The sequence below is a fragment of the Schistocerca piceifrons genome, chromosome 8, assembly GCF_021461385.2.
Source record: "Schistocerca piceifrons isolate TAMUIC-IGC-003096 chromosome 8, iqSchPice1.1, whole genome shotgun sequence".
Classification (NCBI taxonomy): Eukaryota; Metazoa; Arthropoda; class Insecta; order Orthoptera; family Acrididae; genus Schistocerca; species Schistocerca piceifrons.
Genome location: NC_060145.1, coordinates 269,213,392 through 269,501,749, shown reverse-complemented (window position 1 = coordinate 269,501,749; position 288,358 = coordinate 269,213,392). Strand labels below are relative to the sequence as shown.

The 288,358-nt window shown below is 40.0% G+C and overlaps 1 protein-coding gene across 2 annotated transcripts; it reads left to right on the top strand.

Moving 5' to 3' along the window:
* The first annotated feature begins 65,323 nt into the window (after positions 1-65,323).
* Positions 65,324-260,901, top strand: LOC124711930 (protein bric-a-brac 1-like). Of its 2 annotated transcripts, none has more exons than XM_047242188.1 (6): positions 65,324-65,449; positions 76,286-76,626; positions 95,961-96,257; positions 99,114-99,224; positions 167,344-167,455; positions 257,584-260,901. In XM_047242188.1, exons 2-6 carry the CDS (start codon positions 76,474-76,476, stop codon positions 258,177-258,179), a joined length of 1,269 nt encoding a protein of 422 aa, XP_047098144.1. In that variant the 5' UTR covers positions 65,324-65,449; positions 76,286-76,473; the 3' UTR covers positions 258,180-260,901. The 2 variants fall into 2 exon arrangements, with proteins under 2 accessions (XP_047098144.1, XP_047098145.1); XM_047242189.1 differs by lacking the exon at positions 257,584-260,901 and adding an exon at positions 228,375-228,935.
* Positions 260,902-288,358: the final 27,457 nt, after the last annotated feature.

Genomic DNA, 288,358 nt, shown 5'->3' with positions numbered 1-288,358 from the left:
TCCTGTTGAAAGACGAAGTCAGTGCTGTCGGTCTCCAGTTGTGGCATGAGCCAATTTTCCAGCATGTCCAGATACACGTGTCCTGTAACGTTTTTTTCGCAGAAGAAAAAGGGGCCGTAAACTTGCACAAAACACGTTAACTTTTGGTGAATTGCGAATTTGCTGCACGAATGCGTCAGGATTCTCTACCGCCCAGATTCGCACATTGTGTCTGTTCACTTCACCATTAAGAAAAAATGTTGCTTCATCACTGAAAACAAGTTTCGCACTGAATGCATCCTCTTCCATGAGCTGTTGCAACCGCGCCGAAAATTCAAAGCGTTTGACTTTGTCATTGGGTGTCAGAGCTTTTAGCAATTATAAACGGTAAGGCTTCAGCTTTAGCCTTTTCCGTAAGATTTTCCAAACCGTCGCCTGTGGTACGTTTAGCTCCCTGCTTGCTTTATTCGTCGACTTCCACGGGCTACGCGTGAAACTTGCCCGCACGCGTTCAACTGTTTCTTCGCTTACTGCAGGCCGACCCGTTGATTTCCCCTTACAGAGGCATCCAGAAGCTTTAAACTGCGCATACCATCGCCGAATGGAGTTAACAGTTGGTGGATCTTTGTTGATCTTCGTCCTGAAGTGTCGTTGCACTGTTATGACTGACTGATGTGAGTGCATTTCAAGCACGACATACGCTTTCTCGGCTCCTGTCGCCATTTTGTCTCACTGCGCTCTGGCGGCAGAAACCTGAAGTGCGGCTTCAGCCGAACAAAACTTTGTGAGTTTTTCTACGTATCTGTAGTGTGTCGTGACCATATGTCAATGAATGGAGGTACAGTGAATTTATGAAATCGCTTCAATCATTTGTAATAGCCCTGTATTAGGAGTGACCTGGTTTGGCTGCCTGAAGTTGTGTAGCGAACAATAACTGCCCTGTAATACTATACTGAGGTATTTTAGAAGTTACTTTTACATTTGACGAATTTACCGAGTTAAAACAGACGTGTTGAGTTTTATAAGCAGAAATTCTTGAATCTAGCCACAACTGTTATTCGATATTCCGAAAGCTCGTAATTTGTCCTCCGAGCGACGGTGCGGAACTGCATCGAAAGCCTTCCGGAAGTCAAGTAACACATCAACTTGGATTCCATTTTGCAATATTCTATGGCTCTCATGGATGAAGAGAACGAACTGAGTATCACTGGACCTCCGTTTGTAAATGAATCTATCCACACCTTATCAATGCTTATGGAGAGCTAACACCGTAGGAAATAATGTCCGAGATAGAACCAGCTAGTAGAGGAATTAAAAGTATGAGGTCGAAAGGGCAAGACGGTATTGAACTATACTTCTGATCAAAAGAATCAGGACATCTGTTAGTGGATATTGACATGGGATACTTCCACTTTCGACTTTATGATGGCTTGGACTCTAATGGGGACACTTTCAATTCATAAATGTTATTGTCCACAGACCATTGCCTCGCCGATTCTCCTTTATGACAGTGTGCGCTGTCACGTCGGTACAATCGCCGTCTCTGAACTAGTCCTCTACTGTATATAATAACTGTATAGAAAAATGTGTTCATATCCCTCCGCAAGAAGAGTTTTCTTAATCACAGGTAGGGGCCCTGTACCGTAACACCACACCCTCTGTACTCCTCTGTTGCCACTATACACGGCAGATAACGGTCTCCAGGCATTCATCAAGCCCAAATCCTTCCATTGGATTTCCACAAAATACAGCGTGATCCGTCACTCCAATTCATTCTTTCCCAGTCTTCCACTGTCTAGTGTCGTCCCTCTTTACACCACCTACGCAGAACGTCGCTTAGCACTGAGTATATAATTGTGTGACTTGTGAGGAACTGGTCGGCTGTCGTATCCCAGTCATTTTAACTTTCTACTCATAGTCTCTGTGCTATCAGGATTCCTGGTAGCACTTTGGAACACAGCAGTGATTGTTTCCATTGGTTTCAGGCGACATTTTACAACCATCGTCCACAATGCTCGACAGTGCCTACCCGTCGCTAATGGACTCCACCTGGTCGTCGTTTACCTGTGATTGTGCCCTCACGTTCCCGCTTCAGAACTGAATCACCAGCAGTCAAATTGGACAGCTCTAACAGTGTTTAAATCGCATTGTTTTAGTGAGAGTTTAGAAACGTTTCTTCCAAACACCGAACGCTCGCTCTATTGCACATCTGGTAGCCATATGGGCTCTATTGTAGCATCGTTCGGCTCCTGTATGCCAGGTGTCTTAAGATGTTTGGAGAGAGCGTATCCAGTATCTCCAGCAAGCAACCTATCATATTGTATATTTTCAAATTTGTTAGTCGGGTGATATCAGGTGACTAGTCCACGTTCGAAGTCACTCAGCTCTCCTGATCGAACCATTCTGCTTTTACTGCATATCTACTGACAACGCATTCCTCCCCTCCTCCCTTTATACTGTCTCGTACGCCTGTCCTGTCATCTAGTACTAAATTCCGCATTACATACAGGTGGCCGGATACTTTTGATCAGATAGTGTATGTTGTGAACAACGAGTCAATGAACTCGTTTGTTTACAAAGACAACAGGCATTCTGTAGTTCACACATGTTTACTGGTGATTCTCAGTGCAGTACAGCCTCAAAATGAACAAGTTGTTTTGTAAAGCGTCACTGCAGACCAGCGGTTCCTTAAAGCATAACTGTTAGCAAATAAACCTAAGGTATCTCTGTACATTTGTTGGTACAGTTCGGAACATAGATACTGAAAAAGATTGTATCACTAGATTTCTTTCTTTGTAAAAGACTGTTGCAGAATTTAAAATATGTTGATGTCCTGATTAGATGCAGTTCCAGACTAAAGGTTCTTCTAATCTACAAAAGCAAGAGTCAAGACACGATGACAACTGCAGCGCTTGAAAAGTGGCGTGGAACTGATACGAGACGTGTTCCAGTACTGTACGCTACTGCACTTTCGTAGATCTCTTTTCTGGGAGCATCTGCTACAGTCAGTCTCGAGAAATTGTTGAAGGCTTGTGGCAGTCCCTTTCTCCTCTTCTTGCCTGCCTCAGGTTAGTGCGCTCCCTCCTGTGCTGTTGTAATACGAGTATTTACTCTAATGACCAGTCTATTACAGGCACTCTAGGCATTTCATCTATTCTGGTCATACAGAAGTGTCTACCCAGGGTGTGACGTTTGAAAAGTTGGAAGAAAAGTTTACTTCATTATTGGATACGCTTGGCCTTTCCTATGAGGTCAGTCATCTAAGGCCAAAATCCCAACAGTACTTGCGTGTGCGCACTTCGCTTGCAGAATGGAGAAGCTTAGCGGGAATTTGGCGTAACGTATCGAGATAAACGGCTTCAGCATTATCTAACACTTGCGTATCTGGGTGTTACTCTTAATCACACACTGTCTTTCAAGAGTGGAATGCATCTGCTCACACCAGATAGGTTAACACTCCAGAAAGTGAGACTGTCCGAAGATTGTCGAGTTGTATGAAGCCAAATCCAGTCGACAAACTCTACCCGATTGTTGGAATTGCTCCCCTCACATTCAGAAGGACAATTGCTCCCAGTGCAGAGAGAGCGAAGCAAATCAGCAATAACCGTCATCCACTAGAGTAGTCTGTCGATTGAAATCTAGGAATAGCTGGATCGCTAGGACTCAACTACTGGAGGGAACAGGGGAGTCGTCAAACTGTTGAACCAGATGGAAGAGTAATCTGCTGCCAGATAACCCTGTAAAGGAAGAGATAGTCCCAAGAAACAATCTGTCGTAGTCTGTCTGAAAATAACTCAGTCGTCTTAGGATGGGCGTTCCCCATTGCAAGACCAACATGCGAAAATCGGGCATGCTTCCAGCTGATGGAGATGTAACCTGCCAGTTTGGAACAACACAAGATCTGGACCAGCTGCTCATACGCTCTCTACCGAAACAACCTGACACGCCCTGGGACTTGATTGGGGCAAATAAGAAAGCCATCGGAGTTGTTGCGTTCTTGAAGTGCAAACCCTATGGAAATGAATAAGCAGAAGAATGTGACGCAAGCACAACCGTGCGGCGGTTCACACGCTTTAGGACTACACTCCGCTGTCGAGGAAGGAAGTATTGATCAGCCAACCTGTAGCACTCCTCTGCAGTAATGTGTTAGAAAAGATGTTTTTTCTGATAGGTCAGCTCTTGTATCGTGGCACGAGTGCGACTCTGACATCGATAGAGTGCGATCCACTGTGGGCAGCAGCAGGCAGCAGTTTGCGTGAACGTCGCGTCACATGTCTAAGGCCGTCCTCACACGGAACGTGTTTCTCATTTTGAAGCACTTCAAACGTGTTTTGAACGTGGTTGGTGCACTACTAGCAACGAGACGGTACATCAAGTGGAAAGTGTTTCTCAATGTGATTTGCGACCACAGCTGTTTCAAGCGGCAGTCGTCGGTCATATCGGGAGCGCAAACCACAAAATTTGTTCACAAAAATGGATGTGTGTAAAGTAGCTATCTTAGCTCTCTTAATGATCGCCGAAGACAAGGGAAGAAAATCACGACGAAGATTGTCGTCATATCGGTGGACTAAACAAAGAGTTACTACGCAAATTAAAAAAAAAAAGTATACTGACATTCCTTGGAAGTCATTAACTGCGACGTAACGCATTTTGTCTTTTCAGATACTTGGAACAGGGCCTCGGCTCAGCAATATTTACTGTGGTAATTGTTACTTTTAACATTCTGCAAACCTAGCTTCTCTTTCATTGCGTCTATTAAAACGCACATTTGCTCCCTCATATACATGCCATCTATGTTTGTCTTCAACGTACATTGTTCTGAATTACAAGAGGTCAGCCAGTGACGTAGATATCAATCTTGCAAAACATCTGTCCTTTGACGAAATAGAACAATCTCGTTCCTAATTGGAAAGCTCTCATTTTTATACATAACATTGACTATCCAGGACATACATCTATTAAATTAATAAGAAAGTTCTAGAATCTTTTAGACAACATTAAAGTGAATAAAAAATATTTGCAGAAATCAACATGCGAACTGGAAAGCTTCCATTTCACAAAATACACTGCTATCCATTACACCACAACCTTTTCTTGGATCGACAAGAATACGTTTTTTAATTATACAAACTGATTTTAAATTGTTCTTGGAGATTATTTCCCCTGTGCTCTGTTGATATCTTGTTTGAACCTGAGTTCAGATATAAATTAAAGAATTTAAAAAGCGGGATTGTAACAACTGTCACAGAATATATGTTATTTTAACTTAAGAATTTCACTCATATCGCAAGAAAGTGAACACATGATATATATCTCAATGGTACGAATTACTGCCAGACGGTATGTAAGTCTATGTTTTTGATGTTACAATGTCCTGAATGGTTTAACTGCCAATATATCATTAACACACAATTAATTATAACAAACTGCAAAAAAAGAACAGGTTACTGATAAATCTTCAACGCGCTGGAGCCTTCAAACAGCATACTTCCATAGCACACGTAGAGCTTTGAACTACCAGATGTCTTTCTCTGCTATCTTATTACAACAATCCGTACTAAAACGACGCATTTCCGAGAGATCATCAAAGTGCTGGTCCTTTGAAAGAGGACACATTCATAGTATGTAAGTCGTAATATAAAAAGCACCAAAGACAGGCTTCAGCTACAAATGACATAATCTAATATACCATCTCCTAAGTTCTGCTTGTGACATAGCAAGCGATCTTGCGTTTAATCTGCCAAATTCTTCTCCGCAAGACAAAATTTGACATGACTGATTCTCCCTTTCAAGATTTGTAACGTTCCACTACGTGAAATTAAACGTTATGACGTCGTAAAACTTGACCAGCTCCAATCTACGTTCGCTTTCGTGTCCCATGTGAAGACAGTTTAACCAGCTGAACTGTGTGGCCTGCATTTAAAGGGCGCTGCACTCTTAGAGCAGACTGACAAACACTCCCTCTTTTGACACCATTGACAGTTAGTAATGAAAACCAGAGTATATTAGGGCAAGAATATATCACGTCTATTCACAGAAGCAAGCATGGAGAACATGCATGGGGCTGTGGGTAGGTGCTGCTAAGCAGGATGACGGGCGGCCGGAGAGCATGCCGAGATAGTCCCGCAGCCTAATAAGCAGGAGGTCCCGGCTTCGGATCCCAGTCCAGCGCACATTGTCACTCGCCGCCACCGATTCCGCATAAAGTCCCGATGCAGCTGATATCATCAGTTCCTTCCCTATCCTTTCTTTTCTGCCCACTCCCCTTCAATTTATATAATATGTATCACAGCTGCGGATTCCGCGTGGTGTCTGTTCTTTCGGACATTCATATAATTCATGGAACAGTTTCTGAGCAATCATTTCATTTGAGTTGGAGAGTGACGAAAGCCATCTGTTAGAAATGTCTTTTACGTGATGTATCGATGTGCAAGTTGCGAATCACTCACATGTCTCCAAGACTCTATAGTCCGTGTTTTCGTTTTCTACAGAAGTCTTATCTGTGGCTGAGTAGTGAAAAAGAATGTCTTCAAATCGTACATTGAGCGGGAAGCCTTGTCCACCAGTTAGGTTGCTTGGCGCATAGTTTCAAGTTCGGCTGTGCAGAGGAAGTTGCCAGACATTCTGCTATACTAGTCTTTACTCGGTCTGCGACAGACGCTGTTGACATCGTTCAGCCTGCTGACGGTTATAAAGTTCAGAGTTTTGTCTTGTGAATTACTTGAGACTGACATTACCAAGCTGGTCAGATCATTTCTCTCACATGTTGCATTGACGTGGTACCATATTACATAATCTTCCGAATGCTGCAGAGGGACGTGCTTTTCCAACTGTGTATCCGTGTAGAGATGTTAAGTCTTTGTTTAAATCGTGTCCTTGTTTGGATATGTGAGGAGCAATACGTGGTTTTCAGTGAGTCTTCTGAGGATATACTCTATCAGATCAAATGTATCCACACACACATTATGGACATTACTACGAGGAGTGTCCAGCCTTCGCATTTATGGTGATTTGAAGTCTTCTGGTACGATTTCAGTGAGGTGTCTGAATGCCAGTGGAGGAGTGGCAGCCCGTTCTTCCTCAACAGCAGAAATCAGGGAACGTAGTGATATTTGACTCTGCGATCTGGAGCGAAGTCGACTTTCTAACTCATCCCGAAGATGTTCCATTGCGTTCAGATCGGGACTCTCATCAGGCCTGTCGAACGCTATTGTCTACAAACCATTGCCTCAAGACGGTGCTCTACAAAGAGTGAATTCTCATAAGACACAATCATCGTCTCCGACCGTTCCTTTAGTGAATGAAGTACTCAATGCTGTAAAATATGTTCATGCTCTCCTCGTAATTAGCGCTTTCTGACGTGTAACGAAAAAAAAAAAAAACGTACCTTAACTCCTCCTCCTGCGTATTTCGCTGTTGGCACTACTCATTATGGTGGGTAACGTTCTTTGCAAACGAATGGATAAACTGGTAGATGCCGACCTCGGGGAAGATCAGTTTGGATTCCGTAGAAATGTTGGAACACGCGAGGCAACACTGACCCTTCAACTTACCTTAGAAGATAGGCTAAGGAAAGGCAAACTTACGTTTCTAGCATCTGTAGACTTAGAAAAAGCTTTTGACAATGTTGACTGGAATACTCTCTTTCAAATTCTGAAGGTTGCAGGGGTCAAATACAGGGAGCGAAAGGCTATTTACAATTTTAACAGAAACCAGATGGCAGTTATAAGAGCCTAGGGGCATGAAAGGGAGCAATGGTTGAGAAGGGAGTGAGACAGGGTTGTAGCCTATCCCCCGATGTTATTCAATCTGTATATTAAACAAGCAGAAAAATTTGGAGTAGGAATTAAAATCTCTGGAGAAGAAATAAAAACTTCGAGGTTTGCCGACGGCTTTGTAATTCTGTTAGAGACAGCACAGGATCTGGAAGAGCAGCTGAACGGAATGGACAGTGTCTTGAAAGGAGGATATAAATTAACAACAAAAGCAAAATGAGGATAATGGAATATAGTTGAATTACATCAGGTGATGCTGAAGGAATAGATTATGAAATGAGACACTGAAAGTAGTAAATGAGTTTTCCTATGAAAATAACTGACGATGGTCGAAGCAGAGAGGATATAAAATGAAGACTGGTTACGGCAAAGAAAGCGTTTCTGAGGAAGAGAAATTTGTTAACATCGAGTATAGATTAAAGTGTCAGGAAGTCTTTTATGAAAGTATTTGCATGGAGTGTGGCCATGTATGAAAGTAAAGCCGTGGACGATAAACAGTGTAGACAAGAAGAGAATAGAAGCTTTCGAAATGTGGTGCTACAGAAGAATGCTGAAGATTATATGGGTAGTCACGTAACTAATGAGGAGGTACTGAACAGAATTGGGGAGAAGAGGGATTTGTGGCTCAACTTGACTAGGAGGAGGGATCGTTTGGTAGGACACGTTCTGAGGCATCAAAGGGTCATCAATTTAGTATTGGGGGAAAGTGTGAAGGGTAAAAATCGTAGAGGGAGACCAAGACATGAATACACTACACAGATTCACAAGGATGTAGGTTGCAGTAGTTATTCGGAGATGAAGAGGCTTGCACAGGATAGAGTAGCATGGAGAGCTGCATCAAACCAGTCTCTGCACTGAAGACCACAACAACAACGTTCTCCAGGCATTTACCAAACCCAGACCCTTCCATCGGATTGCTGCACGGTATGGTTTTATTCATCACTCCAAATCACTCGTTTCCAGTCATGGACTTTCCAGTGGCATTGCTCTTTCACCAGCTATAACGTCGCTTAGCAATGACTACGGAAATATGTGTCTTTTGAGAAGCTGCTTGACCAGAGTACGCCATTCTTTTTCATTCCCTAAGCGCAGTCACTGCGCTAGATGGAGCCCTGGTAGCGCTTTGATATGCACGAATGATTCTTTCCGGTGATTTCATGCGATTTTATACCACTGCCCGCAATTCTCAACGGTCTCTGTCCTTCACTACATGAGATCTCCCTTTCTTCGTTTAGCTGTGGTTTTCTTTCGCGCTTCTACTGCGTTTCACATCACCAACAGTCGACTTGGACAGTTTTAGAGGGGTTTAAATATCCCTTATCGATCTGGTACTCAGATGACATCCATTGACTAGTCCACGCTCGAAGACACTAAACTTTTGTGATCGATCTATTCTGCTGATACTTTTTCTCTACTGGCCGATACTTTTTCTCTACTGGCAACACAATATTCCTTCTTTAATACTGGCAGGTCCGCCTTCTGTGACCTCTAGTGATCAATTCGGCCTTACATGGGGGTGTCCGTCTACTTTGGATTAGGTAACGTAGATCGTCGGTCGCTCTATCTTTCCCCTCTCTAAATAGTATTACGTGGATTGTAATGCATATGGAGTTATTTCCTGTATTTTGCCAATGCGTTGTATTGTACGTCCACTTGGCCCATGAGAGGACATTTGTATCTGCCGTACCTGAATTTTCGTGTCAATTGAAAATCCCTCGCAAATTATTTTCCTCCTGGACTTACTTTTCAGTCCTACGAATGTTTATGTACATTGTCACATATGCGCACTTATCCTTTGATCATACTAGTACGAAGCGCGATCACAACGTATTAAAACTAAACTGCCTTCAGGAGACATTGTATTTTCTTCTTTTACATGCAATTATCAACCGAACGCGGTAAGAGCGAATAACGGAGAATTTCAAAGACACTTGCTACAGCAATGAATAAATCGAAGTTTTGTATTTGAGTGAATCATTTTCTTTTCATATATGTAGATGGCATCTGTTCTTTCGGACATGTCTGAAAGAACAAATACCATCGGTGATCATGCAGCTCGTTAGAATGAAATTACCATGAAATGAATAGCCTTAGTTGCATACAGGCGTTGATATAAGTCAACAGGGACAGTTGAAAATGTTAAGGCTCACCGGCCATTTGACCATCTTCTTCTGTGCGGATGCACAAACAGTGCCCGAACCCGTACGCTCAACTAATTTCGTTCACCTACATTCCATTACCCTCGATTTTCTTTCTTTGATGTTCGTCTTAGAATCTCTCTTTAAGACATTATCAATTCCATTCAACTGCTCTTCCAAGCCCTTTGCCGTTTCTGACAGAATGTAGAATGTTATCGGCAAACCTCAAAAATTTTATTTCTCCTCTGAATTTTAATTCCCTCTCCAAGTTTTGTTTTGCTTTCCTTCACTGAGTGCTCAGTTTACAGACTGAATAACATAGGGGACAGCCTACAGTTCTGTTTCACTCCTTCCTCATACATTGCTTCTCTTTCATAACCTTCGACTGTCATAACTGCAATCTGATTTCAGTATAACATATAAATAACTTTTCGCTTCCTGTATTTTATTCCTGCTGCCTTCTACATTCCACAGAGTGTAATCCAGTCCAAACTGTTAAAAGCTTTCTCTAACTATACAAATGCTATAAACGTATTTTTGCTTTTCTTCGAACTGTCTTCTAAGATAAGTCGTAGGGTCACGTGTTCCCACGTTCCATTTAGCAACTATGAATTACTAAACGGATTGTTCGGTAGTATTCACAACTGTCAGCACCTGACTCCTTTAGAAATGGAATTATTACAAACTTTTTGAAGTCTGGTGGTTTTTCGCCTGTCTCTTATATCTTGCACAGCAGGTGGAATAATTTTGTTACGGCCAACTCTCCCAAGTATCTCACTAATTCTGAGGGAATGTCGTCCACTTCGAGTTTCTTGTTACATGTAGGGCTTTCAATGCTCTGTCAGATTCTTCTCGCAGTACTGTATCACCCATCTCCTCTTCTCGTATTTCCTTTTTATTTCTGTAACACACACATCAAAAAAAGTTTAGCATCACCTCGGTTCCGAGAATTCCGGAGCCTGTACAGAAAGTTTGAATAGAAATCAACATAAACATCATTTCCGCTCTTTTTATTGCTCATGAAAACCACACATCGCATGTTGTACCACCATACAGCGAGACCTTCACAGGTGGTGGTGCAGATTGCTGTGCACACCGGTGCCTCTAATGCCCAGTAGCACGTCCTCTTGCATTGATGCATGCCTGTATTCGTCGTGGCATATTATCCACGAGTTCATCAAGGCACTGTTGGTTGTAGATTGTCCCACTCCTCAACGGCGATTCGGCGTAGATCCCTCGGAGTGGTTGGTGGGTCAAGTCGTCCATAAACAGCCCTTTTCAGTCTATCTCAGGCGTGTTCGAGAGGGTTCATGTCTGGAGAACATGCTGACCACTCTGGTCGAGCGATGTCGTTATCCTGAAGGAAGTCATTCACAAAATGTGCACGATGGGGGCGCGAATTGCCGTCCATCAAGACGAAAGCCTCGCCAATATGCTGCCTATATGGTTCCATTATCGGTCGGAGGATGGCATTCAGGTCTCGTACAGTCGTTTCGGCGCCTTCCATGACCACCAGCGGCGTAAGTCGGCTCCACATAATGCCACCCTAAAACAGCAGGGAACCTCCACCTTGCTGCACCCGCTGAACAGTGTGTCTAAGGCGTTCAGCCTGACCGGGTAGCCTCCAGACACGTCTCCGTCGATTGTCTGGTTGAAGGCATATGCGACACTCATCGGTGAAGAGAACGTATGCCAGACCTGAGAGGTCGATTCGGCATGTTGTTGGGCCCATCTGTACCGCTCCGCATATGTTATGGTTGTAAATATGGGTCTCGCCATGGACGTCGGGAGTGAATTTGCGCATCATGCAGCCTATTGTACACAGTTTGAATCGTAACACGACGTCCTGTGGCTGCGTGAAAAGCATTATTCAACATGGTGGCGTTGCTGTCGGGGTTTCTCCTAGCCATAATCAGCTTATAGCGGTCATCCACTGCAGTAGTAGCCCTTGGTCGGCCTGAGCGAGGCATGTCATCGACAGTTCCTGTCTCTCTGTATCTCCTCCATGTCCGAACAACATCGCTTTGTTTCACTCCGAGGCGCCTGGAGACTTCCCTTGTTGAGAGCCCTTCCTGGCACAAAGTAACAATGCGGACGCGATCGAACCGCACTATTGACCGTCTAGGCATGGTTGAACTATAGACAACACGAGCCGTGTACCTCCTTCCTGGTGGAATGACTGGAAATGATCGGCTGTCGGATCTCCATCGTTTAATAGGCGCTGCTCATGCGCGGTTGTTCACATCTTTGGGCGGGTTTAGTGACATCTTTGAACAGTCAAAGGGACTGTGTCTGTGATACAATATCCACAGTCAATGTCTATCTTCAGGAGTTCTGGGAACTGGGGTGATGCAAAACTTTTTTTGATGTGTGCAATTCTTTAAAGTTAGTCCCCTTTATGTAAACTCTCTATATATTCCTTCCACCTTTTGCTTTTCCCCTCTTTACTCGGTACTGTCTTGTCGTCTGAGTCTTTGATATTCATATAGCTGCTTGTCTTTAATTTTCGTATAGGTAGGGTCTACCTTTCCTCTAGTTGTGCCTGAATCCTCAGCTTTGCATTTGTCCTCTATCCATTACTGCTTAGCGTTTTGCACTCCCTATCAGTCTCATTTTTTAGACGTATATTTTTTAGACGTATAGACTTTCATTGCTTCATTTACTGCATTTTTATATTTTATAGTTTTCTCAATTAGATTCAGTATCTCTTGAGTTACGCAGGTATTTCTATTAGGCCTTGTATTTTTATTGATGTGATCCTCTGCTGCCTTTCGATTTATGCAGGACTCATCTCCTTAACATCTAATCTTTTTTGCATTTCCGCTGCTTTTCAATTTATCCAATACTTATCTCCTGAACATCCTATCTTTTTTGCAACTTCTTCAGTTTTACTCTATAGTTCATAACCAATAACTTATGACCAGAGTTCGCATCTGCCCACGTAAATTTTTACAATGCAAAATCTGGTTTCGGAATCTCTGTTTTGCCATTTTATAACGAATCTGAAACCAGCAATGTCTGCAGGTCTCTTCCACGTTACTGTCTTCTTTCACGATTCTTATGCCAAGTGTTAGTAATGATTAAATTATACTCTGTGCAGGATTCTACCAGGAGGCTTTCTCTTTCAGCCCTTCCCTCCAGTCCATTTTCACCTACCATTTTTTCCCCCTCTGTCTAATAGGCACAATCACCAATCACAACTTAATTTTCATCTCCGTTGATTATTTGATTCATTTCCTATATCTCATCATCTCCAGAGCTAGTTGGCACATAAACTTATACTGCTGTGATGGGTGTTGGATTCGTGCCTATCTTGGCTACGATTACGCGTCCACGATACTGTTCATTGGAGGTTAGCCGGCCGGGGTGACCGAGCGGTTCTAGGCGCTACAGTCTGGAACCGCGCGACCGTTACGGTCGCAGGTTCGAATCCTGCCTGGGGCATGAATGTGTGTGATGTCCTTAGGTTAGGTAGGTTTAAGTAGTTCTTAGTTCTAGGGGAATGATGACCTCAGAAGTTAAGTCCCATAGTGCTCAGAGCCATTTGAACCATTGGAGGTAATCCGCATTCCAGTTCGCTTGTCAATTACTGGGCCTAGTCCTGCATTACACCTGTTCTTTTTTGTGTCGATAACCCTGTAACGACCTGGCCCCAAGTCCTGTTATTCTGCCGCACCATTGCACTAATTCCCACTATAAATAATTTCAATCTGTCCACTCCCGTCTTTAAATTCTGCCTGCCGGATTAACATTCCGCGTTCCGCCCTGTAGATTGCCAGTTTTGTTTTTCCTGATAACGACATCCTCCTGAGCAGTCCACGCCCAGAGATCCGATTGGGGACTATTATGCCTCCGGAATATTTTATCCGAGAGGATTCCGTCATCATTATCCATGGCCTTGGGGGGAAAATCACTGCTGTAGTTTCCCCTTGCTTTCATCCGTTCGCAATACCAGCACGTAAGAACATATCGGTTAATGTTACACGGTCTGATAAGTCACCCAGGCTGTTACCCCTGCAGCTGCTAAAAAGACAGTTGCCCTCTTCAGGAATCACAAGTTCGTCTGACCTCTTGACAAGTGCCCCTCCGTTATGGTAACACCTGCGGCACGGCTATTTGTGGAGTTGAGGCACGAAAGCCACCCAATCTCGGCGAGGTCCATGGTTCACGGAAGGTGGTGAAAATTCCCAAGTAATATAATAAAGAGCCGGCCGAGGTGGCCGAGCGGCTCTAGGCGCTAAAGTCTGGAACCGTGCGACCGCTACGATAGCAGGTTCGAATCCTGCCTCGGGCATGGATGTGTGTGATGTCCTTAGGTTAGTTAGGTTTAAGTACTTCTAAGTTCTAGGGGACTGATGACCTCAGAAGTTAAGTCCCATAGTGCTCAGAGCCGTTTGAGGCAATATAATAAAGAAAATATTTTGTAATCAATGTAGTGCTAACATATGACTGTGATGGCATTCACATCCAAATTTATATATTATCTGTAACTTGAGATGAAAACAGTAATCATTTAAAATGAATATTAATGTCAATAGTTGTAATTTGCGAGGGCGTGCTGAAAAGTATTGCCGCCGAATTTCTTATGTGAAACTCTCAAAGTTTTTTCAAATAAAACAAACGTTATTAACATTTTACATCTTTAGTTTTCGTGTCCACATATTTGCAGCCGTCTCCCGCCATAGGGCTCTGATTTGTAGCGTGTAACATACCTGTGTGTAATGGGACTGTTCCGGTGCGTCAGAAACAGCGCACTGTAATCGAGTTTTGAATTCGAAGAGCACGCCCTCCTGCAGCATGACAATGCCAGACCACACATGAGCATCGCGACATTCGTGACAATCCGTCGCACTGGTTTCACTGTCAAGGACCATCCTCCATACAAACTTAACTCCACCTGATTTTCGTCTTTTTAAAAAACGTAAAGAACATCTTCGACGATTGATAGTGATAAAGCGGTGCAAGCAGAGGTGAGGTTGTAACCCCGTCAACAAAGTCAAACACTCTACAATGGCGGCATAAACAAACTGGTCAATCGTTGGGAGAAATGTGTTCATCATCAGGGTGACAATACTGATAAATAAATACGTAGGATAAAGAATGAAGATGTAGCACGTTAGCAGCGTTCGTTTTATTTTAAAAGATTTGCAAGTTTTCACATAAAAAATTCGGAAGTACAATATGTGATCGAAAGTATCCGGACACACCCAAAAACATATGTTTTTCATATTAGGTGCATTGTGCTGCCACCTACTGCCAGGTACTCCCTATCAACGACCTCAGTAGCCATTAGCCATCGCGAGAGAGCAAATGGGGCGCTCTGTGAAACTCACGGGCTTCGAACGTGGTCAGGTGATTGGGTGTCACTTGTGTCATACGTCTGTACGCGAGACTTCCCCTTTCCTAAACATCCCTAGGTCCACTGTTTGCGATGTGATAGAAGTGGAAACATGAAGGGACACGTACAGCACAAAAGCGTACAGGCCGTCCTTGTCTGCTGACTGACAGAGACGGCCGACAGTTGAAGAGGGTCTTAATGTGTAATAGGCACACATCTATCGAGATCATCACACAGGAATTCCAGACTGCATGAGGATCCACTGCAAGTACTATGACAGTTAGGCGGGAGGTGAGAAAACTTGGATTTCATTTTCGAGTGGTTGCTCATAAGCCTCACATCACGCCAGTAAATACCAAACGACTCCTCGTTTCGTGTAAGGAGAGTAAACATTGCACGACTGAACAGTGGAAAAACGTGTGGAGTGACGAATCACGGTACACAATGTGGCGATTCGATGGCAGGGTGTGGGTATGGCGAATGCTCTGTGAACGTCATCTGCCACCGTGTGTAGTGGCAACAGCAAAATTCGGAGGCGTTGGTGTTATGGTGTGGTAGTGTTTTTCATGGAGGGGGATTTGACCCCTTGTTTTTTTGCGTGACACTATCACAGCACAGGCCTACATTGATGTTTTAAGCAGTGTTGAAGAGCAGTTCGGGGATGGCGATTGCATCTTTCAACACGATCGAGCACCTGTCCATAATGCACGACCTGTGGCGGAGTGGTTACACGACAGTAACACCCTTGTAATGGACTGACCTGCACAGAGTCCTGACCTGAATCGCCGGCCGGAGTGGCCGAGCGGTTTTAAGCGTAGCGGTCGCAGGTTCGAATCCTGCCTCGGGCGTGGATGTGTGTGATGTCCTTAGGTTAGTTAGGTTTAAGTAGGTCTAAGTTCTAGGGGACTGATGACCTCAGAAGTTAAGTCTCATAGTGCTCAGAGCCATTTTTTGACCTAAATCCTATAGAACACCTTTGGGATGTTTTGAAACGCCGACTTCGTGCTAGGCCTCTCCCACCGACATCGACACCTCTCCTCTTTGCAGCACCCCGTGAAGAATGGGCTACCAGTCCCCAGGAAGCCTTCCAGCACTTGACTGAACGTATACCTGCGAGAGTGGAAGCTGTCATCAAGGTTAAGGGCAGGCCGACTCCATATTGAATTCCAGCATTACCGATGGAGGGCGCCACGAAATTGTAAGTCATTTCCAGCCAGGTGTCCGGATACTTTTAATCCCATAGTGTATTACTATTCAGCATGCCCTCATAGGAACGAAAATAAGAATATCTACTCAAATTTCTGTATAGTGTTTTCCAAAATTCATATTAAATCTGTTCAAAACGCCGAACAGTTAACTTTCCACAGATTAATTAAGGACGTGTCAGTTAATTCCACTTGAAATAGCTTCACTCAAATTCATGATCACTTTATCCATCTTTGCTAAAAGAGCACATTTTTCAATAAAATAATCTTGTTGCCTATTAGACGGTAACGTTTTCCTTAGAATTCTGTGACAATAGATTATTTAATTTTGGTATGCATTACAACATCCTATCCTGTAAATTTATAGGTGGGAAAAGGAAGAGTGAAGTACTTGAAATAAGAGTCTCAAATACCAGTACATTTTAGTAATTTATTCACTTGTAATCAAACCAAAATCTAAGCAATGCGCCCCCTCTCTCTCTCTCTCTCTCCCTCCCCCCCCCATCTCTCTCTCTCTCTCATTCTCTCTCTCTCTCTGCCTCACACTAAAAGGTTAAAAATGTTTATAAGCGAATATTGTCTTTCATACTGCAAATATGCTATATTCATATCATTTAAGTCTTTAGAAAACAACTGAAAATTCATGATTGAAAAATAGTAAAAAAAATTACAATTTTGCACGGACGGCACAACAACTGACATAGTTTCAGACGCCACTAGCAGGTGCCTCCAGTATTTTATATCACATTGCTGCATATAGCAAAATGGTTCAAAGTAAGCGATACAGTAAATTGAGGACGAATAAATTAGTTGCTTGTCAATTCCTCGAATTTAATGTGCCACTGCAGAGTCTGACGTCAGCGTTTGCACCAGTAGTGGATTCTCTGCAGGTCTTCCTCCATTTTTCTGGTCGGTTGGTTGATTTGGGGGAGGTGACCAAACAGCAAGGTCATCGGTCCCATCGGATTAGGGAAGGAAGTCGCCCGTGCCCTTTCAAAGGAACCATTCCGGCCTTTGCCTGAAGCGATTTAGGGAAATCACGGAAAACCTAAATGAGGATGGCCGGATGCAGGTTTGAACCGTCGCTCTCCCGAATGCGAATCCAATGCGCTAATCACTGCGCCACTTCGCTCGGTCAGCTTTCTGGACTTGTGACTTTCTTGTACAGAAAATATCGTCCACGAACAGCCTTACGAAGTTTTAAGTAATTCATTAGACAATTTATATACACCGAGTACAGAAATAGACCTGCAACACTCCTTTGGAACACTTTTACATCTACATAGTGTGAAGGACAGGGGCAGATGTGGACTCTGACCACAACCTATTGGTTATGAACTGTAGATTAAAACTGAAGAAACTGCAAAAAGGTGAGAATTTAAGGAGATGTGACCTGGATAAACTGAAAGAACCGGAGGTTGTACAGAGTTTCAGGGAGACCATAAGGGAACAATTGACAGGAATGGGGGAAAGAAATACAGTAGAAGAAGAATGGGTAACTCTGAGGGATGAAGTAGTGAAGGCGGCAGAGGATCAAGTAGGTAAAAAGACAAGGACTAGTAGAAATCCTTGGGCGACAGAAGAAATATTGAATTTAATTGATAAAAGGAGAAAATATAAAAACGCAGTAAATGAAGAAGGCAAAAAAGGAATACAAACGTCTCAAAAATGAGATCGACAGAAAGTGCAAAATGGCTAAGCAGGGATGTGTAGAGGATGTAGAGGCTTATCTCACTAGGGGTAAGATAGATACTGCCTACAGGAAAATTAAAGAGACCGTGGAGAAAAGAGAGTCACTTGTATGAATATCAAGAGCTCAGATAGAAACCCAGTTCTAAGCAAAGAAGGGAAAGCAGAAAGGAGGTAGGAGTATATAGAGGGTATATACAAGGGCAATGTACTTGAGGACAATATTGTGGAAATTGAAGAGGATGTAGATGAAGATGAAATGGGAGATATGATACTGCGTGAAGAGTTTGACAGAGCACTGAAAGACCTGAGTCGTAACAAGGCCCCGGGAGTAGACAACATTCCATTGGAACTACTGACGGCCTTGGGAGAGCCAGTCCTGACAAAACTCTACCATCTGGTGAGCAAGACGTATGAAACAGGCGAAATACCCTCAGACTTCAAGAAGAATATAATAATTCCAATCCCAAAGATAGCAGGTGTTGACAGATGTGGAAATTACCGAACTATCAGTTTAATAAGTCTGCTGTAAAATACTAACGGAAATTCTTTACAGACGAGTGGAAAAACTGGTAGAAGCCGACCTCGGGGAAGATCAGTTTGGATTCTGCAGAAATGTTGGAACACGTGAGGCAATACTGACCCCACGACTTATCTTAGAAAATAGATTAAGGAAAGGAAAACCTACGTTTCTAGCATCTGTAGACTTAGAAAAAGCTTTTGACAATGTTGACTGGAATACTCTCTTTCAAATTCTGAAGGTGGCAGGGGTCAAATACAGGGAGCGAAAGGCTATTTACAATTTTTACAGAAACCAGATGGCAGTTATAAGAGCCTAGGGGCATGAAAGGGAGCAGCGGTTGGGAAGGGAGTGAGACAGGGTTGTAGCCTCTCCCCGATGTTATTCAATCTGTATATTGAGCAAGCAGTAAAGGAAACAAAATAAAAATTCGGAGTAGGTATTAAAATCCATGGAGAAGAAATAAAAACTTTGAGGTTCGCCGATGACATTGTAATTCTGTCAGAGACAGCAAAGGGCTTCGAAGAGCAGTTAAACGGAATGGACAGTGTCTTGAAAGGAGGATATAAGATGAACATCAACAAAAGCAAAACGAGGATAATGGAATGCAGTCGAATTAAGTCGGGTGATGCTGAGGGAATTAGATTAGGAAATGAGACACTTAAAGTAGTAAAGGAGTTTTGCTATTTGGGGAGAAATTTGTTAACATCGAGTATAGCTTTAAGTGTCAGGAAGTCGTTTCTGAAAGTATTTGTATGGAGTGTAGCCACGTATGGAAGTGAAACATGGACGATAAATAGTTTGGACAAGAAGTGAATAGAAACTTTTGAAATGTGGTGCTACAGAAGAATGCTGAGGATTAGTTGGGTGGATCACGTAACGAATGAGGAGGTACTGAATAGAATTGGGGAGAAGAGGAGTTTGTGGCACAACTTGACAAGAAGAAGGGACCGGTTGGTAGGACATGTTCTGAGGTATCAAGGGATCACAAATATAGCATTGGCGGGCAGCGTGGAGGGTAAAAATCGTAGAGGGAGACCAAGAGATGAATACACCAAGCAGATTCAGAAGGATGTAGGTCGCAGTAAGTACTGTGAGATGAAGGAGCTTGCGCAAGATAGAGTAGCATGGAGAGCTGCATCAAACCAGTCTCAGGACTGAAGACAACAACAACAACAGTGTGATGGACAATCAAACAAGTTAAAATTAGAAATGGTAAAATATTCTATCTTAAAATTGAGTGACAGTTCAAATCAGCAACAGCTGTTTACTGTGTTTTCACTGTGTGACTACCGGTTTCATTTCGTGGAGGTATGTCTTCAGGTCATATAAAACTAACACTTCATGTGCCACGAATTCAAAGGTACAAGTGCTCGTAAAAACATGTCACTCCTCGATAAAACCTTGGATGAAATGGAAGATGGGCATCCGATCCGAGCCATGCATGATGTGATATAACTCCAAAATACATTGAAAAGAGGAGCCCCGACAGCACTTGACATTCCACGTACGATAGAGTAAAAGCATCGTCTAAACCCGCGAGAGAAACAAAGAACTAAATGACACACAATTCTTCGGAATCGTCAACATCGTAACTACATTGGCACGCATCAAGTAGAACTACACGTTACAGCGCTAGAATGTGTGGCTAGTGCTCGAGCTATGATTGAACAGAGGAACCATTCTACGATCTTCGCAATGAAGCAGTTTCTTAGAACCGAATTCAGTAATTTGCCCTTCTCTCTGTCAGCTTCCGTTTAGTTACCAATATGGTCACTGCGAGACTGAATATAAGTTTTCGGTCAGTCTACCGATTTTACAGAAGACACAAAAGTTCTAAGCCTTTTTCATCGGATCAAATGTAAAAATTTTATAGTCGAATTCATTGCACGCTTCTCGGATGCTCATTTGCGATTCGTTCAGCATTTGTTTGCCAACAAGGCTTCGATTTCACTTAAATCCGTGATCAAGGTCTCTTTTTCTCCGTAGCAACTTCGTTCTTACACGGCTATTGAACCATGTCCTCAGCGCTGGATGTGTGCTATTTGTTACCTGCCACTATTACTGGGCAAAAGTATTTTACACATCCACAGAAGGAAGGTAATTCAGCACAATGAATAAGGCGATGACAAAACTAAGAAACAGGATGTGTCAGGACACACTTCCAACGTGTGTCAAGGTGTCAACAAAAGGGAATGGGGAATGCACAGAAACTTTCATTGCTGATGTCATCAACAGATATGCTGTAAAAAAGCCTTGACGCATTAGTTTGCTGGAAATGTAAGTTATTGCATGAAATATTTTATTGATGGTCTTAAATTTATTCTTTAAGATAATTAATTAACTCTAGATGTACTTAGTACTTACATATAATTTAATTAAATATCAGACATTAAGGAAAATGTTTAAATATTAGTATCATTGTAACTTTTTTGGTATGGTAGACCTAAAATTTGAGGCTTATAGCATTACCTTCCCCGATCCCCCAACTGGGAAGCTTACTATCCCATCTGGAGGAAAGTGGCTCTATTCATCACCGTCTGACAGGGAGGGTAGTTAGGAAAATTTCACATTGTTAAGTAAATCTACCACGTCTTTCTGCAAAAGGTCATGTCTTCTTATCATTAACCACCATTTTTTTGTTTTTACAAGAAAACGACATTATTCACTGAATATCTGCAAGTTACAAGAGAATCGTAAATAAACTCACCTGTAATGTACGGTTTCATACCTCCTAGAATCTTAGGAAACTAAAGAAAGACAATTTCGACGAAAGTTTTTAGTCAGTGACGACTTTTATAGCACTACATACCCTCCTTATGGTAAAAAGTATGTTGCAAATCAATATAAACGCCACTATTGTCACCCATGGAACACAATATACAGAAATGTAGCTTTCTGTCCGCTTGGAGCTCTGCTGCCGCATTGTTCAGGGTGACATTCACTGAACTACATGAAAAGAACGTAAATTAGTTGCAAACTACGGCGTGCACACTCTTTATTCAACATGAAAACGTCACTACAGATTTTCGGATTTGTGTTATGACATGTTCGATATTCCTGCCATCATTGGCGGTGATGTGGCGCAGACGAATAGCGAAATTCTGCATGACCACTAAGATTTCGCAACATCGATGCTGTCGATGACCTCCTGCATGGCTGTTTTGAACTCAGCAATTGTTTTGGGGCTATTGTTGTACACATTGCCTTCAATATAGCCCCACAAAAAGGCGTCGCGTGTGTTCAGATCCGGAGCATGTGGCGGCCAATCGACGCCCATGCCAGTGGCCTCTGGGTACCCCAAAACCAGAAAGCGGTCCCGAAAGTGCTCCTCCAGAACATCAAACACTCTCCTGCTTCTATGGGATCTAGCTCCGCCTTGCATGAACCACATCTTGTCGAAATCAGGCTCACTTCGGATAATGGGGTGAAATCATCTTCCAAAACGTTCTCCTACCGTTCGGTATTCATAGTGCCATCAAAGAATATCGTACCAATCATTCCGTGAATGGACACTGCACAACACAGTCACCCGTTGAGGGTGAAGAGACTTCTCGATCGCGAAATGCGGATTCTCAGTTCTCCAAATGCGCCAATTTTGCTCGTTGACGAACCCATCCCAATGAAAGTGGGCTTTGTCGCTGAACCAAAGGCGCGTGCGCATATTAATTCCCGTGCTACCCGGCGGCCAACCGTCCAGTTTGAACGTCCTAACGCAACCCGTTACATGTAAAAAGTGGAACTGATTATGTGACCTTACCATGGCGGAAGCTGCTGCAGCTCACTGAGACCACTGTTATATTTTTTTCTTTCTAATCTCCAAGGACGAAAGTTATCCTCCACAGTTAATGTGACAGATCTACTTCTTTCTCCGATTGTGGTACTTAATCTATCATCGACCATATGGAGGCTTTCCTCTAACTACACTACTGGGCATAAAACTTGCAACAGGAAAGACAGTAAATAAAATTTTTACTTATTGTGCGTATACAGTAATATTGTAAGAAACGTGTTTAAATTATATGTGATTTGTGCAGTCAGGGAGCGAAATTTAGTACACCTATGGCAGCAGCAGTGACTTTAACCTGGCTGGGCATAGAATCGGTGGCCTGCTTATCTTGTTAAATCTGAAGTCATTCAGACCTCGATGATAGGGCACAGACACATTTACATCTACGTCTGTACTCTGTTAGTCACGTTACAGTGTGAGGCGGAGGATACTTTCCCTGTTACAAACGCGAAATGTTCGCGGGAAGTGCTACATCTGGTAAGAATCCTTGTGAGATCTAATCTCTTCTTGGTCTTTAGCCCAGACATACGTAGGAGGAAACAATATATTGTTTGATTCTTCTGAGGACGTACGCTTTGGGAACTTCAACAGTAAATCACACCGTGACGCAGAACGGCTCTCTTGCAGCGTCTGCCACTGCAGTTCGGCGACGCTTTCGAGCCTACTAAATGAACCCCTAACATAATGCGCTGCTTTTCTTTGGATTTTCTCTATTTCCTCTATCTGTCCTATGCGACTCGGATCCCAGACTGACGAGCGGTGTTCAAGTATTTGTCGAACGAGGGTTTTGTAATGTTTGGCATCTGCCTTGCCTGGGATTTGTTTTACATGGCCGCTCCACTTTAAATCGCTCTGTACGCATAGTCCTATATACACTACGTGATCAAAAGGATCCAGACACAACCAAAAACATACGCTTTTTTATATTAGGTGCATTGTGTTGCCACCTACTGCCAGGTACTCCGTAGCGACCTCAATACTCATTAGACATCGTGACAGAGCAGAATGTCGCGCTCCCCGGAACTCACGTTCTTCGAACGTTGTCAGGTGATTGGGTGTCACTTGTGTCATACGTCTGTACGCGAGATTTCCACACTCCTAAACGGGCGGCCGGTGTTACCGTGTGGTTAAAGGCGCTTCAGTCTGGAACCGCGTGACCGCTACGGTCGCAGGTTCGAATCCTGCTTCGGCCATGGATGTGTGTGATGTCCTTAGGTTAGTTAGGTTTAAGTAGTTCTAAGTTCTAGGGGACTGATGACCACAGAAGTTAAGTCCCATAGTGCTCAGAGCCATTTGAACCATTTGAACACTCCTAAACATCCCTAGGTCCACTGTTTCCGATGTGATAGTGAAGTGGAATCGTGGACACGTACAGCACAAAAGCGTAGAGGCCGACCTCGTCTGTTGACTGACAGAGACCGCCGACAGTTGAAGAGGGTCGTAATGTGTAATAGGCAGACATCTATCCAGACAATCACACAGGAATTCCAAACTGCTTCAGAATCCACTCCAAGTACTATGACAGTTAGGCGGGAAGTGAGAATACTTGAATTTCATGGTCGAGCGGCTGTTCATGAGCCACACATCACGCCGGTAATTGCCAAACGACGGCTCGTTTGATGTAAGGAGCGTAAACATTGGACGATTGAACAGTGGAAAAATATTGTAGGGAGTGTCGAATCACGGTACACAATGTGGCGATCGGATGACAGGTTGTAGGCATGAAGAATGCCCGGTGAACGTCATCTGCCAGCGTGTGTAGTGCCAGCAGTAAAATTCGGAGGTGGTGGTGTTATGGTGTGGTCGTGTTTTTCATGGAGGAGACTGCACCCCTTGTTGTTTTGAGGGGCACTATCACAGCACAGGCCTACATTGATGTTTCAAGTACCTTGTTGCTTCCCAGTGTTGAAGAGCATTCGGGGATGGCGACTGCATCTTTCAACACGATCGAGCACCTGTTGATAATGCACGGCCTGTGGCAGAGTGGTTACACGACAATAACATCTTTGTAATGGACTGGCATGCACAGAGTTCTGACCAGAATCCTATAGAACACCTTAGGGATGTTTTGGAACGCCGACTTCGTGGTAGTCCTCTTAGAGCGACATAGACACCTCTCCTCATTGCAGCACTCCGTGAAGAATGGGCTGCCATTCCCCAAGAAACCTTCCAGCACCTGACTGAACGTATACCTGCGAGAGTGGAAGCTGTCATCAAGGCTAATGCTGGGCCAACACCATACTGAATTCCAGCATTACCGATGGAGGGCGCCACGAACTTGTAAGTCATTTTCAGCCAGGTGTCTGGATACTTTTGATCACGTAGTGTACGTTATGAAAGTAACTGTTTCCAGTGATGGTTCTCCAGTTTTTTAATCACACAATAAAAGGTCTTTCTGTCTACGTATTAGCAATACGTTACATTTGTTTATGTTGATTGTCAGTTGCAACACCCTGCACTAAGCATCGATCCCCTGCAGGTTTTCCTGCATTTCACCTCAATTTTCTAGAGTTGCGTCATCTCTCAATACAACAGCAAAAAATTGTTCAAATGGCTCTAAGCACTGTGGGACTTAACATCAGGGTCACCAGTCCCCTAGACTTAGTACTACTTAAACCTAACTAACTAACCTAAGGACATCACACACATCCATGCCCGAGGCAGAATTCGAACCTGCGACCATAGCAGCGGCGCTGTTCCGGACTGAAACGCCTAGAACCGCTCGTCCACAGCGGTCGGCTACAACAGCATCATCCGCGATAGCACTCATGGAACTTCGGACGTTTTCCATTAGGTTATTTATAAATATTGCGAAGAGTTACGGTGCAATATCACTCCGTTGGGGTGCTTCAGATGTTACTTTTGCGTCTCATGATTTCCCTCCGTTGAGAAAGACGTGTCGTTCTGTTTGCTAGAAACTCTTCAGTCCGATCAGTCAGCTAGTCTGATTTTCCTTACGCGCCAGAATCGAGGCTCCTCTAGCAACAGCCTTGAGGAGATACTCACTACCATTTCGCATTGATGCCGACGTCGGCTAACGAGCAATATGGGGTGCTGAAAATGACGTAAGTGTCGAAACCAGTTCAGCCAAGAAACAATGTGTATGAGCATTGACTGATAACCTCTACAGACACATTATTCAATCAACCGAATGGAATGAGCTAGGAAATAAAGTTAGAAAATATTCACAAAAGGTACCGGGTGGTTTGAATTAAGCTCATTAACACGTTATAACACGGAAAGTAAATACCGTGCGAGTGCCAAATTTGGTAGCATTAATGTCAAGGACACGGAAAAAAGAAATAAAGCAGGATCCGTTCAGTTGAAACACTTTTAATGCGCTGCTACGGTACATGATACCATTACATATCGGCACCATTACTGCTACAAAAGGGACTCAATATGGTGCATAGCTTTCTGCGCTGGAGAATGAAGCTTGTCCGCAGGTATGCTGGCTACCTCTCTTGATATGCTGCGCTTCAGATCAGCACATGTGTGAACGTTCTTCTGGTAAACCCTGCCCTTCAGGTAGCCCCACAACCAGAAATCACAAGGAGTGAGATCAAATGATAGTGCCTGCCAAGCATATGGAAACGATCGGCTGATAATTAGATCGTTTCCAAATGTGTTTCGGAGAAGCAGGTGTACTTCACTAGCGATGTGTTGTGGGTCCCCTTCTTGCATGAAAACTGTTGAGTTCAATGCGTTTCTCTGCTGTCGGGTGGGTATGACATGCTGGAGAAGCATATCGCAGTAACGCTGGACAGTCGCACTGCACGTCTTTGGTCCTTGAGCGCCAACCTGTTGAAAAATGAATGGGCCAATGATGAACGTAGCCGTGAAGCCACACCATACGATGACACGTTCACTATACAGAGGAACTTCATGCACAGTGACTGGAGGTGAAGACCCCTACACTCCGCAATTCTGTGTGTTCACTTCACCCGTCTGTCCAGGGTCAGCCTTCGTCAACTCCTATCCTTACGAGAAAATGGAGAGCGAGGTCAACATGTCGTTGTGCGTCGTGTGGTGCAAGCTGCTGTACGATATGGACCTTGTACGGATACCATTTGAGAATGGTTCGTAACACCTTCAGTACAGTGGACCACGGCATGTTCAACTGTCGTGGCAGAGCACGCGGCCCGGCTGACGATCGGGAATTGCTTGCAGCGTTGTCTGCCATAACAACAGCGATTTCATCAACCACCTGTGGTGCAACCGGTCGGCGGCCTCTTCCCGGAGCGACGCCCAGTTCTCCAGTTGATTCAAACTTCTTCATCACGCTCCGCACAGAAAGTGGAGAAAGAGGACACTTCCGTAATCGTTTCAGCTGGCGATATTCTCGATGTGCGACTGCAGCGTTACTGTTGTTTTGATAAAAAAAACTTCACCAATAATGCCCTGCTCCTTTTGTCCAAGCTGATGTTGATACGTCACCGAGTGCACTGTGTCTGGTCAGGTTTGTGAGACTACGAATCACGATGTCTCATCACGACACCGGTGGCAATGGTTGGAACTGGACGGTGGCGCTGTAACGCATGGAAATCATCCTATACTCCGGACATTAATGCTACCAAGTTTGGTACTTGTACGGTAATTAGTTTCCATGTTATGACGTGATAAATAGAGAATGATTAATTATAACCACGCGGTATTTCTATTCATTCATCAATAACGTTACGTCGCACTGAAAGTTAAAATCTATAATAGTTAAAAACAAAAGAACATCCGAGAAAATCCTGTTGGATATCCACAAAAGTAATCAGCAAAAATGCCTTCGAGTAAAACTCTTCAGAGTGGAGAAACAGGAGATAAACTTTAAAATACCCTTATACAATTACAACACCTGACAACTAATGAGACGCACCCATAAGACATGGTCGGAAGTGAGTATAGCCTCGTGCATGTACACACCATACGAGATATGTTCAAAAAATTCCCGAACATTCATAATTTCGCACCAATGGTGTTATGGAGCGAAAAGCGGTTGGCATCCCTGTACACGCCTGCCTTTGTGTCTAATTGCCGGAATTCTTCCGGGTTTTATGGCCGTGGTCAATGGAACTCTTCTGTCCCTGACGTTTCGTCCAAAGCTACGTTGGACATCTTCGGAGGTGCTCCTGGTTGTGCTGAGTCTTGCAAAAGCAGTTCCATGGACCACGGCCATACAAATCGGAAGAATTCTCGGCAGCTGAACCATCCGGTCGTGAAAGCCTTCATTGTATAATTGCCGGAAGTTTCATTGTTATATGTCTGTTGGTTGTTGTCCAGTGGTGTACCTACTAGAACGTTGCACCTCACAGTTTCCAAACTTCGAGATGGCAGAGGAGCAACGCTCTGCATTAAATTTTGTGAAAAACTGACGAAAAGCTGTACAGAGCCGCACCAAATGATGCAGGAAGCCTACGGTGATGGATGTTTAATCCGTACTCGGTGTTACGAATGGTTCACAAGTTTTAAAAATGGCTGGGGGGGAAGTTAAAGATGACCCTCGTTCAGGACGACCTACGACATTTACCGACGACGCTCATGTCAGGAACGTCAACGAAACTGTACGTGCCAATCTGTGATTGACGGTCCGAGAGATTGCAGAAGATGTAACATTTCACGTGGATAATGCCATGAAATCCTGACACAGCCGGCCGGAGTGGCCGTGCGGTTCTAGGCGCTGCAGTCTGGAACCGAGCGACCGCTACGGTCGCAGGTTCGAATCCTGCCTCGGGCATGGATGTGTGTGATGTCCTTAGGTTAGTTAGGTTTAATTAGTTCTAAGTTCTAGGCGACTGATGACCTCAGAAGTTAAGTCGCATAGTGCTCAGAGCCATTTGAACCATTTGAACCAAATCCTGACACAGCATCTTGAAATGCATCGTGTTGCCGCAAAGTTCACCCCACGGCTCATGAGTCAACATCAGAAAGAGCTGCGCCTCGCAATCTATGAAGAGCTTTTGTATCTCGCAAATGAGAACGAGATGTTTCTTAAGAGAATCATAACTGGCGATGCAACGTGGGTCTACAGTTATGATGTTGAGAGAAAGGTTCAGTCTTCACAATGTGTCGGCAAAGGTTCTCCAACACCAAAAATGCTCGTCAGGTCAGGTCAAATGTCAGAGCCATACTGATAGTTTTTTTTGACTTCGAAGGAATAGTTCATCATGAATTCGTGCCACAGGGACAAACTGTTATTCGACGGTACTCTCGGGACGTGTTGCGACGCCTGCGAGAAAATGTATGAAGCACACGGCCAGAAATGTGGCGAGACAGTTCAAGGCTCTTGCTTGACGTTAACACTCCTGCACATTCATCTCTGTTAGTGCTTGACTATTGCTCAAAAAACCGAAATCACTGTACTGCCTCATCCTCTGTACTGTCCAGACTTTCTTTTTATTTCCAAAGTTGACAACCCCGTAGAAAAGATGAAGATTTGTAACGATGGACGAGATAAAAGAAAAATCGCAGACGGCAAAAGGCATACAAAGACTGCTTCCGGAAGTGGAAACGGCAGGTGGGAGCGGCGTATCAACTGTGGAGGAGAGTATTTCGAAGCAGACCACGCACAGTAAGTAAAAGGTAAGCCTAGAAAAATTTTGTGGACAAAGTTCTGGAACTTTTTGAACAGACCTTGTATGTGAGTATGTGAATGATTTAAACGGTACTTTTCTGTTTGAGGTAGATCAGCCATGAGAGTGCTCTAGTGTTGCTCGTGTTTAGTGTTATTAACAGCCCTGGTAAGGTATATGATAGGCATGAACAGTACCAGATGTTGGGTGATCACTGTGATGACACGGAGATACTACGCACTCGTATGAGACACCATGATCGGTACCTGACAGAGTTTGGAATGGGCCTCATTGTAAGTCTTCACTGGGCCAGCTGGTCGAATTATGCAATATCCAGATTTGTGGGGCATTCAGATGTGACGGTGGTCCAATATCGGACTGTATGCGGACGTGAGAACAAGATACTCGTCCTCAAGGTTGCTATCGTCCACATCTGATCACCATAAGGGAGGATCGTCGTATTGCGATTTGTGATTTTTTCCACCGTGTACGAACTCTAGAGATTGATCGATGAGAGGATATGGAACAAAAGAGGTCTAATGAACTAATGTCTGGAAACCCTTGGTTTCCATAGTAGAGACCATTTATTCAATCATACTTTATTACAGAGACTGCAGTCTAATACGCGCTGTACCACGCAGGCACAGTTACACCATGCATGGTTTCCTCCTAGAGGGTGGTACTGTTCCTCATACGTCATGCTCTAGCGCCCTCTCCTGCCATAGTAATTGATAATGTTGTGTCTGATTCACTTCTCTTGCTGACTCACCTTGCAGCGGATGTGATACAGCCTTGTGCACAATAGTTCCGTATTCGAATCGAGAGCTTGCCAACATGGTGTTTACTTACGGAAAGGCAAATGGCAACGGGTGACGGGGAGCACAGTTGTATCACGAGACCTATCTCCGCCGACAACAAACACAGCTTTCAATGTTGCAACAGTGTTTCGCCGTTTCTCTGAGACAGGGTCGTTTTAGGAAGCAGCAAATCATGAGGGATGCACCCGAAATGTTCGGACACCAGACTTGGAGGAAAATGTGATTAACACTGTGGAAGGCGACTGCCGTGTCAAGACCAGGCAGCTGACACGCCAGTACAGGGTAAGCTAGACGACCGTGTGGAACATTGTCCATTACAATTGTTACTACCCTTATTGTACGTTGTACGTTAACCGGGGACCTAGAAATGACGGAGAGCCTCCGTCCCCGCCGCAGCCGCAGTGGTCCACAATCCCACGACGACTACCACAGTCCACTTCACCCCTCCGCCGCCCCACACCGAACCCAGGGTTATTGTTCGGTTCGGCCCCGGTGGACCACCCCAGGGAACTGCTCTCACCAGACGAGTGTAACCCCTATGTTTTCGTGGTACATTAATGGTGGTGTACGCATACGTGGAGAACTTGTTTGCGCCGCAATCGCCGACACAGTGTAGCTGAGGCCCGCATTCGCCGAGGCAAACGGAAAATCGCCTAAAAACCATCCACAGACTGGCCGACTCACCGGAACTCGACACAAGTCCGCCGGGCGGATTCGTGCCGGGGACCAGGCGCTCCTTCCAGCTCCAGGCAGCCGTACATTAGACCACTCAGCTAACCGGTCGGGCACTACCCTTATTACTTACAACTTGTGCAGGGCTTACTAGGGACGGACTTTCCGCCGCGCGGGATTAGCCTAGCGGTCTAGGGCGCTGCAGCCATGGACTGTGCGGCTGGTCCCAGAGGAGGTACGAGTCCTCCCTCGGGCATGGGTGTGTTTGTCCTTAGGATAATTTAGGTTAAGTAGTGTGTAAGCTTAGGGACTGATGACCCTAGCAGTTAACTCCTATAAGATTTCACACACATTTGAACATTTTTGAACGGACTTTCCAATTCGGGAGCAGCTTTGTCACTGATTTCTTCATCAGGCAATCATGATTTCGGGATTTGTGTCATACATCCTATTCACAGATGAGGCCACCTTAATGCGGAGTGGTATCTTCAACTTCCGTAACAGTCATATGTGGGTTAGTATGCAAAACTCCCATGGTGTAATTACAGCGAATCATCAGCATCTGTGCAGCCAGAATGTGCCCATGATAATTGGCGACCGTATATGGGGACCAGTCTTCCTTCCACATCACCTAATAGGCCAGAACTACAGGCGTTTCTTGCGGATGACTTTGCCTCCCCTGTTGGAAGAAATGCCACTGATGATTCTAAGGGTTATGTGGCTGCTACATGATGGTGCTCCAGACCACTTCGCCATTAACGTCCGGACGCATCTCAGTCGTGTCTTCCCTGATCGATGGATCGGACGAGGGGGACTAGTTGCATGGCCTGCCCATTCGCTGGATTTCAACTAATGTAATTTCTGGTTATGGAACCATCTCAAAAGTATCGTGTACACATAGCCCAGTCCAGATGTGGAGACACTGGAGCAGCGTATTCATGCTGCCTTTAACACTGTTCCGATGCAGCCTGGCCGATGTGAACATGTGAGACAGAATATGCTACGGCGCGTACTCGCATGCGTTGAGGCACATGGAAACCATTTTCAAAACATACCTTAACTGTGTCTGCATGGTACAGCGCATATTAGACCACAGTCCCTGTAACAATGTGTGACTGAGTAAATGGTCTCTGCTATGGAAACCATGCATTTCTGCAAACAAGTTCATTAGACCTTTTCTATCACGTAGCCTCTCATCGACGAATCCCTAGAGTTTGAACACAGTGGAAAAAATCACCCTGTATTTGCGCCTATCATTCGGGAACAAATAATGGACTTGCTGCCACATTCTTTGTCATTCCGCACCATTGATCGGAGACTAGAAGTAGCTGGGCTAGGAAATTACCATCCAACGCATAGGCTGTCTTCAACACAACAACACAAACTGCTGCGTTTGGGGTGGTGCTGCGACATGGAAGTATCGACTGCCGATGAATGGCATCGCATTGTGTTCAGCGATGAATCGCGGTTCTGCGCTTTAATTGTAATTTTTCCTATAGGAATGGTCAACTGACGTTTTAATTACACAGAATAGGCATATGATTAGTGAGGCTGAACAGTTCAAATTTCTAGTTGTTCAGATAGATAGTAAACCATCGTGTAATGCCCTTGTTCACGATCTTCTTCAAAGACTTAATACTGCCATCTTTACCATTAGAACAGTATTTGAAGTAAGTGATAGTCCGACACAAAAAGTAGTCTACTATGCTTATTTTAAATCGTTTATGACGTATGGGATCATATTCTGGGGTCACTCTTCCCATTCTCGAAGGGTATTTTGGCTCAGAAATGGGCGTTGCGGGCAGTAAGTGGTGCAAGTTCGCGAACTTCTTATCACTCCCTGTTCGTTAGTCTGGGTATTCTGACATTAGTCTCTCAATATATATATTCTTTTTCCAAGCTGTAAGGCGTGCCGGTCCCCGGCACAAATACGCCCGGCCAGTTAGTGTCGAGGTCCGGTGTGCCGGCCAGCCTGTGGATGGTTTTTAAGGTGGTTTTCCATATTGGTTGGTGAATGAGGGCTGGTTCCCTTTATTTAGCCTCAGTTACAATGTATTGGCAGTTGCTGCGCGAACACCTTTTCCAAGACACGTACACCATAATTATTCTACCACGGAAACATTTGGGATTACACTCATCTGGTATGAGATGTTCCCGGGAGGCGGGGGGGTTCCACTGGGGGGCCAAACAGCACAATAACCCAGGGTTCAGTGTGGGGTGGCGGTGGGTTGGGTGGCCTGCTGTGTTCTGTTGTGGGGTTGTGAACCACTGAGGGCTACGGCAGGACGAAGCCTCTCCAACATTTCTAGATTCCTGGCTTAATACACACACATATATGTGTGATGTGTGTATTAAGCGAGGGTCTAGAAATGATGGAAAGGCTTCGTCCCGTCGAAGCCCTCAGTCAACACAAGCAGTCCACCCACCCTACCGCCGCCCCACACCGAACCAAGGGTTATTGTGCTGTTCGGCCCCCAGTGGAATATATATTCTTTACTGTCGTTTCTTGTTAAGAACATCAGCTTATTCCCAAGAATAAGCAGCTTTCAGTTGATACTAGGAAGAAATGCAATCTGCATTTGTGGATCGCATCTCCTTGACTTTTGTGCAGAAAAGCATGCTGTTTCAATAAATTACCAAAAGAATCCAAAAATCTTACCAGTAGTCCACGCGCTTTCAAATCCGAAATGAAGAGTTTCCTCATGGGTTACTCCTTCTATTCTGTCAAAGAGTTGCTTGAAAAATTAAACTGATTATATTGTTGACTGTGTTTACATAGACTTATAGCGCCATGTGTTTTTAGCATTCATAACCATTTTAATTCGACTGTTATTACTTTCCTGTTTAACTTCTCCTTGATTCTGTACTACGAAATTAGACGTGTAAAATTTAAAAAAATGAGCATCGTTGACGTGTATGGTGGCGATTTTGGGAGAGCCCCTTTCTTCCGACGCTTTGGAGAGAACAGCGGTGTTATTCCTGGCGTCATAGTGTGGGGAACCATACCAGTTATGACTCCAGATGACAACACAGTGCTACGACATGGTCATCCTGCGCCCTCGTGTGTTACTTCCCATGCAATGGTATCGTGGTACCATTTTTCATCAGGACAATGCTTATTCACAAACGACACGTGTCTCCATGAACGGTCGGCGTGGTGTTGAGATATTCGCGTAGCCAGCAAAACCCCCAGCTCTGTCCTCCGTAGAATATGTGGGGGACCAGCTCGGACATCAACTCTGTGCCATTGCGAGTGTGTAGGATATCAAGGACCAGTTACGACAGCTATGAGCCACCTTCTCACAGGAGATAACACAGCAGCCTTCTGACACCCTTGCCAACTGAGTCAGTGCATGCGTCTAGGGCCATAGTGTGTGCTCCTTCATGGTAATACGCGGGCTCTCACTGCCAACCTCTTTCCAAACTGATGCGATTTTGCAATCACCAAAATAGCTTCATACACCCTCTGAACCTATGAAGTTACATTTCGTCTCCTCCTCCTCTTCTTTTTTTGTCAGGTGATATAGTAAGCCCTTCATAGCACTTTGTTTAGAACATCTCACCCTACGATGATGTTAATGGACCTACTGCTTTATTTTCACACCTTTTATTTTTAACGTTGTCTATCATAATTAAAATTAAACAGTCCGCCTGCTAAGCTGGGTGGTAATGTGCTCGCCCCCCATGCACTGGGCCCAGGTTTGGATCCCTGCCAGGTTGGAGATTTTCTCTGCTCGGGGTCTGGCTGTTGTGTTGTCCTCATCATCATTTCATCCTCATCACCAGCCGTAAGTCGCCCAGTGTGGAGCGGATAGAAATAAGACTTGTGCTTGGCAGCCGAACCCAACTGGGACATCCCGGCCAACAATTCCATACGATCTTTTCATTCATATTCAAAATTAAACAAAATTTGTTTTGAAAGCTACATTGTTTTATGTTTTTTGGGTAAAGAGTAACCTAGCATTTGAGTAGATGAATATGGAAAATCTCACCAACGGAAAAATATCCATGGTTTAATACGGCTGCAGAAAGTCACAGCAATGTGTGAGGATTATGCAATGGATTTATGATCTATGAGGTGCAACAATAAAGTAATGAGACTGATTTTCCTTGCAAGACGTGGCAACCCTGCAGGCTTGCGTAGGCACAATATCTTTGACCTTGGTCTATAAGCTGCTTGTAGTCCAAACAGTACTTCGATGCAACTGCTGAGTCTTGAGTTGTGCTGTAACAAGTTAACATGTGTTTGTGTCTCTCGTCACGGAAATGGAACCGCATAATATTGCGCAACTTTATGCCCTTTCTTTTTGTGTTAAATTGGGTGAAAACACGACGCAACTTATGGTAAGCTTCAAAAGGCTTTTTGAGAGGAGGTTATATTCAAGGGCTCAAGTTTTTCGTTGGCATAAAATATTTAGTTAAGGCAGAACGAATGTTGAAGATGAAGGCCGCAGTGGACGACCCTCAACCTCATGGACAGATGTCATTTTGACCAGGGAATTGTTCATAAAGAGTGGGTGCCTCTTGGACAAACAGTTAACCAATATTACTGCAAAGAAATTTTAGAAAGACTTCCTAAAAGAGTTCTTCGTGTCCATGCAACATTGCTGATAATTGGATTCTGCATTATGATAATGTGCCATCCCATACTGCTCTGTTAGTACAGCAATTTTTAACCTCAAAACAAATTTCAGTACCAACACAGCCACCTTATTCACCAGATATCGCTCTGTGCGACTTTTTTCTGTTTCCAACAGTGAAAACGGCGGCCAAGGGACACCATTTTCGCCACGTGGGATTAGCCGAGCGGTCTAAGGTGCTGCAGTCATGGACTGTGCGGCTGGTCCCGGCGGAGTTCGAGTCCTCCCTCGGGCATGGGTGTATGTGTTTGTCCTTAGGATAATTTAGGTTAAGTAGTGTGTAAGTTGAGGGACTGATGACCATAGCAGTTAAGTCCCATAAGATTTCACACACATTTGAACATTTTTGACACCATTTTCAAACAACACAAGATTTCCAAAAAGCTGTGACGAGGGTCTTGGAGGATATGACAGAAGATGAGTTCCAGAAATGTTACCATCAATGTCAGAATCACTGGAAAAAGTGTGTGCAATACGAAGGGAACTACTTTGAAGGAGACAACACTAAACATGACTAAAACGGTAAGCAACATTTTTTTTCACATCAGTCTCATTACTTTACTTTCGCACCTCGTATACTTAGTATTCTAACAGTCCACAGGTAGCCTCGTGTCCCTCTCTCCACTCCTCCCCCCCCCCCTCTCTTTGCAAAAGCCTATAATTGCGATAGAAAATTTGACGTGTCGTTACATCGGGTTGCCAGGTGGACACGAGCACTGAAACTCAGAAAAGGTCGAGGAAGATTCCGGTAGCCCCTTAGTCGAATTCGCGCTATGACTACAGACAATCAGGTGTGTGGTAAGTTCACTGAAATCTACGCCTTTGTCATGTTGATCTGATTCTCATGATTCAACATTCTCTCTCCGATTTGGTCGTAGTCTTGGGTACAAGTCTGTTATAGTTCAATTCTTTTATCTTGGCGGCTCGCGCATGCCAGCCCAGACGCAGGAGATTGCTGCGTTGCCAGTTGTAGGCGCTAAGAGAAGCAGAGCCATAGTATAGTATAGAATAGTTCGAAAACGTACGTTTAGGGGGTAGCGCGTAGTTAACGAAGTAAAGCAACCACGGCCGCATTAACCCTTCGCTGCTACAGAGACGTGCTCCCCGCATTCCGCGCTGTGCGCGATTTTGTCATCACTGCACTGCTCGCCTGTGCAGACAGATGGTGTTCCAACTGCTTTGACACACTTATCATTCGATTTCACAAAAACTATTTGGCCCAAAAATTTGATTTTTTACACACCTTCTTGACTGATACCTTCCCCCCATAAATGAATTAATTTTGTTTCGATGTTCAACAAAGTTATTGTGCAGCATTAAATATAGTACACCATTGTACGAAATTTTGAAGAGTTTTCAGAGGTAAAAGTCACACCATATACTTTCCGTATGGTCGATTTTAGTTGCCACTACAAAATTTCAAAAAATTACATTCAAACGAAAAAAATTTATGAAGTAAGACACTTCGATGTGGTTTTTGAATAAAGAAAATGTTAGACATCAGACAAGGTTTGAACTTGGAACCTCTTGGATAGCAGCCAAATACCTTAACCATTACGCTACCGCAGCTCGACAACTAACAACATTCCTGGAGGTGTTTAAACAAGCATGCAAAATACCGACAAACACTGTTGGTATGGCCATGGATTACTCACGTTTCGTCGAAGTACAATAGGAAATAAACAATTACCGCTGTTCTTTATTGCGAAAAAGTGGTTAGTGAGAATGAATTTCCCTGCTATCGCCTGAATTAGGAATCTAATTGCTTGTTTGGTTTAATTCATTAATAGAATATGAAGCAACTGGTATAAAGAATGCTTTTTCCGAACTTTCTTTTGTAGAAAGTCTGCTATCAAGACATTGCTTTTGTTCAGTTACTTTATTTATGACTGAACATTTCTAAAACTGAAGACACTCGTCCGTGGTCTGCACTGCAGTCGAGTTCTGGCAACGTCGTTCTCTGTTCATTGGCTGACTGTGTTTTGTGACGCCAGATGCGCAGAACGAACCTAAACTCGGCCGCCGTCGTAAATGACGCGCACTTTAGTAAGCAGAAGAGCGAACAGCGCTTGTGGCGGGGGGGAAGAGGCCTTTCGCGGAAAAGCGCCGTAACTGCCGTTCAGGATGGCTGAATCAGCCTGTGTGAGTATTTACATACATTCTGTTCATGTGCGTTTCTTGAGTTAGTCATGTTAGCTGCTAATTTCTCTTTTCCATATGGTGGTAGTTTCATAAGTCTGGCAAATTTCTATGAAAGAATGGAACATTTTTGTTCCGCCTTTGTGGTTGGTAAGCTAGATTATTCCAAGGATTATATAAAGTATTTCAACAATGAACAGCGTACTGTTTAATTGTTAACATCAGTGTGTCGACTGCGATTGAAAATGGAGAAAACCGAATTTCTTGTCGTTATTAAACATTTTCATTTGAAAGGTTGGACTGCCGCACAAATGAAAACAGACTTGCACGAAGTTTACGTGGAGTCCGCACCATCGTTGAATAACGTTTACTTTTGGATTAATGAATGTAAGTGTGGTCGGACAAGAACTGAAGATGAAGCGCGAACCAGCCACCCAACTGAGGCCACCACAAAGGAAACAACTGAAAAAAATCTATGACATGCTAATGCAAGACCGCCGCATAAAAATTTGTGATATTTCTGAGGCAGTAGGCATCTCAGCTGAGCTAATGCACAGTGTCCTGCACTGACAACTACAACACCCTCATCGGAGTGTTTAGGGATGCCAGTTGTTAATTGTCAACAACGTTTGTACTATACTTGTTTTAATACAGAAGTTGCTTTGTCACACACGTCACAGAATCAGCATTTGGAATATGGCGGCTCTGGACTACGTAGTTATATTCGACCCTTTACACACATTAACACCGTTTTCTGACTTTACATAATGATAGACACTGCCCACGACACACGGCGTTCTTACAACTAATAACTTCACTTTAAATTTTGTTTAACATCTGAAATATGTACTCGCGACCGTTGTTTTAGAGCCGCCCCGGTTACTCGACCGTGCGTTTTGAGTGGCTCCTGGCGACTAGCTCGCCCTGTCTTCCCGAAGGACAAGAGAGACCACCCCCCCCCCCCCCTTTCTCCCTCAGCCAATAAGGACACTTCTCTCGTTTCCTACATATACATATCGAAACTTTCAGCCAATGGGCGTTCAGATCACTGTTGCTTGGCGGATCTGACGTCACGTTTGAGGACATTGTGACGGAAGTTTGTCTCGGAACACTGGCTCAGATTGTAAGATCCTACTCCCGAATAGTCGGATCTTGTCCCTACTGTGGTTACACAACATTGCCTCCTATGATTTCATCACTAATGCTCTTGCTGACGCTTAATTGTTAAATGTACGTGTAGCCCGGCTGCTACTGAGCATTCCCGTTCGCATAAATGTGCGTAATACTAGGCTTAAACAAGTGAATGGAATGCATATATGCATTACAGAACGGGTTATGAAGAAGCTGCGTCCGAGACAGGTGCGCGATTACTCACAGTCGACCAAAAGCGAATCCGGCACAACATTTCAACACAATGTCTAGCGATGTTTAATCTCAATCCACGAGACTTTTTGCGCAGATTTTTGACTGTTGTGAATCCTGGATCCGTCATTACTCACCAGAGTCAAAACGGCAGTCATAACAGTGAGTAAAGGCTGGTGAAAGTACACCGAAGAAGGCAAGGCAGGTGAGCTGGTAAGGTGATGGCCACTGTTTCATGGGATTCCCAAGGAAGAATCGTCATCGATTACTTCGAAAAGGGTAGAATCATAGCTGGACCCTATTATGTTCCATTGCTGGAACGTTTGAAATTTGCGTTGTCTGAAAAAAGACCAGGTTTCGCGCTCAAAAAAGTGCTCTTTCACCAGGACAGTGCACCATCCCACACATCGGTGAAAACAATGGCAAAATTGCTTGAATTTGGCTCTGAATTGAATCTTCATCCACCTTATTCACCAGACTCAGCCCCAGCCCCTGTTACATAATTTGAAACTTTGTCTTGCCGGGAAGAAATTTTCATCAAATGAGAAAGTCACAGTTACAGTTAACGAGTATTTTGCTGAGTTTGGCAGACCCTATTATTCCGATGGGTTAAAAATGCTGGAGGATCGGTGGACCAAGTGTATATTCCTCAAAGGAGATTATGTCGAGAAGTAAGGTGAGTTATTTACGAAAAAACATTTCTCTTGCTTTTTTATAAGAATTACCAAACCATCCTCTATATTGGTAACCTAGTTAATGGAAAATAAACACTCCCGGGCTAGCTTCGGAAGGACCGATTTAAAATTGTGAAACTGCCTGTATTTGCTCCTTATGACGTAGTTGGGTCGAGAGAGTGGAAACTCGCCTGCTTGCACTTTAGTTTACAATACAAAATACAGAATTATGATCCATTACACGTTTTCTGTGTCGTTTGTCATTGGGTGACGTCAGTGAAGACTGCCCTCGGCTTGATCAATTCTGATTCCATAATATGCCTCTGTTTTGCTACTCCTTAATTCTTTCATATTGTTGTGATATCCTCTCAGCTTTCCCAGTATTCACAAATCAGGGAGCCCCTGCAAATAGTACATTTGCCGACGCCTTACCTGGTAACTGGGTCCAGACCTTTTTATTTTCGCCATCTAGGGTTGTGAGAGCTGAGAAAAACGTCTGGGTGGGGTAAAACAACCTTCTCGTCTGTGTGCAGGACTCCTTACGGGCTCACGAGCGACAGGTAATCTCCTTTTCAATCGCCAGGTGAAGAAAGTCGCGACCCCCTGGAGTAGTGATTCAATTACAACTCGGAACCAGCCCACGACCCAAGCCACATAGCCACCGTGATAGCATAGTGCTGTTTCCCACTAGACATAAAAACAAATTTTGCAACCACTATTGGCGAACCTAATGGTTTATTAGGAACCAGGTTTTAAATTGTAAGACATTTCCAGGGGCAGTTGTGGACTCTGACCACAATCTATTGGTTATGAACTGTAGATTAAAACTGAAGAAACAACAAAAAAGTGGGAATTTAATGCGACTGGACCTGGATAAACTGAAAGAACCAGAGGTTGTACAGAGTTTCAGGGAGAGCATAAGGGAACGATTGACAGGAATGGGGGAAAGAAATACAGTAGAAGAAGATTGGGTAGCTTTGAGGGATGAAATAGTGAAGGCAGCAGAGGATCAAGTAGGTAAAAAGACGAGGGCTAGTAGAAATCCTTGGGTAACAGAAGCAATATTGAATTTAACTGATGAAAGGAAAAAAATAAAAATGCAGTAAATTAAGCAGGCAAAAAGGAATACAAACGTCTCAAAAATGAGATCGACAGGAAGTGCAAAATGGCTAAGCAGGGATAGCTAGAGGACAAATGTAAGGATGTAGAGGCATATCTCGCTAGGGGTAAGATAGGTACTGCCTTCAGGAAAATTAAAGAGATCTTTGGAGAAAAGAGAACCGCTTGCATGAATGTCAAGAGCTCAGATGGAAACCCAGTTCTAAGCAAAGAAGGGAAAACAGAGAGGTGGAAGTAGTAAATAGAGGGTCTGTACAAGAGCGATGTACTTAAGGAAGGTGGTAGGGGTCGAATATAGGGAGTGAAAGGCTATTTACAATTTGTACAGAAACCAGATGTCAGTTAGAACAGTCGAGGGGCGTGAAAAGGAAGCAGTGGTTGGGAAGGGAGTGAGTCAGGGCTGCAACCTATCCCCGATGTTATTCAATCTGTATATTGAGAAAGCAGTAAAGGAAGATGGGTAGATCACGTAACTAATGAGGAAATAGTGAATAAAATTGGGGAGAAGAGAGATTTGTGGCACAACTTGACCAGAAGAAGAGATCGGTTGGTAGGAAATGTTCTGAGGCATCAAGGGATCATCAATTTAGTATTGGAGCGCAGCACGCAGGGTAAAAATCGTAGACGGAGACCAAGAGATGAAATCACTAAGCAGATTCAGGAGGATGTAGGTTGCAGTAGGTACTGGGAGATGAAGAAGCTTGCACAGGATAGAGTAGCCTGGAGAGCTGCATCAACCAGTCTCTGAACTGAAGAGCACAACAAAAACAACGATTAAATCTTCCCTGTTTTTTGTCACTCTAGACTACCTGAAGAAAAAATGTTCTTTTAGAAAATCTGCAACAAATTTCTCAAATTTGAAACTGCATCGCCCCGTGCATTGACAGTTGGTCTTGCCGAATGGTCAGGTTTGGGTAATTTAATCGTCGCCCAGAGTGTAAGTGTCTTAGGGTTCATCATTATAAGTCGTTTCTTTCACTTCTCATCTGGAAAAATCCTAGTTTCTTTAATTTGCCTGATGCCTGCACTTAAGATTGTCATTAATAGCAATAAACTGCTCAACGTTTTCCACATACTCCTGAGAAAGGACAACAGCCATTTTTCCCTTTATCAGTACGGACAACTATGGCATCATTGTCTATAAGTTATTCATTAAGTGACTTTACGTCTGCCATATTCCGCTCCGTTTAGTTCTAAATCTTCTATTATATTTTAGAAAACAGTTTGTTTGCAAAGACACCTCATTTTGAGAGGAATTGGAATCATAGCTCTCTTTGAAGCCACAGTGCATAATTAAATGTATATGTATAATGCTTATTTCAACTTTAGCGTACCCTTGAGATGTCTTCACGTATCGCTGGAGGTACAGATACCCTCTGGGAGTTTGTTCAACCTGACTGCATACCACAACTTAAGTTTAGCTAATGAAACTACTACAGACTGGTTTCACTTAGAAGAATGAACGGATAGCTTCCTCAACTAAAACACTGGAGAGTGGTTTCAGCCGAAAGGTCGAACACTGTAAAACTACAGATTGGTTTCACTTGAAAAGAAAGAACGAGATTACTTTCACTCAAAAGAATGACAGAATTATTCAACAGAAACGTAAAACTGTAACCGAGAGAGTGCATTGTTTTCGAGCAACCAACAGAATCGATGGTTTTCAAACGGTTGCTCCAATCACTACTTACACGGTCGGATACGGGATAGGAAATCAGTTTCAAAACCCGGCAGCCTGTTAATATTTACCGCGCCATAACTTGGGGCTAGATCATTTCATTTTTGCTCCCTAAGATTTGCGAAAGCCGTGGAAGACAAGGGTGCGAGGCAGCGCAACTGTTCAAGCCGTCACTACTCCGTCGCACTTTCTAACCCTTCCACCAGGACTTCATTTCCGCTGGTACGCATCGGTAAGGGCGTTGGGGCACCTCCCAGGGACTTTTTTAACTCACTGAAGGCAGCACAAGAGAATACGGTATAGGAGACTTAAAATAGTACACGTGTATTAAATTGCTATGTAACTATTGCGCTGGTGCATAAGTTCGTAGCGTTTTTCCGTAAGTTTAATAAACACAACAGATATACGCAACTGATACTTTAATCATAAGTGTGGTGTCACCGCCAGACACCACACTTGCTAGGTGGTAGTTTTAAATCGGCCGCGGTCCATTAGTACATATCGGACCCGCGTGTCGCCACTGTGTGATCGCAGACCGAGCGCCACCACAAGGCAGGTCTCGAGATACGGACTAGCACTCGCCCCAGTTGTACGGACGACGTAGCTAGCGATGCACACTGACGAAGCCTCGCTCATTTGCAGAGCAGATAGAATAGCCTTCAGCTAAGTCAATGGCTACGACCTAGCAAGGCGCCATTAGTAACATTGCATGTATCTAAAGAGTCTCACTTGTATCGCCACAATCTCCAGATGTACCAAAAGGATGGATTAAGGTTAAGTATTCCAGAAGCTACGTACTTTTCTTTATAGCATTCATTACGTATCCTGTTTCAGACCTCACGCCATCCTGCTTTAACTTAGCGCGTGCCTTTCGGCTTCCTCTCATTGTGTCTAGGCTGTCTTGTCTAGACACAACAATAAGTAATACATTCTCCTTCACCATTTACTATAATCTGCCAAGGCTCGGGTAACTTTTCGATTCCGCGACTGTAAAACTCACATTGTTTGAAAGTGAAGAATTTGTCGAGCCATATTCGGACGTCATTTTCATCCAGAAAGGAAGTTCCTTGAATGTTGTTCCATAGAGAGCGGAAACGGTGAAAATCTGTTGGCGCAAAATCAGGTGAATAAGGCTGGTGTGGAATGATTTCCCAATCCAACCACTGTATAACATTTTTTGTCAGTCTAGCAACGCTGTCGGGCTTCTTATGGTTTAGTTTCACTTTACGCAGTCTTCCTGGTCGTTGTTGTTGAACTGCGTCTGCAAAACGTCTCAGCTATCGACAATAAGAGTCGACAGTGTTGGTTACACCTAGGGGAAGCAATTCGTAATGCACCACACCGTCGCTATTTCTCCAGAAGCATAACACTGTCTTCTGTGGATAACCTTTTGTGGGTGAGTGAAGGTCTTTGTACTCGGAGTTGCCGCCTTGTTTGGGCTCAGCTGTTCCTTTCTTTTCTTAATTTTAGCACAAAGACACCATTTGTCGTCACCAATAACGATACGGGATGGGAAAGGTCAATGTTGTTCACGAACCAATCGATGATGAGCAAGCAGAGATGCTGATTTTTGTGATTTTGGCTTAGAACATGCAATACCCACACACCCTATTTCTGAACTTTTCCCGCTAAACGCAAATGTCGCACGATGGTGGATTGACCACAATTCACCACATTTGCCAGTTCTCGAGTACAGTGACGTGGATCATTGTGGATTAACGCGTTTAAACGATCTTCATCAAGCCCCGAAAGTCTTCCTGAACGTGGAGAGCCACTAATGTCAAAAAGCTCCTCCTTAAAATGAGAAAAGCATTTTCTTACCGTGCTCTGTCCAGTGACATTATCCCCATACATAGTGCAAGTGTTTCTGGTTGCCTTTTTCTGCAGTCACCCCCCACCCCTGCTGAACTCAAACAGAAGAATATGTCGGGAAAAAATGTTCAAATGTGTGTGAAATCTTATGGGACTGCTAAGGTCATCATACCCTAAGCTTACACACTACTTAAGCTAAATTATCCTAAGGATGAACACACACACACACCCATGCCCGACGGAGGACTCGAACCCCCGCCGGGACCAGCCGCACAGTCCATGACTGCAGCGCCTGAGACCGCTCGGCTAATCCCGCGCGGCTATGTCGGAAATGTTCTAATTTATCCATTTGGCAACTGAAGTCATATAGTCTGAAAATGAGTCCGTGATCATATTTTTGGCACTTTATTTTACAGGTCCGCGTTGATCACATACTTTTTTTTTTTTTTTTTTTTTTTTCAGTTCACTTTGGCCGGTTTCGGCCACTGCCGTCTTCAGATCATAAAATTTTCTGATGTAGTATCAATGTCAAACTAAACATGTAGGTACATTGTAAGTACTTAGTTACTTATTATGTACTACATGTTCAGTTTGAAATTGATACATCACAATATTTTATGATCTGAAGATGGCAGTGGCCGAAACCGGTCATAGTGAAATGTAAAAAAAAAAAAAAAAAATTATGTTATCAAGACGGACCTGTAAAATAAAGTGTTATCCACTTGGCACTCCATTTTCTGGCGTCCACAGCTCCACTCACTATCTCCAAATGACAATATGTAAGCTCAAATTGCAACAGTGAACTACAAACACAAAATGACAAACGATAAACAAACGCATAACAATTAGAATACCAACATGCAAAACAAAAACGCTACGAACTTATGTACTAGCCTAATACAAATATAATCTGCCACGGCACTAAGGAACGTGGCAATGGGTGACCAACGTGATGCGACGGGCTGGGGAGTGGGGTGAGGTGCTGTGTGGTGGAATGATAACAATTTTAATTTTTATTTACTTTTGCACTTTTTAAGGCATCATATTTTTAATAAAACAAAATACCTAACACCCTTTAACGAAGAGCTTCTGGCGCTTATTTACAAGGCAAATCGGCATTTCGTAAATATTTTACATTGTTAATGAACTATTCAGGAATCCCATATATTTTCCATTTATCTGCAACCGTGAAACGAATCACTTTCTTTACGTTGTGTCCCGCACAGGATCACCATGTGTTTTCAAGCTAAAAACACGAAAAGGTACCATTTTATTGCATTTTAATCGTTTTATCTGTAAAGAACTGCACGAAAGTTTTTTAATATAATTTGGCTGAAGAACTTCAATATGGTTGCTGCTAGCTCCACCCTCGATGTCGGAACAGGTGGTGTCGGGGGGATGATGACCACTAAAGAAAAGAAACTCAAGCATTTACGTAACCATCAGAACCACAAAAATAGTTTCACCCATTGATGTTTGCATAATTTCAGAACAGAATTTTGTAAAAAATTATGTCTTAGCCCGCGTCTCGTGGTCGTGCGGCAGCGTTCTCGCTTCTCACGCCCGGGTTCCCGGGTTCGATTCCCGGCGGGGTCAGGGATTTTCTCTGCCTCGTGATGGCTGGGTGTTGTGTGATGTCCTTAGGTTAGTTAGGTTTAAGTAGTTCTAAGTTCTAGGGGACTGATGACCATGGATATTAAGTCCCATAGCGCTCAGAGCCATTTGAACCAATTATGTCTTATACTATGTTTTCGAAACAAAAATCGATATTTGTGATTTTTATGGTGGTGGTTGCGGGCAGGGGGTGGAAGGGGGGAGGAGGGTTATATTGTTGAAGACTTGTGCTGCGTTCTGGCACCTAAAATTGTTCACTTTTAGTGTTCTGCCGGCCGAAGTGGCCGTGCGGTTAAAGGCGCTGCAGTCTGGAACCGCAAGACCGCTACGGTCGCAGGTTCGAATCCTGCCTCGGGCATGGATATTTGTGATGTCCTTCGGTTAGTTAGGTTTAACTAGTTCTAAGTTTTAGGGGACTAATGAGCTCAGTAGTTGAGTCCCATAGTGCTCAAAGCCATTTGAACCATTTTTTAGTGTTCTACTCATGGGAGATCGGTACATACCGGTACTCTTCGACAGACACACAATGCGACAACCAGTATATGAATAAATTTTCTAGCTGGAAGATGGTTCTAGTCGCTGAAAGTGATGATAAATATAATACTTACTACAGATGTGATAGCATAAAATTACTTTGAAATGACATTTAAAGTAGTCAGTAGCTAGATTAGAAGCTAGATTAAGGAAAGGAAAACCTATGTTTCTAGCATTTGTAGACTTAGAGAAGGCTTTGGACAAAGTCGACTGGAATACTCTCTTTCAAATTCTAAAGGTGGCAGGGGTAAAACACAGGGAGCGAAAGGCTATTTACAATTTGTACAGAAACCAGATGGCAGTTATAAGAGTCGAGGGGCATGAAAGGGAAGCAGTGGTTGGGAAGCGAGTGAGACAGGGTCGTAGCCTCTCCCCGATGTTATTCAATCTGTATATTGAGCAAGCAGTAAAGGAAACGAAAGAAAAATTCGGAGTAGGTATTAAAATCCATGGAGAAGAAATAAAAACTTTGAGGTTCGCCGATGACATTGTAATTTTTTCAGAGACAGCAAAGGACTTGGAAGAGCAGTTGAACGGAATGGATAGTGTCTTGAACGGAGGTTATAAGATGAACATCAACATAAGCAAAACGAGGATAATGGAATGTAGTCGAATTAAGTCGGGTGATGCTGAAGGTATTAGATTAGGAAATGAGACACTTAAAGTAGTAAGGGAGTTTTGCTATTTGGAGAGCAAAATAACTGATGATGGTCGAAATAGAGAGGATGTAAAATGTAGACTGGCAATGGCAAGGAAAGCATTTCTGAAAAAGAGAAATTTGTTAACATCGACTATTGATTAAAGTGTCAGGAAATCGTTTCTGAAAGTATTTGTATGGAGTGTAACCATGTATGGAAGTGAAACATGGACGATAAATAGTTTAGGCAAGAAGAGAATAGAAGCTTTCGAAATGTGGTGCTACAGAAGAATGCTGAAGATTAGACGGGTAGATCGCATAACTAATGAGGAGGTATTGAATAGGATTGGGGAGAAGAGAAGTTTGTGGCACAACTTGACTAGAAGAAGGGATCGATTGGTAGGACATGTTCTGAGGCATCAAGGGATCACCAATTTAGTATTGGAGGGCAGCTTGGAGGGTAAAAATCGTAGAGGGAGACCAAGAGATGAATACACCAAGCAGATTCAGAAGGATGTAGGTACTGGGAGATGAAGAAGCTTGCACAGAATAGAGTAGCATGGAGAGCTGCATCAAACCAGTCTCAGGACTGAAGACTACAACAACAACAACAACAGTAAACGTCTGACTCCTTCTTTACTGGCCTCGTGTTTCGTTTTTTCCTATTTCTTTGATAGGTCGGGATTGAATGTGACACCAATGGGCCAGTAATATCTCTATCGTCGCTAAACTCTTTACTAATTGACGTTCACCGTGCAGCTACATGCAAATGTTTGAACGTTGTGCCTGTCAGCAGTTGAAAGCATGACGACACAGTCGAGAGGGCTCCCGACCTCTGCTGATATGTATCGAGTAACGTCACACTGCTGCGGGAACAGGCGGTAGCACCTGTTTATTTTAAATCTTGTGGCTTCCAGAGATAGCGATCCATTCATCTGTATTGCCCTTCATCCGTCTTGTCATTCTTTCCTGCCCTCAAATAACTTACTTGGAGCTGATCTCAAAAAACTCGCCAGATAGCGCCAACATCACCTACATCTTACAAGGGAACCTCCCCATCGCACCCCCCTCAGATTTACTTATAAGTTGGCACAGTGGACAGGACTTGAAAAACTGAACACAGATCAATCGAGAAAACAGGAAGTAGTTGTGTGGAACTATGAAAAAATAAGCAAAATATACAAACTGAGTAGTCCATGGGCAAGATGGGCAACATAATGGATAATGTAAACTCAGGAGCGCAGTGGTCCCGTGGTTAGCGTGAGCAGCTGCGGAATGAGAGCTCCTTGGTTCAAGTCTTCCCTCGAGTGAAAAGTTTAACTTTTTATTTTCAGACAATCATCACCACACGTACTGTTTATCAACAAATGTGGAAAATAATCATACAAATGTTCGACAATCGTTCGATCCCTTAAGGAACTTTCCGATTCCTTACAGTTCGGAAAATATTCATTGACCTTGTTATTGAGGTCGCGAGCTATATTTTCTGGATTCATATTGCCTACGGAATACATCTCACGTATTTAATGCACTCTCGTCCAAAGTAGCGAACAGTCAGCTGCCAGCCAGGGAGCCTCGTTAGCAGGAATGCTCTCTCTTCCGTGCGCTGTAGTCGACTGACGTCGTGTGTTTCGATGTTTGTTTAGGCGTAGCGTCCCCATACTACGGCGCAGTTACCTCGCATCGGACGGACGGACGGACGGACAAATAATAACTGTCTGAAAATAACAAAATTTAACTTTTCACTCGAGGGAATACGTGAACCAAGGACCTCTCATTCCGCAGCTGCTCACGCTAACCACGGAACCACGGCGCTCCTCAGCTCACGCTCTCCTTGATGTTGCCTATCTTGCTTATGGACTACTCAGTTTGTATATTTTGCTTATTTTTTTCATAGTTCCACACAACTTCTTCCTGATTTGTCGATTGATCTGTGTTCAGTTTTTCAAGGCCTATCCACTGTGCCAACTTATAACTAAATCTGAGGGGGGTGTGATGGGGAGGTTCCCTTGTTAGCACCAGTCACACCATCGCCAACTGTGTTTTTAAGCTAAATTACATGAATAAACCATTTTATTGCGTTTTACTCGTTTTATCTCCAAAGAAGTACGTTTATATTTTTAATATAATTTGGCTGAAGAACTTCCATACGGCTGTTGCCAGCTCGTCCTTCACGTGGGAGCAGATACGTGGTTATGTGTGTGTGTGGGGGGGGGGGGGGGGGGCGGGGGAAGGGGGGAAGTAAGGCGGTGGGCGGCGGGATGGTGGTGGAGGTGGGAGGGGGGGAGTGAAATGACAGTCAAAGAAAAGAAAAAATGCGTTTATGCGACCGCCAAAGTATGTAAAATAGTTTCAGCAACAGATGTTATGCCTGTGGAAATCAGTATCTTTGATTTGATTCTATGAGATTAGCGGCTCAATTCTTCTGCTTTTAATTTTGATATAACGCTACAAGCGCGTATGAAATCGTCCTTAACATACAGTGAATTCTGGTTGTAATGTGCGAGCGTAGTTACTCGCGATGACATTTATAGAGTGATCGATATCTCACGCAGCAACAAACCCGAGTCAATTTTATCTAGCTATGCTTGATGCTCACCAGTTGCGTCGAATGATCTAGATTGCATGCTCAGTTCTTGCATAGATTCCCCATTTGTGTTCTTTGTTTGGCTCTCACCTTATGCGTCATATTTAATGGTACAATTTTGCTGATTTATAAATATTTTATATTTATCTGTTTCACACTACCTCCATTATTAAAAACTCTTCTATTGCTGCACAACGCAGAGAAAAAAGGTGCTGACTTTCTGGACTTCGCTTAATTGTCATTTCTCCAATTTTTCCAGAGTGTCGGTCTGATGATTGCATTAGACTAATTGTTTAACTGTTTCTCGAAAGTTACCATGAAAAAGTTTTTTTTTTCCTACATAGATAGGTATCTGGCACTGTGCCGGAAATACACTATTTGGAATTATGTAGCTATCAGGGGTGAAAACAGAAGAAGCAAAAGCTTATTTACAGCTGTAAAGACTTCATTTGTAAGAGTCGAAGGATGCGAAAGGTTAGGCAGTAACTGAGAACGCTATGAGACATGGCTGTAGCCTATCCCTCAACTTTATTCAGTTCGTACATTCAGCGAGCAGTCATTCTTTAACTCTGAAGGTACCAGGGATGAAATACGATGGGTGAGAAGTTGCCTACAACTTATACAGAAAAACCCAATTGCAGTTACAAGAGTCGTGGACATGAAAGGAAAGCAGTAGTTGAGAATATAAACATAGTCTACCGTCATAAAAAATATCGACGATACAGTCGCCGCGCGGGATTAGCCGAGCGGTCTTGGGCGCTGGAGCTAAAATCGAATTCACAAAAAAAAGGAAAATACCAGCATCAAGACGCAAAAAAGATAATTAAAGCAGTCTCACTGTCAGCCGTACGCCGGCCTGCTCAGGTGCTGTTATTAATCAGAAGTCAGTGCATCCCCCGCATTATAAGTGGGCGTAATTTCGGTCAACGACACACGGATTACACATCCATCCTAAATCAGGAACAGGAGAGTGAAGTAGTGCTGTAGCCTATTCTTCTTGAATTCTGAAGATATTTCGCCAGTTTAATTCGTCTTGTTTACCACGTGGAATAGCTACGTATAGTAAGCCCTCACGAAGATCTAAATAATTCTGAGGAAATGTCTACTCTAAGTGCCCCGTTTCGACTTAAGTCTTAAAGTGCTCTGTCAAATTCTCCTCGTGGCATCCCATCTTCCGTTTCATTTACATCTACCTCCCCTTCTCTTTCCATAATACTACTCTGAAGTTCGTTCTCTTTGTATAGTCCTTCCTATACATTCCTTTCACCTTTCAATCTTCTCTTCCTTGCTTATCACTGGCTTCCCGCTTGAGCTCTTGGAAATCATACAGCTGCTTCTCTTAGCTGTAAATATGTCTTTAATTCTCCTACATGCGACTTGTATATTTCCCATCTTCGTGCTCGTTCTATAGCTTTGCATATCTCTAAGTATTTCTGCTTTACCATTTTGCACTTTCTGTCAGTCTTAATTTTTATACCTTTGCGTTCCATTTTATTAGATGCATTTGCTGCATTTTTATATTTTCTCCTTTCATAGATTAAATTTGATATCTGGTGGTGAACGAAGAGGACCAAATACCTAAAATGGTAACGTCTAGTATAAATCTGCTAGGCCTTGACCTTTCGCCTACTACATCCTCTGGTGACTTCACTAATTCATCTCTCAAAGCTATCCATTCGTCTTCTGATATATTCATTTCCTATGTTTCAGTCCAACTCTGCCTAATGCTCCCGTTGAAACTCTTAACAATTCCTAGTTCTTTCAGTTTAGTTACGTTATATCTTATCAAGTACCTTACTTGTTGCAATTTCTTTAGTTTTAATATTCAATTCATAACCAGTAAATCAGTTGTTTTCCAACCTTTCTTAGACTATTACTCCCGAGTGCAATCAGACATTAGCTAGTACCACCTCCGCGTGCTATCTGTGCCTCCCCCCCCCCCCCCAAAATCCCTTACCCCACATTATCACCAACTTTAGCAGCTAACTAAACTGTAGAATGAAAGATTTTTTCTTGGAATACCTTTATTTTTTAAATGATGAAAGATGAATGATATTTAGTTTGTGTGTATGTGTGTGTGTTAGAATGAGTGGAAAGGAATTCGTAGTACATCGCAAGTTCTATCCACAACTCCTTCTCAGATAACAATGTGGTGTCACCGCCAGACACCACACTTGCTAGGTGGTAGCTTAAATCGGCCGCGGTCCATTTAGTACATGCCGGACCTGCGTGTCGCCACTGTGTGATCGCAGACCGAGCGCCACCACAAGGCAGGTCTCGAGATACGGACGAGCACTCGCCCCAGTTGTACGACGACATTGCTAGCGACTATACGGACGAAGCCTTTGCTCTCATTTGCCGAGAGACAGTTAGAATAGCCTTCAGCTAAGTCCATGGCTACAACCTAGCAAGGCGCCATTAGCCTTACATAGTTTGAGAGTTATCGTATAAATGTCTCAAGAAGAACGTTGTAAACCAACAAAGAATAAAGTTAAGTATTCGAGGAGCTGCATACTTTTCTTATTAGAATCAATAGTTATCCTGTTCCAGACTTCACGCCAACCGGCGTGTGTGTACGCGTGCCTTTCTTTCGGCTACCCGTCACTGTGGACTGGCCGCCTTAGCCGTCCACATCAAAGAAAGCCAGCTATCCACAGTGAGGCTAGACACTTGTTACAAAACAAACTTCCCCTGCATTCTCTCCATTGCGGCACCTGTGTCACCTGCACATTGCAACCCCATTTAAAATCAACCAAGTTAAAATGTGTGCTCTATACTTACTGTTCATGAATCACTTGATTGCTGCACCTGTTACTTGTGAACTGGCAGAAATAGGAAGATTTCAGGCTGTTAGTGCTTTGCGTCTCACCACAGCTAGTAATAGTAACAATAACTGTGTCAGCACAATAGTAGCCCTTATGTACACTACTGGCCATTAAAATTGCTACACCAAGAAGAAATGCAAATGATAAACGGGTATTCATTGGACAAATATATTATACTAGGACTGACATGTGATTACATTTTCACGCAATTTGGGTGCATAGATCCTGAAAATCAGTTCCCAGAACAACCACCTCTGGCCGTAATAAGGGTCTTGATACGACTGGGCATTGAGTCGAACAGTTCATCAAGAGTAGTGACTGGCGTATTGTGACGAGCCAGTTGCTCGGCCACCGTTGACCAGACGTTTTCAGTTGGTGAGTGATCTGGAGAATGTGCTGGCCAGGGCAGCAGTCGAACATTTTCTGTATCCAGAAAGGCCCGTACAGGACCTGCAACATGCGGTCGTGCATTATCCTGCTGAAATGTAGGGTTTCGCAGGGATCGAATGAAGGGTAGAGCCACGGGTCGTAACACATCTGAAATGTAACGTCCACTGTTCAAAGAGCCGTCAATGCGAACAACAGGTGACCGAGACGTGAAACCAATGGCACCCCATGCCATCACGCCGGGTGATACGCCAGTATGGCGATGACGAATACACGCTTCCAATCTGCGTTCACCGCGATGTCGCCAAACACGGATGCGACCATCATGATGCTGTAAACAGAACCTGGATTCATCCGAAAAAATGAGGTTTTGCCATTCGTGCACCCAGGTTCGTCGTTGAGTACACCATCGCAGGTGCTCCTGTCTGTGATGCAGTGTCAAGGGTAACCGCAGCCATGGTCTCCGAGCTGATAGTCCATGCTGTTGCAAACGTCGTCGAACTGTTCGTGTAGATGGTTGTTGTCTTTGCAAACGTCCCTATCTGTTGACTCAGGGATCGAGACGTGGCTGCAGCCATGCGCATAAGATGCCTGTCATCTTGACTGCTAGTGATGCGAGGCCGTTGGGATCCAGCACGGCGTTCCGTATTACCCTCCTGAACCCACGGATTCCATATTCTACTAACAGGCATTGAATCTCGACTAACGCGAGCAGCAATGTCGCGATACGATAAACCACAATAGCGATAGGCTACAATCCGACCTTTATCGAAGTCGGAAACGTGATGATTGGAAAAGAGCACAGATAGTCCCAGTCTTCAAGAAGGGTCGTCGAGCAGATGCGCAAAACTATAGACCTATATCTCTTACGTCGATCTCTTGTAGAATTTTAGAACATGTTTTTTGCTCGCGTATCATGTCATTTCTGGAAACCCAGAATCTACTATGTAGGAATCAACATGGATTCCGGAAACAGCGATCGTGTGAGACCCAACTCGCCTTATTTGTTCATGAGACCCAGAAAATATTAGATACAGGCTCCCAGGTAGATGCTATTTTTCTTGACTTCCGGAAGGCGTTCGATACAGTTCCGCACTGTCGCCTAATAAACAAAGTAAGAGCCTACGGAATATCAGACCAGCTGTGTGGCTGGATTGAAGAGTTTTTAGCAAACAGAACACAGCATGTTGTTATCAATGGAGAGACGTCTACAGACGTTAAAGTAACCTCTGGCGTGCCACAGGGGAGTGTTATGGGACCATTGCTTTTCACAATATATATAAATGACTTAGTAGATAGTGTCGGAAGTTCCATGCGGCTTTTCGCGGATGATGCTGTAGTATACAGAGAAGTTGCTGCATTAGAAAATTGTAGCGAAATACAGGAAGATCTGCAGCGGATAGGCACTTGGTGCAGGGAGTGGCAACTGACCCTTAACATAGACAAATGTAATATATTGCGAATACATAGAAAGAAGGATCCTTTATTGTATGATTATATGATAGCGGAACAAACACTGGTAGCAGTTACTTCTGTAAAATATCTGGGAGTATGCGTACGGAACGATTTGAAGTGGAATGATCATATAAAACTAATTGTTGGTAAGGCGGGTACCAGGTTGAGATTCATTGGGAGAGTGCTTAGAAAATGTAGTCCATCAACAAAGGAGGTGGCTTACAAAACACTCGTTCGACCTATACTTGAGTGTTGCTCATCAGTGTGGGATCCGTACCAGGTCGGGTTGACGGAGGAGATAGAGAAGATCCAAAGAAGAGCGGCGCGTTTCGTCACTGGGTTATTTGGTAACCGTGATAGCGTTACGGAGATGTTTAATAAACTCAAGTGGCAGACTCTGCAAGAGAGGCGCTCTGCATCGCGGTGTAGCTTGCTCGCCAGGTTTCGAGAGGGTGCGTTTCTGGATGAGGTATCGAATATATTGCTTCCCCCTACTTATACTTCCCGAGGAGATCACGAATGTAAAATTAGAGAGATTAGAGCGCGCACGGAGGCTTTCAGACAGTCGTTCTTCCCGCGAACCATACGCGACTGGAACAGGAAAGGGAGGTAATGACAGTGGCACTTAAAGTGCCCTCCGCCACACACCGTTGGGTGGCTTGCGGAGTATCAATGTAGATGTAGATGTAGATGTAGATGGTACGCATTTCTCCTTACACGAGGCATCACAACAACGTTTTACCAGGCAACGCCGGTCAACTGCTGTTTGTGTATGAGAAATCGGTTGGAAACTTTCCTCATGTGAGCACGTTGTAGGAATCGCCACCAGCGCCAACTTTGTGTGAATGCTCTGAAAAGCTAATCATTTGCATATCACAGCATCTTCTTCCTGTCGGTTAAATTTCGCGTCTGTAGCACGTCATCTTCGTGGTGTAGCAATTTTAATGGCCAGTAGTGTGGTTACTGCCGTGTCGTGGTGTCCATTAATTCATTTAACTGTTTCGAAGCGAGAAATGAAGCAGTTTCTGGACTACTGCAAGTACTATCTGTAACTGTGATATTGAGCATTTGTCACGTGTATGTCTCACTTTTATGATCAGTGATGTAGGGGACAGAGCAAAATTTACGTGTGTAACGGGTGGACTATGCGAGGAACCTGTTACGTCCACTGCATTAATGCTACAAATTGAGAGAAAGCAATTACTGATAACTTAAGAAATCCATATTAGAGTCTTACAAAACTGTATTAATGTGGGTCTGTTCTTTCGGACGTGTCCAAAAGAGCAGACACCATGCGTTCATATAATTAAATCGCCTATATGGACAATGGATCCACCTGCTTCAGTGCAGATGCACAAGTACATCCGACCTCCTGCGGCAATCCCAGAGTAGCGAGCATGGAAAACATGGAGAGCAACTGCAGATAGGTGGGAACGTGGATCGGCCGTAAGGCGTGTCGAGATAGTCCACGCAGATGCGATGACACTGTGTTAAGTCGGCTCTCAGCCGTGGCAGCGTGCGGACGGCCCCGCGCGCCGGCCAGTGCTCCGCTGCAGGCTTTGTTTACTTCCGCGTCGTAGCTTTAAGGCTTGTGTCCGTCCACCGGGAACAACATGTCGAGCGCTTACCACCGTGCGATCCTTAAAGTTTCCTTCCCAGCTGAACATGCGCGACCTCGTGCACATGAAGTTGAAACGTTCATATGTGAAGAAGTTCGTTTAGATCCTAACCACGTTATCGGAATCCATTTTTCGATCATGAGTAGTGTCGTTTATATTAAAATGACAAACACCGAGGTGTGTGAAGATGTTATTCGCCGCCATGCCAATGGATTTAAGTTCAAATACTCTGATGGTCACGTCGGAGCTGTAACAGTTGAACGTGCAGAGTACGGTCAACGCACGATTAGGGTGTTTGAACTACCTTTTGAAGTGCCGAAGGACGAAGTTGTCTCTGCGTTACAACCATACGGTAATGTCATCGGTTACGTAGAGGAAAAATGGCAAACCTACCATGTCCTTAATGGTGTGCGTCAGGTCAAAATTGAACTGAAAAACATATACCATCATACCTGACAATTGGCGGGGTGCGAGCCATTGTCATGTACGACGGCCAACCCCGAACATGTGCGGGTTGTGGACAAGAAGGCCACGTCAGATCCACCTGCATGCAACGCCGCCTGATCCAGACGCCGGTCGGCGAGGAAGCGTCCCCAGCGGTGATCACTCAGATCCCTGTCACATATGCCAAGGGTGCCAAGGAAGGTAGCACCTCTACACAGGGTCTTCCGGCTCCGTTGACGTCGTCTGATCAGGTAGATGCAACCGCTCCTGAGATTCCTACTGAGGTGCCACAGACGCCAGATCCTGATCTGCCGAATCCTCGCAGCACTGTGACTGAAAATGCTACTGAGATGGACGTTGATTCGGGAGTGGTACCTACTTCTGCTTTCCTTCAGACTGGTCCGGAGTCAGACGAAAGCCACCCGCAATCAGACTCTGAACAACATGTTCGAAAACAAGGGTCGACACGAAAGAGAAAGAAACGTAGCCGTACACCCCCTGATGAATCCATTCTACGGATGGAGACCAGGGATGCAGACCCGAAGATGGACGACAAACCGCTCTTTGATGACCAAAACTCTGATGCGAACGACCCGCCATAGGCGACCACTGGCAACGAACGCCCCTCCTTACTGGCACCGTCGCTACCACAGGTCGACGTTGAAGAGAGCCTATCCGCTGAGCCGAAAACTACGTCTCCTCTCCACGTGGATGATGTGCACAGCCGATGCCCTACCGCAGTATCAGTCTCCTGGGCAGACGACGTGGAGATCGAAGGGACTGGGGTGGACTGTGCTGATGATGGGGCGCCCCCATCGGTTGCGCCCCCGCCCGCAAACTCTCCACAATAGCAACCTCTTAATTGGACCGGCAAGATCGACGACCTCTCGCTCCTGAAGAAGGAGCCCCACCTGTGCCTGTGGGACTCCAACACCAGCATTATCGTGTCGCAACGATTAACCTCGCGACCATTCGTGCGCCCCACAAACTAGCGCTGCTCCGCGATATGATTTATGATGCGGACATAGATATTGCGCTTTTTCAGGAAGTGCATGTCGCCGATTTTTCACCACCACATGGCTTCACGGCGCATTTTCTCCCCCTTCGGACACCGGTAGTGGGGTTGCCATCATTTTACGAGAAGGTCTTCCTGCCGAAGATGTCCTATACCTCCCCAACGGCAGAGGTATGGCCCATACTCTCTTTGGTGTACGCATCGTCAACATTTATGCGCCGTCGGGCTCCAGCTACCGTCGTGAACGCAATGCCTTCTTCGCGAATGAAGTTAACCCCCTTTTATGGGACCACACGATGACTGGATCATGGGTGGAGACTTCAACTGCACCCAGCGACCTCAGGATCAATTGCCGCGTCACTCACCATGCGCAGCTCTGGAAACAGTCGTCACGCGGCTACAATTTGTCGACACGTGGAGACATGTTCACCGTGATCTTATGGGCTTTACGTACTACACTGCGCACTCCTCTAGCCGACTGGATCGCATCTACATCTCGCGATCCCTAATTCAACACACTCGACAGGCTGAAATCTGGCCTGTTACTTTCTCAGATCATGAGGCTTACTTCTGTGATGTTGTTCTCACAAGACAGGCAGTATGGCACGGACGTGGTTTGTGAAAACTGAACACGGCACTTCTTAATTCACCTGACTGTCGACTTCTAATAGAAGACACTTGGATCACATGTAATAGACGCCGTCCCACGTATCCGTCTACCATATCCTGGTAGATCCAGTGTGCAAAACCTGCTCTTCGAAAAACTTTGATCCGGTTGGCAAAGATGTTGTAGCCTGGAGGAAGAGCACTATGGACTTTTACTACAGGATCCTACGAGAATGCTCCACGATGCCAGCCTCCCCTGAGCGCCATACAAGGATGAACCATGCTAAGGCCCAAATCTCCAACCTCATGCGGAGGCATTTGGAAGGAGCGATAGTACGATCTCGTACTGCTGATCGCATGCCTCATGAACATCCGTCGATGTACCATATCATCCAAGAACGCCAAAATCGACGCCGAAAATTGATTCACTTCCTAACAGACCAAGAAGGGCGTCGCTATGTAACCCAGTCTGCAATAGGGAATGTGCTTCATGCCCACTACCAGCAGCTCTACGCCGCCATTACACATTCCCCAGAGTTGATCGAGGAAGTCTCACAGCTCAACTTCGGTGGTATCCCAGGAGATGCGGCGATTGACTTGATGTCAGAGGTGGCTGATGATGAAGTCCGCGATGCAATCCGGGCAGGAACCATCAATCGCTCCCCAGGACCCGACGGTCTTCCCTCGAATTTTATCGCACCTTCCGTGATTTGTTAGAGTCCACCTTCACCTCCATCTGTCGGGAACTGATGTCTCCGGAAGTACCTGTGCCAGACGCTTTCATGGAAGGAATTATTATGCCTGTACATAAACCGCATGGTGGCAACAATATCAGTGATTATCGGCCCATCGCCCTCCTTAACAGTGATACGAAAATCTTCACTCGCCTTTTGGCGCCACGACTTAAAAACGTTGCCCGATATGTTGTGTCGCCAGACCAAGCATCTTTGGGAGGGGATAACAATATCCGCACGGCTTTATGCCGCTACAGGGATATGATCGCCGCTACACAGGCACAACGCCTGTCTGGGGCACTTGCGTCTTTGGACTTTGGTCAAGCTTTTGATAGGGTTGACCATTCGTTCCTTACAGCCGTTCTCCACCATATGAGTTTACCAATCGCCGTTATCACGGTAGTGATGCGCCTTCTGCGGGTTGCCTCGTCCAGGGTTATGTACAATGGCAGACTCACTCCTCCGATAAAAATAGGTCGATCCGTACGTCAAGGTTGCCCTCTATCAGCGCTTTTGTACGCCTTTTCCTTGGAATCCTTGCTATGTGGACTAAGACAACGTTTGGTAGGGTTGTCCATAGATCGCTACCGATTCTGTTGCACGGCCTATGCTGACGATGTAGTCATCTGTTTACGTAATGCCGACGAGGTTCGAGCTGTTTTGACGTGGGTAGCGACTTATGGTGAGGCATCGGGTAGCTCTTTAAACGTACGTATAAGTCACAAGTTATGTTCATTGGCACGGGACTTCCCGTGGAGTGCGTTACACCTCTTACCACCGTTGATGCAATTCGCTGTTTGGGAACAGATTTTTCATCTGATCTCCGGCTTTCAGCCACCATCAACTGCCGACGCCTCCTTTTAATGATCAGAGCAGGTCTTATGGACCATCGCCTTCGTTCCTTAGATATTCTCCAACGAGCTCGATATGTAAATATATATATCGCATCCCGAGTTCCCCATGTAGCACAAGTTCTATCTTTCCCGCTTACTGAGGCACGTCGGATGTTGGCAGCGATGGCATCTTTCGTCAGCTCTGGGCTGTTGTTCAAAGTTAACTATGCAACCCTTACTCTTCCCCGTGAACGAGGTGGGATAGGTCTGTTTCACGTGCCGGATAGAGCTCGCACCCTATTTATCAGCTCCCAGATGACGGTATTGGACACGTTGCCCAACGAGCCTCACTGGTCTCCTCCTGTCGGCATATTCGCCGGTCTCACTGTCAGCCCCAGTGATGATCTCTGATGTTCCGGCCCAGTTCCATTATATACGATACTTCTTTCTTGAACTCAGTTATCTACGCCTCACCTTACCAAGACAACTTTTACTCAAGACAAAGGCAGTATACAATGTCCTCCAATTACGTCGTCCACCTAACCCGATTGAACAAAAGTTCCCCCAGGTTGACTGGCGTCGTGTATGGCGCGCGGTGTTCGCCGGTTACCTTGACACGAATGTTCAATCTGTCTGGTACATAACTGTCAATGGCAAGCAAATCAACCAATTTCGTCTTCATCGTATCCACCTCGCCCAATTACCTCTATGTTCCACGTGTGGAGTGCCAGACAATGATGAACATTGGTTTGTTTGCGGACCGGCGGCGGAGGTTAGGCACTTGGTTCGTCGTATTGTGGCTTTTCTAACGCGTGACATTCCGGATCGGATTACTCCCCTTTCATTATTATTTCCGGAACGTGACTATTTTCCTCGGACAAAGACCAATGCTGTGAATTGGATTCGCGGACATGCCATTCACTACCTATTTGGACAAACTGTCGACTCTGTACTCGATTTTTGGACATACCTCAATGACCGTCATTATGTCGTTGTCCGTCACCCAAAATACAATTCCCTCAAACTTTCTTGGGAGTGCTTTCCACGACCCGCCTCGCAGCTGGAATGTGTTAAGCCAAGAGGGAAGAAGGTTTCCTGTTTGAACCAATGAACATTTCTGAACAATTTAACGGAACACATCAATTTCGAGAAGACGTGACTCAACATATTACCAGCGGGGCGCAGAAGGCCTCTGATCAATTACACAACAAAAAGAAAAAAAAGGAAAAAAAAGAAAGGAAATGAGAAAAAAATAAAAAAAACAATTAAAATAAAATTCAGGAAAAGGAAGATTTTGTTTTGTTTGTAGGATAGCCCTAACCTTGATTTCCCATATTTCCCCTGGTATATAGGTAGCTCTCTGGAGTAGGTTGTCAGGAGCAAACGCCTGAAGTGGACCAGATTTTTTTGTTATAGGATGAAAAGTGGCGGTGGCACTTAGGTTTTTTTTTAGTCCCAAAAAAACCTACAAATTAAGTTAATTTAAAAAAAAGTTGATAGAGCACTTGCCATAAAAAATAATAAAAAAAGAAGGATAGAGCGTTTTAAAAAAAATAGTAAGCAGGAGATCCTGGGTTCGAATCCTGGTGCGATATACATTTTCAATCGTCACTGCTGATTCCGCCTAATGTGCCGATGTAGTTGGCAATAGTAAACGCTTTCCTTTCCTTTCCTTTCTCCCCACCTCCTCTTTTAATTTACATATGAGAGACGTTTTGTTGTGTGATTACATGATTCCGCAGAACAATCACTGGAAGCAGTTTTTTCCACAAAATATCCAGCAGCATGGGTATGGAGCGATGTGAAATGGAACAACAAATTAACCGCGTGTCAGGCCGATGTCAGACAGATTCACTGAAAGAATTCTCAGGAAATGTTCTTCAGCAAAGGAAGTAGCTTACGAAGCCCTCGTTCGACCAGTACTTGAATATTGCTTGTCGGTGTACGTTCCTAGACGAATCAGCCACCTTATGGCTTTCTCCTACGTATATCTCGCGAAAAGACCATGAAGGTAAAATAGAGAGATTCGAGTCCACGCGGGGTCTTATAGGCAATCGTTCTTCTCCGAACCATGCGCGACTGGAACAGGGAAAGGAAGAAGTAACGTGATACACAAAGCACCCTCCGCCACACACCATAAGGTGTCTTGCTGAGAATAGGTGGTAGATGTAATTTTACCAGGCGGCTTCCTTTTTCACTCCTTTTCCCCAGTCCATGTATTTCAATCATTTTTCCTCCTCTTCCTTTTTCATGCTATCGAATTCCAGTCCTCCAGTACAGTTAAATTTTCATCTCCCTTAATTATCTGAATAATTTCTTTTACCTCATCATAAATTCTTTCAGCCTCTTCATAACGTGCGGAGCTAGTTGTCATAGGTAGTTATCTTGGCTATAAAAAGTGTTCACTACGCTGTTAATAACTCACTTGCATTTCTGTTTTTTTAATCTTTATTAGAGCAATTCCTGAGTTACCCCTATTTGATATTGTGTTGATAACCCTGAAATGATCGTATGGTATTGCTGGCCGGGAGACCCCAACCGGGGAAGTTCGGCCACCGAGTGCGAGTCTTATTGCAGTCGACGCCACATTGGGTGACTCGCGTGCCGGTGATGAGGATGAAATGATGATGAGGACAGCACAACACCCTGTCCACGAGCGGAGAAAATTCTCCAACCCAGCCGGGAATCGAGCCCGGGCCCACTGCATGGGAGGCAAGCACGTTACCATTTTTTTGTTTTCCTTTGTTTTTCTTTTTTGATTTTGTTCGATAACGTTCGTTGCGTTTGGTCTGGGCGGACGTCACAGGACATCCGTTCAAGTTGATCGTTGATTCCTTTAATCGGTTATTTTTTTTACAGAGGGCCAGCGCCTCTCCAACCGAACACACTGACAAGGGAACCTCCCCATCGCACCCCCCTCAGATTTGGTTATAAGTTGGCACAATGGATAGGCCTTGAAAAACTGAACAGATATCAATCGAGAAAACAGGAAGAAGTTGTGTGGAACTATGAAAAAAATAAGCGAAATATAAAAACTGAGTAGTCCATGCGCAAAATAGGCACCATCAAGGATAACACGAGTTCAAGAGCGCCGTGGTCGTGTGGTTAGCGTGAGCAGCTGCAAATTAAGAGGTCTTTGGTTCAGTTCTTCCCTCGAGGAAAAAAGTTTAATTTTTTATTTTCAGACAATTATTATCTGTCCGTCCGATGCGAGGCAACTGCGCCGTAGTATGGGGACGCTACACCTAAACAAACATCGAAACACACGACGTCAGTCGACTACAGCGCACGGAAGAGAGAGTATTCCTGCTAACGAGGGAGGCTCCCTGGCTGGCAGTTGGCTGTTCACTACTTTGGACGAGAGTGCATTAAATACGTGAGATGTATTCCGTGGGCAATATGAATCCAGCAAATGTAGCTCACGACTTCAATAACAAGGTCAATGAATATTTTCCGAACTGTAAGAAATCGGAAAGTTCCTTAAGGGATCGAACGATTGTCGAACATTTGTATGATTATTTCCTACATTTGTTGATAAACAGTACGTATGGTGATGATTGTCTGAAAATAAAAAATTAAACTCTTCCCTCGACCGAAGTTTTGAACGAAGGACCTCTCGTTCCGCAGCTGCTCACGCTAACCACGCGACCACGGCGCTCCTGAGCTAATACTATCCTGATCTTGCTTATCTTGCGCATAGACTACTCAGTTTGTATATTTTGCTTATTTTTTTCATAGTTCCACACAACTTCTTCCTGTTTTCTCGATTGATCTGTGTTCAGTTTTTCAAGGCCTATCCACTGTGCCAACTCATAACTAAATCTGAGGGGGGTGCGATGGGGAGGTTCCCTTGTGAGCTGCCATGCCGGCCCCATTCAGCTAAGCAAGAGGACTGTTGATAACCCTATATTCACCTGATAAGAGGTCCTCATCTTCCTGCCACTGCACTTGACTTATTCTTACTATATCTAAATTCGCCCTATCAAATTCTCTTTTTAAATTCTCCAATATACCTAACCAGTTAAGAGATCTAACATTCCAACCTCCGCTCCGTAGAATGCCAGATTTGTTTTTCTTGACAGCTACATTCTCCTGAGTAGCCTCAGCAGGAGATCCGAATGGGGGACCGTTTTATTTCAAGAATATTCAAGAAGATATCATCATCTTTAAATCATACAGCAGAACGGCAAGTTCTCGGGAAACGAAACGACTGTAGGCCCCTCTGATTTTGACCGTTCGCAGCACCACCATAGCAAGGCTATGGTGGCTAGTGTCACTAGGCCAGATGAGTCAATAATCCAAACTGTTGCTTCTGTGACTACTGCGAAGGCTGTTGTCTATTTTCAGGAACCATAATGTTAGTGTGGCCTCTCCACAGGGCTGTTCGGATCCGATTCTGTCGTCGTCTACACTTCTGATTCATTTGTAACAACTCGTCGTACAAAGGAATAATATACCAAAAAAATGTAATTAGAGAGACTTTATATATTTGTAAGTTTGCAAGCTAGACTTCGTGTCCTGCTTATACCAGTTCTGTAACGCATTCTTTGTATTATTATCACTGGTCACCAGGAACCCAATACTTGAAGCAACTGGTACCTGTAAAACGTTTGTTAGCGACCTTCAGGTCATGTGGTGTTCTGGCCTTGAATCGGGCATCATCATATTTTTACGTTACTTTCATTTCAGAGTGTCCAATTATTTTTTTTTTGTTCCTTCCGGTTCTGCTGCTAAAATCTCATGTCTTGGGCACTTCAACAAGTCGCAAAATATCTCCCAAAAACCTGCTTAAAAACTCGAGCATCTGATGTTGAAGGAGGCACCAGTAACTTCTCCATACCCCTATCGTACCTGTAGAAGATAAAGTTGACCACTCACTCAGTTTTCCGTGATGATCTTACTGCAGTTCAGTTAAAGAGAATTTTTTACTCCATAAGCGTTTCGCTTTCATTTATAAAGCAAATAATAATAATAGTAATGTTAGTGACAGTGATAAAAACGAAGCATAAACAAATAGTACGCTTTGTGTAGCACCATCTATTGATTCGCACGGTAAAGATGCGGGCTTAGAGTAGTTAAAGTACCGGGTTCCCTCCGTCAAACTAGATTCGGCCCTGATGTGTTTAAAAACATACCGTATTTAGTTCCTGTGACCAGGCTAGGCGAAGCAATGCTGAACATGCGAAATTCTTCGCAATCGTGCCGTGATTGCTGATTCTGGATTTGCGTGAATTACTGAAATTTGTTGAGAGAAATACACGAACATTTTCTCAAACAAGAAAACCGCATATCTCTTTTCCATATGCCACCTACTTGTCCATCCAGAGCTCTGACTGTTTTACGTCTTCTATAGGGTGTTAAATTAAAATTTCGTTTTTCCTTAAAGTTCACACGAACTTAATTTGTTAAAATTATGCGAAAGAGCAAAAGGGATTTTTTGTACGTAGCGGAGTTTTAACGCACCTTTATTTTTTAAGTCTAAGAAGCACAAAAAATACGTCCAAGTCTGTTTATCCATGATTATTGTAATACTTCTCCCGTGTCATGTCGACTACCGCGTGAAATGGTGTTTGTCGCAATTCTAACTTTGTCTTACCATGACGCAATTACCGTGTACAATTTATGTATTTGAAATTATATTCAACGTATATAATTGTTTAGAGGACTGCACAGCCAAAAAAAATTGTCTTGAAAATGGTGGAAGAGTACGATTTGTACCATGAACAATATAAAATGTAACATTCTAACTGCTGGATCTCCTTCTGCTGTAGGACAATGGTCAATGCGCAGAGTTACTGATCGTGTAGTAAGGTGGGGGAAGAGACAACTGTAAATAATTGTCTGGCGCGGTCTGAAATCGAAAGTGGCTTGGCGTCATTCGGAGATTTTTAGTGTTGATGTGATAGACCATGACGATATGCAACTGTTAGGAAGTTGCGTGTAGTCTTTACCATCTTAGTTCGTGTATTATAACAAGAGATGGCGCGCAAAGACAGTCATCTATCGACTTGAGGCTTACGGCGACTTCTGCTGAAGACTGAAAAACTCCAGGGATAACATAAGAAGCAATATCCTATAAGTTCACAAATGTCATCCCTAGATATCACCACCGTACCGTTTTATGGGTCACTTGTTTATCGTTGTAGATCTATGTAATACCAAAAAGGAGAAACTGCAGTTTTTAGCGTTATTAGTGTGTGGTATTTGAAGTTGCGGTTAGTACGTGAAATTCTTTGGTAGAATCTTCGCAAGTAAGTATATCTGACATAAGTAAAGACGCATTCAACTTTTTGATGTCCTGAGTAGTAGTTTTCTTTGAGTGGAAATATATGCTTGGACTATTGTTAATGGAAATGACAAGTAGTATAGAATTCCTTAGCTCCCGGCATAACCCATAATTTGTTATAATACATGAAATGACTCTATCATTGATGAAATACAAGACTTATGTTGAGAACGACATGCTAGTGGCACAAAATCAGACGCGAGCTCTTGACCGGTGCTGCAGTGTCTATATTTTCTTTATTTTGTTCTTATTTTATAAGTGAAGAATAAAATGTTTGAAATATTTCGTAGCAGTGTTTGGCCCTGTCAGTAAAATTTCAGAATTTCTAACATTTCTATTGCAGTGCATAGTAAAACATATGATCGTCATATTTTTGAAATTTCTGAAACTGTTTACGGATTCGTAGTATTAACTATTGTATGGACGTCGGTACCCTGGAGCTGGAGAAAGGTGTTAGAGCAGCAGCATTAAGAGGCAGCATTTTGTTGAGTGAATTAGACAAGGGTATATCTTAAAATGAGTGAAAATTAGAAATTCCTAATTTTAACAGCCATGATCGTAACATAATAGGCGCCACCAATTTCGTAACGGTGGTAAAAGATGAAAGTTGCTGCTCTCTTGATGTATGAAGCAATTATCTGTAAATAAATAAATAAATACTTTCGTTGCCGGAACAGCTGTACTAAGAGTGAGAGATTGGGTTGTACTGCGGTGTTTTTGTAATGCGAGCAAATTCGGTGCACATGTTGAGTCACTAACGCTTCATTCGCTGTTGCACATAGCTGAGAGAGCAGTTAGTAATAAATAAATATGTTTGAATTGTAATTTCAGAATAAATATTTTTCTGTGATTGAGAAAATCTGTTAGGTATTTATAAGAATCTAGGGTTCGGGAAAAACTTGTCAGTGAAAATGTTCATGACTGAAGCATGTGGTCAGACGAATCCTATCATCAATTACGAAAAAAAAGATCAAAGAAATGACCACTGTCGTAGCGTCCTTCATTGGAAACATCACAAATAGTATAAATTCAGAATATTAGATTATTTTAGGATATGCTCTTTTCAGTTAGTGTAAGCTCCGCATATTTTACTTAATTTTCTTTCTTTCCGCTTATTACAATGTTGCTTGCTGTGCTTTCTCCATAACATAAATCTTATAAATTCATTTCGTAGATCCATATGCTACCCTGTTGGTATCCCATGCTTCTGCACTTTTGCAGCTGTTACCATGTGTAAAGTTGGTTCAGTACTAAAACTTCAAAATCTTCCCAAGCGCCCTTTATGCAAACATTACCAATTGCTTTATGCAGTAGTATTAGATATAAAAAAAAATTAAGTTGATGCCATGCTACAATTGTGTGTGTGTGAGGGGGCTGCTCTTTTAGGGTATTGAAAACTGTTATATTTAAATTATTGATTTATGTTAACTGGAGGAATTGTTCTTAGGCTTACAGAGAACAGAGTTGACACTCAAGCCAAGTGAGCCCTACTGGATTTCTGATTTCAGCAGAACCACATCTTGAAGCAGCTACCAATGTAGTACAGTCATAATACACTGTCATCATAACCGTCTCAACCGTTTTTATTACAAGTGGTATAGGAGAGAGATTACACGTCTTACGTAGGCCTAATTTGTCATCCACTACTACTACTACTACTACTACTACTACCACCACCACCACCACTGCTACCACCACCACTTCTACTCATAGTAGTTCTATTGAACACTTGTTTGACATAAGAGAATGATATGCCCATTCAATTGGTAAAATGTTCATCTGCATGCTGAAGCTTCTAATTAAAAAAAGAGGTTAACATGTTAAATAATGAAAAGTTATCAGTTATTAACTAACTGTGTGTGTGTGTGTGTGTGTGTGTGTGTGTGTGTGTGTGTGTGTGTGTGTGTGTGTGTTCCATTCCATGTATTATTTTTTTGTTCCTTGCAAGACAGAAAAAAACAATCAGTCCAGTTGTTTGCACAGTCCGCAAGAGGGTCATGAGGAATATTTGATAGTTGTCAGATTTAGGGGCTGCATTTACAGTAGGATCCAACACATATGGATCTGAGATATGTTGGAGTATAGAAATTGTCAGATTACTGGATTTTCATTGGAAAAACGCTGTGTTTTTATATTGAAACATTTGACTCACAAAACAAAAAGATTCATCTTCATCAATAGGCTTCTTATGTGATATGAAGTCATCAGTCACCCCCTCGCCCCAACTGAGGAGATTTTTATAGCTTTCTCTCGCAGCCTCCTTAAAAGTAAAACATCAGCTGCTTCTATGTCATTTTCCTCCTCCACATGACGCGTGTTACGTGCAATCACAGCATTGTTATGTCATATGGTCTGTAATGTCAAAAGTTTCCCATTGTTATTCATTGTCATATGTAGTTAACATGTCTTGGATAATCTTATCACTCATCAGCTGACAATTTTCATCTTTGTTTCCGAATAACCAGTCATTTACATGTTAACAGACGTGTGTTGTAGCATCATTTGAACAGATATTGTCAGTTTTTTCTTGGAGCTGAATGATTTTCTCATTGTTAATAGGTTCTCAATAAGTTTACGTTCCTTAAAACATTTTTTGCGCGTGTTTGATAAAGGAATAAAGGAAGATAATGGCCATAGTTTATCCCTCACACATAGCCTACCACAATTTACTCGAAATACTTCCCCAAGCCCAAGCAAGGTTGTAAACATCATCTTTAACATTTATTTCTCTTAATGATTCAATAACATTTTCCACTTTACTAATTACTCTATACTGCAAGCTTTTTTTAAACCTTAACAGTTTGGATAATATTCTGATCCATAGTGGATGTTCAGGGCAGTTATCCAGTACCAACAACGCTTTGAGACACATTTTGCTTCTTGAGCTCTTTGATCGAGGGTATGAACTCCACGTGAAACCACTCACTGAACAATTCCCATGCCATCCAAACCCTGTTTTGGTGTTTATATTTGAATGCTAGATGTTTTAAGTTTTTGAACGCCCTGGGAGTTTTTGATTTTCCTATGACAAGCAGCTCAAGTTTGTGCGTTCCACTAGCATTAGAGCATGGCTGTATCTTTATTTTTGTGCCTGGATGTTTTGTTGGACAAATGTTTCCAGAACAATTTGCTTTTGCCCGCATTATAAATCTGACTAGGACAAAGACTTAACTCTTTTCATATTGTGGTTAGCAAGCATATACCAAATCTTGTTTAAACTCACCAAGCCATCTGGTACTTGTATGGAAATAGTCTTTTTTCATAATTTCTTTATAGAAAAATCTCCCTTTTCTTTGATAAAATCTCCTGAATTTTGAGTGTTTTTACTACGTTCATGAAGAAACCATGTGTACAAAGCTTCAATTATCAACTGGTACTCACCAGTTTTTATCACTTCCCTGCCACTGCGTTTGCTGTTCAAATTGTGCACAAACCCCTCAATTTTATTGAGATTCTTTTTAATGTCATAAAGGGTAGCACACCCAACGCCATAGAACGAAGCTGAATTGTTAATTTTTTCTCCTGTGTTTAATTTTTTAATAATTTTGGGTCAACCAAAGTCAATGTCTTGTGTTTACTTTTTTCACTACCTACTTGAGACACATTGTATGAAAGATATGAAACATTCACTAACACCGTCGAAGCAAGTTAAAAGAGGGCACTAATTTGATTGCACAGTGTATGCAATAATCAAAAATTGGAGGCCGACTACGTATTGTTTACTAAACTGTTCAATTGAAGGGGTCCCACCCATCCACATCACATGATCTCGGCATGTTGTGTCGGATTATTGGACGTGTTGGGCTGGCGAAGTGTCAAATTATAGAAACTCTACTGTATTGAATTTTATTGTTTTTTTGGTAAAGCCAACTACTGTGTTAGCAAAGAAACTTGGTTGTGGTGACAGATTGACCTACAGCTTTTCCCGAGGTGTAGGTTAGGTTGGAATGTGATAGTTTAGTTGTGAGTTGGTGAAGCTAACAAATCTGTAACTAATAAGAGCCTGAGTTTGGTGACACTGATCTGTAAGCTGTTTGAAAAAATTGCCACCGATACCACATTATAGTTGCAATTTTGTATAAGCCGTTTGTCGCATTTTTCCTACATCACTGGTCAAAGCCAACATCTCATATCGTATGTTCTTCTTTATCCCTGCAATTTTTCCTACATCATTGGTCAAAGCTGACGACTCGTATTGAATATTCCTCTTTCTCCCCACAGGAATGTGTCACTTTTATTAAGTGGTGGTGATGCAGCCAACCATATAAAATGCTGTATCCTGTTTAAGTGGCAGTTCCGTAAATTGTTGCGATGTTTCCAGAAGTCAGAAAGTAATTATCCAACATCTGCAATCTCCTGAAGTGTTTGTTTGATGAAAATAATGTGATCTCTCTCAAATCACAAAGTGGTGTCAACTTGTAGCAGCAGCACCACTTTATTCTTCAGCAAACTTGTCAGTAGGCTTGGTCTTTTCATTTCTTGTGTTTTTTATTTGATCCTTTTAGCTGTGGATCTGGAGCTTTCTCCTAGTGGATTTGAGATAATAAGGCATTAAATTATAAAACAATTGTGGATGTTACTTGCAATGTTGATAATGATAGATGTTGAAAGAACGACCAGTGTTCTACGATACAGTAAAGTTTGTAGAGGGATTTGTGAGGTTGGGAGAGAGAATTTAAATCGAAAAGAAGGATCTCTGATAGAATGTTTATAAGTTAAACCATTTTGTTAGTGTCATAATTGAAACTGAGGAGAAGAGTACTTGCAGAAGATGACATGGGGTTGCAGAGAGGTTAGATTATGAAGAGACAATAACTTACATCCAGAGACAATAACTTACATCCAGGTAAATAGGAATAATAAAAAAGTCTTTAGAGGAAGGCCTGAAAGCTCAAGACATTCACAATATCTTACTTTTGTAGCAGCAATTTACTTGCCCATCTGTACATATCTATTTGTATTTTACAGTTACTGGACACAAAATATCATAGCATGTTTCACTTTATTACACAGATATGTGGTTTGAGCTTGTTTTGCTGTCCAGATGTTATCTGCACACAAATTACTAATGTCATCTTGAAAAACATTTGCTATCCAATGCAGCTAAAGCTCTCAATCTATGGTGATGACTGGAGGGGGGGGGGGGCAGTAGTAGTAGTAAACAAGATAGATGAGTACTAAAAACATTCTTTAAAATTTTGGTTATGTGATAAACCATCTTAAAGACTGCCAATTCAACTAAATACCAATGGATCACAATTAAAAACAACTTAAATTTGCACTATAACACAGAAAACATCATGAGGAAGGCAAACTGAAGATTTTTATTGGCAGAACACTTGGAACGTGCAACGAGCCTAACAGGGTCCACACTACGCCTCTGTTCTCTTCTGCAGTATTATTGTGTGGTACAGGAGTCTCACCAGATAGGAGTGCCAAAGGACATCAAAGTTCAAAGAATGACCGTCAGTTTTCTGTTATTGTTAGATAAGGGAGAGTGTCACAGATTTAATAAGTGATTTGGAGTGGCAATAATTAAAAAAAGGCATTTTTTCAGTACGGCAAGATCTTTCCACGAAACTGGCATCACTAACATTCTCCTCTGAATGTCAAAATATTTTGTTGACTCCCAGCCACATAGAGAGAAATTACCCCACTTTGATAGTGAAATCGGAGCTCATATGGAAAGATTTGAGTGTTGGTTTTTTTCCCCCCTTGAGCTTGTTGAGAGTGGAATGGTAGAGAAATAGTCTGAAAGCAGTTCTGTGCACGATCTGCCAAATATTTAAGTGTGAATTGCAGAGTAACCATTGGTTTCATCCCCTGCCTATTTAAGAGAGGAGCTGCCTAATATTTTCTGAGTTTTCAGTGTATGTAATGTGTTGTGCCCGTAGCAGTCCTGGGTGTGATCACTGTAAACCTTGTACAGTCTGCAGATAACTGTCTAAGTGCTGAGCCTTTTTAAGACGATACAGTAGTGTGCCAGACTAGCAGTTGCACCATACTCACATCTTTTGGCATATAAGCTTAAATCCTAGTTCCTCAGACAATTGTAATGAATCAGAAATGACCTGGCTTCTATTATTTATCCAAAAAATTGAGTAAATGATGTTGGAAGCCATTGTGATATTTTGTTTTCACCATCCTTTTGTTATTAATATCTTTGACTCTCTGTACCTGCTTGTTGTGGCTTTTATTAAATGTTTTGGACAACAATTAACTTAAATTGGTGACAAAGGATGAAGATGAATGTTTAAAAATAAATATCCCTTTTTTTCATCAGTTGGGCAAAATTTCATAGAGCTGATTGCATTCCTTATCAAATACAAAAGGCTGTATTTTAAAAACATTAAACAGGGTGGTCAGAAACAGCCTTAAAAGCTCGTAATAGTGTTGCAGGTTGGTTTGTAATGAGAAATAATTATTAAGAAAAAATTCGATATGCTGCACCATTTGAGTTCATTGGCTTTCAAATTAGCCAGTCAGGCCGTTGCATGAGCAAATTAAAGTGACCTGCCAGATATGGTGTTGCCAAATGTGTTCTTTGTTTGGTTTTCTGAAACTGAGCAAGAGAGCAAAACAAAAAATTGGACATGGGATGGTAGTAAGACTGAGCAGTCTTGTCTGCTGTCATCTACACAGTGAGAAAAACTGACATTAATAGTGTTTGGTAGGCTGCTTGAATTTGCACACACAATGGCCTGATTGGCTGGCTTCAGTTCTAATTAACTTGGAAACGGCACAGTGTATCAGATTTTTTTTTTCTTAACAATTATTTCTCAGCACAACCTACCCTGCAACTCCGTGCAAGCATTCCAGACTTTCTGACCAACCTGTATAGATCAGTACTTGTAGGACAGCCAGAGTCTGTGGCTGAGTAGGTCAAGTGATGTTCCCAAGCCTTTTCTTATCTTTCCTTGTATGTTGTCCCTACAGTTTTGTGCAATAGTGACTGTTTCTCCTACGTGCATGCGTGCTCGTTTTGGAGTCTGTGCCAGCTGCCGTAAGTTTGATTCAACAGAACATTTCAACTTGGTCCCAAAACTTTTGTAATATTCACATTTTCACCATTGTTGTTTTCGAGAAAGTAGAGACTTAACTCAAGGGCAAGGGTGGGAGGGGGGGGGGGGGGGGAAGGTGGAGAAGTGACCTTGACACCTAACTGAACTTTGTGAGAGTTCCTTCGACACGTGTAGTTGTCTTGGGTTTATGGGTAACCAGTATTACATTCTGTTGTTGAAATGTGAGAGGTGAATGTGGCCTCTGTTGGTCAAGAATAAATTATTTAGGGTCTGTAAGTTTTCCAGTAGCATATTTTAGTTACTCAATAACATTGGACCTGAACATCATCTGTGTTTACGCACAAATTCTGGTGGCAAATTTCCAAGAGCATTAATTCTTCTATAGAATTTGTGCAAAGTAGGGGATCTGCCAAATTGCATCACGGTTTTCTACACAAGTTGTTCAACCCCTGAGATTAAACAAAGTAGTATGAGCAGGCACCATAAAGGCCTGCAATAAGCAAATTATAACTTTTTTGTGGAAAATTAGTTCGAAATGTGCTTCTTTTATGAAAGCTGTCATTCATGTGAATTTTGTGGAGCAAGGCCCTGTAATTAATTTTGAATATTATCCTACTTTGCTTTAGGATACTGTGTAAATGTCTATAAGAGGAAACGTCTTGCCGGAATAGAGGTATATGTAAAACTGATAGGTTAACATGTAACCACAAGATATGGATTGTTGGTTGCAAGGTGGTTTTATGTGCAGTTACAGAGTTCATATTAGACGTGAACCACATTTAAGACATAACAATGTAATCCTCTTCTATGCTACAAGATAATTTTAATGAAAAATTTTTCGTAAATCCTCCAGGCAGGCGCTCACTTTTCCTGTGCAGGAGTAGTTGCATGACATTGAGTGTGCGACATACATTTTTCTGTTCCAAACAATTCCCATATAAACTCATGTTACTAAGGATATTAATTAGTTTTTTTTTTAAAAGGGCAGATATTCTACCACTCTAACTGATATTAACAATATCAGAATAAGTTTTTTGTATAATTAATACAAAAAGTATTTTATCACTACAGTTGATAACAATAACTAATAGTACCACTTGTCTAATCAAGAAAACTGTCTAAACTGTTACTCCTTTCAAAGCAAAAGGAGGTCTCAATATTTAATATGGCTGTTAATGGCGCTTATTATTATAAACATAGATATAAATCTAAGCATCTAAATTATACAGTTTAAAAAGACAGTTCTGATTCCGCTATAAGTGTTGAAAATAAATATATTGATGTTCACTGCCTACTAAACGATATTATATTAAGTTACAGGCAGACCATGTTCACCACTCAGTAATTTGAGAGAGGTCAATATCAGATCACTAGTCATTTGAGTCTACAGTTGCAACTTCACACTTTTCACATGTGTAACCTAATAATTATATGCTTCCTGCACACAAAACTCTTATGTGAATCACACTTTATTTTTGTGTTAATATTATTGCCTCAAGGCTCCCCAACTTGCTCAATTGTTGTCCAGTACATTTGGAGGCACAGCTAAATATCTTTAGGAAGTCTTGGAATTTTAGATTTTCCTATTAGATGTGGTTTCCTTAGATTATAAGCCAAGTTCTTTAGAAAATCCTTCTTGAAACCCTTTGATTTTCTCCATTTTGGTGAAAAAGGATTGGGGTATTGATGCCCACAATGCCCATTAGCACGAAAAAAATTGCTAAAGGCCATCTCTCTCGTTATATGAGCCACACCTGGTCAATTGCATTCATGGCATTGTAATGTAACATAAATCTGGCTTTCGGGAATCGTCTATAGCTGACAGTGTCGGAATTGCCTTGCTCTTGGTCGGCATGTACGTAACCACTGTCATATTCTTCTTATATATGAAAAGGGACAAATCTGCTGCTAGGTTTTTTAAAGACCAAGAATGCCAAGTGAATTTCTCGCTTATTCTTTCTGAGTGTACCAACAAATGGAAGATTTTTCTTTAATAGTGACAAAGCCAGGGGACAGCTTATCTATCAGCTGTCCATTGTTATATTCCTGTTGGGTTCCTCTGTGTGACTCCCTTTCTAAATCTGATTTGAGACTACATCAAGCTGCTTTCCACAGTATACCTAAAGATAGCTTATGAAAAATGTTTTCGCATTGGAGAGCAAAAATACGTTAATGCCTTGTTAGGCAGTTTTGTTGGGAATATATTGTACAAATCCATAGCAGCCCCTAAAAGCATGAGGTTTCTCATCAATGGTTAAAACTCAGAGTTTGTCGCGTACCCTTGGAATTTGTCACAACTCCGCCTAAATGGAATGTACTACAGCCAACTTATCAGATGTCCTTCTCTTTTATCTGGTTTTATAATTTATTGTATCTCGTGACAGTTCTTGCAGTTTTGATTCCTGATCCATTTGCATTCCATGGCTCCAGTACAGTTGTGTGGTTAGCTTTCTTTATTTTCAAAAGATAAAATAAACCAAGGGACACCAGTAGCTCATTTCTTATCTTTTCTTTACTATCTCTTTCTCTCTGATAGTCAGAAAATTCTGGTTTGAGCAGAATGTATTTGTTTGTATATTTTACAATGTGATCAATCATTTCCGTGCTAAGTATTGTACTGAGTCCAGAATTCTCAGGTGTTACAAGCCTGACATAGCATTTGGTCCTGCAAAAGTTTTTACCACATTTTTATTTCTCGCTTTGCTTGTGTCTGAGCTAACAGTTTTCCTTTATTTAGTAGCTTTGTCTCTTCCTACAAAGCAATCACCTGTAAACCTGTTTGGCAGTTAGCATCTTCATTTTTATTCAACTCATATTCTCATTAATTTCCACTGTCATAGTCACTATGAGCAATAATTACCTCATCTTCATCTTTCAGTATCATCATTTGAAATCCTGCCTACATCTTTTATAAACTCTGAATCTCCATTCATGAGACACTTAAGTTTCCTCATCACTGTAATGCTTTCTTGTGGAACAGCAGCAGTTCTAGTGAATATGAATCAGAGGAATAATGGAATAGTGGCTATATTCCTGCAGTCCTTTTTGCAATATTATGAAAGTAACATAGAGATTCTTGTAGCCGTATTACACAACCTGCTACAAACTCGGTGAACTGTTGATAATGGCATCTTTTTCATCTTAAAGTCTCTCTAGAATATCACCTCACTATGTTCGATCTCAAAGGTAACTACCACTTACTAACATTACCAAGTCTATTTAAAACAAATCTGATTTCCATCCTGATTGTGGTGCTACTAGGTCCACACATTCGTGACTGGCACTTAGTTTGAATAGACATCATCTTTCAGTTGCAGAAACACGCCTACCAACTTTATCTATCTTGCTCATCTTCTTCATGGTGTTTGTGATTTTTTTCTCTGTCAGTGTATATAAGATATTAATGAATGGAAACATTTTAAATTTGATCTGTCCTTCATTTCATAGGAGGATGCAAAGAACAAAAGTTATATATGTAAGATTTTGGTTTTGTCATGTTTCTTTGAAATGGTAGGTGTTGCTATGAAGTATATACCATGATGTGCCTCCAAGATATTTTGTGTGTGTGTTTTTAGTAACTGCTTTGACTCTGGGTTATCTACTAACTGAACAGACCAGTGAATGAAGAAAAATGAGGGCTCCACATTTGGGATCCTAAATTTTGTGTTACCTGTATTATGCCCTTCACATTGTCGTATAGCATCATTAGTAATTTCTAAAGCAATTTATGCTGTTAAATGATTACAGGCTGGTATCAAGAATTATGTTCATTGTTACAGGTGATTGTATATACTGGCCCTGTCCCTGTCATCACTGACCGCGTAGCTGGAGGCTTTCAGTATCATGCTTGCATCTCAGGCAGTTTTGTGTGAAGTGGAATAGTTATACCACTAACTTGCAAAATGTGTTCCCACGACTTCTTTCCTCGGAACACTTCGTCGACCTCACTCTTGCGTGTGAAGGTCGGATGATAAAGTGTCACAAAGTCGTGCTGTCAGCATGCAGCACATATTTCGAAAAGATGCTTGTGAACAATCCGTGTCAACATCCAATCATATTCATGAAGGACATGAAACACTGGGAGGTGCAAGCACTTGTTGATTTTATGTACAAGGGGGAGGTAAGTACTTTTCTTACTTTGTGGTAGAAAGTGTTTTTCGCTCTTATGTACTATTAGGGAGATAGCATACTTAAAAGGAAAAAAAAATCAGTGACATTTACTGTAAGTCACTGTGCCATTAGGAGCAGTGTGTATTCAGTAGACAGAAAGGGAGGATTGCTGTGGCTTAGTGCCATTAGTAAAAAAGATTTGGTGTCACAGCTGCAGTACCAAGTCCCATTGACTGAAGTGTGATACATATTTTGTAGATAGTAATCAATGTGTGACGGTAAACACAAATGAACTCCGTGCAAAAAAATGGATAAAGAAAATAAATTCACAATTATGGAATTATTGACTGCTTTCCTCATCTTTCAAAGACAATTTTGTTGCAATTTGGTAATTAATTTACTTCATGGTTGGAGGCCCATTGGAAGCATGTGTTTCTTGATTGTGACCATGTGAGCTACTGAACAGGTGCCTTGTTCTGGTATGAGAGCACCTTTTGATTCAATTCAAAGGATATGGTTCCTGCTAAAGAGCTGGTTACTAGTTCGCACATTTTCAAATACCACTCTTGATGGTAACACGAGAGCCCTAACTAAGTCAGTTGCACTTTTCCTGTTGACAGATTCTGCTCATTTTCCCCTTTCGTTGGACTTTCACACCAGCACTAGGCTGTTCTGAGTGTAGTGGTGGATCATGATTTCTTCTAAAGCTACATAACAGCACCAGAAGTCCTTCAGAATGTGCTTTTGATTTTCCCTATTCACAATTTGGAAAACTTCCTTTTTGGCTTTAATGATGTGGAGTCAACAAATGCGTTGGCTTCTTTCTATCTGGACCTTCATATAGGGCATTAGGAACTTCTTGATGCCTACTATTTGACACACACTTGTTTTTATATGGTTGCCTTCTGTCACAGTGTCATTAACTTTGTCAACCATTTGTTTAGAAAAGAACCTCTATCAGGTGTAAAATACATGCCAGATCTTGTGCTCTTCGACCACGTTTAAATTCAGTTACAAAGTAAGACATGGTCTTGGGTGCTAATCCAGAGTATACACGAAATTCTGTCTGAATTTGAGCCATAGTCTGTACTTTTCATGTAAACGGTATGTTCGATGTATTAATCAAAGATTAGGTGTGGTTTGAGTTGCTTGTGTCACTTTGACAATGACTGGTGTGAAATCGGAGAAAAGGTCTCTAATGAATTGAATGTTCATGTGTAAATGACAAAACATATTTGTAAAGAGGGTGTATTACATTGCATTCTAAGAAAAATTGGTCATACCTACTAACGTTCAACAATTCTGTGCAAAAGACATCCTGTTGCACAGTGACACCATATTACATTAGTCTGTCATGTGAGGGCCGAAGATGGTGAAGGATAGGAAAGGCTCACCATGGTTTTTGGCTTTTTGCAGATCCAAAAGAAGTCATAGCCTTAGTTACTAATGAAAGCTGTTACAGAAACAGGATGAATTCAAAAGCAGGATTCCACCTACCAGAAAATTTAGTGTTCTAATGGTATATAAAATCTAGTAATGAGTCAAAATTGTGAATCCCATCACTTGGTCACTCAGATTTTGAAATGGAGAATATAATCATGCTTCTCATCATAACTTGGAGGAAGAGGAGGAGATATAACAAAGCTAGCAGTGGTTGTTAGAAGATGTTTCAGATAATTTGGATGTGATTTTCAAGTATTTCAAGGCTAATCAGAGCTAAAAAAGAGAAAAAACTGAAATACAATATTAAGAAGAATAATTTGTAGAATAATTAAACAGAAGCAACAGCCACTCCAGGAATTGATATTTAGTATGACACAGAAGAGTGATGTATACTACAGTTAGCAAGCAGTAGGCTTGCTACACCAACTGCCTCTGCAGGATACATCATATGAGAAGTCGTTTTAAGGTCGTTTGAAGCATGATCTCTCTCTCTCTCTCTCTCTCTCTCTCTCTCTCTCTCTCTCTATTGAGTCTGTCATCCGAACAGCCTTTTCCAGATGGCAACACCTGCTTGTTGTCTTTTTTGACTTACGTAAAGCATAAGACACGACTTGGCGACATCATATCTTTGCCACATTGTATGAGTGGGGTCTCTGGAGACCACTCCTGATTTTTAACAAAAACTTCCTGTCGCTCCGAAGTTTCCATGTCCGAGTTGGTGACTCCCATAGTTCCATCCATATTCAGGAGAATGGAGTCCCACAGGGCTTTGTATTGAGTGTGTCGCTATTTTTAGTGGCCCTTAACGGTTTAGCAGCAGCTGTCTGGCCCTCCGTCTCGCCTTCTCTGTATGCAGATGACTTCTGCATTTCGTACTGCTGCTCCAGTACTGTTGTTGCTGAGCAGCGCCTCCAGGGAGCCATCCACAAGGCACAGGCATGGGCTCTAGTCCACAGCTTCCAGTTTTCAGCCGCAAAGTCGTGTGTCATGCACTTCTGTCGGCATCGCACCATTCATCCAGAACCCACACTTTACCTTAATGGCGATCCACTGTAGTGGAGACATATCAATTCCTAGGACTGGCTTTCGAAGCACGATTGACTTGGCTCCTTCGTCTTGGTCAGCTTAAGCAGAAGTGCTGGCAGCACCTCAACGTCCCCCGTTGCCTGAACAACACCAATTGGGGTGCAGATCAGTGTACGCCGCTCCTGCTCTACAGAGCCCTTGTTCAATCCCGAATTGACTATGGGAGTGTGGTTTATGGTTCGGCAGCACCTTCAGCATTGCATTTACTCAACCCTGTGCACCACTGTGGGGTTCGATTAGCGACAGGAGCTTTTAGAATGAGTCTGGTGACCAGTGTACTGGTGGAGGCTGGTGTCCCTCCACTGCAGATCAGAAGTGCGCAACTGCTCACCAGTTACGGAGCAAACATTCATAGTTCCCCTGAGCATCCGAATTACCGCCTCCTTTTCCCGCCGGTGGCAGTCCATCTCCCGTATCGGCGGCCCAGATCAGGGCTAAAGATTGCAGTTTCCATGCGGTCCCTTCTCTCCCAAACTGGAGTCCTTCCCTGTACCACCTCTACTTGCGGTCCGTTCACTTATGCCTCCATAGTGTACGCCTCGGCCGCAGCTTTGTCTGGACCTTTTGCATGGCCCTAAGGACTCCGTTAACCTGGCTGTTCTCTGCTGTCACTTCCTCTTGATTCTGGATGTGTTCCGGGGCTCTGAAGTGGATTACACTGACGGCTCAATGGCTGATGGTCACATAGGCTTTGCATTTGTTCATGGAGGACATATTGTACAGCACTCCTTGCCAGTTGGCTGCAGTGTTTTCACTGCAGAGCTGGTGGACATATCTCATGTTCTTGAGTACATCTGCTTGTGCCCTGGCGTGTCATTTCCCTTGTGTACTGACTCATTGAGCAGCCTACTAGCTGTCAACCAGTGCTGCCCTCGCCACCGTCTGGTAGCGTCCATTCAGGAGTCCATCTATGCCCTGGAACAGTCCTGCCGTTCTGTGGTGTTTGTGTGGACCCCAGGACACACCAGAATCCCCAGCAATGAACTTGCCAACAGGTTGGCCAAACAGGCGACGCAGAAACACCTTCTGGAGATAGGCATCTCTGAAGCTGACCTGCGTTCTGTCTAACACCGCAGGGTTTTCCGGCTTTGGGAGACGGAATGGCATAACAGCACGCACAACAAACTGCGTGTCATTAAGGAGACTATGAATGTGTGGAAGTCTTCCATGCAGGCATCTTCCAGGGAATCAGTTGTCTTCTGCCGGCTCCACATTAGCCATACGTGGCTAACGCATGGTTACCTACTCCATCACGAGGACCCACCTCAGGGTCGCTGTGGCTCCCAAATGTCAGTCATCCACCTCTTGCTGGACTGCCCACTTTTAGCCGCTCTGCGGCAGACTTTTAACTTTTCTAGCACCCTGGCTTCGTGGTTGGGCCACAATGCCTTTACAGCAGCTTCAGTTTTATGTTTCACCCGTGAGAGTGGATTTTATACTGCTATGTAATTTTTAGTGCATGTCCTTTGTCCCTCTGTGTCCTCCACCCTAGTGCTTTTAGGGTGGAGGCTTTAATGTGTTGTACAGTGGCTGGCTTTCCCTTTTTATTCTCGTGGTTGGCCAGCCACTGCAATCTGCTTTCATGTTTTACTCTCTTCTGTTTCTAGCGTCTGTTGTTTTCTTGTCCTCTTTTGGTCCTTTTGGTGTTCGTTGCTTTCCCTTCGTTCTTGTTGCTTTTTCTTCCTTTCCGTTTTGTGTTATATGTTTCGTCCATTTTATTCTCACACTTGTGGCATTGTTTTATTAGGAACAAGGGACCGATGACCTCGTAGTTTGGTCCCTTCTCCTGCTTTCAAACCAACCCACCAACCATCTCTCTCTCTCCCCCTCCCCCTCCCCCTCCCCCTCCCCTCCCCCTCCCCTCCCCCTCCCCCTCCCCTCCCCCTCCCCCTCCCCCTCCCCTCCCCCTCCCCCTCCCCCACCCCTCCCCCTCCCCCTCCCCCTCCCCCACCCCTCCCCCACCCCCCCCCCCCCCTCCCCCCTCCGCCCTCCCCCCTCCCCCCTCCCCCCTCCCCCCTCCCCCCTCCCCCTCTCTCTCTCTCTCTCTCTCTCTCTGTGTGTGTGTGTGTGTGTGTGTGTGTGTGTGTGTGTGTGTGTGTGTGTGTGAGGGCGTGCCTACAAACAGTGTTTGTGATTTCACATTGTTATTGTATCATGAATGTATTTCTTAAATGTATTGGAAGTGGATGAGCAGCAGCAGCATAGAGGTGTTCCTGCGTGCCGGCTTTTAAGAGTAAAAAGCCATGAAAAACTGACAGAGAAGTTGTAACATAGGATCAGTAGACTGCCTATTGGAAGGTATATATAAATAGGCATCACAGAATTCATTATGTTCAGGGAAGAGTTTGCCCAACCATTTGTTGTGAATTAATTACTATAAACTACTATTGAAGCTGATGAGTTTTCCACCATGATTTACACACTTAGTTGAGTGAAGTGAAGTGACTGTGGGGTTGTCGAGATTACTTGGGGTTCCGAGCAGTTTCCATATAACAGTAAGTTAAATGTGAGCCTCCTTGTATATGTATGTGACCTGAAGGTAAACAACTGTTCTTTGAAGACTATTGAAAACCTCAATTAAGAAAATTTTGCTAAACGTCACCATACAATAAAATGGTGTGAAATTTGGAAGCTAGTCCAGTGAGGTTGACTGTTCTTGTGCTGGTGCATCAGCCATTCGCTCGATATTTGAAGGGAATGTCTACAAGTAACCTTATAAAACTATGTTAGCTATATTTATTAAGTTAGTTATACTTCAGATTTGCCCAGCACAATTGAAATAGGCCCAACACTTTTCCAGTTAGCCGTACATTTTGACACTTTAATTGCTCTTTGCTTTATTTCCATGGCTGTCTAAGTGGCTTCTAAATGTGCTCTAAGTTATGATCTCAGTACAGAGATTGTTACCAAAACATGATGACTTGGAGTTGTATTCCCAGCACTGGACATACCCATTGTTGTATATGCACCAATATTCACCAGTGGTATCACTCTATAAAATATCTATTCTGTAAATGTTTCCAGTGCTAAAGGATGAGATATTCGTGTTGCTCTTAAGAAACAACAGTATTATTTGCATAGCTTGTGCTTCAGTTGAAAGGCAGAGTGAGTTGTTTCAGTGGTTAGCAAGCAGTTGAAAGGAGAATGGTTAAAGTCTCCATATGTCCATCCAGATTCAGTTTTTCTTGTGTCCCTAAATGCTTCTTTTGAGAAGGCCGTCCTATATTTCGCGTCTAATCTAAACTTGGGCTCCTCATCCAATTACCTAGTTATTAAAAAGACATTGTACTCCAGTTTTACAGTAAATGAAACCTGCATCCTCGTTGCTTGGATTTTCTGAAATGCAGATTGTGGTAGACTCACTAATAATTTAGATGGAACAGGTCCACAGCCTTGAAAAACTTCTTGAAAGAAATGTTTCCTTCATTTGTTATTCATTCTCTCTCTCTCTCTCTCTCTCTCTCTCTCTCTCTCTCTCTCTCTCTCTCTCTCTCTCTCTCTTCTCCCCCCCCCCCCCCCCCCTCAAATTTTTCCCCTCCCCACCCACATGATGATTTTCGAACAAAATGTTTAACCTGTTAACTTTATATGTTTTGGGTTACAGGCATATAAATTCATGGGCAGTCCCTGATTGGCCAGGTTCGAGAGCTCACAGCTTTTATGACAATAATTATCGCGAGTAACTCATTGGCAGTTACAGATGTTTGGCTTGGCTGCTTCAGTTAGGTGTGTTAGTGAAAGACATTGATGGTCTTTGACATTGTAAAGCTGACAGTGAACATGTTTATGATTATTCCTATTGACCTTAAGTATTTCTTTAGTATGGAGAAGAGTGTAATCTCCATCTCAGCCAAATATGTAGAAATGTGAGGGATGTTCGGTAAAAAGTTGCAGTTTTCATGTAGCATGAGAAGTGGTGAGGGGACAGAACAGTTGCTACACTGATTCACAGTTGATCAGCGTGTTGGGAGCTGAAATAGTAAGAAAGCCACAATGCTTTTTATTTACCTAGAGTAGCCATTCAAAATCAGCATTCAATTTGAAAAAATGTCAAATCTGTTTTGCAGTACAATTTTAAAATCTCAGAGCTACTGATAGCTGTCGTGAAAACTGTGCTGTGGACAAACTGAACATGATTATTACAGGTGTTGTGCATCTGTGGTGTCATTTTTTCAAGAGCAGGGCCATTCATGATGAAAAGAAAAGTGACCATCTGTCTGTGGTCAGTAATGAAATGGTACAGAAACTTGGTGGCAGCAACAACTACTACAGCAAAGTGAAATCGGACTTCCACAGTATCTCAGCTGTGGGCTAATTTCCTGTAGATTACTTGAAGTGTTTTGTGTGAGACTAAAATTACAGACACTCAAATTCTGTATACGTTGCGTTTTGTAATTATTTTCTCACAACCTCTAAACTCAATAGATGACTTCTTCTCAAGACTTTTTTTGTTGTGATGTGAAAGGAGAAGCCTACTGAACAAAACAATGACTGGTTGTGAGCCATTGATTTTCTTTGTGAACAATAGGAACAATACTCAGTTGTGTGGGGTCATACTGCCTAGTCAGACAAAAAAGGGGGGGGGGGGGGACTTATGGCGGCACATTAAACTTTTTTTCAGCTAGAATGGTTATGGCTACCTTATCTTGGGATGGTAAAGGAATATTCTTTGTGGATTTTATGGAACATAGAAACAGTTGATTCTGGAGCGTAATATTATACAGTAAGAAAACTGAGAAGAGCTACCCAAAACAAGTAGCATACTCTTTTGTGTTCCAGTGTCACATTATTTTCACTACAACGTTTGGTGACACTGGCAAAAAAAGGAATTGTTGCCTCAGTTTGAATGAGACATTTTGGACATCCACCTTACAGTCCAGACATGGTTCTAAATTGTGAAACTAGAAAAAGAATTACTAGAGAGCTTATTTTAAATACTGCAAAATTTGCATTCATCACATCTGTGGGGACTGTTGTTTGTCTACTGAGTAAAGACTGGCACAGTTACAGTCGTTGAGAGCTATGGTGTGGAAATAGCACAGAAATTGTTTACATGTGCTGCAAATCTTTAAACACACTGGAGTCAATTGAAAAAGCAGTACTGTCATAAGACTGCACTCACTGATTTTGAGAACATGTGGCATAATCTATACACCAAGCAATAGCTTGTTCCAGATAGACATTACAAGGCCGCATGCAAAAGACATACTGTATGCACTGTCAGTTGTCTAGTTACATTCCAATAGCTGGTGTCTATGTGCAAATCCTGACCCCATGAACCATGGACCTTGCCGTTGGTGGGGAGGCTTGCATGCCTCAGCGATACAGATAGCCGTACCGTAGGTGCAACCACAACGGAGGGGTATCTGTTGAGAGGCCAGACAAACGTGTGGTTCCTGAAGAGGGGCAGCAGCCTTTTCAGTAGTTGCAAGGGCAACAGTCTGGATGATTGACTGATCTGGCCTTGTAACAATAACCAAAACGGCCTTGCTGTGCTGGTACTGCGAACGGCTGAAAGCAAGGGGAAACTACAGCCGTAATTTTTCCCGAGGGCATGCAGCTTTACTGTATGATTACATGATGATGGCGTCCTCTTGGGTAAAATATTCTGGAGGTAAAATAGTCCCCCATTCGGATCTCCGGGCGGGGACTACTCAAGAGGATGTCGTTATCAGGAGAAAGAAAACTGGCGTTCTACGGGTCGGAGCGTGGAATGTCAGATCCCTTAATCGGGCAGGTAGGTTAGAAAATTTAAAAAGGGAAATGGATAGGTTGAAGTTAGATATAGTGGGAATTAGTGAAGTTCGGTGGCAGGAGGAACAAGACTTCTGGTCAGGTGACTACAGGGTTATAAACACAAAATCAAATAGGGGTAATGCAGGAGTAGGTTTAATAATGAATAGGAAAATAAGAATGCGGGTAAGCTACTACAAACAGCATAGTGAACGCATTATTGTGGCCAAGATAGATACGAAGCCCACACCTACTACAGTAGTACAAGTTCATATGCCAACTGGCTCTGCAGATGACGAAGAAATTGAAGAAATGTATGATGAAATAAAAGAAATTATTCAGATTGTGAAGGGAGACGAAAATTTAATAGTCATGGGTGACTGGAATTCGAGTGTAGGAAAAGGGAGAGAAGGAAACATAGTAGGTGAATATGGATTGGGGGACAGAAATGAAAGAGGAAGCCGCCTGGTAGAATTTTGCACAGAGCACAACATAATCATAACTAACACTTGGTTTAAGAATCATGAAAGAAGGTTGTATACATGGAAGAACCCTGGAGATACTAAAAGGTATCAGATAGATTATATAATGGTAAGACAGAGATTTAGGAACCAGGTTTTAAATTGTAAGACATTTCCAGGGGCAGATGTGGACTCTGACCACAATCTATTGGTTATGACCTGTAGATTAAAACTGAAGAAACTGCAAAAAGGTGGGAATTTAAGGAGATGGGACCTGGATAAACTAAAAGAACCAGAGGTTGTACAGAGATTCAGGGAGAGCATAAGGGAGCAATTGACAGGAATGGGGGAAATAAATACAGTAGAAGAAGAATGGGTAGCTTTGAGGGATGAAGTAGTGAAGGCAGCAGAGGATCAAGTAGGTAAAAAGACGAGGGCTAGTAGAAATCCTTGGGTAACAGAAGAGATACTGAATTTAATTGATAAAAGGAGAGAATACAATAATGCAATAAGTGAAGCAGGCAAAAAGGAATACAAACGTCTCAAAAATGAGATCGACAGGAAGTGCAAAATGGCTAAGCAGGGATGGCTAGAGGACAAATGTAAGGATGTAGAGGCCTATCTCACTAGGGGTAAGATAGATACCGCCTACAGGAAAATTAAAGAGACCTTTCGAGATAAGAGAATGACTTGTATGAATATCAAGAGCTCAGATGGAAACCCAGTTCTAAGCAAAGAAGGGAAAGCAGAAAGGTGGAAGGAGTATATAGAGGGTCTATACAAGGGCGATGTACTTAAGGACAATACTATGGAAATGGAAGAGGATGTAGATGAAGATGAAATGGGAGATATGATACTGCGTGAAGAGTTTGACAGAGCACTGAAAGACCTGACTCGAAACAAGGCCCTGGGAGTAGACAACATTCCATTGGAACTACTGACGGCCTTGGGAGAGCCAGTCCTGACAAAACTCTACCATCTGGTGAGCAAGGTGTACGAAACAGGTGAAATACCCTCCGACTTTAAGAAGAATATAATAATTCCAATCCCAAAGAAAGCAGGTGTTGACAGATGTGAAAATTACTGAACTATCAGCTTAATAAGTCACAGCTGCAAAATACTAACACGAATTCTTTACAGACGAATGGAAAAACTAGTAGAAGCCAACCTCGGGGAAGATCAGTTTGGATTCCGTAGAAACACTGGAACACGTGAGGCAATACTGACCTTACGACTTATCTTAGAAGAAAGATTAAGGAAAGACAAACCTACGTTTCTAGCATTTGTAGACTTAGAGAAAGCTTTTGACAATGTTGACTGGAATACTCTCTTTCAAATTCTAAAGGTGGCCGGGGTAAAATACAGGGAGCGAAAGGCTATTTACAATTTGTACAGAAACCAGATGGCAGTTATAAGAGTCGAGGGGCATGAAAGGGAAGCAGTGGTTGGGAAGGGAGTAAGACAGGGTTGTAGCCTGTCGCCGATGTTGTTCAATCTGTATATTGAGCAAGCAGTAAAGGAAACAAAAGAAAAATTCGGAGTAGGTATTAAAATTCATGGAGAAGAAATAAAAACTTTGAGGTTCGCCGATGACATTGTAATTCTGTCAGAGACAGCAAAGGACTTGGAAGAGCAGTTGAATGGAATGGACAGTGTCTTGAAAGGAGGTTATAAGATGAACATCAACAAAAGCAAAACAAGGATAATGGAATGTAGTCTAATTAAGTCGGGTGATGCTGAGGGGAATTAGATTAGGAAATGAGGCACTGAAAGTAGTAAAGGAGTTTTGCTATTTGGGGAGCAAAATAACTGATGATGGTCGAAGTAGAGAGGATATAAAATGTAGGCTGGCAATGGCAAGGAAAGCGTTTCTGAAGAAGAGAAATTTGTTAACATCCAGTATTGATTTAAGTGTCAGGAAGTCATTTCTGAAAGTATTCGTATGGAGTGTAGCCATGTATGGAAGTGAAACATGGACGATAAATAGTTTGGACAAGAAGAGAATAGAAGCTTTCGAAATGTGGTGCTACAGAAGAATGCTGAAGATTAGATGGGTAGATCACATAACTAATGAGGAAGTATTGAATAGGATTGGGGAGAAGAGAAGTTTGTGGCACAACTTGACCAGAAGAAGGTAGGACATGTTCTGAGGCATCAAGGGATCACCAATTTAGTATTGGAGGGCAGCGTGGAGGGTAAAAATCGTAGGGGGAGACCAAGAGATGAATACACTAAGCAGATTCAGAAGGATGTAGGTTGCAGTAGGTACTGGGAGATGAAAAAGCTTGCACAGGATAGAGTAGCATGGAGAGCTGCATCAAACCAGTCTCAGGACTGAAGACCACAACAACAACAACATGTGCAAACCATTAACAATGCTTAAAACATAATGTAAGAAAATTAATAGGAAGGTGTCAGTTTATATGGATGTTTCTGAATGAGAGCTGCATTCTGGATAGCCCTTGTATATCTTCTCTTAGTCCTTCAGAAATTATCACTTCATTATATTGAGAGGTATTGTATCTCTATCAAATGATATGCACTTTCTTCTTTGTAATTGAAAGCACAGAATTTGGCATAGTGCAGCATTTAATTTTTGTTAAAAACAGAATTCTTCTTCCTCCTTCTGAAACGTTCTGCTTAAGCTGGTTGTTTATAGCCACTTTCGAACTTCTCTTTTCTCCCAGTCTATGGTTCAGCATCTCCTCCCACTGCAGTCCTCATTAGTACACATTATCCTTCACTTGGCCTTTTCATCTTGTTCATGGTCTTCCACGTGGTCTTTGTCCAGATTCTATCTATTCGAGGGCCACTTCTAGAAGTCCGGTGTTCTAGATACTATAATTTCTTTGAAATCACTTATCAGATGTCGGTCAGTGTAACTGTTGATTTTCATCTCTCTGATTTAAAATTGTAGCAGCAGAAGTTACTGTGGTTTCATAGGGAAAAATTATCAACATATCTATAGTTAAAATTGCTACTATGAGTGTCTATATTTCAATTGAGAAAAACTTTCTTTCAATTCATCTTTTGTATAAGGAATGATAAAAGTGTAAACAATTCTGGTAATATGTGAGTGTAACAGCTTAAATGATTCATCCTCTGCACTGGGGAGGAATGGAGAATCAATGATTTGGTATTCATGAGAAATTTGTGTATGTCACCTCACTCAGATTTTAGTAAAAATTGCGTAGTATTCACACCAACTGTACGTATGTTTAGTTTAAGTGCAGTTAGAATCAGAAACTAGGACTCAGCTTATTTGAAGAATATAATTCCCTTCAAGAAACTGAGGAAACACACATGATCACTTGAAGCAAAAGTGTTCAATTGTCTATGGATCTATCTCAGTTGTTACTTTGCATGCAACTTCTTTATGCACAAGTTTAGTTTTTGGATGCATAAGTTTTTGTAATTGTGTGTGGAAGTGGTTTTATGTACACCAGTGTGAAGTTAAATGCTTTAAGAGGAAATTACTTGTGCTAAAGAGGGAGACGTTACAATCACAGAAGTACATACACCTTTGGCTTCTATGGAAAGAAGTTGTAGTTTCTTTAGCATCAATACTTACACTTTTAAACAGCAAAAGTGGTCAAAATACACTGCCTACCTGTGTGCAAAAGAGAGAGAGGAAAGCATGGCATGCAGAAGGCAAGCTGAAAATGGAATGAGACTTTGTGGGTTGTGAGGGCATATGATGTTACTTCAGCAAAGAACCTGGCAGTATGAGCCCTGTTATCAGTGTGACATTGCACCCTCTGTGGCTTGGTGCATGGAATGATTTGGTTGTCATGAAACAGCTGTTTTCTCGTGAGACAAGCTGCTGTTCTTGATATCCAGGATACTGGCACTGATATTGTGGTATTGACACCTCACACGTTCTGTTGGGGACAGAACTGTGGATCTTATGGACCACGGGAGTACCTCAACATCGTGCAGATAGCTCATAGTTATGCTGTGTGTGGACAAGCATTTACGTGTTGAAAACGAGCACTATGGAACAGGCATGAGAGAGGTAACACATGAGGACCCAGGACATCCGTGATATACTGTTCTGCACCAGAATCCCCTCAATCACTACCATATGTGACCTGAAGTTGCACCTGATAGTTTCCCACACTAAGAGGCTTGAGAAACACAGCTGCGCCTTTTCAAAACTTTGCAAGAATGCGAATTTTTCCCAGGTCGCTGATGTACTGACTGATGATGGTCAGCTGGGATAGTGCAGAACTATGATTTTGTCATTGAAGGCAGAGTGATGCCGTTCGCAGCAGTCCATGTTTGCCGGTCAGGCTCCTTTCTAAACACAGCCATTTGTGTTGTGGTGTAAATGATAGTATACATGTGGGGTGTTAAATCCCTGCTTCAGCTGCTGTTAGTCTCCAATCAATGGTGCGGGATAATACACAATGTTTCATGATGTGCCTGGTGCCCAATAAGGTAATTCTCCCTTGTGAGGGTCAGATGTGGTCATTTGGAAGCTGGATGATGAGTATGCCTGCTCTCACATTCCCATGCAGTGCCATACCACATCTGAATGCCCCACAAATCTGGATATTGCAAGATTCGACGATGATGGCAAATGGACACCCACAATGAGGCTCAGGTGTGGCATCTCTGGTGTCCCTCATTGATCATTTAACGTCTAACACTGTTCACACCCCTAATATACCCTACCAAGTATTGTAATGACAACTAAACACAATCAGTGCTAATGCACACTGGTGGCCGTTCTACAAGGTGATTATAATTAAAAGTGCAGCTACTCGCTGAGGTCCAGTGTGAGCTGTAATTATCGTATGGCAGCGAAACTTAGTAGATACGCCAATGTGTTACTGCGAAACTGATTTAAACAGGAAAAAAGATTGTTCTAATTTTGGCCTCCAGCTGCAAATCTGGCACTATGAATGCAACAAAAACATATGGGAATGTTTCCGTACATGGATTACGAATAGAATGTGGGAGGAAAAAGGTCAGGCAAGTGAGAGAGACATGATGTTGATTTTATTATTAGCTACTGATCACACAATTTGTTCAATATGAGCAGTGACGATGAGATGTTGGGTCCATAAAACAACATGATCAACAGTTGTGTACAGCTGTTCTGTTGGAATGTGAGCAAAGTGTTGCTGTATACTTCACCACTCATCAGGTAGAGACTGGACATGTCCTTGGTAAACACTTTATTTTAGATAAACCCAGAGCCAAAAGGCGCATGGATTCAGATCAGGCGATCTTGCAGCCCAGGCATCTGAAACCCTCTGGAGATAACATGTTTGTGGAAGTTTGCATTAAGCAGATCTCCCAGTGGGCAAGTGACATGAGGTGGTGCCACATCTCGCATGGAAAGTGTGGTTATCACACAGTTGACTCTTCCAAAGCAAGAATCACATGCTGTACAAGAACGTTTCTATAATGTGCAGATGTCACAGCGCACCTGACAGGCCCTATGGGTGTATTTTCTTCAAAGAAAAATGGATGGTGAATAAAGTTGCTTGTGAATCCACCCCACAGTCATGCACAGCATCTGCAATGCCCTTCATGCACAACAGACACTTTAACAGTACCCCACATTTGGCAGTTTTGTGTGTTCACTACACCCTGTGGTGTAAAACATGCTTTGTCACTCCATAAAATGTTGCCTGGCCACATTTTGTCAACTTTGATTCATGCCAGAAACTGAAGAGGAAAGTCAGAATGTTGCTGTGGATCATGAGGTTTCAGCTGCTGCACTGCCTGGGTCTTGTATGGATACCAGTGTAAATTAAACTGTAAAACTTTACGTACTGTTGATCATGGAATTGTCAGTTCTTGTGACACTGCACAAGCACTATCATTAGCCAGGGCACTTGCTGCATGATCAGTTACAAAAGTAACCTAACGAATAACTTCCACTGGTATAGGACACCTTGCTCTTCTAGGTGCCACAGCTAGCTCACTCGTGTTTTTTAATTTCATTATCATCTTCTTAAACAGTTTAATGGCAGCAGGCCTCTCCTCCAGCTTTTCAGTCGGCGACACTCTCAATGCAGTACTATAACTGCTGCCGTTCACGTAAATAGTTTCACTAACAACGGATGGTATTTCTTCTTGATAGCCGTACTGTTCACTCATGTTATGGCTTGTCAAATGATAGTGTAGATGTCATGGATTTGCACCTGGTGGCCAGAGTTGGAACTAATTTGTTTTCCGGTATAAACTGATTCCGCTTTAACACTTTAGCGTAGCTACTAAGGTTCACTGCAATACTATAATTACAGCCCACACTGGACCTCCGTGAGTGGCTGCACTTTAATTATAGCCAACCAGTACTTGTCACAAAGAACTGCAGCTCTAATCCTTTACATAACCATCTGTGGTATGTACTTGCACGAAATCACAATAGACTTCTGACTGTGTCTTCGAGATGCTTCTTTTTTTCACAGGCAGTGTATTACTGTTGAAAATAAATAGAGAAAAGTAATTTCTCAACTTTCGTCTCACAAATTCTATTTTGGAATAGTTGTTCATATTTAGATATATTACTTTAAGATATGTACAACACTATGGTGGCAGTGGTTAAAACAGTGGACTCAATCACATTAGGGAGAATCATGCTTCAAATCTCTCTCCAGCCATCAAGATTTTGTGTTTTCCTTAAGTCATTTATGACAAATGCATCTTTGAAAGAGAACACAGCTGACTACCTCCCTGAATCTGATCTTGTGCTCAGTTCCCATTGATCTCATGGTAAAAAGAACATTAGCCAACAGTATTTCTCCCTACAATGAAGAAGGTGTACTGTATGCTTAAACTATTCTCCCTTTGCTGTTCTGTCAGGAGGAATATCGAATGTAGTTATCTGTTCCATCTTCCTTGCTGTTTTTCTTTCATGTCCCCACCTTCTCCTGTTCTGGTCGTTTGCTCCAAAATATCTTAAATGTCAGTGGAGCAAGAAATAGCTGAAACAGAGATTTCACGTGAAACATAATATTATGGGGAATTGTGTAAAACAATATGTAATGTTTTGAGACACTGGTACTACATTGGAAACTATAAAGCTGTTAACTACACTACATAGCTGTGCAAGATTTTTGTTCAGTTGGAAGAATAAAAATGGTGAGATGTGGCTATTACAAAATAGTTCGCATGTATTCATGCAAAGCTATTGGTTTACTTATACCCTGTTGCACCATTTGGCATAAGATTAGTTTTGTGGCCACAAAATTTTTGAAATAACTGTTGTAGTGTCTAGTGCGGCTTAGAGCTATGCCCTCTGAAATGCTTATAAATACCTGTCAGGTTATGAAGAATGGTAATGAAGTGGGGCAGGAAGATGGAAGGACTGTACAGTTCATTATGAATGAAAAAGTTATATTGGCATGCTGAATAAAAGATAAGAACAGTAGAGGTTATCATATATGAAACAAAAATAACTATTTTAGATATACATGTAAAATGTTAAGACTCTTTGCAGGACTGCAGCTGTCAGTATGTTGGCAGTTGCTGAAGATCCTGCTGCATTCCCACAACTTGTTTGAGAGTGGTGGTGAAAGTAAAAATGATTAAATTAATAATAATGTTTGGATGACAGTAGTAGCAGTATTTTCATTTGTTTGCATCTGTAATGATGTAGTGGAAGTCACCCTCCCATATAATGAAACAGTTAAAATCCTGAAATGTACCAGTGCCAGCTGTGACAGCTCCATACCAGCTGAACCTTTGAAATGATGTAAAAGGATATTTGAGTAGTTTTTAAAGAAATCTCTTAAGACTGGAAAGTGCATTGCAATACATTTACTACATGTGTATCATGACAATCATTGTGATTTAATTTAATGGTCAGTAAATGTCCTTACACTAAATATTGAGCCAGACTAGTTTGAGGTTGCTGCAGGGGCACATAAAATTGAAATTTAGACATTTTGTTGATGATATGCATCAGAAGGCACCATCCATCACATGAAACACCTCACAAGCATATTTTGTGTTGGCTGATTCTGTCAGGACAACACAAGAATGAACTGATTGTTTTTATTTTTTTCCACTGCTTGTTGTTTTTTTGTAAACACAACTTTAGGTTAGAGACTTCGATATCTGATATAAATTAAATCATATTCATGAAATAAAATTAAATGCATGTCAGACTAATCAGTCACCTTGAACAGCATTAAAAAGTGGAATGAAATTATAAGACAATTCAGTGAAGTCAGTAATGTTTATTATAATTTAAGAACATTTAGTGATGGTCTTTATCAAGGCCTGAAAATCTCTACTGGTAAAAAAAGTGAAATCTGTAATTAACATTAAATATGAATTTTTTAAATTAATGGTTATGGCCTGAAACCAAAGAAAGAAAGTTGGAATATCTGCCAGAAATCTTTGGAGAAGTGACTAAGTGGGGAGGAAATGGAAACACTTAAAAATGGAGAGAAAATACTGGTGGTGTTTAGAGTATTAGAAGCAGAAAATGTCACAAAAATTAAGAACTGTGGGAAAGTAGTAAAAACAGAAGCTTTTGCTGAAGTGAATACCTAGCATTGAACTATAATTAGATAAGATGAAAATACCAGGTGGAAAATTATCGGGAAACAACCAAGACAATGCAAAGACTGAATTATGATAAAATACAGAAAAACTGGGAATACAAGAGATGAATTTTTCTTTACTCATTTACTTGTCGCGGGACAACAAATAACTTTCAGAAAAGTAGTTTACAATAAAAAGCTGTAGTTGCATCGGAAGATGTATTTTAGAAAGAGAAAGTATTGAAAGTAGAATTTCAAGAGTAACTGGATAACTGAAGAGAGAAACATGCAAAAGATATAGTACATGAAAAAAGCAAGCAGATGGATGTACACTCTTAAGGCAGTATCATGAAACAGGTAACTTCTACTGCCATTATTTCTGCTGCTACTGTGAGCAGTTTTGGCCTCTGCTTCTGTTGCTGCATTGTGGTGATAGTGGAGTTGCTTTGGAAAATGCTGCTCAATCATTGGAATACAACGATTTTGCAATAGAAGATGTGATATTAAGAGAAGATATTAAAAACCGCAATTGTAGAAGATTTTTTTTTATTGCCTCATTTTGTTCCATCTCAAAGATTTGAGTGGAAAAATTTGAAACATGATCCCATACATTGACAAATGGAAAGTGCCAAAGACCACTCTTTTCTGGACATCACACATTTAGCCAAATAATTTGTGAAGTTCATAAGGACTTGATCTCAAACAATTGAATCAATAATAATTATGTCATAGATGTGACACAACTTGGTGGTAAGAAATTTATGCACAAGACTGTAGTATTTGTTGTCATGGAAAATATCTGTGAAGTTACAGAAGTACAGTTTCAGTTAATCTGTTTTCAAATTAGAGCATTACTTGAAGTTATTGGAATGAAGTTCTGTAGCCATCTTTTTGAAAGTACTTGAATCACCTGTCAGCATCCAGAAACTATCTGATGCTGATATTGAAAACAAGACTGACTCACGAAAGAGTGAATTTTGTTTTTCATTTCAGCCTTCAAGTTCTGCAAAATTTTATACTATTAATTATTAGGTTTGTGTTTTACTGTAATGTGATCAGTGTCTGCTATTTTTTTATCTCTCTTGAAGTACAGTTAGAAGTTAACAATTTGTAACTTATTAATTCACCTGCGATTACCCTAAATCGATTAAGATAAATGCTAGATACATGACTATGAGAAGAACTTCGCCTATATCCTTTCCAGTTATTAATTCAGCTTGAACATGTGCCTCTTCTCGAATGGTACTGAGTGGCTGTTAAATACAAGTCTTCCTGTCACTTGACGAAACAGATTTTGGTGTGATCCAGCATCATCTCACTTATTCTTTGCTGCATTCAATTTCCTGCTGTATATCACTATTTGATACCAATACTAGGTCCTCTGATCAGTAGGCTCTTTGTAGGGTACTGCTAGTGGGTCTCCTATACTTCCTTACCAGCTAATTCCCACCCCCTTCCCACTTTTTTCCTTCCCCTTATAATTTTTGTCTTCCTTCTACATGAGATTGACTCCCTTCTTTAGTGAAGCATTGAACTGTAAGCTTCCTTCAGTATCTCACCTGTTACGTCACAAGAAAACTTCAATTTCTTGCTGTTTTTACTTGAACTCCCAGTTTCCTGTATGATTGCAGAGGGTCTTCTATATTGTTATGCCTCTTTTTTTTCTTCCATTTATGACTCTGAAGGGTGGTAGCATGTGGTGGATTTTATGTGACATTTGTGGTAGTGCTCTTATTTCTGGATGCCAAAGCTCATTTAATTTCTGAATATGTATTATTTGCCCGATCATAGACTTTATCTCAAGGTGTTGTCATAACCGTCCAGACTAAGTAATTTGTAGTTGTATGGTGATCCACATAAATGCTTTCCACATTAGTTGTAGCTTGGCTGTTACTGTTTTCTCTGTTAGGAAGGCACACACTTCTGTTTTGGAAGGTTGGTATTTATCTGTATTCTCAAGTGCTTTTGCAGTGATACTGCTATTTGTGGACATGAAAGCTGGTATTCCTTAAGTTAAAAAAATCACTTTTCAAAAACTTTTTTGTTAGTAAAATATTTGGCCAACATTAAACTTCAGGTAAGCTGCAATCAACATGTTTGATATTTTTCCCCAGGTGAATGTGAGTCAGGATGAATTGAATTCACTATTGGAGGCAGCCGAAGCATTGCAGATACGGGGGCTGTGTGGGTCTGATCAGTCAACTTCGACAGCAGCAGCTGTGCCTCGTTCCAATCCTCCCCAGGATTCTGGGTCTGTGTCAACTGCAACACCAAGTGACCGGGACTCACCACCAGCAAAGAGGCCTCGTAGGTCGGCGGATGAGGATGACAGTGGAGGAACTGGTCCAGTGCTAGACAGCGGACTGACAGAGAGAGAAAGGAGTAGCAATGGTGCTGCTGCGTGTGAGAAGGTGAGTGGAAAGCCGGATAACATTGTGATATTGCATTTTGTTTCCATAATTTGAGACACAAGTCATATTTCTCGCCAGTTTGAGTTGTATTAATATATGCAACATGCAGTCAATGCAATAAGTCTGTTGAGAATTTTCATGATAGATGAAGTGGAGAGGATATTTTGAACAGATGCTTTTAGAAAGTTTTACTTTGACCCACATCTGTATATAAATGTCAAGTTGGATACTGTGCAGATTATCACATCACTCACTTCCCAGCCAGTGTTCCTCTCACCTGTTTTACATTACTGTGTGTATTTCAACCCCCCCCCCCCCCCCCCCCTTCCCGCTCCCCCACATACACACACCACACACTTATCCTTGCTTTAAACTCCTCATGAGGTTCCATGACAGGCATTGGTGTACTGCACCTCTTACTGATATGAGATCTGATAGATGAGAGTGGTAGCTCTGCTATACATGGGAGAATGTGCTGTTTGGGCAGTTATTTGGTAAGTGTTATCTTTGATGAGTTGTGAAAGCCAGATGATATTATCCTGAACAGTCTTGTATGAGCTTTTACTGATGTAAGACTCCTATAGAGTATATTTTGGTAGATTTTCCATGGTCTTTTGATCACTATTGTTATTGCAGTGTTGCAAATTCAGGCTTTTATCATATTTCTAAATATTAAATGAATGTGCAAGATGAAAAATGAGAATTCAAGATCTTCTGTTGGTTTCTGCAGCTGTTAAATTTTTATACACACATTTAGGTGTACAAAGATCATCAGAAAATTATTATGAAATTCAGGTAGATCTGCAGTGATATAAAATGTTTAACATACAGCAAGGTAAAATTTGAAAACAAATTGAAAAAGTTTCTCCTTGACAACTCCTTCTATTCTGTAGAAGAATTTCTACGTTTGTAATGTGTAAAAGGTGGTGGGTAGGAATTGCTAACTCAATCTGTATGTCTTGTTTTCATTTTGTGTGTGTGTGTGTGTGTGTGTGTGGGGGGGGGGGGGTTAATTATATGGTGATGCTTAGAGTATAAATAGATATAAAATTTAATTTGCAACATGAATGTAAAATGACTCATTCCACATCTTGATGATTTATTGTGCAAAATGAACCATGGAACATAAAAGTAACTAACAAACTAATTTAGTATCAGACAGATGACCCTGAACAGAAACAAATTTTGTGTGTTGCTTGTAAGTACTCGAAACCACCAGTTATGAACTGCTGTAATTTGACACAACATCCATGTACAGGGGGGCCTTAAGCCAGTTGTCAAAAATGCATTTTGTGCAATAAAGCTAAACAGAAGTTGACCTAACTTTGGAAATGAAATGTTCATCCATCTTCTATTCACTGTTCAAGTCTTCATAAATTAATTCTGTCGTATCATAAGCAAAGTAGAGACCAGACTCCACAGCTCACTGATTTTGATAAGTTATGACGGCCTGGTCAGACTCGTTTAGAAAGTAACTCTTGTGAAAGATTTTAGGTCACTGCACTTCAGTTTCCAAAAACATATGGGTCAAAGCTCATGACAGGATCCATTTCGGACTAGGTGGATTCAGTAGAACCCTAAAAATTAGAATCATCAGACAGTGGAAAGTTCAGGATGCAATGTAATAATATTATGAAAAGGAAAGTTGCTACTCACAATATAGAGATGGTGAGCCGCGCAGGTAAGCACAACAAAAATACTGTCACAAATAAGCTTGTGGCCAGCAAGGCCTTCATCAAAATACACACACACACACACACACACACACACACACACACACACACACACACCGTAATGACTGTATAACATATTTTTTCACACTCTCCTTTTCAAACTCCCTAAAAGCAGATAACGTATTTTGGAGGAAGAACCAAGAAAAACACGCACAATCGTAATGTTCACTGAAGATCAAACACGTCTCCCAAAGTTCAGAGTCACATGCACTGATAACCATTATCTCCTCGTTCACAATAAAATTTATTATATTTTGTATTATACAAGTTTCAAGACAACTTACATTCTCCTGCCAAAGAATAAAAGATATCGCAAGAAGTGGGTTTCTCACCGACATGTCTGGGAGCTAACTGATCTGAGCACAAGCCTGATACCACATGACAAATGTCCCAATTAGCATCCTGAAACATATCCGAAATGGAATGAAATCATCAATTCTTTATTTTCTAGGAAACTGATATGTTGCACGCCTGGTATGTAAAAATAAAATGTCTTTATGTTTGAGGATTGTAATAAATTTACCTGGTCTGAAACTGAACTTGCATGATGAGATATTACCTCAGTTTTATGGATAGGCACACACAGTTTTGTGTGTGTGTGTGTAATAACAATAAAGGAAAAGAACAGTCAGTTGAGAATCAACCACCCTTAGAAGCATGTGTCTTATCAGAGAATAGGAAGAAATTTTTCAGCATTCAGAAAGAGCAATTAAATGTGCTGTTAACAGATATTGTAAACAAACAGACCCTCACCACCAAATCAGGTTAAAATAACATGACAGAGCTAAATCAAGGACATGAACATGCTGTCAACAGTGTTGATGTAAATTTTTACTGCAGAGAATTGAGGTTCAAAATTAATGTTGATTTATTGATGTCAGTAATCCAAATACTTTAGATTTTGTTATTACATTGCAAGTATATTCATAAAAAGTTCAATCAACCTCTAAATTAGCCATGTCACTTTTCGAGCTGTGATACACTGTTCATGTAAACATAGAAATGTAAGCTATTATGTTGCCAGTTCTCTTGGCAGAAGCCTATAGTAGTGGTGGCTTGTGTGTTGTTCACTTACTGATTGCTTCATTGTTATAGTCAAGTATTTTTGTTTGTTCCTTTACAGAAGGACATAAAACAAGACATAAAGCAAGAGCCAGACACGGACGATAACTTTGCAGAAACAGAAGTTGATGATGAGAGACAAGATGATCATTACGCCAATCATGAACCTCAGGTACTATTTTTGAGATTCTATGTCAGCTTATAGGTCATCACTTTAATGATGGATGTTAATTAAAGCACCTGGAACAGCGTTGTCATGTGTTAGCAGCCTTGGAAAACAACAGCTTTTAATTCAGACTCCTACAGTAGCAAATATTTTAAACTTTGCTTGTTGTTTGCTAATGTTGATAAGATTTGATTGGAACATCTGACAGGTAATTATACAGCAGAGCTTGAAATTTGGTTTTATAGTATAGTTGAGTAGGATTGCCTAGAGTTATTAATATGCTGTTTTTAGTCATTCACCAACTTAATGTTCCCAACTTGACTAGGACGACGTATTGAGACATTGTTGTTTTGTGTACAGTTACAATTGGACATAGTCTTGCATATACACAGCTATTTCCTGTTATATATTTCAGGTTTGCTCAACATGAGTCGTAGATTGATACTTCTGTTAAAAAAGGCCTATAACGTCCATTCCTCTCCTGTACATTGTAATTTGTCATTAATAAGTGTAACTGGCTGCTGGTGATGCAATTAATTGCACTTCTTTTCATGAGATGCTGTGTTAGGTTTAATTTCAGTACTTATATATAATCTCATCTGCCAGTGACTAAGAAATGACTTTGCTCTCTGCTCAGGGAACGCTGTTGTCATATTCTTAGTGGCAATACCGTGACAATGCTTAATACTCCATGTGAGAATTGGACAGAAAATATTTATGAACAAATTGCATAAAAATATATCAATCCCATTTGTATCTTCCATTAACTGTATCTGTACTAAAGGTAGTGTGAAATATGATTTGATTTTGGAACATTACATAGCCTTGAGGTTGGAGCTCTGTTGTCTGTGTTTGCTTACAAATAAATTTGTTTTTAGAGAGGGTCCGCCTTGAGCAAAATACTATTTTTAACTTTTTGGTCATTTTCCAGACATGTTTTACTAAAGTTTCAACATCATCAGCGGGCTCCTATTATCTTTCTTGTTATCAAATACTGTGGTTTCTCTGGATTTGTGTGTTCTCTTATTGCAGGTGTATTCTTTCAAAGTTTCTCATTTTTTTTTCTAGTTTCCCATTCCACTGTGAAGAACTCCACTTAATAAACTTAACGGGGAATACAATCATGAACCTCAGGTTCTATTTTTATGATCGTATGGCAGCTAATAGGTCATCACTGTACTGGTGGATGTTAATTGCCATGTGGGTAACTTAGTGCAGATCTTCACGTTGAAGATAATGGAAAAGCCAGAAAAAATAACTGACTGAAAGAAAACAACTGCAATAAAAAAAATACAAATCCAGGAAAACCACAGCATTTGGTAACAAGAAAGAAAATAAAGGTGATGTTGCTGAAACTTCAGCAAAACATATCTGGAAAATAAAGAAAAGATAAAAATTGTTTGCTCAAGGCAGACCCTCCCTTAAATCAATCTGTTACATAGTCTTCCTCTTACACATCATTATATAGCACCTACGAAAGTGACAGCTTTCATTACAAGTTCAAATATTTTACAGTGACAGTGACATTTTGCGTTAAAGATTTCATTGCATGACCTTCCATGCGTATTACTGTAACAGGGAATTCTTAAAATATTTTAATTTTAGTCTGGAACATTATCACAATTACAAGTAATAGTGTTTTGATTTATTCCTGCAAGGCACAACCTTAATTAACTATGCCATCACATGTTAAAAGAAAAACAATATAATTTTCACTCTAGATGGAGGAGGAGGAAATTTAATACAAGGGCCGTTCAAAAAATTCCGGGACATTGGTAATTTCTCGCTAGTGGTGTGTTGCAGCGAAATGTGCTTGGCATCCCTGCACACGCCTGTGTTTAATGTGTAACTGCCGGAAGTTCCATTGTTGTCTGTTAGTTATTGTTCAGTGCTATATTGTGTAGAACATTGTGTCGCACAGTTCGCGATTTTCGAGATGGTAGAGTTAGAGGAAAAATGCGTCTGCATTAAATTTTATGTGAAACTTGAGAAAACCTTCACAGAGACACACCAAATTATGCAGAAAGCCTACAGTGATGAATGCTGAAGGTGTACTCAGTGTAATGGACGGTTTACACAGTTTAAAAATGGCTTCATGGAAGTTAGAGATGACCCTTGTTCAGGATGCCCTTCTACAACTACCGATGATGCTGATGTCAGGAATGTCAGCGAAATTGCACATATCAATTGAAGACTGACGGACTGAGAAATTGCAGAAGTATATAACGTTACAGTTGGATCATCTCATGAAATCCTGACACAGTATCTTGGAATGCATCATGTTGCCACCAGGTTTGTCATGAGTGAAGACGACCATTGCCTCACAATCTGTGAAGAGCTCTTGGATCATGCAAATCAGAAGGTGATGTTCCTTAAGAGAATTGTAACTGGTGATGTGTGGGTCTACGGTTATGAGTTGAGACCAAAGTTCAATCTTCACAATGGGTATAGAAAGGTTCTTAAAGAACAAAAAAAGCTAGTCAGATCAGGTCAAATGCCAAAGCCATGCTGAGAGTTTTCATTGACTTTGAAGGATTAGTTCATCACGAATTCATGCCACAGGGACAAACTGTTAATTGATGGTATATCAGGACATGTTGCGACACCTGAAATGTGGCGAGACAATTCATGGCTCTTGCATCAAGGTAACGCACCTGCACCCTGTTGGTGTGTGACTGTAGCACAAAAAATTAAAACAGAAAATGAAATCACTGTGCTGCCTCATCATTCGTAATTTCCAGACCTGGCCCCTATGGACTTCTTTTGTATTTCCAAACTTGAAAGCCCCATTGCAAGGACAAATATTTGCAATGCTAGACAAGATAAAAGAAAATTTGCAGATGGCACTTCGCGCGATCCAGTAAGAGGCGCACCAAAACTGCTTCCAGAAGTGAAAATGACATTGGGAGTGGTGTATGAATTGCAGGAGAGAGTATTTTGAAGGAGACCATGCATAATAAGTAAAAGGTAAAGCGCAGAAAAAATGTTGTGGACAAAGTTCTAGAATTTTTTAACAGGCCTCATACATTTATCTTTTGGGTACGTTAAAAGCGTATAAAATATGTTGTGCTAACTAGACACAGTAACTAACATTCTCAAAGGTTCAGCCCTCATTTCAAATTCTGTCATTCCATTGTTTCCACAGCAGCACTATTAATTTATAATGAGAAACAAAACAAACTTGGGAGTGGACGTCAGTTTTCATAAAATCCCTTCAAACTTAAAACTCTCCTGTGGTATTTATTGCTGTAAGTACGAGGGCAGTTCAATAAGTAATGCAACACATTTTTTTTTCTGAATCAGGGGTGTTTTTATTCAGCATTGAAATACACCAGATTATTCCCCAATCTTTTAGCTACACAACACTATTTTTCAACGTAATCTCCATTCAATGCTACGGCCTTACGCCACCTTGAAATGAGGGCCTGTATGCCTGCACGGTACCATTCCACTGGTCGATGTCGGAGCCAACGTCGTACTGCATCAATAACTACTTCATCATCCGCGTAGTGCCTCCCACGGATTGCGTCCTTCATTGGGCCAAACATATGGAAATCCGACGGTGCGAGATCGGGGCTGTAGGGTGCATGAGGAAGAACAGTCCACTGAAGTTTTGTGAGCTCCTCTCGGGTGCGAAGACTTGTGTGAGGTCTTGCGTTGTCATGAAGAAGGAGAAGTTCGTTCAGATTTTTGTGCCTACAAACACACTGAAGTCGTTTCTTCAATTTCTGAAGAGTAGCACAATACACTTCAGAGTTGATCGTTTGACCATGGGGAAGGACATCGAACAGAATAACCCCTTCAGCGTCCCAGAAGACTGTAACCATGACTTTACTGGCTGAGGGTATGGCTTTAAACTTTTTCTTGGTAGGGGAGTGGGTGTGGCGCCACTCGATTGATTGCCGTTTTGTTTCAGGTTCGAAGTGATGAACCCATGTTTCATCGCCTGTAACAATCTTTGACAAGAAATTGTCACCCTCAGCCACATGACGAGCAAGCAATTCCGCACAGATGGTTCTCCTTTGCTCTTTATGGTGTTCGGTTAGACAACGAGGGACCCAGCGGGAACAAATCCCAACTGGTGAACAATTGTGACAGCACTACCAACAGAGATGTCAAGTTGAGCACTGAGTTGTTTGATGGTGATCCGTCGATCATCTTGAACGAGTGTGTTCGCACGCTCCGCTATTGCAGGAGTCACAGCTGTGCATGGCCGGCCCGCGCGCGGGAGATCAGACAGTCTTGCTTGACCTTGCGGCGATGATGACACACGCTTTGCCCAACGACTCACCGTGCTTTTGTCCACTGCCAGATCACCGTAGACATTCTGCAAGCGCCTATGAATATCTGAGATGCCCTGGTTTTCCGCCAAAAGAAACTCGATCACTGCCCGTTGTTTGCAACGCACATCCGTTACAGACGCCATTTTAACAGCTCCGTACAGCGCTGCCACCTGTCGGAAGTCAATGAAACTATACGAGACGAAGCGGGAATGTTTGAAAATATTCCACAAGAAGTTTCCGGTTTTTTCAACCAAAATTGGCCGAGAAAAAAAATGTGTTGCATTACTTATTGAACTGCCCTCGTAGTTGAGCAGATTCTGCTTTGAGTCCTCACTCACACCATAATAAGCAAAATAATTGGTTGCTATATTCATTAGCTTCTTCAGCTCGATGTCTTTAACTGAAATCCTTGCCAGCTTCCTGTGGTAGACAAAGCGTCAACTGCTTCATAAGGTTTCTCTACGTGAGTTTCTCCTATGACAAATTTGGCTTTTCTGTGAGCTCAACAACAATTAACCACTCGTCTGAAATCAGTTACTGTACAAACCTTTCCCAGTATTACTGTACATACAACCACCAAAGGCTTATTGCCTTTGACTAGCTTATACTAAACCCATATTCCAATTTAGTTTCCATTTCCCTAAAATAAACCATCAGAACATTCAAACTTTATCACCAGTAGTTGTGCCTAACCAGCCTCATTTGTACTTACAAATTTCGTCATCCTTATAGCTCAGACTGATTTGTATTCCTATAACTCCCTTCTGCTTTGCATTAACATGTATTTACAGAGTGTGTACTCTCTGTACTCTCTCTTCTTTTGTTATTAAAGTTATCCCTGTGAAAAGTTTCATGATCATTATTGTTGAGCATTAGCTGTCTCCTCCAACTTCAAATCTTCCCAACAAAATCTTTAAGTTGGGCATTGTTCAGTAGTTTGTCGTACGAGTGATTTGTAGTGTAAATCAATTAATTTCTGTGATGATGTTTATTCCTTGGCCACTACCTCCTAACAATTTGTGATACCCTTAGTAACAAGAATCTATTTAAGCAACCTGGTTTTTGGTACACGTACAAATTGGTATTACATTTGTACTCTCAGATATGCCTCCTTCTATCTCATATTCCTGTTCCCATCATCTTCTCATAAGGATTTTGAGTTTCCGTTTCCAAAACTGATTTCTTTTACACAACACACCTTTCTTTCATTTGTAAATGTACTTTACTAAATATTTTCACTCCTTTGGCATATGTATTTTGGTAAACATTTTGCCTTTGATTATAAATTAAATAACTGTAAGGCCTTCTGTATTCATTCACAATCGATCCACTTGATAACATGTTTTGTTAATAAAATTTTTTCTGTTGTGGTGTGCAGTGTTGTGATTAAGTCATAAAAATCTATCATTTTGTAACTGTTGTGTGTTCAGACAGCATTGTGCAATTCCTTGCATACTCAACACAAAAATGTCTGTAACAAAATTTTTTTGTGTGCTTATGTTCAGTAGAAAATGAATGTCAAAGAAAGATAATATGGTGACAGTGTAATCACATGTTCATCAAGTATCTTTCTTGGTACTGTGTACATGTGTTGCTTAGTTGGTGCAGTGGGTAGAGTTTTGTGTTAGAATACTTGACTATAAGAGTTCGATTCTCGGTCTAGGTGTAATTTTTATTATTTTTTTATTTTCTCATTTAGTTGTGCCCAATAAAACTGTAGTATACACTGTGTCTTACATGATACATATCTTACATCTACAGTTTTTCTTAACTTTGCTCATAAAAATTATTGGTTAGACAAGTCAGAAATATTCATAAGGAGTAAGCATGCACTTAGTGGCAGGTTGCTTTATCTAGGATAAAAGAAGCTTGGATAGACAGAGAAGCAGAGGGGTGGAGTTTGTTTTGTTTTACGCTGGGGAAGGGGTATAACTGAAGTAAAGGGAAGCAATGCTGACAATGAACCAGAAATCATGAAGGAGAAACTGTGAAGGGATGTTGTGCTGAAAGAGAACATAGTAAACATTTTGTATAAAACTTGCTGTAGTTGCTGTGCAAAAACTTTTTATCTGGACAGCACAGCTACATAGTATTGAATGAAGATACAAGGTTCATTCAACAAGTAATGAAACACGTAATTTTTTTCTGAAAGCAGATTGGCTTTATCCAGCATTCCAATACATCATATTATTCCCCCGCTCTTTTAGCTACAAAACTTTATTTTTGAAAATAATCTCTGTTCAATGTGATGGCCTTCAAAACTTTTTTTAGTGGTCATAAAATACCCCTCGCAGATTGCAGAGCACGTGCTGATATTACTAAGATATTTTCAGGTTCATAAATCTACTTATATTTCACCAGCTACTTTAAAAAAAGTTTGTATTAGTAAATTTTAACAACACTTAATAACACTTAATGATTGCTGTTTGTTTTTTAATTTTTTGTGGTAGTCACAAAGCGTATCCTACCACCCCCCCCCTCCCCTCCAGTAATAGGCATTATGGAAAATATACTGGTATTGCTACGGTTAATGTAGATATCTAACAAGGGTTGCCATGACATTTAAACAATGCAATTCTGATACACAGTAAATTATGCCATCTTAGTGGGAGGGCTTTTATGCCTGCGTGGTACCAGTTCACTGGTCGACATCAGAGCCAACATCTTGCTGCATCAATACCCTCCTAATCATCTCTGTACTGCTTTCCACTTAGTGCATCCTTCGTTGAGCCAAACCAGTGGTCGGCAAACTCATTAGTCAAGAGAGCCAAATATCAAACAGTTCCATGAATGAAATTTCTTTTCAAAGCCAATTTTTTAAAATTTAAACTGAAGAGGTAGGTACACTGTTATTGACTAAATTATGGTACTCCTAAACTGGCCCTTGCTAAATATATCTTCAGCCTGCTTGAGGGTATGTTTGCCGAGGTCGACCCATTCCAAATCTCCCTTCCAGTGTGTCTTGCATGCTTGTTTTGTCTATCTTCTTTTGTTCATCCTCTGTATAGGTACAACATACCTTTCTCAATACTTGACACTACAACTTCCTTCACTCCACAGTGCATCATAAAATTAACTTAGTAAACTGTACCTGGAGTTTTCAGCCTTATTTAAACTGTAGGTACATTAAATATAACTTGGTATCATACTTTCTAACGATGATATTTATTGATGCAATTAAATTGCAAGTTATTCATAAAACAAAATAATAAAAATGACTGGCAGATGAACAATAACATCTCCTTGGAAAGTTTGCGTAAGTCAGTTAGGCTCTGTTCCAGTTCTCATCAATAAGACAACTTCTCAGTTAACTCTCCAAAAGGTTAATTTTTGAACATGATTGTTCATGTGAATATGTACACCTGATAAGGGAGAAACAGCAAACACTAGTTTTATCTCCTCCTCTTGCCCGATCATATGCTGTTTTCCATACTCTTGAGTATCAGTTCCACATTCTTCAATGGAACTGATAGTCTTTCCTTTGCTTCATTTTGCATGAACATCAGCACCTTAAAAATTGCTCATAGCCCCCACAACCACTCGCCAATTTTTGAAGACATTGTCACAAGCAGCAAAATTGTGTGGGTGGCAGCAAGTGCACATGGTCTGAGTTCAGAGAGCGTGGCAGTTTCATCAACACCTCCAACTTCTGTCATTTCTTCAAAAGAGACTCACTCAGGCTGAAAACCAGCTTGTGCATGTGGGTCTCCTAAAGTTCCAGTAGCACTGTACATCCGCACCCACACATGGCATTATGTGGAAGAGCCACACTCGGTCCAGTTGTGCAGTGTGGTGTGTTATTGTGCTCCGTCAATCACCTCGAATGGAAGTGTGTGTGTTACAGCATAGGACGACTCACAGCTGTGTGTGCCCGGCCAGCGTGTGGGAGATTGGACAGGTTTACACGGCCTTGTTTCAATGATAGATGACTCACCCAATGACTCACTGCCAGGTCTCTATAGACATTCTGCTAGTGCCTGAGAATACCTACAATGCTCTGGTATTCCACTAAAAGCAGCTCAGTGATTTCTCTCTGCTTGGAATGCACCTCCATTACAAACAAAAGTTTGAAGTCTGCATATGTATCTGTACCTGTCAGAACCTAATGAAACTCTAGGGGCTTAAGCGAGAGTGTTCCACAATGCCACATAACAAATTCTGCATTTTTTCAACTGAAATTGACTGAGAAAAAATATGTTGCCTTACTTATTGAATGCCCCTTCATACTGGTTCTACCAATGATTACAGTGTTGCCAGATTGCCTTTCTTTGGTATCCATTTTCTACTGAAAATATCCGTAGGATGAAATTGTGTTGGAAACTGTTTGTACTTTAGTATGTGAGGAATTGTGTTGTGGTCTCAGTGTGCATGATCTTTGTTTCACTGTGTATACATTGTATGTCCTTTATTTTTTTGAGTTAATGTCCGTAGGATCACTGTTGAGCTGGGAGTATCTTAATGTGCTTAGCCCCCTTTTCATTTTATAGCACCCTAGCAAAAACAGTTTGTCACGTGTTTAATGGGATGGGGGGTAAAAAGGTTTTTAATGCGTAGTTCATTCCTTACTGGGTTGTGATTAATTATAGTTAACTAACTTAGTCTTATCCTTAATGTAGTCACTGGATGGAGGGAAGTTGATTGAATTTTGCAATTGATCCCCATGCCACTTTTCTTCCGAAATTTTGGTAACTGTGACCAACCATAAAAGTTTTTTTGAACTCTAAACTGTAATTAGGCCATTTTGGAAGTTGATTGCAACAATAGGAATATCCTAATTCTCTCATTTCACATTCATCAGGATGTGCTTAGGATGGTACATGGGTACTAAAATTTGTTTTGCCCCTTCTCATGCAACACTTTCTTGAACTGCGCAGAAGTAAATTGTAGGTCATTATCAGCAAAAAGTTACAGATGTTTGACCCTGCAAAATAAATTCTTAAGGCAGTTCTACTAGTAGCTGTTTTCAGTGTGTTTAACTTTAAATACTTAGCTCGAACACTAGGACAGCTGCAATGCCTGTCACTCGCCCAAGGTTACTTAGCTAGTAGTGTGTATATGTCTAAATCTACAAAACCCCGTAAATGCGATGATATTGTATATATCAGCAAACTGTGTTCTATGCTTAATATGCTGATAGATTTTTGGAAGTTCGTAGCTTCTTAAACATAAAGCAACTCTTCCCTTTAGAAAAAATAAGTTTCAGTTGTGACCAACACTTTTTTTAGAACCTAAGTGACTTATATATTGTGTTGGTATATTGTGCCAAATTGCTTTGGAATGTAAACTCTTCTTATAGGCAACCCCTTCATTTTTATTTCTAAAATCACCCATCCCTTCTTCCATCAGCGATTTTTACCTTGTGCTTCTTTCTACCTGCAAAAGAGAACCTCAAACTCAGTTTCCAAGTCTACATATCCAGGTTCTGCTTTCATACTCTCTGGTACGGACACCTTCTTTTGATTTCCTTGAATATATCTCATTTCAGGTCAGTATCTTGCAAATACACGACCCCCAGTAAATCAATGTGCCTTGTAACAATTGTACTGCAAGAGTTTTCTTTTTCAGTGATAGACTAATTTTGCTCACATGTGGTCAATACACTACCCCTAAAAGCACCATGGGAGGAGGCCAGACTTGCCGTCTTGGGATGAAACACTTTCCCCACTACCTCATCTGTACTAGGACGGATGGGGATACATTCACTGCCACAACGCCAGTTTTTTGTGGAGCATATTGAGAAGTAGTTTGGTGCAGTGGAGTGTCTTAGTAAGATGCGGTCGGGCTCCCTGTTGAGCAAAGCTTCTTCTGCCACCCAATTTGGAGCTCTTCGTGCTTGGGATTGTCTTGTCAATGTCCCAATGTCCACTACCCCCCACCATATGGTTCAGGGATTGATTTTTCATGGCGATGTCATCCTGTAAACTGATGAGGAAACCTGGGCTAATCTGGAGTGACGTGTCATTCATTTTTTCAACGTTTGCAGAAGTGTCGCAAAGAGAACCGTACTGATACTACTTGCTGGCACCTTCATTATGGCTTATCAGCGGAAACCCTCCCAGAAAAGATCAAGGCTCTGTGCTACAGATGTAACGTGAAGCCGTACGTCCCACCATCCATGAGGTGCTTTCAGTGCTTGCATTTTGGGCAGATGTCTTCCCACTGTTCAGTGGACTCTATGTGGTGACTGTGGACCTCCACTCCATGAGGAAAACACCTGTGTTCCGCCACATGTGTGTCAATTGCTATGACCACAACTCCCCTTGTTCGCAGGATTGCCTAGCTTGCAAGAGAGGAAAGAAGAGCCAAGAGTACAAGTTCCAGTATTGCCTGTCTTATGCTGAGGCTCGCCAAAAATATGAGACACTCCATCCAGTGTCACTTTTTCAGCTTTTGCCTATGTTCCATCCTTTCCCCCATCTACCTCTTCTTTACCCCAGCCTCCATTCCCCTCACCTCTCCCACTCCCCTGCAGCTCCCACGACCTTTCGTCCAGGTGCCACTCCTCCACTGCAGCCAAAAAAGTGCCCCTCTTCTTCGGCACCTGCCCAATGATGAGCCCCCTGCCCTGCCCCTCCTCCCTCCTAGGACCCCTCTCCCCAGTGTCTCACAGGCCAGAAACCTCGTACCAACTTGGCCACGAGATGCACAATCTGTGCACCCCCAGGTTTCCCGCTCTCTTTTGGTTCTGGATCTTGCAGATGCCTATACTCCCTCTATGCCCTGCCCTCTTCCACGTCTGAAAGAGAAGAAGAAGAAACCTATGTCTCAAGACTCATGACAAGGCACATTTGACTCTCAGATGCTTTCCCATCTCAGTGGCAGGACAGTATAGTTATCCCCGTCCTTAAGCCCAGGAAAAACTCGTCTTTTGACAGCTGACAAATGTACTTTGTAAATTGCTCAAGAGGATGGTTAGCTTCAGATTATTTTGGATACTCTAATCTCGGGGCTTTTTGTCCCTGTATCAATGTGGCTTCCAGGAAGTACGATCTCCAACTGACCATTTACTCAGATGGGAAACAGCAATCTGACAGGCTTTTACTGACTGCCGGCACCTTGTCACAGTATTCTTTGACCTACATAAGGCAATGACATGGTGCCATCAGTGTGGCTCCCTTCTGATTTTTATCTGAGTTTTTATCTTGCTGGCTCTTCCGGGTTTGAGTTGGCACTTCATTCAGTGCCCTTTGGGTTCAGGAGAACAGTATCCCACAGGGTTCTGTGTTAAGTGTCACACTCTTCCTCATAGCCATCAATGGGCTTGTAACCTCTGTTGGGCCTGTGGTTACCCCAGCGTTGTACATCTAAGATTTTTGCATCTGGTGCCTCTCCCACTCGGTAGTATCCGCTGAGCACTGGCCTTCCAATGGGCCTCTGTGTGGGCCATCTCCCATGGCTTCCAGTTTCCTCTTTCCAAAATGTGGGTTATGCATTTATGTCGTCGACTCACCGTACAACCCGATCTAGAACTTTATTTAGGTGACCAGCTCCTCGATGTTGTAGCACAGTCTTGTTTTTTGGGCCTTATTTTTGATAAAAAGCTGACGTGGCTGACCCCTGTTTGCCACCTAAAGACTTAATGTATGCGAAAGCTTAATGCTCTCCGCCTCCTGGCCCATACATCTTGGAGTGCATACTGTTTCACTCTTCTCCATCTTTTCCGTGTTCTGATCTTGTCTTGACTAGATTATGGTAGTCAGGTTTACGGCTCAGCATCTCCTTCCACTCTGCAAATATTTGATGCTGTTCACCATTGTGGGGTGCATCTAGCTCTTGATGCCTTTTGCACAAGTCCCATTGAGTTTCCTCGTAGAAGCGGTGACTCCCCCTGTACAGATACGACAGAACCAACTCCGGTTTATTACGCAATCACCATTCGCCAATTCCCTGACCATGCCATGTACCCTGCCGTCTTTGCAAACAAGGGATGTCTCCCTCCTGAAACCCCCCCTCCGGCTGGGATTGCCAGTTGGAATGCACCTAACTTCTGTCTGTTGGGATCTCCATCTCATTTGAATGTGCCCTGTGTATTTCCTGCCACGCCTTCACTTGGATAGTGCCTAGACCACAGGCTTTCATGTCTTCTACTGGCTTAGAACATCATTTATTGCCAGGATCATGTAGTGTGATCATAGGAGAGCTTTTAGCCATTCACAGAGCCCTCCATTTAGTTTGTCAGGCCTCCCTCCAGAGTGTTTTAAATTTTACTCACACAATGAACAGCCTGCAGGCTGTTGACCGATGTTACTCTTGTCACCCTTTGGTCTCTGCTATCAATGACCTCTCTGCCCTTGGCTGTACTGCCTGCTCAGTTGTTTTTCTCTGGCTCCCAAGTCATGTGGGCATCCCAGGAAATGAACGGGCTGACCATTTAGCTAGAGAAACAGATACTTACCACCCATTCCCTTTCATGATTCCAGCTGTGGATACGCAGATCTACGTCAAATCTGTCTTTGCCCAAAAGGGGAATGACATCTGATGCGCTACTGCTCACAGTAATAAACTACAAACAATCAAGGATTCTACTGCAGTTTGATGCTCTTCCTTCCACTCATCTTGGAAGGAGTCCACTGTTTTATGCCACCTATGAATTGGTCATACCAGACTCGCCCATTGTTTTCTCCTGCGTAACAAACCACCCCCACAGTGTGGTTGTGGAGCCAGGTTGACGGTATCCCACATATTGGCAGAATGTCATCTTTTTTGGCCCTTCGTGCTAAGTATGGTTCTTCCAGATACCTTAATTTTAATATTGGTGGACGATTCACGGGTGGTTGACTGGTCCTCAGTTTCCTCCGTGAAAGTTGTTTATATTTCCAGATATAAGGTTTTCCTTTACTCCTGGGGAAGGGGGTGGTTGTGGTTGGGACCTCTCTTCACATCTTCTTGGTCTGGGACCCCATGACCACTCGCCCATGGAAAGACTGCTCTTTTTTCCTTTTTTAGATTTTGTCTCACCTTTATGCCTTTTACTGTGGGTGTTTTAACTTCATTATTTTATAATTTTACTCCCTTGTCTGGATCTGTCCACTTCTTTTGTGAGTAACCTAGGAATTGCTGGACTGATGACCTCGTCATTTGGTCCCATAAACCCTCTCAATTAATCAATAAATCAACCTCTAAAAGCAAGTGTTATGTGACAGCTATTTACCCACAAATTAGGCATACTGACCTAGAGAAACAAAGTACCCATCTTCTAATTTCTTGTTGTTGTATGTTCCACCCTCAAGTCACATAAATGGTATTGTTAGGCCTACTGAGTTCGACTTACTATGAAGTTGTCATGATGATGTGTGTTGTTGTGTTGTGGTATTCAGTCCGAAGACTTATTTGCCGTGGCTCTCCGTGCTACTCAATCTTGTGCCAGCCTCTTCATCTCCGAATAACTACTGCTGCTTACGTCCTTCTGAATCTGCTTACTGTATTCATCTCTTAGTCTTGCTCTATAATTTTTACCCTCCCCCTTACACACACACACGCGCGCACACACACACACACACACACACACACACACACACACACACACACACACACACACACACACACACACTTCCCTCCAATACTAAACTGGTGATCCCCTGATGTCTCACTGTGTAATATCAACTGCTCCCTTCTTCTAGTCAGTTTACGCCACAAATTTTTCTCCCCAATACACTTCAGAACCTCAACATTTGTTACATGATCCACCCACCCAATCTTCACCATTCTTCTGTAGCACCATATTTTTAAAGTTTCTATTCTCTTCTTATCTGAACTTTTTGCTGTCCACGTTTCCCTTCCATAAAGGGTACTCTCCAGACTGATACCTGCAGAAAAGACTTACTATCATTTGAGCCTATAATCAGTGTTAACAAATTTCTCTTCTTCAGACATACTTTTCTTGCCGCTATCAGTCTACATTTTATATCCTCTGCACTTCAGGCACCATCAATTATTTTGCTGTTCAAATAGAAAAAAACATATCTACTGCTTTTAGTGTCTCATTTCCTAATTCCCTCGGCATCCCCTGATTTAATTTGACAACATTCCATTATTCTTGTCTTACTTCTGTTGATGCTCATCTTATACCCTTCTTTCAAGATACTGCCTGTTCCGTTCAACTGCTCATCCAATTCTTTTGTCTGAGAATTACAATGTCATCAGCAAACCCCATATTTTTTATTTCTCCTACTTTCCCACCCTGTATTGTATCCCTGCTACCTTCAGAATCTGAAAAACAGTATTCCAGTCAACATAGTCAAAAGTATTATCTTAAGTCTACAGGTGCTACAAACATAGGTTTGCCTTTCCTTAACCTATCTTCTAAAAGAAGTTGTATTGTCAGTATTGCCTCATGTGTTCCTACATTTCTCTGAAATCCAAACCGACCTTCCTCAAGGGGCCTTCTACCAGTCTAGTATTCTTCAGTAATTATGAATTATTTAGGAATAAAGGAGACGAATCACCGAAAGGGAGAAGCACTGCATCATTGATAGACACAAAAACAAAAGGTACTGAGCTGGGCTACCTTTTGGAATGCACTTCCTCTTTGCACACATGTACAAAACCTTGTCTCTCTACTTTGTGCTCAGTCCACTGCCAACTATTTACTGGCCCAGGTGAGTGTACTGGGATGAGAGGGGGGGGGGGGGGGGCAGTGCAAGGCAGATGACTGGATGACTGCGCATGCGATTGCATAGATTGGGCCGTGAAGTAATAGCAACCAACTAGCTGATGTGGGGATACAAATTGGGCAGGGTCACTGGGGCAGGGGATGGTGAAAGTTACAGGAGCGAAGGATGTGCTGTTGTAAGGATAGCTTCCATCTGCGCAGTTTAGAGAAGCTGACAGTGGTCAAGAGGATCCAGACGGAATGGGTTGTGAAGCAGCCATTGAAATATTGCAGTTGTGCTCCGCCGATGTTCTGCCACTGGGTGGTCCATCTTGTGTCAGGCAACAATATGGCAGTGGCCGTTCATTCTAGTTTGACTACTGGTTGGTTGTCATACCAGTCTAAAACACTGTACAGTGGTTGCAGCAGAACTGGTATATAACGTGACTGCTTTCACAGGTGGCCCAACCTTCCATCTAGGTCTTTCACAGGGGCATGATCTCTGGGGGCATGATGTCTGCGGCAGAGGATTGGGGGTGCGAGTGGCGTAATGATGGATTAGGGTGTTGTGGAGATTGGGTGGGATTGGAAGTACCTGGGGTAGGGTTTCCCTCATTTCAGGGCATGATAATGTATAATCAAAGTCCTAATGGAGGACATGGTTCAGTTCCAGTGTGGGATGGTATTGGGTGACAACAGGGTGCTTCCTTGTGGATGGTTCTTGGGATGGATCTGATGATTGGGTGTGTGTGAGAATATGGCATGGGAAACTGTTTATGAATTAGGTCTGAGGGTATTGCCTGTCTGTGAAGCATCTACCATGGGTGGCCAGGCTATATGGGAGAGATTTTTTTTTGGTGTGGAAGGGGTGGCAGCAGTGTGATTTGAACCGGGGTGTGGATAGAGCCATCTGAGAGAAAGAGATCGACATCTAGGAAGATGGCACGAAGGATAGAGGTCGACCAGGTGAAGTGGATGGGAGAGTAGGTGTTGAGGTTGTGGAGGAACGAGGATGAGATGTCGTGGCCTTGGGTCCAGGTTATAAAGATGTCATCAATAAACCTGAACCAATCCAGGTATTTGGGATTTTCAAAAGCTAGGAATGTTTCCCTGAGGTATCCTATAAAGAGTTTGGCATAGAACGATGCCATGCAGGTGCCCACGGCTGTTCCACAAGTTCCCTCCAAAGGTGAAATAGTTAAGAGTTATTTTGTTGTTGGTTAGGTGTATAAGGAATGAAGTGGTGGGTTTGGAATCTGCTGGCCATTGGGAGAGATAGTGTTCAGTGTGGCAAGGCCATGGGCACGAGAGATGTTGGTGTATAGGGAGGTTGCATCCAACAGTGATGAGTAGGGCTCTGGGAGGTAAGGATGTGGGGATGGTGGAGAGACAGTGCAGGAAGTTGTTGGTATCTGTAATGCAGGAGGCTATGTTTTGGGCAATTGGTTGGAGATGTTGATCGACAAGGGCCAAAAGTCTTTCGGTGGGGACACTGTAACCAGCTACAGTGTGGCGCCCATGATTGTTAGGTTTGTGGATTTTGGAGAGCATGTAGAAGGTGGCTGTACAGGCTGTAGGGAGATGGATACAGGGAAGAGGTCATGGGAAGGAAGAGGGGGTTGGAGGTTATGTAGGACTTCTGGAAGGGGATCACTCTATCAGAGCTTGTAGGTGGAGGTGTCGGACAACTGGCGGAGGCCCCCTGACAGGTAGTCACTCCGGTTCATTACAACAGTAGTGGAACCTTTGTGTAACAGGAGGATGATTAGGTCAGTATCCATTTTTAGGTTGTGTAGGGTAGTCCTTTCTTCTGCTGAAGGAATGTTGTTCTTAGGGACGGAATTGGGGAAGTATGGTGAGGACAGGTTGGAAGTTAGGAATTCTAATAAGAGGACATGGTTAGGTGGGAGTGTTGGAGAGTCACAGTGAATTGTGGTATGAATTGAGATAGGCAGGACTTGATCTTGCAATTGGATTAGTTTTGATAGGAGGGGTTGGTAGCAAAGAAGTGTTTCCACTGTAGGGCAAGGGATTAGGAGGGTAGGTCTTTCACAATTCCTGCATGGTTAAACCTGATACCTTCATCTAGTCAGATTCTGACAGTCCCTGTACCTCACAAACCTAGTTCTACAAAAATACATCTCCGTGCACAGGCATCCATGAATCACCTTCACTCCCTCCCCAAAACACTGTTACTATTCAATCTCCACTACCTACACCTCTTCAACCATATTGAAATTCTGACACTCCAATGCCTAGAAGATCATTCCAAACACCACCTCCACGAATTATTCAGCCTGCTGACCTCCTAATCCCATCTTGGCACCACTATCCAATCCCCATCCTACCCACAGTGTACCTCCTTGGCAGCCCCTCATAGCACCCAGACCCTGCCTAGCTGACCTCAGCCTACCACATCCTTCAAAACCTCCTACCAAAACTCCATGAAATACAGAGCTGAAACAATCTCAGAACACTGTTGTTAACCTCACCAGTAAAATCATCAGCCCCACAGAAGTTAGTGCTATCCGAAGGCCTCGCATTCAGCCATACTACCAGGTTTAGGCATGTTGGGCTTGTTAATGACCTACTCTCCTTCTCCTGTTCCTTTCACTGGAAATACTTCTATGCCACTATGCCACCAACCCTTCCAGCCAAAGCCAATCCAATCCCATCAGACCTTGTCTGATCCTGTTCATATCACAATCCAACTGTGATTCTCACACACTCTCACCTAAACATCTCCTGGTCCCATTCAAGGAATTCCTAACTTCCAGCCTGGCTGCACCATCCTGCCCCAGGTCCCTCCCTAAGAACAAACACCTTTCAGCTGAAGAAGGCACTGCCCTATACAACCCAGAAACAGATCCTGACCTTATCATCCTTCCAGCAAACAAAGGTTCCACCACTGTTGTAATGAATTGGAGTGACAACCTGCCAGAGGGTTGCTGCCAGTTGTTCAATATCTCCACCTACAAGCTTTGTCAGAGTGACCCCATCCCAGAAGCCCAATGTAACCTCCAGTCCCTGCTCAAATCCTTAGGTCCTTCCCAGAATCTCTCCCCTGAATCCATCTCCCTACTCACCCCAACAACAGTCTGCACACCCACTTCTACGTGCTCCTGAAAATCCACAAACCTAACAATGCAGGGCACCTCACTGTGTCTGGTTACAGTGCACCCACCGAAAGAATCTCAGCCCTTGTTGATCAACATCTCCAACCAATTACCTAAAATCTAGCCTCCCAAATTCAAGATATCAACTACTTTCTGCACTGGCTCTCTACCATCCCCACAACCTTATCTCCTGGATCCCCACTCGTCACTGCTGATGCCTCCTAACTATACACCAACATCCCTCATGCCCATGGCCTTGCGGCAGTTGAACACTACCTCTCCCACATCCTGCATATTCCAAACCCACCACTTCATTCCTTGTACACCTAAGCAACTACATCGTAACCCATAACTACTTCACCTTTCAAGGGAAGGTATATAAACAAATTTGTAGCACAGCCATGACCACCAGCATGGCTTCGTCCTATGCCAACCTCTGTATGAGCCACCTAGAGGAAACAAATCCCTGGTCTGTTTCAGGTTTATTGATGATATCTGTATAACAGGGTGTATACGACCCGGGAAATCCAGGAAAAACCCGGGAATTTTTCATCCGGGAGAAAACCGGGAAAAACCTGGGAATTTTTCGGAATTCCGGGAATTTTTCATTGTTGTAGCTTTCAGTTAAATTTTTGTAATTTTGACTGCAGAATTGATTCTCTAGCAAAGAATGTATCCAGCTACTGGAGAATGATACTGCAGCAATAAAATATAAATGAGGGGGAAAAAATAAAACTTTAATGGCAAAAGAAATGTGCAATTTACAGCAACAAAAAGCCATGCATGCACAAGTGTCTCCAAATGGCAAAAATATGTCAAAAGCCGTAGAGCGCAGACTATAATTCTTCGTAACAATAAACTGCTTGCTATGAGCATGACGTCACAACTGTTCACATTAGGTTCATTTGACCAATTGCCAGCAGTCTGTGGGGCATGCGCATTTGACTCGCGTATAAGCAGTACCTTCTCCCGCTACTTGAAGTTTGGCTGTTAGCTGTATCGGTAGTAGCAGCAAGCAGCCAGATACAAACGAGAAAAATTTTTCCTGCAGCCCCCAGCTGCCAGATTCACGCTTGCACAGAGTTGTCGTGGGGATTGGGTTAACCTCCACGTGACCCGTGTTTACGTTAAGTGATTTCACTGCTTCTCTTCGTGTACAGCTCCCACGTCAAATGAAAACAAAACGGATTTCTGTGGCCGGGAGCTATCAGGTGAATTAAAATACATTCACATAATTATGGAGGGCAAAAATACATTATTAATTACAGTTTTCTGATTTTATTTTATTTCCAAGTTAGTAGCAGTCAAGCATTAATCGCCTTGCAGAACAGTGAAGTTATTTTTGCAAGTTTACTAAAGAAATTTGGCTTTATTAATCTTTCCGCGAGGCAATCATTTTATTTGAAACAAAGTGTTTCATTCTGCAGTATTGGCTAGTTCCAACTGAACTGTTCGCTGAATTAAAAGTGCAAATTCAAGTGCACGTTATCATCTTCTGCCATATATGGCATTATGCGATAATAAAGAACCAAAAATGAGATCGTAGAGCACTGGTACTCCAAGAAAATTTGCATCCCAAAAACCACACTGAAAAGCTTAATATCAGATGGGACCTACTTCATTGTGAATCTGGAAAAAGCCAATTTTCACTTCAAGCCGAATTATGCATTTTAGTATGGTTTACGAAATTCCGGTGCTCTTTGAAGTATCCTCTGATGCACTGTTTCTTTTATGGTGTAATGTAAGCTCTCTTAGTGCTTTATACACACGAACATACGGGCTTCCTACACCACTGCAGTTGCACACGCACAATAATGCCTGTTTTCTGGTGCTCTCTGGCAACTGGTAAATCAAACCTATTTCTAACAGTCTCCGGATAGTATTGCGAACTGTGGTTAGAAAAGCATTACTTTCAAAGTAAATTTCTTTTTACGCAAGATGAATTATGTTGCGTGTGAGAAAGTGGGATGGATATCTAAATCAGAGCGTTCGAAACTGAACAGTTTGAGGACCAGCCACGTACAAGAATTTTGAGCCGAGACATTTGTCATAATTTTAATTTTACTGGCACATTTGTGTTATGTGTCTTAAAGTATAACACACGCAAAAAAGATCAATATTACATGTGAAAGCTTAGCTTTTCTTGTAGATATACGGTACTGTGTACATTAATGTAAACCGTTAACTTTTCCTCTTGCGTGTTCTCACTATGTAACCAGTGATCTTGCTATTGGCTGACTATAACAAGTGTCCTATGCTCTGAGTAGCTGCTGTCATCGGCTGACGAGATCTCATGGCTTGAGATATGACTAGCTTACAAAAGGACATCGCAACCTCGGTTTCAACGCTACGGAAACTAACGCGCTGTGTTTGGTGCAATTCGAATTTATACTTTCGTAATACGAAAATATGCAGCGTATATGTTGCTGCAAATCAGAGGTCTTTCCAAAACGTATCTCCTTTTTTAAATTTATTTCTTTTTTCTTTATTTTATTTCTTCTTTTTTTCTTTTTTTTTTATTAAAAGTCTCTCAAAAACTTCTTTGCCCCATCTTTTCTTTTTTTTCCGAGAATTTCTATGCAATTGTATAAAACGTTAACCATTCAAAGGATTCATAAGTTTTACAGTTCCGAGGGAAAATCTACGGAAAACTTACTGTCACTTAGCACAGAAAAATTGTATTTTCGCCCGGGAAAAAGCATATTTTTTAAACGGAATATCCGGGAGAAATCCAGGAATTTTTTTTCCTTGTCCCCGTATACACCCTGGTATAATCTGGATCCAAAGCCAGGACACCTTATCCTCATCCTTCCACAGCCTCAACAGCTTCTCTCCCACCCACTTCAGCTGGTCCTCCTCCATCCATCCCAGCTTCCTAGCTGTCAATCTCCTCCTCTCAATGGCTCCAGCCATATCTCTGTCCACATCAATCACCAACGCTACCTGCACTTTGACAGCCGACACTGCTTCCACACCAAAACCTCCCATACATCCAGGCCACCAGTAGTAGATGCATCTGCCATGATAACTCCCTCACCCAGTCTGCTGAACACCTCACAAAAGGGCTTTGCAGACAGGCAACGCCCTCCAGACCTAATTCAGAAACGTTTTTCCCCATGCCATATCCTCACACATATCTGATCCTCACATCCATCCCAAGAACTATCCGCAAAGATGTGCCTGCCATGTCACCAAATACCACCCCGCATTGGAACGACTGAACCACATCTTTCATCAGGGCTTTGATATCTATCATCATGCCCTGAAATGAGGTGCATCTAACCTAAGATACTTCAAATCCCCCCCAAAGTTGTGCTCACCGAACACCCAACCTGCACAAGATGCTATACTCCAACTCCGAGAGAAGTGCTCAGACAGCTGGCAGCACAATTGCCAGTATTCGACACAGATGGGCAGCAAGCCAGCAGCAGTCGTCCAGCACTACGGCAACACTGGGAAGTTGCCACAGTAACATAAACATAAACAAAAGCTTACGATCCGATTGATTGTTGTGGATGCGTGAAGCACATGCGCCAAGGCCGCGTCAACTGTCAGAGCTCTTCTCGCCGTACGCACTGTAGTCCCTCCTGATGCCACTCCCAGTCCCCTGCCACAGGGATTTGAACCCCTGTGGAAGACTCAGATGCAAGACCTGCCCAATACACCCACCCAGCACCACCTACTCCAATCCTGTCATAGGCCAGGCCACCCGTGAAAGCAACCATGTTATGTACCACCTCTGCTGCAACCACTGTACAGTGTTTTACATTGGTACGACAGCCAACCAGCAGTCGACTAGAATGAATGGTCACCACCAGACTGTTGCCAAGAATAAGGTGGGCCACCCAGTGTCAGAACATGCAGCAGAGTACAACATGTGAGATTTCAATGGCTGCTTCACAACACATGCCATCTGGATCCTTTCCACCACTACCAGTTCTATGGCTCCCTATTCTCCCATGGGCTGCTAGACACTTCCCATCAATCCCCTGCCTGCCTCCCACCTCTCTCCATCCCTTCCTCCTACCTCACCCAACAACACCCCATTACATTCACTGTGATCCAGAAGAGAGCTGGCAGTCGATTGAAGAAAATGCAGGGAGACGGCCTGTGTGTGTGTGTGTGTGTGTGTGTGTGTGTGTGTGTGTTTGCTACAGCTAGAACAAGGAAGTGCCTTCCAAGAGCTATGATTGTTCCGTACCTTTTGTTTGTGTGCCCAATTGACGAAGCAACACTTCAGCCTTTCAGTAAGTCGTCTCCTTTACTCCTAAATAATTCATAATTTTCAACCAGAACTTGATGTACAGTATTATTCTTCAGTAAAGAATTCATGTTAGTATTTTGCAACCGTGACTTTATAAACTGATAGTTCAGTATTTTTCACACCTGTCAGCAACTGCTTTCTTTACAATAGGAATTATTGGGTTCTTGAAGTTTCAGGGTATTTCACCTCCATCATACATCTTTGTCATGGTTGGTGCTGCTGAGGCTGGCAGTAGTTCCGTCAGAATGTTGTCTATTCCCAGGGCCTTCTTTCAACTAGATCTTTCAGTGCTGTATCAAATTCTTCTTGCAGTGTCATGTTTCCCATTTTATCTTCATTTACACAGTCTTCCATTTCTATATAGCTTTCAAGTTCATCTCCCTTATATAGGTCCTCTATACACTCCTTCTGCTTTTTCAGACTTTCCTTCTTTGCTTAGGACTCGTTTTCCATGAGGGCTCGTGTTATTTATACAGCTGCTTCTCTTTTCTCCAAAGGTCTCTTTAAATTTCCTTGAGGTGGTATCTTTCTTTCCCCTAATGAAATGTGCTTCTAAATCCGTACATTCGTCCTCTAGCCACTCCTCTTTAGTTGTTCCTGCATTTCCTATCGTTCTCTTTTTTCAGATGTTTGTATTCCCTTTCACCTGCTTCATTTGCTGACTTTTGTATTTTCTCCTTTCTTCAGTTAAAATCAATATTTCCTCTGTTAAACAAGGATTTCAATTAGGCATGTTCTTTTTACCTATGTGATCCTCAGGTGCCTTCACTATTTCACCTCTGAAAGCTACCCATTAGTACTGTACTCTTGTTCCATGTTCTTGTGGATTGTTAGGCTTGTGGATTTTGGGGAGCATGTAGAAGGTGGGTATGCGAGCTGTTGTTGGGATTAGTAGGGAGATGGATTCAGGGGAGAGATTCTGGGAAGGGCCTAAGATTTTTAACAGGAATTGGAGGTTACATTGGACCTCAGGAAAGGGGTCACTGGCAGAGCTTGTAGGTGGAGATGTTGGACAACTGTCGGATACCTTCTGGCAGGTAGTCACTGCGGTTCATCACAACAGTGGTGGAACCTTTGTCTGCTGGGGGAAGGATGATAAGATCAGAATCCATTTTTAGGTTGTGTAGGGAGTCTGGTCTTCTGTTGAAATGTTATTGTTGTCGTCCATGTTCTAGTCAATCGTTGCCGAAAGCTCCCTCTGAAACTCTCAATGGCCTTTGGTTCTTTCAACCTAATCACGCCCCAGCTCCTTAATTTCCTACCTTTTTGCACTTTCTTTAATTTTAATCTACAGTGCAAACCAGTAAATTGTGGTCAGAGTGCATATATACAACCTCCTTGTGATTAAATTGAGTGTTTGCAGTGATTACATTATGTTCTGTGCAGGGTTCTACCAGATTGAGTTCCTCTTTCATTCTTTTCCCCCAGTTCATACTCACTCACAATTTTTTCCTCTTATTCCTTTTTCCTTCTGTCGAGTTCCAGGCCCCTATCACAATCAAATTTTTATCTCCCTTAACTATCTGAAAATTTCTTTTACCTCATCATACGTTTCTTCATTGTCTTCTTCATTTGTGGAGCTAGTTGGCATATGAACTTGTACTGCTGTGGTGGTTGTTGGCTTTGTGCCTATCTTTGTTATGATAATGCGTTCACTATGCTGTTCATAGTAGCCTACCTGCAATACCTGTTCGTACATTACTCCTATTTGGTTTCCTATTTATAATCCTGTATTCACCTGACCAGAAGTTCTGTTCCTCCTGCCATCGAACTTAAGAAATCCCACTATATCTAGCTTCAACCCATTCATTTCCCTTTTTAGTTTTCCTAACCTATCACTATGATTAAGGTATACAACATTCCACACTCCAGTCCGTACAATGCTGGTTTTGTTTCTCCTGATGATGACATCCTCCTGAGCAGTACTCACCCATAGATCCAAATGGGGGACTATTTTACCTTTGAAACATTTTACCCAAGAAGATACCATCATCATTTAACTATACAGTAGAACTGAAAAATTACATCTGTAGTTTCCCCCTTGCTTCTGTTGTTCACAGTACTAGCACAGCAAGGCCGTTTTGGATCATGTTACAATGCCACATCAGTCAATCATCCAGACTGTTCTGCAACTACTGAAAAGGCTGCTACCGCTCTTCAGGAACCACACATTTGTTTTGTTTCGTTTCAGCTCTCAACAGATACCCCTGCATTGTGGTTGCACTTGTGGTACAGCTATGTGTATCGTTGAGGCATGTAAGCCATCCCACCAATGGTGAGTCCCATAGTTCATGGACGTTGTTGTCATATGATCAGTTTAAAATGAATGAAAAAGGGAAATTGTAAAATAGTGGGAAACTAAATTACAAATCGGGCTAACTTCTACACACAACTGTACATCCTTTAACATATTATACAGTAACTCTTCAATGAAATAAACTCATAGGGTAAACTTAACTGCACTTTGATTATTGGAACTGAAAGCTACAATTAACAGCAACCAGTTCCACCAGTTATTGTGTTTAGATGTACATTGTACACTGCTCTCCAGGCCTGTTGAGTTGGTGAATTACAACTTATTCAAGCAAGTATAGAAATTAGATTTGTAATTTAATTTCCTAGTTTTTTCTTTGTTTCAACAGAGCATCTGATGACGACTTGGTAATAAGCAGAAACCAGTAATGGTACCATTTGCGTGATCTGCTGCTGCCGTATATAACAAGAAAAACACTATTTCCCCTTTGTACCTCTCTTGAAATATCTCAGTATCAAACCTGTAACCTTACGTATCAGTTACCAAACAGAACTTCTTTATTACATGTGAATACTCCAAGAATTGACTGACTCATATCTTTTTTTGTGTGTTCAGACTCCTTCTGGCACTCCTCATTTCAAGCAGCCACAGTGCTTTTGAGTTTCAGCAAGGCCTTCTTAGAAATACAGTTCATGCTAAGCCCTGGCACTTGGCTTCTATAAAATTGTACCATTCCCAAAAAGGACACCAGTTGCTATTTGTTCAACGTGAGTGGCAGTTTTTGATCAAGACCATTCTCTCTGGATCTGCTAAACACCCTGTTCATTATGTTAATTAGGAATTTGATCTCAGTACATCCAAAGTGGACTTCTGCAAACTCAACTATGGTTGCCTTCTTAGACAGTTTTTCAAGCAAGGAATTTAATATCACTATGTGGGTTCCCCAGTTTTTGGATGTTACCAGCACGTCATCAACCTAAAGGAACACCTTTCCAATAGGTCTTTCTTAAAGCTTAATGCATTGAGGCCATACAAAAGAACTTTAAAATAATAACAACTGCCCCAAATAAAATAGTATATTAGCATGTGATTTTGCTTCTGAGAGAACCTGCCAGTACCCAGCATTCACATTGAGTGTACTTCTGTACCTCATATTTTTGAATTTTGCTAAAATTCAATACCTTCCATTGGCACAGGTGTGTATCTTCGTACTTCAATGCTCTTGTTCAAGTTTCGAGCCTCCAGATAAGTATCTGATACCTCCATTGGGTTTCCTTTTTGCAAGCTAATATGCTGACAGACACTGCTGGCTTGAAAATCTTGTTGTAAAAGTTACTGTTTATAGTCCACACTCTAGGGAATGATATAATCATTCAACTTTGTTTTTACATAACTCAGGATGTGTTGAATTTTTTCTGATGGTTGTTGTTGTTGTTGTTGTTGTTGTTGTGGTCTTCAGTCCTGAGACTGGTTTGATGCAGCTCTCCATGCTACTCTATCCTGTGCAAGCTTTTTCATCTCCCAGTACCTACTGCAACCTACATCCTTCTGAATCTGCTTAGTGTATTCATCTCTTGGTCTCCCCCTACGATTTTTACCCTCCACGCTGCCCTCCAATACTAAATTGGTGATCCCTTGATGCCTCAGAACATGTCCTACCTTCTTCTGGTCAAGTTGTGCCACAAACTTCTCTTCTCCCCAATCCTATTCAATACTTCCTCATTAGTTATGTGATCTACCCATCTAATCTTCAGCATTCTTCTGTAGCACCACATTTCGAAAGCTTCTATTCTCTTCTTGTCCAAACTATTTATCGTCCATGTTTCAGTTCCATACATGGCTACACTCCATACGAATACTTTCAGAAATGACTTCCTGACACTTAAATCTATACTCGATGTTAACAAATTTCTCTTCTTCAGAAACGCTTTCCTTGCCATTGCCAGCCTACATTTTATATCCTCTCTACTTCGTCCATCATCAGTTATTTTGCTCCCCAAATAGCAAAACTCCTTTACTACTTTAAGTTTTCTGATGGTTGGCGCAATAAAAATCATTGTTTAAAGATATATTTCACTTCATTACATTTGTGACTGCACGCCAGCAATGTCCCAATGGAAAGACACCAAGCATTGAGTGTGTGGGCCCCTCACCATTATTTACATTGGTTGTATAACAGCCCCAGTAGATGAACGAGTCCCCTTCAAAAGAACAAGAAACATAAAACATCACACATTCTAGCATTCTAAGATATTCTTTAATGCTAAATACTGTTGTTCTTAACAAAATATAGTTATTCTGGTCCATTTATAGGGAAAAATTTTCTTCAATATGTTGTCTGTAGATAGTCACGATACAATCACATTCACACTTTGTAAGGGATCGGAACGTGCGGTTGAGACAACTGACATCTGCAAGTAACATCTTTGAGTTATCTGTAGAGTTTCTAGGATGCTGCTTGCTATGAGGTACAGGTATTATTGCAGCATTACAAACCACAACACTGCAGAAAAGCTCTCTCTGACTGCTCAGTAATTCCACAGTCATGCGTTTATTTTTTAACCAGTGAAGCATTTATTTTTTAACCATGTCTTCGCTTCAAACAATTTTTGTATGTGTGCGTGTGTAGGGTATAGAGGTTTATAAAATAGTACAGCTTTCTCTGTCTCGAATCAGCATAATTACTCTTTGAATTGTTAATTAGTAGAGGTTTTAGTTGTTCCTCCTCCTCCTCCTCCTCAAATACTTTACTCCTTAAATTTTGCTTCCAGTTCGTTTTACCATTTTTCTCACCTAAAGCTATTTTAGCTTGTAGGATTTCCACTTCTCTGATTGTTGTAGTATCTTTACCTGTTATAATTTTTCCAGCTACTTACAGTTTATGACAGTTCCTTTAGTTAAACCTCTCTATTTAGAGATCTTCCCCAACAGTATTAGCTCTCATTGACTCCCATACTAAATCCAACAAAACCATGTAACTAGGGTTATAGAAAAATAACTGATTTTTTGGCCAGTTTTGGCGTTATTTTTTTGCATTGTGTGTTCGTGTGTGTGTGTGTGTGTGTGTGTGTGTGTGTGTGTGTGTGTGTGTGTGTGTGTGTGGGGGAGGGGGGGTCCCGTCCAGTTTCTCTTTTTGGTTAATTACTTTCATCCAATTTAACACTTCTTGAATGTTATGTTGAAAATGAAACTATAGCTATTATTATGTTTATTATGCCGTGCACATGACATGTATATTAATTGACTTGAGAAGGAAAAAGGGAAAAAACCTTTTTTGTTACACTTGATAAGTAAATGAAAAAATAATACAAGGCAAGTGAGTTTGCAGCCAAACACTGCAGGCAGTTTTTCAAATGGCAGCATTGTTATTATTTCTAGATTATCTTCTGAGAGATTACGCTGCTGATCAAAACTTCACTGTAGTTATAAAATAGCCTCTCACTGTCAACATTGGAACACAGAATCTGAATAGCCTTAAGTGCCACAACCACAGACTGCTGATTATAAACTGCTGTTGCCTGCAGGCATTTGACTGTGTCAACATTCCTGGTTACATGGACATTTACTTTTCAAGGAATTCTGAAGAGATTTATACATCATTCAAGTAACTACACAGGCACAGACTGAAAGTCCCTTGCCATTTCTGCATTAACAGGGTTTAAGCTTGTTGTCTTTGGGTTAAATCATGGAGGCTTTGAAGACAGTTGTTTGATCTATGGCCACGAGAGTTGACAACCTCATCTGAAGATGCAAGCCAGCATTTCAATCCCTGCTGCACTTCTTCATGAAGCACTTGCCTATTTATCTGTTTTAAATTTTATTTGTTTCATCTCCAGAAATTCGTTTACCCTTAATACTGAAACATTCTTCAAACTTTTTTAACTTTGAATTAAGTTAATATGTCTTGTGATATATCAAAGTCTGTAAGAAGCCAGTCATATTGATTATGTCATTGGTATGTTCATTAACAAACTAGGCCTCCGAAAGAATCCAGTTCACTTCAACATCTGGTAGCTCCATCAGACTACTCCTGCATGTCATCACAGTAGAATAATTTAATTATTTCTTCAAAGTGTTCTGCCATGTAAGTGGTTATGAAAAGCCACGAGTTCCAGCTTGTTAAAACGGGAAAGGTGAAAATCTTTATATCCTCTGTTCTCCTCCTTCAGGAATTGTAAATACAAATTGGGTTGTTTTGGAAGTCAGTCTTATGCAAACACAATTAGTTTATTTTTATATTTACCCAGACATGTTTCGACACCAATGTGTCATCTTCTGTGGGTCAAATTTTTATTTCTGTAAAGTACAATGTCACATTTGTAATAATTTAACTGCTGTAGGCCTAAGAAGCACAGTATTTGCAATTTACTTCGGTTTGTTTTGACACTCGCCTTAAAATTACATAGTTAACTGAACTGTATTGTTATACGTTGAATTTAGTGCTTGTTTTCATAATTTTTTTGACAGCATGTCATCTGCAAATTAGCTACGAAGAAAATTGTGTATTTGTGGAGAGCTGTTTTGAAGGTAGAGGTTATCTACGTTTCTTACTTACATTATCCATCCTGTTTCATGTCCCTGGTTGGTGTCTCAATCAGCTGCTATTTAGTGCATTGCTTTCACTCAGTTTTTCACAAATTTCCACTCACTACTTCACCTCACATGCACTTACACAAAATGTGGCGAAAATGTGATCTGAGCAGACACGTCTGACAACACACTCAGTGAGAGGTGCCGTGTTATTGTCGTTGCTCACTTGTCCATCATTGGGCTTGTGTTTGTTATGGCGCTGATTTTGAATGTGTGTGTGTGTGTGTGTGTGTGTGTGTGTGTGTTAATATGAAGGCTGTGGGCGAAAGCTATATGCCAATGCCTTTTAATGTACCTGTCTGCAACTTGATGTGTCTTCTTTACAGTCAGTAGCAATCTGTATTTTCCTACATCGTTCACAATATGAAAGACGCAGAGATTGTCGTTCTTTTACACATATGATGAATGCTGAAATGTTTTGCCTAATCGACATTATATCGCATGATGTATTTACATATACAGTACTGGTACTTTTGTTACAAAAATATGCTTAGTCATAATGAAACACAGCATTCAACCATGACTACCACAAATCAATTGCTCACAGTAGTGTTTAGTCACTAAAATTGACAATGAGTGGACACAAAACACTTGTTGGTCTTACTTTTTAACACGGGTTATTTAAACTAGTGTAATGCTGCTATCAGCTTTAATGAAAAAGTAGGTAGCTGATTTCAACAGTAAATAGCAATTATTTGTTACAGAAATCCTCAGAATGACAATGTTTGTTGTCTGGAAAGAATGGGAAGGTTATATTTTTTGCTGGCAATTCATTAAAAACCACCAATTTTGCATTATGTTGCTAAAAGTCAACAGATATTGCACTGCTTCATTAAAAGTGTCAATTTCATGTGGTTTGTCACATTATTGTTTAAATAAAATTTGCCTATCCATAGTGGTAAGTTTACCTCCACAAATACTAACATAAGTTGCCAAATTGTAACCCTGATATACTGAAGGTCAGTTGAACTTCGTCTCCATTTTCCCCTTTTGTACTATAGCACCTAGTCTTTACAAGCTAATAATGGGAAAATACAGACTTCTCCATCTAGTCTTGTTACACTCAAACACGTCTCTCACTGCAAGGTTCCCTTCACTCCTGTATCAAATACAGTTTTCATTTGGTCCTCCATTGGTGTAGTCCTTTATGATCAAGACTGATATTTTTCATTTTGGTGTTCCTTTTGTAGTAGCAAGTCATCCTTCAAAATCACTCTTCTTTTGGCACATTAAGGAAGCTGTTTGATATCATCATTGTTCACTACATTACTTTTACTTCTTTCCCATTTTGCTTCCTTGACAAGTTGTTGTTGTTATTATTAGGATTAGTATTAGTATTATTGTTAAGTGCTCGAGGAACCCAATTTTTCACCAGGACATTTCATCATTTACGGCTGTTTTTAAAGACCCTGCAATCAGTGACCTTGATAATATTGTCCTTTTCAGAAACAGCTAGTTCCTTGATTTGGTTTTTCCCATGCTTTCCTAAATGCTACGGAGAGTTGTTTTTCATTTGGGCTTCTCTCTCAAATTAGTTAGATAATAAAATTGGCCAAGAGACTCCGACAATGATTGAACTTGATTCCACCTCTCACAGACAAGGTGCTCACCTTTTCTATTTGGTAGTTTAGTTATTAAAACATCTGTTAGATGAATTGTTGTTTCATATAATTACAAAGCTTGGTTCAAATGGTATTCCAGAAAATATTGATATTTGGATCAACTACACTGAGATGACAAAAGTCATGGGATAGTATTATGTACAATTACAGGTGGTGGTAGTGCCCTGCACACAAGTTATAAAAGGGCAGTGAATCGGCGGAGCTGTGGTTTGTACTCAGATGATTCATGTGAAAAGGTTTCTGAAGTGACTATAGCTGCAAAATTGAAATCAACAGGCTGAATGGTGGTAACAGTTTGTTGGATGGGACATTCAGATTCAGAAATTGTTAGGGAATTCGATATTCCGAGATCCACAGTGCCATACCAGATTTCATGCATTACCTCTCACCATATACAATGCACTGGCCGACAACGGAGAGCAGTGGCATTTGTGTAGAGTATGATGTAAATACTAACAGACAAGCAGCACTGTGTGAAATAACCACCCAAATCAGTGTGGGACGTACAATCAACATATCCGTTAGGACACTGTGCAGTAAAATTTGGTGTTAATGGGCTATGGCAGGATACGATGAATGTGAGCGCCTTTGCTAATAGCACACCATCGCCTACAGCGCCTCATCTGGGCTCGTGACCCTTTCAAATTGACTGTAGACGACTGGAAAACCGTGGCCTGGTCAGTGGCGTCCTAATTACAGTTGGTAAGATCTGGTGGTAGGGTTCAAGTATGGTGCAGACCCCATGAAGCCATGGACCCAAGTTGTCAACAAGGCACTGTGCAAGCAGGTGCTGGCTCCATAATGGTATGGGTTGAGTTTACATGGAATGGACTGGGTCTCCTGGTCCAAGTGAACAGCTCAGTGACAGGAAATGGCTATGTTTGGCTACTTGGAAACCATTTGCAGCAATTCATGAACTTCATATTCTGAAACAACAATGGAATTTTAATGGATGACAGTCTGCTATGTCACCGTGTCACAACTGTTCTCGATTGGTTTGAAGAACATTCTTTACAATTTAAGCGAATGATTGGTTACCCAGATCACTAAACATGAATCCCATCAAACATTTATGGGACATAATCGAGAGATCAGTTCATACACAACATCCTGCACAGGCAATGCTTTTGCAGTTATAGCTTTAGAGGCAACATGGCTCTATATTTCTGCAGGAGACTTCCAGTGACTTTGAGCCCATGCCACATCGAAATGCTGCACTATGCCAGGTGAAAGACTTTAGTCACCTCAGTGTGTTATTATGTGAGGGTAGTTTGAAATATAACCTGTGCTTGGCTGTAAAGGAAAAACTCTTATAGAAAAAATTTAATACTGTATACATCTTGAAACTACAGCTTTTTGCTATTTTTCAGCAGAGTGACTGTTGAGATTTAAAAGTTTGTCATAATGCTTTAGTAATTTGCAAATTCCCTCTTCATAAAACTCTGCTGTCTGGGCACATAAGCAGTCTTTCACAGCATTTTGAGGTCCGTCATTATCATAGTTCTATGACGCATGCCGCTTCTTCATGTGAGCAAAGATAATAAAATCACTTATGCCAAGTCTGAGCTGTATGGGGGGGGGGGGGGGGGGTGATCAAGATTGTCCCATTTGAACTGCTTCAAAATAAGGAAGCCTATCACTCCTCTCTTCATCATGAATATTTGTTCTACCACTTCTTAAAAATTGGCCCCGTTGCTGCACAACCTCTTCACTCATAACATCTGGGCTGTGTTCACTACACTGTTGATGATAAATGTTTGCTACTGAAACATTCAGCAACAAAAGAAATCTTATTACTGCTCAGGCTTTGCATTTGTGGGATTTTCTATTACCACATTCTTATTTTGAGGTTATGACAAGCAAATGTGCAAAAGAACATGGTTCATATTGCCACAGCTGGATTCTTGGTGAAACAGAGAATGTGCAGATGTCAAAGTGGTGGTGCTCCATGCACAAATACTAAAGCCACACTAGAATGGTGCTTACTTTCCAAACTTTGAGGTCTGAATAACTACAGCCTTTGCTTTCATTGTGCATTTTCTGAGCATTGCGTGACTTCAAAAGCGCGAGTAAAATCATTTACTGTCATAAACTTGCCTATTGCCTATCGAGCATTGTCTTTGCCAAGTGACTAATTATAAATCTTACATGCGTATGGCTATCCTGAGTAGATGGAAGAGCTCCAGGAAAAGTTTTCAGAAAGATTGTGGAATAAACTCCTCAGTTATTTTAAATTGTATCAAGTGATTGACATCATTTTTTATACCAAATTTAATCTCTCCATCCCAGTTAAGCTTATGCTCTGTGCTGCTGTCATTTTCTGCTCTTACTACTAAAAAACGCTTCGGATAATTCGTTTAGGTAACAGAACCTCCACCACAGCTTTGATTCTGTACCTCATCTATTGCCTGTCTACTACAGGGAACTGAATACCCCTTGAAAGGATTTGGGTGACAAAAAAACATTATAATTGTTGGTATGAGTTTCTTCATGATACCTTGACTACTGAATGTTCTACCTTTTTCAGAACGATTTTCAACAGTTACATATAACAATCAACATTCATTTTATATTTGCATGCGAAGATGTATATCGAGCATATACTAAGCTCACTCTAACTCAGACTTTGCAAGCAGTTTCAACATGAACATTATTGATATTATTTTCTTGAGTTTCATTGTTGACAGATGTAGTTTACTTATACCAAAGGCCTCCTTGGTAGTCCATGCAGTGTTCGTAGCTCCATGCAGTATCTGCTGTGATACAGGGACTACTGCTGACAAACTCCAAACTGCTGCATGCCAACTGAGGAGAACGTCAAACAAATAATGAAATACAAAACAAATATGTAAACTAATATAGGATATTGTGTGCTTTGAAATGACACATTTCTGTTTTATTTAAACATCATAATGTTCGTTGTTGTGGTCTTCAGTCCAGAGACTGGTTTGATGCAGCTCTCCATGCTACTCTATCCTGTGCAAGCTTCATCTCCTCCCAGTACCTACTGCAACCTACATCCTTCTGAATCTGCTTAGTGTATTCATCTCTTGGTCTCCCTCTACAATTTTTACCCTCCACGCTGCCCTCCAGTACTAAATTGGTGTTCCCTTGATGCCTCAGAATATGCCCTACCAACCTATCCCTTCTTCTAGTCAAGTTGTGCCACAAATTTCTCTTCTCTCCAATTCTATTCAATACCTCCTCAATAGTTACGTGATCTACCCTTCTAATCTTCAGCATTCTTCTGTAGCACCACATTTCGAAAGCTTCTATTCTCTTCTTTTCCAAACTATTTATCGTCTACATTTCATTTCCTTACATGGCTACACTCCATACGAATACTTTCAGAAATGACTTCCTGACACCTAAATCTATATTTGATGTTAATAAATTTCTCTTCTTCAGAAACTCTTTCCTTGCCATTGCCAGTCTACATTTTACATACTGTCTACTTCGACTATCATCAGTTATTTTGCTCCCTAGCAAAACTCCTTTACTACTTTAAGCGTCTCATTTCCTAATCTTAATTCCCTCCGCATCACCCGACTTAATTCAACTACATTCCATTATCCTTGTTTTGCTCCTGTTGATGTTCATCTTGTATCATCCTTTCAAGACTCTGTCCATTCCATTCAACTACTCTTCCAAGTCCTTTGCTGTCTCTGTCAGAATTACAATGTCATCAGCGAACCTCAAAGTTTTTATTTCTTCTCCATGGATTTTAATTCCTACTCCAAATTTTTCTTTTGTTTCCCTTACTGCTTACTCAATAACATCGGGGATAGGCAACAACCCTGTCTCACTCCCTTCCCAACCACTGCTTCCCTTTCGTGCCCCTTGCCTCTAACTGCCATCTGGTTTCTGTACAAATTGTAAATAGCTTTTCGCTCCCTGTATTTTACCCCTGCCACCTTCAGAATTTGAAAGAGAGTATTCCAGTCAACATTGTCAAAAGCTTTCTCTAAGTCTACAAATGCTAGAAACGTAGGTTTGCCTTTCCTTAATCTTATTTCTAAGATAAGTCGTAAGGTCAGTATTGCCTCACGTGTTCCAGTGTTTCTACGGAATCCAAACTGATCTTCCCCGAGGTCGGCTTCTACCAGTTTTTCCATTCATCTGTAAAGAATTCGTGTTAGTATTTGCAGCCGTGGCTTATTAAACTGATAGTTTGGTAATTTTCGTATCTGTCAACACCTGCTTTCTTTGGGATTGTAATTATTATATTCTTCTTGAAGTCTGAAGGAAGGTATTTCACCTGTCTCGTACATCTTGCTCACTAGATGGTAGAGTTTTGTCAGGACTAGCTCTCCCAAGGCTGTCAGTAGTTCAAATGGAATGTTGTCTACTCCCGGGGCCTTGTTTCGACTTAGGTCTTTCAGTGCTCTGTCAAACTCTTCACCCAGTATCATATCTCCTATTTCATCTTTGTCTACATTCTCTTTCATTTTTAAAATATTGTCCTCAAGATCATCGCCCTTGTATAGACCCTCTATATACTCCTTCCACCATTCTGATTTCCCTTCTTTGCTTAGAACTGGGTCTCCATCTGAGCTCTTGGTATTCATACAAGTGGTTCTCTTTTCTCCAAAGGTCTCTTTAATTTTCCTGTAGGCAGTATCTATCTTACCCCTCGTGAGATAAGCCCCTACATACTTACATTTGTCCTCTAGCCATCCCTGCTTAGCCATTTTGCACTTCCTGTTGATCTCATGTTTGAGACGTTTGTATTCCTTTTTTCCTGCTTCATGTACTGCATTTTTATATTTTCTCCTTTCATCAGTTAAATTCAATATCTCTTCTGTTACCCAAGGATTTCTATTAGCCCTCATCTTTTTACCTACTTTATCCTCTGCTGCTTTCATTATTTCATCTCTCAAAGCTGCCCATTCTTCTTCTACTGCATTTCTTTCCTCCATTCTTGTCAATCGTTCCCTAATGCTCTCCCTGAAACTCTCTAAAACCTCTGGTTCTGTCAGTTTATCCGGGTCCCATCTCCTCAAATTCCCACCTTTTTGCAGTTTCTTCAGTTTTAATGTACAGTTCAAGCCCCTGGAAATGTCTTACAATTTAAAACCTGGTTCCTGATTCTCTGTCTTACCAATATATAATGTGTCTGAGACCTTCCAGTATCTCCAGGTTTCTTCCATGTATACAACCTTCTTTTATGATTCTTGAACTAAGTGTTAGCTATGATTAAGGTATGCTCTGTGCAAAATTCTACCAGGGAGCTTCCTCTTTCATTCCTTAGCCCCATTCCATATTAACCTACTACATTTCCTTCTCTTCCTTTTCCTACTATCGAGTTCCAGTCACCCATGACTATTAAATTTTCATCTCCATTCACTTCGTCTCATCATACATTTCATCAATCTCATCATCATTTGTGGAGCTAGTTGACATATAAACTTGTACTACTCTGATAGGCGTGGGCTGCATATGTATCTTGGCCACAATAAATGCGTTCACTATGTTGTTTGAGGTAGCTTACCCGCATTCCTATTTTCCTATTCATTATTAAACCTACTCCTGCATTACCCCTATTTGATTTTATATTTATAACCCTGTATTCACCTGACCAGAAGTCTTCTTCCACCTGCCACCGAACATCACTAATTCCCACTATATCTAACTTTAACCTATCCATTTCCCTTTTTAAATTTTCTAACCTACCTGCCTGATTAAGGGATCTGACATTCCACACACTGATCCGTGGAACTTCAGTTTTCTTTCTCCTGATAACGATGTCCTCCTGAGTAGTCCCCGCCCGGAGATCCAAATGGGGGACTATTTTACCTCCGGAATATTTTACCCAAGAGGGCGCCATCATCATTTAACCATACAGTAAAGCTGCATGCCCTTGGGAAAAATTACGGCTGTAGTTTCCCATTGCTTTCAGCCGTTTGCAGTACCAGCACAGCAAGGCCATTTTGATTGATGTTACAAAGCCAGATCAGTCAATCATCCAGACTGTTGCCCCTGTAACTGCTGAAAAGGCTGCTGCCCCTCTTCAGGAACCACACGTTTGTCTGGCCTCTCAACAGATACCCCTCCATTGTGGTTGCACCTACGGTACAGCTATCTGCATCGCTGAGGCACGCAAGCCTTCCCACCAACGGCAAGGTCCATGGTTCATGGGGGGATTTATTATAAAGTAAATTATGGAGACACTTGCTCATTTATAGATGACAAAGATACAGAAAACATCTTACCTCTGGCACCTATGAGATAAATCACAAATTTAATTCAGTTAAATTGTGTATCCCACCCTCAGTCAAATGAATTTCGTTGTTATGGTGTTTATCTTTGTTGTAATAAGTTATTCTTCTAGAGAGACTAGCTTCTTTTACCTTCTCAGTTACTCATTCCTATAATCTTCCCTAATTGGGAATTTACAGCAATCCCCAGTTTTTTAATCTAGTCCTAAATCTGCCCCTTTCCCCCTGTTATGTCTGCAAAATCTTTCATTTTCTTTTTATAACATCTTAATTTGTCATTCATCATATTCAATCCTTCGTCAGTTTGATCGGGAACATCTTTTAATGGTAAGCTCATTTGTATCTCTTGGGCTTCTTGCATTTTCTTTAAGACTTAGTCCCTGTATTTTCTCCTCTAAAGAAGTTTCTTTCTACCAACAATAATTTGTTTCCTTGGCTTTACTTTCTTCTTTGCTTCCCCCAGGCCTGTGATAAGTTGAGTGAGCATTTCCTGTATGTTGGAATCCATATTGCTACTTAAAGTTGATTCCTAGACTTCAAATTGCAGAAGTACTGTCACCTCTCATATCTACTCCCTTCTCAGAATATAGAAATACTCACACTTTTCCCAGGGGACAAACCAAAATTAATCAGTATACAGGGGTATGACAAATTATTAATTCGTTCTCAGAACTCTTTGTTTTCCAAAGTATTACATGTACAGATATGACTGACACATGAATAGAACTGTAAGTTCACCAAGATTGCATTTTACTCTCTACAAATATTCCTCTAGTGCCCATGTGGTCACATGACACGCAAGCAAGTGGTAGTCAAGTTCGTTCTCTACCTTATGTAGTAACATCCTATTAGTGCTCATCACAGCAGCATTGATGTATTCTCATTGCTGTTAAGTGTTCTTGGCAGTAGGGGTATGTAAACAAGGTTGTTAATGTATTCCCAATGGAAAAGTCAAAAGGCGTTAGCTCAGGCAGCCTGGGGGCCCCAATAGAACAGAGTTACATCATCTTAACCACTAAGTGGACATTCATTGTTTAGATACTAACAGACATCAGTGTCCAATGAGGGGGTGCCTTGTCTTGTTGGAAGATGAATTTCTCAGAATCAGCAGTTAGTTGTGTACACAGCCACAACTGCAACTTATCCAGATGATGAGAGGAGTCCACCACAGTCTTCTCACAGAAGAGAAAAATGGCTCGCACAGCATCGTCTGTGATGTTGCACATTGTCGAATCTCATTCATGTACCAAAATTTCCTGAGGATTTTCAGTACATCACACATTGTGGCGATGAACCTTTCCAGATATTGGAAGGTTGCTTTGTCACTGCATATCAGCTCGGAAGTGAAATGTCCATCCTCAAGTGCTTCCTGCATTGTGATGCAAATTGGAGGCAGTGGCCATAATCTTCTAGTCTTTATTGTAGCACAGGCTGCAGACAGTATGGTTTGAAATGTAATTGCCATCAAAAAATCATTCTTGCAGTATTAAAGTTTGTGGTTGCACAGACTGTTCATTTTTGTTTTGACTGCTTATGAAATTTTTCCACTCTCTCCCTGGTGGCACGTGACAAACTATGTTGACTAGTAGTTTTCTGTTTACAGATGTAACTAGTGTCCTTAAATTGTCAGTACCAACACACAATGCTCTGTTTACATGGCGATTCATTTCCAGCATTCCTTCTTAATGCGAGCTACACTGTTGTAACAGGTTAACATCTCATATCCCATTGCCAAAACTATTATCTTCCTTTGTCACCACTTTGTCAAGGCACTGTAGTGGTAATGCCAAATGGTGGGTAAAATTCATAGTTGTTGAGTTTATGGTTCTATTCATGCCTGAGTTATCTTTTTACTTGTAGTTCTTTGGAAACTGTAGAACTTCTCAAAATGAATGAATAATTTATAGTAACGCTGTTTCTACAAGTTTTTGCTGTAAACTGAAGAAAATGTGCAACTTATTATTCAGTTGACAGGCAAATGATAAGTGTGTGCTTGCAGATCAGTTGAATGTGACTTGTAGGAATTGTACCAATAACAGTGCATCTGGAATGGCACTTCTAATTGAAGCAGCAACCTGTCGCCTGTCATCTGCTGGACGGATCTTACACTCTTGTCTGGTGGTGGAGGGAAGGATCCAGATGGCTCGGATAGTGAAGCAGGTGTGTTATGTTCAGCTGCATGTTGTGCCACAGGGTGGTCTGCTTTGCTCTTGGCCACAGTTTGGTGGTGGCCATTCATCCTGGTGGACAGTTGGTTGGTAGTCATGCCAATATCAAAAGCACTGTAACGATTGCAGCAGAGCTGCTAAATGACATGGCTGCTTTCACAGGTGGCCCAGCCCCTGATGTGGTTGGATAAACCTGTGACAGGACTGGAATAGGTGGATTGGGCAGGTTTTGCACCTGGGTCTTCCACAGGGAGATGACCCTTGTGGTAAGGGGTTGAGATTGGGATGGACTAGGATGATGTGGAGATTGGGGGGGGCGATGGAACAACCACTTTAGGAGGGGGGGGGGGGTGGGAAGTATCTCGGGTAGGTAATCAAAGACCTGACGAAGGATGTGGTTCAGTTGTTCCAATCTGGGGTTATGAAGGGGACACTCCTTTGTGGCTGGTTTTTGGAGGTGGTGAGAGGATTGGGGTTGTGAGAGGAAATGGCACGGGAGATCTGTTGGCTAACTAGATCTGGGGGATAATGTCTGTCTGTGAAGGCCGTGGTGAGACCCTTAGCATACTGAGCAAGAGACTTTTTATCACTACAGATACACCGTCTCTGGGTAGTGAGGCTATATGGAAGGGGGTTTTTTGGTATGAAAGGGATGAGAGATCTCAAAATGCAGGTACTGTTGGTGGGTAGTAGATTTAATATGGAGAGGTGCGGACTGAGCCATCAGAGTGGAGGAGATCAACATGTAGGAAGGTGACACGCTGGGTTGAGGAAGACCATGTGAAATGGATGGGAGAGAAAACGTTGAGGTTTTGAAGGAATGAAGATACGGTATCTTGGCCATGGGTCCAGATCATGAAGATATCATCAATGAACCTGAACCAGGCTAGGGGTTTGGTGTTTTGGGAGGCTAGGAAGGTCTCCTCTAGAAAACCCATATAAAGGTTGGCATAGAAGGTTGCCATGCAGTTGCCTATGACTGTGCCACAAATTTGTTTTGTATACTTTCCCTTCAAATGAGAAGTAGTAGTGGGTTTAATTTCCAAAACGAGCTAACAATGCTACATCAATTGAGGCAAAGTACGAGGGTAAGTCAATTGTTATCCACAATTTAGTTATATTTTTGTTTATTTTGGTAGTACTGTCTTTCTACGTTGATTGTTTATTTGTTGTTATATCTTTGCAATTTTCAAGCTGCCAGGTTAATTTTGTTATCGCTGCCGTGCTGTTAAATTCATTGAAGACTTCCGGTACAGTACGGGAACAGTGTTTTGCCACAGTGTAGTGTCTGTGAATGGATTGAAAAATTCTGAAATGGTCGCACAAGTGTTATGCATGATGAAGGAGCTGGACAACCATTTAATGCCACAAATGAAGAAACCATTGAGCGTTCACGTGAAATGATTCTGTTAGACGATTAACTGTTGACGAAGTAGCACATCGTCTGCAAATTAGTCATGGTTCTGCCTTTGAAATCATCCACAACAGACTTGGGTTTCATAAAGTTTGTGCAAGATGGGTCCCAAAATAACTCCAACTCCAAGCGCGTTGGCATATACAAACACGCTTGGACATCTGCGAAAAAACATTTGGATTGCTATGGTAATGAAGGGGGCAACTTCTTAGACAAGATTATTACTGGTGATGAAACATGGATCCATCATTACGAGCCGGAGAGTAAATGGCAGAGTATGGAATGGAAACATCCAAATTCATCATGCAAGAAAAAGTTAAAGAGCCAACGGTCCGCAGGAAAACTGATGCTTACGGTGTTTTGGAACGCACAAGGCACAGTACTGGAACATTATGGGGAAAGGGGCACAACAATAAACAGTGTACATTTCAGTGAGATGCTTACTGCCAGGCTAAAGCCTGCAATTTGAAGCAAACCTTGAGGATTGCTGTCAAAAGGTATTGTATTATTGCACAATAATGCCCGTTGGCATACTGCTGCCCATACTGCTGAAATACTCCATAACTCCAGTTTGAAGTACTAGATCATCCTCCATATAGTCCCGATCATGCCCCTTCTGACTATCACTTGTTTGATCCACTCAAACAGGCACTAAGGGGCTGTCGATGTGCCTCGGACAAAGCAGTGAAAGAAGCGGTGCAGTCTTGGCTTGCAGCTCTACTGAGAACCTTCATTTATGAGGGCATCAGGAAGCTTGTACAACGATGGACCGAGTGCGTTGAAACACAAGGAGTCTATGTCGAAAAATTATGTTCTTGAATTTTTCTTATTTGATTACAATAAACTTTTATAACTACTTTGCGGATAATAATTAACTTACCCTTGTAGTTGGAAACCTCGTGCTGCCAATAAAGCTTGAACTTTGGCTTCTTACATTTTTTTGATTAAAGGCATGATAAAGGTGAAACTTTTGGACACAACTATTTAGCAGCATAAGGCTTTCCAATATAAAATAACATTCACTTAGACTGCTTTCCAAATTTTTGTGAAATTGGTTCAAACTTGATTTTCGTAAAAATGGCAAAGATAGATCACATTCGATTTGCTTTTAGAAAATTGTTTTCCATAATTGGTTTCAAATTAATCACGGTTGGAGTGATCATGTTCTCAAGCATTCAGAAAACCATGTTCAGTTTTCCTATGTGTGCTAACAAAACCTGAAAAAATGATTGATGTATTTGAGGGAATGTACCATTGCAACAACCTTTTCGCCATATTTTATTGCAAGTGGTTTTTTATTTTTAAACTGACAGTTCATATCTCATTATAATGTGTTGGTCCATGGTGACATTATTTTATTTACACGTTAAGTTCCGTAGGACCAAATTGAGGAGCAAATCTCCAAGGTCATGGAACATGCCAGTACATGATATTACAACATAAAAAGTAGTAACGGATAAAAATAATATATTCATGAACCCGAAAAAAGTCAAGCCATATGTTTAAGTAAATGAAATAAACAATACAACAAAAATTGGCATGATTTTTCAAGGAACTCCTCGACAGAATGGGAGTGACTCATGGGAGAACTCTTCAGTTTTGATTTGAAAGCGCATGGATTACTGCTATGATTTTTGAATACTAGTGGTAACTTATTGAAAATGGATGCAGCAGTATACTGCACACCTTTCTGCACAAGAGTTGAGGAAGCCGGCCAGAGTGGCCGAGCGGTTAAAGGCGCTACAGTCTGGAACCACATGAACGCTACGGTCGCAGGTTCGAATCCTGCCTCGGGCATGGATGTGTGTGATGTCCTTAGGTTAGTTCGGTTTAAGTAGTTCTAAGTTCTAGGGGACTTATGACCACAGTAGTGGAGTCCCATAGTGCTCAGAGCCATTTGAACCAAGAGTTGAGGAAGTCTGATCCAAATGCAGGTTTGATTTCTGCTGAGTATTAACTGAGTGAAAGCTGCTTAGTCTTGGGAATAAACTAATATTGTTAATAAGAAATGACAGTGAAGAATATATATATTGAGAGGCCAATGTCAAAATACCTGGTTTTTTCCTGAATAGGGGTCGACAAGAGGTTCATGAACTTACACCACCTACTGGCCAAAATGCCCATTTCTGAGCCACAAATATCCTTGTAGAATGGAAAGAGTTGCACCAAAATATAATACCATGCAACATAAGCGAATGAAATTAGGCAAAGGAGACCAATTTTCGTATTGGACGATCACTCACTTCATATACCATTTGAATTGTAAAAATGGTAGCATTAAGTCTTTGAACAAGATCCTGAATGTAGGCTTTCCATGACAGTTTACTATCTACCTGAAAACCTAGAAATTTGAACTGTTCAGTTTCTTTAATCATATTCCCATTCTGCAAGATTAAAATGTCAGGTGTTGTTGAATTGTGTGTTAGAAACTGTAAAAACTGAGTCTTACTGTGATTTAGCATTAGTTTATTTTTTACAAGCCGTGAACTTGTCATGAACTGCACGTTTTGAAACTGAGCCAGTGTTGCACACAACATCCTTTACTACCAAGCTAGTGTCATCAGCAAACAGAAATATTTTAGAGTTACCTGTAATACTAGAGGGCATATCATTTATATAAATAGGGAACAGGAGTGGCCCCAACACTGATCCCTTGGGCACCCTCCAGTTGACCGTACCCCACTCAGACCCCACACCACAGCCATTCTCAACACTGAATAATGACCTTTTGCTGTATGTTGCTAGAGTAATAGGTGAACCAATTGTGAGCTACTCTCCGTATTCCATAATGGTCCAACTTCCGCAGCAATATTTTGTGATCAACACAATGTAACACCTTCATTAAATGAAAAAAATGTGCCTAGTGTATGAAACCTTTTGTTTAACTCATCCAGTACCTCACAGAGGAAAGAGAATATAACATTTTCAATTGTTAAACGCCTTCTAAAGTCGAACTGTACATTTGATAGCAAATCCTGTGATAGTAAATGATCAATTAGCCTTTCATACACAACCTTTCAAATAACTTTAGCAAAAACTGATGAAATAGAAATAGATATAGAATTGTCTCCATTATCCATTCATCCCTTCTTATAAAGTGGCTTTACTACTAAGTACTTCAATTGTTCAGGAAACTGACCATTCCAAAAGGAAAAATTACAAATATGGCTCAGTACAGGGCTAACATGTGCAGCACAGTATTTTAATATTCTGCTAGACACTCAATTATAACCATGAGAGTCCTTAGTCTTCAGTGATTTAATTACTGACTCAATCTTCCTCCTTCTCTCTATTACAGAGGAGTATTTTAGACATCCGTCTCAGAAAGGCATTTTCCAAGAGAGTTATATGATTCCCTGTAGAAACTAAATTTTTATTTAATTCACCAGCAATGCTCAGTAAATGATTGTTAAATACTGTACATATATATGATTTATCAGTAACAGAAATATTTTTACCACGAACTGACTTTATATCGTTGACCTTGTGCTGCTGACCAGACACTCCCTTCACTCCTGACTGTGTGGTTTTAATTTTATCCTGTGAATTAGCTATTCTCTTTGCATACCACATGCTCTTTGCCTTCCTAGTAACATTTCTTAGCACCTTACAGTACTGTTTGTAATGGGCTACTGTAGCTTTAGTGCGACTGCTTCTAACATTTTGATATAAGTCCCACTTTGTTCTACATGATATATCCTTATCCCACTAGTCAGTCACCCGGGCTGCCTTTTACTGCTAGTGCCCTGTGTAGAACGTTCTAATGGAAAGCAACTCTCAAAGAGCATGATAAATGTGTTAAGGAAAGCGTTATATTCATCATCTGTGTTATCGGCACTATAAACATCCTGCCACTCTTGTTCCTTGATGAGGTTTAAAAAACTCTCTTTTGCCGTTTGATTAACTTTCCTACATAGTTTGTAATTATATGTGACATTTGTTTGAGTATAAAAGCCTTTTAGTGTTAAAATTTGTGCATCATGGTCTGAAAGGCCATTTATTCTTTTACTAACAGAATGCCCATCTAGTAATGAAGTGACAATGTCACTACTGGTTCAGAAACATGAACTGGCAATCTCATTGCTGTAGGGCTCACACTCGTTAGCTGTGCAGTACCAGCGGCAGGTGTTTCTTCTTCCAGGATCCCAAGCTCGTAATTTAGTTTCTTAATTTAGGTTCCAGTGCCTTGTGGTGCTACTTGTCTGCTTCCAAATCCATTTACTAAGTACTTTTATCTCCTTCGTTCATTGCTGGAAGACTACTGATTATTTACTTTGGCCATTTCCACGGTAGATGGCATGTGAGGTACGATCACGGTGTTAACTGTAATCAGTGTCACTGAGTATCAAGATAATATAGTGAGATATTACTTGTCAATTAACAAATTAAAAATACATGCAACAAAACACAGTCAACAGGTTGTTGAAATGTAGCCCGTTAATGTGACACTTTCCCTCAAATTAGTCAGTCATTTACAGGTATTGTTAGTGCACGTTGGAAAAATGGACATGATTTCCTGAATGCTTGAAGACATGCTCTTTCCAACTGTGATTGGATGAAGTCAGTTTATAGAAAACAGATTTTGTAAAAGCAAGTTGAATATGGTCTGCTTTCATCATTTTTGCGAATATCAAATGTTGACTGATTTTGCAGAAATTTGGAAAGCAGTAAGTTGACGACATGTTAGTGTGTTTCGTGTTTATTATACCTGTAATCAACAAGATATAAGAAGCCAGATTTAAAACTTTATTCACAGCACGATTTTTCTGGCTGCTTTGCCTCAATTTATGCAGCATTGTTACCTCATGTTGGAAATGGAACCTGCTGTTCAGAGGAGGAGGGGGGGGGAGGTGCTTAAAAAAAAGGCTTGTTTCAAATGAGACTGGTTTTGAAACTTTAACAGAAAACGGGTTTTGTAAAAGAAGTGTCAAATACACCCTGTGTTCTGTTCGCAAAAACATTTGGGAGTTTCACGCCAAGTTTCATGCCCACCATACCTTCAATCCCTGAGATGAAATGTAACAAGCCAAACTGAAATTTTTTCAGGTGCCAAGTTTTTTGGCTGATTTTTGCCTAAAATTGTCTTGCTGAATATGGCTTTGCATTGTTCTTCTTCTTCATAGAATGTATAAAGTTGTACAAGATGGCCAAATTTAATTTTTGCAACAAAACATTATCAGAGACAGTTCAGAGTCGCCAAAAATTCACAACCGCTTTGTGCAAAGGCGCACATGGAGTCAAAACAAGTGAATATACCTTAGTGTTGCTTCAATGAATGTTAGACTTTACCAGTGAACAATGGGGACATTATCACACAAAATTTCAGCAAAATGCATGATGGTCGAGCTGTGAAGTGGAGGTGAGTTGACATGCAGTTTTTGAAATGCCATTGTCTCATTGGCTACATAAAGCATATGACATGTGATGGCTTCACGTTTTGCTGACCTTTGTGACTGGTGCTTTCAAGGTGCTCTGCTGATTTTTATTCCCCAGCTTTTATCCCCCCAATAATTTCGGATTAGTTGGTACGTCACTCATCTTTCAAAGTGCCTGAGGGAACATCTTCCCTCAAGGCATGTGCTGAGTGTTAGATTCTGAGTGTTAGATTCTGCTTCATCTCTTTCAGTGGGCTAGTGACATCCATCGGAATAGTGGTCATCCCTGCATTGTATATCGATGACTTCCATATTTGCTTTCGTTTCCAGTCTATAGTCTTGGCTGAACCCCAGCTCCAAGAAGCTATTTGAAGGATTCCCTCTGGTATGGACCCTTTCCCGTGGCTTCCAGTTTTCTCCTGTGAAAATTGGATTGATGCATTTGTTTTATTATACAACAGTCCTCCTGATCCAGAACTCTTCTTGGGTACTCAGTGCATGGATGTTTCCGCACACTCCCAATTTTGGTGACCCACATTTAATAAAAAGCTGGAATGGCTGCCCTATATTCACCAACATAACACTAGCATCATGTGAAAGTGTAATGTGTCTTCTTTCTCTCCCACACCTCATCAATTTCTGATCACATTATTCTGTATTTACCAGGCCGTGACTGTTCCTGATTGTTCTGCGGTTGCCAGGTTTATAGCTCACAGCACTTCCAGCTGTGAAATTATTGGACTCAGTACATCATCATTGGTCACTGGCATCTTCTGGGGCAATCCTGTAGAGTCTCCTTGCGAAGTGGGGATTTTCTGTGTTCAACTCCAATGGTACCAACTATTGCTCGATAAATATTCTTGGTTTAGAAACATGTGTAAATGCTACCACATTACAGGGGACACCATATATGCCATCAATTCAAAGACCTATGTTGTCTGTAATGGGGCATAACATCTCTCTTATCTCGGAGGCAGACCGGAACACCTTGGTCTAAGCCCGTGTCTCTTCAGCATGCATCCTATCTTACTAAGAGTTTCTCCACAATATGGAAGGAATGCAGCTTGTCCTCTTTCACCAATTCACTAGGCATGTTTTGTTGGTGGCACCTGGAAGCTTTTGCAATTTCTTTCTTGATGTAACTATTTTCTCTGAAGATGTACTTCAGGTGCAGAAATTGAGACTCTAAATGTTTGTTGTCAGATATATAGCCAGTTTTTACACAATCAACTTTCTGATCAAAATCAACTACTCGAAGTGTACTCGAAGTGCGTGCGTCTTTCGTGCCTGCATGAAAGTCAGCAACTAACCATGTCATTAGTGTGACTATGATGTCAGTGAGTATAGATTGTGCTGAGGTTGGAGTTCTAAATTTCTGAGTATGCTGCACATTGCACATGCACAGAGACAACGGACAATGGTAACGTTTGCTGACATCAGAAGCTAATAACCTATTTTGATCAAACTGACTCGTATTACAGAAATGGATTTTGTGCTTTTGTGTCTTCTTAATCTCTGTTACGTTCTTTGCTTTGTTTTCGTGGCACATTGGAAAGTTACTCAATGTCCTAGTATATTTTTCTATGTGTTTCTTAGTCTAAGACAGGGACAAAAATCTAAAAGCAAAAAGTATTTACCTTTTATATTAAAAAAACCTGCACTACACATAAATAAGAACATAATAGATAAATGTGTTTAATGGAAATTATTTCAACAGTGAAAAAGTCAGAATTATTGGACAGGAAAGGTAATTTTTGTTGTTACTAAGAAAACAAGATACAAAGGATAAATCAAAAAGGCGCTGTTCACTGTGTTCTACATATTGCCTGATGTGTTTGCAAGAATATATTTTCTCGAGCAGATAAATGTATATGTTCCGAAATTTAGGATTATGCCTTTCTAATTGTTTGTCATCAGTAATGTGAACAATTTATTACGCAACATCTGTGAAAAACTTCCACTATGAATTCTGCTTCAGTCATTAATAAACTCTGTTGTCATTGCGTGTTCCTATATTTGGTTACTACATTTAGATTTTTCTGAAAAAAAAAGGCTAGTCCCTTATAACCTGACTTTCACCATTCAGATGCCAAACTGCACAGTAGACAGCTCCCACAATACTGGCAATTTTGATGCTGACATACGAACAAAAATGAGTGCTCAAAATGGACAAGACTCACTTTTGTGTTAGCAGAAGAGCCAACACCGTGTTAAGAGTGGAGGCCGAAATGCACACGTTTTAGCTCACACAGGCTGGCATGAGGAGGGAAGAACTATACTGACGTGAGGTCTGGAACATGACAAGGAATGAGAATTCAGAAATCGGACGTAATTAGTTTGATACTCAACTTTAATCCATTAATGATGATCATCACTCTTGACGGTACATGATTCACAATATTATCTGTTCAGAATACATTCTTGAAGTAATTATAGTAACTGAATATGGCGCCTTGCTAGGTCATAGCAAATGATGCAGCTAAAGGCTATACTAAACTGTCGTCTCTGCAAATGAGAGCTTGTGTAGACAGTGAACCATCTGTAGCAAAGTCGGCTGTACAAGTGGGGCGAGTGCTAGGGAGTCTCTCTAGACTAGACCTGCTGTGTGGTCGCGCTCGGTCTGCAATCACTGATAGTGGCGACATGCGGGTCCGACGTATACTAACGGAATGCGGCCGATTTAAAGGCTACCACATAGCAAGTGTGGTGTCTGGCGGTGACACCACATTCCTCCCCCGCAAATTGGCAGACGGTGGTGGTATAAGGCCTCCGCCTGCCGTGGGGAGGACCCCATGTTGACGTATGCGACGAGGTGGGGAGCCTAACAACAGGCGAGGTTGTGCCATCCGCACCCTGTCATTCGGACAGCGGGGAGCTAGGGAACGCTTGAAAACCTACTCCAGGGTGCACGCCAACATGCTTGTATGCGCCCGTAGAGAGACAGGAGGGCTCGAACGGTCGACCTCCATCGGGCTGGGGCACCCGATGGGCGAAGACGATATATGGTCCGGAGCAGGCAAGATTTCCATGTCGGAGGACAACTGGTCACGGGAAGCAATCGGCAGCGCGTGACCCAGGGAGGCGACCGATGGCTGCAGCGACGCGTCCACTGCGGGCATCGCCGGCGGGAGAACAGGCGGGTGGCAGCGGCACGTCGCCATGGGGCAAAATGGAAGGCAGCGTCGGTAACACCTGGGGCTGAGGCGAGCCGGTAGATGGGTCCCCAGGGCACTGACCGGACGGCACTGTCGCTGAAAGCAGATGGCGAGCGGCAGATCCCATGCGACGACAGAGGCGCAGCTGTTTGAGATGCCGGCGCACCTCACCAAAGGCCCCCGAAACCAGATACATAGCGTGTCCGAGGCAGCCAAGAATGCGCCCTTCGAGCCAATGCCGTGAACCTTGATAGTGGCGGTAGTAGACAACGTCGCCTGGTGCAAAAGCAAGTGTCTGCCACTGTATAGGAACCGGATGCGGCGGATGTAGTATAGACATCGAGGTTCGATGATGGCGACCATGGAGCAACTCGGCCGGCGAGCGACCATCTCAGGGCTTAGAGCGATAAGAGGGCAAAAAGAGCAATAATGTGTCCTCCTGAGAATGCAGCTCTTTCAACTTCAACATCTGTGACTTGAAAGTCCTGACCAATTGTTCAGTGGCACCGTTTGTCTGTGGCGAAAATGGCGCGAACATCAGATGTTGAATACCATTGGCCTTGCAGAATGACTGAAATTCTTGTCTGTGGAAGACCTTCAATGCAAAAGATAGAAGATAACGCTTGGATGGTGACAGATGATGTTGTGGAAGACATCTGGACAACAAAAGGAAAATTACTGAATGAATCTATCACAACCAACCATCGAGCATTCCAGAATGGACCAGCAGAATCAGTGTGTAAGCGTTGCCAAGGGGAAGTGGCTTTTGGCCATGCAAAGAATTTCTGTGGTGGTGCTGATTGTTGTTCGGCACATACCATGCAAGAAGAGTACATAGTTGTAATCGCGGCATTGATACCAAACCAAGTATAGTGCTGACGAGCAAGTTGTTTCGTTCTCACTATACCCCAATGTCCTTGGTGGAGAAGCTTTAAGACATGGGACTGTAACGAACATGGGACCACGACCCTGGACTGATCATTATCAGAATGCAACAGCAAAACACCACGGCGAACAAAAATGCTCCTTGTGAGCAAAAAATCGGTGAACCAACCGGTCCTCGATCCGTGACTTTGACAAGGGCCATTGCGTAGCAACAAAACGCAGAACGGTAGCAAGGACAGGGTCGGCAGTTGTGGCTGTAGCTACACGACGAAAGTCAATCTGAAATGATTCGACCACGTCATCGGTTTCCGAATCAATGAACATGCAAGCAAGTTCGGAGGAATCGAATGCCCTATCCTCAGCAACAGGCAAACGGGACAGTGCATCAGCGTTTCCGTGCTTAGCAGTGGACTGATACAAGATAGTGTAGCGGTACTGCAAGAGGAAAATAGACCAGCGAATGAACTTCTGTGCTGTACGTGGAGGTACAGGCTTGTTCGGATGAAAAAGCGATGTCAGAGGTTTGTGGTTTGTGATTATGGTAAAGCGACGACCATACAAGAAGTCGTGAAACTTTGTAACACCAAATACGAGAGCCAATGCTTCTTTTTCGATCTGTGAATAATTTCTTTGCACAGACGAGAGCAATTTGGACGCAAAGGCAATAGGGCGATCATGCGAGTCATCTTTGTGCGCAAGCACAGCACCGATCCCGAAATGCGATGCATCCACCATCAACAAAAGGGGCTTCTGGGGATCGTATGGTGTAAGGCAAGTATTGGAAAGCAACACAGATTTCAACCGGCAAAAGGCGCGTTCACATTCTGTCGTCGACACGAACGGAACACCTTTACGGCGTATGCAATGAAGCGGAGCTGAAATGGAAGAGGCATGCGGCTCATATCTGTGATAATAATTGATTTTTCTCAGCACACTCTGTAGCTGCTTCAAATTCTGCGGCGAAGGCAAGTCTTGTATGGCACGGAGGTGCGTGGGACTGGGACGTATGCCTTGGGCATTGAGTACATGTCCCAGGTATGGCAAGTCACGAGCAAAAAACACACATTTGTCCTTCCGTAAGCGAAGACCATTGCCGAAGGTTTTGGCAAAATTACTAAGGGTGATGCCCAGAGAGAAGCCTGCACACATTCAATTACACCTTGTGATTCCAAATTGTGTAATGTTTTTGCAACCTCATCACGCAATGCGTGGGGAACATTGCACACTCTGAAAAATTTCGGTTGCGCGTTTACTTTCTGTTCCTAATGTGCTTTATAGTTCTTAGCGCAACTGAGGCCCAGTGCAAAAATGTCTGCAAATTCTTCACATAGACGAGAAACACTGTCTGAAGGCACAGTCTGGTTCACTGATAGAACCTGATTTACTATAGACAAGTTAAACAACTGAAATGAATTAAAACCAAACAAGTTCACTGCAGAAGAAGAACGAAGGATGTAAAATGACACAAGTTTTGTTTGTTCTTTGTATGCTGCAAGAAGGCTCCACTGTCCTAACACAGGGATCTCTTGACCTGGATAGCTATGCAATGGAGGTGTGCCCAGCAGTTTGTAAGTGTCTTGATTGATCAGTGAAACTGCACTCCGGTATCGAGCTGGAATGGTATCACTTTGCCGTTAATGTCGAAGTCTACAAAAAGTTCACTGTCCTGCTGATGGCAAGAGCGACTGTCTCGTGCAACGTGAACTGACACTGGTAGAAAATCACTTGCGACTTGACGGGAGTTCCGGCAATGTCGACGCACACTATTTGTGGGACGAACACAGTCACTGTTAGAGAGAGTGGCACTGGGCGGAGTGGAATGAACGACATGAATTTCCATGGGCGAAGTTTCGCGTGCCTGAGTATCCTTGGTTCGATTCCAATTCCGGCACGAAGCAATGGGCCTGGAATGGTTTTGAGTTTCCGATCTGAGCTTTTTCTGGCAAACACTCTGAACATGTCCTTTTTTATTACAGTAAAAGCAAATAGCTTGGCATGACTGGCAATCCTCACGCGAATGTTTAGTAGCACACCGCGGGCATGATTTGAGCACTGCATTTGCTTGCCGGCGCGGCACATGTGGCTGAGATCCTGGCGGCGGCAGCAGCGCGGCCGGGCACGAGGGCTGTTTACTGCTCCGTGCAGCTCGCCCGGCAGGCCGGTTAACCTGACACATGGCTGGCAAAGTTTCAAATGATTCCTGAGCAAAGTCTAGTGTGTCCTGTCAATCCAATATGTACATCACTTGTTGAAGGAAGGGATTGACTAGTTTCAAAATCTGTTCCCTTATACGAACATCAGAAATGTTCTGTGCAATTGCATCACGTACCATAGTATCTGAATAAGGGAGTCCACATTGACACTCAAAAGTGCAATCCCTAGTAAGGCCTTGCAAGGTTGCAACCCACTCCCGATTAGTCTGACCTGCCATACGTTTTGTACGAAAGAAGGTATACCGTTTTGCAACTACATTGACCGATTGTTTGAAATATGCATCTAATGCAGACAAAATTTCTTTGTAGGACAGAGTCGCTACGTCGTGTCAGGGAAATAATTTGACTATCACACGGTAGGTTCGCACACCGACAGATGAAAAAAGAAAAGGCTGCCGCTCGTTACCTTGAATTCTGTATGCGGCGAGATGGAATCCAAATTGGCTTTCCAGTGCAGCATCAAAAGTTCTGAAGGTCGGTGCAACTGTGTGTTGTGGCTGCGTTAGTGGTGGAGTGGCAGCTGCTGCATCGTTTTGCATTGCAGGTTGACCCTGGATGAGCTGTCCAAGGGCATCCAGTAATGCCTGCGTCTGCTGATCCTGTAAGCGATAAAATTCGGGCAGTACATCTGGAGATTGTGGCGAAGCCATTTCACAACGAAATCAGGGCAGTCGCAACAACATATGTCAGTATAGTTAAGAACACGGTTTTTACTGCTCACCGCCAATTTTGTGTTAGCAGAAGAGCCAACACCATGTTACGAGTGGAGGCCGAAATGCACGCGTTTTAGCTCACGCAGGCTGGCGTGAGGAGGGAAGAACTATACTGACGTGAGGTCTGGAACATGACAAGGAAAGAGAATTCAGAAAGCGGACGTTATTAGTTTGATACTCAACTTTAATCCATTAATGATGAACGTCGCTCTTTACGGTACATGATTCACAATATTATCTGTTCAGAATACATTCCTGAAGTAATTATAGTAACTGAATATGGCGCCTTGCTAGGTCATAGCAAATGATGTAGCTGAAGGCTATGCTAAACTGTCGTCTCTGCAAATGAGAGCGTATGTAGACAGTGAACCATCTCTAGCAAAGTCGGCTGTACAACTGGGGCGAGTGCTAGGGAGTCTCTCTAGACTAGACCTGCCGTGTGGCGACGCTCGGTCTGATCACTGATAGTGGCGACACGCAGGTCCGACGTATACTAACGGACCGCGGCCGATTTAAACGCTACCACCTAGCAAGTGTGGTGTCTGGTGGTGACACCACACTCACTACAGGAACAAAATGCCAGGGTTGCTGCAGCAGACATACTTGTCTTAAGTCGTCAATTGAGGCAAGAAAGTCAATTATGTAAAAGGGGCTTAATCTTTGCCCAGGGTACTGAAGTGTACAGGCTAGTGAAAACTAATGGCGTTTGAGTATCAGTCAGTTTACATAGGTTTTCCTGTACACCTAGCCGGCTTCCTTTCTTCCACTCAACTACTCAAGAATGGAAGCTAGTTATCACTCTCTAACTCGACAGTAAACTCAGTGTTGGGATGGACACAGTTCATGTGGTTGACGAACTGCTGTAGGGTATTTTTATGATAAGACCATATGCAGAAGGTGGTGTGAGCATACCATAAGAAGCAAGATGGATGCAACCTCAGAGTTAGAGCTTGGTTATCAAAATGTTCCATGAAAAAATACACAGTGCCTGAAGACAGTGGGGATCCCATGGCGGTGCCATTCATCATCTCATAATATTTGTTGCAGTACAGGAAGTAAATTGTTGTTAATGCATGGCAGAACACCTTGACGATCTCAGGTGGAAACTGTTGAGTCAGAAGATCCAACATGCCTAGTACTATTGCCCTCACAAAAAGAGAGAGAATATCCAAACTAACCATTATGGTGTTTGACCTATCTTCCTTTTCCTGAGAGTGTCAATGAATGAGTGCGAATTAACAATGTGAAGTAGGTAGATGAACTGAACTGATTACACTAACTATAGGTCTCAGAGTAACATTTCCTCTGTGTATCTTAGGCAATTCATAAAACCTGGAAGGTCTGGCGGCATGTATCATTAATTTCTTCGTCACTTCTTCTGGCCTACCAGAGTTCTTTATTAACTTCCATATATTTTTGACAGTGTTTTATGTCGGGTTGTGACTGAGCTTCCAATATGTGCCATCTTATAACGAATGCAGCACCTTCCAATTGTAGTGTTCGGTGTTCAGGACCACAGTGGCATTTCCTTTAGCTGGCAAGACAAAAAAGTCCTCTTTCTCATGTAATAAGCATAAGTCATGTCGTTCCTCCTGGCTAATTTTGGATTTCTGTGGACTTGCCTTTCTCTAGAATACAGCTAGTGGATAGTTTGACATCCTCGGCTGCATTGTGCAAGAGATACCTAATGCACTGCTCTATTCCATGAACAGTATTCAATATTGGCAGATGTCTTGGTGCTGGAGAAAAATTAAGGCTGTTGCTCAGTGCTGCAACAGAGCCATTGTTCAGTTCATGATAGGAAAGATTAACAGTTATTATGTGGGTCTCATTGGACACCAGATTGGCACCTCCGCGAGTTAAGCAGTCAATCTTGGAACATTGCCTAGATGTCATCTTGCACAAACTCGCATGCTGTTGCACTGCTGTGGCTATGTCTGCCCACTCCCAGCAAAGGGCAACAAGGTTGATGCTAGAAGTAGATGACAGTCGAGTAGGTTTCTGGCATTAACATAAAGTTCATAGGTTCTGTCTTATTTGCTGTCTCACTATAGTGTAACTAGAATTCTTCAAAATTCTATCCACTGCAACAGTTCGAAACAGCATCCGACTACAGAAAAGTGAGCAATTGTGTCCTTGTCCTGGCAGTATAGTAAAATGCTAAAGAACTCGGCACATGTGATTTCTTCTTTTACAGTTTTTCTAGCAGTCACACATGGTCCATTATGCCCTCACTGTAGAGGAGTGATATGTGTCCTTGGAGTCTTTCATGATGGCATGCTTTGATAAAATCTTCTCAGTTTACAAGCCGCATCGCTTTGAATAAAGTGCTTGAGCTTTCGATAGGTGTCTCTGCCATCATCAGAGTTAAAAACACTTACTGCCAGGGATAACATGGTGTTCTTCTTGCATAAATGTAATGGCAGTGTCTGAAACCTTTCAGAGAGGGCCAGAATGGCACATGCACAGAAGGCAAGTTAGACAATGGCTCTGTTCTGCCGCGGGATCGAGTAATGTCAGATGGTGACAAGGGCCGGCAACAGTTTTGAACACCTTGTACACAAGAAAGCAGCCCTGGACACTGTAGTACAATGGGCAAAGAGTATTTCTGACATGATCATTTAGAGTCTGAATTTCAGCATTTGAAGTGCATGTCCAGAGAGAATAGTTAGAGCAAGGGAGAAACTGCAAAAGCTTTCAGGTGCCACCGATGGAACACCAGCTGAATCAGTGTAAGAGGCCAAGCCAGCTGCATTCCTTCCCTACTGTGTTGGAACTAATAGCGAGATAGGACATGTGCTGAAGGGACATGGACCGAGACAAGTGTTCCGGCCGGCCTCCAAGATAGAGATACATTATGCTCCATTAAAGACAACATAGGTCTTTGAGTTTGTGGTGTGTATGGTGTCCCCTGTGAATGTAAGAGGCATTTACAGAGGTCAGACTATTTGCACTGTTGGTGAGCATCATGTTAAACAAAGGAAACTTTAGAAGTCGCCTGTGGCTGAACATTGTGTGGAAAACGGGCATATAACAAAGTGTGGAAAGACAAGAGTTTTGGCTCAAACACCATCATATTGAAATTCTTTTATAAAAGAAGCGGCCAAAATCAGAATAACACCGACAGTGTTAACGGAGACCACAGGTACACTCACTAGATGTGGTATTGGGGCAGGTTTCGAACAGCAAGTGAAAGGAAAGACGGAGCCTTGATGCTTGTTGAGATGCAGGAGCAAAATGTGGTGCTGGCTGCTTGCATCATCTGATATCACTTGATCCCACAACAGGACGGAGCCAGTGGGAGTTGCCTGCCTTGCCTTCTGCTTGTGTGCCACTCCCGCTCGCCCTGGAAGGTTCCAGATGCTGCTTTTGCATCTATATAAGAAGTCTATGGTTTTAACTCCTGATGGCGATGATAAAGCCAAGTATTGAAAGCTTGAGTATTTTAATCAAAGTATTAAAGCATGCCACCTTGAAAGACTGCGATGACACAACTCTTGCTTGCTTATGTCATCATCACACATTTTCTGTATTGTCCAATTAATCAAATTGTTTTTGTCATACAGGATTGTTGACCCTCAGACACTTAAACTCAAATGACTTTCCGTATTCGAATGTGCCTTCCTGCCAGGACCTTTTGGTTATACCTCTTGGAATGTAATCCCAATGTATTCCCTTGCAGTCTTCCTTGTGTATTACCCAAACCACAAAGTAGGGCCGATCTGTTTCAAGGACCTAACATTTGTTGCCCCCATGACCTTCTGGCGTTTGTTCCTCTGCTCTCCAGGAGTCTCGGAGTGCTACGGTTACATGCACTGATGTCTCCAAAACCATGGATAGAGTGAAATATCCTTTTCCATCTCCCACTAGTCAGGAACAACATACATTGCCAGAATGTGAAGGGGTTATATGGTAGTACTAATAGCCATTAACAGAGCCTTAAATTTTATTAAACAGAGCTGCCTTGAATGAATTTTAGTTTGTTGTGGCTCAATAAGCAGTCTCCATGCTATTGATTGATGTTATGTCACAATGTGATAACTATTATTCACAATCTTTTGTTTGATCTCTGTCATACTACCTGCTGGCTTCAGCTGCCAAAGACTGTCGTGTGTATGTGTGTGTGTGTGTGTGTGTGTGTGTGTGTGTGTGTGTGTGTGTTTGGACTGGGGGGGGGGTCTGTTTTGACTCACCATCTCCGCTATATGGTGAGTAGCAGCTGTCCTTTTCATAATATTGGTACCTGGTCAGTTGTCTTTCTGTGGGTCCCATGTGTTGTGTGTCCCGGGGAATGAACTGGCTTGCTGTTTGACCAGAGAATCTGTTATTCACCCAACATTTGCTTTGATGACCTCAGGTGTTCATTTGTGAGTGCAAATAAGACCTATACTCGCTTGGAGAGATGGAACATCATCAGATGGACTGCTGTCCCTTCTAAAAAAATCTGCACTATAAGGGAAACTAGGGTGCATGGCGCTCCTTTTTCTGTCGCTCCCGGAAGCTGTAGTTGTATAATGAGCCCCAAGTCCATATTGTGATCGTGGAGCTTTAGAAACCATATATTACAAGCTGGAGGGAATGCACCCTTCTTTCAGACTCTCAAAGCCAAGCATGGTCTTCTGGCTTCTTTGCCTCTGATGTTGGCAGATAACTTATGGCCAGTTGAACTGGTTCTTAGTTTCCTCTGAGAAACTAGTTTTTATTGTCAGATCTGTTGGTATAAACTGCTTTGGGAGCAAGGCAAGGTTAGGGCAGTTTGGGTGCCTCCTGTCATATGCTGGGCCCAGGAGCCTTTGACCCTCCCTCATCTGCCGACTACCATGGTCATCCGTCTTGTACTCTGTTTTAATTACTTTTATATGAGCCAAGTATCTTTCTGGTGGTAGGATGGCTTGTGTGCCTCAGAGATACAGATAGCTGTATTGTAAGTACGTCCACAATGGAGGGCTATCTACTGAGAGGCCACACAAACATGTGGTTGCTGAAGAGGGGCAGCCATCTTTTCAGTAGCTGCAGGGGGGCTTCATTGGGATGATTGACAGATGTGGCTTTGCAACACCAACCAGAACAGCCTTGCTGTGTTGGTACTGTGAACAGCTGAAAGCAAGGGGACACTACAGCTGTAATTTGTCCTGGGTGTATGCAGCTCTACTGTATGGTTAAATGATGATGGCATCATCTTCGGTAAAATATTACATAGGTAAAGCAGTCCCCCATTTAGACCTCTTTGTTGCGACTACGCAGTAGGTTGTCGTCATCAGGAGAAACAACACTGGGGTCTATGGATCAGACCGTGGAATGCTGTATTGCGTACCGGTAATCGTGCTGGTACTTAAAAAAACTAAAAAGGGAAATGTGTAGGTTGAGGTTAGATGTGGTGGGGATTAGTGAAGTTCAGTGGCAGGACGAACAGGACTTCTGGTCAGTTGAATACAGGGTTACAAATACAAACTCGCGTAGGGGTAATTCAGTAATGAATAGGAAAATAGTAATACAGATAAGCTACTATGAACAGCATAGTGAGTGCACTATGATAGCCAAGATAGACATGAAGCCCACATTTACTACAGTAGTAAGAGTTTGTGCCAACTAGCTGTGCAGATAATGAAGAGATTGAATAAACGTATAAGTAGGTTAAAGAAATTATTCAGATAGTTAAGGGAGATGAAAATTTGTGGTTGGGGACTGCAATTTCATAATAGGAAACATAGGAGAAGAGTAAAATAGTAGGTGAATATGGAGTGGGGCAAAGAAATGAAAGAGGAAGCCACACACACAGCATAATTTAATCATCACTATCACTTGGTTTAAGAATCACGAAAGAAGGCTGTGTACATGGAAGAGACCTGGAGACACCAAAAGGTTTCAGCTTGATTATATAATGGCAAGACAGATTTCGGAACCAGATTTTAAATTGTAAGACATTTCCAGGGGCAGATGTGGACTCTGGCCGCAATTTATAGGCTATGAACTGTAGATTAAAACTGAAGAAATTGCAAAAAAGAAGGAAATTAAGGATATGGGACCTGGATAAACTGAAAGAACGAGAGGTTGTTGAGAGTTTGAGAAGGTGCATTAGGGAATGATTGACAAAAACAGGGGAAAGGAATGTAGTAGAAGAAGAATGGGTAGCTTTGAGAGATGAAATAGTGAAGGCATCTGAGGATCAAATAGGTAAAAAGAACATGCCTAATAGAAATCATTGGATAATAGAGGAGGTATTGAATTTCACTGATGAAAGGAGAGAATACAAAAATGCAACAAATGAAGCAGGCAAAAGGGAATACAAACATCTGAAAAAGACAACGACAGGCAGTGCAGGAACAGATGGCTAGAGGACGAATGTAAGGATTTAGAAGCATATTTCACTAGGTGAAAGAAAGATACCACCTGAAGGAAATTTAAAGAGGCCTTTAGAGAAAAGAGAAGCAGCTGTATAAATATCAAGAGCTCTCATAGAAAAAGAATCCTAAGCAAAGCCCCCATGCGGGTCCGGAGGTTAGAATAGGCCCGAGGTATTCCTGCCTGTCGTAAGAGGTGACTAAAAGGAGTTTCACATGTTTCGGCCTTTATGTGATGGTCCCCTGTAGGGTTTGACCTCCATTCTTCAAAATTTTTCTGAAGAGCGAGACAATTGGGGAAGAGCACCTTACAAGGTGCATCGTGTCCATCATGCGTTGAGATCTTTAGACCACTTTCTCACCACATTGCAGTCCCACCCATTCTCCATCTCTTGGACGAAGACCTGGGTGCGTTTTCCACCATGCACAATGCAGTGTCACTTTCTGTGTCGATGATGACCATGGACTTCTTTGCACCTGATATCCAGCACGGTATCCAGTCCATTGTGGTGGGGCCACCATGTACCCTGTTGACCACACAGGGATCGCTCTGCTGATGCCTGCACCATTAACTCCCCACATATGCCAAGGGGTAGATGCCCACATCCCCCTAGGGCATCGGGACTCCCAGAAATTGGCCATCCTGCCAGGTGGCCTTTGCTACGGGCTGGGCGGCGCCCTTGGGGAGGGCCTCTGGTCGGAGTAGGTGGTATCAGGGCAGATGACACGCGATGAAGCGTAGTCCATCATCTCTTGATCGTTGTAAAACACCAGCAGTCTCTAAGCGATCACAAGCTCAATTCAACGCACAGAAGTATGACCCCAAATTGTTCCCCTTCTTGGCCACAGCATGAGAGGAACGTCAGGCTAAGGATAACAGCGGATCTTATTCGCCACCTTGTATATTTGAGAGCTGATGGGGAATCTTTCATGATGATGAATCCTCAGTTTTTTTGTTGAGCGTTTGTAGGACAAGTTTGGGGAGGTGGAGGGCTTGTCCAAAATGAGGTCCGTGTCAGTCTTGATCAAAACAGCATCCTCTGCCCAGTCACAGGAGTTACATGCTTGTGACAAGCTGGGGGATGTTTCTGTAACCATCATGCCCTCACGCCCCATAAGAGCTTAAGTATGGTTCAGGGTATCATATTTCGCAGGGACCTTCTTTTGCAGTCCTACGATGCTGCGCACCAATTTAGAGCAGCAAGATGTACATTTCGTCCGACGTATCCAAGGGATAATCATGTTGTCACCGGTGCCTTCTTCATTGCCCGAGAAGGTCAAGATGATTGTCTACCGCTGTGATGTAAAGCCCTATATCCCTTCCCCAATGCAGTGCTTTAAGTGCTGGAAGTTCAGCCATATGTCTTCCTGCTGTACTTCCAACGTCACATGCCGAGATTGCGGACACCCATCACTTCCCAGTACTCCATGTGCCCCGCCTCCCATCTGTGTCAACTGCGGAGAGCACCACTTACCAGACTGCAGGATTCTCCAGAAAGAAAGGAAAATCATGGAGTAAAAGACCCTGGACCAACTGACCTACACTGAGGCTAAGAGAAAATTTTAACGCCTGCATCCTGTGCGTATGACATTGTCTTACGCTGCCGCTACAACAGTGCTGGCACCATCAGCTCCGACAACCCAAGTCACCTCTCTGAGCCGGAAGACTACACCTGCCCCCTTGATGGTGGGGGGCATTTCCCTCCCTGTTCCTCCTGCATAAGTCTTCTTCGGCTTCTCTCACTAGGAAGGGGTCCTTTGGGTCACTCCCTTCCCAGGTTACTGCTAGTGGGAAAGACGACACCCGCCAGTGGCTGAAGAGCCCAACAGCAGCTGGTCATACGGCTTCACACTCATCCTCAGTCTCAGAGACTGAGCCAGTGAAGTCCTCCCAGCCATGGAAACCCAAGGAGCAGTGAGAGAAATCCAAAAAGAAAACCCCTAAGACCAAGGAAATTGCGGTGGCACCCACACCACCGCTACCTACTTGCTCTGCATCTGAGGATGGGGTGGAGATTTTGGCGTCTGCTGAGGACCTAGATCTCGCCAGACCTTAAGACAAAATGGATACAGACTGTTCAGGAAAAAGTTGGTGGCAGCAGGTGACCCTGAGGCATAAACTGCCTCATTGAATGTTCCATGCCTTCCCAGTCTCATGACGACGTCATCCATCCAGTTTTTTCCATTGCCTGGCTGAGCTATGGCCACTGTTAAGCTTTACACCTGCTATCTGCATTGCCCCCCAGGAAACCTGGTTCCCGGCAATGCGGACCCCTACCCTCCGTGGCTATAGGGGATATTACAGGAACCGTAGTGACTATAATCGAGTGTCAGGTGGAGTTTGCGTTTATGTCCTAAACTCTGTTGTGAACGTGTGCACCTTCAAACCCCTCTTGAAGCTGTGGCTGTCAGAATAAGGACGACGCAGGAGATAACTGTCTGCAATGTATATCTTCCTCCAGATGGTACCCCTGAATGTATTAGCTGCACTGATTGATCACCTCCCTAAACCTTTCCCAATTTTGGGAGATTTTAATGCCCATAATCCCTTGTGGGGTGGTACCATGCTTATTGGCCATGGCAGAGATGTCGAAACTTTACTGTCTTAGTTTGACCTCTGCCTCTTAAACACTGGGGCCACCACACATTTAAGTGTGGCTCATGGTAGTTACTCGTCCACTGATTTATCAATTTGCAGCTCAGGAATTCTCCCATCTATCCACTGGAGAGCACATGATAACCTGTGTGGTAGTGACCAATTCCCCATCTTCCTGTCACTGCCCCAGCATCAGGCCCATGGACACCTGCCCAGATGGGCTTTAAACAAGGCGAACTGGGAAACTTTCACCTCTGCTGTCACCATTGAATCTCCCCCACACAGTAACATTGATGTGATGGTTGAGCAGGTGACAACAATTGTTTCTGCAGCTGAAAGTGCAATCCCTCACTCTTTAGGGTGCCCGAGGCATAAGGCAGTCCCTTGGTGGTCGTTGGAAGTCGCTGAAGCAATTGAGGAGCTTCGGCGATCTCTACAGCAGCATAAGCGGCACCCTTCCGTATAGCACCTCGCAGCCTTTAAATGGCTCTGTGCCCATGTTCAGTACCTTATCTAAAGACGGAACCAGGAGTGTTGTAAGAGATGTCTCGACCATTGGGTGCCATACGTCACCTTCCTAAGTGTGGGAAAAGATCAAACATATTTTTGGGTACCAGGCCCCAACAGGTGTCCCCATGTTACCGTAAATGGCATGTTATCTACCTACGCAAACATGATTGCCGAGCACTTTGCTCGAGCCTCTGCGTCGGAGAATTATCCCCAGCCTTTCGCACACTGAAACGTCAGCAGAAAAGGAACGTCCTCTCATTCACTACACGCTGCAGTGAATCCATTTATAGAGTGGGAGCTCCTCAGTGCCCTTGCACATTGTCCTGACACAGCTCCTGGGCCTGATCGGATCCACAGCCAGATGATTAAACATCGCTCATCTGACTACAAGTGACATCTCCTCGTCATCTTCAACCGGATCTGGTGCGATGGCGTCTTTCCATCGCAATGGCGGGAGAGCACCATGGCTCAAACCTGGTAAAAACCCGTTTGATGTGGATAGCTTTTGGTCCAGCAGCCTCACCAACATTCTGGTTGCCGTCTTTTTAGACTTACGTAAAGCGTACGACACGACCTGGCGACATCATATCCTTGCCACATTGTATGAGTGATGTCTCTGGGGCCCGCTCCCAATTTTCATCCAAAACTTCCTGTTGCTCCATACTTTCCATGTCGAAATTGGTGCCTCCCATAGTTCTATCCATATCCAGGAGAATGGAGTCCCGCAGGGCTCTGTATTAAGTGTCTCTCTATTTTTAGTGGCAATTAATGGTCTAGGAGCAGCTGTCGGGCCCTCTGTTTCACCTTCTCTGTATACAGACGACTTCTGTATTTCGTACTGTTGCTCCAATATTGGTGTTACTGAGCGGCGCCTACAGGGAGCCATCGACAAGGTGCAGTCATGGGCTCTAGCCCATGGCTTCCAGTTTTCAGCCACAGTCATGTGTCATGCACTTCTGTCGGCGTCGTATCATTCATCTGGAACCAGCACTTTACCTTACTAACGATCCACTCACTGTCGTGGAGACATATAGATTCCTAGGACTGGTTTTCGAAGCTTGATTGACTTGGCTCCCTCATCTTCGTCAGCTTAAGCAGAACTGCTGGCAGCACCTCAATGCCCTCCGTTGTGTGAGCAACACCAATTGGGGTGCAGATCGCTCTACACTGCTGCAGCTCTACAGAGCCGTGGTACAATCCTGAATTGACTATGGGAGTGTGGTTTATGGTTCGGCAGGACCTTCAGTGTTGCATTTGCTTGACCCTGTGCACCACTGTGGGGTTCAGCTGGTGACAGGAGCTTTTAGGAAGAGTCCGATGACCAGTGTACTGGTGGAGGCTGGTCTCTCTCCAATGCAGATCAGACGTGCACAACTGCTCGCTAGTTACGCAGCACACATTCATAGTTCCTCTGAGCATCTGAATTACCGTCTCCTTTTCCCACCCCGCAGCAGTCCATCTTCCGCATCGGCGGCCCATGTCTGGGTTAACGATTGCGGTTTGCGTGCGGTTCCTTCTCTCCCAAACTGGAGTCCTCCCATTTACCATCTCTACTTGCAGTCCGTTCACTTATGCCTAAACGCCTTGGCTGCAGCTTTGTCTGGACCTTTTACATGGCCCTAAGGACTCCGTCAACCTGGCCGTTCTTCGCTGTCACTTCCTCTAGATTCTTGACGTGTTCTGGGGCTCTAAAGTGGTTTACACTGATGGCTCGATGGCTGATGGTCGCATTGGCTTTGCCTACGTGCACGGCGGCCATATTGAACAGCATTCCTTACTCGAGGGCTGCAGTGTATTCACTAGAGCTGGTGGCCATTTCTCGTGCACTTCAGTATCTCCGTTCATACCCTGGGGAGTCTTTTCTTTTATGTACTGACTCCCTGAGCAGCCTAAAAACTATCGACCAGTGCTACTCTCGTCATCCTTTGGTAGCGTCCATCCAGGAGTCCATCTATGCCCTGGAATGGTCCAGTCGTTCAGTGGTGTTTGTCTGGACCCCTGGTCACATTGGAATCCCAGGAAATGAACTTGCTGACAGGCTGGCCAAACAGCCTACATGGAAACCACGTCTAGAGATGGGCATCCCCGCAACTGACCTGCGTTCGTTATTACACCGCAAGGTCTTTCAGCTTTGGGAGACGGAATGGCAAAATCTCAGTACGCACAGCAAACTGGGAGCTGTTAAAGGGACCACGAATGTGTGGATGTCCTTGATGAGGGTGTATCGCAGGGACTCTGTGGTTCTCTGCAGGCTCTGCATTGGTCATGCATGGGCTTTCCACGGCTACCTCCTGCACTGTGAAGACCCACCTCAGTGTCAGTGTGGCATCCAGTTGACAGTGGCCCATATTCTTCTGCTGTGTCCCTCTTTGGCCGCCCTGTGATTTCATCTTCGGTTGCTGGACTTATCATTGATTTTAGCAGACAATGCCTCATCAGCTGATTTGGTTTTACGTTTCATCCATGAGGGTGGGTTTTATCATTCGATCTGAGTTTTCGTGCCTGTCCTTTGTCCCTCTGTGTCCTCCACCCTAGTGCTTTTAGGGTGAAAGTTTTAATGTGTTGCAGGGTGGCTGGCTTTAATCTGCTTCCTTGTTTTACTCTCTTCTAACTCTTTCTTGCCTCTCTGTTGTTCTCTTGTCCTCTTTTGTTCCTCTTAGTGTTCGTTGACTTTCCTTCATTCTTGTGGTCTTTCCTTTCTTTCCGTTTTGTGTTATGTGTCTTGTCTATTTTATTCTCACACTTGTGGCATTGTTTTATTAGGAACAAGGGAGCGATGACCTCGGTAGTTTGGTCCCTTTCCCCCCTCTTTTAAACCAACCAACCTAAGCAAAGAAGGGAAGGGTGAAAAGGTGGAAGTAGTATATAGAGGACCTATACAAAGGAGATGAACTTGAAAGCTATATAGAAATGGAAGAGGCTGTAAACGAAGATGAAGTGGGAAACATGATACTGCAAGAAGAATTTGATACAGCTCTGAAGGACCTAAGTCGAAAGAAGGCTCTGGGAGTAGACAACATTGCGACGGGAGAATTAATGCCATTCTTTGGAATGCCAACCATGGCGAAACCCTTCCATCTGCTGTGCAAGATGTACGTTGGAGGTGAAATATCCTGAGACTTCAAGAAGAATGTAATAATTCCAATTACAAAGAAAGCAATTGCAGACACATGTTAAAATTACTGAACTATCAGCTTAAAAAGACATGATTGAAAAATACTAACATGAATTCTATACTTAAGAATAATAATGTACAGAAAGGTCTGGTTGAAAATTACAAATTTTTAGGAATAAAGGAGACAATTCACTGAAAGGCGGAAGTGTTGCTTCATCGATAGGCGCACAAATGAAAGGTTTGGAGCTTGCCTAGGTGGTAGAAGCTGACCTTGAGGAAGGTCAGTTTGAATTTAGGAGAAATGTAGGAGCACATGAGGCAGTACTAATGCAATGACTTATCTTAGAAGATAGGTTAAGGAAAGGCAAACCTACATTTGAGCACTTGTAGACTTAGAGAAAGCTTTTGACTATATTGCCTGGAATACTCTCTTTGCGATTATGAAAGCAGCAGGGATAAAATACAGGGAGAGAAAGCTGTTTTTAAACTTGTATAGACACCAGACAGCAGTTATGAGTCGAGAGGTGTGAAAGGGGAGTAGTGTTTGAGAAGGGAGTGAGACAGGGTTGTAGCCTATCCCTGGTGGCATTCAGTGTGTACATTGAGCAAACAGTAAAGGAAACCAAAGAAAAATTTGGAGAAGAAATTAAAGTCCTTGAAGTCTAGGGAGAGTTAGTAAAAAATGTGGGCTTTGCCGATGACATTGTAATTCTCAGGGACAGCAAAAGAATTGGAAGACCAGTTTGAAAGGAATAGACAGTGCTTTGAAAGGAGGGTAATAGATGAAAACGAACAAAAGCAAGGCATGGATGATGGAATGTAGTCGAATTAAAGCGGAGGGTGCTGAAGGAATTAGATAAGGAAATGTCTAAAAGTAGTAGATAGGTTTCTCTATTTAGGCATCAAAATAACTGAATATGCCTGAAGTAGAGGGGAATCAAAATATAGACTGGCGGTGGCAATAGAAGCGTTTCTGAAAACAATAAATTTGATAACATCAAATATAGATGTGTTAAGAAGTCTTTTCTGAAGGTATTAGTCTTTGTGTAGCCCTTATGGAAGGAAATATGGACGATAAACAGTTTAGACAAGAAAAGAATATAAGCTTTTGATATGTGATGTTACAGAAAAGTGCTGAAGATTAAAGGAGTAGGTCACATAACAAATGAGGTTGTGCTGAATAGAATTGGGGAGCCAAGAAATTTGTGGCACTACTTGACTAGAAGAAGGGACCAGTTGATACAACACTTCCGAGATATCAAGGAATTGCCAGTTTAGTATTGTTGGGAAGTGTGGGAGGGTAGGGTGGTAAAAATTGTAGAGGAAGACCAAGAGATGAATACAGTAAGCAGATTCAGAAGGATCTAGTTGCAGTGATTATTTTGAGGTGAAGAGGATTGCACAGAATAGAGTAGCATTGAGAGCTGCATCAAACCAGTCCTTGTACTGAAGACCACAGCAACAGATGTGATTAAACCATTTTTCTTCAACACCATATTTTACTTTTTAGGAGTGCCCCTTAATATAGAGCATCTCAGCAGAGACAAGACATTGAGAATGCTTTATCTTTGATACTAGTTGGTTACAAAAGAGGAATTGAACAGCTTTTTTTCTGCTTCCTCCTAGAACATTGGTTTTATTCCCATCTCTGACATTTTGACTACACCATATTGGGGGTGGAAAGGTGGTGCAAGGGACACTATATGATGAACCCCAAGGGACGCACTACTGCTCACACTCACCCACCTGCCTACTGTGATGATTGTCTCACCTTGTCTTACTACTGTCAGGTGATCAGATGGGGGAGAGGTGCCTCTTGCCGCAGATGAATTGTGAGTCAGCCCTCATCTGCTCTGTGATCTGCAGACTGGCCTGGCTAATACACTTTTACCACTTTACATTATTCCTCATCTGTGGCATCAGTACTGCTTTCAATGTTCATTCGTATCGCTCCTACATGCTGTTACAATTCAGTGCCCTCACTGTTTAGTTCATTAACCCCCTTAACTAACCAGCAGTGTAAATCCTCTCTTGCAGATTACCTACAGATGGCTCTATGGCTCTGCCCTCACTCAAGGTACTTTTCCATCAGTTACTGAGTAGCAGACACTTCTTCACACCTCATGCAGCAATGTGATGACAAGTGTTTATGATATTTCCCCCCTCCCCCACTCTCCCCCCCCCCCTCCCCCACTCTCCCCCACTCTCCCCCCCCACCCCCTCCTTCCACCCTCTCTACATCCCACTCTCCCCCTCGCGCCCCTCCCCCTTGCACCCCTCCCCCCCCATATCGCTCCCCCCCCATATATATCTCTCTCCCCCCCCCCCCATATCTCTCTCTCTCCCCCCCATATCTCCCCCCCCCCCTGCATCCTCTCACTGACAGCATCATATGATATTTATATAAAAAAATCTGCCTGAGAGAGAGAGAGAGAGAGAGAGAGAGAGAGAGGGAGAGAGAGAGAGAGAGAGAGAGAGGTTGAGGAGTGATATGACAGCTACTGCTTTTATAATACTAGCAGTTTGTGTTGACCAATGTGGTCTACACTGTATGTGTTTTAGGTTCCAGTGTGTCAATGGTCTTTTTGTGATAGTGTCATAGGAAGAATTCTGATTCCAATAATCAGTGCAAGTCCTTCTTTCTTCTTAAATGCAATGAAATATGGTTATTCTAATAAGAAACTGTTTTATGTGTCATGTAGGATGATTCGGACAGCAAAGACCCTCCACCATCTCCTCTGGATGTACCTGGTCCATCAGGGCAGTCCATCATTTCTTCTCACCATGCGGTCAACAGTGAAAAATCAACAACAGGTAAAATTCAGTAATACTTGCATGTCACAGGGTGTAGTTTCCAGTTTCAGAACATAAGAGCACTGATACATTCTTTTTCTGGTGCTGGGAGAATACCAATCCCAGTATATTTGTTTGAGTACTAAGTATGTGTGCTTGAGTATCTTCACTTGAAGTGAAGACTTTTCTGATCATTATTATTTATTCTGGATGTTCTGGGGTAAAACTACTGTCATTCTTCACACTGTTCTTTATGATCTGGCCTCTAGATAGCAGACACCTCCTTGTGGTTTCATTTGTGGTATTGAAGGCAAAATGTAAGGAACGAGATGACTTTTATGATCATTAACAGTATATCATTATTAAGATCTTACTCTTATAAAAAAAGGTTGGTACACTGGCTCATTGTATTAATGCGAGAGGAAGAGAGAATTCTTGTACCAGCTACAGAATTAAGTCTTTCTTTTCAGCAAAATGGAAGTGTTGGTATTCCTCACCTGTGTCTTACACATTAGTTTTGAAATTTCAGATGAACTGCAGAAGAAAGCAAATTTCATAATGTCTTTGGAAATATTGTCTAGTCATATGTACTTATTTATCTATTATACAGTATTGGGGTAGAAATGAATGGGTAATTTAATGGTGTGCCTGGAGGTCCTTTAAAGCAAGAAAGTAAAGTTCTAGAATTTTTTTGAAGGTCGCTAGAGGGTTAATGGATGGTTATCCATAAAACCTGGAGAATAATGGAGGGAGGGGGATGGCAAAGATGTAATGGGAGGTTATCCATATAAAACCAGAGATTTATGGTGATTTTAAATCATCTAAATGAATTGTTGTGTGAATGACCTTCAGAAATAGTGCAAGATATGTGGAAAACATGGAGTTCATGATAGATAGAGGGAGAGGGGGGGGGGGGGGGTTGGGAAGGGAGAGAGGAAATGTTGTGCATGGTAGGGTTCAGTGACCAAGAGTTGATGAGGATTGCCCAGAGATCAGTCAGCATCTGTCTTAAGCAGTGGATACGCCAAGTTAAGGACAAACATTTGAGAATGTAGTGGGGATAGAAGAGTGATTACAAGAGAAATTGACATTAACCCAAAAGGGCAGGAGAAAAACAAAACCGAAGGATAAATAGGGTTGCCTATACAATGTTAGTTGAGCTTTTTGGAAAATACATGTCAGTTTGCTATGGAGAGAGTCCAATTTATGAATTTCTGATACATTAATAGTAAGAGGCCATATGTACCATACTTCATTTTGGTCTTTGTTGTGTCTCAAAGAATCAGTTGACAGTTCCTTTGTGAACCTCCTTTAACGGTGTCTGTAAGACACTACTTTGGTGACTTAAAAGTATTGAAGTTTGATTGTGGGCTTTCCCGTTGCGCAAGTTTTGTGTTCTTATTTGTTTATGGATTGACCGTATATTGGTAAATGAATACTGACAAAAATTTGCTTCTTACTTTTAAGTACATTCTTGGTACTGTATATGATACATTAAATGTTTGTTTATGTGGCTACAGGACACCTTTTAGTTTTGGAATTCACCCAAACCTCCCAGTGTTGGTCCTCTGCATTTTTCTCTTTCCATGAATTTTTCAAACTTTCAGGAAACATGGCAGTATGTTTTTTTTTTGGTGACATTTCTGCTAAACTTTTTTTCCACTTGTGAGCTGTAGGTAAATAGAACTGTTAAGTCTTCCAGTACCTATCAGGTTTTTGAGAGATACCAAGCACCATATCTGGTACACTATTTAAAGTGCTAAGTATGATATGTCAGTATCATTTTGTGCAAAATACCTGTACAATATGTGGAAAGCTGCAGCAAGTTGTAGCTACAACTTAACGAATAAAAGATTACAATTGCAGTCAATGGAAAGACATTGTAGTAGATCACAACTGCAAAAATACAAATTTCAGCATTAGTGTAGCTCTCCTGGTTCTGATATTGGTGCTACACTCTTGTGAGCTCCAGTAGGAGAGTGCAAGTTGCAGTGAGATGACACGCTTTGTTATAGTAATCTAAGTTAAAATGTGCATACCAAAACGGGAAAGATAATTTAAAAAGTTAAATACATTGAAAGAAAACAATTCTGTTGATGTCTACTTTTTTCTATAGAGTTACAGAAAGAAAGCAAACAATTCTAGCCATTGTGAGTTAAAAAGCATGTCATGTTAACTTGCACCCTCCCTCATTTGTCAAGTATGTGTCCCATTTATTGTAATAGGTGTAGCACCTGATAGTATATTTATGAAGAGTGTGTATAACTTTGGCATAGTAGCACGTAAGCAAATAATGCATGTCAAGATGTGAGTTATTTATAATATTCTTTTTTATATCAGTTCTTATTACAGTTTCTGAAAAAGCTTATTAGCTTTTGGTTTCAAGTTGAAGCATGTGGAGTATATAACTTTCCCTATTTTAGCGTAGGAAGTAACTGCCGATTTTGTTTCGAACCAGTAGTTATTTGAGACCTTTACTGTCACAACCACTCACTTCCACTTCTGTGGGTGTTATGCGATAAATCCCATGCACAATATTGAAAGTGGCCAGAGGGTTTGGTTTCATTCTTTAAACATTCAGGGTTTCAACAGTGCCAGCAGGAAGCAGCAGCTGAGAGCAACATCAAAAGGTAGGAAAACTATTTAGTACTTTTCCCCACTGAGGGTTTCTCAATAGTAATATGATTATTACTCAAACATCATCTCCACAGTTGTATAAAATATATGGCTGGTATAGGTTACTGCATTTTTCCACTATTAATCAGCTGAAATATGAGTGGCACTGTTAGAAAATATAATCATCATATTCATGTTGTACTACTCTGTGACATTCAGTTGTAATTTAATTTTGGTGGGCACTCATGTAATTCTAAAACTGCTCTGTACTTCCAAGGTTTGCATTGTTGCCCATTTATAAACATGCTGGTGGTCACTGGATGGAAGATACCAACAAGTTCAACTTTTTATTCTCCTCACCCTTTCCCCCCTCCTGCTCTGTCCTTTCTGCATTTGTCCTCTGGACGAGATTATTCTCTGATACTCATAGGCACTTTCCTTTCTAGTATTAGATGTGTTTAAGTTAAATGTGTTAAGGCAGTGGAAATAGGAGTCTTTGACTTACTCAGACTGACAGTGAAAAAGAATGACAACATAATTAGAACATAAAATCATAATTGAAAGCAGTCCTTTTGTCAGTTGTCACGGTGGAAAATGGGTTAAAGTATTAAAAAATCAGATCAGATTGTTTACCTTTAAATATCTTTACTGTTTCAAATCTTGAGACAAGGGAAGCAGCCACAAATACTGGAAGTATTGCCCATCATAAATTCCAATTAAAATTAATTCTTGAAAGAGGTTCTTTGTGTTGTTGAATGTATTCAGATAACAAATAATTTTGTTTTTTGCTACCCTGATACTGTGTTTTAATCACAACAACAAAATTTAGATTTGCTTGAAGATAAAAAGTATTTATAGATTTCTAGTAGTTTTGTCACTGTGGAAATGAGTCTCATTAAATGTTAGTGCTTTCTACCATCTTTGCTTTCCAATATGGTTTGCCTGAATTTTATTTCGCCATAATGCCACATTTTGTGTGTGGGATGACTATGTATCCATGCTCCGTGTGTGTGTGTGTGTGTGTGTGTGTGTGTGTGTGTGTGTTTTCAATATTTTTCAAGTTTAGGGCTGTGGTATAATATTCTGCTGCCTCTGAATTTGAAATACAAATTGGGTAGGTATCTCTCTCAGAAAATGAATATATTGTGCTAAGAACTTTTAAATTTTTTTTTTCATTTTGAGTACAATATTTTATATCCTGTTACTTGAATTCAGGTTCATTTTGTTTAGTATTTAATGTTGGTCACAGTTGTACCTTGCTCATGACTATATCTTTACAATTAGGCAAGTCCCAGGGAGCAAAATGGTGTACAGCATTATTTAAACAATTCGCCAGTATTTATTGCATTTGTTTTTCTAAACTCCTGATAATTTTAGCCTAAAGTTAGTACATTGTGTCTTTCCAGAGATTTTGGAAAGACTACCAGAGGTGATAAAATTTATATCTGCAATTTTTTTTTTCCTTCCTTTTTATCAGATTTGAGTGCATTCTTCTCTGTACGTTTGAAAGTCTGTATCTGTCCACTGTGATGGTTTGTATTTTAATTTTGCCATGTCAAATAGATTACTAATTGCTCTAGGAGGATAGATTGGCAGATAATGTGAAATAAGATTCTTTTGTTTATTACTGAATGACCAAGTCTTCATTCACATCTAAAACTGAAGTGACAGTTAGAGTGTGTGAGTACTTGCAAAAATACTGAGGCCTTTTAGATGTAAGTTGAATTCATTGTCCATCTTTCACAAAAGTGTGAGGATTGAGTGCCTACTTTACCCTTTCTGGCATTAATTCTTTTATACTGTACGTACATTATGTACATTCACCATGAGTTTAGCACCTGTATTTGATGTTACACTAATTTTGTAGTACACAGTGGTGAATTACAATGTTTTGAAATTACTAAGGAACAATTATAGTTTATGATGATGGTATCATTAACAGTGATACTTTGAGGTAAAAGATCATCAGAACATTTAAAGAATGTTCTGCCTTCATATACAAAATACAGCATGAATTTTCCTTTGTGGCCAGACACAGAAAACTACACTTGGAACACTCTCATGTGATGACAGTGTGTTGCTTCTCAGTGTGTGTCAGTAGGCAGTATCCAGAGACAGAAATGCACAATTCGCTTCCAGTGTAATGTCCATAAAGCTGTTTTGAAGTTCTGTGGGTGTGTTATCCTTTTTGTCCCTATGTTGTTTGCTAATTATGGAGTGCTCTAGAAGGCAGTATCATCTGTATGGTTTGTCTCCTTTGTCTCGTGGGATTCAGATTGGAAAGCACGCCAAGCACTCCATGCAAGTGTTAGTCTCATTATTTAATATCTTGGACTGTGGACAGTTGTGTATTTCTAGATAGTTTGACATCCGTGAAAATGATAATCAGGTCCGACAGCACTTTAGAAAAGTGAAACACAATGCGCTATAATTTTGCGACAGCAGTGTTAGCTTAGCCAAAGTACAATGCTTTGCACAATGCCCTCTCATTTGAGTGGAATGGAGCTAAAATTTTTGTCCAACCATTTTTTTAATTTTTTTTTTTTTTTGGGGGGGGGGGGGGTCAGCGAGTGAGTGACCCTATGACAATTGATTAAGGCAAATGACTACTTGGTTCAGTGATCCATCCGAACTTTTACTTAGTCTCTAATGACTTTGTAATTGACATTATGCCAAACTACACTCTTAAAACTCATTACCAAATACACATGGCTCTTCTGATTGTTATCACCACTACCACCTTGTAAATCAAAGAGTCCATGTCCGTCATTATTTAATGTTCTAAACAGTTTTAATATGGTAATATATTCTTTGTTTTCTTCTCTCACAGTTCGAATTGCTCATTATACTGAACTGGGATTAACCTGAGAACATCTTATCTTGTAGTCTTTCATTTCAGTAATGATATTCAGTACACCATTACAATCTGGTGTGGAGTTCCATTTTGGAGGGAACAAAGTGTGGTCATCTTGAGTGCAGTTGTTAGTGGATGCCAGAGTTCCCAGTAACGTCTGAAATATATGGAAGTGTAGCAAAATAGCTCTTATTTGCAAATTGGGCAAAATACTGATTTGTTTCCTCCTTTCGTAAACCTATTAAAATTTACACTTGCACAGCTGTTCAGCTGGCAATAGCATGTGTGTTCAGTGCAGAGATTCCCCCCTCCCTCCCCCAACACGTACAGCAGTCATGATCCTTCATAATGTTTCAAGTTGACCAACTCCCCTTACAAGACACATTGTAATCATTCTCCACCAGAATTATTAATGGTACACAGCAGTATTCTGCTACAATTTATTGCTTCTTCCAGTGCTTACTGTCTCTTGCAGTCATGATAGCAAAGTCACTACTGCAAATTTTCCTTCAGCAGTCAGTTCTAATAGTTCTACTAGTTGCCTTGCACTGATATATATTTCTTGCAGACTGTTTGCTGCAGTTCATGAGCTGTGCGATCTTCGGTTTTATATAGAAAGTCTTTGGTTGAGTGAATATGTGGTTGTCAATATCGTACAAATAAAAACTGTATTAATTTGTGCCGTGTGTGAAGACAACTTGTGTTTGTTAATTGTTTCAGTTTCCCTACCAAAAATGGGGTCATATTTTTTTCTGTATATAGTTTTAATTTTTTGAAGCTGTTTTAGATACTTTAATTCCTGAGTTTGATTAGTATATGCCAGTTAATATACTTTATTGTACTAAATGATGTTCTCTGTAGATGTTTCCAAATAACTCTAGCTTCAACAAGAGGATGTGTTCGAGTTTGTCAGTGATAGACTAAAGTATTTTGTGTTTAGAGACAACATAGCACTTAAATGTTTAAGACTGGATCTTGGACCTGAAGAACTGAAAGGTATTTACGAAAGCTGTAGTATGAAAGAGGAAAGACATATAATAGTAAATTACTTTATTGGGGGGGAGGGGGTTAGGGTGTTATATCTAAATCTGAAAATTTCCCAACTCTTCTGAAGGAGAACAAAACAGTAGTTGTCATTCCTTTTGGTGTTTGTATTCTCCTCTTACCGTCTTGTCTCAATCATGAAGTATAAGTTTCTTCTGTTGATAGTCACTTTTAGTATTTTTTCCAAAACAGAATGAATTTCTGTAACTTAACTGTTGAATAGGACTGCTAGCTTGCAGCCCAGGTGTTTTTGTGTGTGGACTGTTAGGTACTTAGAATGTTGCCTTTTAGTGTTAAATATAATGTGTTCATAGGTCACTCTTTATGGTTTCAGTATGTAAGAAATTTGCATTGCTTAGGCTCAAAGGTACTCTCAAACTGGCTAAACAGATACAAATATGTAGTAGCTATGTTCATTATCCCAGTGAAATGAAAAGTCCTTGTGAACCTCAGTCTCCCTTAAGAGGGATTCTTCAGAAAGTATATACTTTACTGCATTTATTTTGTGAGAACTATGTTTTTTTCAGGTAAGTGGTGTAGTGAGCAAACAGTACTTTTTTTTCACCACTCATTGGGTGTATAAATTTTACAGTACTTTGACTTGCTCGACGTTATTATAGTATATTATGTTAATTTTCTTTCATTGCATTTAATGTGATTTGTGTGTCTCCATGTTACATTAAATCCAGAGTACACTGCTGTAATCAATTTGTGATGATGTATTTTCAGTGTAATGAAATATTCATCTGTGAATGTGTGAAACACATTTTTATGGGTAAAGAAAAAGTGAGCAGATGAGCTGTGGCTACTATAAAATTCACTTGGAAAAAAGTACTAAATAAGTACTTATAAAGGTCACATTGTAAAAGGTACATATACAGCGTAAACACTGGAATAAAAAATTTAAATGTTGAGGTCATGTATGAACTCAAATATTTTTACATCTTGTTTTCAGTTTTTCGTTGGTGATAGACATTAAAGCATCCTTCTTTTGTGATGGTTGTAGACACTACTGCAACACATTTAGTTTCTGTAACAATTTGTTTATTTTCATTGTGACTGTCATGCACCCCACGAATTCACTTGACATAGATAAAGGCAGCACAGTAGATGTAAGTTACCTGTTCCCCCCATGTGATTATAGATATGATTGACATTAGATTTTCTATACTTTTACTTTGCTCAAATAATTTCTTGATTTTTCATTTTGTGATGCTTCCTTTGGCCTAAATATAAAAAGAAAATGAAAGAAAGCTATTACAAATCTGAACAAGAGCAGAGCCCCTCTGTACTTTTTAATATTTATTTGGAGTTCTGAAATAGTATTTCTGAAGAGACTGATAAGTATTAAAAAGCTTCTTACTTAGTTATGAAACCATATATATTTTCCACATATAGTTCCACAAGAATTAGGAATGCAGGTCTCTAATCTGCAAAGCAGATATGCTAACTTACACGTGGACAAATACCTGTAAATCTTTTTACGCCAGTAGTGACAAAGCTTTTGTTGGTGTGAGTTTGACGAGTAAGCTCAGCCCACAAGTGGATTTTTAAAATAATTGTCATCATGCCATTCAACTTGGATTGGTCAGACTGGTGACAGTAGTTCCAGACACAGTGGAAAAATGAAGATTCTCCGTGCAGTGCAATACTGTGATACGGTTGCAGGGAACTCGCCTGTTTCCTGAACTGTTGTCTTTTGTAGGTAAGATTATATTATTCGCATTTTTCTTAGTTTATTGCATTATTATAATGAAACTGCTGCCAGAAAAATCAGAAGTCAGTTTTGTTATGTATCGTAGCAGTCTGATTTCATGGATTTAAGAGAAAAAATATTGAATTATTCTATGTAAACCTGCTGTAAATATAATTACTTCATGATATTTTATGCTTATTATATTTTTGCTATAATAAGTAACACTGCAAATCAAAAGTAGCCATCACTTTTGTTTGAAGTAATAGATCAGGTTTGTTCCGAGCAAGTTACACCTGTTAAAAAAAATTCAAAGATGAGAGCTTTTTTTAAAAAAATTCTGGAACTTTTGTTTGGCATAGTATAGCATTTTATGCACAAAGGAATGTGTAGAAATGATCATTCATTGTAGCTAACATTGGAAATGTTTGTAAATTAACCTCTTGGTAGTTTGTCAGTATTTTCTCTACACATAGACTTTCAGTTGCTTTGTCTTCCTTTAATTATGTAGTAATGGTTGACTAACAGTAACTTAGCTTCTGAATCTGCTAGTTGGTATGTTCATATCATTTCCAAAATTTCTGAAACCACATGCACTTGTTCTGTTTGCTTTCAGTTTATTTTGTTTCACAGCATATATGCCCTTATTTTCCCTTTCCCTTAGAAATGCTTATGATGCCAATACAAGTTTTACTTACTAAGATTATTGTCGTCTTAATGTTACACACTTAAAAAGACTGAATTTCCTCTTTTTCCTTTCTGCCTTTGCTTTTTTAAAAACAACACCAAATTTTAGTTAGTTTGTTATATCCATTACGTAGAACATTGACTTGGGAGATATTATTTTGAACTAGAAAACCCTGGACAGAAAATGTTGTATAAGACTTCAATAAGATACTTATATAGAAGGTTTTGTGTTACAGAAGGTTGTCTATTATTTGGAGTTTGTTCTCTCGATTATAGTCACACCAGAACAATGAAGCAGTGGTGTTTGAGTGTTCATCTGAAATGTGCAGTCTTGCTCTTACACAAACAGCAACTTAATTGGTACCATTACTAAACACACTAGTAACATATTGGGTTCATTATTCCGGGGACTTAGTTTTATATGTTGGGTGGTGGTCTTCCCATAACTTTTACAGACTGTCTGCGTAGTCCTTTAATAAAGGAAATAGGCAGTAGGTGACGAAAACAGTGTGACAGCAATTTCTGTCTATATATAGGAGCAACGTCTCTTACTCATGAAAACCATGGTGAGCAAAAACTTAATGAGTTGTTGTTATTCTGATTAGATCAGTGTTGACTGAAAAGATCTAAAGTAACACAACTGAAAGTATTCCTTCTCTCTCTCTCTCTCTCTCTCTCTCTCTCTCTCTCAAATATAAAAAGATCTGTACCACAGTTTCAAAGCATTCTATTCGATAGTGGACGAAGCTGCTAGGCAGTCAGGAAATAATGAGAGATACAGCAATTGTAAGACAGGCAACTCTGGTAACAATTTGTTTATAATTTATTCATGATTTAATGCCATTACTATCATTAGCAAAGTCACTGTGGGTGAGGAAGACTACAAAAAATATCTTCTGCTTATTAAGTATTACAGACTGCGTTTAAATGATCCAAAGCAGAAATACAATTTATATGCCAAGTTTGTTCTGCATACTACTGATGTATCTCTAGACATGTTCCATTTTAGTTTCAATTGTGTCCTGCAGTATATGACACAGGAATTTGACTTAAGAACAACTTACTGGCATTTGTTCATACTGTATGTTGCCAGATGGAGCTAAAATGCACTTCTTTCTCTCAGCCTTGGAGGGAAAAGATAAGTGTAGAATAAGTTAGGTTGACATGTGGCGGGCAAGTTTTTAAATTTACCCACAGAATTCTTTTTCAAAGATAGGGGAATAAAACATGGTATTATGCTGCTGTCAGTGATAGTGAGCAAAGCAAAATAAACAACATACAAAGTCTATTAAAATTAAATATTTATTTCATCTCTGCAGGAAGTTGTATTTGTTTTACAGATCAAAACATTGATCGTATGATTCCAATAATTTTTAATCATATTAGCCTTTCTGACAAAGTTTATGAGTATGCTTTCAAAATAAATAATAAAAATGCCTGTAAACACTTGATTTTAAAAATTTACACTGTTATCGCACTTTTTGTAGAAATTCATTTTGTACCATTTGGTCACTTTCTGCTTAGCAGTTTCAGGCATTCCTTAAATGCTGATTCCATTAAATTGTCTCAGATTTCATAAGGTACTAAGGTGTCCCTCTACTGCAACTGCCTGTCATCTACAAAAGTTAAAAGAATCTTGCTGATACTTTTTCTAATTAGGTGCGGCCATTTCTGTGTTAGTGGTGGTTGATAGTGACTCGGTTGGCAGGGTCTGCCGGATGGCTCGACGACACGGGTGTGGTGCACGCACTGGTGCGTCGAGAGGGCCTTTCAAGGTTCGTGCGCCGCCGTTGCCGCGGGTGCTATTTGCGGATGCGCCAACGAGACACAGGCCGACGACAGGCGGAGAATGCGTCTCGCAAGGTAGTCACTTTCTGCAGTGGTTGCAGACGGTGCCCTGCCATGTGTACGGCATGTTTCACACATTTCCATTCTCAACCACGTTACCGTCGATGGAAGGATGCGTGACAGTGTGAGGCCAGAATATGTGGGTGGAAGTGGATTTGAAGCTATTTCAGAAAGTTCCACTGCACATGAATTACATATGTTTGTGGGTTTCTGTTAGCCTCTGTCTACCTTCCAAGGGAAATTCTTATTTTTCCCGTGGATTCTTCTAGAGAGACTTCTTTCCGAATTCACTATTATTATTATTATTTAAAGTTGAAATCATACTGTCATTGTTGAAGTCCTCTTTTTTTTTTAAGTAAAGGCTGTGGTTGTTGTTTGTTCCTAGTCAGCTTAAGTGCAAGTATCATGAACCACATTTTTAATCTTCATCTGTATTTCTGTATGAAGACTTCTCACATTCATTTTATAGGTTTTAAAAATATAAGAATGCACTGTACAAGGAACGAGGAAAACAATAGTACATATTATTACGTTCCAGCAAAGAAGAAATCTTATGCTGGGCCTTGTAGTGGTTGAACTATAGTCATTCATAGAAGTGTAACACATCATTGATAAAACACTAAAACTGCTATTATATTACATTTTGTGGAATGTACAACAGATGACTCACTAGGCTACCACTTATACTTAAATGATGATTGCTACCAAAATTAAGGCATCGAGTAACCTATGATCTGATGCAAGTAGAATGGATAACTTAGATGGCGATTATCAAGATTTGCTTTTTGAAATTTTGACAGTTGAGTGCAATGATGTAAATTTTTGTAGATAATGTTTACAAAGTAATGCTTACTGACATTCTAAGTCAATGTCTGGCTCAGGCCTCAAACTATAACATTTCCTCATGCAGGCAGCACTCCCCCACCTGAACTGTGCAAGCGTGTCTGTGAGTACCTCAGTCCTAAGGTTATGCTGTCTATGACTGACAAATGTCTATGCCAACTCTTGGTCTTTTATACAGTTTTGTTCTGTTTGTGTAGGAAAGGATTGAGCAGTAAAACTTGATTCAATGCTAAGTTTCGAAATCTTGAGTGCTAATAACATATTGCCAGAAGTTAGTTGGTTAAAAATGAGAGTTAGGTTTGGAAAATGTCGGGGAGGTGGGGGGGGGGGGGCATTGCAAACAGAAATTCATAGAAAAACAATAGATTGGTTAAAACTGTAGTGGGGTAAGGGGGAGGAGAAGATTAACAGAGAGGTCATCTCCAATCACGCACACCAGTAATTTCAAATAACTGCATGGACGTAGGTATTTCTTTTCACTGCCGCATTTTTCTTGAGTCTGGCAACCAGTATCACCAATTCGTAATATTAGTGAGTGGGGCAGACTGTCGCTCACCACCTTGGCTCTTGCCACGCATCTAGTCTTCATGTATTCTGACTGCTCCACTGTCCATTACTCATCAACCTTGTTCATCTGCATCCTCTTTTAAAACCATCTGATCTCCGATTTCCTATTTACATACAGCTCTTTGACTTGGTCCGTTGTCACCAATGGGCTGTTTTGGTCTGAAAGTATTCTTCCTCATTAACACCCCCCCCCCTCCCACACACAAACAAATATCTGTATCATCTTTGATCTAATTGTCAGCACTGGGCCGTTAATACATTGGAGTGTGAGTCTCACTTATTAGCCCATTTGTACTGTTGATTCATCTGTGGCACCATGTGACCATCGTAATTTAAGATTTGGAATAATTTTTCCTTTACAGAAAATTAAAAAAAAATACACAGTTGTTTTAATTTTCTAGACTGCAAACTATGTACAACATTAAATTTGATCTGAAAGAACAAGCAGAAACAGAAAACTGCTTTAGGTAAAACCGAGTCTTCAGGAATATACATACTTCAAAGTAAAGGAATGTGCTAAAAGTAATGACATGCCAATCATGGTGAAGACGCTATCAATCTATTCAGTAAGATCAGTCATTTCGTCTGCTTATCTTAGGCCATATGTAAGAAAGGAAAAGCAGCTGTCACATGAACATGAACCATAATTAATTTTGCGGCATTATAGACGTAGGTGAGTACTGAATGCAAAAGACATACCATTGTCATACAGGAGTCAACTTCAATAAATGTGTGGATATACTGACAAGATGGAAAAGGGATAAAAGAAACAGTTTCATTACAGATACTGAAAATAAATCGGCATAAAATATATAAGTTGTGATAAGACAGCATTTGAATAATAATTTACTAAAATTATACTGGAGTACAAATTTTTTTACACTTAATCATTACAAAATGTAACCTGTTGAAACCAAGATGATGAAATATACAAGTATGCGAAATAGATCAAACCTGTTTGTGACTTGTTTGAATATGTGGCACCTTTGGCGTAAAGTGCCATATCTTTGGACTCTGGCATCTTTGTACTGCCATGTTGTTCTTGCTTACTTCAGTGCTAAATAAATGTATAAATGACATCTAAAGTGTGTTGTTATCGCCCTACGATATATAACCACAAATCCTTAAGCAGACTTAACAGCTGTGCATGCTTGTGAAGGGCAATCAGAATTTCCAGGTAAGCTGTCCCCAAGGAAGCATTGTTGCAAACAATATTACAAAAAGAGATATAATAATATGGAATAAAAGTAAGGGCTAAGAACAAGGTGAGAAAAAACACACACACAACACATCTGAGAATCTAATGTTGAAAGTGTAGTGAGTAAGTGATGACCATTAAAGAGAGAACAGTTGCTAACAGAAGGCAAATATATGTAACTAATGTTAAATGCCAAGGCGTAAAATATAAAATTTAACATTTGAGTACAGAATAAAAGATATTAAGAAGAAGCAATCAAAATAACAAACAAAGGTTGAGAGGCTGCCAATGTAGACAAAGTACCAGCTCCCAGAACATGAACACAACAGAGACTGACATCAAGCATGCATTAGCAGATGGAGAAGGGAGACAGAAGTGTGAAGTGCAGTTGTGGGGGTAGCATATGTCACAAATATATTCAGTACATAATAGCCACATATAATTAAACAAATCAGTTGAAAATATTGAACAAATAGTCCTGGTAAAACTATCTTCGTTCATTTAACATAAGAACATTTTTACCTTACAATTGCAAATTTCTAATTCCTCAAATCAATCAAGCATCCTCTCTTTGGGCACATGGTGCAGCACCTCTATAACATCCCCAATATCCCGCACTGTATATCCTTTTGCAGAGATGTGCACACTGAATGGTGTTTTATTCCGTGAGTATGCATGTCCCTTAAAACAAGTATCAAAGATGGGCTGTCGGAGGCAGTGGCTACAAATCTCGACAAATAATGTAACCAATATTTACAGTAAACTTGAAAAATAAAAGCTTTCATACAATAGTAATAGTGCCTTGCCTAACAACAATAATTGTAAGTTTAAAATTAGGTTTGTAAAAATCGCCTTAAACAGCAGTGGCACGTAATATTGAACAGTGCTTTCATAAAAAAACATTAGGTTTTGTTTCCAAACAACTTAAATAAAAAAGATGTCATTGGCACCAATTTGATCCTAAACAAAATATGGCTAAAAATCAGTGTGTATAAAATTAAATTTAATAATGACTGGTTTTATATTGGCCATATGAATCCAGTCTTTTCATACTTGTTTTAGGGAACATGTATACTCCCGGAATAAAACGGCCTTCAGTGTTTACATGGCTGCTGAGGGACATACAGTGCAGGATATTGGACATGGTATGGAGGTGCTGTGCGATGTGCCCAAAGGAAGGATGCTTGATTTATTGGAGGAATTCAAAATTTGTTGTTTCAAGAAAAAACCTGGGCTTATACTAAATGAACAGTGAGAATTTAATCAGTCCTATTTCTTCAATATTTTCGATGAACTTGTTTAATTATATGTGCCCAGTATATACTGGAGATAGGTTTGCGATGTGTGCTGCCCCGCATGACTACAATCTACACTTCAGTCTTCCTGCATCCCTCTACTCATGTGTGCTTGATATCGGTCTCCATTGTGTTCAGCTGTTGGGAGGTGGTGCTTCATTCACACTGGCAGTCTATCAGCCTTTGTTATTTTGTGCTTCAATGCCAAAATTTGTATTGCCTTTTGTTAGCAACGGTTCTCTCTTAATGGGTCACGACTTGATCACTACAGTGTCACCCTTAGATGGTTAAATGTTTTTCTCTTTTTTTCCTTGTTCTTATTCCTTACTTTTATTCTGTGTTATTACAATTATATTTCTTTTCTGTAACGTGTTTGTAACTGCACATGCACTTGCACACCATTGCCTGCTTCCACGACAGTTCTCGTTCACCTTTCGCATGCACACACAGCTATAAGTGTGCTTATGGATTAAAACAGGTCACAGACAAGTTCAGTAGTTCTGGTGAATGCATATAATTTAGGAGTAAAAGAGATTACTCGCCAAATAGTGCAGGTATTGAGTCATTGACAGGCACACACAAAAGAGAAGGAAAACGCATTAGCACACACACCTATAGACCCTTCACAATGCCAGTTGGTGCTCTGCTTATTAGTACTTTTATACTGATTTAATATATGGTGAAATTGTTTCCTTCTTTTATCCTATAGGTTTAGAATAACACTTCACCTCTTTGGTGTGGCCAGCATCTTATTGAATTTGTCTGTTATAACTTTCATGTTATTACTTCCCTATGTTTGTAATGCCATAAAACTGATTGTGTTTCACATTCATCTGACAGCTGTCTTTATTTTCCAGTACCAAGACATGCAGACGATGCAGACTGACCTTGCTATCTTTATCATGATCAGTATGACATTAGTTCATGTACGTTACTTTACCTTGAAATATGTATATTCCTGAAGACTTAAGTAAATTCTGTCTAAAGTAGTTTCCTGTTTCTGCTAGTTCTCTTAGATCTGAGGACAGTTGTGTGAACAGTTGAAACTAGTTACCAAATTTTGCTGTATATTTTGTGATCTAGACAATTTGTACAAAATTTCTTAAAAAAATTGTGAAAATGCTTAAGGTTGGTATCTTCATTTCCTAATGATGTCAGGTACTATTTATTTTTTTCCTTTATCCATTTTGCTTTTTCTTTTCCATTTATCCAGATGATCAGACTATTCACAAGTTATGAAAACTAGGAACTTTACATTTGCAACATTTTTTCCTGTTCTGGTGTTTGCTGTTCTTGATACAGAAAAGTGAGTTTAGTTTCCAGCACTACTGTATCCCACGTGCTATGAACCAGTGACGTACCATCTGGAGTAGATCAATAATTACACGTATGAATTTTATCTGAAGTGGGTGAGAAATTTCAAGGAAAATACAGTATACTCCTGATTATTGGGGGTAATGTGGGGGAGAAGATGCATGAATAATTGAAATGCGTAAACAATCAAGATATTTTCAAGCACGTATTCTTTGTTCAAAAGTTTATCCGTGTTCTGTAAGCCTGTCTATTTCTTAAAATAGCCTTGATGTTGCTCTGCTTCTGAGAGGAGTTGGCATTTTTTCACATGGAGTTGCGAATATTTCTTGGAGCAGTAATGTCATTGTACTGAAACCCTTGTGGTCCATATAATCTAAATGAGTATCAATACATTACAGTGTGGTACAGTGACTAACAAGGTTGCTGTTTTCATCCCCAACTTTCATATTCACTGCCCTTTTCTTTGTTTCGAGAATCCTCTTATTGGGATGTGAAGGGACATTGTCAAGCAATAGAATAGCTTTCTGTGGCAACCCTAGAAATTGCTGAATTTGTACTGAATGTTTGTGGAACCAGTTTTTGAAAATTTCGTTACCCATCCATGCTCCTCTCTTATTATAATATTACACAGGGAGATCCTTAGCTGTCAAATCACTAGCAATTTCAATTTGTGGTTCGCAGAAGTATTAGTGGTAATGTAATGCTTACTTTAGACTTATGTTCAGGAGCACGAACTTTGCTCTTAAAAAGCGGGGCTTCTGGTTGGCAGACATTTCCAATACAGACCACTTTCATCTGCATGATAAATTTGGTCTGGTGTGAAATTCCCTTCTTCCACAAATTTCCGGAACTCATCCTGGAGGGAATCAGCTGCTGCAATATTTAAACTAAGCCTCTCTCCTTGCACAGTAAGTTTGTGAATACTGTGACATTATTTGAAACTGGTTAGTCATGCAGTTTAGACACTGAATTTTCGCTCTGATCCTAGAGATTCGTGGAAAAGGGGGGGGTGTGAGGAAGCTTTTCTGGCACACACCGCACCTGAAACAATGAGATCTCCTACCCGTTTTTGGTTAAACCATGCAGATGTACAAAACTAGAATCACATTTCCTTACAAAATCCTGTGTTTTCTGCTTATTCTTTTTTAATGTCATGAACAGTCTACTTTCCAATACCATAACCAGCACTTGGTTTTGCAGTAGATTCCCCCTTTTCAAATCTTCCAATTAATTCTAATTTTTGTGTTAATGTCAACACAGATTTCTTTCGTTTCTTCATCATCTGTTTTACAAATTTCGATGAACTTGCTTCGATGACACTTACGTGCCGATTAACTGAGAAAATCCGAGATTGTTTTCAATTTAGTGTTGTCATAGGCAGTTGTTTATTCAATGGAAGTGACACTTATTGTCATGTGGTGAGTTGCTTATTGCTGTTTGCTAGAGAAAAATGTCGCATTTATTTTATGTTATTTTTTTAAATTCACAAATAATATATAAATGAATAATCAGGAGTAACTGTATTAAGAAAAAGGCTGTTTGCTATATGTACATGTCTCGTTTCCTCTGTGACTTGGTAGGAACCCCCCCCCCCCCAAACCCTCTCCTGCTGCCTTCTCCTCTCTTTGGTGTTCTTTCCTACCACCCGCTACATTGTAAATTAAAGTGTGGGGTGTAATACTCACTTTGCTATTTCTGCTAGTAGAATTTACTTCCTTCAGCCTTTTGTTGTTGGATTCACTATAGACAGCAGTTTTTGCTTAGTGATTGATAAGAGCACATAATTTCTTCTGTGATATCTAAATGTTTGTAGCAATACCTGTAATTTTAAACAGCATAGGCAGTATTTGGCTTAGGATACTTTTTAATATTAAATTTTTATATGAATACATATGAGAAAATCTGAGTTTCATTTAAGAGTTTGTTCAGTTACGTTGGTTCAAGAACGTACTATTAGAAAACAATGTGAAATGTCATTAGTTGGCTCAGGGAAAAAGAACAAGGAAGGTTGTCTTAATTAAATGTGAGGTCGGAACAGATATAGTCATGTCACAACATTAATGTTGTGTGGTTCTTGCAGTTTTTACTGACTGGTTCTTTGGGGCTCTGTTTAGAGCATCTCAACACACTATTAGTCATTTCCTTGCATTCACTATGAAGGAAATGGATTTCAGTTATCTTTTACTAATAACTGTTTCTGGGAGTGAAAACTGGATTTTATGAGCATGGCTTGCAATAAACCAATATATTTTCGTACCTGGCTGGCATATTCTTTGAACTAACACAGTGTCTTTTGTTATATTTCCAGAAATAGTTTACTGTATCTCAGCCTTATTAAACACCTTGAGTCCCAACAATATGAAAACATGTATAATTATAAAATTTTTCACAAAAGTGTTATAATTGTAAGCAACAAATACAGAGAAAATTGGCCAGAAGTAAAAAATCAGTTTTTTAAGAAAGTTGTTTGACTTTGGAACCACTAGCGCATAGTTTCCAACCACCTGTCATTTCATGTAATATATTTGAAAGCAAATTTGCATTTTTCTTAGACAAGACTCACACACATCTTGAAACTTCCATGAACTCATAATGCCTAAAACTAGCAAAATTGAGCCTAAAATTTAGTACATTTTATATCAAAACTACATACAACACTAGTGGTTTCACTTCACCCATAAAAGCAGTAATAGACTCAAATTTATATTACAATGAATTTAGATGTACTTTCAATGCCAGTGATCTCAGTGTGGCCACTATCAAAAAACCCTGCTTCACAATCTTCTACAATCACATCTCCATACAAACTGTTGTCTTGAAAGCCATAAATGACTGCTACAATGCACTACCTTCATAGAATTACCTCAGTATACTACTAGATGTCTGTCTTGCAACAGCGTTGGTGGTTTCATGATAAAGGCATTAGCACTTTAAAAAGAATGGGTATCAGATGTAAACTATTGGTACGCAAAGGATTAATTATCTTCATGTGATTCATAACTTGTAATTGGCCTTTATATGCTTATAATTATCAACAAGCACCTCATTTATCTTCATTTATTGGTGTGCAGGTTGGATACTTTTGTTACAACAAATACTTCAAGCAACAAGCAAACATTTCTTGACATACTGGCATATTGAAACTTTTGTTGAGAATTTGAATATTAGCTGTGCTGGCACCATTCAGTCTTTTAGTGTCTGTTGGAATTATTATTGGTTTCCGTCTCATAATTATTGTATGATACCTTCTGAAGCTGTTGTTTGTTGGCATTATACAGCATTTCAAGCCCAGATATTAAATTACCACCACCTTCTGAAGTTTTCACTTGATCCTGTATTTTCCAGGACTTGCCTCATGGTGTGTGTACCTTGTGAATGTAGTTGACATATTCCCTCTCAGAAGTTTGTTGTTTTTATAGTAAGATGTAACTGTTATGCTGTCATAGACACCTTAAGTTTTATTGTGTGTTGCGGTCACTTCAGAGTATCCATTGTATCATAATTCCGTAATATGTAAATTGGGGGTGGTGGGTTTATGTAAAGAGATCGAAAACACCAAACTGGGTTACACAATTTTTTGCTTTAAGTTGAGGGAAAAAAATTAGGAAAGAGACAAATTCTATACGAATATCTCGTCCTTTATGTTATGACATATTAAATACAGTTTGTGCAATTGCAGTCCTGAGCAGAAATGTTACACTGCAATAGGGCTGTGTTATTACCACTAGTTGTGATATTCTCCTCGTGCACCAGTATAAAGGGACACTTGTGTATTATCTGATTGATCATATATTCTAACCCTCATTGACATCCTGTGCCTTTCTGCTGTAGGAAGTGAGAGGTTTTAAGTGACAATCTTATCAATGATGGAAGTAAATTCCTGATAAAGGTCCATGATAATGACTTTTAACAGATGATTCTGTGTATCTTAGGAATTTTTTTATTATATTAATTCGTATTAAGTTAGCAGTCTTTCAATTTCTGATATGTTGTTGAAAGCAACTGTAACACAAAAAAGAAGTGCTGTGTATACATTAGCAACTAAGAACAATGAAACCTCACATATCAAATAAATAATATAAACTAAAGTTCAGTGTCAGTATGTAATCATTTGCTTAAGTAAGACATCAACTACCAATTTAGCTTGAAAGTTTACACAGGTAAGAGTACAAGGGGCTCTTTTTTGTGATTTTCTGGTCTTATACAGAATTGTAGAAAGGTTAAATCTAAAATTACATCAGTTATATCAGGAAACATGTTAATAGTACAGTGAAACAGCATGCACATTAGATTAAGAGTTCAAATGACAGCACCAAGTACATATTGGGTCTAACTAAACATAATAATAAAAATTTATCAAATTTGCTACATGATCATATATGATTTCCTCCTTATTGAACTTTCATCTATTAACTCAATCACCAGCATTCTGAATGGCTGAGGGGTGGTTTGTTGCAGTGTTTACAGTTTTTATATGTAACAATTTCAAGTCCTACAGAATATTTAGAGATGTTCTTTCAGTGCTTTGTGCTGCACTTCCATATCTTCACTTACCTGAAATTGTTCAGGAATTGCTGTTGCTGCAATGCGTACTGTTTGTCTCATGTTCTCATGGTATTTGTTGGACTACTCTTCTGCTGACTGGGCCATCAGTGTCGCTGGTGACTGCACTGCAACTGATCATTCTGCAGGTGTTCTGTGTGCTAATTACTCATGTCACCTCTCAAGATAGTGGCTGTCTCTCCAAAATATATCAATTTTTTATTCAAGCAGTTTACATTTGTTTAGTGTTTTACATATATACATTTTTGATACATTGTTTGGCAAAATTTAGTTTTGTATCAGTCTTTTACGACAAACAAGAATAGTTTTTGTAGTTGTAACAGCATATTAGGTAAAATATATGTTAAATTATAAGTTTAACAGTTTGAATGATATTTGAAATGAAGTAAATATGTGTACTATATTTAGTTACACTTCATACATATATTTTTCTGTCATTGCATTGTTACATTACCTTTCAAGATATGGGGGCGTGGGAGGGGGGCCACAATGAAACACACACCTGATTAGTGGTCTTTCTCTTTCTGCTGGAACTTTTTACCTGTGTAAACTATTGAGCCTAAGTGGCAGTTGACACATTGCTTCACCATATGATTTTCTATAGACTGACACAACTTAATTTTGGAAGTTCTAGGTGTTTTCACTGTTACCTGGTAATGAATACATAGTACTATTTATTTTTATATTACAGGTTGTAGACAGCAAGATCCAAAACACATTACATGAAATAATATAACAAAAAGTCTTAGAGCATTTTAGATGGGATTATTTGTAAAATTGACAATCATTTCTCTTAACCCATCTATTGTAGCTTATGGGGCCAACCACTGTATAAAATAAGCGTTTTATAAAATTTTATCATGTGTGTTACATGTTAACTGAAGATGCACAGTCGTGTTGTCATTCAGTTACTTTTCTAAGTTTCTGTATTTAATGATATTTTTTCAGTATTCCTAAGTTTACATAAGCTAGAGATAACACTGCCATTCAGTATTTGTGATTTGTATCAGAAGTGTTGCCTACACATTATTTCATTTCTATAAGGTGCAAATTATGCTTCTGAGTTTGTGGATAGAAATTTAGGTGTTACTTAAAGTTACCATAAATTTATGTATGTAACTCATATTGTTTTACTGGAGAGGTAGCAATTATTAAAGCATTTTACTGATTGCTGTTGATTTCACAGTAACATTTTATATCAATTCATAAAGTTCGGATTCCAGATCAAAAAGATGTAAGAGTGAACACAGGAAAAGTAATTTCACTGCTTGAACTGTCTTAGATATAGTTGCAGTATTTTGTTAAAGCACATATGGATGCTGCTTGTGTTAAACGTGCTTTAATATCGAAGCCGCATTTTAAGGTCAGTGAATAGTATTGAGGCAATAATTAATTGCTTACTTAGAACTCAAGCGACCTTATCCGTAACAGCAATGAACATGTTGAAATTCAAATTGGTCAGTATCTGTTACTAGTAAGCTGCAGAAGACCCAACAGTTACAGAATGTGGCTTCATTGTAAGTGGGCAGAAACAAGTGTAGAAAAATTTTATTTGATAAAAAAATTTAACCAGATCAATCTTGTACTTGTAAACTTGCTAAATTTGATTATTTTGTTTGCTTTTAATGTAATTAGCATGTATCTTCCACTTGGTTATGTACAGCTGTGGGTTCCAAGTACAGTTGTTAATCATTTTTTTAAATTACCATTATTATTATATGGAATGTGTTTACAGAAATTCTATTTCACTGTTGGGCATTTATTTGTTCATAATTGTGATATGCACAATAATGCAAATTCTGTGATGAAACAACAAACTAACAGTACAAAAAAGACACCTGCAGCTGATAAATGAGTGGCATATACATACATATAATAGTTGAGAAAATTATACCATCTTTCAAATGAGCTTTCTCTCTCTCTCTCTCTCTCTCTCTCTCTCTCTCTCTATCTCTCTCTCTCTCTCTCTCTCTTATGTGATTGTAGCAGTAATTGATCTTCATTTCACCACCACCACTGCTAAGAGCCTCCTTTCTCCTCTTGTTCTCTTTCCTGCTTTCTCTACATCTCTCTACCCCTCTTTGCCATGCATATCTTCCACACTTGTCAATTGCTGCAAACTTGTCTCCCCCCCCCCCCCCCCCTCCTGCATCCATTTGGCAGGCAGCTGCTTATAGTCAGTATAACTGTGGACCCAAAGAGTGTGCGTGCATGAGTGTAAGAGTGCCTAGTACTGTAAAAGAAGGAAGTTGACAGCAGTAATGGATGCCAAATGTGCATCTTTAATAGTGAGTGAATACTTAATGCAGGTATTAAAAAAGATGGTTCAAACACAGCTGATGCTACATCAAATGTCCGTCCAACTGTTCTAATTTTCCTGCAGTTACAGGTAATTATCTGAATGGATTGAGTGATATTTCTGAATTGCTTTAATAGGTGATTTCACAATGATGCAGTGAAACAAATGAGTGTTATCTGAAAGTTTAAAGAAACAATGGACAATGGCTTCAGAGCTTTTCCAGATGAAAAAAGCCTGAAAAAATAAAAATTGTAATGGGAAATGATGTCTGTATGGTGTTTTACTCAGAATTTGAGCTGATGATAGGATGTGGCTGTATATTCACTTAGTTTCTGTTTTTACAAATGACCATATTTGGGACATAACAGTAGATTCCAAGTACTCTGCCTAAATAATTTTTTACTGAGATGTAAAGTAACTGGAGAGAGAGAAAATTTGTGTTTGAGTAATTGAATAGTAATTGACATGAAATACAGATATGAGCAGTTTCATGGATACAGTAGATAAATATAACATGTGGATATTCAGTGAAATAATGTGTACAAAAATTATACACTTGAGAATGTGCACAATAATTGGAGGGACAATCTACAACAGCAATTGAGGTGCTAAATGTTGCCTGAGAATAGTTACTCTTATTAGTATTTTCATGGTCAGTGAAGGTGATACAATTGAACTTCTTTTTTAAAAAAGGTTTTTATATCAGATGAAGTAGTCAGTTACTCTTTTTCTCTCCTTCAAACTCCCCCCCCCCCCCCCTTTTCTCTTTGCACATGAGTATTACATACAAAGGCGCATTTACAAATGGTGGAGAAATGATATTGCGCCTAAGTGACCTGTCATCCGAAAGTGACTTTGTGTAATCAAGAGAAATTCCTGCTTCAGTAGTGTTATACCACTACGTACAATATTTCCTGCTGCATGTGATTGCTACTTCTCCAGTTCTTCAAATATCTTTTAAATTATATATTCCCACTTTATTTTTATAAATATTAAAATTTGTGTGTTTCTTTCCCATAATCTGATTTAACTAAAATTCTGTTTCACTTTAATAAAACCATTGTGTTATGCAAGTAATTGTCTTATCATGCTATACATTATTTGTGGTTACACTGAAGGGAATATATGAGAGCAGATGATCGTGAATTGGTAAAACCATATGCAGTTATAAAACCGAAAGGACTGTTCTCAGACAAGATAAAGTGACAGTAGTGGTAAAAAAAAATGTTACACTTACTCATTATCAATGGGGAGCAGAGATTATTCCTTTAAAATTTTGAAGAAAGGAAAGGAAGATAAGGGGATACTGAAACAAGGCTGGAAAATGGAAGAAAATGAGAATAACCTGTTCAGAATGTCAAGACTCATAAATCATACCCCAATGTCGAATTAAATTCGGTCCTATTTAAATTCTCTCCATGGTTTCTTATAAAAATATCTGTAGTTTTTAAATATTGGAATTCAGAACCAACTTTTCATATTAAGGAAATACTGAACTTCCAGAGAGACTGTACCTGTACTAGGCAACTGATTTCAGATAAAAAGCTAAGCATCTTTGAAGAATCTACCAGAGTAATATGGTGATTTCACTAACTGAAATAAAGACAGTAACTCAAGCTTTAAGAGTCATTGAATTTTCTCTGAGAGCTGAGAAGGTAACTCTGGAAGGAAATTGTTCAGGATATAAGAGGATGGTGGTGATGTGAAGTTATGAAAAATATAAATGCTGTCAATTGTTTTGTAGTAGTGTATATCTCCCTTCCACTATTATTTTTTCAAAATTTATATTTTTCGTGTGTCTTAAATATTTTTTTTTTTTACTATAATTTTGAATCTCGAAAGCTGTTTCATGGTTATCTCTGTTCATGCCACTGTAATAAAGGCGTGCTAAATTTGTGATGGGGAAGAAATAATTGTCAAGTACGTCTTTTAAAAAGTGCTTTTGGAAGAAAATTTATAGAACTGAATGTATATATAATTTCATGAATGATATTTTAGTTTTCATTCTTTTATGTACTTAAATTGTTTTGGAATGAGGAAGTCGTTTTGTGCAGAATCTTAACTGAACAGTCATTGTTTTATATTATTTGTTATGGTAGTTAACAAATGAGCTGAAAGACTGACAGTTTAACTTATAAAGAAGATATTGATGTGATATATTGTGGACAGTAAATTTTAATATTTTATATATTTTGTACCTAAGTAGAGATGTCAGATTGAAAATGTTAGACATATGAGTGAAAAGTTGAACTTTTGTACATAACTGTTCTAAATTTTATCAGTTATTTTTCATTTCATATGTAATGTATTGTCTTCTTTATGTGTAAGGAGTAACTGTTTTATGTACATATTGTTGCAGACTATAACGCAACTGTAAATAAATTTTTAAGATATTCTTAAAATGTTTTTTTCAGTTAATTATCCATACTGTGAAAACTCTGATATGGTTGTGAAGCTTCTTTCAACAAATATAGCTTGCTTAACATGGTCCGATGAAAGTAATGTAAATTTTAATAAGAATTATCACTTCCCACAAGAGTGACAAAAAATAATGGTAAATACAACAGTGCAGTTAAAATTTGACTTATAAGCATAAGAACAAACCATGCACTGAAACTATACTTATCGATAGTGTCAGCAGTGATTAAACCACAAATTATTTATATCTATAGTAATATTTTACATGTTTGATTCACGAAATAGGTGGGAAGTGGTTGAACTTCGTATTGCTGTAGACTCCCTTACTGTAGAAGTGAACATAAAGTTCTTGAAAGTATCGAACAAAACTATTAGTACTTTAAAAGTTGGCTCATCAGCAGTCTATTGATCGAACAATGCGTACAAACCCCCACAATTTGTACATTTTTTTCGTGGTCACTGTTTTATTTCAGGCAGGTGCACGACCTTCAGTTTTTACTTTGTCTATTGATTCATAACCCATATCAAACAATTAGAACATCCATCTTCACCCGCTGGTTACGTACAGCCTGTTATATTATTTGTGTAAACCAGAGATTGAAATTGTTTCTATTGTTGGAAAGTTAAAGCAATTCCAAAAGATTAATATCAGGTGAGTAAACAAAATATACTAGGACTTCAAACTGGAGTTCACAAATTTTACAAGTGCTTTTATCAGGTGGAATAAAACACAGCTTATTTATTTTGTTTGTTGCTCATTTGCGCCGGAAGTGTAGGCAGTATCGATCAACTTATATATCCAAATGGTTGTTTTACTAGTCATGGCTGAAGATGCTTTTACTATACCATTATTTGTATGTTTTTATTGTTCCACTCTTGGATCCTGTGTTAAGAAATTCTATTAGTATGCTTCTGTAGTTCCCCTTTGTCATTAATATAACAACAATTCTCGAAAAACTATAAAATTACAGAGGGACTGTTTGACTGGGCAGTACTTGATTTTAGGATGTGAAATTCCAGTACTGCTGATGCACACATTTGAATGTAAAAGGAAATATTCCTAACTGTTAGTTTTTCTTCAGGGAGTAATGGGGTGTGAGATGGAAGAAGGGGTAGTTCATTTGGAGCACATTTTGAAAAGGACCCAACTGTCGTGAGGACAAGAGGAGATGTGTTTTGTTGTACAACATACTACAAGGATGGTAAAGGAAAGATATTGTTTTATCAATGCACACTGCACTATTTGTGCTCATGTTGAGAATTGCCTGCAAATTTGTGTAACACAGTAATTATCTGTAATTTTTTTTCTTAATTTTATCATGATTTTTATGTAGAACTACTTCCCTAAAACTGATGGGCCCATTTGCTGCATATCTTACTGCATTGTTTACTAAAGCATTTGTGCACATATTATGAACAGAAAGAGTCTTCCAGCACTTGAGGTACAACCCCCATGTAGCATGTCCTGTTGCATTCTAGCTGAAAAAATTGCATAGATGCACTTGAACAACTGTTCAGATATTCTGTGAATGTGTGCCTGTTTATTAAGTGTTTGTGGCAATTTATCAAGTATTTTGAAACTCAAGAAACAAAGATCTTTCCACTTCTGTCTGTAACAGTATGGATCCAGTAAATAAAGAGAATCGGCTGGATTCCCCAGACCACGTATGCATTCAAAATCCTCAAAGATATACATTTAACAACTACTTAGCATTAAATTAAGGTGATAATTCAGGCATAAAATATGTTCAACATCTTGAGTGATTTGCAAAATAGTAGCTAGAACTAGGGCAAACAGTGCTGTATATTCTATGTATAATTTAACAGAAAAAAGATACTTGTTTTTGCGTACGGATTATGGTGTTTTTCCAATTCTACAGACAGTTATTGGTACATATCATCTTCATATTCATGAAACACTTAATTAAAGAAATTATATTACAGTTTTTTTCAATAAGAGAAACCACAGACACACCATTCACAATTACAGCCTTTATTTTAGTATGTTCTTCTTGGGACATGTTTTTGGTATGCAAGCAGTTAAGCAGATGTGTTCAGTTTGTAGACTTATTTGACATACAGTAAAAATTTTGTAGGTACTTTTGTAGGTCTGTTAATGTGACTTTGTACTTTGGTGGTTAACTTTTTGTTGGATTTTATCAAGAGAAACCTGTTGCTGTTCTCAGGATATTTTCCTAGTCCAGAAATCAGAAACATAGCGATAGTTCCACCCATTAATATTTTTACTGAAATTGTTTCATCCTCTTCTGCATGAAGTAATGCACTACTGTCTTAAGTGGCCTTAAAAATAATGTTCCAGTAAAATACTCCAGCAGAAAAATGCTCTTATTGGAGAAGCACAATAAAGGCAAATATGTAACGTGTAACTCATCTCTCACTCCCACAAGCTCTCCTAGCTGTAAATCACTCAAACCTACTAGTTAATTGCAGTTAAGTCACTCATACCTGTCCATTTCCACTTGGGCATTCTCACTCACTCACTCACCCCAACTCATCGTCATTATCTCTGTGGCTCTCTCTCTCACGGTTTCCTTCAATCTGTCCTACTACAGTCTTCTCTCACTGTCACAGTCTCCCTCTTGTTCTCTCTCTTACTGCTAATGCGTCGTTCATTCCCCCTCAATGCTGCCTTCTCTCCTCGTTGTCATTGTCTTGTGTGTCTCATTATCACTGGATCTTGCCCATTGATACCTGGCAGAGGTGCGGCTGCTACAGTACCCCACTTTTCAGTCAATATTTTAAAACAAGAGCATATCTGCCTTTTTTGTGCACCAATAGGAGCCTTTTTCATTGGTTCCCTTCTTTTCCCAGCCACAGCAGGACATGTCACTCATATCAAAAGAACTTTGTGGGTCAATAAAATTTTTATATTAACTTATGTGCAATTCAGATAATGCAAATCTAAATTTACACATCAGACCTGACTTAACATGCACAAAAAAATTGCATGTGCTTCAGTACTGCAACATGGGGCTACCAGAACCCTTCCGATGATAATGGAGACACTTAACAGCACATTTCTCCACACCATGTCACTTTATGAACCATGTTTCTGCCTCACACTGTACTTTTACGTGCATATTTTACGTGTACAAGTAGAGTAACTTTGACCCTCAAGCCATTTTCCATGTGTAGCCGTCCAGGAATTAGTGGCAGGTTTTGGTATGAAAAAATGGTCAAAAGATCCCTTTTTGTGGTTGGGGTTTTCTGAAGAACCACCCCTGAACTAATGATGCCTCGATAATCCGCTTAAGGTCCACCAAGAACCAATTGATTTGCGCGATTTGCCTAAACAGAAGAAAGTGTGTAATATTCATACTTTGTACCTGTACTGTAATATATTGACACTTGAGATGACTCCTGTGCTGGCTATCCAAATGGTCCCTAGCCCAAGGGCTATCCAAAACACTTGACCTTACCATTCTGTCACCGTTAGAACCCAATGTATGAGCCCCAAAAGAATGCTGTTTTTATGCATGGTGTTTTAGAACATATTAGGTAGTGCATGATGTCGCGTGGTACCAGTTCATGAAGTTCACAGCAAACTTTATCACAGTCTATAGTATATCTGTAATCCCAACATTCTATAGTTTATATAAATATGAATCAGCAACTATTACTGTGGTGTAAGCAGGAAACTGGCATACAATTTGCTTGTTACTGTGGCATGATTAGGAGGTAAACTGGCTCTTTCATACTGCTGTTTCAAATGTGGAAACAGTCAACCTTGCAGTTTGGCATCCTTACTTAGCTGAAGCACAGTGGACTATTCTGCAGTTGTTTTACACCATTTTCTGTGTAGCTCAACATTTTAATTTTAAAACATTTGGAACAAAGTTAATGGATTGCTGTGAGAAAATAGTTGGTTAGTTAAATGAAAGCAAGCAATGGCAAATCTGGTAAAATTATAAATTATCAGCATATCTGTAATTCGTAACTTTCAGTGTGCTACTGACAAAGATTGAATTTCTTCAACATAATATGCCTGGAACATCCTTTAAAATATTCCTTGCATATCATTTGTCTGCAAGTTCCTTGGTGACTTCATTATTTATCAATTAGTTCCTTTTCATCTTCTCTCTGCCCAACTACTCTTATCCATCCCTTCACTCCCTCCTACCCATATGGCCATTTCACACTCTCATACCGTATTTTGCAAAAAGTATAGCAATATAAGTGGACTAAATAGAAAAAAATTTAGAGCTACCATTTCTCATGTTGGTGCAATGTTTAGGTATAGAACCAAAAAGTCAGTAATGTGCATTAAACTCTTTTCAAAAATACTGTTACTGTATTGTATTTGAACGTTTGGTATTAGCACTATTTTGGGTTATTATACTAATCTCGCCATTTAATTGGACATTGATATTTTTGACACTCTTCACAACAGATAGTCTGAAAAATAATAGATTTTGTTGTTGGTTTACTGACTATATTGTGAGAAGAATAAACCAGCCTATTGTGCTTTTAAGCTAAGTGCTACATTGCACTGCTTTTGTATCCTATGGTTTATTGAGTAAAGTTTTGTTCTATGCAGATTGCAAGAGAATAAATGACCAAAAAAGTGAGAAGGCTAGTATTTTAAGGTATGCTGGATAAGTCAGTATTAAGGGACTAATTTTATTTCTGCTCCAGAACTCATTTGTTATCTGGAATGTATTAACAATTTTAAGGAAACGAATTTCGAAGAGAAGAATGATGTGCCATTGACTTTGTAAATAGATTGTCAGACTAAAGAGTGCTGCAGAATAATAAAAGAACTCTTTAATTTAGTGCTATTGGTATGAGAATAGAAAGTCCTGTGTAGAGTACAAACAACGGAAGGTGTAAAGTTAACAGCGTCTCAAGTAGTTAAGGTGCTGAAGGGTTTGATAGGTATCTAATAAACATTTTCGATGTTAAAAGTTTCGAGTGATGTCAGTCTTGTTTGTACACCCGCTGACCACCCAGCTGTACAGTGAATTGTTAAATTTACTCCTTCCATTATTTCTAGTACTGTTGAAGATAATCTTACCAGGAAATACAGCCATTCACCCTGGTGGGCTCTCATTTGCAAGTTATCGACGAAAAAAATTCAGAGTTTTGCTTGTCACTCAGTAGCTTTAAAACTAATGTTGTTTCAAGTGAGTGCATAGCACAATGGCTAGGATACGGGCTTCGCATGCAGGTTGTGGATTCAAATTTTGCTAGGTGCATTAAAAAAAAGTTTTAATCTTTACGGAGATGACTTTATTATGTTTATTCATTTAATTGGGTTGAGTGTTACATTTTAATTTCTATTCCTTTTGTCATATCACTGTAATTATAACATCAAGTTTTTCATTTAAAGACAAAATAAAACAATGGTGGAAACTCCAGGTAGGAAAATCGACAATGTAGGAAAAGGTAGATTGCTACTTCCCATACAGATGACATGTTAGGTTGCAGACACACACAATTAAAACACATTTACACATAAGCTTTTGGCCACAGCCTTCGTCAGAAAAAGAGAAACACACTCGATTCATTCACACAAGCAAGTACACCTCCAGCAGCTTGTCTCAGAATTTATTCTGTTCCGAGCTGCTGGAGTTGGTGGTCATGTATGTGCGAGATGTGTTTGCTTGTGTGAATGAATGGTGTGTGTTTCTTTTTTTTCTGCTTAAGGCTTTGGCCAAAAGCTTAATGTGTAATTGTCTTTTAACCGTGCCTGTATGCAATTTAACATGTCGTGTGTGTCTGTTCCTACATTGTTAATGACAATCTATTTATATTGACTCTGCTGTGGTGTGAAAAATGTTTTTTTCGTTACGGTATGTGCATTTTTTTTTATTTTATCCACTTACAAACACTTAAAATAAAAATTCATATTGCACTATAGACAAAATAATGCATATGAAGATTTAAATAAAAGAAGGGGGATTATAAGTAAACCAAAATTCAAGCAAAATGAGGAATAGAAACAGTGAATGCATTAATGATGAAATGGAAGAAATGAAAGCGAAATTATTGCATAAAATTAATTAAGATCTCATGTCTAAGTGGCAAAAGATGATAGGTAGAACAGTGAGAGCAAATGAAAAAGTTGATTCAGTGTTTGAAATGCAGTGACAAAGGAATAGAAATAAAAAGTTACATGTAAACCAATTAGTTGACTACAAATAATGATCAAAGCCATTCTGATAAAGATTTAAAAATAAAAATATTTAAAACACCTGAAGACCCACAACTTCTGCATGTGAAGTCCTTACTTTATCCATTACTTCTAGGCAACAAGTGCATACGGAACAACTTTTTTTTTTTTTTCAAGCTGTTGAGCATCATGCAAAATTCAAATTGCCCTCCATCGACTACACACAAACTAGGGCCACCATGGTGGATAGATGCATAGTGTGATACCCATTAACTTAACCTACATCACTGTATAGATCGCTTTAGAAAGTCAATTCCACTGCTGGGGACCTCTCCTTGTTAGTGTTCTGTTTTTAAATTTTCGTGTTTAATAATGTAATATATATTTGTAGAAATCAGCCATTATTCTCTTATTATTGCAAGTTTACATTTGAGCCATATCCATTTTGTATGGGTGTTTTATTTTATTCTTTAGAGGGTGGCATTTTTTTTACATGTTTCACATTGTTAATCTGTTCGATGAATTATAAGGATGTTGCAGGATTGTCTTCTCTACAAAATTCAAGTTGTTTTTGTCTTATAGGTGCAACTTTTTCTTCTTGAACAGCACTAAACAGCTGTGCAATACGTAAGTGTTGATATAGGCAGTTATTTAAATGTAAAATAACAAATGACCAGCAAGGAATGATACTAAAATTGATGTATTCTTGCAACAGAAACATAATATTGTATTCTGTATGACTATATTACTTTCACCCAAAACTTGGCCACAATGCGTTTTCTGTTCCTTGATTAAGTTCATCTTCTATGCAGGAGGCTGGACACTGTCGCCATTGAAGCATATGACGAACAGTCTGGTCTTCTCCACAGTCATGCTAATCATGTTGATCATACTGCCAAATTAACATTTTATCTGCCAGTTCCAGATCTGTCTGTTCAGAGACTTTCAAATTGTCCATTTCTCATCATAGCCAGGAAGTAGAGTTTCTGAAACTGTTTTCCAGCCAGGGAGGAGGTAGGTCATAGCCCTACATGGTTTAAACCCAGCTTTTTCAGCAGTGGTTCTAAGTGTTGTTGATGTTCTTAGGACTCCTACTTGACTTCAGTCATTGCGGGTGTGATTTGTGCGCATACAGAGAATGTCTCATCTGCCCCACTTCCTTTTTGTCCTTGCTATTTCTCTTCGAACAGGAGGCAGTGAGTGCTATTCGGTTCATAGTGTTTCAAATTGACTATCCAACTATGATCTGGCCTGTTTCCATAAAAGATTGTTCCTGGTGGAAAATTTTGATTTGCAGGTCCATGCAGTCCTCCTTCAAAGTAATAGATCTATCGAATTTCCCTCCTAGATGTTTTGGGGTTTCATACTGTTAGAGTTAGATGGCTGACCATATCAACTTTAATTTGCGACGAGCATCTTTGTTCCTCAGACGAAAACCACACACATCTTTGTGAGATTTGGTTTAATTTGCTCTGTGCTGTAATTAAGAGCACTCATGAGGGTGTTCTCAACTGATTCAAAATCTGTGCTCTGAGTGGCTAGAACAAGGTCATCGGCATGTGAAGAAACTTCAGCTATTGGATGCTATATGATGGATATTCATGTGTATGTTGAACAGTATTGGTGCCAGCACACTTCCCTGCGCGAGGTTATTTTTCTGTAGTCTCCATTGGCTACACTGGTTCTTGGAAGTCAACAGAGAACCTGCACTTCTGCAAAAGAGTGGCAAGCCTAGTTAGTCTGAAATCCTCAGTTAGGTTTTAGATCATGGTTAGTAGTAACTGGTGAATGAAAGTGTCATACACTGCTGATATGTCAACTAATACTACTACTGTCATCTTTAAGAGCTTCAAACCTGTCTTATATAAACTGGGTGACATTTAGCAGCTGTCCGGTACAGCTTTTGCCGGGTTGGAATTCAGGTTGCTGAGGTATAAGTAAGGGGTGAGAATTACAGGTGAGAGGTGATTTAAAATCAATCTTTCTAGCAATAGTAGTGTGACTGGTTTAAAATTCTTTGGATTATTTCCTTCTTTACCAGGTGTCAGCAAAGCAATCACTCAGCTCCTCCACCATATCTTTTGGCTGTGGCTTCTGCTCACACAGTTGTTGAAAAGTTGAAGAATCCATTTCTTTGTTGTTAAGCCAAAGTATTTAATTTGCTTTGTTTGTATATCATCCAAGCTTGTATATCACAGCCTTCTCAAATTCTTCCATGCTGAATGATGATGTGAGGTCACTAATCTCTTTGCAGTTTCTGTGATTTGTGGGTTGCCTTCCTGTGCAGCAGTATCTGATGTGGTATTTGGTTGGCAGTCATACTATGATGTGCAGTGGTCTTTGTTGGATCATTGCTTAGGTGTCACAGGATTCTCTGAGCTTTATGGCCAACTCTTTTCAAATACAAGTTTTCTATGGTTTTTGTCTACTTATTGCTTTGTCTCTCCCTTATAGAGAAAATGATATTGTTTCGTGCTTCCATAGTTGCTTCACTGAAAGGATTTTCAGATATGAGGTCAGGATTGTAAGCTTGCCTCCACCTGCCACCTGCCATTGTTATAATATCCATGCAGCTTTGCGTCGTGGAAAGATACAGACATTACTCAATGAAATCAAATGTCCTATGAGATTACTACACAGTGACCAAGCAATTGTAATCTAAAGCTGTTAGAATTGAGGCTTATCTTTTTCCTTGCCCTCGAAGGTAAAGAAATGAAATTTCATAATGCCTTTTAATTTTTGGGGGAACTGACTCTCTGGTTTGGCTAGAATGCAGATTGTTCAATATTACATATCTTATGAATTGTTACTGGGGATAAACATTTAATAATATTAATATTATTTGACCAGTATCTATCCCAGTGACTCTATAAAGCACATATTATTTGTACATTTTTAATTTTTACTTCAAAAATTCTACACCATGGCTTGTTATTAAATTTTGTGTATCTTTGCTGGATATGCCAAAAAATCACCTCAATGACTTGACTGTCCATTTCTCTATCATTATAACATGTTCATTATTGATCTACCTATGTAATGAGTAAGTTGATGCTAGCAGAAATCTTCAGTTGGAACTTCTTTTTTTATAGCTATAACATTGTTGCTGGTGGTTATGGTATAATATGGTAGTGGTGCTCTTCAGATATTTTAGAAAGCTTAAAGCAAATACTAGGTGATAAAAGATTTCTTTCATTTACAGTGATTTGATGTTGAAAGATTGATTGATGGTGGGGGTGTAGGGGGGGATGGATGTGGGGAGAAGAACTGAGAATGAAAATAAAAACGTTGGAGCAAACGAGAACCAATAAAGATAATTTCATTTTGTATATGTGATTACCAGCAGTGCTTGATGAGTGAGGTGATCACCTAACACAATGTTTTAAGTATCTAGTAGTTGTAACTCCCAGTGTCATTGTATTAGCATTCACTGTCTCATTTCTTGTTTTTTAGTTATTATTTCTGTTACTAATTTAAATTTCTTGGTTTTCCATTTGAGAAGTTCATCAGAATATCACATTTCAATGGATTTCACTATCATCTTTTTGGCAAAAATGATGTGAGATCCACAGAATGGTAACGCCGTTTTGATGAAACTCAACTGGTTGGTTAACATGAGAAATGAAATTATTACAGCTCTCTGTGAAAAGCAGTGTGGTCATATTATTTCTCTTCTTAATTTTTCAATATGTGCACAAATGACAGAAATAATCAGAAAAAAGTCTTCAAGCACTACTTTTGCTATTTTTTCCCCTTGGTTCTTCATAAGTTTCATGTGTTGTATGTAGTATTTCCTTACCTAGTGAATAAGGATGAACTAACCCTCTTGGAAAATGTTCAGATGAATTGCACCTGTAACACTGAGATCTGTCTGGGCATTCACATGATGATTTAAGGAATTTGTGAAAAACCTAAATCGGAATAGTTAGTCAAAAATTTCCTCCTTGCTCCTTCCTTCTCTTAACCACTGGATTGTCTTGTTCAGAATGAATTGTTACTGCCGTTATTGCTAAGAAGACTTTTTGATTTTGATTATTTCTCTGAAAGCCTCAGTAGAAATTCCCAATCTTAGCAGTCTCAGTTCTTTCCTGCAACAGATACGCTGTGGTTGATGTTGTAAGCAAAGTGCAAGATCCATTAGCCAAAATGGCTTCATGATTTTTTTAAAAATTTTGTGCATCACAGATTTCAGTAAATGCTTATTTACTGTTATGAAAGTGTTCTGTGAATTGTCTGAAGGAAAAATGTTCAGTTGTGATTCATGGGTGGTCCAAATTTAATCATTAATTTTGTCTGTTGTGCAGTCAAATGCTCCTTGTAGATCATCAAGCCCTCCCTAAGAGACTTTGCTTTCTTCTCGCTTAAAATCTCTTGCAGTTTTCATCTATTGATCTTGTTAGGCTCCCAGTGCTGTATTCTAAGATGGTCCTTTTATTTTTTTAATATGCTATGTACTATTCAGTTATGCTATATTTTGTAACCCTTCTGATAACTGCTTTAAATTTGTGGTAACATTTAACAGTAAGCACTCATGATTTATGCATATGGCACTTGTGCATCAATGGTGCAGTCAACCAACTGATTATTAATGAGTCTGAGTGAGTGAAGTTCAGTTATGTTTGTTAACATGCTCCCTTTGCTTAGTGAGGGAAGTTTGACGAGGCAGTAGTTTCAGTAAGAATTTCTTACTTTGTAAATTGGAATTATTGAAACTGCTCAGGTTTATTTTTAAATTGATTCAACCAAAGAAAAACTATAGTGTCTTATATTTTAAGTGTTATTGAAACCTGACACTTATCTCTGTTCCATCTCTGCTGGGTTCCTTCAGTATTTAGCCAGAACTAGTTTGTTTCTCACATGCTGAGCCATCACAGTAAAGCCTCAACAAACATAAAAACCTTCATTTATCAAAATGTACATTGGAGCTATTGGGAGTCACACGGGGGATATTTCAGGGAGGTGGGAATCCTAGCAATACCAATATGTTTTCAATAATAAGTACTGCCTGGTGGCGTGAGGCGGGTACTGTACACAAAAAGTAAATACTTGTTAATTGTTGTTAACCTTCATTAAGAGTATACTTTTTTGAGTTATTGATGTGTAAGAAGGCTCCAGAACATGAAAATATCTTTTAATTCACTCTTAGTAATACCAGCTCATTTCCAATTATGCACATTAGTTACTTTTTAACCACCACAAAAAATGTAAAAAAATGCCAGTTTCATTATACGTGACTTTTATTCACAGCATACATTTTAAAGAGAAACTTGTGTGTAGGCAGGGTGTCGAACCAGAAAATATTCAATATGATGTACCTTGTGGAAAGCCACATCTACTACTAAGAGTCACTTGGGTTAAGTTAAAAGTTAAAACAATTATGGAATCTTGCAGAACTACTCATTAGAAACAATAAATATTTTTTAAAACATAAAGTATATTGTTGATATTGCCTAAGGTTAAAAATAAACAAATGCTTTCTGTACATATCTGAGTGTTAACTAAAAAAAGACCACTGTCATTAAAACAGTTATAGTTGAAGATAAAAATTCCAGCTAACATGACACTCAGCATTTGGTTTGCAAGCCTGATGGCATGCATACGGTGATAGTTCCTTTCCCAGTTTTTCACCATGTGTACTTAAGCGGATGGGGTTTATCTAGTTACTTAACCAGAGGATGAATCATACAGTTGAAATTTGCTCTTTTGTGCAATTGCTCTGACATGTTGCAGTGCAACTTATCATTCAAATGAGAGACTGAAGGACAAAAATGGAAGTGGCACCTAACTACACAAGCCATGGCAGAATTTAATCAGATTGTTCCGCTGTGTCAACTAAAACCAGTAGAGTAACATCAGTAGATACTTGTTGTGCTTGACATGTATTAGTGGTAGTCAAAATTTTTATCTTTCTTCTTTTCTGTAGAAAGCAAATCATCTTTATTTCATGCCACATCTCAGTTTCTGTTGCTTACAAATTATTGTATGTGCATGCAGTCCTGCTATACCACTTCACAGTTGACCACCTAGCTTTGTGTGTTAGTGCCTTTTGGTTGCATGCACTGTATGTACTGGAAGAAATGGCCCCGTGAGCCGGTGCGGGTGCCCACTAACGCAGTCGCTCTGTGGGCAGTGCTGCAGTATGCTCTGCCACCGTCGCCAGCATCTGCATACGCCCACTTCCTGCACTGGGGGGGTATGGCAGCTGTGAGGCCACCACACAAGCAGTATGCCCCCCACGCACTCGACCAGGCTGTAGAAGACTTCCGCAAAGGAAAGTTCGCATCAATCCGGGCTTGTGCCCGCCATCACGGTGTACCAATGACCACACTCCACTACCGCGTCAAGCTGAAACTGAAGGATTCAGCAAATGGACATGCTAAGGTAAAGTTGTGGAAATGAGCTTAGTTAGATTTGCCAACATCTTTGTCAAGTTACAGATTTCAAATTTGTGGGTTTGTGTATAGAGGTTGCAAAAATATCTCTTTCTTTGTCATGTTTTTTCTTTTTATTGTGTTTAAAGACTTAGTATGGGTCAAAACTAGAAAAAAAACCTGTGTAATCATATGTTTAAAAACACAGATACGTCAAGTATGGGCCATTTTGCTAGCGTCAAGTCTTTTCTCTGTACAATGGTATGGGCTGTCAAAAACATAATTTCACTGCTTGTTTTTTGGTGGTTTTGTTCCTCCTTGCATTTAGGCCATTAGCTACAGTAGTGTTATTAATCATAGCACTTAAAACTGTTGGCAGAACCTTCTGTATTGAAGTTGTACTGGTATCACCATAAAATTGGTGATTCTGTGTGCCAGAACAAAATAAGTATTAAAAAGACTTCTTCAAGAAATGACGAATTCCATTGGTTTAGCCAATGATACTGACCAACAAGTCGTTATTCTGTCAGTTATTCTGTCAGTTATTTATTCTGTCAGTTATTTATTCTGTCAGTTATTTATTCTGTCAGTTATTTATTCTGTCAGTTATTTATTCTGTCAGTTATTTATTCTGTCAGTTATTTATTCTGTCAGTTATTTATTCTGTCAGTTATTTATTCTGTCAGTTATTTATTCTGTCAGTTATTTATTCTGTCAGTTATTTATTCTGTCAGTTATTTATTCTGTCAGTTATTTATTCTGTCAGTTATTTATTCTGTCAGTTATTTATTCTGTCAGTTATTTATTCTGTCAGTTATTTATTCTGTCAGTTATTTATTCTGTCAGTTATTTATTCTGTCAGTTATTTATTCTGTCAGTTATTTATTCTGTCAGTTATTTATTCTGTCAGTTATTTATTCTGTCAGTTATTTATTCTGTCAGTTATTTATTCTGTCAGTTATTTATTCTGTCAGTTATTTATTCTGTCAGTTATTTATTCTGTCAGTTATTTATTCTGTCAGTTATTTATTCTGTCAGTTATTCTGTCAGTTATGATTTCCAGACATAAGCTTACTGGACTTGCACAAATATTCTCTCTTGAATGAATATGGCATACATTTTTTATACTTTGCATACATTCAGGACAAAACACGCTCATAAATGCCTACAAGGAAATTTGTGTTGGGGAATGTGCTATACTTGCTACACTATCAACTGTAAATAATTAAGATTTTGTGGGCACTATAACTGGCCTGGTAGAAAGTTCTGCTGATCAGTTGCTATTATTCTTATCTGTGACTTGGTATGTGGCCAAACCAAGCAAAACTCTGTTGACGAATGTGTAAAGCAGTTAGAAGTTGGAAAGAATTTTCTAAAACAAATGCTCTTGTGAAAAATTCCTCAACTATTTGTGTAAAAATTTTCAGGAATAAATTTTGTTTGCAGCTTGCTCCTGTTCCATCAGTCTACAGCGGATGTTTTAATGATAAAGACCTGTTCATGTCCTTCCTTTCTTTTAGTCACCAGTGCCAGAACAGCTTTTCCGACCATGCGTTGCTAGACGACTTTCTGATTTTCTGTTGCCTAGGTCTCTCTCTCTCTCTCTCTCTCTCTCTCTCTCTCTCTCTCTCTCCCCCCCCCCCCCCCCCCCCCCCCCCCTGAAAATGTGTAATTGCTGTGCTGAAACATCTTGTGTATATAATTATCACATGGTTTATGTTGTTGTGCAGCAGTAACCAAATGTAGCCAGTATTACAAAGACCTTATTAGTACCAATTCCGTTTCTGTGCCAGATCATGACCTGTTCGCTCTATTCTCACATGGGATCATTCCCATTGTGGAACTCTTAATATCGGACAGGAGAAATCAAATGCCAGTCGAGTGCTGTCTAAGTATTTGAAATTGCTGCTGTCATCACAAGACTGCTTTGATTCTATAAGATTTCGCTTCTGTGGTAGCTGCATGCACTGTTCGAGTATGTCGTCGTATTCCTTGCTACTCATTTCTAAACAAAATGCTTTCAACTTGGTGGAAATGTAACTAGAAGGAAGGATTGAGCAAATCAGTTTTAGACAGTTGCAGCAGGCAGATTGCACATAGAGATGGTACATACATATATAAATACTTGTTCCATAGATCGTGAATAAAACATTTCGTGATTGATGATGTGGAACATGTCACTTTAAAATAAGTTTTTTTTACACAGAATACAGTTGTTGCTTAACTGTGTTCAACAGCTGATTGTCACAGTTGTGGGAGCACTATAGCATGTTCTGATTGTACTCCTTCAGTACCCTTTTCTCTGCTTTACATCCAAGTGAAGAAATCATTCATTTTATAATCCCATGCTGGTTTTGTTTGATAAGAGATTTAATTAAATCAAATGATTACACAGGGTGGTTAGAAACAGTTTGAAAACCATGTAAGGGTGTTGCAGGAGAGTTTATGCCGAGAAGTAATTGTTAAGAAAACAGATACGTTGCACTGTTTCCAAGTTATTTAGCACTGAAATTAGATAATCACATTGTTGCATTCACAAATTCAAGCACTTGCATACACCAAAATGCGATAATGCACAGACATTTGTGGGTTTGAGAGTTACCCCTTATTGAAATGCTCATTATCAGTTAAAATGTAGGATAAATTTAAGTTACGTGAGCAAAAGCTACATTTGTTTGGTTTGAGAAAACCAAAGAACGTATTTGTTGACACTGCCAAGACACTGACAGTCTCCTGTTAACAAACATTTAAGGACCTAGTAATTATAATTTGTACAATCGGTGTTTGTGCAGTAGGAATTGTGAATTATCTTCTGACATGCAAAAAACCTACAAATAAAGGCAAATAGAAATATGAGGCCCCATGTTTTATTTTGTAGGTTTTGTAGGGCCAATCCTCAATAGAAGTTGCATGTCAATTGTGTCATTACTCAACAGTTACATAATTTATTTTAAAAAGTGAATATAGGCATTGGTTTCCATAAACCAAAGGAAGAATTACAAAGTAATTATCTTTATGAAGGTAGTAAGAAGTCTATACCACCCTTTTTACAACACTGCTCTCAGTATTCTAGGAGTATGGTGAGGAAATCTGGTGGGGGAATTGCAAGCACCATTGTGCTTTCTCACAGCATTCAAGACATGCTGTATGAGATTTGACCAGAGAATCAAAATGGCCACTCCATGCACTAAATTGTCTGCCTATTTTACATATTTGTCCAAGAGACAAAACTTGTGTGGTGAAAATTGTCATCTTGAAAGATGAAATCATTGCGTACTTCTCTAACAGAGACTTTCTTAAGAATTAGTAACTTAATTTCTGTAGCTTAGTCCAGTCACAGCTTCTCATAGTAAGACATGATCTATTCATTCAGCCAAAGGTAAATAAGTCTACAGTTAAATATTCTGAAATTCGCACTTTCATAGACTTTTGTTGGCTAACAGGTTCCACTTTTTGCTGAATGCAAAAATATCTGCTCTCGTGTTCCAAAATAAGTCTGCCACTATCTTTGAAGAGAATGTAATTCACCAAATTAGGGTCTTCACTGTATGAGGGGTAGATGTAAAGTTTTGACTATTTCCTTGGAAAAAAAGAACAAGAAGAAGAAAGAAAGCAAAATCAAGCTGTGATTATGAAACTTGGTGTCGTTATTCCTTATCTAAAAGTTCACCCATCAATACAACACATTTTGTCAATGATGCCTGACTCAGCAGTGACCTTAATTCTTTAAATCTGCCCTTTGCCTGTTAAGGACATGTTCCGCCTCAAAAATTGGCTCGTTTCTTCACCTGAGGGCAGAAGATCACTGGGTACCATGTCAGGAGAGCAAGGGGATGAAGCAAAATTTGATAGTCCAATAAGCAGCATGTGTTACTTTGTCCTACTCAAAATGAGCTGGGACACTGTCATGGAGCAGAAACATCCTCTTGAACAGCTTTCCATGATTCTTCATTATCTTACTGAATTGTCAAGAGATTCAGTACTATGCTCCTGTGACAGTTTGCCCCCTTATGAGCATAATCTGTTAGCATCATACCATGACAGATACAAAAATACACTCAGCATCATCGAACCTGATTACTGTTAGGATTTTTTTTTTTTTTTTTTTTTGCAGGGGTGAATCTGCACTTCCGCCTTGCTTTGCCCCATTGTTTCAGGGTTATAATGATACATGTAGTACTCAACCATTGTGATCAGGCAAATAAGATTTTAGCTGGAATGGCCTGACAAAAAGGCAACATTTCCAGTTATTTGGCTTGAGGGATAGTGGGTACGAACAGTTGTCACCCAGCAGGCTGAGACTTTTCTCATGTTCAAAATTTCATGGAAGATGTTGGAAAATGATCCACAACTGCTTTATCACTTTTCCATTATTGCCTCAATTGTGATACGCTAGTCTTCAACCCCCCAGAGCCTTGATTTCTCTTGCAGTTTCCAGTTCTTCACAAATAGATGGTCTACCACTAAATTTTTTGTTTTTCATAGTAGTTTGATCACCCTGGAAGTGTCTGCAGCACCAAACAGCCACTGTGTTACGTGATGGTGAATTGTTGCCATACACTACCACGACTCAGAATGGACTATTTTAGAGTTGTTCCTCTTCAGTTATAACATCAGTATCCCTTGTGGAGTTCTTTCTTATTATAAGCAGTGAGGAATAGAAATATGGTTCCTTGATTTGCATCCATATCACCTTCATGAAGCTTCTTGTGCAGAGTACTCAATTTCTGGTGGCCACAGCAAGTACCAATCAGAGTTGGGGTGAAATCTTAGTTTTATCTCGTAGTGCATAGTAGGAAATATCAGTCACTATTCAGGTTCTGAATCTGCGTCTGAACTTGCTGTCTGCCATCTTTACAGATGCCTCTTAAGTTGTAGTGTTGCTGGTTTCCATGTATCAGTTTGGTCCAGAGATATAACTAGCAGGCCATTTGCTTTATGTTTCCATATTCTTTTTTTTCCCATTATCTGTGGAAGCTGTTGTAACTATATTCTAGCTCTTTCCTGGTATGCATTTGCCTGCTTACTTCTTTTAAATAATTTAATGTTTTATTGGAGTTATCAAAGGGAAACAGTAACCTCCTTCCTGTAACAACATTTCGGATACTTGTAAGAAATTTTATTTCTGTGGGTATGCTATCAAAGCATTTTATAATCATGAGGAACATATAATCATTGTTCCACTGTGTTGAACAGTATTGTTTTCAGACTTCGCGACTCATTTCGTGTGCTAACTGTTTTCAAGCTATATGTATAAAGTAAAATAAAGTAAGCACACCTCTTGTGCCTTGTCAACACAGTTATCATCAATCACACACACACACACACACACACACACACACACACACACACACACACACAGCATTTCGGTGTGTGTTAACATAAGAACCATGTAATGCCTGGCAAGTCCAGTGCACTATTCAGACATGTAAATACCACAGTACAATATAAACTGCTGTAAAAAGAAGTTTTGTGTCACCTGCATGCCCACAAATGTAGAGGGACTGAAAGAATAAACCTTGTGAAACAAAAAACTGTTATTGTTAACCAAAATAAAAGCAGTCTGTTCAAAAGTGAACATCTTTGAAATCAAAATCTGCTGCTGTTAAACATTAAATGTCGGTTGGTTATAATTAAACTGCAGCTTCTCACAGAGGTCAGTTGTGGGTTGTAATTATGGTAAGTAGCAAAACTGGGTAGGTATTATAATGCATTGCTGCAGAACTGATTATGCGGGGGGGAGGGGGGGGGGGGGCAGATCGTTTCATTTTGGTCACCAGATGCAAATCTGGCTCTGTGAATGCTAGAAATGTTTCCGTATGTAATGGATTATGATTGGGATGTGGGCATAAAAGGTCAGACATGTGAGAAGAACATCATATTGATGTTATTTTAACCACCGTTTACACAATTTGTTGAATATGAGGACTGGAGATGTCAAGATGCTGCATCCATAAGATGATGTGATCAGCAGTTGCTCGCAGCAGTTCCAGTGGAATCTGAGCAATGTGTTGCTATAGACTGGCCTTTAGATCAGGTAAGACTGAACGTGTTGCAGGTATATACTTTCTTTCAGATATCCCCAGACCTACAAGTCCCATGGATTCAGATCAGGTGATCTTGCCTGCCATACATTTGGAAAAGATCTGGAGATAATACATTGATGGAAAGTTGAATTAACCAAATCCTTCTGGGCGAGTGACATGAGCTCCAAAGCAGAGATCAGATGCTGTACAAGGAGGTCTTGAAAAGATGGAGATGTCACAGCACACCTGACAGGCCCTATCGATGTATTCTCTTCAAAGAAGAACAGACAGAGAACAAAGATGCTTGTGAATCCACACCACAGGATCACATATTGTGAGGGCAGCACTCTTCATCACAACAGTACCCCAAATTTGGCAGTTGTGAGTATTCACTGCTCCTGTAGTGTAAAATGTGCCTCATCCCTCCATAGAATATTGCTGATCCACATGTCATCTACTTCAATACTTGCCAGAAAGCAAAGAGCAAATTCAGAACATTGCCATGTATCATGAGGCTTCAGTTGCTGCAATGTCTGGATCTTGTATGGGTTCCACGAAAAATAGGTAGCAAAACATTTCTACTGTTGACCATGAAATGGACAATTCTTGTGACACTGCATGAGCACTAGCAGTATCTGGAGCATGTGCTGCACTGTCAGTTCCAGCAACAGCAACTTTGTCAACAACTTCCACCGGGATAGACTACTGTCCTGTTCCAGGTGTAGACTACTGCCCTGTTCCAGGTGTCACAAGAAGTTCACCCTTAATTTGAATTTCATTGTCATCTTCTTTAAAAAATTTCATGGCATCGGACCTCTCCTCAGACGTTTCAGTCAATGGTACTGTGTTGGTGCAACATGGTAATTGCTGCCGTTCACATAAAACAGTTTCACCAACAGTGCACAGTGTCTCCCCTCAATTCAATGCATGATGAGGGTTCCTGTGATGATACAATGCAAGTTCCAACCAGCTGTTCCAAGGGCCATCAGTTGGTGTTGACAGTAAATGACCAGCACAAGTCATATATTCAATATCTTGTGTCTTATGATAATGAATGTTTGAATGATGATGCTAACTTCTAGCTGCATCTGTTAATAATCTCTATTAACTTGGTGACAGTGGGAATGTGAACCTGAAATGATACTGTGAAGCATGTTGACAGACTGAACAATGTACGCAAGCTGTATTGCCTAGTTCAAAATTCTTGAGCAGTTTGTTGCAATGATAGTAATTCCAAAATGTAAACAATAACAGTAGTGAGGAAATGCAACTATTCGCCTGTACCTGTGTGGCACCCAGAAACACGCAACTATCTTTTGAGCTACCATACTGTTTCTAGTAAGTACACACACTAATTCACAGCCAGATACCCAAATGCACCAAGCTGTGTCTATGTCAGTGCTTGTGTTTTATGTTATTCATGTCTGATGTCAAAAATTAACATGCAAGTTTAAAACACTGTATGTGTACCACAGTGGTCTGGAATGGACACCATGCTGATATGACAGGTGTACTATTCATTTACATTATATGTATTGCTTGCAAGTGGCCAAAACTATCTGTGGAATAAATACTACAGTATGGCAGCTGTGGACAGCATGCAACCAATAAAACATATTTTACCCTTCCTGGGCTAAAATTAGACACAACAAAGTAGTGTAGATCATTCTTCATTCTGTACTTGTGTTAGTGCTTTTCTCAAATTTTAGTATATTGTTTCCAACATATTTTGTATTGATAGACTGGTATTACCATTACCAACCATTTAAGTGTATGGATTCAAGATGTGCCCTGATCAACCAGCCTCATAACACTAATTGTTTCGTATGATGCTTAATTTTTGTTTTGAGTGAAGAGCTGTACAAAAGAAATTGTCCCACGAGTCATTCTTTAGTGAAAACATGTTTTCTCTGTCAACAGAGACATCAGTTATTCTCATAGGAAAAGTATAGAAGTGTAACCATTTTCAGAGTTGCAGAATTTTGTTTTCCCACTTCTGGCTATCATAGCATACACCACCTCCTCTATCCTCAACCTGCCTACAAGGCTAGCACCTTTCAGAGCATCATGAAGCTGAACAGAAATCATGACCGCAAGAGATCTTTTGTTTGGCTACCATTAATGTGTTCTGTCAGGCAGTAGCCCCACTGAGTTTAGCTAAGCAATTAAAGAAAAAATGAATAGAAAGAGAGTTAAGTGAGAGAAGGGAACAATGAGTTTCTCAAAATTCAGTGTAAAGAAACAAAGTATACAGAGAAATGATAAGACAAGAAGTGTCTGCATAGTAACAGTGTGGATTTTAATTTGCTTACCTATCCTTAACCATCTTCTTGTAGCATTTAACTTTTTTATTTCTCTGTTCATATGTTTATTTTTATCTAAAGGGGATATTTTTGCAACCAAAACTGAAAAAAAACCTCTGTGTTTGTATATTGTATTACAGTATTAATTTTTTATCCTAATGTGCATCTTTGTCTCATTTGTTCTTATTAAGTGATTTTGTTTTTTAAATTCTAAACATCATAAGAAATTTAAATGCTCACTTCCAACTTTGAGAGTATATTTTATAAAATATTCTGAGTAGTTTAAGAGTAGAAAAGTTTGATGAATCTGTTGCAGCTTTAAACACTATTACCAGAGTGGTGATTGTAAAATTATTGTCACAGGATCCATTGGGTGTAGCAACAGGCTGAATGCGGCTTCCTCCCCAAGGATTATCACCCTTATTTGCCAATGATAGGATTTCTGACCTCAATGCACTACAGCTGAGTGATGCACTGGCAAGATTGGGCATTCCTTGGGGTTTGCCACACAGGCAAGCAACATCAGCAACTGATCACTTGTGACTCCCCTCTTAGTGAAACTGGTGTTAATGCACTATGATCCAGTGGACTTTAAGTTTTGTAACAAGGAAGAAAAATTGCCATGTCATGACTCTGTAGTATTTATACTTGAAAATTGGTCTGACAGAGAACTCATTGCATGAAGGGAAAGATATGAAGGGCCTTTCTACTACTTGTATTGCAATTTCTTTAAGCTTCGCTATGAGTGTTAAGTGACTGGAAAAGAAACTTTTGCATTTATTTTTATGCCTACTATATTTTAAAATGTGCCCTCAATTACCAATTTTTTGTGTTATCAGGTAACAAAACCAGTCATAATTTAAGGGAGAGTAGTAAAAAAACAAAGCAGAACTTCTAACAAAAGTTTATAAATTAAACCTATGGTTGGCAGTGTAGACAGAGAGGCACTAGTAACTAAAATTTTATGCAATTAGCATGAAATATGATAAGGGGAGGGGTAAAATGTCTTCTAGTTATGGATGGAATGTCTGTCATGAATTTTTCAGTTGCCTCACTTATGATTTTACCTTCTCCTGTATCAGATTTCCATTCTCCCCTTGTACAGAAATGAACTGCTTTTAATTCACTGAAGTGAAGTGATGTCAGTGAAGTATACTCAGAAATGCTTAAATCTGACATGACTGCTGAAAATTTGTGCTACACTGGGACTTGGGGGCCCAGATTTCCTTCTTATTGTGAGCAGGAAAGCCAGATGAATTCCAGGCTGAAAAATTTTCATTAACCATAATGTATTACTGTGTAGAAACACTGAATCTGAAAGTCATATATGACACACACATGGCAGCACTTACAGCAGAATTCCATTAATTTATGTTTAATATGATGGTCACTTAAACTGTATAGGTTAGAAATACAGAGAGTTGCGCCACTGCTGTTCCATCCTGTGTTGACAGTTTCTGGTGACAACGATATAGTAATTCACCTCCACTTCTGATTGCAAAAAGAGTAGTGGATATGGGAAAAGGAAATATATAGTAGGAAAACATTAAGCAATAAATGATAATTTCTATTTTTTTTCTTTTTTGTCATAATAAAACTAAGGAAGAAAAGGATTGACTAAACAGACCACCATTTTAAAGGAAACCTGTTGAATTAGAATGCCTTCAAGGCAGAAATGATGACCCAGATCATGATGATATAGAAATCGAGCAAACAAAGCAGGGCATCCACTGCAGTTTGGTGTAACAGTTGGTGCAGAGTTACTGGTTTGGTTTATTGTATAATGTTGGAACCTTATTTAAAATTGGTCCTGTTTATTTCCAATATTACCCACACTTACATGTCAGTTTGAAAACTTAATGTTTTTGTAATTGAACTATACGTTGCTTTTGAAGTAGAATTGCCTGTAAGCAACTTTGGACTACTCTTAATGAGTCTCAGGAGTGTGCTGATGAAATACTTTTGTTCACTCACTGTGCAAAGTAGTACATGACATGGCATTCAAAGCAGTTGCTTTGTGGGGTTTCACAGTTGTAAACTCGTTCATGAGAGTATTTTTTGTAATATAAACATTTTAAGTATGCGCGTGTGACACAGCAGTTCTTGAAAACTGGTGTCTGTATTATTAGTGTTTTACGATCAGGTTGGATTAACTGTATACTTCTGGAACAGACACCTATAAAAAGTTGACAATTGTAGTATAGGTCATTAGTTCAGTGAAATGTAAGTGGTTATGAATCCCATGTGTGTATGAATGTAAGCTAGGCCTTTGTATATCTTTCTTTGTTAATTATCAGAGCAGTGTAAGGTGTTTGTTTTCTCCATATGGAAATACTAGGAGTTGGAGGGAGGGAGAGGGTGACAGGAGAGAAGATGAGTAGTGTTCAGAACTTTTCCACTTTGTCTTGTGGTCTTATAAGTATGCCTTCTTTAAAATTGGAGATGCATTTATATTAGAAGTTAGTTACAATGATTTTAAATTGAGTGGAGTGGCTGCTTGACACTTATTTATGGCAGCTAATGTTCACATGTTGTCTTAGATCCTGGTAATGATAGTTTAAGATAATGATTAGAGTTAAAAAGTTTCTGATATGCATCTGAATTGTGTTGCATTGCAGTATGTCAGTACTTCGTGCTGTTTTCATTTGATATGCTGAGATAAAACGTATTTCAATTTGTTTTTGATAAAGTGTTTAATCAATGTTCAAAATTAAATACCTACCTCATAAATATTACTGCATAAAAACAGATTTGATAGACTTTCATATGTTCGAATCATGATAGGTCTTTCTATTACAGTTTTCTTGTAAACTATAAATTGGATGACAAGAGTCTATGATTTTGAACAGTATTTGCGATGCTCAGCAAAATAATTATGAAAATCAAAAATATGGGAGTATAGTTGAAACAAATTGTTTAGTTTGGGTAATAACTGTTTCAGCTGTTTGGAGGAAGTGTTCTCCTAGAAGCTATTTTCTTAAAAGCAGTTATTTGATTTTCTTTGAAAGAAAAGTGAAATCAAGCGTGTATTATGAATGAAATAAAATATTTGTATTCTGTATTTCTGTGGCAAGGAATCAAAAAGTATATTGACGGAATACATTTAGGTGAAGATGTCGGAATATGCAAGTTTGCATACATTTGTAATAACTTGAACCAGATGAGTGGAGGGAAGAAATCTCTCTCTCCAATTGCCGAGATTTGAATAATCACATGTGTGTACACTCGGGAGTGCCCTACAAGATAGACACACACACACACACACACACACACACACACACACACACACACATACACATACACACACACCACTGGCTGCCTCATCCCTCCTGCCATCTTCCTTACTAAAATAATTCTCAAAAGAAGGAACTTGCTAGAAAGATGTTATATAAGCTATTAATTGTGGTGAAGAGTGCCATTATGCTGAAATTGTGTTTCCCAAGACAGGTGCTTGTCTTATAGTTATTGGTGACATTTATGATGATGGCATTTGTAAATGTCTTCAGCCCAATGCTAGTGCACATCTTAGTGCTGTGCATACAATTTTGGTCTTTCTTTTAAATGTCATTCGAATTTTCCTTATTGAATTCATGTGCCTTCCTCCCCTGCAGTTACACAATCATGGGAGATTTCTCAGAAACTGTTTTCTCATACATAGTAACTATTTCATCATCTGTACCATAACTCATTCTAAAAAAAACTTCTCTAATGTCCTTTGTTACAATTTAATTACAAGTAAATGGGGCACTACTACATAAAGTGTGAAATTTGATGGAAAATTATGATTAAAGGAGTGAAAAATACTTAAAATTTTTTTCAGCGACAGCTACTGGTCACTTGCTGAGAGGCAATGTTTGAAAGTTTAGGGTCTTATTCTTGGTATGAGCTGCACAAGACATGTAACAGATATTGGCTATTGCAAGGTATGCTTTTATTCTGTTAGGATTAGACCATTACTTTCTGCTCTTACTGTTACCATAGAGCATTGTGTCCTGTCATCTGTAACAGTTTCTGAGAGAATAAATCAGTACTGTTCATAAGGTAACAGATAAAACTGAGTGAAAAGAGGTGAACAGCAATATACAGATTTATTCTTTTTCTTCATAAAGGTGCGTGCTATTGATATTCATTTACCTTAATTTCAGCTAGGTTGCCACTATAATCTGTTATGTCATAGTGACTGAAACAGAGCTGAGATGAACATTTTCCGTGTTTGTTCACGATTACACAAGACTCTTTGGTTAAGATTGAAACAGGTGAATTGGTAGGAGATGTTCGTTTTTTCTCTTCTGTTTGAAACACTTGACTTACTTTGGAAATGACACTGCCATTTTCAGACTTGCAGAATTTCAGGTTTCTATTTTTAACACATTTCTTACTCCAGATGATAGAAACATCTTGTTAACTGTGTTGTCGTCATTTTCCAAATGAATACTTTACCAATTTAATGGTTTATTGTGTTGTTTTATTTATTTGATAGTTATACTTATTCCTGCTCTTTGTCTTTCTTCACAGAGATTCCAGTGCTGATTAATGCATCTGTTTTTCCCATAGTTCTTTATGTAAGCTGGAGTTACCTAACATATCTTTATTGTTTCTAAAACAAGGTCTCCTAAAAATAGCTTGGGTGTCATTGATAACTAGGATTTTAAGCAAGGACCTTGCCCCAGTGGTAGCACAGGTCCTGTCAGATCACAGAAGTTAGGTGCTGTCGGGCTTGGCTAGCACTTGGGTGGGTCACCATCCAGTCTGCTGAGAGCTGTTGGCAAGCAGAGTGCACTCAGCCGTTGTTAGACCAATTGAGGAGTCACCTGATTGGGAAGCAGTGACTCTGCTTACGGAAACTGACAGCAGTGGGGAGAGTGGTATGCTGACCCCATGCCTCTCCATATCCTCAGCTAGGAACACCTATGGGCTGATGACAACACGGTGACCGCTCGGTACCAGTGGGCCTTCAAGTCCTGTTCAGATGGAGCTTAGTATATATAAAATAGTGGATTTCTTGCCTATTTTAGGTATTCATCATTTTCAAAACATTGCCACACAGTAAGAGGATGCAGCTTTTTGTGTTGAGCGGTATCTCCCTCCCCCCCCCCACCCCCCCCCCCACCCCCCCCCCCCCCTCCCCCAGATGGTTTACAGTACAAGGAACATTCTATTTCTTGCTGATATTTAATTACTAAGTAACATGTAATGTTCTTGTGTTTGTTTTCTCTCCATAACTGTTTAATTTGTTGATATGAAATTGTGATCTGCCCATGTTTCCATAAATTTATTTCCTTGTTTTATCGTTTTCTGTTCTGTTTGTTCTTCATGTAAACATTCTTTTCCGATGTCTGTTGCAGTTATTTGCTCATATATGCTCATGGTAGGAAGGGAGGAAAGTTACATTGTTTGGGAGTTGTCCTTACATTTTTTTTTTGCGTGATTACTGGACTGTAATTAATATTAAAACCTATGAGTAAGCTATGAGAATATTCAAAAATTTTCATCTGTACCTTAAAAAACTTTGTGAAAGTCAAGTTAGCACATTTTACATTAGCGAAATTCTCTCTCTCTCTCTCTCTCTCTCTCTCTCTCTCTCTCTCTCTCTCTCTCTCTCACACACACACACACACACACACACACACACACACACACACACACACTGCTATCTAAAACACAATGAGGTGAAATATTTCAGCCCTTGACAAAATATCAAGAGAGGTGTTCATTGTAACACTCACAAGCCAAACAAACACCATATAACTAAAAATGCATTCCTACTGTTTCTGGGGAACAGAAAGCACAACAACCTATAAATTTAGCTTTTTTTACTTACTAGATTACTGATTGACAGAAATTTATCTGATAAAATAAACTTCAGAAATAATATACACCCACACATTGTCTTATTATTGAAGTCATCTTTACTAGTAAAAAAGTAATAATGCATAATTGCCAAATATTTTTCTGAGTATTTGTAATGAAAATAGTTTTGCCTTCTTTTGTTAAGATAAATCTTGCTTATCCTGCTAAAGACAGACCTAAGTGCTCATAGTGCCTTACATTTATTAATGCAATTTTAGCAGTCCAGGGCTGCTGCAGGTTGAGCAGGCTGGAGGTGTCTTTATTTTATATGAATTTTCTCGGAAGTCTTACAACAGGGAGTACTCTATGACAATAGAATAATTCCTTTTTCTGAAAAATTTTGCGTATCACCAGTCTCAATGGCTTATACTGAATGCCGTATGATACTAATTCAAAATCTTCAGTTTGATTGTTTGCTTGTGAATGTTTAAATATTATGGAAGTGCAGTTAAAAACTGATAAATAGATACTCAGGTTGAATTATATAATCTAAAGAAATAACAACAGCAGTCACTGTTGCACACATGCATACATATTAGGTCATAAGCAGGAATCTTAACACCTTGGTCGATATGGTATAAGTGCACAGGCTAGAAAATTGTTTATGAATAACTGAGAGAGAAATGATTGCCTTATGCATCCCTTTGTGTAAATGAAAATTTTTAAAACTTTTGTCCCCAACTAATCTTAAAGAACCTGAATGCTGGTATGCTGTTTTCCCACAAAATATTTCTCCTACGCAACTCACTGACTGCAAATATATATTAACACTACCTCTTGGAAGGTTTTAGCAATGTCTCACCTTGCGATCTTCAGCAAGATAGCTTACTTAAGTTTACTGCATAGTAGCCACTGCATAATGGAAGAGTACCATATACTAATCACCTAAAGCTGCAGTGTAATTCACTGTTTACATCCACTTTCAAACTTACATTTGGGTGTTGGAAATGTCAGTAGACCCTATATGAATACTATACTGTTAAACTTAAATCCGTGCAAATTACAGAAAATTTCAGTTCAGCTGCAGCAGCTGCAGTAACTAAACTGGTAGTTCCTCCCTTACAAAACAGTTATCTGTTCCAGAGTATTGTTAGTAGAACTGACTAAATTTCCTGGTTACGCAATGAAACTCACCTCCCATTTGAAACAATCCTTTAATTTTGTTGCCATTGAGTAGACCAGCAATGCATACTTCAACTCTCTTTGTGTCCGTTGCTGAGGCATAACTTAAGAGTCTTTCTCGTTTTGGTGGAGTGATTAGTTTTCTTGATTTCTTCTGTTTGCATGCCATTATAGAAAGTGACTGGCCATGACTCATGACTGAAATCACTCTGCATATTATTGCCAGCAAAGAGAGACGGGGAGCTCTGATTTCACAGACTAATTCATTCATGTCCAAAGGGAATTGTAGACTTGAACCAATGTGTTACTGATCTCCAGTTTCATGTTGCGCAGAAAATATAATTTCTATGAAAGCTGATGTGACTTACCAAACGAAAGTGCTGGCAGGTCGATAGACATACATACAAACAAACACAAACATACACACAAAATTCAAGCTTTAGCAACCAATGATTGCTTCATCAGGAAAGACGGAAGGAGAGGGAAAGACGGAAGGAGAGGGAAAGACGGAAGGAGAGGGAAAGACGGAAGGAGAGGGAAAGACGGAAGGAGAGGGAAAGACGGAAGGAGAGGGAAAGACGGAAGGAGAGGGAAAGACGGAAGGAGAGGGAAAGACGAAAGGATGTGGGTTTTAAGGGAGAGGGTAAGTAGTCATTCCAATCCCGGAAGCGGAAAGACTTACCTTAGGGGGAAAAAAGGACAGGTATACACTCGCGCACACACACACATATCCATCCGCACATACACACACCCAAGCAGATATTGTAAAGGCACAACTCTTTGCATTTACAAATGTCTGCTTGTGTCTGTGTATGCGCGGATATGTGTGTGTGTGTGTGTGTGTGTGTGTGTGTGTGTGTGTGTGTGTGTGTGTGTACCTGTCCTTTTTTCCCCCTAAGGTAAGTCTTTCCGCTCCCGGGATTGGAATGACTTCTTACCCTCTCCCTTAAAACGCACATCCTTTCGTCTTTCCCTCTCCTTCCCTCTTTCCTGATGAAGCAACCAGGTTGCGAAAGCTTGAAGTTTGTGTGTATGTTTGTGTTTGTTTGTATGTCTATCGACCTGCCAGCACTTTCATTTGGTAAGTCACATCATCTTTGTTTGATATCAAAGTAGTAATTTTTCTGGGAAGTATTCGCTACCACCAGTTGGGAAAGGATGTGTAAGTTTCGTGGAACTGTACCCTCCATCCTCACCTTAGTTTATATTACTGTACTTCAAAGACTTCTACGATAAAAAATAAAATGTAACGTCATTATTATATCCTACTCAGTTTCTTCTACTTAACTATTGAGGCCTTCTTGCTAACAGTGATGAGCCAGTTATGTTCTTAACTAAAGTACACCAAATATTTGTATCTTTGGTTTGATGAGTAGCTATGTGTCTGAGTTTTCTGTAACAATCTGTGTTTAATATGATAATGTAAGAAGAGAATGAGTCTCTTTTATGCTTTTTGGGTTTCCCTTGATATTCTCCTTGTGCTCAGATTATTGGATGATCTGTGTAAAATGTCTTCCGTATTTCAGGTCACTTAAGTGGTTTTGATTAAGTCATCAGGGAAGTTATAGTGGATTTCCTTTTATGGGTAGACAACTCTGAAATTACTCTCAAGTAGCACTTTGTCAATTTTTCAATAATTTTTGTAAGTGTTGCCTCAAATCTCATTCCCTCCTCCTCTGTCAGCAGTCTTCTGTAACACTTTCGCATATTTGGAGGCATAATTTAGAAAAGAAGTTCCTTACAAAGGATGTGTTGTGTTATGGATGGAGAAACCTGAGCAATTACAAAAAAGGTTGCAGACATGTTTTCTGCTATCTGTGTACTTACTATTGTATACTTACTATGTATTGGTGTGCACTTAAAAACAAATGATTGGATATGTATCTTTAATATTTTTCTCTCTATTGGTTTTGGGGATTCTCAGAATGTTCCTGATGCAGGAGTCATGTGCTGTTTGCCAATAGATCTTTTTTCTTCCAGTTGATATTCTTATGATTAATAAAGCTGGTAGTTACCAGTAGACTCCAAATGCAAAGAAAGTTGTACATATTAATCACTAGATAATGTAACTTCGAAATGCAGCCTATTATTAGAACTGTTACGCAGTTAACTGTCAGTGAATCTATACTGCGTGTCTTGCTACCTCATATAAGTGATGACTATTTTTGTGTCAGACATGATGCATGTGACTTCCTGCCTGTGGCTTAATGAGTGTTTTCACTGAAAAAAGCTAATACTTCCTTACATTTGTCATATAGCTTTCACACTTATTTTTTATACTCTTAGAGGCTTTTTGTAAGTTCCAGAAATCGTATAGAAATTTGTACACTCTTTTTTTCATAAGCATTTATAACTGAAAGAGTTCCTAATGTGTGAGTAAGATATTATGTGAGCTGATCCTCAGGTGTAGGAAGTGTATTTAATTTCATGTAAAGTGCTGTAATTTTTGTAAGTAAAATATTTTTGGCATTTCTTTATATATATTTCAGACAGGCAGTGTCATGGTTAATGGTTGCAAAGTACATATATGTATACAGTCATGAATTCTTTTTATTTGGTTTGAAATTGGATGAATAATTGTGTTTAAACTTAAAGGAAAGATTAATCCTCCATGCTTTTGCATGTAGAGATGTGGCATTTTCGACCACTCCTGTAAACATTCCATGCCTACTTAATAATGTATTTCTTATTTATTAAGCATATAAAAAAATAACTTCTTTAAAAGTGAAGGACACAAAGAATATTTGTACTCATATATGTAAAAAGAAAGTAGATACGTAAGTGAATTTATGAGGTTGCTTGCATTTTTATTTGGTATTTATTTGTATAGTATACAGTATTGTTGTGTTGTACATAATTTTCCATTTAATTAATGTTTTAGGAACAATTTTCCATGTAAATATGTTAACTGAATTGAATTGTATTGTATGTGTGCAATTATGTAAACAAATGCTCTGTGTATTGCAATAAAGATTGGAACAAAAGAATTGTCTTTTTGCTTTGAAGTCATCAGCTTTAGCACTGGTACATTGGGGGGGGGGGGGGGGGGGTGTTAGTGTATATGTGTGTGTGTGTGTGTGTGTGTGTGTGTGTGTGTGTGTGTGTGGGCGGGCGCGCGTGCGGGGGTGTGCCTGCACACATTTTTAGCAAAATTTTGTTCATTATTTATGATATACGGATACTGTCTCGTTTGTACTACAGCTATTGTTATTTAATATTATATCTGTTTTAGCTATGAGACGATTAAGCATTAGATAGTTTAATCACTTAAACATTAACATTTTTTTGTCACTGTCTCTTCACTGTTTTGTAGTCTGGAAACAGCAGAAACGGAAAATTAGTCTGTGTTTATGCATGGTGATATTTGCTTTAGTATGTGATAAGAACTTCACCTCAGATTTTTTAATTTAATTCAATCTTTTTATTGCATTGCATTTCTAGAACATGCTATCCACTTTAATAATTTGTATGTTTCTAAGTGCTGCATGTACTCTGTAGGCAAGCATTTACTCATGTAATGCTTAAGAGTAAGAAAGTAATTCTCCATTTCTAACAAACAAAAGTAACAAAAGTGTGCTCTGTCATCAGGGCTTGTCACTGAACAGATTTTTATTCAAAAGAAATGCAGTCTCTCTGAAGTGGGACCTGTATCACATGGTAGACCAATTATAATCAACTAAATTACACAAACATCTAAGAATAGGGTGAAGTGTTATGTGTTCTTAGGAAATGTTAAGTGTTACATGCAGAGGAAAACAATATTACTAATGGTAACTGTGTGTGTCATTATTATCAGAGTTTACTGTGAAAAAAGTCAAAGGGATCATCCCTGTCTTTCCAGCAGGAGTGTTGCTGTATGAGACATATCACCCAGGGGAGTTAAATTGAGTAAGCACTTGGTGTGTGCCTGAAGCATTCAACAACATTCTGAACAATTACGGGTTTGCAAGGAGCCATATTATGTGATTGAGTAGGCCGTTTGGTCATTTTGGCTAACAGGCTGCCACTTGGGCGTTACCAATAATGTTAGTAATAGCAGTGGATTTTCACCATACACTCAAGCTTCAGAATATATTCTGGAAGTCTCAACACATTACCAAATGAAACAGTTGTCTCACTGGTCATAAAGTTAGCACCAACTACAGCAGTTGCATTTTTTCCCACTACCATTTAAAACACTACTATGACTTCATGCTAAATTAACCATCATATATGATTCTAAAGGCTGTATTAATCTCATACTTTTTTCCCTGTTGTTTTGTCCTGTAATACTATGTATCCTTTTATGCCCTCTGTGTGTGCCCACTTTTACGTTTTGTTGTGGTTTTGCGTTTTGGTGTCCTAACAGTCCTTCCCTACATACTCAGTCAGCTAAACTGGTACAGAAGTGAAAAAGCTTGTAACACAATGTTGACCATCTCAACTTCATAAGTTGCTCATAATTACAAGTATAAAGTAATCTTGGTACAGTACTGTTTCAATGTAGTCACCAGAATATATTGAGTGCCATGTTTGGCAAAAAAAAAAAAAAAAAAAAAAAGTGAGGATTCAGAGCAAAATAAAACTGCTTCATTCTGACTAATGAGATCCCCAACATGCCAAACATAAAAAATGGTAATTACTTCAAAGTAGGGTCTGTGGAACATTTCCGTAAATGACACAAAAATGATTTTACATTCACTGTAAAATAGAATTACATGTTTGTTGTGAAACTAAATGACACAAATCTCTGTTGTACCTTAAATAATTACCCTTACCTGTTAGTAAATACTAGTTACAAGTATTCTTTTCAAGAATATTGAGAGAGAGATACAAATTCAGAACACAGTCTAATATTTCTAAGTGCTTACACCTCACACAGCATTAACAAGTTTAGTGATTATTATTTTCTTTTACGATAGGTTTTTAACATTCCCAATAAATAATGGAAGGAATAAATGTAAATACTTGCCATACAGTTCAGGAATTCAGTGATTGATAGTACATTAACACAATTGAAAATATTGCTAAGCGTGCAGACAATGTTGTTCTTCAGATCTAATGCCTATCAACCACTCAATGCCTCAACTATAGTTACCCTTCTTCTTTTCAGGAAGACTTTTTCCTTATCATAATATTTATGAGAAACATTTCATTGAGGCTTACTGTAGTGTTAAGTAACTGCTTTATAATTGGGATTGTCAGTTATATTGTTGTAGTCTGCAGGTCTTCATTTATCAACCAAATGTGATGACACAGTGGGAAGACACTGAACTCACATTTGGAAGGACAGCAGTTCAAATCCTCACCTCATCATTCCCAAGTAGGGTTTCAGTGCTTTTCCTAAACTGTTTAAGGCAAATGCCAGGATGGTTCATTGGAAAAGAACACAGGAAATTCCCTACCACACACTTCTCTAACCAAAAGTTGATGTCTTTGACTAATGACCTCACTGTCAATGGTACTTTAAACCCTAATCTTCCTTCCTTTCTCTTGATTTGTGATGGGCTGATTGTGCAAGGAGGATAGTTATTTTCTGATGAATTGTGAAAATGTGGGTATTTTTTGTAAATGTAATACTGCACTTGCTCTTTACCATACCCACGGCATATACTTTTTAGTGGACCAAACATTTTTCTTCATCCTTACTCATCTTCAGATGTCATTCCTTTACATTGCAAATTTTGTCTGAAGAATAAGGACTATTTTCAGTATGAAGTGGATGTTGAAATAAAATGGACAATGTGTGATAAAGGTTGGTTGTATTGTGATTATAAGACTGAAAATTGTATGGTAACAAATAAATACTTATGATCTGTGGGTCAGACCAGTAAAGGAAGAAAGACAGATGTGTCTTGAAAACCATACCCACAAAAGTGAGATTATCAGACAAACTGACATCTGCAATTTATTTAGTCATACTAAAAAAGAGTATCAGTTATGATTCCACATATATACACAGGATATGTTTTCTCAGCCAAAGCAAGGCCTTTATGCAGCCTAAAAACTTGAAGCCCCATTTCCAAAGGATAACAACTTCAATACAAAAGTTTAATTTAGTTTTTTACAATTGATCCTCAGTGCCTTTTCTTTTTGTCTTCCCTAGATTTTCATTTACTTTTTAGCTACCCTCTACATGTTTACATGAACAGGTGTGCTGCAGAATGCTATAGATTGATTAATTGAACACTACTCATTTTGTTGTAATATGCTTCAAAATTTTAATTGGGTTACAGTAGTGTCACGACTTGTCAAAACCTAAAGTAAAACCTTGTCACTTCTTTACATATTTTATTGCTCGCTGCTAATGATATGCTTGCATTGTCTTACAAAAATACACTGCCTTATCTAACAGTGTAACCAATCAAGATGAACTCTCCAAATGTAAAAGATGCAAAAGTTTCTGTAACTCGCAGCTCTTTTTGCAGAATAAAATAAAGAAAGTGAGACAAGACTTTTTTAAATGAATAGAAAAATCACTGATGCCCAGACATGGGAAACACAGAATAACAGGATTTGCTGTGGACGAACTGGAAAATGCCAACAGCAGATAAAGCTAAGAAATTTGGTGCATCAAATAGGACAATTAGAAACTCATGGAATAAGAAATTCAGTGTTCAGGAAGCAAAGGGGGGAGGGGGGGGGGGGCAGGGAAGGAAACAGAAGGTGGAAAAGACAAATACTATAACTGAAACTGCAGGCGTAAAAGAGAGGGAGGTGTGAAACATTGCAGTATCTTTATGTGAACAGTGTGGAACTGACAACGGAACCTCTTATAGTGGCCCTCTTGTATTTTCTTTATACTTTGGAGGATTTGAAGGTCAGTGCCAGATTCCTAAAGCATAACAACACAACTCTAAAAAACAACTCAAATAAATTAACTTTGAAGATTATATGACTTATGACCACTGTTAAATATAAAATATGTAGTTTACTAACAAATTCTTAGTAGCTCAGTGCATTTCATGATAAGGTTGTAATACAGTAATACTGTTCACCAATTTGAAGCTCACTAGTAGTGTACATATTTTATCCTATTTCTTTATAAAAACAGCATTTTTTTCTTTCAGTTAGTGTCCATATGAAAATACATAACAATTTGTTACAGACATGTAAAATACCTTTTCAAGTAAAAAGAATTCAATGCGTCAGTAATACTGTTCAGTCTCTAGCAGTAAAAAAGTATTTGATTTCCTATTTGATGTTTCGCATTTTTATACCAAACTTTAATTTATTGTGAATATTTACATTTTAATTTGAATAGTAATTAAAAATAAAAATGTTATTTATCTGAAAATTGTGATTCTGTACCCTTTAATTAATATTTCCATGCATCATGTGGAATTTAAGGAAGTTATGTATAGCACTAGTGAGAATCCGAACCAACAACTAAATGATTACGATCCTGTCGTGTTGCACACCAAGCAACGAACATAATCTTTAGTAGTTAACAGATGTTTTGTACTTAGCAGCACTCAGAAATCTTCTAATCTTCATAGGCAACTTATTTAAGAAATAATAATTTTTTGGGTACTGCTCCATACTGCTTTAGGAAATTGCCATTTGGCCACTGACCTTCAAATCCTGTAACTACGAAGAAAATCAGACAGGGCCAGACTTTGAGGTCCCCTTGTGAATAGATTTTCCCTGTTCAGAACACCTCCATCTTCTATGATACATTCCATTCCACAGTATCTCCCATTAGCAGTGCATCTGTGTAGAAAATTTCAGCTTTTGTAACAGCTTTTTTTTAACTGGTTGGATGTTTTGATTCTGTTACAGCCTGCATGTAATTAGACTTGTCACCATAGAAAGAGATTTATATGAAAGTGGACCTTTGTAATTGCATGTGAATGTCTTTCCCCCTCCACCTAGAGCGACTGCGCCCTTTCCTCTGATGCACAGTGTTTCCTACAGCGGCACCTCCACTGTGGCTACCACGGGTGCGCCCCTATCGGCAGTACACCAACGATAACCTGTGGGCGGCGCTGATGGATGTCAAAGGTGGAGGCAGTGTGTACCGGGCTTCGAAGGAGCATGGCATCCCACGCAAGACACTGCGTAACTGGATGAAGCGATGGAACATTCGGAGTGCATTCTCTACAACGGCGAAGCGAAGCTGTCGTTTGCAGGGAGCTTCTGGGACTGCGCCACTTAATGAATATGGGCAACCTTATATTAGGTCACAGGTTACTACTCCTGCCAGCATCGCCATCCCTGCTGGCTCTGGCATATCCATTGTACCAGCTGCTCCCCAAGTATTTGCTCAACCTGTTGCCTTGCACAGAACTGACATTAGTGGCCGCAAATGTTCTGGGCGTGACTCTGGCATCACGATAGTGCCTGCAACTCCTTCTATTCTTGTTAGGAGGCAGTTTTAACATAGTTCCCCAAGTGTTATGGCTTCAAATTACAATATAAATGAAGTGAAATGTCAAGTGGAAGCAATAACTGCTTCAGAATTTCATGTGTCATAAGATCAGCAGAATTGAACTATTACTATTATTCATTAATAAAATGGACATTTAAACTTGAACCTAAGTAACCAGTTTTGATAGAATTGATGCGATTTTCGACTGGAAAGGGGAAACAAAATGTATTTTAATGAATGTAATAACATTCATTTTTTTTTACAGTATGCAGCTATTTAAGTTCTGTAATGTGTTTGAGTTGGAACTCCTGTTTTGTACCAGAACAATTATTTATTGTGGAAGTCCCACTATTGTTTGATTGCCACCTAAAGTTTTTGAGTCTCTTCATTCCTTCTATATCCTTAGTACAATACCTCTATTTTTGTGCGTTATTATTATATATTACATTCATATACTGTTCATAGTCTTCTCATTCAGTTTTCGCATACTTCTGATCAGCAGTACCTGGTGGTGCTCTTGAACATATTTATTTTGGCAGGTGATTCTTTAATCACCTACTGTTACACTTCTATTGTGAATTTTGTGCTAATATCAGTGTTTGGACTCCTTCCATATATATTTACTGTATTTATGAAATACCCTATTTTGGTCATCAGAACATATGTTATTGTACAGCAAGTAAAGCTGTTGGGCTTAGAGGCTTTTGATGATTCTCTTCTGGCACTTTTTAATACAGGAAAATATTGTCAAGTTGCCATTAAGAACCTACATCTTAAGCACATGTTAAATGGGAAAATGTCTTAAGCAGATTATTTCATTATTCCTTTTTGTAGCACAGAAATTATGCTTAAAAGAAAAAATGATGAAATGTCTGTGGCTTCAGTCTTACTGATCTTTAAACAGAGACTTTTTTATGCCATTAAGCATATAGTTAATTTTGTCAGATGATTCAACGTTTGCTGCTAAGACTTCTCTGAAGATCAAATTAATATATATTGGAACTGATGTTTAGAAAAAACATATTATGATTTGCATTCTATCTCTACTACATTTTAGGACTCTTTATCTTCTGCATCATCATCTTTTATAATCTTGTGTATCTGAAATGTCGTTACATTAAAATTAACTGAAAGTCTTGAAATTGAATGTTGCTGTGTTTCTTTATTATGGGCTATCTGCCAGTCTTCATCATAATCGGTAACAATGACAGTTGATTTTTCGCATGTCTACAACATTGAACCAGTCATCTGGTTGAACTAAAAGAAATTCCCCAAAAATTACAGGGGGTTGATAAGTTGCCTAAAAGTTTCCCGTCATCATATACAGCCGAAATTGAACTGTGTATCCTGGAGACTCGGTGTCTTCACAGATTCTGGCATGTAAATGTGTTATAAGATACTACTGAAGAAAGTGCTTGCATTAAGTGTTATGTCATTTTTCCAATTCTTGACTCATCAACTATAGTTTGCTGGGTCAACTTGGACGGAAGGAAAATAAAGTTCAGTTGTCAACAGGCAGCATATTTTTTTGTGTCAAGCACTTTTAGCGATGGGACAGATTGTCCTTGGGATTCTACATCCACATCTACTCTGCAGACCAACATAAGATGCATGGCAGAGGGTACATCCCAGTGCACCAGCTATTAAGGTTTCTTCCTGTTCTATTCACATAAGAAGTGTGGGAAGAATGATTGTTTGTATGCCCTGTGCATGCAGTAATTATTCTAATCTCATCTTCATGATCTCTATGTGAGTGATACATTTTCAGGCTAATCTCTGATAGGTTAACTTGCACTTTTTTGTAGCAACAAAGATTTGTCGCTTTACTGTTTATGAGCTTCAGATCGTCTCCATGTAGTCAGCATTAGTGCAAATAAGTATCATCACTCGGTCTGCTGTGCTTTCCACCAAGGCAAGTTTCATTTCAGACAGTTTAAGACTTGTTAGGCATGAATTTGAAAAACAGTTCAAATTTGTCTACATTAAATGGCACAATTTTCCGTACCATGTTGTCAGACATTGTTTTTCCAGGCAGTAATGTATGTTTTTTATTTCTGAATCATCCTTGCCACAAATTCCTTGGTGAACAATGCCAGCATCTCCCTTAAGCCTGTCGAGTTGACCTGAGGACACAGAAAAAGTTTTTGTTTTCTTCTTCCTTGAAATTTCTGTAGCATTTACTTTAATTATTAGCCTACTTACAAGCATTGACACAGCTTTAGGTTGATGTATTCTCTGAATTAAACCATTTTCGAGTTCAGAATATATACAAGCTTTGGCCTTTGGTACTTCTTCCTCTTCAGAAGCAATATGTTCAAAGTTCTTCAGTTTGCTAACAGTACCTTGTTTCAGTTTTACCTCTGTGTGATTTGCAAATTCTTGACCACTTAATGTTTTCTTCTTATTTTGCACAGCTGTTGTGCATCGCTTAACGTTTCACAAATGATACTGTTGTTTTCTGACTGCACACTTTGTTACAACTGGATGTGTGATAAGAAATGTCAGACTGTTTTACCTGCAAGTGGAATGTGGTAGGCAGCTAGAAATCAGAGCTACATTTAGGAAGGAGGTTTCCCATGTCCAGTTCTTAACAACAAACAGCCCATTCCCTTGTGTTACTGGATTATACCGCCCTCACCAGCTAACAGGTTTTTGTAAGTTACCTGTAGCTTCGTGAAAATGTGCCATTAATAAAGGGTCAGCACATCTTAGGCAGGAGATCGGCAGTTTAAATGCGAACTGCTCTATAATAGGCTCTTATATATGTTTTTGTGAGTCTGGAATCAAGAAATGTTTTACACAAGAAAGTGTGTTAGGTGGGAGCATCTGAATTAGGTTTCATTGTATTATGCTAGTGTAAGTTAACATTGTTCTCAGAGAACATCTAGTGTTCTGTCAATGTTTCAGTGTCTAACAAGATAGTTAAAACTGCATTGCAAAGAATCCAAAAGGCAGACCTGTAATAACAATGTATCATACAGCTCCAAAATACTGACTAATTAAATAGTTGTGCTTGAACATCACTGTGGATGATGTCTACTATCACTGTGGATGATTACCTGAATAGCAAATGTGTTGGGTTTTATTAGTAAAGTTTGATTTTGATTTCTCGTTCTTATTAAGAATATTTTATGTAACAAAATAATTCTTTCCACTGATGAAAGAACATTTTCATTCGTGCAACTGCTACTAAATTAATCATTCTGTTTATGGTGACTGTAATTTTTATCAGTATTATATCACTCTAGTCCGTATATGTTAGATCTCTTGGTAATGATATTCAAAAGAACACTAAATCATATTTCATTATTAATAACTATTCTGACAGAGTTGCTCGATCTTATTTTATGTTGTATCAGGGAGGAGTGTGGTGGCAGTGACCACTTTGTCTGAGAGGTACAGAGAATTAAATGACAGTTTGAATTCTGGTCGACATTTTAGGTCACTAATTTCAATGTATATTCTGAATAAGATCATTTTCTCAAACTATTTAATAACTTCAGCACTGTAGTTCACATTTTGAGATTGGAGTTATTACAGAGCCAGAGAAGAAAGAAAAAACAGGACAAGTGTGACTTTGACTTATTCTCTGAGGGTTTTGTACAAACTTAAATACATACAATTTTATATGGCTCAGTGGCCTGGTGCTAGTCTTTATACTGGATGCAACTTGGGTGACTTGTGTGTGTCCGTAATCTACTCTAATTATCCAACCGGCGAAAAGGAACCTACAGCTTAATGTGGAACTCAAATCATGTGTTGTTACTGGTGACTTCTCACATTAGTAAGAGTTAAAGGCTAGGTTAAAACAAAGACTGAAAAATCCATGATCCAACTGAGATTTGATCCTGTGACCTCTCAGTTTCCACAGACACGCTTCACCGCTAGACAACCAGACTCAGCATGTATATGCGTAGGTTTTGCGAGTATCAAAATATGTATGTTTTGATAGCATTGATTTAGAAGAGTAAATTATTTACACCACAAAGGGACTGTAGATCTTAGTACTTGACATAGCTTTTGACTTCGTAACTCTAACTGATCCTGAGAAAAAGGTGTCTTAACACTGGGACAAAGCAGATCTTATAAGGATCCTATTTTTACCGATTGAGGTACAGAACCCTACAAATTAATAAAACATTGAGTTGCTGGATGAACTGACTGACCAACCGACTGATAGGCTTTTTTGACTACTCAAAATTCGTATATTTTGTACTTTTGTTGTTTAAATATATTGATGAATACAACCTTTTATTCTGAACATGCAGCTGAAGTAGGATATAACTGTTCATAAGCTTTGTGTGTGTGTGTGTGTGTGTGTGTGTGTGTGTGTGTGTGTGTGTGTGTGTGTAAAATAATAATAAAACATTTTTCTAAATGAGCCAACAATAGAAGTCTTTGTTGATGTTTCATTTAGGTAGTTGTTATTACTACATTCCCAGTGCTGTTATTTTGTACAGTAGGACAGTAACAGTTTTTCTCTAACTAAAGAGTTAATTTTAATTTTCACAAATAAGTGATAATATTTTTGGAATTTGGCAATAGTCAAATTTTAAACTCTTATGTGATGAGTACATCTTATACAGAGTGTTACAAAAAGGTACGGCCAAACTTTCAGGAAACATTCCTCACACACAAGGAACGAAAATATGTTATGTGGACATGTGTCCGGAAATGCTTACTTTCCATGTTAGAGCTCATTTTATTACTTCTCTTCAAATCACATTAATCATGGAATGGAAACACACAGCAACATAACGTACCAGCATGACTTCAAACACTTTGTTACAGGAAATGTTCAAAATGTCCTCCGTTAGCGAGGATACATGCATCCCCCCTCCGTCACATGGAATCGCTGATGCAGCCCTGGAGAATGGCGTATTGTATCACAGCCATCCACAATACGAGCACGAAGAGTCTCTACATTTGGTACCAGAGTTGCGTAGACAAGAGCTTTCAAATGCCCCCCATAAATGAAAGTCAAGAGGGTTGAGGTCAGGAGAGCATGGAAGCCATAGAATTGGTCCACCTCTACCAATCCATCAGCCACCGAATCTGTTGTTGAGAAGCGTACGAACACTTCGACTGAAATGTGCAGGAGCTCCATCGTGCATGAACCACATGTTGTGTCGTACTTGATAAGGCACATGTTCTAGCAGCACAGGTAGAGTATCCCGTATGAAATCATGATAACGTGCTCCATTGAGCGTAGGTGGAAGAATATGGGGCCCAATCAAGACATCACCAACAATGCCTGCCCAAACGTTCACAGAAAATCTGTGTTGATGACGTGATTGCACATGGGGCCCAATCAAGACATCACCAACAATGCCTGCCCAAACGTTCACAGAAAATCTGTGTTGATGACGTGATTGCACAATTGCGTGCGGATTCTCGTCAGCCCACACATGTTGATTGACACATTGTTGGATGAACCATTCGCAGAAGTGTACCCGTGGAGGCCAATCAGCTGCTGATAGTGCCTGCACACGCTGTACATGGTACAGAAACAACTGGTTCTCCCATAGCACTCTCCATACAGTGACTTGGTCAACGTTAGCTTGTACAGCAGTAACTTTTCTGACGCTGACATTAGGCTTATCGTCAACTGCACTGAGAATTGCCTCGTCCATTGCAGGTGTCCTTGTCGTTCTAGGTCTTCACCAGTCGCGAGTCATAGGCTGGAATGTTCCGTGCTCCCTAAGACGTCAATCAATTTCTTCGAACGTCTTCCTGTCGGTACACCTTCATTCTGGAAATCTGTCTCAATACAAACATACCGCGCCACGACTATTGCCCCGTGCTAATCCATACATCAAATGGGCATCTGCCAACACCGCATTTGTAAACATTGCACTGACTGCAAAACCACGTTCGTGATGAACACTAACCTGTTGATGCTACGTACTGATGTGCTTGTTGCTAGTACTGTAGAGCAATCAGTCGCATGTCAACACAAGCACCGAAGTCAACATAACCTTCCTTCAATTGGGTCAACTGGCGGTGAATCGAGGAAGTACAGTACATACTGACGAAACTAAAATGAGCTCTAACATGGAAATTAAGCGTTTCCGGACACATGTCCACATAACATCTTTTCTTTATTTGTGTGTGAGGAATGTTTCCTGAAAGTTTGGCCGTACCTTTTTGTAACACCCTGTTAAAAAACTGGCAAAAATATGATTTCGAGTGAATCTAATGTGCAGCATTAGATTGCATTAGGGAATGCTATGAACTGTCATTTTATCAAGCAAATCCTACAGACAGCCACAAAATAGGAATAAGCACAACTTAAGTCTAGGGTTCTTTCTTTTGTACAAGATAAATGGAGAGATGGGATACACAAAATCCAGTTACAGACTTCAGAAGACCTTAAACACAACACAGGCAGAATTCTGTGGGAATGTTGGTTGGTACAACCTCTCTGACAAAGGAGCTGCTAGAAGAATATACCAAGAGACTCTTAAATTTCCAGGGACTGATAATCAAAATGCAGCCCCACCACCACCACTTATACTCTCTACACAAGATCTGCAACACCAATGAGATATCTGTCTTTTGTGACATGCCAAGAAACAGACTAGATGACAACAGAATTAGTGACGAAAGGCTAACTACTGTTTGCAATTGCAGACATGCTGTTTTGTTCAGTCAGAGTGCTATGCTAGTTTTGGATGTTTATCACCTGACACTGAAGTAAAGATTAAAGTAGTTGCATGATGACAGATCTAGTCAAACCCTAAAGTTTGACTTACGTTTTTTGTCATCACAAACAAGCCATTAAAAGTCTGATTACCTTTTAGAAGGGGAACATGCACTCGCTCAACACCTTGATGGAACTGTCCTCTTATGTCCCTTGCCAGCTTCATTATTTGTTGTAGTTTCTGCAGTTCCTTTTATTGATAGCACTTTTTAATACAGACAGTTTGGGCCTGCCTCTTGTTTGTCACCAGAAATTTTCCTTTTTATGGAGCTGTTATGTCGAATTGTGTGTTTATTAATTTGATTTTTCTTCTCAGTATCATGTTAACAGTGTACTTTGTTCTCCAATTTTTTTATTGTTTGTTAATTGGATTTTCTTTCAGTCAAGGATGTTGTCACGGCTCTTTTCTATCCATATATCTATTGTTTCTAATCGTTTCCTGTTTCCCCAGAGTCCACACTTCAAAACCATAGCTTAAAATAACCAAAAAGCTCTTGATGAATTTCTTTATTGTATCTATTTGTAATGCGGTTGTTCGTTAGTAAATTGCTCTTATTTCTGTAAGTTTGTTGGTCATTGCAGTTCTTTACTGTATTTTCTGTTTTAGTGTTGGTCTTGCGTTTTTCAATTGTGGTTTCTCAAGAAATCAGCTAAAATTTTTAACTTGTAGTTCATGTCCTTTCCAGTATCTGTAATAATCCTACATCAGCAGCAAACCGAATGTAATGTATTTGTTTGTCATTAACTTTTATCCTTTTGGTGGAACTTTTCATTGTTTGTATAGCACCTTCTACAAATAATTACTGTGAGAGGGAATAGCCTTGTAGAACACCTGTTCTTATTCTGGCCGCTTTCTTAACATGATTGATTTTTATTTCTTTATTCTGACTACTGTTTTGTTATCAACCTGTTTTAATTTTGTTCAGTTGCTCAAACAGTATTTTCCAGTCCAGTCTACCAGAAACCTCCGCTAGGTTAATGAATGTGATATTTTCCTGCTATCCCACTTTTCATATCATGTACTGAGTAAGGTGGCAAAGTCACTGTTAATCCACTGGACTCACATTTGATAGGAGTGGGGGTCATATCACATCTGGCCACCTTGACTTGAGTTTCTCATGGTTTTCCCATTGCTAAAGTGGTTTCATTGTTAAGGCCGTGGCCAACATCCTTTCCATATCCTCGCCTAACACTGTTCAACTTTGTGTATGCCGGCCGGAGTGGCCGAGCGGTTCTAGGCGCTACAGTCTGGAACCGCGCGACCGCTACGATCGCAGGTTCGAATCCTGCCTCGGGCATGGATGTGTGTTACGTCCTTAGGTTAGTTAGGTTTAAGTAGATCTAAGTTCTAGGGGAGTGCTCAGAGCCATTTGAACTTTGTGTATGTTTTATGCATGTGTACATTATTACTGTAATGTGTCTCAAATGTCCAATACTGTCGTACTGAATGGTCTAAGGACAAACGCATTAATAAATAAAATAAAACAAATTTCCTTAACAATAATGAATAGAATTTTTGAAGCATGAAACTAAGGTCCTATAATTTGAAGAGCGTTTGGCATTTCCTTTCTTATATATGGAAATTATTGTACTTTGTATACCTTTGGTAGTGTTCCGTACTCGTAGCAGAAACACAAAATTGTACAATAGTTTTTTCACCTCGTCTCCAGTAATCTTTAATGAATCAGCACAGATGTTGTCTATTCCATTGACTTTGTTGTTGTTAAAGTTGTTTTAAGCATTGTTGAATCCTAACCAGGTAATTTGTGGTTCTATGAATTCATTTTACACTTCTGTCATTGTGCTTATGTAATTTAAATCATCTCTGACATCTTCATAACCATATAGTTCTTCAGTTTAATCTTTCTGCCTGTCTTCTACTTCTTCAGGTTCAAGTGAAATGCTATCTTTTTTAATCCTTGGCTATGTTGCTAGGAGTTCTGCATTCAAACTGTAGTGATCTAATTTTTGAGTGCATCTTGTCTGCTTCCTTTTTTTTAGGTCTTCTTTTATCTCCCTACTTATTTAGGTCGTCTTTTATCTCCCTACTTATTTAGGTCGTCTTTTATCTCCCTACTTATTTGTCTCATTCGTCTACCTTTTTCTGTGTGGCTGGTAGTAGTTATTTGGTCATTGATTTTTCTGTATCAGTCTACTTTTTCTCAACTTTTTCCATTCTTTTAAGAAATCGACTATTTCTTGCTTCAACTGTAGTGTCATTGCCTTCAATTTATTCTTCTGTTGTTCATATTGTGTCCTTTCAGTGACACATCATGTTTCCTCCCAGCTTAACAGTTTCCTTATTTATCTTGTCCGTCTCCAGTCTAGATTGTTCAGGTGTGCTAATTCTTTAGCCCTTCCGTACATCGCTTACTCCAGTTGCACTTCATTGCTTATTAAGTTCAGTATTGTAGTTGATTATAACTATTACATTATCACTATCAATGTCAGTACCTGGTAGGCAAGACTAGATTTTATTTGGTGTTTGCCTCTTAGACTGCCTGGAATATAATCTGTTTCATATCCAGCACTCTCTCCATGTATACCTCTTCTGTTACGAACTTTGAACTGTGTTCGTAATGTTCACAAATTCTAATCTTTGGTCCCCACTGTTCGTGTTTTCCAATCCAAATTTGCCTACCCATTTCGCATGCATCGTGGTGGGTCCCCACACAAGCATTCATAACAATATCGTTGTTAATTGCTGTTTCTAGCAGTTCTGTTTGATTGTACATAACTTCAATTTCTTCATCCAGCAAGATTAAACTGTCAGTTAACCTCATGTGTGAGTGGAGCCACTCTTCATGGCACACACTATCAGATTTTATCATCAAAGGGTTCAAGAAGCACTGAACGTGTAGTGCTGTGAATGATAGCCAAGGAGAACATATTTTGGAACAGTGATGGAAATACTGTTAGTGATAAAATAACTTCAGATAGAGAAGTTAACAGTGACAACTAAGATACAAATGCTAGTGTTTAACTTATCTAAATTAATATCTTATAAATGTGACCAAAAAAATCTGCAGTTTCTCCCTCCCCCCCCCCCCCCCTCCTTTAAAAATTGTGTGTCTTATATTTGGGCCAATATAATAAATTTTAGAGGATGTGCTTTCCTCTTTCACTGGTGTTTGCTGTGATGTCAAACCATACTGGAACTGTTTGCTGAATCAGGACTTGGACCAAAAACCTGGCCTTTTGTGGACAACACTTTATTGAATGAGTTCAGACCAGTACCATCAGTAAGTGTATTGCCCATGAAATACAAGGTTCCATGTTAATAAATCCATGTCCAATACACAGTTTTAATCTGCTAGGGAGTGTATGTCTGAGATACAATTAAATTTTGTTTATTATAACCTTTACAGAACAAAACATCAGTGTGATTTACTAAAGGTATTTCCTTTTGTTGACACTCATGGCTGATAATTTTTACTGACCAGCCTCAGGTGTCTGGTAATCACCAATTAGCTTTTGTGTCACAGTATTACCCCTTCGAAGCCAATCTCAGGAGCACATGGAAGAGTATACAGTTTTTACCAGTAGTCAGGAGAGACATCATCCCATGAAATATACAGAATCATAATAAGAGATGACTAATAAAAATATAGGCATTCTAAACAAAGCTGTGTTGTTTTAACAGTGTGCCAGTAATAGCAAGCTGCCAGCAGGACTGTAATGTCATTCCCACCATGTCCTTTGGGTTATTGCTATAGATGATACAACACAACATTTGGTTGAGGAATATTATGTAGACAGATATGATGGTGAGGGAGGCAAGCAGAATTGTTGCATATTTGCTTGTGCAGTCCTTATACTGTAAGTGAACTGCTATTAAATTCAACCTTATAACTGTGTGTTTGATTTCACAAGAACCTTTATTCTGCCTCAGTTCCTCTTTGAGGAACTCGGTCAAGTACTTATCAGGTTTGTTGTGACATGCTACAGGATAACTTTGTATGTAACTTTAAATATATTTTTATAATAGAAGGAAACATTCCACGTGGGAAAAATTATATATAAAAACAAAGATGAGGTGACTTACCGAACGAAAGCGCTGGCAGGTCGATAGACACACAAACAAACACAAACATACACACAAAATTCAAGCTTTCGCAACAAACTGTTGCCTCATCAGGAAAGAGGGAAGGAGAGGGAAAGACGAAAGGATGTGGGTTTTAAGGGAGAGGGTAAGAAGTCATTCCAATCTCAGGAGCAGAAAGACTTACCTTAGGGGGGAAAAAAGGACAGGTATACACTCGCACACACGCACATATCCAGCCACACATACAGACACAAGCAGACATATTTAAGGACAAAGAGTTTGGGCAGAGATGTCAGTCGAGGCAGAAGTGTAGAGGCAAAGAAGTTGTTGAAAGACAGGTGAGGTATGAGTGGCGACAACTTGAAATTAGCGGAGATTGAGGCCTGGCGGATGACGAGAAGAGAGGATATACTGAAGGGCAAGTTCCCATCTCCGGAGTTCGGATAGGTTGGTGTTGGTGGGAAGTATCCAGATAACCCGGACGGTGTAACACTGTGCCAAGATGTGCTGGCTGTGCACCAAGGCATGTTTAGCCACAGGGTGATCCTCATTACCAACAAATACTGTCTGCCTGTGTCCATTCATGCGAATGGACAGTTTGTTGCTGGTCATTCCCACATAGAATGCATCACAGTGTAGGCAGGTCAGTTGGTAAATCACGTGGGTGCTTTCACACGTGGCTCTGCCTTTGATTGTGTACTCCTTCCGGGTTACAGGACTGGAGTAGGTGGTGGTGGGGGGGGTGCATGGGACAGGTTTTGCATCGGGGGCGGTTACAAGGATAGGAGCCAGAGGGTAGGGAAGGTGGTTTGGGGATTTCATAGGGATGACCAGCAACAAACTGTCCATTCGCATGAATGGACACAGGCAGACAGTGTTTGTTGGTAATGAGGATCACCCTGTGGCTAAACATGCCTTGATGCACAGCCAGCACATCTTGGCACAGTGTTACACCGTCCGGGTTATCTGGATACTTCCCACCAACACCAACCTATCCGAACTCCGGAGATGGGAACTTGCCCTTCAGTATATCCTCTCTTCTCGTCATCCGCCAGGCCTCAATCTCCGCTAATTTCAAGTTGCCGCCACTCATACCTCACCTGTCTTTCAACAACTTCTTTGCCTCTACACTTCTGCCTCGACTGACATCTCTGCCCAAACTCTTTGTCCTTAAATATGTCTGCTTGTGTCTGTATGTGTGACTGGATATGTGCCTGTGTGTGTGTGTATACCTGTCCTTTTTTCCCCCCTAAGGTAAGTCTTTCTGCTCCTGGGATTGGAATGACTCCTTACCCTCTCCCTTAAAACCCACATCCTTACATCTTTCCCTCTCCTTCCCTCTTTCCTGATGAGGCAACAGTTTGTTGCAAAAGCTTGAATTTTGTGTGTATGTTTGTGTTTGTTTGTGTGTCTATCGACCTGCCAGCGCTTTCGTTCGGTAAGTCACCTCATCTTTGTTTTTATATATAATTTAAATATATTTTGACATTTGTCTTCAGATCGTTATTTACATGCAGAATTGGCTGACTCACTTGCTTTGCGCAGGATCAGTTGTTTAACGCACAAGTTTCCAGGTTCTTAGTTTGCAGCTTTCCCAGACTAGAACCCAGTAACTTTTCTGGATGACAGATAAGCAGTTTTTCGCGATATCACTTGAGATAAGTAGTTTTTCACGATATCATTTGCATATTTTTTGTTGTTTTTTTTTATAAATTGTAGAAATGACATCACTTACCACATTAACCTGCTGCTCAGTTTTTTCTTTATTGTGCAACCAGTTTAGGTATCCATGAAGTGTGTTCAGTAGTTGCTGGATAATGGCCTTTGACTGAAACCAGCCACACAGAAAAGAATAAATTGAACATCAACTTAAGTTGTTACATGATGCTATTTCTACAATTTATGATATTAGTTGACAATAACATCAAAATTTTGTCAGTCACTTGTATCTGATCTTTCATACTGATGCACTGTTCCTGTAAGTGCACTCTGTATTATGATCTCATTGCTTAAACAAATAATACTTGCACTAGTGCAACAAAATTCAAGAGATTGTTGTGCTGTAACATTCCATTACTAGATGTCACTGAAATGTGTTTATTTGCACCCATAGTGTACACTTTGAGGTACTGGGTAAGACACTTTTTTTTTAAATAGTGAAAAATTATTTAGGTTTGTTTTTGTGTACTATCACAAGCGACAGTTGTCTGTCTCGAGGTGTAACTGTTCACAACATTTGAAACTCATTAATGCCTTTGCCTCTTGGGTGATTTCATCTCAAATCATACAGTGAATGTCAGTTAATAATCATGATCATCATGAATTTCACTGGAAAAAAATATATTGGTGGACTTAGATATATACCTGTGTGTGTGTGTGTGTGTGTGTGTGTGTGTGTGTGTGTGTGTGTGTGTGTGCGCGTGCGCGTGTGTGTGTGTGCGTGCGTGCGTGTATTTTGAGAAATAGAATATTTTCAGTTTCTCTCGTTTTTTTTTTTTTTTTTTTTTTTTTTTTTTTTTTTTTTTTTTTTTTTAAATAGTCCAGGACTGTGAAAAATGTATATTTTGTAAATAACTCTTCATACTGTGGAAAACTAAAAAAATATAACTAATAAACAAAAACTACTAGAGACATGGCAGGCTTTTGACTTTAACATTCCGTCTTAGTATGTTAAAAATTAGGTCTCTCTCTCTCTCTCTCTCTCTCTCTCTCTCTCTCTCTCACACACACACACACACACACACACACACACACACACACACGAAACCCCCCCCCCCCCCCCCCCTCCCAATAGGACTAATATAAAAATCACATTTTGCACCAAGTAATATTGCCCACTCTGACAGTACCTTCCATAAGTATAATTTCCAAATAATATCTCGTGGAATTTTTAGGATATTCAGGATGGGGGTTGTAGCGAAAGTAATCTAAGAAGAAGAATGAATGATTTTTAGATTCTCTCATTTTTATGAAGAAATCTGTGGGTAGTTTATGAAGTTAAGGCATTAATGATAATTAATTTTCCACATAATCATTTTGCAAAATAGTTAACATCCTATGAATATTCATATCTGCAAAACACAATTTTGAAGTTTGCAGAAACCTAAAAATTTTCTTATTTTGCTTTTACGAATTAATGGTGAAAAGAAAGCTCAGAAGTGTGTATGTGTTAATCATGTCTGATAATACTGTGAACAAAGTTTAAATAATTTCAGATATTTCTCACTTTTAGTTTTTGTAATTACAATGTCTTTAATTCTCCCTTTTGTTAAGACATTTTCACAAATACTCACATTTCGATAAGGCTGTAATGTTTTAACAAGTCAACAGGAAATGAAAATATTTTATTTTTTGATAGATGTCATGCAGAACTTCACACACATTTTTCTTTCAGCAAGCTTTGAAACACTGATATGAGACTTTCGCTCTTGACCTGTATGATCTAAGATGAGATTAACCTCCTTCACCTTGTTTGTGTTAATTCTATGATTGGTATAGTGACAAATTTGGTTGTATGAAGACTAAACTGCTATTCAAGTAGAGAGTATCTAGTGGTTTGTTGAAGCTTAGACCTGGTCCTTGAGGCATACTGACACAGCACAATTTGTAGTATAGTGCCTGTGAGGAGCAGAAATCCCAGTTTTCAGGTACTGTTCTGTCACAGGCTTACCTTATGACAAATGCTCTCTCCAGCATGTGTGAGAATGCGGCAACTGCCATAGCCTAATTTCCCAGAAACTTTGCTCAGTGGAAGAGGGGTGAAAATAAGCGAACATGTGTGTCGGCTTATCTGAAAGTACTTTTTTGAGAAAAACACAAAGTTTTCATGGTACTTTGTGCGTGTTTTAGTGAGTAAGTTGTTCAACGGAAGTGGTGGCGCAACAGCTAGCATCATTACTTCACACTTCTGCACCCTTTGTTTGAAACTCGATTATTATTATTATTATTATTATTATTATTATTATTAAAATTATTATTAAAATTTTTGCTATTCATTTATCTACCCATATCCATTGAAGATTACTACATGAATCTTTTACAGTGTATACTGAAATAATGTTGTTCTTACTCATCTACGAATTACATAACAAATGTTTTTGGAAAAGTGATCCGTTCATGTGGTCTGCCATGAAATTATTACCAACACATGCAATCTTCAGTAGGGTTAATGTTTCTTTACCAGTGAGATTGATATTAAGAAATGTTGCTGTGGCAACCCTGCCCTCACGCGATACTCATTTTGTTTGGAATTTCCATGTTTCAAATATTTCTACAATCAGTATCATCCAACGAAAGGCACCAAATCTTCATGAAGGATAAACATAAGAATAAAATATAAGAATTAAATTTTAGATCAAGAAGGCACATGATTTCGGTCGATCAACAGTCCGTCTTTAGCATCTTAGAAGAATAAGGACTTGATCGAAAGACATTAAGACTCATCAAGCAAACACTCGTGGGCACAAAGTCAAAAGTGAAATTCATGGGCAAATTGTTCGAGCCCTTTGAGATAAGGACAGGTGTGCAACAAGGTGAAGGATTGTCACCACTGCTCTTCAACCTTGTTCTGGATAAAGTCATCCGAGAATGGGAGAAAGAATTGAAAACCCAGGACCACTGGAAACCCATTCAACTTGGGCAAAAGAATGATGACATCAAGGTCAGTTGTTTAGCTTTCGCAGACAACCTAGTGATACTAGCAGCCTGTGAAAATACAACGATCAAACAGTCCTCAAGGAATGCACTGGGAAAACTGGACTACAAATTTCATTCGAGAAGACAAAGTTCATTTGCACTAAATTCGACATTCAGGAACTGAACACACAATATGGGCAGATCAAACAAAGTTCTACACTTCAAATGTCTCAGTGAGATCATAGAACTAACAGAGTTGGAAAAGGAAGCACAGAACGTTCAGTTACAGAAGCTCAAACGAGAATATGGGAGGACATGTGAAATCTACAACAAGAAATGTATGTCCAGTCATACAAAGATCAAACAGTATAATACAGTGATTAACCCTGAAGTGCTGCATGTAAGCAAAACCTTAGTACTTAATACAAAAGGTGATCTGGAGAACATCTTGAAGGAGGAAAGAAAGACCACGAGGAAAATGCTGGTACCAGATAAAACAGAAGAGGGGTATAGACTCAAATCACGCAAAGCAACAAAAGAACTATCCAACCTTGCCGCAAATGTCAGGAAACGAAGGCTGAAATTCTATTCACACATTCATAGACGCCCATCTTCAAGGCTAACTTACACGATTTTGACATACACTGCAAAACTGAAGAACATTCCATGGACAGAAGAAGTCAAATATGACTTGGAAAAGTCACAGATAGGAACATCAGACATACTAGACAGGAAACTTTACTGTCATAAGATAAATAGATGGGTAGTAAAGCCAGAGAATGAAGTCCATAAAAGATCAGGGACCAAGTGGTCAGAAGAAAGGAAGAAAGCACATAGCGAAAGAATGAAAGCTATATGGGCTTATTAGAAAGGTGAATCATAAACTTAATGCATGATCAGACAGGGTCCATATGCACAATAATAATAATAATAATAATAATAATAATAATAATAATAATAATATAAGAATTAAGAACTAATGTAAGAACATGCGAATATATAAAAATTGTAACCCCTAAAAATACCATGACGCACAGTCTACACTCTATGTATGACACTTATTGTGAAAACCAGTTATAATGCCCTTGTATCCCCTAACTCAATAAGAAACATTTCTTGTAGTAACCTTCTATGGACATGGATAGATAAATGGAAAAATAAAATAAAATAAATATAAACAATAATCGGGATTTGAACAAAAGACACAAAAAATGAGAGGCCATGTCACCAATTGGGCTGAGCTTATTGTTCTAAAAGGCTTCTAAATTATGTTGAAAACTTTGATGATCGTTTTTCAGAAATGATTGAATATCTACAGATAAACCAAGACATGTATTCACTTATTTTGACTCCTCTTCCACTGAGCAAAGTTACTGGGAAATTGGTTGTGACACTTGCTCATAAGACCATCATCAGTCTGTTGTCACATATGTCTTCTTTTCTACAAACTGATTTTTCCCAAGACATGCATGCAGAAAAAAGTAAAGGGATAAGAAGTAGCTGCATTGTGTAGTGATATCGTATCAAAACTGTGAAACTCTGCCATAATATTAGAATATGGCATATCTTTCTAAAGGAAACATGAGGTGAAAAAAATTTATTTTTCTGCATTAAATGTAGAATTACAGAAAGTTGAAAAAAAAAAAATTGCTTCACACTCTCACGAAAGGAGGAGGCAAAGTGAACTTAAATGTAATTTCAACACCACTGCAGTTTAGAAAGTTGAGTGTACTTAAGAAATGTCATGTAGATCAATAATAATGCTTATACAGTTCTGTTTATTGAAGTAGATACTCATATTCCTTCTCCTGTGAGGCTGTTTGCAACCCACCCTTATCAGAGAGTATTTTCATCTTGATTTTGAATTGGAATAAATTGAAGCGCAACCATGTCCACACAGTGTCTCAAAATGATTGTGTGTTTCCTGGAGTTTAATGAGGTGTATGTGCCCGACAAGAAGAAATTAATTAATCAGTCAGTGTCATCTTTCTAGTTTCGAAGAAAACTAGAGTATTGTGTCAACAGAGTCATGCATCCTTTGTAGCATCTTTTTTTCTCCTGGCTGGCATTCAGCCATTTAAAACATTTAGCTCTCTTTTTAGTTTGAAATTAAAAGTTTAACTACTCTGTACCTCAGGCTGATATACTTTGCCAGTAATCAAATGACCGTATTGTACACCAAGTGCATATTTTGACATTTCTGTCCATCATGTCAATCTGTTAAAAGCAAAACTGTCCACAGCAAGAGGTGCTTTACTAGGAATGGTCCTACTGGAGATGACATGCCCTTGCCTTCCCCCAACCAAGTTGTTCACTTGTTAGGAATGTTAATCTGTCATTGTCATGACAGTAAATCATTGTTGATGTTACTTGTCTGTTGCATTCAAACACTGTGTTGAAAAAGGGTTTTTTTTTTCCAAGTGAGGCATTAATTTGAATTTTCAGAAACACTGTCTGCTATTGGTTCTGTTTTTCTGATTGAATGTAAAGAACGTTGTGCGTTCAAGAGTATACACCTCTGCCACTGTGTGCGTGCGTGTGTGCGCGCGCGCGCACGTGTGCATGTGCGCGCACGTGTGCGTGTGCGTGTGCGTGTGCGTGTGCGTGTGCGTGTGCTCTTGTTTAAGATCTGTGAAGCACAAATGAAACTTTGTAAATATTATCCATAACTTTTAACACAAACTATTGTATTTGATATCTTGTATCAAGTTTTTTGGAACCATATAAACTTGAAGTTATTTATGTTTAGATTTTCTACTGACTGAATAATATTAAAAACAATAAAGTGACAAATTCAAACATCTTCCTTAGTCGTGTATATTTATTTTGTCACCATTTAGAAGTAATTGGTGAGCTCAGTTTGTTTTGCAACTGTGATTACAAGGATCTTTCCTAATCTCTGTAGCACCAACATGATCACTATAAGTAGATAAATAATTTAAAGTGTTGTTTTCTTGTGCTTTCTACTAGTTGTATGCATGCTTTGTTAAAGCTGCTTGTAGCATTTGTAAAGATTTATGCATGCATGAATTCTTCTGAACTTGGGATTTTCAAGTTCAAGTTTTGCATCAGCTATACAACTACCCATACCAACATTTTAATTTATTTTATGAAGAAACATTACATGTTGGATCACAAATCAATTATATCAAACGAAGCTAAGGCATTCCAATCTTTGTATTTTTAATAAACATCCTAGATTATAGAGATAGTCCATGCAACTTCTCTTCTGCGTCTTCCCACCCTTACTTTCTTAATCTTCAAATTACATTATCTGGTTAAAATGCTGACATAATGCTGTCTTGGAAGCCAGTGTCCTCAGCATGTTTATAAAGAAACCTAGCTACAAACAGTAGCTGCACACTGTGCAGATACTAATATTTATATGAAATTGGTATAAAGGGGAAGTATTTGAAGTTGTCTTGAAAAGAGTTTGTTATGAGGTGAAGCCATAAAGTTTTAGCTGCCAGCTGGAAAAAATAGTGTTACTTAATTTTGTGACTTTTTGCTGTTACATTTCTGCACAGTCTTAGTATAAAAAGAAATCCTCACACCACACAACCAAAGAACACAAGTAGATGAGCCAAAATGAAATAGCACAGTCCACTAATAAAGTAGGATGTCAAGTGGTAATCTGTTTTTGGCAGCAGAAGAAATTTTGCAGCTGTGCCAGACCAATTGAAACTACTAAATAAGCCATGACAACTACAATATTTCTGCTTGTGCTTAAAAGGAATTACTGCACACAATACTCCAGTTTACCATTTGTTATTGCTCCACTGGTGGCATGCTGCAGTACTGTGGCATGGGGATTTCGCTGTGTACCGAGACTGTGGTCATTAAACTACAATTAAACAAACAAACAAAAAAAATTACATAAATTATTTTGTGTGTGTGTGTGTGTGTGTGTTTTTAGAGAAATTGACTATATGTTTGCATGGTTTCTCTTCTTTTTCACTTTTATGTATTTTTCATGCTCATGTTGAAATGAGGTGCTATTTTTAGTTGGAATTCAGAAACTGTCTACATATTCTGTGATGATTCTTTTTACTACTGTTGCTATGTGACAATGTTTAACGCTGATGTAACATGTTGCTAAGGAATGTAACAAAACATTTTAAACTTTATGAACTATGATTTTAAGACCTTGAGCAGTTAGCAAAATAATGTTTAGATGAAATACTTCATTGCTATGTGTGCACAGGCTCTCAGTAATCTGAGTGGAAAGCTGACAGGAAAATCCATACAGCAGTTAAGGTGCTGGACTCAAAACAGGAGAAGTGTGGTTCATATGCTCACCTGGCTATCCTCGAGAACTGGTCCTCCGAGAAAGTTGCAGTTAGTTTCCTTCCTAGCCCAATTTAACTTAATGTTGACCAGACATCAAAACCTAACTTTCCTTCGAGGCTACTACAAAATTTCAAAAAGAAATAGTCTAGGCATTGGTGGATCATTCGGTGGGTTAAACTTCTGCTGGTCCAAAAACTGAACTAGATTTCCGTGACTAATCACCAGTATTCCTCCAATCAAGATATGTTTGTGTCTGACTGACTCAGAGCTTTAATTTATAAGGACATTTTTCATTTTCAACTGTCCTCTTTTCATGTGCTACCTCTTACTCAAGTGTGCTGTGCTGTGGAATCTGTTTTCATAAATTGTCTACAAGCAGTAAAGCCATTTGTGATTAGTACAGCCATTGTTACATTCCATCCTGGATTTTCCGTTGTTTGATTAAAGCCATTTGTGTTTTACATATAGTGAGATCCAATGGTATCCAGTCTTGATGCTGCTGAAGCTGACAAGACGTGTGTGCTGAGAAACTCCTTATTTGCTTTGACTTCATGAGTACCCTTTCTGTCTGTATAAAACATGTACTTGGAACATAAAATAGTCCAGGATATCTCAGACTCCCTTTCTCTCCTCACAAATGCCAATGAGGTGTTATTCTGATATGTAACAAAGCATGAAGGAATTCAGGTAAACAAAGTAGCAGGTGTGAGAGCCACGAAATAATGCACAGAATATATCTTGATTCAATGTGCGGTCTCCCTACATGCTATTAAGGTATAGAGTCATGTATTGGTGAGAAGAATAGTGGCTCAAAGTAGATAATTACTTACAGCTGGTAAAGATAAATACTGGCAACAGATGTCATCACTCATCTACAGATGGGACACACTCATCTACAGACTCATCTACAGATGGGACACACTCATCTACAGACACTCTAATTGCATATGGCTTCTTTATTTGGGCTAGAAGACCACCAAATGTACAGTAGTTATGGTCTACAACTTCCAGTACAATACATTTTAACTTTCTGGGTTTCATTTTTGGGTTAAAGGGCAGAGCCTAATTTATCTTAAGATCTGCCCTTTTTGGTATGCAGGCAGTGAGATGAATATGGCATTGTATTTAAGAATCTCGGGCCTATCCGATTTGTACCTTAAATTATTAGGTAGGAGTTTTTAATGTGTTGTCAAGGGTGGCTTATCCGTCCATTTTTTAAGCAGCCAGACATTGTATCAACAATTGTTGTTTTAGCTTTATCTTTGTTATCATATCCATCTTCCTGAAGGTTTTAGAATGATGGCAGTTAACAGTTTTTTCAGTTTGAGTGATGATGCCATAGACATGTCACTGACATTGCAAAGAATTAATAAGGGACACACTTTTATGCACAAAATTCTTGCCAGTTCACAGTAGAAATGAAATGAAATGGCAGTAAAAGAATTGTTTGCTTGAAGTACCAAAAAAGGCCAGACCAATTTCAGTGACTGGAAAAGTTATGGCCAATGTTTTATGAGATGCAAAGAGGTACCTCTTGCTGATTATTTCACAAAGAGTAGAGCAACATCTGTTGTGCATTTTTAGCAGGTAACAGGATAGCTTATGAAAATAATGCACCTTTCAACAAAGGTGCTTTGATATTTGGAAAACTGATGGATCTGAAAGATGAATTGATGTAACATATATTCTCTTCACTGAGCGTATCTCTGTCAGAATTACACCTATTTGACAGCAGAAAGGATGTGTAGCTTTAAAAGAGATACTGTGTTTGTGTGTGTGTGTGTGTGTGTGTGTGTGTGTGTGTGTGAAAAGTTTATGGCAGTCATAGGAAAGTATTTTGTGGATTTTCAGTATTGCACTTCAGGTATGGAATCAGCTTACTGCTCTACCACACAAAGAACTTTTTGCTGTACTCTCATAGCAGCAGCTTCAAGCTTTGAAACAATCCATGTTGTATATTTGCTTGAGCTGTTTGGGGGGGGGGGGGGGGGACTGCAAATGATCAGCAGTAATTAAGTTTTGGGTCAAGGTTGATTCAATAAGTTTACTCTAAAGAATTTACCAACTGCGGTAATGAGATAATTTGCTCTACACTGTAAAATGCAATTATCTGAAATAAGACACCAACTTGATTTAATTACAAGGATAAGGATGTGTTAAATATACTGAGGACAACATTAATGAGGATTATGTTTCCAAGATCACTTAAATGTTTGATGCACCTACCTTCATCCAAAATAGATTAATGATCAAATGGTAGCAATAAAAAAGTCTGAAAGATCTGGTGCTGATAATATGTGGCTAGATTGCAGAGTGTGACAGTAAATGTAGACTTAGAAACCCCGAACTTCGTATTAACAATAAAAGGAAAAAGATTGCTACTCATCATAAAGAGGACATGTTGAGTTACAGACGCACAAGGAATAGACTGTTACACATTCAGTCTGCAACTCAGTGTGTCAACTTTATTGTGAGTAGCACTCCATTTTTTTCCTGATATTGTTGATGTTCCAACACAGTGTTTCCATTGTCTAACTTCATATTCAGTTTTTACACGGTGAAATATCATAAGAAGAAAATTTATTAGCACTGAAAGAAAATACTTCAGTATGATGATAAGAAAATTGGCTCCATTCAATCATCATCCTTTAGGAGGATGTGGGGTTACATGATATTTGTTGAAACATAATATTTTGTGAAAATAATTCTAAGCAAAATAATGTTTGTCAGATACTATATACACTTCAGTAAAGAGAATCACGACGACAGAAAACAGAGCTTATGCTATATCAGGTGGCAAAAGACTGGTAGGAAAACCTACTTTCATAAGTAGTTCTCTTCACCTGGAGAGGATGAAAAAGAGAGGATTAGAGGAAATGGACAAACTAAGTACTACAAGGACACACACATGGCACAGTGCCTGTGTTTATAGATCCTCAACAAATACTTATGTTTAGTTATCATGGAAACAATTGAATTGGCAGTCAAACAAAACAATGGAGTGTCCCCTCATATTTCTTTGAATAGTGGCACATGTGTGGAAATAAATAACAGAGACTGCAACTGGTGAAAGAGCAAAAAGACTAGAAAAGGCAGAAAACAACAGAATAGTGCGTGTGTGGTTTTCGTACGTACTTGTCTCTGATATTAGTTTTGATATTCAAACATTTTTTTATGTTTACATCAAATGCCTCCTTCTTTACAAAAAGCATCCATTTGCCATTGCCTATTTTACAGACACTGCTGGAATGGAAATACATATGATTCAGAGGATTTGAACTAATAAATGTGCAAGCAGTGACTGGGAGTATATATAGGCAAGAATGTATATTACAGAAATAAAAGCTGCTTTTTATTATACTGTATTTCAAATAATGCACTATGAATCCTTTGTCATCATTCACATCTTAGAAAATTTATGTGAAACTTCAAAGCTCATAACTGATCTAATATCTGTGAATGACACATTCATGTTACAGGGTTCATTACTCTATCACCAGACAAATCTTTGCACTTGATAAGTCAGAGTAACCATATATTACAAACTCATATGTTTAGTTTATTATTTTCCTGCATGTTTTCCTGAGTCAATTTTGTGCATATAATTACACAATATAGCTACAGTAATGTCTTGGATCTAGATTGCTTTGAGGACAGAACTTATGTTTGACAGTATCTGTCTAATAACACTGTTAATAACTGTGCTGTGAACCACACATTTTATATTTTGTCTTTATTGAATTTTCTTTAGCCTCTTGTAACTAAGCATGGTTTTTCTATCAAGAGTTGTGGCTTTGAAGATATATTTACTTCAGTAGACGCTAAAATGACAATAGCTAATGTAATAATGAAAAACAAATTGAAGTAGTCTGATATAACCTGCAGTGTAATTAGCCTTTGCTGTTATGTCTTATGTTGCAATTTTATTTATGCATCATTTCTTGAAGAGCTAAAGAACACCAATCACTTTACAGTTGGCACTTCTTATAATGTCTGTACTGGTAATGTGTAACAAGTACAACAGATGATCAGTATTTGGCATTCTAGTGTATTTAGATATTTGTCTTGTTATGTATTCACTCTTTTTTTATAAGTACATCATATTTTGCTTTTTCCATAAGCAAGTTTAAGAAGGCCATTATCGGCTTACCCTTTTTAATGCAATGAAAAGTGTGTAAAAATCAGACACTAATGTTAGAGATAAGCACATAAGAATATATTTTGATAAATGAATATCAAACTTTGAAATTCAGCTTATGTTCTTCCACGAAGTAGCAATATAAAAGAAATCTTGACAGTAAGCGTAAGCGCACTCCTTTCTTGGGACTATCTAAACTCGAACAGAAAACTAACAATCTCAGAACTAGTATTAATATTTCATCCTTAATTCTCACAAAATGTATTGGGGCTAAGAGCTGTTCAGAAATATGAATCTGGAACAATCTTTCTGAAGTCAAGTTTGCAACTGAATGTAGACTTTCCCAGTGTATACAGATGATGAAAAGCTCTCTGGTTTCTAGTCGGTTGCCAGTAGTATAAAACTGTAATGTTTTGACATTTGACGTACTCATCATCTTCTGGCGAAGTGTCAAGTTTTTGCAGATGCCGTCCTACTTATCTGTGTGGTGTTCCCCCTCCTCCTGGCTGCAGAAGGCTGGGTACAGAGAGGCTAGTGGGCAGGGTGAGGGTTTAATTTGTTATGGTGGGGATAGCAGACACACCATCTCTATTTGTGGATTCCGTGCTGCACTCAGTTGGTATCTTTCATCTCTGTTTACAAGATTCTTGTGAATCCAAGTTTTGATGGTCTCTTTTATGACACTGTCCCAATGGCTGGCAGCTCAGCAGAGCACCTTGGTGTTCTAAAAGTCAAATGTGTGTTCTTCCTTGATGCTCTGGTCTGCTATCGCCGATTTCTCTCTGTCCCAGCCGCACATGCCTGATACATCCTTACAGCATTTAGAAATACATAGCCACATTTGTCCAATGTGCTGCTGACTGCATCCGCAACCAATGCTGTAAATTCCTAGTATATTGAGTTTAAATGTGTCTTTCACAGAGCCAAGCCACTTTTTTATCTTCGGCAGTGGTCAAAAGATGGTTTTTATGTTCAGTTTTTCCAGAAGCCTCCCAATTTTGGCTGACAGCAGTCCCAAGTATGGAAGAAAAGTGAGTTTCTTGTCTTCTGCTTCCTCTTCCCGATTTTTCCCAACCCATCTCATCTTGAAAGCCCTCCTAATCTGCACTTCGCTGTACCCATTTTTTTGGTGAAATATCTCCTTCAGGTGCTGCAGTTCGTCTGACAGGCTTTCTTAATCACAGATGACATGCGCCACTGTATACCAAGGTTGACAGTACTGTTTGCTGCTGTGCTGGATGGCCGCAGCTTGTTGCACGCAGGTACAGGTCTGTGAGAGTCTCCTTCAGACATACTTAATGGCCTAGTGTGCCATCTGCCTTCTTCCTTATTAGTATATCCAAAAACGGGAGACAGCCATTCTCCTCTATTTCTGTAGTGAAGGTGATGTTTTCATGGATGCTGTTAAGGTGGTCCAGAAACTCATCCAGTGCCTGCCTGACATGCTCCCAAATCGCAAAAGTATCAACAACATAGTAGTACAAGTGCTGGAGTTTTTGGTGAACAGTTTGGAGGGCCAACTTCTCAAAGTGTTTATGTATAGATTTGTGATCTGTGGAGCAAGAGAGAATCCTATCGCCACTCCATCTGTCTGTTCATAAAACTCTCCAATTCACTTAAAGTAGGTGGTCATTAGTGTATGTTCAAAGAGGCTCAAAATGTTGATTCAGCAGAGCCAAGGAGTCTTGCAGAGGTACTTTCGTGAAGACCGAAGTGACATTGAAGTTCACTAGGAGGTCATCTCTTTGTTATTGCATGCCTTAAGCATTCTCACAAAATCTGCTGAGTTCACATGATGACAGCAGTGCCCCACAAGGGGTTCTAGGAGTATCGCCAGATATTTGGCCAGTCTATAGTTGTGCAAATTGATGGTGTTGAGCATTGGCTGTAGAGGCACCACTTCATTCTGGTGTCAAGGGCAATCCATATAGACACTGGGATAGAGCCATTTCCTCACTGCTTCCAGTAGATTCGAGTTCTTCAGCAGCACAACAGGAATTTGCAGTATCACAATAGTACATTAACAAACTCAGCGACATATTTCTAAACGCTGTGAGAAGCATATCAGGCATGTGAGGCTTGGACGGACAGAGAAATCAATGACAGCAGAACATAGCATCAAGGAAGATCAGACATTTGACTTCAAGAACACCAAGGTGCTCTGCTGAGCCACCGGCTATTGGAATAGCACCATAAGAGTCCATCGAAATTCACATTCATGAGAATCTAGTAAGCGGATATGGTGGATACCCACTGAGTGCAGCATGGAATCCACTGATAGCGATATTTCGAGAGCATGTCTACCCTTGCGAGACAGGACCAGAATGCTCTGACAGATGTGAATGGTGCTTCCTCCTCCCCCTGCAATGCGACTCAACCCCCCCCCTCATGCCCACTGGTCTATGTGAAACCAGCCTCCTGAAGCCATGTGAAGAGGGGACAAGCTGCAGATATAAGTAGGGCAGCATCTGCAGAATCTTGCCACTTTGCCAGAAGATCATGATTATATCACTCATTGAAACGTCACAGTTGGGTCTTTGCTCATTCTGTGGCTACCACAAGCAATTACTAACATAAATGTAGAGTTGGAATTTTGGGAACTCCTTGTCAATATTTCTGGAGAGAGAAGCTCAGTAACTGTTGGGGCAGCTGAGTTAATGCTTCACTGATGCACAGGTTATCAAGTGTGTGTAGGACCACCAAAAACTGTATCAAGATTTTAATTTGTCACCTTAAAATTTAGTATGGAAGATAGGTAATTACTAACAGTACCTTCGTTTTCCTCTGGTTTTAATCCTCATTGTGCTTACTGTGTGTGTTTGAATGTTTTCGGTTAAAGGAAGTTCATCTTCTAAAGCCTATGCCTTATCACTGCAACCATTCTTCCCTATATTGTGCTGTTTTCTTCATTTCTTGATAATTTTAGTGTTTTGTTACTTTCAGTAGACTATTCACCCATTTTTTTTACTTCTTGGTTTTCTTTCCTAGCATTTCTTATTGCACTATGACTGTTAAAAACTTACTGGAGCTAATAGATACAAAAAATGGAAAATAATTTATATTTTGGATATTTCTTAGTTCACTGTTCTCTTTTGGAACGTCTTCATTGCTTCTTCTTTCTGTCTAGGTGTGCCTTGTTAGAGTAACACAAAGGCACATATCCACTGGTTCCAAGCACTTTGTGTCAGTCTCCAACAGTATTCAGCATGCACAGCTGTATAAGAGCTCTCTCCACATAAATGCCTTGACAAATTGCCCCCCCCCACCGGTCGTTCGATACTAAACATCATGGGAACGGCTTTGCCGCAGTGGTAACACGAGTTCCCATCAGATCACTGAAGTTAAGGGCTGTCGGACTGGGCTAGTACTAGGATGGAGGCAAATTGTGGAGCTACTTGATTGAGAAGTAGTTGCTCCTGTATCATAAACTGAAATACAGTCAGGAGAGCGGTGTGCTGACCACGTGGTTCTCCATATCAGCACCCAGTGAAGCCTGTGGGCTGAGGATAAAACTGCGGTCAGTTGGTACTGTTGGGTCCTCATGGCTTGTTAGGGTGGAGTTTAGTTTCTCTCTTTTCTTTTTTTACACTAAGCAGCTTGTTGTCTAAGAATGATAATCATATCTTTTTCAGTTGCTAAGATCAACATTCAACATGTTGTTAAAACTTCATTTATTTACACATTTTGGTCATAGCCCTTCCTCATTATATTCTGATGATGAGCTAGGCCGTAAACATACCAGTAAATAAAGTTTTGACAAGTGGAATGTTATTGTTAGCAGACAAAAATCAGTGAAAAAGACTTGTCCACTGTCCATATAATGCTTGCAGACATTCTGCACAACTTTGTTGCACCTTAAGCTTCTTCGCTGGGAGTTGTTTTCATTCACTGAAAGCACATTTAGGAGTTCAAATTCTTTTCCTGATTTTAAAGCTGCTTCTGTAGTGTGCTGTAATTGAAATGTCTACGTAACAAAATTTGTCCACTTTATATCTTATTTCTTTCAATTTGTCTGTCAGATTTTCTCCTTACTTTTAATTTGCCATCATGATTTTGGTTTTTTACTGTTACTTTTTTTCAAACTTCTCATAATTGCTGACAATCTATAAGTCAACAGGGCACCATATCTATATTCCCTACATACAGCACAGATAGAGCACAGAAAATAATATTTATGTTGATGAAGAATATCAGTAGTTGCAAATTTTGAAGGTCACAATATCAGTTCTAATGTTAATCAAAAATATGTTTCATCATTAACAGCAGAATAAATCTACATCTCTTACAACTTACTTACCTTCATTAGTGGATACAGACATTGATACCTCGTACAGGTAAATCAGATAGACTCGAAATAGTGTGGTCAAGAACTAGTATGTTTACAAAAAGTAAATAAGTTTTCCTTATTGTACCTGAGGTTTTGTATAACAAATGCAGTATGACAAGAAAGGGAAATGGATTTGTTAAACTCAAAGACTGAGTAATTAATCACAAAAGCTGAGTATTAAATGAGCGTTACACTGTTTCCTGCAGCTGTAGAAAATAGTTTCTTAGTTCATTGTTAACATAGATTTTAAGGAAGCAGTAGCTATTTCAGATCCTAAAGAAACCATTGACACTGTTGTATTGTTGTCACCACCCATGACTTCATAAGAGCATAATTGGTGGCCTACTTTTCACAGAGAGGTATGTATCTTGTACCGAATATTCTATTCCTCTTTTCCAGATTATGGTAATAGTTTTATTTACAAACTTATGTATTTATTGCACTTTTTTGATGTCTGTTATTCAATTAAATTATTGTTCTGATTATGATATTTTGAAAACTGACATTCCAGGTCTTTACATCATTTAAACATTAATATTTCTTGTTTCATTAGGCTGTAAAAAATTATTATCTGAGGATATGTATCAAATAAAAATTTTTTTTCTTTGTCCCTACAGATCTGGGTTCAGCACTAGCACTGCAGAATGTGATGTGTGTCCTGAAGCCACAGCAACAGGCTCAAATGCAGCAATCTATGCCACAGTTTGCAGCCATATTGCCAGCACCCAGTGGGAACAGCAGTCTCAGCAACAGTGCTGACAGTAAGGATATTAGTCACATTTCAGCTGCATTACAGCATTCTACTCCCACAGTGCGAGTTCGCCGTTCAGAAGAAGAACTGCAAAAGGCAGCGGAGTGCGTGCAGAAAGGGATGACCTTCCAGAATGTTTCAGACATATTTAATATTCCAATCTCGACAATACGTTTCTACATGGCACGGCGAGGCATACTTCCACAGAGACGGCGGGGCCGTGTTTCAAATTCTGGAGCTACGCCAGTTGCCTCGGCACATGCACAGCCACCTTCATACATGCTATTGCACTACAAACTGCCTGATATGGGCCAAGGTCAACAGCAGTTGCCGGCTCCTGGCCAGGTCCATATTCAGCAGCAACAGCAACAACAACAACAGCAGCAGCAGCAGCAACAGACATCTGGAACTGTCACTGTGCCAACAACTGCCTCTGTTGGATGGAAGACTTCAGATAATTGAACCAGAGCACTATATTGGTATGGGCTGGTGAGTCTCACCTGACTTGTAGACAGCCTGACAGCAGACATGCTATGATATTTAGTTCCCTGTTCATTTTCAGACTTCATGCCATTTGTGACTCGGACATTGTGTTTTACCACTTAAAAACTGAGATGTAAGTTCTATTATAAGCAGCTGTTCACATAATTTCTACTTTTTAGAACCATATAAGTTAAAATAATGTAATATTTCTCGAGTTTTGTTTTTGAGTATGAGGAGATGTGTTTAAAATTGAAGAACTGGAGCATCATTTTGAGTAGGTTATACATTTCATGCTGTACTGTAAATAGTATCACAAGAGACAAAAACATTGTAGGTTAGTGAAAGAAATATTTTAATGCAGTTTGGAAGAATTTTTGCTGGTATATTCCTGCATTTTAATGAACTTAACTGGAAGGGAGGGTAGATAGGACAGATTTTTTTAAATTTTTTCCTCTCTATGCTGTATCATGCTGTAAATTGTGTTGCGCATAGAAAATATATTTATTAGGTTTCTTTTTTTTTTCTTGCAGAGTTTTTTCTCTGAATATGTCACCTTAACTGTGCATGCATTTTTGCTACTGTATTTGTGTGATGTGAATCTCGTTTGTAACTTTACTCTTTTTTTATTGCTGATCTGAAGTATAATTAATGGAGACATTAAGCATTAGTCTGTAGATTAATGTTGTTAATGCTGTTTCGTATTTTCTCAGTTATCTTGTAACAGTTAAACATTTTAGTTGTTACAAATTTGTTTCATGTGTCAGTGGCAAATGGGCACAAAATACATTTGTGAATGTCCAGATGAGGATATAATATTGAATGAAAGATAGCCATGACCAGTCATGAAGTCAAAGTAATTTGGTGGCTGTTGGTAGACAAATATCACAACGTTGAGTATCCATAGTGGTTTATGGCTAAACAGTTACATACTAGCCATGAATATTTACAGATTTCTGTTTTAAAGAATTGATGGACTGTCTTCTGAATTTTTGTGTTTTTAAAACAGTATTTTCTGTGCAACTGAGAGGTCTACTCATTCTCTATAGCGTATTCTTCATCGTACATTTAATGTATTTGGTTATTAAATGACTTAGCACAAATATGTTAATCGTGGCTTCTTGCCAATGGAGGCTTTTTGCTCACCATTAATGATGACAGTGCAGTACTTAACTGATAATTTTTCTAAGTATTGAATGGTCATGGCTTTCTGCTGTACCATATTTATTGTGTGAGGCACATTTGTATGGAAGGTAATAAATGTTTTCATATATGAACTATTTTTATTAGAGTTCTGCACATTGTTGGAGTAGCCTGAAGAGTACTGTGTAAACATGTCGGAACAGCATACACCAAATGATATTACATGTACATACTGTTGTCCTGTACCAGAGCACCATTCTTTGGTATGTTGATGTCAGCTTGCAATTTTCAGTGGTTGCAATATAACACTACTCACATGCTTCTGTTCCTGGAACAAGTGTCTACTTATAATAGGGAAGTTATAAGTAGTTGTTGGCCTTTGACAGGAAATTGTATTGGATGTTAAGTAACTGTAGAGGCAATAAGTGTTTATTTTGGTTTGTTTTGAAATGTTTAAAGGGGTACACGTAGCTGCAGCATTGTTGGCATTACCTGTAACATTCTATTGGGTGGTCAGCCAGTATAATATTTATAAAAGTTTAAAATTATGTGTCTGATAGTCCAGTAGGCAACCTTGAAAATGCAGTAATTATTTCAAGACACTTTGTGTTACACCTAGTTTTAAAAAAGTTTTGGACAATTGGTACTTTTAATGTCTCTTGTACCTTTGGAGTTAAAGCAACATATTGAAGTTGAAATTGAAAAATGTTTTGCAACATAGTCTGAGTGAAGTGTGGGTTGACTCTTCAAAGGAAGAAGATGATGATGATGATGATGATGATGATGAGCTGAAAAATTTCAATTTGCAGTATTAATCGTGTTCTGAAAGTAGAGGCTTTTGTTTGTTACATTGCTTTTTTTGTTGTTATGCTTTATCTTATCACTGTTGAATACCCACAGAGAAAACTGCAGGCCACTGGATTTTTGAAGATGGCAATTAATTTAAGGATGGAAATGGCTAACAACTCAGAGAAGTAGTATGCCGTTGACAGTTGTTTCAGTTTTGTGATGGTGATTAGTCGGTAAATGCTTTTCAGAGAGATCAATGAACTCAGTATTCAATTGTAACATATTCAAAATGAATTGTTGTGTAGTCAGCAACCAATATTTGTTGCAGAATGTGTCTTGTGTGGCATTTGTAAGTGAAACTGTATATGTGAAACTAGTATTAACTCTTAAGTAGAAACATAGATAATATTTTCAGTATTTGTTTTATTGCTTGCTGGACAGTTTTTACTAGCCTGTTAAAATGTCATAAGCAACTGAACTGTGTGTTGTCTTTGGTCTGTTGACAGAGAAAGGTTGATTTTATACAAACAGCTTGAAGTGTTCTGTTCGAGTGGTATTGTGTAATTATATATAGACTTATGATTCACTGTTATAACAAGTGGATTGTCAAATACCTCATACTGAAAAAAAGTGTTTATCTTTTTTATAGAATGAAACTAGTTATTCAGTATTTATCAAAGTCATTAGTATCTGATAAAATTTACTGAACGTCAAACATGAAATCTTAATAAAAAAAAAAAAAGCCTAAATATAGGGAAAAAGCCCTAGAAAGCAAAGTGATAGCTGGGGTAGGGTTGGCTAAATGTGCAGAAGTAAATAATTAATATTGAACTTCTGAAATGGAATCTTCCACATTTGAGTCATAATAACTTCTTCTCATAATAACGGAAAGGAGGAAAATATAGCAGAGATATTTCAGAAAATGATTAATTGAATGTATTTAAAATAAAAGTTTTAAAGGATTCCGCTGATAGCAATTAAAATTTGAAATAAAGCTGAGACCTAAACCAGTCTATAATAACATGTATAGGGATGTGGTAATTGGATGCTGCTCACATTCTAGAACTCAGTGTGACAAGTTCATCTTTTACTGTGCATGATAAACTACTCGAACTTATCTCAAATTTTAATGTTCTGTGCTCCCCTCTCCCAATTGTACGACCTTTTCTCACATTAACAAAAAGTGCAGATACTGTCTTGTGCTTGTTTTCTTTCTTTATCTTATTCTGATTGTGAAGAAAAAACATTTTTTATGAAAAAAAACCCTGAAATTAAACAATTCTTTTTTTCTGTGTTTGACAGCACATGTGGGGGAGGGGAGGTTATTTATTGTCAAACTTGCCTCAGGTATCAGACATTGAATAGGGCTGTTTTTGCTTTATATTTCTGAGGATTGCTGCTTCAGTGATTCTTTACTGTGATGTACTGTACTGTAACATAATGTGTTACAGGCTATCTGACGTACTAGTACAAAGTTTGAACTATTGTTATGACCAGGTATCAGTGATTGCTTGTAAAAACAGGTTAGGGGCATAAGTGAAAAAGATGTTAATATTGATGGTTTATTTTGTCTGCTACTGTGCAGTTTGTATCAGAGATTTACTAGCATATGTTAGTGCCTCAGAGATGTATGCCATTCAGTATGTTTGTGCTTGTTGACTATTTATTGTGTATGGGATTAATATAAAGTGATTGTTTTATATCTGTTTGAGGTTGACTATAGGTCTTCATTGTGCAAGGCTAATTTACAGTTATCAGACTTCCAGACCTACATATAAGCCTGGTATGATGATATTAGTTTGGAGAACACTTAGTGGGTTATAAAATTGTTTTATTACCTCTTACCTTAGTGATTAACTTCTGGTTAACTCAACTGTTCCTATCATAATCGGTCTTTGACAAGTTCATGAAGATAATTGGCCATTGACATGTTCATGAAGTACCACATTTCTGATATTTGCTGCCCAGATAATATTGAATATGTATAGCCAATACATGCCAATTACATCATTAATTTCAGTTTGTCTCTCTGACATTAATAATTCTTTTTTTCATATTTCAAGGATAAGGACTAGAGAGAATATCAATATTTCAAATCTGATTTTCTGAATAATTCTGCTGCTGCATATAAACCATTCATTTGCTGATAATTCAGTTACAATATTCAGTCATTATCAAAGATTCAATAGCAATATGAATGTATTGGGGGTGAGGAAGGAAGCTTATGAGGGCTATCATGATCTAACAATCTTCTTGCCCTTTTGGAAATGCACACAATGTTACTTCTTTTTTCTGAAAGATTTACAAATAAATTACACACGAGGAACTTCTCTAAACTGTCATCACTTATCAGTAGCCTGACTGGAAAAGACGGAAGTCAGCAGAGTATGTCGGCCAACTTTGTAATATAAATGAAACTCTATAAAATTATATCTGTCCTCTTGTAATTAAACAGGAACAATTTTCCCACTTTTCAATGTACTTAGTACTCCACTAAAATTAGAGTTTGAAATAAAATGAAACTGATAAACCTCAAAGTGTATTGTTAGTAAACGGTTGTCACAAACCAGCTTGAAATTACATGTGGTGTATTGGGTCACACTTTTCTCTCTTTTTCCACTGGTAGTTATCTTGATTATGTTGTTCAGTGTCAGCAGAGCTTCTTCTCAACATGGTGACACATACAGCTGTGACACAGAAAAATTACCAGCATCTATCTCAGTTTTTGGTATTTCATGTGAAGCATGTAGAGTCATTCCAGCTCATACAGTGAAAACATAATATATGAATATATTTGAATATCTTTTAGTTGTCAAGTAACATTATAACCTCTATAAAATCAAGTATACTGTAGTAGGGTAAATAAAACTACATAATGGTACTGGTATATAAGCAGATCATAAATCCATTTTCCTCATATACTTTTTTTTATAAAATTAGCATCAAAGCACTGCATTGCAAAAATTAAGAACAGTAAATTTGAAAACACAAATAACAGTATGATTTGTGCTGCTACCACTGCAGCAAGAACGTTGCTTTAAGGAAAGTTTATTCCCTTTGTTTGAAGGTGTTTCAATGTCAGAATGAAACATTTTTGGCTCTATTGCATACTTAGTGAATGTCCCATCTTTTGTGGGATCTGTACATGTCTCACATGAATAGTTAGCAAAAAATGTATATCTGGCAGCATGAATTGAGTCAGCAGTTAACAAGGTGCAGTTGAATAGCAGACTAATAAACTAAACATCTGCCCTTATCCTGTGGTATTAAGTGAATTATATCAGATTATTACTAGCAAATCATTGGTACATGTTTATGTAACAAAATGTCTGTTACTGCAGTTAAACAGCAGCTTATTTCTAGTCCTTTGCAGTAAAGTTTTTCCATACTCAGGAGTAATTCAAAAGACAATCAGATTTCACATCTTTAATGACACTTACTTCACTACAGCATTGGTAATAATATAGTGTATTTTGTTCAGTTTGCTGTTTGTTGGGAAAAATCTCTATTTTGTCAAACAATATGTTGTTGTATTTCAAAATGTGTCAATATTTTTCTTGAGTTATTGTCAGATGCAAGAATGTGTGTGTATGAGGTATGCATAGGTAGTCTTAATTCGTATAAAGCTGTAGAAAACATATATGCCAAAATATTTAGTAATACATTTTCATGAATTCAAATGTAATTTTGAATGATGGAGAAAAAGATAAGAAACTGGATGAAGTATTTTTGTATTGGTTGCATGTGACACATTTCATCGTACTGCAACACAGTTGAAATATTGGAAGATGTTTATGCAAATTTTAGCCATATTGTTCAGCCAGCTATGCTTTTCAATGGCTCATTATTTTATACAATGTAGCATATGGTGCCTGTTGTATTATGACACTACTGGAGATTTTTGCTGGGGTAACAGATTTTTTTGTGAACAGGATTCACATTTCATGATTCAGGGCCCCTGGTGCCTTATCAATCTTTGTTTACAGGTACTCTTGCAGCACAATACCATTTGCAAAGACTGTTAAATGGTACTTTTATAAAGCATATTGGTAATATGTAAAACATTGCAATATAAATATCTTCATCATTCTTTACTGTGATAAAAAGTTACTTTTGCCACATACTCAGTTTGTTCAGGCCGCAGGTGAATGACAAGTGTTACATTAGACACACAGGAAACAAAATTTCGAAAGACTATTTTATATTATGCTGTAGAATTAATTAATACTTATAGCATCAGAACAGCACTGGTTTTTGTACATAACTGCCATGTATTTCGCATTTGCTACGAAATGTCTTGTATGTTAATAATAGGCTAAATTGTAAATGCTTATCAGAAAATGATTATAATCAATTTACATGACAAATTATAATGTTATATTATTCAGTTCACTATTTATTTTGAATATCTGTTGTTTTTCTGACTTTCTATTTTTCACTTGATTTGTGTATTGGAATAACTTCATTTTGGAGTAAAGAAAAGCTGTAAAGTAGCCAAAACACTAAATTTTCTATGTGGAATTGTGTGCGAACATAACAGTGTTGTAGACCCATACTTTTTATGGTGATATATGAATAATTATTGTAATAAAGAGCCATTGAAAAACAAATTTATCAATATTCATAGAAAAATACATATGTTCATACACACATGATACCACTTTTCCAGTAAGCAATGGGAAAAAAAAACATAAAACTACACTGCCTCCTACTTTTTGTCAAATGCTGATCATATTGCCATAGAATAAAAACTTTTAAGTGATTTTTCTTTTTACATTGAAGGTTTGATTTGTACCTTCTGATAAACATACTTAAGTTACTTCAGAACTTTTTTTTCTAAAAGTTGCTGCCTAACTACTTTCAGCAATGTTTGGAGCCTTCATGAGCTTACAAAGAAACAGAATGCACATGAAGGAAAATGATTTTCATATGTTCATTGCCACTGCATCATTAACAACTTCATTTATTACTTGGACATGGACTTTTTCTAAGTTTAACTGTCAACGGGAAGAATTCGTATAATATACAACTACCTGGATATTATTAACTTGTTAGTTTCTACTTAGTAAGAAACACAAATCTTCATGTTTGGTAAGCCACTTGTGTTGTAACAAATGGAACATTTTCAAATGTAGTCAATGCTGTGACAGTGTCCAAGCTAAGTTTGTGGCATCACAATTATCAGAGGCTGTGATATGTATTCTAACTGGTATTCAATCATAAAAAATCTTTACTTTTTTTAGCAGTAAAATGTTTGTACCAATCATTTATCAATTATGATAAACTTTGTAAGTCAGTTTCATCAGTTGACAAGGAAGTTAAATGTGGGACTCAAGACAACTTAATAACACAAGGTGGAGTGAAAATACAGTATCACAGGCCGAAATCCAAACATTTTTATGTATGAAAACAAGATGCTTCAAAATGGAATAGTCGAATTATAAATAATGGGAATAAATGTTATCAATCACTGTGTAGAGTAGGTGTTGAGTGGATGGCAGACACATAAAGAAGATTAACATTTTGACTTTTCATTACTGCAACGGGGGCAGGGAAGGGGGGACAGTGATGGCTGAGAGAGAGAGAGAGAGAGAGAGAGAGAGAGAGAGAGAGAGAGAGAGAAACAGCTTGTATGTGTGGGTGTGTGTGCATGCATTGGCGTGCATGTGGACTGGTGTGTTAACTTGAAAACAATCCTAACCACTTATGTGCTATATAGTCATGCGACACACGGAAATATATAAATTTGCTTCCATGTCTCTGCCGCAAGTGGATTTCTCCTTAAAGCAAATGATCCATTTTGCAGTATCTGAATTTTCACCAACCTAACTTCAGCCACATCAAACAAAATTTGTCAGATGATGTTCATTTAAATGAAACCTGGTCAGTGCGTCTACCTTTGCCCCTACACGTAAGGTGGCACCACGTAACTGCAGGTATGGTGGCGCCATCTATTGGTAGAGAGACTGATGCATGCGCAGCATTTGATGTTGCATTGTGCCAGTGTGGTTTCACGTCGAAGAGAAGGTGGTCACACAAGTTATCGTCCACTACCGAACGTGCAGGTGAGTAAGCAGGAACAGTGAGGAGTTATTCGACTTTTGGTGGCAGAGGGAGGTGGAGACCGTGAAATGTACCGACGGATGAAGGCTGGGTACAGTGAGTATAGTCTGAGTCATTCAAGTGTTGTGGAATGGTGCAAATGATTCCTTCAGGGGCGCATGTCACTGGAAGAAGATACTCGTCCTGGACAGGCTCATCGTGTCATCACATCAGAAATAGTTACGAAAGTGAATGCTTTAGTCTTGGACAACTGCAGAATCACTGTGGACGAGATTCATCAGTTACTGGCATTATCCTCCTGAATGACAATTCCCGCCCACACACAGCCAATGCAGTGAAGACAACATTGCAGCAGCTTTGGTGGGAAACACTGGAACATCCTGACCTTTCACCGTGTGACTTTCAATGTTTGGACCTCTAAAACAAGCTATTCGCAGACATCGATTCGCAACAGACGATGAAGTGTTTGACTGGGTCCAGGCCTGGATCCGACAACAGCCTACTCGCCACAGACAACACAGTGACCGATGGCTTGCACTTAAGGACCTAGAGCAATGGCCTTTGCGTACAGTTGACAGTACTGACAGGCATGCAACACTGGGTGAAATAACTGCAGAAATCATTGTGGGCTGTACAACGAACATATCTGCTACTACAGTGTGGCAAAATTTGTCATTAATAGGCTACAGCAGCAGACAATCAATGCAGAGTGCCTCTGCTAACAACGTGACATTATCTGCAGTGCCTCTCCTGGGCTTGTGATCATATCGGTTGGACCCTATGTGACTGGAAAACCATGGCCTGGTCAGATGAGTCCCAATTTCGGATTATAAGAGCTGATGGTAGGGTGCGAGTGTGGTCCAGGCACCACAAAGCCCTGGACCCAAGTTGTCAACAAGGCACTGCAAGCTGTCAGTGGCTCCATAATGGTGTGGAATGTATTTACACAGAGTAGACTGCGTCCTCTGGTCAAACTGAACTGATCATTGATTAGAAATGTTCATGTATACATACTTGAAGACCATTTGCAGTCTTCACAGATGGAATTTTTATGGATGACAATGCGCCATGTCACTGGACCACAATTGTTTGCAGCTGGTTTGAAAAACATTGTGGACAATTTGAGCAAATGATTTGGCCACGCAGATCCAACACGTATCCCATTGAACATTCATAGGACAGAATTGAGAGCTCAATTTGTGCATAAAATTCTGCACCAACAACACTTTCGCAATTATGGACAGCTATACAGGCAGCATGGCTCAGTATTTCCACACGGTACTCCCAATGACTTGTTGAGTCCATGCCACATCCAGAGTTGCTGCACTAAGTTGGGCAAAGGGATGTCCAATACGATATTACGAGGTTACCTCATTGTATGATCACCTTATAACAGAATCCTTGAGATCCAAACTGCAGATATGCACTTGAAGACACACATTTTACCACATCTCCTTATCGCTGCCTGTACACTTTCAGGAATTCCAGGTGTGTTCTAAATGCTCTGACAACCATACACAATGTATACCTGGAGTTCATGGGCAGTATCAACAGCACTGGAATAAGCCAAAGCTTTTATCTATCCCCACGAAAAATATCCACTGTGTTCAAGTTGGGGGATATTGGAAAGCCATGGTACTAATGAGGCATGACCAATACATTTTTCGAAATGTTATACACCGGTATTTAGGTATCTGGTAATATGGTAGTCAAATAAGGGTAGTTTATCACTTTGTAATTTTATGCATCAATTGTAGTGTTTCGAAATAAATGTACACTGAGACATTAACAGTGTTGTAATACTGGCATAATTGTACTTGTGCATACATCATATTATGGAAAGGATTGGTTTCCAGACTGATGTTTATTAGGATTATCTGTTTGTTTCATTGTCCTGTACTCACCCCCATTGTTTGCATCCATAATAGTCAAACATAATACGCAATGTCGAGCCCTTGTGGTCTAGTGCTAACACAAATAAGTGGAAACAGAGAGGTTACGGAATCAAATCCTGGTTGGACCATGGAAATTTTTCAGTCTGCCTTCACCTCTCAGCAACGTGGAGATACAAAGGAACAGCACATAGTTTCGCTCTGATGTTAAACCTTAGGTGCCCTTTCCCTAGAAGGTTACTTGATCGGTTAAGAGCACACAAGTCACTGAAGTGGTGCCCCATTGAAAGAACTTCAAACAGGCAGCTCAACATCCCTCTTTAGGGACTCCCAGCCAATTGTGCCATACAATTTTACTTTACCCTGCATAGTGTCGGATTCAGATGGGGATTTCAAGTTTTCGTACTGACGAGGCTAGTGACACAGTAAAGAAGCCAAATATTGCAGGGATTTTGTATGGTCATGGATAAACTACATTCATGGAGAAGATTAGAGTCAAACTGTGTTCTTCTTTTATTTGTTTTGTTTTGTTTTAATTATTACAGTTCATAAACATGGTGGTGATAAATAGCTTATGTGAAAGTCTGAAGTAGTCTTTCCTACAAATTTCTGGAACACAACCAGAATCAACTGAATGAGCAGTGACACTGTTTTGGCTGCCTAATTTGCATTTACGGCAAACTTTCCTGAGTGCCTTTTTGCCTGTGACAATGGATTTCATATCTACGACAAGAATTCTCTTTTTATCAATGATTAACAGTTGCAGGATAACTTTGAAATGTTGTGATGAAAGTAGTAGTATCTGTTGAAACAAAAATTCACACATGAAACTTACTTAAATGTTGTCTGTTGAGTTGTAACTCACAATGACTGGTTTATCTTCACATTAATTTTGAGACATTATACTGTACAGCATTCACTATTTGCAATTTTGGAACATTTTGAAGAGTGAAGCAAGTTGATAACATATCAGAGAATGACATCATCAGGTGAAATCAAAAAAGTAAATGAAAATATAGCTTTCCCATTCGTTGAAGCCATTAAATCATTACCCAAGTCAATTTTCAAAGCAGTTCCAGATGACTGAAAAATCACAAATGCTTGAGAATTTTTTCATTTTGCTTTTTTGTCAAAAGCTGGTAAGCTTGATGCTACGAAATCGTTTATTGAAGATTCATTTTCATTAGTGGAATTGGGAGCAATCTTCAATAAATTGTATGTAGATAGTGGTCGTCGTCGTTGTGGTCTTCCATCCAAAGACTAATTTGATGCAGCTCTCCATGTTACTCTATCCTACCCAAATAACTACTGCAACCTACATCTTTCTAAATCTGCTTCCTGTATTCATCCTTTGGTTTCCCCCCTGATTTTTACTCCCACACTTCCCTCAAATACTAAATTGGTAATCTCTGGATGTCTCAGAATGTGTCCTATCAACCAATTCCTTCTTTGGGTCAAGTTGTGCCACAAATTCCTTGTCTCCCCAGTTCTGTTGAGTACTTCCCATTAGTTACGTGATCAACCCATCTAATCTTAAACATTCTTCTGTAGGACCACATTTCGAAAGCTTCTATTCTCTTTTTATCTAAACTGGTTATTGTTCATGTTTTATTACTGTACATGGCGACACACCAGACAAATACATTCAGAAAAGACTTCCTAACACTTAAATCTATACTTGATGTTAACAGATTTCTCTTCTTCAGAAATGCTTTACTTGCCGCTGCCAGTCCACATATTATATCCTCTCTACTTTGGCCATTCTCGCTTATTTAACTGCCCAAATAGCAAAACTCGTCAACTACTTTAAGTACGAGGGTGAGTCAAATGAAAACCTTAAATTTGAATAACAAATCGAAATTTCGCACCGTTATCCTGTAAGTTGGTAAGCGTGCTACAAACAGCGTGCAGAACGGCCTGTAGGTGGCAACATAGTGCAGATGCATGCATACCATCGCAGTATCAATATAAAGATGGCCGCCCCACTTGTGACTTGCACCAAGGAAGAACAGCGTTCTGTTATTCGGTTTTTGCGTACTGAAGGTGTGAAAACTATTGAAATTCATTGACGAATGAAGCTTTAGTACGGTGATGCATGTTTGTCACAGCAGCAAGTACACGAATGCAGTAGTAAGTTCACAAATGGTGTGACTTCTGTGGAAGATGCTCCTCATCCAAGTCAGGCACAACGAGTTGTGACTCTGGAGAAAATTGCAGCAGTTGAAGCCATAGTGAAGGAAAACTGCAGTGACACTGAATGACATTGCAGCATGTTTACAGATTAGCTATGGGTCAGCACATCACATTGTGCATAATGTGCTCCAGTTTCACAAAGTGTCTGCAAGATGGGTGCCATGGCAGCTGCCTCCTGAAATGAGAGAATGACGTGTTGATGCTTGTGAAGAACTTCTTCGGCACTTTGAACAAGAAGGTGATGGCTTCCTTGCAAGAATTGTTACTGGGGACAAAACTTGGGTTCACTTCCACCAACCGGAAATGAAGAGAGCGAGCAAGGAATGGCCCCATTCCTCATCACCAAAATCAAAGAAGTTTCGAACAGAACCATCAGCAGGGAAGGTTATGCTGACACTCTTTAGGGACAACAAAAGGCGTCATTTTGGAGCATTACATGCCTAGAGGGGCCACTGTCACCAATGCATTATACACAGATCACCTAAACAAATCATCTGCTGCCTGCAATCAAATCAGAGCGACGTGGATTGCTGTCAGCAGGTGTCCTTTTGCAGGATGACAATGCAAGGCCCCACACTGCCCATACAACAACCACAGCCCTGCATTTTGAGTGTCTTCCTCATCCACCATACTCACCAGAACTTGCCCCAAAGTGATTTCCATATGTTTGGACCACTCAAAGACGCAATGAGAGGAAAGAAGTTCCGTTCTGATAAAGAGGTACGCCACGCAGTGCATGAGTGGTTGTGCGGACTACCAAAAGAATTTTTTTCTAAAGGAATTTATGCACTTTGTAAGTGTTGGAGGACTTGCATTGAGCATGGGGGAGATTATGTTGAAAAGTGATACAGGTTTGTACCACTTCTGCACAATAAATAATATTTTAAAAAATATTTAAGGTTTTCATTTGACTCGAAAATAAAAAAATAGGAGTGCGGGTAAGTTACCACAAACAGCATAGTGAACGCATTATTGTGGCCAAGATAGACACGAAGCCCACGCCTACTACAGTAGTACAAGTTTATATGCCAACTAGCTCTGCAGATGATGATGAAATTGATGAAATGTATGATGAGATAAAAGAAATTATTCAGGTAGTGAAGGGAGACGAAAATTTAATAGTCATGGGTGACTGGAATTCGACAGTAGGAAAAGGAAGAGAAGGAAACGTAGTAGGTGAATATGGATTGGGGCTAAGAAATGAAAGAGGAAGCCCCCTGGTAGAATTTTGCACAGAGCATAACTGAATCATAACTAACACTTGGTTCAAGAATCATGAAAGAAGATTGTATACATGGAAGAACCCTGGAGATACTAAAAGGTATCAGATAGATTATATAATGGTAAGACAGAGACTTAGGAACCAGATTTTAAATTGTAAGACATTTCCAGGGGCAGATGTGGACTCTGACCACAATCTATTAGTTATGAACTGTAGATTAAAACTGAAGAAACTGCAAAAAGGTGGGAATTTAAGGAGATGGTGTCTGGATAAACTGAAAGAACCAGAGATTGTACAGTGTTTCAGGGAGAGCATAAGGGAACAATTGACAGAAATGGGGGAAAGAAATAGAGTAGAAGAAGAATGGGTAGCTTTGAGGAATGAAATAGTGAAGGCAGCAGAGGATCAAGTAGATAAAAAGACGAAGACTAGTAGAAATCCTTGGGTAACAGAAGAGATACTGAATTTAATTGATAAAAGGAGAGAATACAATAACGCAATAAGTGAAGCAGGCAAAAAGGAATACAAATGTCTCAAAAATGAGATCGACAAGAAGTGCAAAATGGCTAAGCAGGGATTGCTAGAGGACAAATGTAAGGATGTAGAGGCTTATCTCACGAGGGGTAACATAGATACTGCCTACAGGAAAATTTAAAGAGACCTTTGGAGGAAAGAGAACCACTTGCATGAATATCAAGAGCGCAGATGAAAACCCAGTTCTAAGCAAAGAAGGGAAAGCAGAAAGGTGGTAGGAGTATATAGAGGGTCTATACAGGGGCGATGTTCTTGAGGACAATACCATGGAAATGGAAGAGGATGTAGATGAAGATGAAATGGGAGATATGATACTGCGTGAAGAGTTTGACAGAGCACTGAAAGACCTAAGCCGAAAAAAGGCCCCGGGAGTAGACAACAATCCATTAGAACTACTGACAGCCTTGGGAGAGCCAGTCCTGACAATACTCTACCATCTGGTGAGCAAGATGTATGAAACAGGCGAAGTACCCTCAGACTTCAAGAAGAATATAATAATTACAATCCCAAAGAAAGCAGGTGTTGACAGATGTGAAAATTACCGAACTATCAGTTTAATAAGTCACAGCTGCAAAATACTAACACGAATTCTTTACAGACGAATGGAAAAACTGATAGAAGCCGACCTCGGGGAAGATCAGTTTGGATTCCGTAGAAATGTTGGAACACGTGAGGCAATACTGACCCTACGACTTATCTTAGAAGAAAGATTAAGGAAAGGCAAACCTACGTTTCTAGCATTTGTAGACTTAGAGAAAGCTTTTGACAATGTTGACTGGAATACTCTCTTTCAAATTCTGAAGGTGGCAGGGGTAAAATACAGGGAGCGAAAGACAATTTACAATTTGTATAGAAACCAGATGGCAGTTATAAGAGTTGATGGATGTGAAAGGGAAGCAGTGGTTGGGAAGGAAGTGAGACAGGGTTGTAGCCTCTCCTCGATGCTATTTAATCTGTATATTGAGCAAGCAGTAAAGGAAACAAAAGAAAAGTTCGGAGTAGGTATGAAAATCCATGGAGAAGAAATAAAAACTTTGAGGTTCGCCGATGACATTGTAATTCTGTCAGAAACAGCAAAGGACTTGGAAGAGCAGTTGAATGGAATGGACAGTGTCTTCAAAGGAGGGTATAAGATGAACATCAACAAAAGCAAAACGAGGATAATGGAATGTAGTCTAATTAAGTCGGGTGATGCTGAGGGAATTAGATTAGGAAATGAGGCACTTACATTAGTAAAGGAGTTTTGCTATTTGGGGAGCAAAATAACTGATGATGGTCGAAGTAGAGAGGATATAAAATGTAGATTGGCAATGGCAAGGAAATCGTTTCTGAAGAAGAGAAATTTGTTAACATCGAGTATTGATTTAAGTGTTAGGAAGTCGTTTCTGAAAGTATTTGTATGGAGTGTAGCCATGTATGGAAGTGGAACATGGACGATAAATAGTTTAGACATGAAGACAATAGAAGCTTTCGAAATGTGGTGCTACAGAAGAATGCTGAAGATTAGATGGGTAGATCACATAACTAATGAGGAGGTATTGAATAGAATTGGGGAGAAGAGGAGTTTGTGGCACAACTTGACTAGAAGAAGGGATCGGTTGGTAGGACACGTTCTGAGGCATCAAGGGATCACCAATTTAGTACTGGAGGGCAGCGTGGAGGGTAAAAATCGTAGAGGGAGACCAGATGAGTACAATAAGCAGATTCAGAAGGATGTAGGCTGCAGTAGGTACTGGGAGATGAAGCAGCTTGTACAGGATAGAGTAGCATGGAGAACTGCATCAAACCAGTCTCAGGACTGAAGACCACAACAACAACAACATTTGACTTGCCCTCGTATCTCTCTTCCTAATCTGATTCCCTTGGCAGCACTTGATTTAATTCAACTAAATTCCATCATCCTCATTTTACTTTTGTTGATGTTTATCGTATATCCTCCCTTCAAAAAATTCCATTCTGTTCAACTGGTTTTCCAAGTCCTTTGCTGTCTCTGATAGAATCACAATGTTGTTGGCAAACCTCAAAGTTCTTATTTCTTCTCCATGAACTTTTAATTCCTACTCCAAATTTTTCTTTGGATTCCTTTACTGCTTGTTCAATATACAGATTGAATAACACTGGGGACATGCTATAATCCTATCTCACTCCCTTCTTAACCATTGCTCTCATTTCATGACCCTTGACTACTATCACTGCCATCAGGTTCTTGTACAAGTTGTAAATAGCCTTTCACTCCCTGTAATTTACCCCTGCTACCTTTGGAATTTCAAAGAGAGTATTCCAGTCAATATTGTCAAATGCTTCTCTAAGTCTGCAAATGCGATAAATGTAGGTTTGCCTTTCCTTAATCTATCTTCAAAGATAAATTGTAGGGTCAGTACTGACTTACATATTCCTACACTTCTCTGGAATCCAAACTGATCTTCCCTGGGGTCTGCTTCTACCATTTTTTCCACTCTTCTGTAAAGAATTTGTGTTAGTATCATTCAACCATGGATAATTAAACTGACAGTTCAGTAATTTTCACACCTGTCAGCAACTGCTTTCTTTGGAATTATAATTACCACATTATTCTTGAAATATTAGAATATTTCGCGCGTCTCATACATCTTGCACACCAGATGAAAAATTTTTGTCATGGCTGGCTCTCCCAAGCTATCAGTAGTTCCAACAGAATGTCATCGACTCCTGGGTCATTGCTTCAACATAGATCTTTCAGAGCTTTGTCAAATTCTTCTCACAGTATATCATCTCCCATCTCATCTTCATATACGCCCACTTCCCTCTCTAAATAATGCTTTCAAGTTCATCTCCCTTGTATAGACCCTCTATATACTGCTTCCACCTTTTTGCTTTCCCTCCTTTGCTTAGGACTGGTTTACCATTTGAGCTCTTGATATTCAGACAACTCCTTTTCCCCAAAGGCCTCCACAATTTTCTTGTAGGCAGTGTCTATCTTTCCCCTACTGAAATATGCTTCATAATCCTTACATTTGTCCTGTAGCCATTCCTGCTTAGCAATTTTGCACTTCCTGTCAATCTCAATTTTTTAGATGTTTGTATTCCCTTTCGTCTGCTTCATTTTTACATTTTCTCCTTTCATCAGTTAAATTCAGTATCTCTTCTGTTATTGAAAGATTCCTCCTAGGCCTTGTCTTTTTAGCTATTAGATCCTCTTCTGTCTTCACTATTTCATCTCTTAGAGCTACCCTTTTGTCTTCAACTGTAATCCTTTCCCATGTTCTAGTCAATCACTGCCTGATGCTCCCTCTGAAGCCCTCAACAATCTCTGGTTCTTTCAACTTGCCAGGTCCCATTTCATTAATTTCCTATCTTTTTCCAATTTTTTCAGTTTTAATCTACAGTTCATAACCAATAAATTGTGGTTCAGAGTCCACATCTGGACCTGGAAATGTCTTACAATTTAAAATCTGGTTTCTGTATTTCTTCCTTGTCATTATATAATCAATCTGAAACCTTCTGATGTCTTCAGATCTCTTCCACATATACAATCTTCTTTTATGATTCTTAAACCAAATGTCAGTGATGATTAAAATATGCTCTGTGCAAAACTCTACCAGATGCCCTCTTCCATTCCTTCCCCCAGTCCATATTTACCTATAATTTTTTCTATTCTTCATTTTTCTACTGTCGAATTCCAGTCTCCTATCACAATTAAATCACTATCTGAATCATTTTTCTTACCTCAAACATTTCTTCAATCTCTTCATCATCTGCAGATGTAGTTGGCACATAAACTTGTACTACTGTGGTAGGCCTGGCTTCTTGTCTGTCTTGACTGCGATAATGTGTTCACTGTGCTTTTCGTAGTAGCTTACCAACATTCCTATATTCTTATTCATTATTAAACCTATAGACAGTGGTTTGAAAAATGAAATTGCTATCAAAATTTTTTATGTATCCAACACTAATAATGACTTGAAAATTAAAGCTTTCTAAGGCTAGCCGTGTATTTTATGATGTTCATCTCAAATTACTCTACAGTTGTCAAATGCCTGAGTAATTTACTGAGGAATAATCAGGAAGATAAGTTTGAAGTCAAGCAGATTTGAGCATACAAAGATATCCGTTCCAGCTTTAAAAGTCTACAACCAAAATACAATACTGAGCTACACTGAGGTTCTAGCAAAGAAAGCTTTGGAGCTGTGTTATTACTAAAATCACCAGATGATAACTTTCATCTAGCTTTTTACATAAGTAAAAGAACATCACCACAAAAGGAAAAAACACAATAGTTATGAGCTTGAACTCTTGGCAGCTGTTAATATCTTAAAGTAATTCTTGGTGTAGTTACTGGGATTACATTTTTAAATTGTAACAGATCATGTTTCAGTACAAAATACCATGGATTAGAAGCACTTGCACTAAAAATAGCAAGAAGGGCCTTAGTCTTAGAAGAGTATTCCTGCACTATTGAACTCTGGCATGTTTCTAGGGTGAAACATGTAGATGCTCTAATCTGCTGTGTAAATCCACTGTTTGCTTTCAGAAATGCTTTACCAGCTCAGATCAGGGAAGCTCGAGAGAGACAATGCTTTGCCAGCAGTCAAGAACATTCTCAAAGAACAACCTTGTGAAAACTTTTTAGTGAGACATGGAATTCTTTTCAAATCCAATGGCAAAATAGAGACTTCAGTGTTCCGTACACTATGCAGCATCAAATCATCATGCCTGTGCATAAGAAAGTATGTTATGCTGTTAAGGGAACTAAAAAGGAAGGAAAACAAGATTCTTATATACTAAGATGTGACTGACAAGGTGAAAAAGAATGATTTTGTATTGTGTACAATTCTTGATTGTGAATAAGAAAGAAGGAAAGTTTCCTTTACTCTTTATTCAATGAGAGTGAGCTGTTATATAACATGTATCATATTGGATCATTTCAATCAACTGGGACCATTTCTGTCAACTGACACAAGATACAACTAGATTCTAAGTATTAATGATGCATTTACCAAGTTTCTTGGCTATATTCAAGAAAGACAACAAAATCAGCAGAAGCCACTAGTAAGACAGAATCTAGAAAACTAATTTCAGAAACGCAGTCCTAGTAATTACCAACTGATTCAAGGGTGCCTGTATGATAGTTTGTACCCGAGGGTATAGAGTACCTTAATATTTTGGAAGATGAATAGCGACTTGTAAGTAGCCATAAAAAATTTCCAGTTCTGATCCCATTAAAAACCTGCATAACACCGGCTTTTAAATCATTTTCTTGAAAGAAAAACACATGTCTAACAATGCCATCTCCAGCTCGAGATGCTGGAGATGGTGGTCATGTGTGCATATGGTGTGCTTGCGTGTGTGTGTGAATGGTGTGTGCTTCTCTCTTGCTTATGAAGACTGTGGCCAAAATCTTCATGTAAGTGTCTTTAAATTGTTCCTGTCTTCAACCTAATGTGTCTTCTTTACAGTAAGCAGCAATCTGTCTTCTCCTACATTGGTGTCTCTGAGAGCTAAGGGGCAGGGGAAGGGGGGATGTGTGCCCTTTTCCCCGCCCTTTACCCCTGGGTGTGGGCAGTCTTGAACTGCGTGACTTGCTTTACTTCTCAAGAATTCGAGTAGTACCCCAGGACAGAAGGAAATGAAACACATTTTAATAATGGAGGACTCACTAGATGCAATGGACAGATCAAGAGGATTAATTGAGATTTGGCTGCTGTCATTGCTAAGCTTAATATTGACAACCCTACTGAGTGGTGCCAAGTGGTACCACCATTTCAATATGCCGAGAATTCAACATACTACATAGCTATTGAGAAAACTCGATTTCAACTTTTGACAGGAGATAATAAAATTATTAGAAAAAGAATTTATTAATTCATTTGAAGAAAGATGTAATGAACTGAGGTAAGATGCTATACTAAACACCAGCAAGGTGCTAGAAGAAAATTGTACTGCCTCCAATTCACATTGGAAGACATCCTTCAAGTGCAAAGTTAGTATGCTTGTGGTGATAAAAGAAACAGAAATTCGACCAAAATCAAAGCTGAAGACCAAGAAACTTGGTCACTAGAGGATTATGTAAGTTAAAACAAATCAAAACTGTGGTGTGTGCTAAGAAAGTTATAGTCATTAGGGTCACAAGGATATGACAATATATGTTGAATTTGTGCAGCCCTGCCTAAATGACTACTCGTTGCCTGTGTTGGATGATTGTCAGGATGACAAAATGTGGAATCCAGATTTAAGGCTTTCCTGCCAATGAGACTAGTTACACACCAGATGAGTCAAATATTGTAGAGCAGCTTTTTAATGGTTATGGAGGAACTACGTTTATGGAGAAGACATGAATTGCTTTGTATTGTTCTTTTGCTCATTTTCTTCATTATTAAATTTTTTAATTGTGGTGGAGGTAAATAGTTCACATGAAAATTGGATAAATACATAACAAACTTAAAGAGAGGTTGTTGTTGTTGTTGTTGTTGTTGTTGTGGTGGTCTTCAGTCCTGAGACTGGTTTGATGCAGCTCTCCATGCTGCTCTATCCTGTGCAAGCTCCTTCATCTCCCAGTACCTACTGCAACCTACATCCTTCTGAATCTGCTTAGTGTATTCATCTCTTGGTCTCCCCCTATGATTTTTACCCCCCACGCTGCCCTCCAATACTAAATTGGTGATCCCTTGATGTCTCAGAACATGTCCTACCAACCGAGAGGTAAGACGAATTTAATGTTTACAGCTCTTCTGAATGTTTCCTTGGGACAAAATTATTCATCATATTACTGTAGATATTAATAATTTCTCAGCTGCCACAAAATGAAAGTGGAACAGCCAACTCTATCTTCTCTGGTCAATGCACACTTACTCTGCTTCATACATGGCTTAAGTACTTCTGCTAGTAATTGGCAGATTGACATCACTTTCTCAGTGGTGTTTAGTCATGGTTGAATTTAAATATAAATAAATAGAACAAAAGTGTAATTTAACTTCTTATTCCTCAATTTCTCCTTATCCTAAAGATAATTTTCCTAATTCTTTGTGTGCATAAAAAGTGAATTACAATATACACAGATTTCAATCAAATATTCTAAATACCACTAAAAAAGAAACAAAAAAAAGTACTATCAAAAAAGAACATTTTTCAAAAGCTTAGCAACAATTTTCATGTTAACATGCCTGTGATTGCATCAGTATATGCTGAACGATTACCTTTCCTCCACTTAGGACTCTCCAGTATTGTCTTCAACTTGTTTTTCATAAAATTCTATTAACTCCACATGTCTTAAATGACAATATAGTAATATCTCTAAATGTATGAACAGAACAAGGTCTTTGAACTGTACATAAATTAGTCTTTGTGACTAGTTATGAATTCCGTTTTCAAAAATATATTAAAAGCAATAACTGAGAGCAAAATCATAAGAGGAGATATGATTCAGCTCAAAGAAGTTTGTGTAGAGATGCAGTCTTTACAATGTAATAACTAATAAAAACCATAAATCAATGTGAATCGTATGTTTCCTGTATAAGTTTTCTAAATGATTGAATAACATCTTATTTCAAATTATTGGCATAAATGGGAAAGAGACGATGTCATAAACATAAACTGGAGCTTGTACCTTAACACATCATTGATAAGAGAGTTGCAGGGTGACAATAAAAGAAATCACAAGAAAACAAAGAATCAAACAAGGCTGTTATGAATATACTGTACTTTTTAACAGTTATAAGGATGAACTCGGAATAATGGAAAAATTAACAAGTGATTCATCTGAATACCTTAATATATACACCAATGTTTCCTTTATCCAGGTTAATATGGATATCTGAAAAACACAGATAATCCAAAATGCCCATGTTTTACTGGAAACTGCTATTTATTGCATTTACAAAACATACTACATCTCACATTTGAAACCCACTGCATTACTTATTAATTACTTGCTGGAAACTGTAACTTTTACAAAATTACTCTTCAGACCCTGTATGTGATATCAATTGCTATCAATTCACTTTCAGGAAGTAACTGCCCTATTTTTTTACTTTTTTATTTATTTTTTTTTCACTTACTCCTGACAGTAGTCCTCATTTTCTGCAGAGTCAAACACCAGTATATGTTGTTGTTGTTGTGGTCTTCAGTCCTGAGACTGGTTTGATGCAGCTCTCCATGCCACTCTATCCTGTGCAAGCTTTTTCATCTCCCAGTACCTACTGCAACCTACATCCTTCTGAATCTGCTTAGTGTATTCATCTCTTGGTCTCCCTCTACGATTTTTACCCTCCACGCTGCCCTCCAATGCTAAATTGGTGATCCCTTGATGCCTCAGAACATGTCCTACCAACCGATCCCTTCTTCTGGTCAAGTTGTGCCACAAACTTCTCTTCTCCCCAATCCTATTCAATACTTCCTCATTAGTTATGTGATCTACCCATCTAATCTTCAGCATTCTTCTGTAGCACCACATTTCGAAAGCTTCTATTCTCTTCTTGTCCAAACTATTTATCGTCCATTTTTCACTTCCATACATGGCTACACTCCATACGAATACTTTCAGAAATGACTTCCTGACACTTAAATCAATACTGGATGTTAACAAATTTCTCTTCTTCAGAAACGCTTTCCTTGCCATTGCCAGCCTACATTTTATATCCTCTCTACTTCGACCATCATCAGTTATTTTGCTCCCCAAATAGCAAAACTCCTTTACTACTTTAAGTGCCTCATTTCCTAATCTAATTCCCTCAGCATCACCCGACTTAATTAGACTACATTCCATTATCCTTGTTTTGCTTTTGTTGATGTTCATCTTATATCCTCCTTTCAAGACACTGTCCATTCCATTCAACTGCTCTTCCAAGTCCTTTGCTGTTTCTGACAGAATTACAATGTCATCGGCGAACCTCAAAGTTTTTATTTCTTCTCCATGAATTTTAATACCTACTCCTAATTTTTCTTTTGTTTCCTTTACTGCTTGCTCAATATACAGATTGAACAACATCGGGGAGAGGCTACAACCCTGTCTTACTCCCTTCCCAACCACTGCTTCCCTTTCATGTCCCTTGACTCTTATAACTGCCATCTGGTTTCTGTACAAATTGTAAATAGCCTTTCGCTCCCTGTATTTTACCCCTGCCACCTTCAGAATTTGAAAGAGAGTATTCCAGTCAACATTGTCAAAAGCTTTCTCTAAGTCTACAAATGCTAGAAACGTAGGTTTGCCTTTCCTTAATCTTTCTTCTAAGATAAGTCGTAAGGTCAGTATTGCCTCACGTGTTCACACCAGTATAGTGAAACAAATTTTTTCTTACTTATTCTAATGACAGATCAATGCATTTCAGCACCTCGGAGTACTTAATCACTTTGTTGTTGCATTCTACCTCCAGGAGATACCATATCTGCTCACATAGCAGCTCATATCTCCATTCATAGCTATCATTATTTAACCAGTAATTTGATTTTTTTGCCTTCTTAACCACCAGGAATTTGAATGCTGAACAAAAATATTCATTCTAACTATAAAAGAATATTTCAGGCTTTGTTTTTCATTTTTTTCAAAACTGCTGAAGTATGTGCAGGTAATCCACATGTGGATAATCAGGAGATTACTGTTTACTGGGTTTTCACAATCATAACATTTTATTCGCAGTCAAATTAAATCCTAAATACCATAATTTAAACCTGGCATTCATTAAGATGTTATATTGTTCATTATTTTGAAGACATGTGTGTTGCCTTGTAAAACACTAATTTTAATTTTATATAAAGGCTGCCCTCATTTGCAAATTTTTCATGGGAAAGAGAGAGAGAGAGAGAGAGAGAGAGAGAGAGAGAGAGAGAGAGAGACTCTATATCATATGTGTGGAACAATATAAAAATTCATCAAGTGTGAGACAAGGAAACATACAAAAAACTGTATGACCAATGTGCCGCCAAACTTTTGCAGGTACAGTGGCTTTGTCATTAGCAAATGAAATATATTTTGCCTTGCAGGTGGCATCAGAATAGGTGGCATGGCGCTTATCTTTCACACAATGTATCCCACTATGTTAATGTAAATTCCACATCTACTGATTTGTCTTAACCTTGTCATTCATTTCTCTTGGTTATACCACAAAAGGCAGATTGCCAAATGCCACTTGTGTGCTGGTGTGGTGGAAATCTGCATTCTGTAGGTCACTTGTATACAGGGTGATTCAAAAAGAATACCACAACTTTGAAAATGTGTATTTAATGAAAGAAACATAATATAACCTTCTGTTATACATCATTACAAAGAGTATTTAAAAAGGTTTTTTTTCACTCAAAAACAAGTTCAGAGATGTTCAATATGGCCCCCTCCAGACACTCGAGCAATATCAACCCGATACTCCAACTCGTTCCACACTCTCTGGAGATGTTAGAGAATTGGCTGTTCCCTCAGCTCGAACAAGAAGCACAACAATTAATATTTCAGCAGGATGGAGCGCCACCACATTGGCACTTATCTGTCCGTAACTACCTGAACGTCAACTACCCGAGGCGATGGATCGGCCGCCAGGCAGCCCGTGACAGAGCACTTCATCACTGGCCTTCAAGAAGCCCTGATCTTACCCCCTGCGATTTTTTCTTATGGGGGTATGTTAAGGATATGGTGTTTCGGCCACCTCTCCCAGCCACCATTGATGATTTGAAACGAGAAATAACAGCAGCTATCCAAACTGTTACGCCTGATATGCTACAGAGAGTGTGGAACGAGTTGGAGTATCGGGTTGATATTGCTCGAGTGTCTGGAGGGGGCCATATTGAACATCTCTGAACTTGTTTTTGAGTGAAAAAAAACCTTTTTAAATACTCTTTGTAATGATGTATACCAGAAGGTTATATTATGTTTCTTTCATTAAATACACATTTTTAAAGTTGTGGTATTCTTTTTGAATCACCCTGTATTTTGCCAAGCACTGTTCTTCTTGGTTTCCTCAACCCTCCACATGTTGATATACAGAGGAAAGGTGTCCTAGACATATATTGCTCCCTGCTCCACATGCACAAGAAGGCAAGGATTTTTTCTCTTAGCTCTGTTTGTGTTCCCAACTTTTGTCTCTGACTGTGAGCTATACCAAATAGTGAGTGTATTTATGCATAAGAGTTTGTGTGAGGCATCCTGTTGCTATTTCATGAATTTATTCACAGTACAAAATTTTGATGCTACTAAAGTTGTTATAATTAGTCCGCGAAGATAGTGACTTTACATATCTCTATGAGTTTAGATGTAATATTTTTTGTTTTGTTTTTGCCCAAAATAAAGAAAAGACTTCTGCCAAACTATACGATGCATTCTGCTCACTATGCAGACTGTGTTCTGTCAACAAGTGTATCTGCATCCTGCGTTCTGCTGGCGTGTGTGCCATGATAGTTTTAAAATCAATAATATTCACTCTTTTTATTTCTGCAGTGGGTTTGAAAATCAAAGTGTGATTCAAAGTCTCTCCCACATATTCCAAAATTGTGGAGTGCTGCCACATCACATTTAATTATTGAATTTCCTCATTGTCATTAAGTGAAATGTACTGACTTTCACCTTGCCTGGACTTGCAAAAGTTATAGATTCATTATAAACACTGATTATTTCCATTTTTTCTTGAACCTGCAAGGAGGTCAAGCTGTCTATAGCCATCACCTAGTCATTTGCTTAAATGAAAAGTTTGGTAATTATAGTGTTGGTTTGTCAATAGATTAGTAATCGATCACATTTTTGAATTTTACTGATTGCCATGTTCTGTCTCCCATAAGTCCAACCCCTCGTCCAAGTCGTGGGAGATGGGCAACGGCACAAAGTAGGGGACTGCCTATAGGGGCGATGCACAGCGGGGACTTCGTGTGCCCCAGGACCGCTATGGTAGCTGGGAAGGCCCTATGGGAACCCTGAAACGTGATGGCTAACGGGGCTCTGGTGAAGCTGCGATAGGCCTAGCAAGCCAGTAGTGGATAAATCAACTGCTTTTAAAAAGGGAACATGCCTCGGATCAAGGAACGGATTTAAAGGAAACCGACCAAGCAATGGAAAAGGATTACGAGATGGTTTACGACTGGGCACCTTGAACGTAAGGACTCTAACTGGGAAGTTAGAAGAAATTGAGAAATGATGGAAAGGAGGAAATTGAACATCTTGGGACTTGCTGAGACTAGGTGGAGAGGAGTTGGTGAAAAACCACTAAGTAAAGGATGTAAACTGTACTGGATAGGGAATGAGAGGGGAAGAAATGGAGTGGCAATAGTGGTCAGAGAGGGTCTACAGGAGGAGGTGGAAGGTATCAATGATTGAATGATAAAAGCCAGAGTATGAGTGAAAGGAAAAAGCATTGAAATCATCCAAGCATATGCCCCACAGGTGGGGTGTACAAAAAAGGAGAAGGAGGAATTTGAAGATGACATGCAAAAGCAGCTAAATGGAGGTAATCAGATTATAATAGGGGACCTCAGTGCACATGTTGGCACAGACAGGAAAGGGTTCAAGGAGATAATGGGACCAGAGGGCTGGGGGAACTGAAATAGAGAAGGAAAATTGTTGCTGGAATTCTGCAAGAGGAATGGGCTGGCGATCGCAAATTCCTGGTACAAGAAGAGAAGTAGCCACAAAATAACTTGGTACAGTGGAGACTGGTCCCAAACTTCAGTAGTAGACTATGTACTAGTGGATAGGCAGATGATGAGCAGCCTCACAGATCTTAAGGTCATTCCATCTGAGGCCTTAGACAGTGACCATCGGCTGTTGGTAGCCACCCTGAGAGAGAAAAAAGATAGGAGGGCAACAGATGCACAGGAGAAAAGGTTGAAGACATGGATGCTGAAAGAGGATGAGCGGAGGACCCAGTACCAGACACTGATCAGGAAGAAGCTGCCAAAGGAAGATCAGAGAACAGTGGAAGAAGAATGGGGAGATTTTAAGAGGGCTCTAGTTGAGGCAGCTGAGACTGTGTGTGGAAGAACTAGCACAAAGAGGAGAAGGAAGGAAACCCCATGGTGGAACAACATATGTAAAGAGGCAGTACTTCGAAAGAACAAAGCCTTCAAAGAATGGTTCCAGACCCGAACAGAGGAAGCTAGGGTAAAATATAAGGAAAGCAAGACAGCGGCACAGACCATAGTAAGAAGAAGAAGTGGATGGAAAAATGGACAAGAATGTTAGAAGATGACAGTGAAGGGAACAAAAAAGTACTTTACACCATGGTAAGAAATAAGAGGAACGACAGAAGCGAGCGCCTGAGGATCATTGATAATAATGGAAGAGTTGTGGAGGAAATGCATGAGCTCAAAAAGATTTGGAAGGAGTACTTTGAAGATCTGTTGAATGCCGCCAAGCGGGTAACTAACAGCGATGGAGAGCCTAAGGCAGCAGACGATTATAATAGTGGGGAAATTGATGATCTAACTTGGAATGGAGTGGAAGAAGCCATAAAGAGGATGAAAGGGGGCAAGGCATCAGGTTGGGACGAAGTAACAGTGGATATGATACGAGCAGCAGGAGTAGTAGGAACCCAGTGGCTATACAGAGTGCTGAGGGTGGTGTGGAAGGAGAACAGAATTCCTGAGGATTGGAAGAAAGGAATTATAGTCCCGATCTTCAAGAAAGGGGATAAAAGGAGATGTGAGAACTACAGAGGAATCACCCTGCTATGCCACTGTGGAAAAATCTATTAAAAGATCCTGGAGAAGAGAATAAGAAGCAGTATTGAAAGTAGACTGCAAGAGGAGCAGTACGGTTTCAGACCGGGAAGATCAACAACGGACCTCATATTTGCGGTAAGGCAACTGTAGGAAAGGCACTATGAGTACGGGAAGGACTTAATCATGGCCTTTTTAGAAATTGAGAAGGCGTATGACAGTATCTGTAGGGACAAGCTCTGGGATGTGCTGAACGCAAAAGGGATAGATGAAGAGATAACACGAAAAGTCAGAAAAATGTATGAGGGAAGTGAGAGTTGTGTGAAAGTGGGGAGGGAAAGTACTGCATGGTTCAAGCTGGAAAATGGGCTGCGACAGGGAAGTGCACTTTCGCCTTTATTGTTTATTATTGTTATGGATGAAATCCTACAGCAAGTATCAGATGCAATTGGAGATCATAAAATGAAAGCAGTGCTTTTTGCCGATGACCTGATGTTATGGGGAAATTGCGAGAAGGAGGTGCAAGAGCAGTTAGATGTATGGGAAGCAATGGCAGCACAATATGGAATGCATTTCTCTGCAAAGAAAAGTGAAATAATTGCCACAACAAGGAAGAAGAATAGGCCAAATGTGGATATAACTTGTGGAGGGGAAAAACTACAAGTGGTAGAGAACTTCAAGTACCTGGGAAGCATGATTGAAAGTAAGGGGGGAAACGCAATGGAAATAAATGAAAGGTGCAGAAAAGCAGGGCAGTTCTACAAATGCATTAGGGGGCTTATTTGGAGCAAGGAGGTGCCACAGAAATCCAAGGAAATTATATACCAAACCTACTTTGTCCCCATATTGACATACGGAAGTGAGACATGGGTAATGCACAAAAGCGACAAAAGTAGAATACAGGCTAGTGAAATGAAGTTCCAGAGGAGCAGGTTGAGTGTAACAAGACGAGACAGATTGCAAAATGTGTATGTGAGGGAAAGACTAAAGGAGGAACCAGTACAGGACAGGATAGAAAAATCAAGACTGCAGTGGTATGGACACATGAAGAGAATGGATGAGGGAAGAATTCCAAAGAGGATGTTTGATCTGCAACTGGAGGGGAAGAGGCCCAGAGGAAGACCAAGAGATAGATGGGTGAAGGGAGTGAAGGAATGTGTGACGAGAAGAGGAGAGAACTGGACGAAGGTGGAAGAGGGAGAATGGTGGAAAGACAGAACACGATGGAGAAGCTTGTGTTCCCGACAGACCCAGCCAGTGGCTGGAAACTGTCCAAGATGATGATGACTGATTGCATGTTCTAAAGATTCTGGAATGCTTGGTAGAGCAGCAGTACTGGGTAGTGGTGTATCAAATCGTGTAGTTCCTTCTTTGGTGCTAGCAAGACTATCATCTTAGTCCTCTGCTACATCCCGACTTTTACTATCCGGTCCACTATATACAAATCAAAACATCTCTCTGACTTCTCCTATGGTGGTGAAAAAATATTCATTAGATCAAGCTGCTTGGATGTCACTCAAGCAAATTCATTATGATGTCAGAAAGACGGATTCTCAGTGTAGAAACTGAGTTTTGTGAATGTAGGACTTTGAATGGCCACTTCTTGCAGTGTCAGCTAAGACCCAGTCTTGTGTACCACAGAAGAGTAAACAAAAGCTATGATCAGTCCACTCGAGGTTGCCAAGTTACAGTTTCCAGTTGTTTAAGATGTATAATGTTCACGTTTTGCCTCTAGTGAAGTTGTGTATACAAGTTGTTGTTGTATCTGGATCCGCTCCAGCTACTGCCGGGTCTGAGTGCTGACGAGTCCTCTCCATTTGGCTCATTCCTCCCACCACTTTTCTTCCTCCACTTGCTGCCAGCTCACACCTCTCCTTTCCACAGATGTTCTCACCCCCATTTTCCACTGTGTTCTTGGGCACTCTCTTGGTCTTTTTCCATTCATCTTAAATTCTTCCATAATTTTGGTAAGTCTCTGCCCACGCATCCTCTTAACATGCCCATACCATCTTAATCTCTTTTTTTCCATTTCTTCTCTTATACTTTCTTGTTTAAGGTCCTTTCTAATATCTAAATTCCTTACTCCTTCCATTCTTGTTTTTCCCTTAACTGCTCTGAGGAATATCATTTCCCCTGCAGTCTGCTCCACTTCCTTTCTGTCATTGTCCATGTTTCTCCTCCATAGGTGAAAATAGGAAAGTAATAACTCTTATACATAAGGAGCTTTGCTTTTTCTGAAACCTCCTTATTCCAAATCAGATGTTTTATTATTTGGTAGAAATTGCTTTCCTTGTGTAACCTCCTATTAATTTCGTTAGTTATTCTTCTATCACTAGATATTTCACTGCCTAAATAAGTGAAACTGTCTAACCCTTTGAGGGGTACTCCATTCAAAGTAATATTCCCATTGATCCCTTTGTCTCTTCCAAATACCATTACTTCATTCATATCTTTATTTATTTTTAATCCATACCTTTTCATTATTTCCTTGAATGCATCAAGTTGTAACTGCACATCTACCTCTTTTATCGCCCCGTATTACCATATCGTCTGCAAAAATCATCTTCTTGTCTTTTTCTTTTACTATATCTTTAACTGCCCTATTCGTTCCCTCCATCACAACATTAAAAAGTGCAGGAGATAGAATACTTCCTTGTTTAAGTCCTTGCCTTGTTTCGAAGTATTCAAAGTTCCCCAATGGTGTTCTATTTCTACAATTG

What these genes read in the sequence shown, in the direction of transcription:
- LOC124711930 (XM_047242188.1), top strand. Translation starts at nt 76,474, where the DNA reads ATGATAAAGTGTCACAAAGTCGTGCTGTCAGCATGCAGCACATATTTC. An exon ending in GTGCTGCTGCGTGTGAGAAG is followed by an intron (nt 96,258 to 99,113) that starts GTGAGTGGAAAG and finishes GTTCCTTTACAG; the next exon opens with AAGGACATAAAACAAGACAT. An exon ending in CAGTGAAAAATCAACAACAG is followed by an intron (nt 167,456 to 257,583) that starts GTAAAATTCAGT and finishes TTGTCCCTACAG; the next exon opens with ATCTGGGTTCAGCACTAGCA.